The sequence below is a fragment of the Phocoena sinus genome, chromosome 6 (assembly GCF_008692025.1).
Source record: "Phocoena sinus isolate mPhoSin1 chromosome 6, mPhoSin1.pri, whole genome shotgun sequence".
NCBI lineage: Eukaryota > Metazoa > Chordata > Mammalia > Artiodactyla > Phocoenidae > Phocoena > Phocoena sinus.
Window position 1 is genome coordinate 42876708 of NC_045768.1, and position 221947 is coordinate 43098654.

General features: G+C 42.6%; 1 protein-coding gene, 1 long non-coding RNA gene and 1 pseudogene across 3 annotated transcripts; 1 reads left to right on the plus strand and 2 right to left on the minus strand.

The window, feature by feature from the left end:
• The first annotated feature begins 8049 nt into the window (after nucleotides 1–8049).
• On the plus strand, nucleotides 8050–210215 carry GNA14 (G protein subunit alpha 14). The gene is made up of 7 exons (XM_032634849.1): nucleotides 8050–9128; nucleotides 106400–106584; nucleotides 200789–200943; nucleotides 203526–203654; nucleotides 205258–205387; nucleotides 207922–208075; nucleotides 209075–210215. The coding sequence occupies exons 1-7, from the start codon at nucleotides 9005–9007 to the stop codon at nucleotides 209263–209265; spliced, it is 1068 nt and encodes a 355-aa protein (XP_032490740.1). The 5' UTR covers nucleotides 8050–9004; the 3' UTR covers nucleotides 209266–210215.
• Nucleotides 75392–75484, minus strand: LOC116756167 (annotated as a pseudogene).
• Nucleotides 195501–216411, minus strand: LOC116755416. Of its 2 annotated transcripts, XR_004350370.1 has the most exons (5): nucleotides 216082–216411; nucleotides 215241–215362; nucleotides 214348–214500; nucleotides 212054–212182; nucleotides 195501–195912 (listed from the first exon to the last, which is right to left on the minus strand). It is a non-coding gene; the product is annotated as an uncharacterized LOC116755416 (long non-coding RNA). The 2 variants fall into 2 exon arrangements; XR_004350369.1 differs by having other exon boundaries at nucleotides 214348–215362.
• Between the last annotated feature and the right edge of the window lie 5536 nt (nucleotides 216412–221947).

The following is a 221947-nucleotide window of genomic DNA, read 5'->3' on the forward strand; positions in this document are numbered from 1 at the left end:
AACCAATACTTATTAAGTACTACATGGCTTCCTTATCACATCACTTTAGTACCTTGATCCAGCAGAATTTAAAATCAAGACCATCCCTGAAATTTTCAGTCCTAAGCGCTAATAAATTCTATTAACTTAAGCCTATTTACACTGGGTCTCTGTTGCTTGTAATTAACATATCCTGGCAAACACAGGCAGGGTCCTATCTCTACAAATCAAGCGTCCTCAGGAGTGTTTTGTTTTCCTTGGTATTACATAATGTAGTATAGAATCGGCAAACATTAAATCACAAATCCCATATTGCTGATTTTTCCAAGATTCAACTTTACTTTTGAGAATGGTTCTGAACAGAGTTCAGTGGTAGAATTTTAAGATGACGTAGGTTCCCCTGATGTAGGCTCTAGGGATACACTGGTGGATATGACAGTCATGACCCTTCTTCTCATAGAGCTTACTTTCTTTTACTGGTGGGAGAAGATGATAAACAAATAAAGAAGGAAGGAAACAAGAGAAACCAGAGAGAGACAAATGCTACAGTGATAATACAATGATGATATCAAGTGGATTGGCAGGGAGGAGTGGCTACCTTAGGCTAACGGGTCAGGGAAGCCAGCACTTAGTAAGTCACATTTACGTTGAGACCTACCTGACAAGTAGAAACCAAACACCTCAAGGCTTGGAGGAAGCGTGATTCAGGCAGCGGAGCTGATAGTATAAAGCCGTCCTGAGGTATGCTCAAAGAAAATAGATACAAGCATGATGGGAACATACTAGGATAGGAGGGAGAATGTTAGGATAGGAAGTTAGAGAGGTAGGCAATGGCCTATCATGTAGGGCCTATGGTCTAGAACAAGGGCATTTAATTTTATTCTCTGATGGAAATCCATTGGAGGATTTTAATCTAGAGAATAAGGGGATCTGCTCTGGGATTCTGAAAGCTCATTCTGGCTGTCTTGTCCTGTGGAAAATGGATTTTAGAGGTTCAAGACTAGAAGCAAGAAGACTAGTGACAAAGCTTTTGTTTTAGTCCAGGTCAGAGGTGCTGTTGGCTTGCTCAGAAGTGGTAGCAGCAAAAATAAAAATGAACATACCTGGCGGGGGGCACTTATGATCTAACAGGGAGCCTCATTCACAAAGATTAATTGTGCATGACAGCTCCAGAGCGGCTCAGTGCAAAAGCTGTTGGCTGCATGCAGTGGTTCTAAAACAATATATGGTTTAAAGGAGGAGTTCATAACTGCTAAGACTGGGTGCCAGAGGTGGGGCAAAGAAGCAATCCATTGGGTGTTTGGTGGTCTGAGTTGGAAAAGATAGCAGTAAGGTAAGTTTTGGAAAACAAAATCAGAGTTTTGTTTTGTCTTGTTACATCGAGATGCCTCTAATATGTAAGCCATTATGTCAAGAAAGCAGTTGGAGTTAGCGTTAAGGTTAAGCTGTGAAGTTCAGGAGAGAATCATTGATAAATGGTATTAAAGACGGTCCCCGACTTACCATGGTTTGACTTACAGTTTTTCGACCTTATGATGGTGTGAAAGCAATATGCGTTCAGTAGAAGCTGTGCTTTGAATGTTGCATTTTAATCTTTTCCCAGGCTAGTGATGATATGTGGTGGCATACTCTCTCATTATACCGGGCAGCAGAAGCGAGCCGCAGCTCCCAGTCAGCCATGCAATCACCAAGGTAAACAACCCATACACCTGCAATCATTCTGTATGCATACCAGCATTCTGTTTTTCACTCTCAGTACAGTATTCTATAAATTACATGAGATATTCAACACTTTATTATAAAATAGGCCTTGTGTGAGATGATTTTGCACAACTGTAGGCTAATGTTACTGTTCTGAGCACCTGTAAGGTAGGCTAGGCTAAGCTGGGATGTTCAGTAGATCAGGTGTATTGAATGCATTTTCAACGTACGATATTTTTATTTTTTGATGGGTTTACTGGGACGTAACCCCATCATAAGTTGAGGAAGAGGAAGATCAGTATAGTTCATATGGAAGAATAAATATCTGAACACAACTAAGAAGAGTTGGATAACTCTGAAGGGGTGATATATCCTATCAGATACCAAAATGTTTCATAGAGCCCCTGTAATCAAATCGAGATGGTATTGATATCGGAATAAATAGCTCAGTGGAACAGTCCAGACTTAAAGAAATGGATCTCAGTCAATATGAGAGTGTAATACGTGACAAAGATTGAAGTTTAATTCATTGGAAAAAGGATGGAATGTTCAATCAATGATGTTGGCACAACTGGCAATCCATCTGGAAGAAAATAAAATTAGTGTCCTATCTTACATATTTTACAAAAATAAACACCAGATGGATTAACTACTTCAATGTAAAAAATGAAATAACGAAAGTACTTGCAAGAATATCTAAGATACTGCATGTACAGTATAGAAATGGAGAGACCTTCTTACAAAGACTGGGGCTCTGGAAGCTATGCAAGAAAATAGAGATATTTGGATATGTAAAAATAAAATTTTCTATGGCAAAAGATTCCATTAAAAATGATAAAGAACAAAAAACACATTTGAAAATTTGTAATTCAGATGACAAAGAGTAGATATGTAATATTGAAGAGCTCTTACAGATTGTTAAGAAAAAGACAAATGACCCAATTAAAAAAAATGAGCAAAGGATGTAAATAGACAGTTCACAGGGTAACAAATGCAAATACTAACAAGCTATGAACAAATGTACAGATTCACAAGTAGTCACGGAAACACAAAGTAAAACCACACTTTAAAATTATTTGAATCCCTTCAGGCTGCCAAAAATTGGTAAGTGGTCGTATTTATTGCTAGTTGGGATATGGGTATTTCTATTTTTGGTAGAAATGTGAATTATTTTAGTCTTTTTGGAAAGGAATCTGGCCACCATAATGAAAACGAAAAATGTATATATCCTTCGATTCAGCAGTTTTTTCCCTGGGAATGTATCACACAGAAACAAAAACACTAGTGCATGAGGATTATATACAAAGGATGCTATTACAGCTTTGTTTTTAGTGGCCAAAATTGGGAATAAAAGAGAATGTCCTTCAAAGGGGAAAATTAAATAAAATATGGTCCTTTTACCCTGTGGAATATTATGTATGAATGTATGAAAGACTGAATCAGAGTTTACTGAAATTTCCACAAGGTAGTATTAAAAGAGAAAAGCAAAATATAGAGTTCATGTAATACAATACAGTCCCATTTTTAAACTAATGATGACAAACTCCCTCTGTGTATGTTTATTTACATTTATGAGTGTTTGTAAGCTTATATATGATTATAAGAGCATAAAAAAGAAGAAAACATACTAGGTTGTTAACATTTGTTCATTCAGTGGGAGAGTGACGTAAGTGGAGGAGGGGAGGACTTAAGCAAAAAGGAAAAGAAAAGAAAAAGAATTTAAAAAGGAAAAAAAAAATGTCCGAACTCCTCACCTTGAAGATTTTTACTTAAATTCTTGAGATACCTAACTCCCCTGGGAAGTCAGATTCAGAAACAAACAATAGCGATTCCTGCCCACTCAGAGTCATGTGTGTTTGAAGGTGGGCTTAATTGCCGATAATTCTAGCCTTTTCAGTAGAAGTTATACAATAAACAACTTCTGGTCTTCAGGCAGAAAATATTTCAGAGCAACATGTTGACTGCCTTAGAAAAATAGATGTTAAGTACATCCAACCACCAGCTACAATTATTACTTATTCGTCTAAATACCCATCACCACTCCATCGACTCTTACGTACCACGCTCATGAAAACTGGAAAATGATTGGGTGGAGGAAGAGGGGAGTGGTGAGGGGAAAGAAGGACTGAAAACATTTTAGAGAACACATTGGACTCAGAAAATGGAATGAAAAATTGGGAACATGTCAGTCTCAGAAAAATGAATTAGAAAATTGGGAATTATTTAGACCAACCCATCTGGGATATGGGGAAGCAAACCCCCATTAATGACTTGTCTGCTTAAAAGTTGCTATTTATGTATACAACTGAAACAAAAGTTTCATGAAACAATAATACATGTTGCATACTTTGTTATTTCCTATTGATATTCTATTCTTTTTCTTAAAAAAAATGCTGGTCACAACCTAAGAATGGGTCACATGTGCAATTTGAAAAGCAGCATAGGTGTATTATTATTAGTGCTATTTTAGCCTTGTATACTTCTTTAAAGTCATGTTTTTATTCTATGTTACTTGTTAAAATTCTAAGATGCCACATTTGTCAAAGAGAATAGCACTTTTCCAGCCCTCTATGTGCACATTTCCTTGGAATTTCCTTAGAAACAGGGCACTCTTTCCCTCTAAGGGGGCAAACTGGGGACAGAGTCCTTCCTAAGCCATACATTGATTGGCTGTGGACTTGCTTGCTGTTGTTGTTTTTACTGTCTTCCACCATAAGAACTTTCCGTTCTCTCTTCTAGTTTCTTCTTTCTCTTATCTCAGGTTAATTCGTTTTGGTTTCAATGTTATTCAGTCAACGAAATGTTATTAATTTAGAAATACCAGGATGAACAAGAAAAAACTCTCTACTAGTGAGTAACTAATGGATTAGGAGAAGAAACAAACAGGTATAATAGAGTGAGATGTTGAAGAGAGGAACATAGGAGGTGCTCAGGCAGCAGAGAAAGATGGGTCTGACTGACAAGGGGTGGAGATGGTGTCTCAGAAGAGATGTGTTTAGGAAAGAAAGTACCTAATTTTGTCTGGGGTGAGAGAGAGCATTCCTGGAAGAGGGAACGCATGAAGTAAGACATAGAGGTGTGGAGAACATGGAGTTACATTTGTCTGAGGTTCCAGGAGAATGATGGGAGATGAGGCTCAGCTAAAGGGCCCCTGTGCCCATCTAAAGGCTGTGGGGAACCACCCAGGTGATTCTGTGCTCCACTGTCTGCTCTCTGGGAGGAAGCAAGGAGGGCTGACTTCAGATTTCAGGGTCATAGTCTTACTTCTTTCTACTAGACTATAGCCTACCTAAAATCTGGAATGTCTCAGTATCTGAATTCCCAGAGCGTGGTAATGGGCTTGGCATGGACTCAATGGACATTCAGACAATTAGTTCACCTTTGCAGCCCAGCACTTGGCAGGTATCTGAAAAGTCAGGTTCAGCCTGTGCTCTGATCTTCAAGAGGAATGAAATGGAATTGCAGCACTTCGGGAATAACCCAAGAAAACAAATATTCTTTTTTACTGAGACTTTTCAAAACTACCCCTTCCTGGAAAGATGTGGTAACAGAGCAGGACCCTGTGAGGCCTTTCCAGAATAGACACCCACTCATGTCCTCTGCCTGCCTTTTGTCTGTAGAAAAACTTCTCAAAGAATACATTTAATCAGAGGAGCGAGAAAATGCAGAAAGAAAGGAAAACAGTCAAGCAAGACCAAATAATAATATTTTAGCCATTAAACAAAGTCAAGGTCCTTTAGTGCTTCCTCAAGGACTATAGATAATATTGAGCCATGTTCTTTGAGCTGTCTGGCAGATACCGAAAGCCCCACCAGGTGGAAGAAGTTAACTGTATGTGGCCCACAAGCCCATGGACCCCCAGACCAGCTGGAAACAGAAGGTTGATAATGCTGACCCCAATTACCTCACCACCAGCCAATCAGAAGAATGTCCACGAGCTGATCACGCCCTGTTACTTGAATAGTGTAAGACTCCTCACTACCCGCTCCAGGATGGGACGTAGAGCCTTGAAGCACCACCCCGCTGTGGCCCCCTTTGCCTGGCAAAGCAATAAAGCTATTTCTTTCTGCTTCGCCCAGAACTGTGTCTCTGAGATTTAATCAGCCACCAATGTACAAGAAGCCAAATTTCGGTAACAATGTTGCAAATGAATCAGTAACTTAAAATTATTCCCATCCCTTCCCCAGATCCTAAAGATAGGGAAAATAGAGATGTGAATTTAAAAAATAGAAGTATAAAAATAATTGACTTGCGATATCCTAGTTTTAAAATCCTCTCTAGCTACCACTTGTCAATAACAACTTTTGGTTTATGATTATTTTTATACTGTCTTATAAGTGTGAAAATCAGCAAAGAAATAATTGATGTTAGAGTTGGGAGATCCCTGTGAGTTTATTCTGGTTCTTCCTCTTTGATTTTACAGCTGAGGAAATTAGGGCCTAGATTACTTTATGCAAGCTGCCCCCAATAATTTTATATCAGAGAATTAAAATCAAGCAAAAAGCTATGACTCAGAGCAACTTACCTTGTTGGTATATATGTTCTTTTAGTCCCTTAAAAATGCATTATGTGTGTTCCCATAATAAAATCTGTATCATACTGTTTATATTTTTTTTTTTTTTTTTGTGTGTGGTACGCGGGCCTCTCACTGTTGTGGCCTCTCCCCTTGCGGAGCGCAGGCTCCAGAAGCGCAGGCTCAGCGGCCATGGCTCACGGGCCCAGCCGCTCCGCGGCATGTGGGATCTTCCCGGACCGGGGCACGAACCCGTGTCCCCTGCATCGGCAGGCGGACTCTCAACCACTGCGCCACCAGGGAAGCCCCTGTTTATATTTTTGTATCTTGACTTTTACACTCCATATATTTTGAGGTTTTCCCCCCAAATCTTTGTTATTCACATGTTTGTTACATATTCACATATTTAATGACTATATAATATCTCATTGTATGCATAATACCATAATTTATTGGAACTATTCACCTTTGTTGGGCATTTAGATTGTTTTGAGTTGTTGCTATTAGAAATAAAAACTTTGGCCTCTCTGATTATTTCTTAATGGGAGAATTACTAGTTTGGTCAAAGGGGATGGACACGTTTAAGGCTTCTGATACACACTGCCAAGTTCACCAGCCCAGGAAAGTTTTGCAGATTTGCTATAAACAATAAGCTTCATATCTTTCTTGCAATCTTAGCAACTTTAGACCTAACAGGAGAGTTATTCCAGTTAATTTGGGAGTTCAAATTTGCCCTAATTTTAATCATTTAAAAAGTACTAATAATTATGACGCAATTATTAATTTGAGAAGCTAAGAGGTCTTATTCTCAAATTGTAAATGAATGTAAGAGCTAAGAGAGATGTGTGACTAAGGGCTAAGATCATGTCCAGAAACTTTCCTGTAGGGGTCGCTGTTACTGTCAATTTATGCCTGCAAGGAAACTAAAATAATTATGCATTTAAGAATGTAAGCACATGCATTTTTAATGCCTGATTCCTCTACATTCCCTAAACTGTAAAATAAATAATAAGACCTTGCAGCCAGATAGCATCCTAATGCCAAGTTCTTTATATAATGATATATACCACTCTCTCCACTCAATATGCTCCTCAGTTTGAGTTGAAATATGTGCTACTCCTAAGAAAGGCACTTAGGCTTCTATTAATAGAGGAAGCATTAGCTAATTGCCTAACGCCATAAAGTGTTTACATGGCACATGCTGACTTGACGAGAAGGAAAAAAAAACATTCATTGCTGTGGACGACGGGATCCCCTCCCTCCACCTTCACTTTTCTGCTTTTCCCGCGAAACTCTTTGCCCTCTGCCTCAAAATGTACACAGAAGACAAAATCAGATGTTGTTAATACGCATTCTATCGTGCCATTTGAGTACAAAGAGGTGCTTTTTAATTTTTAAGTTTTTATGAATGCAGCTCAAACGTGATCCCCACGTTCCAGGAGCCAGGCCAACGTGGCTGTGCGGACACAGCTTTGCGAGGCGGCTATCAGGCTTCAGGGCTGGGGCAGGGACCATGCCAAGGGCTGCTGGAAACGAGTCAGCCCTCTTTACAAAGCAGGAGTCTTTCCCATCGTAAAATGCAAAGTAGCCAGCCGTTTTCCATTCCTTACGTCCTCAACCCTCCTCGTCCGGCGGGTTACGAAGGGGCCGGGAGGATATTTACCCTCCGCTCTCTCACTTCTCTTATTTAACTGAACCCAGGGGCAGCTGCTTCTGAGTGCAGCGCCAGCCGGCTCAGGCCCAGCCCCACCTTGCAGGCAGACTGCCGAGCTGACCAAGGGCTTTGGCCGAGCCGGCGCTGGGCTGGGGCGTCCGGGAAGCGGAAGGAGCCCGTCTAGGAAACCGCGGTGTGTGTCGTGCTGAGGCTGGCGCGAGAGGCTCAATTTCAGGTCGGCAGAGCTCAACCTCGCCGCCCGCGGGCTGCGTCGCTCTGCGGACGCTGGGCTGAGCTCCTCTCGCAGCTGGGAGGAGTTGAGGCTGCGAGTTGCGAACCTCACTCACCTGTCGGAACCTGGCTCCGGACAGGGAGCTGGGCCTGGCGGCCCCTCGGCCCACCGTCTTCCCCGCGCCGGGACGCCACGGCCAGGGAGAAAGGTGTGGGGGCCGCTCCCCGAAACTCGAGACGCCTAGGCTCCGCGCCCCAGCTTCCTGCTCACCTCTTTCGCCCCCAGGCGCCCGCGGCTTGGCGTGCCCCGAAGGCCAGGTTGGGCAGACGCCAGGGCTGCGGGTTCGAGAAGCTCCGCCTCCTTCTACCACTTAGAACCACGGGGGCCTCCAGGAACTTTTCCATTCGGTCTTAGGCGGCGATCACTGCTGAGGTTTTCAGAACTTTGTAGGAAAGGGCCAGCCAAGGACCTCTGCCTCCATCCCACGCCTTGCCTGCCACCTGCCTGGGACACCCCCAGGCGGGGAGTTACCGCTCCCCACCGCCCCCGGCACCGACGCCCCAACTTTTCACGAGCGGTCTGCGCTCGCTGTCACGCTCCTGTGTCAAGGGGCGCGCTGTTCTTCCGGGGGCCGGCAACGCTTTCTCCGCCGGCTCGCCCTCCCCTGAGCGAGCTTGGGGCTGGGTGAGCCCAGAGCTGCGGTGCACTTGAGCTTTCCCAGAGCTCCAAATTCGCTCCCGCCCCGGAGCCGACCCTTCGAGGAGTGATTGAGCCCTAGTGGTCCCGGCCTTATACTCCGAAACTCGAGTCGGCCCCCCAGTCTTTTCCCACCGACCTCGGGTGCTGTCGGGGACCGGCTGGGAGAGCGGCCGGCGGAGCGTCCGGGCCCTGGAAACGGCGTAGCCCGTCGGGGGCTGCGCGCACCATGGCCGGCTGCTGCTGCCTGTCCGCGGAGGAGAAGGAGTCGCAGCGCATCAGCGCCGAGATCGAGCGGCAGCTTCGCCGGGACAAGAAGGACGCGCGCCGCGAGCTCAAGCTGCTGCTGCTGGGTGAGTGGCTGCGTCTCCCAGACCCGTGAGCGCCGAGTGTTTCCCTCCGGGCCGCTTCCCTCGCGTGCGACCCGCCTGGAGAACCTGGAGCCGAGCGGGGTGCGCGCAGCTTCCTCCCCTCCCCAGGGGCTCGCGGATGGCAGCAAGTTGGGCCCCGTCCTTTGCACCTCCAGCTGGGCGGCATTCGAAGGCACCCCCTTTCTTACCCCCAAACAGGGTTGAGGTGTAACATTCGACCCCTGTTTGCTTTCCCCGTTGTGCTTTGCCTCTCTCCCTAAAGCCTCATCCACCCCACCCCTCGGTCCCCAGCGCCGTACAGCCTCTGCAGAACCGTACCTTGGATGTTGGGGGTCGGTGGTGGGGAGCTGCTTGATCCATATCTTGGGTTCAGCGCTAGCTCTGCCCCCTGCGCTCTCGGGTATAAACAAGAATGCGGGACCGAGAGCTTACGAAGTGTGGAACTGCGCTAAGTTCTTGGCATCACCGCGCAGCGATGCGAGCAGGTGATTTCTCCGTTTGAGAATTAAAAACGGAGGACGGAAAGTTGGCGAACTTTTCCAGACTGAGGAAAGGAAGGCACAGCAGATACCGGGACGGTCGTCGGGGTGAAGCCCAAGCCTTAACCACTGTCCCGCCTGCCTCCCGGGGGTCCCTTTGGGGAGGCCTGTTTGCCGAAGGCCCACACCTGCCTAGCTCAGATCCGCTCAGCGTGTGCTCGTATGCTCGTTCCTAGGGTTGGGCTCCGCTGCCCCAGCCGCGCTGGCTAGTTCTTCGTCGGGTTATTTTGGCCTCCGCACAGGCCTAGGTGGGACGCCCACTTTCAAAACCGGAAAGAGAATGTTAAGGTTTGCCCCAGATATGCCATAGGGCAGGGTCCCTTCTCTTCTGACGTTATAGAACCCTGTTCAGTCCATTTGCTGTTTGAGGAATATTTACCTTTTCCTTCTTTCAGACCAGGATAGCAGCTATCATATCTTTCTAGAGAGCTGCAAATATTTCAACTTTTTCTTTCGTCTCTTGAAGACAAGAATCCTCTCTTATACCAGTTTATTCATCTTTAAGGAGTCACCCTCCCAAAAAGCTTCAAGGAAAGAAAAGCCCATTTAGCTAGAAGAAAATAGAGGAGGCTTTTTGTCAGTTTTGCCTTCAGACCTGGGCAAGGGAACCCCTGTGTAATTATTCCCTGGGTTTAGGGGGGCAGGGTCTGCCCTTCCCCAGGCTGTGCCCTTCCTCACTGGGCTAGTGTCTGCAGGTGGACCGGACTGCCCACCCAGAGTCCACACTGCCCACCGCACCCCAGACCCTCATTGAAATAGGGAATTCAAAGACCCCAAGCCTGCTCTGTGCAAGTAGGGGGAGCAGACCCACTCCCTGAGGAGTGCCTAATGAAGCAGCTGTACTGGGGTTGTGGAAGAGCCTGGAAATGTGGGCTGAGGGCCTACAGTTGTGCCCAAGAGGCCTTCCTGGAGGAGAGATGGAGCCTGGGTGGGGAAGGGAAGGGATTCTCTCCATTGGCTGGGGCTGCCCTCTCACACCTGGCCCAGAACTCTGAGGGGTCTGAGAATTCTAATTGTACCTGGCCTTCCAGGTTGTTATAAAGCTGCATATGTCAAGGAAGGAGGATTCTGTGACAGTCTGCTAGAGGATAGCAGTTTCAAGTAATTATGTGGGCCCTCATCATCCTCTCCTCTTGCCCAGGGCCCCCCAGAGGTTAGGGGCGGGCCTGGCTTTAGCTGCATACTTTTTATTTTCAAGGACAGGCTGAACCCTCTATCATTGTGAAATACTCTGATCTGTGTCAGTGTGTGAAGTTCAGTGTCTGGAATATACCAGGAGCTTGACAAATGAAAATTAAACAGTAAGCTGAGCCATTCTAGTGATTCTTATCACCATTCAGGCGATAAGCCTGTTCTGAGTAAAATGCTTGGGTTTACTCACGCTCAAACTAGGGTAGGAATGTTTGTAGGTATGTTTTCCCTGGAAGTCATACTTAATCCAGGTGATTAGAATCCTTCTTTGTACCCGCCAGGCCCTTGCCCCTCTCAGCACTGCCTGACCTTCCAGGATCCCCCTTTTCATCGTGCCCAGCTGTGACTAGCACACAGTCTCAGTGCTAGTCACTCAGAAACTGTTAGAAAGTTTCCATACCACATGGAATTGTCTACAATCCCAAGGATGGACTTTGAAACCTCTGGTTACTCTGTAAGGGAGCAGGTCATACTTGCATTTCTTAAGATAGAGGAGGAGGAGGTGATGCCCAAGATAAAGGAATCAGGGAATGCTGTTTTGTCTAAAGTCATGCAATTTAATTAAAAAAGAATAAAACACCTGAGCCTCTATAATGGGTGCATCAGCTGATCTGCTGCCTGGATACCTCAGGTGAAAAGTCTGTTTTGCAAATGGGAATTGAGGATCCTGTGTGGAGCATGGAATGACCTGAAAGGCCACCAACTCTTTGACAGGGAAGCATCCTGTTGCCACTAAATGATTTGAGGATGTTTCCAAAGTGCATTCAGCGGGGCAGTATCCCGTTTGTGCTTAATAAAAGCATGGGTCAGTGTCCACAGGGAAAGATAAAAATTGCTGTCTGTTTGGGGCTGGTATTCGCAAGATGTCAGCGTGGTGCTCTCTCAGTGGAAGGAGATGGGGGAAATAAAGGAGACGGCTGAATTTAGTAGAAAGAAATTCCTTATCAGTTCTTCCGATAAAAGTAGGACAAAAGAGTTCTGATAAGAGCCCTGATGAGCACCACTCAGTATAGGAAGAAAGTGTCTGGACAATAGCAATTAAATGGGGAGAAATGTGATCTTTTATTGGTTCTTGGTGTGGAATGAGGCTTGGGAAAGTGTTGCTTTTTAATTGGGTTGAGGGTCGCCAGCATCTCTGATGGCTTAACTTTGGATGCAGACCTCATCTTGGAACTGTCTGGAAGGAATGTGTACTGGGGAATTGGTATTTAACTTATGCTGGTATAGGGATTAAAAATGTAGGTTCTTAGGCCTGACTGCCTGGGTTCAAACCCTGCCTCTACCCTTTCTTAATTGTGGACTAACTTCTCTTGGCTCTGTCTGGCAGTGGTAAGTGTCAGCTAGCATCACACTGTTTTTGAGCATTTTTAGCCACCAGTTAGGTGTCATTTCCATTTTAGTTGACCAGTTGTAGGTCTCTAGCAGTTTGTGTAAGTTGTCCTGGTCGTGCTTTAACAAAAATGTTTCACCTTGAGTTTGCCTTACTGTTTTCTGAACCTTAAGCTGACTTTAAAATCTGATTCTCCTTACACTAAAAAGTTGAAAAATCTGAGTCCCCCAAAGTTTTATTGCATTGGTTATAACAAAATTCCATTTTAGAACTCACTGTCATGTTCCTGGGCTGGAAGTCTATTAGAGGGAATGGCGTTGACAGTGTGGGTTTCTCAGTAGAAACTGACAGAATTTTCTTGCTTTGTGAGGAGAGGGAGCAAAATGGTGAATATGCACATGTTCCTTCCTCTTGGCTTTGTTCAATCCAGAGTTTCAGGCATGGCACCGGATTTGCGCAGTGGTTCCTGTCTCCCGCCCCCATCGCTTTTGGAGCACTTTCTTCTGGCATAAGTACATGCCCCAGGCTCACCTCGTATCACTCTGCCCAGTCCAGGAATAAGACATTTCACTGCAGGGCCTTGATCACTTTTAGTACAGAACTGCACCCTTTCTTCTAAGATGTTTAAGCCACTTGAAACAAAGATATCAAGTCCCCTAATTCAAATCAAACCACCGGTATAGTATCTAAGCACCTGAAGAACCACATCTCTAAAGCACTGAGTCAGAGGATGAAAATTTTGAGGCTGTGCTGCTGTGAGCAGATTTAAAATGGAAAAATCTACCAGTGAAGTTTGACGAAAAACAATGTAAAAAGAAAAAAGGCTTAGCCCTCAAAGGTTTTCTTTTTTGTAAAAGATAAAAAAAAAAAGATGACTTCTAGTCTGTATCACCTTTTTATTTTCTTTTTTCCTGTGATACGTGAATCACAAGAGAAAAGTGTCCTTGTAAGAAGCCCCATGTGTGGCGTTGCAGGGAGGGAGATGGCTGGATTGAGAAGGCAGACAGAGAGGGGTGTCAGCAAGTCAGTGTAGCCAAGCTATTGTGTTACTAAAGGCAGAGACTGAAATTCAGGCAAAAGAGGGACTTTATTGGAAGGATTCTTACCAGGGCATCTCATGAAATGAAAAGGATCAAATAGTAAAAAGCGGGAAAGCAAGTGCCAGGGCGTTCCTGGGGCCCTTCTCCATGGCCACCAACATGACTTGGCTCTGTCCCCTTTGGAGCTCTAGAGCCCCCTGGGCCTTTCTTGTCCCTGTCAGAGAGCCTGCGGCCCCGTGTGGGTGAGGGTGCGCTCCTGGATCAATCACTTTTGTCTGGGAGACACACAGCACAGACGTGGCTTCATCTGAATACAGGTGGCCTGGGGCCCGGCTCCCTGCAAGGGCAGCAGCCACTGTTGCAAACACTGCCCAAGGAATCAGAAGCGTACCAGCCGAAATCCCAGGGCTCTGAAAGTGGAACGCACGGCAGGACCCTCTGCAGAGCCCCGCTTTCATTGCAGCAGTTGGCTGCTGGGTAAATTAATGGCTTATCACATTGGGCAGGGCTCTTGGTTGCAGACCATTTAAGCCGAAGAATAATTTGTTGGCGGGGAAGCAGGAAGCTCATAGAATTGATAGGGATTGGAGAGCAGGCTAAGCCAAAGGGCAGGATCCAAGGTAGTCTTGACGTTGGGGTCAGACCAGACTGCCAAGCACACAGCCAGAGACTCGTCACCCCAAGCCGAGAGTCGCTGAGGCTGCCCTGGATGCTTACCTCCACGTGAGAGCCGCAAATGACTGTCTCTTGCTACTCTGTCACTTTTCAAAACCTCAGGCCATCTGATTGTGTCCATCTGCCAGAGAGCTGGGGGGAGAGGAAGGAAGGTATAGTGGTGAGAGCATGCTCTCTGGAGCCAGCCTTTGTGAGTGTAAAATCTAGGCAAGAAATCGTTCCCATTGTGCTGCTAACCCCCTGTCTGGGCTCGGTTACAAGGTCACTGATAGAAGTAGCATGCAGTTCCCAGAAAGGTATGGAGATAGGACAGTCAACAACATGAAGTCCCCGCTGGTGCCCCTTCTCAGAGAGCAGGCACCAGATGTGTGATCATAACTTAGAATCTTTTTATTTTTTTAATTTATTTATTTTTGTCTGCTTTGGGTCCTTGTTGCTGCCCGCGGGCTTCCTCTAGTTGTGGTGAGCGGGGACCACTCCTCGCTGCGGTGCGTGGGCTCTTTACCGCTGCGGCCTCTCCCTTTGCAGAGCATGGGCTCTAGACGTGCGGGCCTCAGCAGTTGTGGCTCACGGGCTCAGTAGTTGTGGTGCACGGGCCTAGTTGCTCCGCGGCATGGGGGATCTTCCCGGACCAGGGCTCGAACCCGTGTCCCCCTCATTGGCAGGCTGATTCCTAACCACTGCGCCACCAGGGAAGCCCCATAACTTAGAATCTTGACGGGAACAGCACATTAAGGCCCTGGAGACCTGAGTGTTTTGTTTTGTTCTGTTTTGTTTTTGTTTTGGTGGAGGTAGCCCCTGAGTAGTGGGTATATGACCATGAGCAAGACATTCCCTTTTGAACCCTAGGATCCTCACCTGTAAAATGAAAGGCTTGGATCAAGTGACCTCTGAGGTCTTTTCCATTCTATCATCAGATGGTTTATACCAGTGGTTCTCAAAGTGTGTTCCCAGGACCAGCAGTGTCAGCACTGGGAACTTGTTGGAAATATAAAGTCTCAGTCCCCATCATGTCCTTCTGAACCAGATTCTGGAGTGGGGCCCGCAGGCTGTATGTTAATAAGGCCTCCAGGTGACCCTGATATACATAAGTTGGAGAACCTGTTTTATAGCATTAGTCCGCAACTCAGGACTGGCCAGCCTCTGCTTGCTGCCCTAGGCTCTAAGGCAGATATCATTCTCTTTCAGCAGATACCTAGGAGGCCCCTGGGATCAGCCTGCCTAGTGGATGCTCTATTTCTTGAAGTTGAAGCAATCTTTCCCTTGAAAGCAATCTGAAGACCCTTGATGAAGGGCCTTCAGAGTGTGAGCTGGGTAATCTGTAGCGACTGTTTAGCCTTTGTCCTCAGCTGCCGGGTTGCTGGGCAAAGAGGAAGAGCAGGCACGCATGTATGTACGTCTTACCTTGGCAAGAGTCCTTACAAAAGCAACAGTGTGCATTTGCGTGGACCCTTGCACTTCGATGTACAACTCCAAAAGTTGTGCTCCTATAAATTGCAATGGTTTTATGGCCAATAACCATTAAGTAGTTACCTTTCCAGTATGGACTAAGTGGTGCGGAGGAAACATTTTAGCGTGAGCCACCATATATCAGTCTGCTCTTTGAAAGTTCACCCTCTGTGGAACATTGGCTGGTATTTCCATCCAAAGGGTAATATTCCTGGTTCTCAAGTTTTGTTTTCTTTCCTAAGTAACTGATACATTCTCATGTTTTGTACTTTTTTAATGAGTGAGAGGAAAAGAGAACATTTATCTTTTATTATTTTGTCTGAAAGGCATCTTTTGTATGGTCAGTCAGTTGTCAGTGACCCACAGATGGATTAACTATGCCACTGCTGTCTTGAACCTGCCATGAATAACACCTTCATTTTGAGTAACTCATCCCCAGCATGCTTTTCTGTTGCTCAGCTACTATGTAATTGGGAAATATAAGCTAATTGTATTACTAAACAAAATGAGATAAATGAAGGTGATAAATCATTTGCAGAATCATCATCTAATGTACCTAGTGGTCTAAATCCTATTTCTCCAAGTCAATGCCACTCAAAAAGTAGTTGTGTGTCCCGGGCCAGTGTGCATGTAAGACAAGTACAGAAATCAAGAATAAGCATCTAGAAACGTTTATAGCTATTTCACATTGCTGTGGCATCAGAGGGTATTTTTATTGTATTTCATTGATGTAACAGTCTGCAACTGAATGGGAAAAATGTAAAAACTGGTCCCTTACCACAGAGTTTGAGAAACACAAGTGCAAACTTTTGTGGGTGGGGTGGCAAAGGTCCAGAGGACTGGAGAGACTCAGCAGATGTCACAGGGCTTGTAGTCAGTAGCTAACTGACAGTAAGCCATAGTGAGGAGCCCAGTCTCTTAGTTGCCAGCCCATTCTTTCAGTAAGTCACCGAGTCTACATATTGAATTTCATTTCTAAGGCAACATCCATTCTAAGATATGCCATTGATTTGAAAACAGATTTTCATTTACTGTGCTGTAGGAAATATACACATCAATGCAAAGGCATCTTGACCTTGAGAATGTTAATTTGTGTGGCAATAAATCTTGAAATCAAGGATATAAGGTTATGTTTTTCTCTTTTTTTCCCTCTAATAGTACACATTTAAAACGAAGCAAGACTGCCCCAATTATTGACAAAGAATTCAATTTCGTAAAACTGATTAAGTGCTGAAATTAGATTGGAAAAGAAGCCTCTGTCATATTGCCATCAGCCCACTGAGTTCAAGTAATCTTATGCTATGAAACTCTAAAAAGAGTTGCTTCCTAGATTAGTGGGCCTTTTATATATAAAGAAGTTTAAGAAGAAAATTAGAGCAACAAAATGTTGTGAGAGCACCGATATATGCTACTGTTTGCTCCAGTGTCTGAATAATTGTGGATGGGCCACATCCAGGCAATTGGTTGAGTCTAGGAAGAGTTTCACATGAGACCTTGGACTCTAGGGCGGCTTTGTTCACCACTGAACCCACAGTGTTGAACACAGAGCCTAGCTTAAACACTGGTTGAATAAATGTGTTTCTCTGTCTCTGTAGTGGTTTCCACGAAACACCAGATGAGTAGTGTGATTTCTTACGGGAGCTGGACTTCTCTGTTGTTTGGGGCACTGTAGGAACATTCACGGAAGGAAGACAAACCTGGTTTGGGCCTTGAAGAAAGGAAAGTTGGAAAATTCCAGAATTGGTTTGTTTCTTACGTGTATAAGATCTGGGCTAATTACTCATTTTGAATGTGCTTATACCTGGATTAGTGGTGTCAGAATAAGAAAATTGAGCTCGGATCCTAGAAGTGAAATGATATTTGGCAAAATATATTCTTTGTACTTCTTTCCTAGTAATGGTACTTGATAAGATTTTGATATGTAAACAGAACTATAGTTGAGACGTTTGCTAATTGTTCTTCGCTATTGCTTTATTCTGAGATAATTTGAAAAAAAATCATAGTTCATCTCGGTCTTTATGTAATTTTTGTAACCATCTAGTAGTTCTGTCTGTATTTAAGAGTTAGACTTCATGATTTTGGAGACCCATCTCACACTTAATTTTATGAGTATGAAATTTGGAAGCTCTAAAAGAATCATTCATTACAATGACTTAAATCCTCTGATGTGTTAAGAGCCACACCATAACCTGACCAAATTTCATAGGAAAATGACATCTTTCTGTGCAGCTGGCAGAAGTAAGCATCTGATATTGCACTAAGTGGGGATATTTGAAGTGGCAAGACATTATGTGCTTCACATAAAAATATGTTGCGTTTGTTGATATAAATCTTTGTAACAGTGGTCTTCAGATTTTGTAATTTTGGGTTTGTTTTTAAAAATTTGGGAAAGTAAACAAAATGGGACTATCCATTTGAAAAATTTACCAAGTGAGAATGTGAAAAATATTTTAGTGTATTCCTCTAAAAAGAAATTTAAAAGGTGACATTAGACACATTTAACAACTCCTTTCTTAACATGTCCAAAATGGAACACATTGAACCAACCTGAAGGGTCTTCACTTTACCTCTCCCTGATTCATGCGTTTCCACCTCTCTTTCTTATCTCAACAAATGGTACCCCTGACCACCCGTGTGCTCAAACCAGAATCCAGAGAGTCTTTCTTGATCTTTCTTCTACTACACCTAACACTAGAAATGGAATAATAATAATAAAACATTAACATGTGTACATCCCATCATCATTCTGGGCACTTGAAATGAATGATCTCATTTATTTCTCTCTGTGCTTGGAGGTGCAGTGACTATTGTCCTCCCCATTCTACAGATGAGGAAACTGAGGCTCCAAAGCAAGGTTCACCAGCCAGGGTAGAACCAGGGTTCGAACCCAGAGAGTCTGACTCCAGAGCCCTGGTTCTGAATCATGGTCCTGTTTCTGTCTCCCAGAACCAACATCTCACCCAAATCTACTTCAAGAGGCCAAATCTCCACTGTGCCCGCTTCTTGCCATTGTATTTGCCCCAACTCTTGTCTGGATTACTTCATCCTCTACTGCTCCCTAGCCCTGAGTCCATTCTCCATGCTGCAGCCAGAGTGACCTTTTAAAAATGTAAATTGGATTCTTGTTTTCCCGCTCAAAACCTTCTTTGGATGCAAATCTAAAATCTGTGCAAGGCCCGTGAGACCTTCTACCCATCCCCTGCCACCCCTCTGCCATTATTCCCTGGGATCACTCACTTCTGGCTGTAGAGCCTCCTTTTAGGACCTTTAGTGGGCCAAGTGCTTCCTTTTTAGATGTCTGCACATGCCAATCATCTGCCTTCAACATGAGTCCTTACTAGTCTTCTAGCTAACTGCTACTCATTTTCAGAAGGCATCTTAAATATCCCCTCCTCCTGGAAGCCTTCACTGACTCCCTGATCCAGAATAAGTCCCCCCAGAGTATTCTCCCGTAGCCCATTCTATATTTCTTTTTTAAAATGGTAGTCATCATGGTTTGAAACTCTGTTTCTAATATGGTTCTCTTCATCTTCCCCGCTAGACTCTGTATCTGCTGAGTGTAGGGATTATTAGAACCAGTGAGTCCTCAAGATCTTGTATAGTGCCTGGTTCTTCCAGAAGCATCTGCTGAATGAAAAAATGTATTGCCATTTAGTATCAATATAATTGCATAAATGAAAGGATATTTTAACTTCAAATAGTGGAAAGGGCTTATTCTTAATAGATGATACTTTAAATTGGATAAATATACATTTATGACTCACTGTTCATATTAAACTTTCACTTTTGGACTAATGAAAACTTCATTACATACTGACATTGGATTGTGGGCCGATGTTCTGGAACCAAGGATTTATTGCATGCGTCTTATTTGTTTCCTAAGTTTTCATATTTTCTTATGCACAAAAGTGAATACTCTGAATATTTTTAAGAAGTTTTTAACTTAAAGAGTGGCATATTTGTAGCAAAGACTGCTAGCAGTCTCCTGCATATCTTCTTTCCTCCTTCTGTAGTAAGGTAATATCTTGACACATGACCTGGAGGTAAAGACTGTATTTCTCAGTTTGCCTGCTGCTAGGTGTGGTCATTTGACTAAGTTTATAGCCCATGGGATGTAAACTGTAGTCATATAGGTGATTTCTGAGTTGTGACCTTAAAAGGAAAGGGGCCTCCTTCCCTTCTAGAGAAGAATGCTGATTTGGTGGTAGCAGTTAGGGCAACCATCTTTTCCCCATGAGATGGAAGTTGGGTGTTGAGGATGAAAAAGCAACAAGGTAGAAAAGGCCTGTATCCCTGATACTATGAAGGTGCCATACTAGCCCCGAGCTAGGAATGATGGGACCCTTTTTCAATAGCAGCTAAACTGGTATCCTAGCTAATAAAATATTATACATTCTGGGTTTTTTTGTTGTTTTTTTAAAGAAGATGTTGGGGGTAGGAGTTTATTAATTAATTAATTTATTTTTGCTGTGTTGGGTCTTTGTTTCTGTGCCAGGGCTTTCTCTAGTTGTGGCAAGCGCGGGCCACTCTTCATCACGGTGCGCGGGCCTCTCACCATCGCGGCCTCTCTTGTTGTGGAGCACAGGCTCCAGACGCGCAGGCTCAGTAGTTGTGGCTCACGGGCCTAGTTGCTCCGCGGCATGTGGGATCCTCCCAGACCAGGGCTCGAACCCGTGTTCCCTGCATTAGCAGACAGATTCTCAACCACTGCGCCATCAGGGAAGCCCCATACATTCTGTTTTGCACTCAGCTTTTAAACTCCCGATATATCTGGGGGTTCTTTCCCAATCATATGCAATTCTAAGGCAGAAAAGTCAGAATGTAATATGTTTGGGGGAGGGGTGTCTAATATCCAACATGATGAGGATCGTGGCTGGAAGTCAATACCATATCTGGGTCTCTCATTCTCTGGACATCCTAGTGATATATGACATACTTGTATTTTCTGCAGCTGACTTTTCAGATATTTGATAGGGGCTTTTTTTGTGTGAGCAAATAAACATTTGAAGCTGCTTGTTTTACTTGATATTGAGTTTGTCAAGGGTGAGAAATATAAAAGCCTAGTTTTCCTAAGTCTTTAATGTCCATTTTAATTTTTAAAAACCTCATAATTTTTTAATAAAAATAACTATGCCTTTCACTTAATTCTTTGATTAGTTTTTAATTTACTACTAACTCTACTTATTAATTCGGTGAAGTAAATAATTAAATTTCCCTTAAACACTTAAAAATCTATTAACACATTTAAAAAACCTGAGTGTCCTCAAATATATCAACGCACTGACAAAGCTGGCAAGAAAAAGCTAAGCATTTAAGTGACTCCAGTGATCTCATAAACCTAAAGTTATAGATTAAATTAATCTTATTCTTTTAAACAGTCAAATACTGTTTCTAAATGTAATAAAATACTAGTCCTAAGTGTAATCAAATCAAATAATCATCTATACTATTAACTCCTGTAAATTAATCACAACTCTAATATTCAGATTATTTTGTATCAGATTAAATGCTTTAAATGACAGCATCAAAAAAATTCAGTGCTGCTCATGACTACTATACCTGTTCTTAAATTTAACTTGAGTATTATTACTGTATATTTGATTCGTTTCTTTTTTTTTCTCTTTTTTAATATATTTAATTTATTTTATTTTTGGCTACCTTGGGTCTTCGCTGCTGTTCGTGGGCTTTTCTCCGGTTGCGGTGAGCAGGGGCTACCCTTTATTGTGGTGCACAGGCCTCTCATTGCAGCGGCCTCCCTTGTTGGGGAACACAGGCTCCAGGCACGCGGGCTTCAGTAATTGTGGCATGGGGGCTCTAGAGCACAGGCTCAGTAGCTCAACGGTTGCGGCGCACGGGCTTAGCCGCTCTACCTCACGTGGAATCCTCCCGGACCAGGGCCCGAACCTGTGTCCCCTGCATTGGCAGGAAGATTCTTAACCACTGTACCACCAGGGAGGCCCTTGATTTGTTTCTTATTCCTTCACCTTTTGTGGCTTGCAAAGTTCAACCCAACCAAGAAGATTTACAGTCTCAGCCTAAAAATCAGGACAGTTTTTCAAGGCCATACATTTTTTTGAAAGCATCACATATTCTTTTATTCCAATTTTTACCATTAAAAAAAACCATTTTATCAACTCATTTTAACTGATTGCATTGTGTATCCACTGCCACCTGCAGTGGCAGCTAGTTTCTTCACTACCTAATTTGTGTTGAGATTCTGCACTTTATAAGCTCTTCTGTCTGTCTTGTGACCATCATTTCTGATTCCTTTACTGTCACTGAACTTTTTAAAAAATTAATTAGCTTATTTATTTTGCTGTATTGGGTCTTTGTTGCAGCATGTGGGATCTTTCATTTCCGCTCGGGGCTCTTCGTTGCCGTGTGCTGACTTCTCTCTAGTTGTGGCGTGTGGGTTTTCTCTTCTCTAGTTGTGGCACGCAGGCTGCAGGGCGCGTGGGCTCTGTAGTTTGCGGCACGTGGGCTCTCTAGTTGAGGTGCGCGGGCTTAGCTGCCCCGCAGCATGTGGGATCTTAGTTCCCCCACCAGGGATCGAACCTGCATCCCCTGCATTGGAAGGCAGATTCTTTACCACTGGACCACCAGGGAAGTCCCTACTGTCACTGAACTTTAAAGAAGAAAAACTTAGATCTCAGATTCAAGAGATGAGAGCTATCAGGTTGTTTCTTAAAGCTCATCTATATTCTGCTTTTGATATTCTGTGTTTGAACATATCTTATCAGTCTAATATTGTTTATACGTTTCTTTCCTTTCAGTGGAAACACTAAGCTATTTAAGAATGAGTTAATTCACCCTTTTTCATCCTGTTCTTTAAATATAAAGCCCTTGTCACAGACCATAAGCCTACCCAAAACTCTACCAACTGTAAGCCTTCAAAGCAAGTGTTTGGGTTTAAATGCTTCTTCTTGGTCTAAAAGTTGACTGAATCATCCCCTTTAATAGCTTCTCTCTGCCTTTGTATTTGTCACTGTGGAATTGCAGACTGACTACAGGTAGCTGATGGGTGAGGAACCTGCTGGAACTTTCCCTGACCATTTTCAAATTACCGTTCATTTAGGGTAATGAGGAAGTCTTTCTGCCTTGCCTCAGTTAATTTGTGTCTGTGTTTGAGGATAGACTGGTGGAAGAAATGTGGAGGAGGCTTTGGTTTATTTGACATAAGCTCATCAGAATAGGATTGGACACTAAAGGTAATGACTGTCAATTAGGCATGGCCCCAATGAAGCCAATTTGTGTGTACACATACACATACACACACAAATACACACATACCACCACCACCACAACTACCACCAGAGAATTTGCATTTACAAGGCAATTTGAATTTGCCCTTAGGAGAATTAAACCAATTCTATCTACAATGTAATTATATCTTGGTGCAAACCAGAAAATGGCAAAACTTATTATCCAACAAAAGTATATTCATTTGTCTAAAGTGTTTATTTTGAGCATCTAAAATTTGTTTAAAGTCACCTTGCTCTTTAAGGAGAATCATACTGGTCAAAACAGAAAGGGTTTTGTTTTTAATTATTATGATTCACAAAACTCAAAGAATACCTTAATTTATGTTATGACATCTGGTAGAGCAGTAATTAGAAATATTATTTCTGATTTGTATTTTTTCCAGAATTGTAGACAGTTCCTTATTTCATCTGATAATCACCTGTTTAATGAATTGCTTTTCCCTTTAATACTTTTCACCTTTCGACTACCTGAAAAAGCTGGTTGTTGTCTAAATGCTTGTGGATGAATTGCCAGAAATCTTTGGTGTAGGTCCCAGAATGGCTTCTATTTTGCAATGTGACCTTGGGCAAGTCATAAAGGTGTAGAGGCTCCTCAATAGTAAAATGAAGAGGCTGGATTCAGCAGCTCTGAGTTCCCGTGGTAACTCTTCAGCCGTAGTGGAAGTGTTACCTTGATCACACGGGGCAGAAACTGTGTGTGTGTGTGTGTGTGTGTGTGTGTGTGTTTAGTGCCTGCCTCCAGCATAACTGAGGAAATAGTAGCTGGTTGCTGTTTGCTTGGGTGACAAGTGACAGAAATAGAACTCTTCATATTCCTTTGTTCTCTGTGTTTGTATTTTCAAGTAATATGAGACTTTACATATGCGTTAATCTCAGGATATCAGAACAGGTTTGTCAGGGACAGAAATGTATTGAATTGGTAATCTAACTGGAACTTCTGATTGTAGAAATATCTGTTGATATAAAAATGACTCCTGGGGGGGTGAAATGGGTCCAAAGGTATAAGCTTCTAGGCATAAGATAAATAAGTCATGGGGATGTAGTGTACAAATAAATAAACAAACAAATAAGTAAATAAATGAAAATGACTCCTGAACTAACACTACTTGTCATTAGCCAAAAACTTTCTAGCCTTCAGTTTACTATAAAGCATGGGAACATTTGATAATAATAATGGCAGTAAACTTATATAACACTGTTTATATGTCAAAAATGATTATAAGGGTTTTATATCTATGCATTCATTTCATCCTTCCAAGTTATTGAAGCATGCAGTATACTTTGTCCATTTTACTGATGAGGAAACTGAGGGTAAAGAATGATTAAATGAGTTTCCCAAAGTCACTCACTACTAGACGTGAAGATGGAATCTGATTGACCAGGCAGTTTGATTCCAGGGGCTCCTTACTTTTCTTATGGCTCTTCTCTTCTGCTCCTGAATCACCCTAAAGAATCACCTGAAGAATCACTGTAGGACACCCATGGTTGGATTAGGCAGTGGAAGGAAGTCCGAGTGGAGGCAGAGGTCTGGCACGCGATTCTGGGTCTTCCATTACAGTGCAGTAATGTACTTGCTTTGCAAAGCAAGTGCAGCTTGCTTTGGGCAAGTCATCTAATCTCGCCAGTGGTCTGTAATGGAATAGAATGTGAATTGCAAATGTGAGCCACACATGTATCAATAATTTACAATTTTCAAGTAGTCACATTTTTTTAAAAGTAAAAAGAAACAAGCAAAATTAATTTTACTAATATATATGTATTATATATATACTTTTTGTCATTTAATCTAATATGCCAAAATATAGTCATTCAACATGTAGCCGATAAAATGTATCAATAAGAAATATTCTTTTTTTTCATATTAAATCTTTGAAACCTGGTGTATATTTTACACTTACAGCACATCTCAATTCAGATTATCCACACATTGTGTTCAATGACCCCATATGGCTAGTGGCTACCATATGGGGTCATTGAACGGTTAATATGTCGATAATATTGGACAGCACAGCTCTGAACCCTTGGGAGCTCCTGTAAAATGAGACCATGGTGATGGATGATCACTAAAACCTCAGCTCTGAAATTCTAGGAATCTATGATGAGAAACACCTGTACCACTTAAGCTGCTTACCGTGAGATGACTTGTTTCTTCCCTGCTTAAGTAGCATGGAGAATGCATTCTAAGATAGAGAATTTTTTTCACTGTTGAATTCTTAAGACTCACAAAGGCAGTATAATGTCAAGATAGCGTGTACATACCAAAGAAGGATTTTCAGAAAGTAACTGTGCTTTAGTGGGTAAAAAAAATAATAAAAGTCAATTATTGATATTTTCGCCACAAATGTCTGGAAGCTTGGCGTCAACCAGGTCCTGTTCCAGGCCTCTGGGACTGAGAAGAGAACAATTTGAAGCCTCTGCTCTCTTGGTGCTTACGCTGTAGTGAGACAATAAATAGATACGTGGGACGATTTTAAGTTAGGCAAGTACCATGAAGAAAAATAAAGCAGAATAAGGGGTTAGAGAGTGGAGACCTGGGGGATCAGTGGGTCTAGTTTTGAAAGGAAGACTTCTCTGAGGAGGTGACTGTTGAGGGGAGATTGGGTTGAGAGATGGGACAATCTGCATGAAGACCCAGAGAACAGGGACCAGGGAGTGACAGAGTGTTCTAGGCGGGGGAGACAGCCTGAGGTGGAAATGGGCTCAGCGGGTTTGAGGAAGAGCTGAAGGCATTGAGTTGAGTGAGAGAGAGGATGACAGGAAGCATGGTTGGGAAGCAGCATTTTGGATTTCAACTTAAGTGCTGTGAGAGGCCAAGGGAGAGCAGTGATTAGCAGAGAGAGAGGTGATTTGATTGTCTTTTTAAAAAGAACACTTGGACTTCCGGACAGAGAGTAGACTGTATTTGGTAAGAGTAGAAGCAGGAGGACCAGTCAGGAATCTATGGAATTGTTGAGGTGATCTGTCATGGTGACTTGCCTGGCATAGGAATGATGGAGGTTGACTGAATTGGTTAGATTTCATATGTATGTTGAAGGTAGAGTTGATTGGAAGTGTTAATCAATGGCCCAGGGGTATCCAAGGACAGAATCAGATGATCCCTGGGCTTTTGGCTTGACCGACCCAGCCAGTGGCAATGCCATTTACTGAGGTGGCTGAGAGTAAGTAAGGGGAAGATGGGTTTGGCAGCAGGGAGGGGGACAGAGAATCAATAGTTTTGGTTGTAGACATTTTCAGAGTGATGTCTACATATGAATGTAGACATCAGGATTAAAATGGAGGCTAGAGAGATCCTCTTCATCTTAGATATTTGGAGAGAGGATTTTGCTCTGACACAGAGAGCTGGAAGTAGACTTATTGCTTCATCTGGGCACTGACTCTTAATTTTTTTCCCAGGATAAGGATGAGGCCTTGATGATGCTTAGTTCTGGATAGTGATATGCGTAACAGGGCCAGGGATCATGACTTAGATAAAGAAATATTTTCCTTTTATTGCTGCAGGTCTTGGTTCTGTGCTTGGGAGAGAGCTGTAACCAGCAATAATAATCAGATGCTGAGCATGCATGCCAGTACAAGGTGTTAAATATTGAAATATTCCTGTACCAATTGGTAAATAGCCATTAGCCTGAGTGCTCAGTCCTTTTTTTTTTGCGGTACGCGGGCCTCTCACTGTTGTGGCCTCTCCCGTTGCGGAGCACAGGCTCCGGACGCGCAGGCTCAGCGGCCATGGCTCACGGGCCCAGCCGCTCTGCGGCACGTGGGATCCTCCCGGACTGGGGCATGAACCCGTGTCCCCATCATCGGCAGGCAGACTCTCAACCATTGCGCCACCAGGGAAGCCCGCTCAGTCCTCCTGATGTTGTCACCCTAGCCATCAGGGCCTCACCTCTGGAATATTCCACATCTCCCTGTACTTAGCAACTAATAAGTAATGCCTCACACAGCGATTAGCTTCCTTGGCTCCATTCCAGCCACTAGAGTGGACCAGCATGTGTTCTGATTGGTCAGCGCCCACGCCACGCCATAAGCATTGTTAAATAGTTTGAGTATAACACATGGTTCTACCCCTGGGTAGGCCATGACCAAGCCATGTGAAGTTAGGAAGAGTCACCTTCATGGACCAGTCTCTTGCAAATAATTCAGGATGTTGATGTCTTTGATCTCTTGCACGAATTATGTTTCCATTCTACCTTACTATTCCATGAACACTGCACAACACATTTTACAATCACCATTGTCTGGGTTGACAAGGCCTGACATGCTTTACTTACATCCCAGCATGAATACTACAGTGGGCACTCTCTGTCTTGTCTTACTCTGTGGCCAAGAACTATGAGATTTCAGACAGACCCTTTAATCCTTTATTTCACATTTGTACCATAAACCAAACTTATCTTGGTTCCAAGACCAGGATAAGAAATATCTGAGTTACTACATTGAAACAAGAGAAGATCTTGTTCTTTCCTTTTGACTCCACGTTATCTTTTATACTTTGAGCTCTCTCTGATAAAGAATGAAAACAAAAGCAAAACTGATGATTCTCTTGTACTTTGAGGGCTTGCATGCAAAACGAAGCCTTAGATATGATAAAATTCTTCACTCATAATTTAACTAAATATATATATACACACATATAAAAATGGTATATATAATGTGCAGTAATTTTTATATATAATTTATATATAATAATATATAATTTTACATCATTTTCCACCACCAACATTGGGTTCGGGGATGTTCTGAGTACAGACTGTGCATGATGATAAACAAGTTGGTGAAGGGACTTGGGTTGAGGGAGAGTGTGGACTCAGCTCCTTCTTGGTCATCCTGTTCTGAAGGAGGGTCCCATCTCCTTAGAGACCTGGATGAAGGTCTACAGCTGGATGAAGCACATGCTGAGGGCTTGGTGAGGGAAGAGCCAAAAGTGCTGTTTCCTGAGGGCTGGGCTTGGGAAAGTTTTCTTGGAGGTAAGAGAACTGATCAGGACCTTGCCATGTCGGTGGTACTTAAATAAGGAGACAAAGAGAGAAGGCACTTACCATATTCTAGACCATAAATAAGTGTTTCTTAAGATTGATTTCCCTTTAATGGCTTAAAAGCCATTCTCTCCAGACATCCCAATTAACTTGGGATAATTTCTGAGAAGTGCTGGGAGAGTTCTCTAAAAGTTGATGGCTCATTTGGAGACTGATGGACTCAAGCGGCCATCACATTTCTTACTGGGTCGAGGTTCGATGATGGTGCTCCAGGCACATTTGTTTCAGCCACAAATCCATTTGCCTTAATTCCACAGGCAGTAGAGAACTTTCTCTGTGCCAAGAACTGTGGGTACAGAGAAGAGTAAGATTGACAAATGTAAGTGGATTTTTGGTTAAATTAGACTTTTAACACCCCCCCCACCCCCGCTCCGGTCTTTCCAAGTTTATGACCATTTAGGAGGCAAGCTGGCTTCCGCTGCTTTAAATCCTTTTGGCATTTACAGTAAATTATGATCGTGGGAGTATTTGCAGTCTACCACCGCTGGCTCTTTCTTTGAGGACAAGACTTTTTTACTAGGTCAGCCAGTAGCTCTCCCTGGGAGCATCTAGGCAGTGGATGATTCCGAGAAAATGCTAAAGAAGCAAGGCAGACCAAGTTGATGTATAATACAGAACTGAAGTGGGGAAGAGGAAAGACAGAGAAGAACTGTGGGCTGTATGGCAGGGGGCTCTTTGGGAGGGAGGTTTCAGTTTAGGAGGATTTCAGAGAACATTTTCTGTGTGGAAGATATTCGGAGGAACAGTGATGAGAGAACATTTTGAAAATTAACAATATACCTCCCCTTTGGCACTTTATAAAGGTTCAGAAAGAATAAAACAGGTATTAGTTGCCTCACTGTGTTTATGTGAATGTGACACAGTGTCAAAACTGAGCTGCCTGGGGCCCCAGGACTTTTTGAGGAAATTCACTGAAAACACAAAGACGTGGGGTCTGACCCAGATGTCCCAAGAACTGAGGACCCAGAGTAGTTTGGGCGACCCCTGTGTGACAGTGACAATGAGATGGATGGGACATATGTCTAATTTTGGTCATTGCAATGTGGGTGGATGTGATGTGCGCTATTTCCGTGTATTAATCGGGACATTAGGAGATAATTTTTTTAAAGTCATTAGAGGGAAATCCATCTTAAGGGAGATTTATTTACAGTTTTCTCTCTTTTTCTGCTTAGGCGAGTATCACCTATTTGGCAGTAGTAATTCTGGCGCCTAAAAAGACCTCCCATTCACAATCCTCTTTATTTCCTATAGTCATCTTTGAAGCCATTAGTTGCAGAGTGTATGGCTACAAGATAAACAGTGCCTTGTGACCTGAGTTACCACTTAGAGGAAAGCTGCTCAACCATGAGCACCTGCGTTAGACTTTGTATGCATGAGTAAAAACTAAATTTCATTGTGTCAAGTCACTGAGATGATGGGATTTTTTTGTTGCTGTTGTTACTGCAACAGAGCCTAGCCTACTGTGACTAATACCCTCTATTTCCAAGCGGGAAGTATAGCAGTAACCTCTCTGCTTCTCTCACTGACTAACCACTCTACTAGCTGCTGTTTCTTTCCACACACTGTGGGAGAAACAGCTGCTAATCTTAGTGAATATATTCCTCTCATCTTCAATGTGTTTTACAACAGGATTAAACTATTAACGATGCTGCTTTGGCAACTGGAAGAGGAGATAAAGTATTGGGAACGATTTAGTGGCAAATCATCAGCACGTACCAAATTATGGTAGAATTTTCCTGAAGCCAGGTCAGATTCTACAAGTTTATGAATGAGCGAGTCTTTGTCTTCCTTTCTTTTGCCCTGTGTCTTCGTATTTGTTTGCATTTTAGATTTTGGTATTTGCTTTTTAGTTTTATTTATTTATTTCCCATTTTTCCTGGTTTCCGACTCAAAGAACGTGAGAATCCTTGTGGAGATATTTGAGAGATATGGATAGTGTTTGGAGCTACCTACCCTCCCAGGTTGGTAGGAATGATGTCTGGAACAGGATCTTGGGGGAAAACCTTTTCCATGGTTGTCTCACTTTGACTACCTGCTAGTCATGGTCTTTTGGTGAAGGTTTTGATTTTGGTTCTTTGAATGAGTATGATCTTACTTTTTCTTTCCTGTCAGAGGCAAATTGGTAGACTGTGGAAGAACTCAGTTTTTGGTGTCTATATTCCAATTGTCACTTACTGTCTATATGACCCTTAATAAGTAACTTGAAGTTTTAGGACTCTATTTACTTTCTTATTTGTAAAATTAAAAAAATATATATTTAGCATAGCTTCTGGTTTATTATGTCCATTAAATAATAACTCTTGTTGATATTGTTATCAGTGAGAATATTACCTGTTGTTTCCTCTCTAGCTTTTTCTTAGGTTGATGTTTTTTAAGTTGTAGCCTTGATCATAGGTCTTTGTATTTTGCATTTTGGGGGCACGTGAAGTTTAGAAACTTCCAGATTATGAGAGCATTCTGAGTAGATTTGTGTCCACAATGGCAGCTCCGTGTAGAAATCTAAAGGATAAATGCTGTTTGGATTACTCAAAATAGTCTTTTCCATTTTTAACTTCAGCAGGCTGTGTTGGGTACATCAAGAAGGACAAGTTACTAAAATCCACCAGTTGCAGAAAAATGAGTTATAATTTTCATTGCCTTGTCTTTGCTTCCTTCTTTTTCTCTGGAGATCACGTGTGTGTGCAAGAGAGGGGCTGGAAAGGGGGCAGTACAAAGGAGGACCATTAAAGCCAAGGGAGATTCATTGTCCGAATGAAATCTGTTTTCCACCTCCATGGCCATTCTTGGGAGGTAATTTCTCACGGACCTCTCCTGTTTCTGAATGTCTTGGAAGCAAGGCACTAACTGTCCTTTCCTTGGACTTTCTTTTCAAGGATGTTGGTATAACGGTCTTGAAAGATAGTGTCTTTCTCCAGAGTAAAGGGCAGGCCTGCTTACTGCCCACTCGAAAAGATTCAGGTTTCCTAAGCTCAGAGTCCCTCTCCTGTAATGAAACCACAGAGCTTTCAGACATCCATCTGGGCCCGTCCACATAGCTCCCTTGGGATGTTGGGGCAGAAGAACTGATACAAATATTCTGGTGCATATGCTTCTTTCAGTGCTTTTTGTAATAAAGTCTTTTGTCTCTGACCCTGGAGTTTCATGCCTTCTCCCAGCATCTGTGAAAACTGTGGCAGGCTAACTTGCTAACTTGCAAGTAGGGTAAAATCCCACACCCTTCTCAGTTCTTGACAGCCACCACTGTAGTCCCAGTCTTCTAGCTGCCTTAAAACCACTTGAGGATAAAACAAACAAAAAACAACCACTTGAGAATAAGGCAGGGTAAAACAAATGTAACTGGATCTAAGCCCTGAGCCATGCGGTTCGTTCTGAGTGTGTCTTTATCCACTTCTTATTCTTTTACTCCTCCTTTCCTCCTAATTCTGCATTATGAAGTCTCCAGTTTGACAAGGGCAAAATCATCCTTGAAGGATGAGGGAGGAGAAAATGCTTAGGGAGTGAAACCAGAATCCTTTTTAACACAAGTGAGAGGGGGAGAATGGGTGGCATTCAGATGTTAATCCTCTCTGTCCCATTACAAGCAAGAGTCCAATCTTCTTACATCTCACAAATATTTCCAATAGATGATTATTGTTTTTCTTTGCTCTGGTCTATAATATTATAACAGAATTATGTATCACAAGTAGTTTATTTGGTTGCCTGCACTTGATCAAACTCATATAGCTATTGGCACTAATGAATAAATGGCCTTTTTAGCTTTAAGTTTGAGTGTAGAGGAGCATGTTATAGACTGCATGGCTGTGTGCCCCCTCCCCTGCCACACCCAATTCATATGTTGAAGCCATAATCCCCAGTGGGATGGCATTAGGAGATGAGCCTTTGGGGGGTTAAATAGAGGTAGATGAGGTCATGAGAATGGGGCCCTGGTCTAGTGAGATTAGTGCCCTTATAAAGAGACGCTAGAGAGCTTGTTCTCCGTCTGTCTGTCTCTCTCCCCCATGTGAGGATACAGTGAGAAGGCAGCCATCTACAAGGTTGAAAGAGAGCTCTTGCCGGGAACCAAATTGACCAGGACCTCCCAGCCTCCAGAACCATGAGAAGTAAATTTCACCCAGTTGTTTAAGCCACCCAGTGTGGTATTTTGTTATGGCAGCCCTAAGAACTGAATATAGAACAGGAAGCAGGCATTGAGGAGACGTTAAAACAGTCAGAAAATTTCGTGAGGGTCTTTGGAGTTGGTCTCCCTGGGAAACCTTCCGGTTTTCCCAGCCATTCTTTATACCAGGTTCAGGTGTGTGAGGCTCAGATGATGTTAATCTGCATTAAGATACGTCTGAACACGTCTGGCCCAGTATGCCCTCCTCAAGAACCTTCACTATGCCATATCAACTACCATACATACTTACTTGAATCATCTGCCTCAGACAGTGCTTCTATCAAGCCACTCTCCCTGCTCATTGATTTATAGTGGTTTCTGTTTTTAGGATTCATCAGTAATCACTTATTATTCTGATTTCTTACTAGCGCCTTCCCAGCATGTCACTTGATACCTCTGTCTGTATGAGCCAGTGATTAATTTGAAATTCTCTTATTCTACTTCTGTGGTAACCTGTCCTTTCTTTTATTATCAAAGACTTTTGACCTTGTAAGAATCTCAAATAATTCCATGCAAATCCATTGTTTTCCAGATAAGGAAAGGAAATTGTTTTAGCTTGAGCTGCTGTAACAAAACACCATAGGCTGGGTGGCTGAAATAATGGACATTTATTTCTCAGACTTCTGGAGGCTGGGAAGTCCAAGATCATGGTGCCAGCATGGTTGAGTTCTGGTGAGAACCCTCTTCCTGGCTTGCAGATGGCTGCCTTCTTGCTATATCCTCACATAGCAGAGAGAGGACGTTCTGGTATCTCTTCTTAGAAGGACACTAATCCCATCATGGCGGCTTCACACTCATGGCCTTGTCTAAACCTAATTACCTGTCAAATGCCCCACCTCCAATAACTGTTACATTGGGGGTTAGAGATTCAACATATGAATTTTAGGGACACACAGACATTTAATCCAAAACAGAAGGCTTAGGGAAGTTGAAGCTTTTGAGCCATACAGCATTTTTCCTGTCTCAACATCTACTCAGAAAATGACTCCTCCATGAACTCTGACTAATTAAGCCCTTTATAGCCCATTTGATGGCAGCATTTATGCAGCAATTCTCTTTTGAGCTTCGCTAAGACACAGTGGGTATGCTAATATGCAGGAGACACAGCATCTGAAAACAGAGATCTCAGTTTTGATATTCATTATACTTGTTTTAATGATAATGGCCGTCTACCTCCTGAAAAGAAGGGGGCTATGCATATTAATGAAAAAAGAATTAAAGAGGTTGATATTCCGATTTTGCATCACCACAGGAGACTATTTATTAACTAGTTGTTCCAAAAATAACAACCAGCATAATGCGTTTATAGGGAGAAATGTTGCTTGACTTCAAAGAGATTTGTACATATGTGTACTAGAAAGATTTAGTAAGAATGAGATTTTTTTATCCTGGTAAGAAGAAAATTACTTTCTCAGAATGTATTTTTTGGTTGGAGATAGCCTTTTTTCTCCTTTTTAGAAAACAATGGCTTTTAATTGTTGGTGGTTTATCCACATCAATGATATATTGCCTTCTCCTGGGTCAAGGCCTTAAAAAGAGAGAAGAGTTTTCTTCCTTTTTTGGAGAATAATGAAGCACTTACAGTGTTTCTGTTTCATTTCATGGCTGCCCACCCACCAAAGAATCTAGCTCATCTTGCTCTGGCAAACGTTTCCTGAATTACTTCATTGTTTGAATGGTTCCCCCTGCCACCACCCCGCCACACCATTAACGGGAAAGGGAGATGTCTCTCAACAGAGTATATTAAACCTACCGAGACTTTGCCAGATGGATAGTCTTTGCCAATGGATAGTCTTCTATCTAGTTTTGTTTTGGAATGGAAAAATAATGCTGTTTATGATAGGATCCGAGGACTTGGAAGGAATTTAGAAATCGTATAGTTCAGCTTCATTATTTCAAGCTGAGGTTACTGGGACCACAAGAAGAAACTTGCTAATTAGTAAAGCATCAGAACTAGAACCAAGAGTCCTTGGCTTCCAGCTCAGTGTGGTTTCTGACCCATGATAGTGGCCTCTTTTCTCATTGGATGGGTCTTTGTCAGCTGTATTTCATCCTGGTCCATGATAAGTGACAAACAAAAGAGCAACTCTCTTGGCAACGTTCCTGCCATAATTCTTTTTTGAGCCTTCTCTGTGATGCAGAAATGACTTGTCTCACTTGTCTGTGAGACAAGTCACCAGAAAACAGGGATGTTGGCCTCTTGAAAATTTCCATACTTACTGATCATTTCTTTGTGCCAGACACAGTGTAGGTCCCAGGGTCAAGTTGGCGTTCACACAGCAGTCAGTAACTGTCATGTGCAGTGAACACTTGTTTTTTTTTTGGCTGTGCAGCTTGTGGGATCTCAGTTCCCTGACCAGGGATTGAACCCGGGCCACGGCAGTGAAAGAGCCGAATCCCAACCGGTAGACCACCAGGGAACTCCCTGCAGTGAGCATTCTTGCTTAGACTCTTCTTGAAAAAGAAAGAAGGAAGAAAAGAAAATTCTGACAGTGACTCTAGTTTATGAAGTTCTCTGGTAGTCCAGTGGGGAAACGATAGGGACTTTCTGTGCCTTCAAATGCAGAGATCCGGTACATGAAAAGAGAGAAACATGAGTGAGTCTTAACCTGATTTCTGTGTTAATCTTCCTCCTTGAGTTAGCCCAAGTGAAGTTTCTCTGGGATTTCCAGCCTCCTCTTCCATCACCTTTTCACCTTATACCAGTGTTTTTACTTCATGTCGTTCTGCTTCCTTGGTAAGAACTACAGGACTGCCAGGTGGTTAGTGATGAGGGAGAACCAGATGGGGTTTATCTTGTCATGTTTTCAGACAGTATCTGTGGAAATGTAGACTTGTGAGGGTGGTCAGCTGGTCCTGTTGCCCACGTGACCAGTTTCACCTTAGTGACTGTCTGAGTAAGGAATAGCATCCACCCTGAATTCTACTCTTCTCTGCTGACTTGGAACCTCTACTTAGGGCTTTGCCAAAACGAGAGCAGCTCAACCTCAACCTTTGAAGTTCTGCCGTTTTATAGGGTTTCGGGAACATCTGTTTCCACCAGATATTTGCTTTCTTCTAAATACAAAGCACGGGACTATCATCCTATGAGACCTTGTCATGCTGTGGTTTTGGACATAAGCAGAACGGAACATCTCAAATTTTTTTACCCAAGTGTCCTTAGCCGCAGAGGAGAATGAAGGAGGAACCCCAGGCACTTGGGCATAAGTTCAAGGTAACTCAGCAGGAAATATCTCTGAAGTCTTATACTTACAAAAATGAATAGGGATTTTACATTAAGCTCTAAAACATTCCCATATTAAAAATAACATTTCAGATTAATTACAGTGAGAGGCAGAGACTTTCTAGATGTTTCCTTTGTGGCTTTGTGAACCCAGCACACTGCTGGCTGCCCCTGGGTTTCTCTTTCCCCGTTTAAGAAGCACAGACCCAGGCTAGTACTTGAGTTCTTCCTGTTTTCCTGGGACTGTAGGAACCTGGGGTTGTTCCTGATAACAGAGGTAGATGTGGCTTGGGGTCTGCATCAGTGGCTCTTAGACGACAGTCATCAGACCAAACCTGTCACATGCCACCCACTCTCCATTTTCCATACCCCAAAACTGTCACAGTGATGTAGCCAGGAGGAGGGGCGTTGCTTTTGTAAGAGTAAGAAGTGATGCCCAATTTTAATACAAATGTCATTGTATTTGTATTCTTCATGGGAGAATGTAAGTGGGCCCATAAAACGGAAATCAGTGTGAGCCTGCTGACTGTGAGAAGAGCTTTGTGGGCCAGACTTTGACATCCACTGATTTGTCAGGAGCCTGGCGTGACTGCCGTTCACCCTACTTTAACAAAGGCAATAAAGAGTTGGCGGCAAGCAAATATAATCCAGGACATGGAGGGCCTTTATGAGTTGGGTGGCAGGTGAAATGACATTCAAGACTTGTTACATAACTTGCAGGCCGGTACAAAATCAAAATGTACAGTCCCTTGTGCCAAAAGGATGAAGAATGTCAAGGTGGCAACAGTAGAGCATTAAACTAAGCCCAGGGCCCTTCTGAGCGGGAAGCGCTGGGCAAATCGCACAGCTCACCTGCCATGCGGCTGGCCCTGATAAAGCTTCTTCAATTGGGAAAGTTCTGGGTGTGGCAAGAGTGTAAAGGAAGAGATCATAAACACAAAGGTTCCAGGAGAAAAAAGGGAAAGAGAATGACACAAGGAACAAAGGTGGTGGGGTCGGCTGTAAGCACCGATGAGTAATATCCTAGTAGACAGAGTAAGACCTCCACAAAGCACGGAATGGGCTGGTTAATTAATTGTAAGGTTCCCTTTCACACCATTCGTTGAAACTCATTGGCAGTTGTATTTGCTTTGAGGTCAGAGAACCATGAATGAGCCACTACTATTTGTTTTGTCCACCTTGGAAAAGAATTTAGTCTGTATTATGGAGAGATTCAGGGAATTGGCATGGGTGATGATTTCCATGTCTTAAATAATGGAAACTTGAACATCTGTGAACTATAAAGGGCTGTGAGCATAATTCAAGCCTTAGGGCAGCCAGTAATCAAATGCAGTGCTCGTTTATTTGTTCAGGCAATACCATTAATGGGGTGAGAGGCCAGACTCATACATAAATAGGAGCAGGCAGGGAAGGGAGACGTGTGAGGCGATGAGGGGCAACGGTGACTCAGGCAAGCCAGAGAGCGTGGAGCCTGCTGAAAGATGCTCAGAATCAAGTGATTCTGAAATACAGTGAGGACTGAGCAGAATCCTCCAAAAGCTTAGGTTTCGTTGGTTGGCCATCAGTTTACAAGCCCTGATAGATGAGTCACTGAGAAAAAGAAGACCCTTTAGTGGCTCGGGAAAGCACTGAATCATTATCTCCCAAGCAGGAGGCAGGCACGGGGCTTCTATTGTACGTACGCACAGCCGTCTTCTGCTGTTCAGCGCCAGTGTTGTTCTGTGTCCCTAAGGTGGCTATAGGCTACTTTCACGATCTACTAGGGTTTAATTACTAATCGGGAAGCTCTTTGATTGCTGTGGGTAAACGCACTTCGTTTTCATGATGTTTCTGCTTTGTGCAGAGCTACCTGCTCCTAAGAATGACATAGAATTATTTCTACGTAGAATAAAGCCCTGTCGTCACAGGAGTATGTGTTGTTTTCCCATTTGAAAATATCGGCAATCCTAATTTCTAAAACATACAGTGCGCGGGGCCCGAGAGTTTGGTACCATCAAAATAAATGAGGGTTCTGTCTGTGAACACAGATGTTAGTGATTGGTTAACCTTGAGTAAAAAAGATTCTTCCTTTGGCTTCTCTTTTGCCAAAGATCCCTAGATCTTGCCATCATTCGTACTGTGTTTTTCACAGTTTGGTTCCTCATCTTGCTCTCTGAAATCCCTGAGTCTCTCAAGAGGTATTGCTTGAGTATGTTTTAGCAACTCTGGGTGTCATGTGACAAGCATAGAGAGTTTGTACGTTTCAGGCTGGGAAGGAGATATTGGAAGCCACAAATTTCTTAGCTGTATCAAAGAGAGCCCTCATACATTCCTGTGTACTCCAGGCATTAGCAAAAGGAGGACTCAATTGCTCTCAAATTTTCCTAAGGGAAAAAAAGGTTTAAAAAATCAATTTTACTGATAGAAGCTCTTGGTAAGAATACTTGAGTTCTCAGAGTATTGACCATCGTTAATTTTTACTGGTTTAAATTGTGATGAAAGGGGATGTGCTCTAGTCTTCCCGTCTTTCTCTCCATTAGGGAGATACAGAGTTGGACATCATAATCAAACCTGGGCCTCCAGTACTTTTTTTAACTGAAGAATTGTGAAAAGCCCTCCAAACAAGGACCTTCAGACCATTTACAGCTGGATCTTAAACAAAACAGGAAGAGAAGTGTTGTTACCTCTCTTTTAAAACTGAGATACTTTGTGGTGTAAATGCATACTCTACAGTTACCTCTTTTTGTTTTGCTAGTTTAAAATTTTTCCTTTGCTTTATTTCTGTCAGCAGCCACTATGTCCCAGGAAAGGGACACCTGTACCCTTAATCCTTGATGTTACTCGGTATGACGGAGGATGATGGAAGGGATGTCTCACCAGGAGAAATGCCTCAGATTGAAGGAGGCCCAGTGGCAGCTGTCAGCTTGTGGTCCACACACCAACACATCCCTGCTTGACCGTTACAGGAAATAGACCAGGCAGGCTCCCCTGGGGGTGGCAGAGGCTATGTCCTCAGGGCTGGGCTTATCTCAGTGATAAAACTGGTGGTATTTGTCCCCACTGTCCTCTGTTTTCCATATGGCAATCAAATTTTGTTAACCAGCACAGGGCTGCAGTTAGACTCTACAGCGCCTCTGTGGGAATTAGGAAGGGTTGTCTCTCGGAGCAAATCCAGTGGCTGGATTCAGCCTGCTGGCCACCCTTTGTGTGAAGTGTGAGCTACCCACAGTCCCTTACAAGGATGCTCAGTATCACAGCAGAGGTGTCTAGCCTTTCTCCTCCCTACTTGAAATTTCTCTGTTGTGTGGCTTTCTCTTCCAGGGCCTTCATTTTCCTGAGTGACCTAATGACACAATGAATGAATTCTCACCAAGATGTTAATAGCGGTGGTTATTCCAGGCATGCAGTTGTATCGCCAGTGCTGTTTTCATTGTCCAGAATACTGTCTCCTGAGTTGACATCTGCTAAAAATCCTATTCATTTTGCAAGACTTAAGTCTAATATTAATTACTCTGTGGAAAAAAAAATCCTGACACCTCATCTGAGTGAGTTTTCTTCTCTGAATGCTTGTAGGACTTGATGTGCTCATCCGTTTTCTTTTCTTACATTGCTTAATAAGTATTTTCGTATCAGTCTCCCCTAATAGGGAGATCCCCTTGAGATCAGAGGCAGTGTTACCCATTTTTATATCCCTGGCTCGTGGTTTATTATTTAGACATATAGAGGTGCTCAACAAATAAATCGGAATCATGGTGTTGAATGAACTGATCAATCAGACTTAGTACCCACCACGGTGCTTTTCGCTTAAATAGGGGATGCCTGGAGACTACTCATTAAAGCAGCTAATCAAAGCATAGACAGCCCGAAGGACAGAGCCCTCCTGGCTCTTTGCCTGGAGCCCAGTCCGTGTTTTGCATTCCATTTGTGGTTGGATCGGGAATTAGTAAGAATTCTATAAAGAGTGGTTTTCATGCCTGTTTCTTGCTTTTTAGATTCCTTGAGCCTCAGAAGCGATGGGAACTTCCAAATATATGCTCAGAAATGTTTTGGTTTCCTGGACTTGAGGCAAATTTACAGCTTACATTCGCTCAGCAGCGCTATTGATCAGGAAACACTGTCTGTGAGAGCTAAAGAGATAAAGTGAGAAACTACCCAAGAGGTCAGGAATCACCACAGTCTTTGGTGACCAAAGAAGTCTTCATGGGAGTGGATCTTGAGCTGGATCTTGGAGGTCTTGAATAATGAGTAGGGTTTCTATTTGTTCATTCAACTGAGAAATAGTTATCTGATGTGTTCCATTCTGTCCTAGGATGTAAAGATACAAAGATGGCTCAGTCAGGAGTATGCTTGTGTTAGTTCCAAACTTTTGAGGTGGTCCAGCCCCTAAAAGTAATAGAGTTCTTTGCACAACCTCATGAAATATTTTCCAAATTAACTCAACATGACTAAATGGGCTAAATAATGTATCAGCCAGGTTTCAGTGCAAACAAAAGGAAAGAGGTTCCACGTGTTCAAAAAAAGTTCTTTTTTAAATAAAAAAATGTGTTGGAGCAAGTTAGAGGGAGAATTTTATCAAATATCTCATCTTTCTGTATATGTGGAAAAAATTCTACCAAGAAGGGCACCGGGGCTGGAACACCAGGCAAAACCAATATTTTAAAAACTTACTGAAGATGAGTCATAAAAATAATCTTACATTGAGGTAGAGGCTGTTCATCCAGTTCATCAACACGATTGGGTATGATGCTGTAGGTTTTGTTTTCAAAGCTCAGTTTTGTCTTTGAAGTTATACTGTGTCCATTTGAAGGCCACTTAGAGCCATTTCTGCTAGCTGTGTTCATCAATTCTCGAGAGAAGTTCAGGCTGTGGGATTAAAAGTTACGTGGTACAAAGGCAACATCTTTAGAAAGAACCTAAATGTGGGCAAGATGTCAGCTTTGTCGGAGCAGTTCTGATGGGTCGAATTAGGTCCCGAGGAATGCTGTTTGAAGCGCGGCCAATAGCTATCAAATCATCCTTCAACAAATTCAACCAGGATTGAAATTCAAGACTTATTTCAAGATAATAAAATGGCCAGACTTCCTTTTTCTCCCTTTTGGGATATTTTGGAATTACTCTAATCTCGTATTCCTGTTTCTTCCCCTGATGCTACCATCTGAAGTATATCCCAAGGAGCATTTCATCTCTTTCAATCACGGCAGCATCAGAAGCGCTCATTATGGGATGCTGGGGGGAGGAGGCATAGAAGAGAGCAAGAACCTGGGTTAAAAGGGAGCCTTTTGGATTTCTCAGTCAGGTCTTTATTTCTAATCCTAAGTAAAAACCGTCAATAAATATCAGGGTGTTATAATCACCCTTTGGCCAGAAACAAAGAAATTAATGTAAAACACTGTCATCCTTCCAGAGTTTTTATCATCAGTTTGATGAACCATAGCTTAATTTCAATCATTAAGAAAATGATATCCTTTCATTGATCCCTACGTTTATGTTTACACTTGATGCAGTGAATGACGTTTGCTTGGTGACACTGTCTGTAAAGGATGAACTTAGACATACTGGCATTCAGAGAGAAGCAAGTCATCACACTGAGGGATATGAAGTGGCTTTGCATTTTTCTGTTCAGAAGCATCAGTGGTGCTGGACATTTTCATGCAGTGCACTGAGTGATGTGTTCATGGCCTCCCAGCCCGCAGGGGACATAACACCTCCCTCCCTGAAGGTCTGACTGAGCCCCAACGTACCATTTCCATTTTCCCTGTCCTGGGAGATAAACAAAGTCCTGTGCTTGGGCCATCTTCCAAAAGACTCATATCTTGTCTGTGTTTAAAAAAAAATCAGCTCAGTCCACGAAGAGGCGCTTGTCTTTTGAAAACATCCCTGAAGGCCTTGAGTGCTTCTTTCCTATCTTTCTCTTGTCAAAATGGTTGCTATTTGAATTTCGCCACAGTAAAATTCATTTCCTGTTCGTGGCGCTGTCCAGATTTACTTTATCACACTCACGTCTGTCAAGTGATAGCGTGGGTTAGTTGAGAGCAGCAGGAAGTGGAAAGGAAATGAGAGACACAGTGTTTTATAATCTCACAATCAGCGTTTGCTTTGAGAACAACAGTTCGGAAGGGAGTCGAATGATGGGCTGGATAAAAGCAGTGGCTTTGAGGAAGAATCCCACTGCTGCCTCTTGCTAACTGTGCGCTCTCAGGCTCAGGGAAGTTACATAGCCACTGGTTTCGTCTTCTGCAAGCTGTGTGAGTGTGCGTGCGTGCGTGTGTGTGTGTCGCACTCAGCACAGTGGACGTAAAAAGACCTCCATAAACGGTAGTTACGTTAATATGAGTTAGGAGCTAAGAGGAATCACTGAAGGCATTTGTCACTGTGCTCGTGAGCCGTGATGGCCCATTTGGGGTAGAGAAGGCACAGTCCCATCTGTAATTGATTCATTTAGCTCTTTAAATCCTTGGTGAGCTAAACCAAGGAATAAATCTAGATGTTAATTTAACAAATGTTCATCTGGGGAACACAAATATAAAAGATGTGGCAACAGTAGCAACCAGTCTAATGGGGGCATGACACATGCCGAGCAGCTACATCATAGGGCTTAACTCGTGCCAAGCCAGGGGTGTACAGTGTTGTGGTTTGGAAGTAGTCAGAGATTTCTTGCAAAAGGTGGCATTTGAGCTGGGCATTGAAGAGTGGGGGAAATTCTGGGGAAGGGTATTTCAGGCAGAGGCTTAGTTTAATTCCCTACACTTACACACAAAATGCTGGTCGCTTATTTTCTGTTCATTAGGGCCTGTGGTATTTTTATTTTTTTATAGATAACACATTAGTATCTTCTTGCTTTAAATGAAAACAGAGTTGTTTGCACTGGGCATGGACTTATTGAGTGTAGGCTGCTGTACTTCCCCACACGTAGGGAAGATGCCATCATTGATGGGAAACTTGCATGAACCTGGCCACGCCAAGGTCAAGCTCAGTGTCTTCCATTCTAAGCAAGGGTTGTTAGTTACGGACTCGGTTAGGACTCAGGAGAGGGCTTCTCATGGCAGTTGACAGGTCCTTCAGTTCCTTTCACTTTTTATAAAGTCTTGAGTTTTCAAAGTGAGTGTGGGACCCTCTTCAAGTGGAAATTCTAGGGAAGAAGGTCGTTTTACCAAGACCGACTAGCTCTAGAGCATTGATGTCGTCTCAGCTTGCGTTCTTCAGAATCCAGCAGCCTACCCATGGACGCCTGAAACTTTGGGTGTAAGACATGTTTTGATTTATTTTTAGTTCTTATCCTATTTAGGGCCAGCCAGAAACCAGAGCTGTAGGGTGGTCCGTGGAAACGTACCTTTTCCTTCCGCTACTCTGAGCTGATGTAGAGAGGGCTGAGAGTACTGATGAAGTTCTGAAACTCGGACCATGCCTTTTTCTGCAGGGCAGGCGTCACGTCACCTGGAACTAGAAGAACTGAGTATCTGGAAAAACGTCAGCCTAGATTCAAGGAATAGGCCTGCCCAGTCTCTAAACTCAGAGTTCTTGTAGTCTGACCCTTCTGAGGGCCCAACATGTAGCTGCTGAATTATTTCTTTATCCCTGTGTCTGTTTCCAATTTATTTAATCTGTGCAGTGGTATAATCTTACCCCCTGTCCACCCACCCCCTTGTGAGAAGACTCCAGCAAACGAGGCCTTGCTTGTGAATGAGCTTTTCAGATTCTGATGCTTTAGGCAAAAAGGAAGCAGCTCTAGGAAGTGCTTTCCGAATGGTGAACAGCTGTACAATATGAGGTGCTTTTAGCATTATCAGACCATCTCATTTGCTCACTAGGAGGGGAGAGTTTAAGGAAAAAAAAAAGCTTGGGACGTCCCTGGTGGTGCAGTGGTTAAGAATCCACCTGCCAATGTAGGGGACACGGGTTCGTGTCCCACATGCCATGGAGACACGAACGTGCCACAGAGCAGCTAAGCCTGTGCGCCACAACTACTGAGCCTGTGCGCCACAACTACTGAGCCTGTGCACTAGAGCCCACGAACCACAATTACTGAAGCCCATGCGCCTAGAGCCTGTGCTCCACAGCAAGAGAAGCCACCGCAATGAGAAGCCTGCACACCACAACGAAGAGTAGCCCCTGCTCGCTGCAACTAGAGAAAGCTCGCACGCAGCAACGAAGACCCAACACAGCCCAAAATAAGTAAATAAATTTATTTTTTAAAAAACAGGGTTTTAAGAAAACTTTGAAAACTATGTACATATTTGACCTGGATTTGTTTTCTTTTGCTTTTTCTCTGTGTTGCCGATGTGTAGTTGAATAGCACAGTTGAAGAGGAGAATCTGTAGAAAAGAGAGTGATTGTGATTCTTTGCATGACGTGTTGTGACAGCCCTGATCAGAGCTTAGATGGTGCAGACCGACATGTTGCCATCAGTTCACACACTCTCCCTCGCTCTCTCTCTCTCTCTTTCTCTCTCTCTCTCTCTCTTAAATATTAGGGGATGGATTCAAACACTTACTGCTCTGCCCTGTGCAGGTCTACATACCTTTTCAGCTTTCAGAAGTTAGGAGCTTTTAGGGAGGGCATTTGGTTCATACAAAATACAGTTTCAGCTTCCACCTCTGTAACTGGAGGCAGTAACACTGCCTTGACCTCATAGTTTTTTTGTGAGTCTACAGGAATCACATCTCTGAAAATACACAGAACAAAGTAAAGTGTTAACCAGATACAGAATTATAACACATCTGCTATTAAAGAGTTTAAGGAATACTTTCCTGCAAATGAATCTAGGACAAAATTTGAAACTGGGCATCAGGCTTATATGTGTGACTCTCTCTCCTTCCCTAATGGACCTACCTTCCCCTGCCACTTCTTGCCATCTCCCTGCCCCAGCTCCCTAGTAATTTTTCCTAGGAGGAATAATTGATGATTGAACCTTAGCCCAGCCCAGGGAGAAAAGTGTGCATGCCTTGTGAGATGTGGACTTTCTCATGATTAAATACCTGATAAAAAAATTTTTTTTATTGAAGTATAGTTGATTTACAATGTTGTATTAATTTCTGCTGTATAGAAAAGTGATTCAGTTATATATATATATATACACACACACATATACTTTTTCATATTCTTTTCCTTTATGGTTTATCAGAGGATATTGAATATAGTTCCCTGTGCTATGCAGTAGGACCTTGTGTGATTTTTGTTCAATTAAAATTATTAATCAAACACCTGCTTATATCTAATGCTAAGCCAGGCATGGGTTCTGTCTCACAGGGCTTGTACCTCAGGAAGGGCAATAAAGTAAAAATACAAAGTATTATACTACAATATACTGTAGTGTTAGTGTTATGGCAGGGACATGCCTTAGCAAATACAGCTTATGAGAGTAGAAAGAGAGGAAGAAAAATTATTTCTAATACCGAAGAATCAAGGAAGAATTTATGAAGGGCTTAGGATGGGTAAAGCTTCGATCAGGAATTGCAAATTCAAATGCCTTTGGAATGCCAAGCCGATAACCTAATGAGTAAATCAGGCTGGTGTAACACTATAGGGAGTGGTGGTGACAGGAGTAAATTGGAGAAAGTTTGTCTCTCTTAAAGTTTTGGCCACTGCGCAGGCCAACCCAATGGTTTCCACCCAACAATGTAGGCCCAAAGTGGACAGATCTTATGTTTTACGAGAATGTAGAAATCCGCTCTTGGGTGAAATCTCCCAATTTTTTTACAACTGATAAAAACAAGCTAAGATTGCATTCAAGTAAACATGAACACACACACACACACACACACACACACACACACACACACACACATATTTAAATGTTGGGGGATGGATTGAAGCACCCCAGGCAGAGAGAGCAAAGTGTTGGACGGGAACAAGAAACCCGGGTGGTTCACATGAAGCTGGAACACTGAGTGCATGAAGGGCTTTGTGGCAGATCTTCTTGGAAAGCAGGTCAGAGGACCTCGCATATCAGATAGGAAGATTGAACCTTATCCTCTCGGAATGCGGAATGCGGAGTCACTGAAAGTTTTCGAGTGAGGGAAAGGAATTACCACATAGTGGAATAATCTGATCCACTACAGAGATGCATTAAATCAGAGAGAGCAAGGGTCTGTACCTACTAATTTATATACCACTGTGCCACGTGTTTTCTACGGATTATGCCATCTCACCCTAACAAGCTAAGGTGGAGGTAGATGTTGCTAGTTATGTTTGCTTAACACGTGAGCAAATGGAGGCTTCCAAGAGTTCCCCCAAGATCATAGCTAGGGAAGGGAGGGGTCAGGATTTGAATCCAGAGACATTTGATTCTAAAGCCTGCATAGTTAGCCTCTCTGGTGTACCCAGATTTAGAGAGAGAGAAAGAGAGAGAGAGGTCTATTCTTTCTTTTAATCTACTACCTTTATCTTCCTGTCACTTCACCAAATGATCAAAGATCCAAACGCAAGGATGGAGCAACCAGTAATCAGTTCACCCAGAACAGCTGAAATCGTTAGGAAGCAGTTTGCTGTAAGAGGGAGAGCTCTGGCTGTGGGAAGAGCATGCATGATCAGTACAGTTCTCCTTGGAAACAGTGGGTGATTATCCTGAAAGTACAGGATTTCACTGCAATGTCTACCTTCCTAGAGGGTGAGGCACATCTCCTAAAGCATGTTGACATTGTCATTCATTGCTGTATATGAGATAACTAAGCCTACCGATTCCTTCTAGGTTGTGACCCATGTTTCCTGTTCCTTGGGAGGATTGTGGAATCTCTCACCCCAAAGCCAGGTCTGGCATGTGGTCCACACTCCCGACCTGTGGCAGTAGTGATTTCAAACATCACCACAGTCAAATATGCTTAAGGTGTACAACATGTCATTCTTACTTATTTTGTATACCTGGCTTTGTGGTTTTCTAATCAGAAAAGTGAATAAGATAAAGTTTAAGATCCACTTAAGTTCTGGAATTTCTTAGTTCTTTGAACATGAGCTGACAACTGTCGGTAGACCTATGGGACAGTTGGACAGAACGTATGAAATCAGGCTGTCATGAAAAATGTGGGACATCTGGTCGCCATGCCATATCTCCAGCAAAGAAGAGAGACAGTTTCAGGGCTCATAGAAAACGTGAAATTGTGCTTGCCATCTGTGTCTTTAGATCACTTTGGTTTTGTTGGGGTCTTATGGGTATTCCCTCAACAATGTGCACACACCAGTTTCCTTCAGTGCAAAGCCCGAGCTCAGAAACTTTATTTTGCAGGGAGAAATTGCTTAGTAACTGACTACCAAGGGTTAGGAAAATGATGGGGAGTTTTGGCTGAGTTTAAACTTGACATTGTACTGGTTTCCTTATTCTTAAGCATTGGTTTTCTCATCATTTTGGAGGGGAAAGGCATGATTATACTCTTACTCAGTGTTTCCCTGACTATAAAAGACATAAGTTGCAAAACATCATTTTAGGACATTAAGTTCTCAGTGCTGAAGGCAGTAACTATGATGGTCACGCTTAATTAAAATTCTAGAGACCATGCCTTCGCTGGCAACTCCAACCATCAGTGTTTCTTTAGGTAAGCTAGTTTATACAATGTGTACCGACTGAAGGTTATAACCCAAGCAGAGAGGAAAAAGGCAATATCCAGCCACCCTCAGTGCTTTCTCCACCCTGGACGAACACCATCTTCCCCTTTCGACAAACACATATCTATAAAGGCAGAGCTGACCCATGCTATGGCTCTTGAGAATGATAGGCAAGGAATGCCTGAACACCAAGATGATACGTTGAACAAGGAGTGTTCTTTGCTCTTCCAGGAACCTTGACTTCCTAATAAAAACCCAGCTCGCTTGACTTTGTGTACATAAAATTTCTAGGTCAGGGCTTCCCTGGTGGCGCAGTGGTTGAGAGTCCGCCTGCCGATGCAGGGGACACGGGTTCGTGCTCCGGTCTGGGAGGATCCCACATGCCGCGGAGCGGCTGGGCCCGTGAGCCATGGCCGCTGAGCCTGCGCGTCCGGAGCCTGTCCTCCGCGACGGGAGAGGCCACAACAGTGAGAGGCCCGCGTAACGCATAAAAAAAAAAAAAAAAAAAAAAAAAAAAAAAAAAAAAAAAAATTTCTAGGTCAAAGTCGAATGAATTGGCAATACTAGCAGTGTAAGGCAGAGGCAGTCAGATAGCTTTGCTCTGAAAAGACTCGGAAATAAAGTGGCCTGGCCTATCAGAAAGTTAGACTGTTCCCACAGTTAATGATTTGCTCATCGGGCCAGCAGGGCTTGCAGGAAATGCACCTGTGAAAACTAATGGCGGGTTTTGGTAAACTCACCCTAAAAGTTACTGAACTAAATAGTTTCCTGGGGCATCCAAGGGTTCTGTGATTCTCAGCTTGATTTTTTTCAAATATGTTGCAATCTCTATGAAAATGGAAAAAAATGAAGATGGCTTTGAAGGCTGCCTCCAAAAGCTCTCTGTCATTTTGCTTTTCTTTCTTTCTTTTTTTTTCTTTTTCATTTTGCTTTTCTTAATGTGATTAACATGCGAACCCCCACGGTGTTCCTGGGCACTTTTAGGCAGTGGCTGAGAGGAGGCTGAAGCCAATTTGAAGAACTGACCATGCCTCTAACAGCTCAGAGCAACACAGTGTCAGTACATGGGTGGAATGGAGAAAGCTGTTAATTCTGTCTGGGGACAACAGAGGACTTCCTGGGGCTGAGGTGATCTCTGAATCAGATTCAGGCTTGACGGTAGGAGGCTGTCACTCCATAAAGAAGGGTGGTTACTGGCTTTCATGCTGTATGTGCTAAACAGTGCTCTAACTTGGGGTTTTATATTTAATACATTTTCCTGACGCTGTGCAGATTTATCTTGCTTCTATGGCCTCTGATTAAATGCTTTAGTTAAACTTTCCATATTTTATTCTTATCCCTTTTTTCATTCGGCCCTCAGACACTCATTAAGTATCTGTTTTTCTGGCTTCCTTGTTCCTGGGGAAAGCACTGTATCGAACATAGAATTCTTACATATTTCCTTAGTCATTCTCCCGTCATGGCCAAGACATCACCAACTCCTGCTTGCTACTTGATGTTCCCCATTCATGCAAAATGCAATGATGAAAAATAGAAAGCATTTTATTGTTTGAGGTTCTGTGGTTACAAGCAACAGACACCCACTAACTCAAGCAAGTAAAGGAATTCATTGAAGGGGTAGGGAGTGTGATAGATAGAATAATGGCCTCCCAAAGTTGTCCATATCCTTATTCCTGAAACTTGTCAGTATGGGTTTTTTAAAATTAATTTTTATTGGAGTATAGTTGCTTTACAGTGTTGTGTTAGTTTCTGCTGTACAGCAAAGTGAATCAGCTATACATATACATATATCCCCTAACCTGTCAGTATGTTACCTTAATGGCAAAAGGGACTTGAAGATGGATTAAGGATCTTGAAATGGGGAGAGTAGCCTAGATTATCTGGATGGGTCCAATATCGTCACAGGGGCCTTACAGAGGGAGGCAGCAGGGTCAGTCAGAGAAGGAGACATGATGGACAGAAGCAGAGGTCAGAGGGATGCCATTGCCAGAAGGAGGCCACAAGTAAAGGAATGCAGTAATCTCTAGAAGCTGGAAACAGCAAGGTACGAATTCTTCTCTAGAGCCTCCAGAAGAAATGCAGACTTGTCAACCTTTTGACTTTAGGACTTCTGACCTCTAGCATTGTGAGAGGATAAATTTGTATGTGTATGTGTGTTTTTTGAGGTGAAGTTTACATAACATAAAATTAACCATTTTAAAATGAACAATTCAGTGGCATGTAGTATATTTTCAAAGTTGTACAACCACTAATTTGTCTAGTTCCAAAACATTTTCATTACCCCTAAAGGAAACCTTGTACCTATTCAGGAGATGCTTCTCATACCTCTGTTCCCCCTTCCCCTGGTAACCACCAGTCTGTGTTCTGCTCTGTGGATTAATCTGTTCTGGGCATTTCACATAAATGGAATCATATGTGACCTTTTGTATCTTGCTTCTTTCACTTACCACAATGTTTCTGAGGTTCATCCATGTTGTAGCCCGTCTCACCTTCATTTCTTTTTGTGGCTGAATAATATTCCATTGTGTGGATGTACCACAGTTTGTTTATCCGTTCGTCTGTTGATGGACATTTGGGCTGTCTTGACGTTTTGGCTGTTGTGACTAGTGCTGCTGTGAATATGCACGCACATGTTTTTACTTGAGTACCTGTTTCCAAGTCTTTTGGATATAAACCTAGGATTGAAATTGCTGGATTGTGTGGTAACTATATGTTTAACTTTTAACTGCCAAACTGTTTTCCTTAGCAACTGAATCATTCTATACTCCCATCAGAAATATACAAGGGTTCCAATTTCTCTACATCCTTCTCAATACTTATTAATTTCACTTTTCCTTTTAAAAAAAAAACTATAGCTATCCTAGTGGGAATGAATGCTATCTCACTGTGGTTTTGAGTTGCATTTCCTAATGACTAATGATGTTGAGCACCAGTTTTCATGTGCTTGTTGACCATTTGTATATCTTATTTGGAGAAATGTCTGTTCAAGTTCTTGGCCCATTTTTTAATTGGGTTTTGGTTTCCCCAAGTTGTGGAAAAGATGCTCTGGGATTCTGGGTCATAGGAATTAATGGATGGTCTATTTGAGTCATTTCTTTTAAGATGTGTCTATTTGAATTTCTTTCAATTCTTAGATCCTTGATTTAAGAGGGGCACAGTGGCTGGTATAGCCTGAGGAATGTTCAGTCTCTAGGTTGGTCAGAAGAAAGCAGACTTCCTTGATTGCTAGTACCACTAAGCCTGCATGTAAATGAAATAGAAGTGCTATCACCAGAAGAAAGGTCAATGGATGCTGGAAAGGCAAAAACGAAAGGGATCCACATAGATATACAAAGTAGATAATACTGAAGAAAAACAATAAAATAAACAAACCCTAATGTGATAGAGACTTTAAAACTCTGATAGTCCAAGAGATAAATCTGGAATTATTAAATGGGGAAGATGTAGCAGAAGACAAGCACCAGTTAAAAAAAAAAAAAAAAAATAGAGGGTTCAGTGGATAGGCATCGCAAGCTCCATCATTTCAGGCAAACTATCTGGGAAAAAGGAGGTGATGATCCTGTTTGTTCTGCACTGGTCATACCCCACTTCAGATGAGCAACTCCATTTTGTGTCACTACCTTGAGGGTCACACAGGCAAAGTAGAGCATGTTCAGAGATGAGAGGCCAGGGGACTGGAATCATGCCATTGGAGTAATGGTCAGAGAAAATAGCATGTTTAGCTGAATAAGATTCCGGGCAAGAGGATATAGGCCATGATGAATGTACTCGAAATGGGGAGGATCAAGACCAAGATCTCAGTAGCTGAAGAAAATGGAAGTCCATTTCCCACTCACATCACAATCCCAGTAGGTCTGTGATGGTAAGGAGTGAGTTCAGCTTCGTGGATCATATGTCTCCACCTTCCTCCAGACTTTTGCCTCCTCATGCAGTTAGGGAAGAGGGGAAAAGAGTGAGGAGCCTGTGTGTGTTTGTGTGTGTGTGTGTGTGTGTATGTGTGTGTGTGTTCTTGGACCACGCCCAGCTGCTCTGCACAGCACTGCTCACATTCCGTGGGCTAAAACTCATTTACATGGATACGCCTACTGCAAGGAATGCTGGGAATGTAGTCTTATTCAGAAAGAAATGGTGATGTGGCTGTTAGCACGATCACTTTCCCAAGGCCATGCATAGTGGGCCTACAACTCTGGGAAAGCAAGATTGATTGATTACTGACACTCCCAGGAGGAAGCAAGCAGGAAAATTGCCTTTGCTCTTTCGTTCTCATTAGCTTGGCCGCTTCATCTCCTTTTCTTGCCATTTCTTTCTCTTTTCCTTCCCCTTTACAGATTTTAACATTGTGTTGACTCTGACTTCATGACTTATGAAACTTGCTCTTCCTTTGCTGCCTCTTTGATTAATTTTATTATGATTAATTTTATTAATGAATTATGACTGCAGTTAAAGGTTTTATACTACACACAGTGGGTAGAACAAATTAATGGCTCATGGTCCAAATGTGCCTTGAAGTCTTGGCAAGTTAAGTGTGTGTATGTATCTTTGTGTGTGTGTATGCACCTGTTTAAACATTGTGTAATATCCAGTAAAATTTGAGATGCATTTTTCCCTTGAAATATCATAAAATCTGCAACTCTGGGTCTGCATGTCCATATTGGCAAAGAATAGCAAGAATAGAAGGCATGCATTCTCCATGCTGCCACAGTCTCTACTAATCCTTATTACTTCTTAATGCTAAGACCTAGAGTCAGTTTCCACCTATTATCACGTGTGTGTGTGTGTGTGTGTGTGTGTGTGTGTGTGTTTAAAAATACTCTTCTCTCTTTATGATTTTGTGACCCCTTCCTGACTGTTGTGGGCATTTGAGTTTGGGATCACTGGCTTTTCCTACTGTTACTTCATCTGAAACATAGGTTAGAGTGAAGGGTAGAGGGGATCACAACACCAGAGACAAGGTAGGATGAGGGTGGGGGTTAGCCAAGGATGCCAGCATATTTATTACATAGTGCAGGGGAGGCCAGCTGATAGTATGGAGCAGTAGTCTCCAAATCTTGATTGTACACCTAATCAGAAAAATAATACTTGCATACGTACCCATCAAAGTAGGAATTATTACCTAAAAATTATATGCACATACTCCTGTTATTTCCAGATGCAATATACTCTCAAGATCATAATTAAAGGACTTCCCTGGTGGCACAGTGGTTAAGAATCTGCCTGTCAATGCAGGGGACATGGATTCGAGCCTTGGCCCGGGAAGATCCCACACGCCGTGGACCAACTAAGCCTATGTGCCACAACTACTGAGCCTGTGCTCTAGAGCCCGCGAGCCACAACTACTGAAGCCCGTGCACCTCGAGCCTGTGCTCCACAACAAGAGAAGCCACCGCAATGAGAAGCCTGCACACGCAACAAAGAGTAGCCCCCGCTCGCTGCAACTAGAGAAAGCCTGCGCGCAGCAACGAAGACTCAACACAGCCAAAGATAAATAAATAAATTTATATATATATATAAAAAATCATAATTAAAGAAGGCTATATGTCCATATTCCAAATAACCATTATAATTTTGGATTTCTGGTCCAACTTTTTGGTTGGCAGATGTAGATTCTTAATGGCATCTTTAATTAGCAGTTTCTTGACATTATTTAAGCCTCATACATTTTGTGAGGGTTAGTTTAATTGAAACTAGTTAATGCATTCTGTAAATTCTGTGACATACACATTTCAGCATATGGCAGTGAGCTGAATGGGAATGAACAAGTTGGTTCACCTCTGACAACCCCGTCTGAATTGCAGAATTTTATTTCCACCCTTTTCTTAGGATTCCTTTCATTCATCCTGATGGGAGGCCATTTGACAGATGAAGGTACCTGTGTTTGTTCAGATTTAAAATTTTAGGTAAAATTAACATAAATAGAATTCTAATACTTCCTGTGGATCAGTGGAACATCTTGTTTGTTTGTCCCCTGGATGACCCACTTTGGGTCTACTGGTAGAGGGGTAGAGCCTTGCTACTCAAGGAGTGGTCCCCAGAACAGCGCTGGCATCACCTGGGAGCAAGTTAGAAATACCGACTCTCAGACTGCCCTCTCACACAGACGTAATGAGTCAGAATCTGCATTTTAACAAGAATCCCAGGAGATTTGTATGCACAGAAAAGTTTTAAAAACACTAATTAATGGGATAACCAAGGATCTGTGTGTGTGTGTGGGAGGATGTTAGGGGGCAGGAGGCATGTAGAGGAGAGAATAGGATCTCATCATAACCTTTTTAGATACTAGACACAGTAGTGAGGATGTTCAGCCTCTTCCCAGACCTATACTCAGAAGTGTGTCAGTTGACCATACTTCTCAAGACAGTCTACAGATTCAGTGCAATCCCTATCAAATTACCAATGGCATTTTTCACAGAACTAGAACAAATAATTTTAAAACTTGTATGGAAACACAAAAAGTCCCTGAATAGCCAAAACAATTTTGAGAAAGAAGAATGGAGCTGGAGGAATCATACTCCCTGACTTCAGACTATACTACAAAGCTGCAGTCATCAAAACAGTATGATAGTGGCACAGAAACAGAGACATAGATCAATGGAACAGGATAGAAAGCCCAGAAATAAACCCACACACCTATAATCAATTAATCTATAACAAAGGAGACAAGAATATACAATGGAGAAAAGACAATCTCTTCAATAAGTGGTGCTGGGAAAACTGGACAGCTCCATAGAAAAGAATGAAATTAGAACATTCTCTAATATCATATACAAAAATAAACTCAAAATTGTAAATGTTAGACTGGATACTATAAAACTTCTGAAGGAAAGCATTGGCAGAACACTCTGTGACATAATTCGCAGCAATATCTTTTTGGATCCATCTCCAAGTATAATGGAAATAAAAACAGAAATAAACAAATGGGACCTAATTAAACTTAAAAGCCTTTGCACAGCAAAGGAAACCATAAACAAAAGAAAAAGACAACCTTGCAAATGGGAGAAAATATTTGCAACTGGTGCTACCGAGGATTAATCTCAAAAATATACAAACAGCTCATACAGCTCAATATCAAAAAAACCCCAAACAGCTCCATCAGAAAATGGGCAGAAAACCTAAATAGACATTTCTCCAAAGAATACATACAGATGGCCAAAAGGCATATGAAAAGATGTTCAACATCGCTAGAAATGCAAATTAAAACTACAGTGAGATATCACCTCACACCAGTCAGAATGGCCATCATCAAAACGTCTGCAAATAATAAATGCTGGAGAGGGTGTGGAGAAAAGGGAACCCTCTTGAACTGTTGGTGGGAATGTAAATTGATACAGCCACTATGGAGAACAGTATGGAGGCTCCTTAAAAAACTAAAAATAGAACTACCATATGATCCTTCAATCCAACTCCTGGGCATATATCCAGAGAAAGTCATAATTGGGGGAGAATGGATACATGTATATGCATGGCTGAGTTGCTTTGCTGTGCACCTGAAACTATCACAACATTGTTAATAGGCTATGCTCCAATATAAAATAAAAAAGTTAACACCCCAGTGTTCATTGCAGTACTGTTTACGATAGCCAAGACATGAAAGCAACCTAAATGTTTATCAACAGATGAAAGGATAAAGAAGATGTGGTACATATATACAGTGGAATACTACTCAGCCATAAAAGGTAGGAAATAATACTGTTTGCAGCAACATGGGTAGACCTAGAGATTATCATAGTAAGTGAAGTAAGTCAGACAGAGAAAGACAAATACCATATGATATCACTTACATGTGGAATCTAAAAAAATGATACAAATGAACTTATTTACAAAACAAAAATAGAATCACAGACATAGAAAACAAACTTATTGTTACCAAAGGGGAAAGGTGGGAGGGGAGGGATAAATTAGGAATTTGGGAGTAACATATACACACTCCTATATATAACATAGGTAAACAACAAGGATCTACTGTATAGCACAGGGAACTCTACTCAATATTTTATAATGACCTATATGGGAAAAGAATCTGAAAAGGAATGGATATATGTATATGTATAACTGAATCACTTTGCTGTACACCTGAAACTAACCCAACATTGTAAGTCAACTGTTCTTCAATTAAAAAATGTAAAAAAAAAATTTTAAGAAGTGGGTCAGTTGGAGCCACATAGAACTATGATGAAAAGATTTTTAAAAATCTTCAACTCTTCAACCAACATGCAGATAAAGCAAAAACAATTAAAATCTCAAACAAAAGTTTACTGGAATTTCATGAACTTACAGAGAAAGCATTTGTTTTGGAATCTGGAGTCAGAGGAGTCCAGATCCCTGCAGTGGTGTTGTTGTTTGTTGTTGTTGCCAAAGCGTCCACAGTTCCCAGCTGCCTGCAATTTATCTGCCTTGTTAGCTGGAGGGCTAATGACCTCAGGAGTACACTTAATGCTTTCTATCTCCCTTGGCTCTTTTCTTTCTTCCTGTGCCTCCAAACTTGAACTCCGTGTTTAAGGCCTTTTGCCTCCTTTTCCTGAGCAAATTCAAAAAACAAAGGCTTTGCTGTCTCTTGCTTTGTTTGGGAATTAGGGCAGTTGGAGACGTGGTGAAGCTCTTGCTTACCCCAGGACACCTAAGCCTTGCACCGGTGGGGCTGCGGGGAAGTCTCCGCGCATCCTTCTGTATGCAGTATGACCAAAACACATGTCAAACCTGTGAGCCGAGGAGGAGTGGGAATGATTGGTCAAGTTGTAGAGGGTAGTGCTGAAGGTGGGAATATAGTGGGTGAGCGACTGACCACAGTGGAGGGAAAGTGCAGCACGGAGGGCCTGCTGAGACTGTAAACTATAACTGAATATACTGTAGCTGCTTTTGGGCTTTCATGTACAGAGTAGGATTAATTTAGGGTTAGTAGCTTTGGGTACCCTGGGTGGAGAAACACTGGAAGGTGAAAGTAAAGTGCTGGTGAAAGGGAATTAAAATGATAGGACACGTGATCCAGGCTATGTAGAAAAGAAAATGAAGCCAGGAGGAAAAATACTTTGAGGCACAGTGAGGGCTTCACGGATAACAAGGTTATAGATGAGCTTCAAGGAGGTGAGTTGATCTGAAGCTGTGATCAGAGAGTAGGATGTAGAATTGACGATTTCACAAATGGAAGGTTCCATCTGGGGTCCCAGATTTTTCCTGCACCTCTTCTTTGAATTAAGCTTGGCCTGTCCCCCGTGAATTTAAGGTGGCAGAAGAGATCCATTAACATGAAACTGGGTGATGGGAGATTATAACAAGCATGCACAGGAGTATGGGTATCAGCGCTGTTTCTTCCAGGGATTCAGGAACCTTGGGCCTAAGGATTCTGTGACTGGGCGAAACTGTGGGAACATAACTTCCTGTCACTTGAGATCAGCTTCAGTGACCTGCCTTGCCCATCAAGCATTTATTTCTAGAAGAGAGAATCTATTGGATCGATTTTGTCAATACCCAAACCAAAGTCTTTTGCGCCAAATCTCCTCTGAATGTGGACCTTCCTTATGTTTGGCCAATGTGTAGTTGTCTGTGACTAGGATTGGGTCTAGGGCAATCCTCTGTGGCAGAAACACATTACAGCAGTTAGTATGTACAGGCCCATTGACTCGTGTTGTTCACAATGACCTCACGAAGTAGGTACTCTTATTAACTTCACTTTACACATGAGGAAACTGAGGCACAGAGAGGTTATATAACTTGCCCATGTGTAATAGCCTGGAAGTCGGCAGTGCCAGCTTATCTGGCCATGGAGTCCATGCTCTCAACTTCTCTATGTGGCTGCGTCTGAAAAGAAATTATTCCAAACATGTTTCTTAAAAGGTGACAGCAGCCTTCATAGTTTCCTCCCACAGCTTGTGCCGGTCTAGCAGATAACTAAGGATTCTTGTGGGCTCTGTGATGTGGGTCCTTCTCCTCTCCCACTCCCACCCCACAGGAAGCCTACAAGAACTGCAGGTGGATCTACTTATCTGGTGGTGATGTAATTTATCATTCAAACTGGGACAGTCTGAGAGTGAATGCGGGCACTGTTAATAGCTATGCTGGCACACAGGCACAAACTAGGACTGACCGCGGCCAAAGCAGTACATATGGTCACTCTAGTTATATGATATATATTACATGAGAATTGAAAGAATCCATATGTGGACCCATGATATTTCTGATCTGCCAGAGGAAGACAAAAATTCCAAATCCCAAAAGGCCTGATTGATAATAGGTGCATAATAGATTTTGAATGGATAAATAACTAGGTTCCATTATGTCCCCAAAATGTGTGGAGAAGGACAGAAATATATCGCCAGGAGCAAGGAATGGTCCGAGCTAGGAAGTGCCAATGGGCCACTCCTAGCAATAACTTCTGTACAGGCACTTTGCAGTTGAACAAGCTATTGACCGAAAGAAATTAGTCAGCAGGCCCAAGGGAAACTTATTAAATCCCATTTTTGCATCTCTCTGTGAGACTGTCATTAAAATATCAGTATTTGGAGGAGAATTTGGGGTCCACTCAGCATAGCCTGCTGTAGAAAACAACCATAAATGGCTAAAAGGAGGAATAATAGGTCTTTGACAAGCCCAGGACCAGGGACTGCAGGCATCAAGAGTTCCTTTGAATTTGCAAAGCGAACCTCACTACAAAACTGAAGAAACTTGATTCTTGGGAAATTGAAAGAATGTGCTCAAGGTCACAGAGCAGACATGAAACAAGCAGCTGGTCTCTGGTTCCAAGTCTTTGTTCTTCTCTGTTGTTGGGGGAGGGGGAGGGCTTGGGACACCCCGCTTCCTAGAGCTTCTGGGCCCAGTAGCATTGGGGTTTGGGGGAATGGTTGCAGGATGTGAGGGATGGCAAGTGGCTCACGTTGGCACAAAGCATTCTCACCTGAAGATGGTGGTGAGCCCCCCCCCTGCCCTGCTCCTTTGCACTCAGCTGGCTGCACCCAGCCTTAGAGTGAAGATCTCTAACTTGTTCAGGGTGCCTGAGGGCTAGCCACATAATCTGGTATCCCAATTTTACAGGAGTGGCAGAGGGTGGGACTAATGACCGGGTCTTAGTGATCCTGGTTAGAGACAGCCTATCCCATCTCCGCATCACACTCCCAGCCTCCCAGGGTTGGACGCCCAAGGAATAGGACAGGAGCAGTGACCTGGTAATTGCCCCAGACATCATGACCAGTGTCACCTTATATAGTCTGGGATAAGGGCCACGGCGTTCTCTAGGTCCATGAGGCTTTTCTTGAGATGGCAGTCAATTTGGAAGGATTTATTATTTCTGAAGACGATGGATCTCTAGTTTTACTGGAGTATTTTAGATGGACGTATAGTTTCTGCCCCTCTTACCCAACTGGTCCATTCCCTTTTCTGGTAATGAATCCTCTTTGTGTTTGAAACCTGTTTCTTTATAAGGACAAAATCTGTGCAGAAATGAGGCACTTGAGGATTTCAGCTAAACTACAGTATGGGAAACATTAAATGAGGGTAAGGTTTTAAGTGAGATAAGTGTTGGAAAAACAGTCATCACTGTTCAAACTGAGGATCTGGATATACTTGCACAAAAATAATCTTTTCATTATCGTTCAATTTTTAAAATTTTGTCTTTTAAGGTAGCCTGTGCTAATCTATAATTTAAGATTGTAGCACTTGTGACCAAACTTGTTCCTTTCATATTATAGGTTAATATTTTTCACCATTATTTTTATTCCAACAGCTGAGTCATATTGGAAACACAATGTAGAACAAGTTCTAAACAAGTTTTTCAAGTGATATAAAACTGTCATTGGCCCTAGACATAATACAGTTTTCTGGAATTATGTGAGAGACTGAAACCACTGAGGCACTGATGCAGGACAGTCCCAGAGGTCCTCACATAAAAGCGAGGCAAGACTTCTTCATCTTATTGCCATGATCATTCATTGTTTCACTCCATCACCCTTGGTCTGCTGTTTGTGGGCTCTGATGATGAGTGTCTTCACATTAAAGTGATATGAACTCTTAATGGTGAGAGAGGAGTATTTATGATTTCTTTGTCTACTTCCATAAAAAAACACGACTCCTTGGAGAACAAGAGTTTTGGATCATTTTATGGGAAAAACAAATTTACTGCAGAGCTGTGTAAGCAGCTGAGCCAGACACTGGGGTACTGGGATCTGTCGTAGCCTGAGGAAGTTATGAGTTCACCATCAAAGCAGCCCCCTGGAGCTCCGATAGTGTGACCAGAAATTCCAAAGACCTTCCTTCAGAATCTTTTTCTGTCTTCCTGTTTCTGGATTCTACAGAGCCCTCTTTGAAAGTGGTCAATAAATAGGCAGGTTCCCAGAGTGTTTAATTTATAGATAGGGAATACGAGTAGTTTAAAAGAGGCTATGCTAAAATGATTCTAATTGTGTTGATAGTAAACTAACTCTCTCCTGAGAGCCCTTTTGGCAAAGAGAAGTCTTCTCTGATGACATCCTTGGGGGGGGGGGGGGGGAGGGCCCCATTGGAATATGGTTGGACTTGAGCGTTGGTAAAAACACCTTGACTTGAATCCACTAAAGGCTTGTGACTATCAGACCCACTCATTAAATGTCTGAACAGATGAAAGATAAGCTGTGTTCAAGGTGTGAGAACTGTACTCTCTTTTATTGCTATACTAACCAAATTGGCAAAGCTCTGAACTTTCATTTAGGGGAAAATGGAATTTATCTGAAATTCTTTCTTTGAAGTATAGAGTGTTTAAGAAAGTATGGGGCAGATACTCTTCTTTTTCCCAAAGTAGTAAATTCAGGTGTTCAAGCTTATACAGCCTGGTAATAAGTAAAAAGAGTTCTTGAGTGATTTTAACTTAAGATGAGGGATATTTTTCCCCTCATTAACTCTTCAAATAGCCCATGGATCATATTAGCGAGTGCTGCTTTGGGGTCTAGCCTAAGGCCCTTAGTTTCCAAGTGCTCGTAGAGGAGTAGGAAGGTAACTGCTCCAAAGGAAAGTCCTGTGTGATTTATTAGATTTTGTGCATACACATACTGCTGCCTTTTGGGAAAGGTTAGAATTTAGCAAAGAAGAGGCATATGTTTCCGAGCTGTTTGCTGATAAGGTGGGGTTCAGATGTTTGGCATTTTCAGGTTAGCACATCAGGCTCATATCTTCATAATGTAATTTACTGTGGAAAATGTTTTCTGTGTTTCAGAGAACAGTCATAAACTGGAGAAGGTTTAAAGTGTTCATCCATCCCTTTTGTTACTGAGTTGTTATTGGATGGGGTCATGGAACATATAGCATAGACGTTTGAGGGAATGAGCATAGGTTTTTAGACCATGGAGAATATAAGAAATGACTGACTGGACAATTCAGTTGTGGTCATTATATAAGGAATGTGGAGGGAAAGGTGGGAGACATTAACGGCTAGGCCATATCTACTTATTGGGGCTATAGCACCATATTAGTTCCTTTTTTATAAAGCTCACAAATGCATCAACTAGAAATATCCAGTGGTAGTATCATTAAATAGTATAAGATGAATGTTACTCTGTGAAAATAGGTTGTTTCTCAAACTATTTCACTTCCATCTTCTTAAGCAGAAAAATAAAAACAATAAATATTTATGCTTTCAAATTTTAGATGGGAAGTAAAGTATCTTATATTTTAAAAAATTCTAATAATTTAAAACTTTAAAAAATATTCAGGACACTATCATAGCTAAAAAATAAAAATGTATAGATTTTTCCAAGAGTACCAGTCATAATTATTTTGATCTTTGCCCTATCTGATCTCTGGACAAATAGCAAAGTAAATCCTCTTTCTTTCAAAATCTCTCTCCCTTAACAAACCATAACATAGAACCGAAAATATACATACCAGTAGTTCTGTGCTTAGGAGAATTTTTATATCTCTCAATTAAAAATATGAAATAGTAGAAGGTTTTGTTTTATCAAATTGAAAATAAATGTTCATTGCTGCTACCAATTAACAATTCCTTGCAGTTCCATTTCAGCACCACGGATAGCACCACATGGTGCTGCTTCCCTCTCCCCAATTTTAGTCACTCCATCTCTGGCCTGACAAGGCGGTTTAGGGATGACTGTGACACCATAAATAGTACTTATGCTTGGCATTACAGTGAAATAACCTGAGGAATATCCCAGTGTCCATTCCCCACCACTCTGACCAGTTAAATCAGACTATCTGGGGTGGGTCCCAAGCATTAATTTTACTTCTTAAAGCTTTCTGGCCTTAAAACCAGTAACAACTGGTAATTTCTAGGGGATGGGGTGGCTGTCTTCTAAAATAGTGATTCTCAGACTTAATTGCCCCTTAGAATTACCCAGATAACTTAAAAAAAATCATTACCTGGGCTTGTCCTTAGACATTGTAACTCAAGTGGCCTGAGTTGGGGCACAGACATCGCTAGTTTTAAAAAAAAACCAAAAAAACAACCATTCCAGGTGATTCTAATTAACAAGGTTGCCTAACAGTACTCTAAAGTAAGACCTGAAATTAATTTTTTTTCATGTGGAAAGTTTAGGCGACTTTGATATTTCAGTAGGAGCCCCACATTCTAGAAGGAAGCAATGTCTAGTTTTTATGACATTGGACTTGAAGTTGAGAAACTTGGATTCTAGCCAGATTTGAAATCAAAGGGGACCCCAACAGCTACTTTCTGTACCTTGCCTGGGCCAAAGCCCCAACCCTAAATGTAGAGCAACCGCATGAAGTGTGAAATCATCACCTTCTCGCAACTTGTCACAAACATTATGTTTTGTCTCTAGCTAATGTTGGTGATTTCAAACTATGCTCTAGAGAAGTTAGTTTCCTTAGTAACCTTATTTACTTTACCCCCAGTGGGGCATGTGTCTGGCGGATTCATGCTTCTTCAGTAAGTTAGGAATGTGTGGCAGACATCAGTTCGTGTTCACTAAATATTTTTCGTGCCCCTCTGTGCTTTCCCTCCTCCCTTGCTGTTATATCAGAGCCATGTGCTTTGAGCAAAGAGTCTCTTCTGGGGCAATGCAGGTAAGAGCCTACGTGCACGTCTTCTCTTCCTTTGCTGCCTCAAGGTTGCGTGGACCATTGTTGCAGATAGCATAGCTTCAACATGGAGGAGGGCTGCCTGCCTATGTGAGAATGAGTGTAAATCAGAAAGCTACTGAGATTATATACCAGAGCTTGTCTGATGTGACGGCTACTGTTAATTGCACGTAATGAGATTCTCAAAGATTCGTGAAGATTTCTGAGAGTGTCAGCTGATGAGAATCCTTATGTTACCACCCATTATAAAGTGAGAGGAGAATACATATGTACATTAATCCTCATGTTCCCATCTATTCAAATTAAGAGAAAAAACAGTAGATACAATATATGGATTCCAGGTTGTGTAAATGTTTTTTCTTCCATTATTCTTATCAGTAGTTCTCCTGTGTACATTTAACCACCTTTCCAAATTTGTGGCAACCTGGAAGAGAACCTCTTCATTTCACCTGAAATTACCAAACAAGTTCTTTCGTTCAGAAGTAAGGCACAGAAAATCGTGATTGCGTTCAACCTTGCTTTGCCTTTTTCTTCACACCTTAAATACCCGTAAGGTCAAGTATATCATTCTGTTGCTGAGACTAGTTTTTACACCAAACCCTTGTTTATATTCAGTGCCAACTTGCTCCCCTGTGTTTCTTGCAGGTCCACTCTTTTGCTAAGCTGATTGTGTGCTGCATTCCCTTCTTCCCCGAGGTAGAGCTATAGGATGCCAACCCCCAAATTTCCCCCAACCTCTGGTCTAGTGACCACAGAGAAGCAGACACAGGTTAAAATAAACAAACAAATGGCGGTACCTAAAGGGTACAAGAAGTCCAGTTGTTTTGGGCCACTGACTTTCTTGAGCTATGGTGGTTCTCCACCTGATGTCAAGCATCCAGGTGTCTTAGAGGTTTTGATGAAAGATCTTTCTCATTCTACTGCACATCCCTTGCCTCCCCTCCTTCCCACGTGACTCCCTCACAGAGCCTGCAGATGCCCTGGGAAGTGGAGCCAGCTTACTGGCATTCAACTCCTTGAGCATAGGTTGATTATATCCCAGTGGAGGCTGAAACCTAGATCTTCACTATAAATGCTCCCCTCTCCTGCATCCCCAACATGCTTTATACAGAAAGATTCAACCTAGATTGTTCTCTGGAAGTTTTCAAAGTTTGCGAAAAGTAATTTTCAAGCAGGGTATTAAAGTAACCTATAAACTAATTTTGGCTGAAATAACGTTACTAAATATTACTAAGTATTCATTTAGCACTAACTGTGTTGTGGGCTTATTATTCATGGCTTACACCTGCAGTTCCTAATCACTTATAGACCTGTGCTAGTCTACCTGCAATATTATCTCCATGAAGCCACCAATGGAACATTTAGCAAATTATTGCTATAGCTCATTAAATTATGACCCCCAAAAATTCAGAAGCATCCTGTATTCACCCTTCTAATTGGACCTGGCCTGACCTCGTTTTTAAAATGTACAGAGTCCCCAGGAGACACGCAGGCAGCAGGTTTTTGCAAGATTTGCAAGGCACTGGATGCCTTTTAGGCTAATTTACTGCTTTAAAATATTTAATTTCTCTGATAGACTCCATTACCTTGGCTAATTCAAACCAATTTGATTTTTTGTAGCTAATTATAGTTAATTTCTATTTTTAATTGCAGATTGTGATTCTAACAAATATTTTTAAAAACCGTGGGTCACAGGTCACAGATCAGTTTGTTGCATATTGAAGCAAAGCTGCCTCTTGTAAGATATCTTTTGGAATGTACTTGGAACTAGTGTCTCATTGCGTAGTCTGGAGAACTAAGAAGTATATATTTGTTTTCATTTTATGAAAGAAAGAGAGGGTGGAAAGAGAGAAATGTCCGAAAGGTAAGACTAATCCAAGATAGGAGGAAGATGCAAGACTTGTCTGAATTTTTTTGGATATTATTTCCCAGTCTAAATACTTTTACAGACACATTTTATAATCTCTCCTCCCTCCAAGTTAGGTCTGTGTTTTTCTGCTGATATTTTTTTCTTGTGAAACATTTGTTGCCACCGTGACTGTTCCTTTTCCAATTCCTTATCGCTCGCTGGCCAAAAAAATCACTAACTACCATTGAAGACCAACTGTAGTTTCCAAATGACCTGATTTTTCTGCTTAACATTCTGAGTTGTCATAGGCTTTCCAGTTCACACTGCTCAGAGCTTCCCCCAAGTCCTTTGATCTCAGCGGCCTCTTTGAATTGCTCCTCAGTTGCTAGAATACCAACATTCCCACAGTGTAAATATGCTCCAAGTGAAGACAGATTCTCCTATAATGTGACACCCTACCATCAAAGGCAAGGACTCCTGACTTTCTTCAGTCCATCTGTGACCCTCCTCCAGCTCCTGAAGGAAAGGACCAATGACTATTTTCTTGGTTTGTGTATACACACAGGCCTCAGACTCACTGAATTCAAATTCTCAGGTTAAAGGTTTAGTCTCAGGTTAAATGAAATGCGCGTTCTACTTCTTCACATTCTCCTCCTCCAGAAACTGGCACGTTACAGGAACACCAGAATGATTACATGAATGAATGATGGAACTGAAAAGCAAAAGAGTCGAAGGAAAACAGTTCTGTATTTTAATATTTCTATGTCTTTTCCCACTTATGAACTGATATAATGCTTACCGTTTACTCAAATGACTACACTGTTGAGGATAAATATAAATGGCAAAATAAGTATTTTTCCTCCTTTGACTATTAGCGGCTTATAACGTCTAAGCAGCACAGACTGGCCTTTACCCTGTGCTGTATTGTGTGGCCTGATCTCTATACCCCAGTGTCTGCCTAGTCTCCCAGTCTTTCTCTCTAGTTTTGGTTTCACTTTTTCCCATACCCAGTCAGGATTCTTAGCAAGGCTTCACTTCTTCAACGTTCTGTGACCACTTTTTTTGCACCTAGCTCGGGCAACCCAGGGTAACCTCAGTGTTTAGGCCACAGCTGAGATGGTGTTTATGGGAGTCCATGGCATCCGGGCCCTCCCTGCCACACTCATCACTGTTCCTGGGGCTTTCCTTGTCTCAGTCCAGCAGGGTCCCCTGCATTGGGAGCACGGAGTCTTAACCATTGCGCCACCGGGAAAGTCCCCCCGCCTCCTTCTTGACACTGCCTTTGCTTTGCTCACCAGGCAGCACCATCTCCCAGTTTTCCTGCACTCTGTCTTTACAGGATCCTACACTGGCTCCTTTTCTTTTTACTGACTTCCCTTGTCCAAGCTTCTGTCCTTGCCTCCACTGGCAGGATTTTTTCTAGTGCCAGTTTTATGCGTGTGTTTTAATTTCTCATCCCTTTTTGTGCAGGGCAGTGACCTGGGCTCCTCTCCCCACACAGATGTGAAAGCCTCAGACCCCAGATCTAATGGCCTGTGTCCTGTTCCAACACACCTGAGCTTTTTGACCCATTGCTCTGATATTTAATTGCTTCTGTTTATGGCAGCTGGGAATTCCTTTTCCTGCTTTTCCAAGTTTGGCTGTGTATTCTTGTGGCATTACACTTGATCCAGCATTTTTATGAGTTTGGAGAGTTGTGGGGTGGGTTTTGGTCTGGTCACCTCTGTCAATGCTATTGACTAAGGGTTGCCAACATCCACCTTCTAAGGCACAGACCTGATGTCTTCACTCCCCTTTCAAAACCTTTGACTCTCTGTTACATCCAGACCAAAGTTCAAACTGCTTGGCATTGCAGGGCACGTGAGCCCTAAATAGTTAGACCTTCACCTTCTTTCTCAAGTTTGTTTCTTGTTACACCTCTTGGATTTTTCAGTGATAGCAATCGATGATCCCGGCATATTCTCTGCCATCTTTATTTCTTAGAGCTGCACTGTCCAATAAAAATATGAGCCACCTAGATAATTTTAATGTTCTGTTAATCGTATTTTTAAAAGTAAAAAGATAGGAAAAAAAGGTAAAAAGATAAATAGGTGAAATTGTAATAATATATTTTTAACTCAGTATGTCCACTATATTATCAACATGTGCTCAGTATAAACATTATTAATGAGATATTTCACACTCTTTTTTTAAAATACTAAGCCTTTGAAATCCAGTGTGTTTTTACAGCACTTCCCAATTTGGACTAGTCATGTTTCAAGTGCTCAATAGCTGCATGTGGCTGATAGCTACCATATTGGATGGCACAGTCTTAGAGCATTGATTCTACCCACACCTGCCAAACAAAACCCACCTCAAATACCACTTATCCCAAGATTCCAATATTTCCTGTCAAATTTGATCTCTGGCCACACAGAGTACTTTTAGAATTCCTTTGATTACTTATCACAGCCTGTCTTGTATTCATTTATTTATGTATTTATCTGTCTCAGAGATTGTGAAATCATAGAAAGTACATATTATCCGTTGCTCATCTTTGAACAATAGTGAGAAGGTATAGAGGAAAATTGGACTTTGGCAGAAAATCAACCCAAGTTCAAATGCTAATTCTAATGGTGCAGTGGCAGAGGCTATATAATTATGGCCCTTTTTCTTTTTTTTCTTAAAAACATTTATTTATTTATTTTATTTATTTATTTTTGGCTGTGTTGGGTCTTCCTTGCTGCGTGCGTGCTTTCTCTAGTTGGGGCAAGCGGGGGCTACTCTGCGTTGCGGTGCGCGGGCTTCTCATTGCGTTGGCTTTTCTTGTTGTGGAGCGTGGGCTCTAGGCACGCGGGCTTCTGCAGTTGTGGCTCGCGGGCTCTAGAGCGCAGGCTCAGTAGTTGTGGCTCACGGGCTTTGTTGCTCCGCGGCATGTGGGAACTTCCCCGACCAGGGCTTGAACCCTTGTCCCCTGCATCGGCAGGCGGATTGTTAACCACTGCGCCACCAGGGAAGCCCAGCCCTTTTTATTTCAATTGAAGCATAGTTGATTTACAGTGTTGTGTTAATTTCTGCTGTGCAGCAAAGTGATACACACACACACACATTCTTTTTTATACTCTTTTCCATTATGGTTTATCACAGGATAGTCAATATAGTTCTATGTGCTATATAGTAGGACCTTGTTGTTTATCTATTTTTTATACAATAGTTTTCATCTACTAACCCCAAACTCCCAGTCCATCCCTCTCCGCCCTGACCTTGGCAACCACAAGTCTGTTCTCTGTCTGTGAGTCTGTTTCTGTTTCGTACATAGGTTCATTTTTGTTACATTTTAGGTTCCACATATAAGTGATATCATATGCTGTTTGTCTTTCTCTTTCTGACTTACTTCACTTAGTGTGATAATCTCTAAGTCCATCCATGTTGCTGCAAATGGCATTATTTCATTCTTTTTTTTATGACTGTGAGATAGATAGATATCACATCTACTTTATCTATTCATCTGTCGATGGACATTTAGGTTGTTTCCATGTCTTGGCTATTATTGAATAGTGCTGCTATGAACATAGGGGTGCATGTATCTTTTTGAGTTACAGTTTTGTCCAGCTATATGCCCAGGAGTGGAATTGCTGGATAATATGGCAACTCGATTTTTCATTTTTTGAAGAACCTCCATACTGTTCTTCATAGTGGTTGTACCGATTTACATTCTCACCAATAGTGTAGGAGGGTTCCCTTTTCTCCACACCCTCTCCAGCATTTGTTATTTATAGACTTTTTAATGGTGGAATTATGGCCCATTTTTGAACCTCAGTTTCCTCATCTACAAATCAAGGTAATACCTCTGTTACAGGGTAAATGAGCATTAAACAAGGTGTGCCTAGTACTTGGTTGAGGCTCAGTGAATTATTACTATATCAGTATTTCCCTTATTCTAGGATACCGCTAATTTAAAGTACACCATTAATTTAATAAGAAAGAGCTATTAAAGAAAGTAAGGAAAAGATCACTATATTAAATATGCACATGGATTATAAATTGTACCCATATTCAGAAACATTAAAATTTGAGGACTCGTACATTGCTAATGGGAATATAAAAAGATGCAGCCATGTTAGAAAACTCTTTGACAGTTCCACGAAATGTTAAACGTGGAGCTAATATATGACCCAGCAAGTCTATTCCTAGGTATGTAGCCAAGAGAATTGAAACCTAGGTCCATTCAAAAACTTGCACATGAATGTTCATAATAGCCAAAAAGTGGAAACAACCCAATCTATTAACTGAAGAATGGATACATGAAATAGGCATATCCATACAATAGAATGTTATTTGGCAATAAAAAGGAATGAAGTACTGATGTGTGCTATAGCATTGATGAACCTCAGACAACATTATGGTCATCGAAAGAAGCCAGTCACAAAAGAGCACATGTTACATGATCCCGTCCCGAAGTGTTCTGAATAACAAAATCTCCAGAAACAGAAAGATTAGTGTTGCCTGGGCTGGCGTGGTAATGGCATGGGGAATCTCTGCTCATGGGTGTAAGGTTTCTTTTTGGGATAATGAAAATGTTCTAATATGAGATTATGGTGATGATTGCACAGCTCAGCACATATACTAAAAACCATTGAATTGTACACATTAGATGGGTAAACTTTATAGTATGTAGATTATGTCTCAATAAAGTGACTAAAATTGAGGAGGAAATTGTTTTGGAATGAAGGGCATACATATTTACTTGTTTCCCTTAAAGAAGTGGCTTCTGTTGAGTTGTCTCTCCCTTGCCATTCTCTAAGCTCTTCGGGAGCAGGGACCATCTCCAGCTTATTCACAGCTGTTTCACAGGACCTGATGCGTAGTAGCTGCTCAAGAAACCTGTTGGGCAGGACAATTCTGGCCCCTCCAGCAAGGGGGCGGAGCAGCTAAAGCACCAGCCACATCTGGCAGTGTGTATTTCCATTACCAGTTGTGCCATTTTAGATACCCAAGTGCCAGTGACCTCAATGCCACTGTGCTAACAGGACCATGATCCTCTTGGCCCCTCTTGTTAGTTACCACCTCGTTGCCAGGATCAAGAAAAGAGCATGCCTGAGACATGTTTCAGAAGATGTTAATGGCATGAGTAAGTTCAGTCCACCTTCCGTGGGGAAGAAACTTTGTTTTCTCGACCCCATTAAAAAAAACAAAACAACAGGCAAAAGAGATACAGGAGGCTGGATATTCAGCTTAAGATGCGTCTGGAGCAGTAGGGCTCTTTAATGAAATAAGAGTGGGCATGTGGGACTTGGGTTCCTCATCAAGGCTCGGCTAAATGGAAGGCCCTTTCTGCCTGTGCACCGGCAAACTTGTCTGACGTGAAGTTCCGCGAGACTCAAGTAGCAGCGCGCTCTGCTGCTCTCAGAAGTGGTGTGACATTCGGTTTACCAATTGAATCCCATGAAGGCTTGCTGAAGGGCCACTCTAATGTCTCAATTGCATCTTCGCTGCCTCCACCGGGCAGCCAAAAAGCGTTTGCTGGGCGCAGGCCTGTCTGCTCTGAGCGGGCTGCCAAGGGTGAGCAGTGGCAGAACAAGAAAGGGCCCCCTGACCGATTCTGAGAGACTTGACTATCCCTACCCACCGCTGCGCCCCCAGAAGGCACAGTTAGTGTTGCCTCCTCAGAATGACTGGGGCTCTCCTTACCGCCTGCCAGCCTATCCAGTACTCCCTATTTGGCCAGATCCTCATTTGTGCTTCTGAACCGGTATCTTAGTCTAACCTGTGTGCTTTTTTTTGAACCTGGGTAATTATTTTTCTCCGTCTTGCATTCTTTTTTTTGTTGTTGTTAAAGTATAGTTTATTTACAGTATCATGTTAGTTTCAGATACACATAGATAGTACACATGTCTATATACACATATATATATTCTTTTTCAGATTTTTTCTCTTATAGATTACTACAAAATATTGAGTATAGTTCCCTGTGCTCTACAGGTCCTTGTTGGTTATCTATTTGATATATAGTGGTGTGTATTCTATCTTGCATTCTTTTTTTTTTTTTTTTTTGGTGGTACGCGGGCCTCTCACTGCTGTAGCCTCTCCCGCCGCGGAGCACAGGTTCCGGGCCCACAGGCCCAGCCGCTCCGTGGCATGTGGGATCCTCCCGGACCGGGGCACGAACCCGTGTCCCCTGCATTGGCAGGCGGACTCTCAGCCACTGCGCCACCAGGGAAGCCCTATCTTGCATTCTTTAATCATGTGTTTGAGTTATGCTAGCTGATGCTGTTTCCTCAAGGAGTTTCCAGTCCAGCCTTTCCTCTGTCTTTCTCCTCTTCCTCCCCTTCTTTTTTCTTTTATTATCTGGAATCTTTTAGGCCCCAAATATGAAAGTCAATAAGTATCAGTTTAGGGGCTTCCCTGGTGGCGCAGTGGTTGGGAGTCCGCCTGCCGATGCAGGGGACACGTGTTCATGCTCCGGTCCGGGAAGATCCCACATACCGTGGAGCGGCTGGGCCCGTGAGCCATGGCCGCTGAGCCTGTGCGTCCGGAGCCTGTGCTCCGCAACGGGAGTGGCCACAACAGTGAGAGGCCCGCGTACCGCAAAAAACAAAACAAAACAAAAAATAAGTATCAGTTTAGACCAAGACATGGTAAATGTCATCACAGCGCTTGCTGGCTACAGTTTGAATACTTTAACTCTGAAAACTGCCCCCAAAAAACATACTTTTAAAAACCTGTGGGGGAGAAATGGTGATAAGTCAGAACTAATTGTAATTGTTTCTAGCGCTTGTCTCATTTTGTGTGCTCTCATACTGAGAATGAATTCATGATTCAAGTTCACTCCAGGAAGAAAGTTAAAATTAGTTCTTTATGAGGAGTTCATAACAGAGGAAGCTTATAAGAGTCACAGTTCTCCTAAAAAGCTTTATGGCTGTAGAGTACCTTACGCTTGGCATGCGGAGAACTTGGAACATGAACCATGTTTGCTACAGTTTGCATTTTTGTAAATATGGAAATTGAAAATTGGAGAAGGTTAATAATCTTGTTTTCTAAAAAAGAGTAGGTAAAATGTAAGTATAGGAACAGTGCATTTCAAATCAATGTTACCTCTGCGTTTGCATTAACAGATTAAGATCGGTAATGTATTTCTATGTGTGGCCTTGTTTGGCAGGATCATTTCTAACTAAAAAATATATGGTACGTTGGAGAACAAACACCTGATCCTGGCACACGGCTTGTATTATCAGTTACTATACATGAAGATCATTCCAAGGTTGACATTTGCTGGGAAAACAGACAGTGCTCTAGGGCTCTGGATGAGGGTGTAAGATAAATACAAGTTATTTTTTAAACATTAGCAAAGTATTTGAGATTTCACTCTCCCAAGATTCAAATTTTAGCCACATTTGAGAAGCAGAGAGATATACTAGTTACTTGTTTAGTTAGTTATAAATTAACTATGCTAGGGCCCCAAATGATTTATGTTCTGAGAGCAAAGAAGATAGTTTTTAAAAGGGTGGGAGTAGGTTAAAGGTCCCAATATTACTTAAAACTCTGGGACTTAGAGTTGTATTGTCATTCCTGGTGATGAGAGTAAGAACTTACAATATTGAGTGGACATTTTGAAGCCTTTTGAACTTTTCTTGGTTGGGTTATTTGTTCTTTTACGATTAATTTGAGTGTTTTCACGCACTGCTGATGAGATATGCTGACTGGCATATCCACTCCGGAGGGCAGTTTTGTGGTGTCTCAGTGTTTCAGAAGCACAGGCAGTTTTTTGACTTCAGGTCTACCTTTGAGAAACACGTCCATATGTGGACAAGGATTCATGCATAGCTGGGTTCTTCAGCCTTAGCACTACTGATACTTCGGGCCAGACGATTCTTTGTTTTGGGAGGCTGTCCTGTGCATTGTAGGATGTTTAGCAGCATCCCTGGCCTCTACACACTAGATGCCAGTGGCAACCCCGGTTGTGACAACCAAAAATGTGTCCAGACATTGCCGAATGTGCCCAGGGGAGCAAAATTGCTTCCTGTTGAGGGCCACTGATGTATAAGAATGCTACTGGGGCACTTTCTTTGTAATGTCAGATGAACGGCAAATATCCTAAATGCCCATCTTTTAAAACAGAACTGTTCAATAGAAATATAATGTGAGCCACATAAGTAATTTTATGTTTTCTAATGATTGCATTAATAAAAGTAAAAACAGGTGAAATTGATTTTAATGTTTTATTTGATCCAATATATGCAACATATTTTCCTTTCAACATACAATTAAGATTAAAAAATTATTAACAAGATAACATATATATTTTTTCTTAGTAAGTATTCAAAATCTGGCATGTATTTTGTACGTACGGCACATCTTGGCTCATACCAGCTTCACTCAAGTATTCGATAGCCACCTGTAGCTAGTGGCTACCATATTGGATGGCATGGATTTAGAGGAATGGCTTCTAAAAATAACTATGCCATGTTCCTACTGTGACCAGTTACAAATAATGAGGCTGAGAAGTACCTCATGGAAAGAGCTCAAAGGCATATTATTAAGTGAAAACATGGCAGCAGAATAATACGTGTGGTATGACACATGTTAAAAATTATTTTGAGGGACTTCCCTGGTGGCGCAGTGGTTAAGAATCAGCCTGCCAATGCAGGGTACACGGGTTCAAGTTCTGGTCTGGGAAGATCCCACATGCTGTGGAGCGGCTGGGCCCGTGAGCCATGGCTGCTGGGACTGTGAGTCTGGGGCCTGTGCTCTGCAGCGGGAGAGGCCACAGTAGTGAGAGGCCCGTGTACCACAAAAAAAAAAAAAAAAAAAAAATAGCGCTGGTCTTTCTTTAAAGCAATTCTACATGAACTCTAAGAAACGAACATATATAGTGGCAAGACCCAAAGTTGCACTCCATAGAAAATTGTCTAATAGGTAGTTCACAAAGGAAAGGATTATATAGACTTTAAAAAATTATTTATTTAGATTCTTGAGCGCATCGTCACCATCTGAAAATAGGAGATTAACCATCCTTGGTATTTAGAAAGTACCACTTCAGTTGGATTGATAGGAAAAATCTCGTTAAAAAAATTTTTTTCCTTTTGCTGTGTTCTGCCTGATTGCATGACAATTACAATGTCAGTGCCAGCCAGGGTGAAGCCAGTGTAATTTCATTTGACAAGATAAGCCCCTCTGAGAATCAGGCTTATTTTACACTTGATCCAGGGTCAATATTGGTTTGGGATGCAGTTCTTATATATTTCTCCATCATTGGCCTCCTCTGCACTTAGAAATAAAACAAATCAATGTTTGGTAAGACTTAGAGCCATTATCTGTCTGTTCTGAGGCTTTGAAAATACCCAGAAATTGCCTGACTTACTGAATGCTCCATTCATTTGTCCCGGGGTTTAAAGGAGCACACTCTTGTCACCATGGAAACAGACTCACATTCTAAGAAAACTGATTCAGAGCCTCCCTCCTAATGATAATATATAGCATGAGCTCTGAAGAGAATAAAGGATCTATATTAGATTCCATTGTTGAGACGATGGTGTCCCCTTGATCCACAGATCTCTTCCTTGTTTGGTTTTAGTCCCTAGGTTGACATTTGCGGGGCAATAGTATCTGGTGAGAGTTTGATACTTTAATCCCTTGCCACTGAGCAACTGCATTTGTGTGAACAACCCAAATGTCTGATTGGTTTCATACAGACTCTGAGGTTGGTGGGCATTTGATAACAGCTACCAGTGTTTGCTCCCAGAAGCCTAGTAATCTGGTATTGGGCTTTAACTCTGGCTGGGACTGGAATAAACTAGTTAAGACCTATAGGAGGCCCCATGATCTGAAAATGGTCGATTTAGGAAAAAGACTACTTAAAGTGACCCTAATTAGAATGGGTCCCAATATTTTATACTAAATATTGGGGGTGGGGTGGCTTAATTGGAATTTTCATTTTGAAAAATAAAACAAAAATTATAAACATAAAGTTATTTGATCTTACAATTTAAAAACTTAGCTTTTAACGTCAAGAATGGTTGTAGGGCTTCCCTGGTGGTGCAGTGGTTGAGGTGGCGCCTGCCGATGCAGGGGACACGGGTTCGTGCCCCGGTCCGGGAAGATCCCACATGCTGCAGAGCGCCTGGGCCCGTGAGCCATGGCCGCTGAGCCTGCACGTCCGGAGCCTGTGCTCCACAATGGGAGAGGCCACAACAGTGAGAGGCCCGCGTACCGCAAAAAACAAAAAAAGAATGGTTGTAAATATAGGTTGAATCCAGCATGAAACAAGTATGGCATTTTAAAAAATATTTTAAACACACTGTCATAAGCATGTGTAGATTTTGATGTCATCTCTCAACTCACCACCTACCCAAGAGACACAAGTATGGTATTAAAAAAACCTTTTTTTTTAAATTGAACTGTAGTTGACTTACAGTGCTGTGCCAATCTCTGCTATACAGCAGAGTGACTCCGTTATACGCATATAGACATTCTTTTTTTTTTAATATTCTTTCCCATTTTGGTTTACGGGATTTTTTTTTTTTTTTTTTTTTTTTTTTTTGGTATGTGGGCCTCTCACTGTTGTGGCCTCTCCCGTTGTGGAGCACAGGTTCCAGACGTGCAGGCTCAACAGCCATGGCTCACGGGCCCAGCCGCTCCGCGGCATGTGGGATCTTCCCGGACCGGGGCACGAACCCCTATCCCCTTCATCGGCAGGCGGACTCTCAACCACTGCGCCACCAGGGAAGCCCCTGTTTACGGGATATTGAATATAGTTTCCTGTGCTATACAGTAGGACCTTGTTGTTTAAATATGGTATTTTTTGTTGTAAAATTTCCAGCAGAACTTGGTAACTAATAGGTGTGTTCCGGCACTTGGGGCTTTTGCCAGATGCTAGTGTTTGAATGTTTCAATCATTCAAACCACTCCCTCTTCACTACCTCAGTAGGTTCCTGCCTCCCTTTTTCCTGTTACTTTCTACTTCCTAGAATAAATGCCTTACTCTAGCTTCGTGGCTCCCTTCTTTGCCCTCCTCCTCCCTCATATGTGATAATTCTTTTGGATTCTGTCCCTTCATTTGTGTTCTTCAAGTAGCTTCCTTGCTCCTAGCCCTCATCCCTTACTCACTTTAGGTGCTCCGTCCTTGTTAGGACTATTCAGACTCTACACTTCCTTTCTCCCTAGACTTTCCGTAGCACTTATCTGTTGCATTCAATGTGGCACTTAATCACACACTACTTTCTAAATGTATTTAAATGATGTGTTGTTATATGCCTTGCCTACTCACACAGTGTCCTTGAGAGAAGGGATGGTGTATCTTGAGGACCCTAGCACAAAGCCATTCACACTCTTGGATCTCAAGATCCTACTGTCGAATTTTGTTCAGTTATTTGAACTCAGTGGTTTCTGAGTTTTCTGAATACATAACGTTAGCCTATGATTTTACTTTTTTACAACTGCTGAAGTTTTCTAACGAAATCCCATAAGCAGCTATTCCAGAAACATCTACAGACTCATAGGATGTTAGAGGGAATTACTTCTAAATACATATATGGGTAATTCATGTGGCTAAAATCTTGACTGTGGGTTGAAAATGTCCTAGTCCATCAAGCTTTGAAATCCTCCAAAGAAAGTCAATAATATTGGGTTGGCCAAAATGTATGTACCCAATGCATCATTTGAGCTTTATCCCAAAGTGAACAATGAAGCAGTGCAAAAGAGGAGAGATTTCCTAAGAAAGAAAGACCCCTCTGTAAGGCCCCTTTTGACTGGTAGAAACTAGACAACAGGAAAATAAGATATAGATTTGATGTTTGTTAGTGTACTAATAAGTTAGCTAGCTAAAGGAAAATGGAATCACATCCTAGCTTCCTGAGTTTTGTGCTAAGTATTGACTTAAGTGTTAGGAAACATTTATTATAAAACATACTTTTAAAAATTGAAGTGTAGTTGATTTACAATATTATTATTAGTTTCAGCTGTGATTTCATAGTTTCATAGTGATTCAGTATTTTTAGAAAAATATGGAATACTTCACAAATTTGAGTGTCATCCTGCTAATCTTGCCCGTATTGTTCCAATTTTAGTAGATGTGCTGCAGAAGTGAGCACCACCAGTTTTTACTGGGATAAAATATATATAACAAAATTTACAGGCTTCCCTGGTGGCGCAGTGGTTGAGAGTCCGCCTGCCAATGCAGGGGACACGGGTTCGTGACCTGGTCCGGGAAGATCCCACATGCTGCGGAGCGGCTGGGCCCGTGAGCCATGGCCGCTGAGCCTGCGCGTCTGGAGCCTGTGCTCCACAACGGGAGAGGCCACAACAGTGAGAGGCCCGCATACCGCAAAATAAAAATTTAGTACACCATTTTAAGATGTACAACTCAGTCATTAAGTACATTTACAATATTGGGCAACCATCACCACTATCCATTTACAGAACTTTTTCATCATCCCAAAGAGAAAGTCTGTACCCGTTAAACAATAACTCTCCATTCCTCTTAACCCAGCTCCTGGAAACCTTTATTCTACATTCTGTTTCTATGAATTTGCTATTCTAGCTAGGTACCTTGTATAAGTGGAATCATATAATATTTTCCCTTTTGTGTTTGACCTATTTCACTTGGCATAATGTTTTTAAGGTTCATCTGTGGTGCAGCGTGTATCAAAATTGCCTTCCTTTTTAAGGCTGAATGATATTCCATTGTATGTAGATACCACATTTTGTTTATCCCTTCCTCTGTTGATGGGTGAACATTTTGTTGAACTGTGAAATATTGGTATCACTTGCTTGGCATGTTATAGTGTTTTTTTCTGATTCACCCTCACCCTTCCCCCCTTTAAAAGATTTCTTATCTCTGGCCTCTACAGAGGGATTTCTGTATCGCAGTAAATAAGTTTGTTCAACTAGTCTGGGAAGGTATTTTGACCCAACAGAGAGGGTTGGATGAGACCAGGTGTGATCAGCTTAACCACACGCCATCCTTACTGTCAGCCCTGCATGGAGGTGCCTTTAGAGGCCTAGAGGGAACGATGTCATATATTATAATGGGTACAGAGTGACACTTGTGAAGCTTGTTTAAATCTTTGTGTAAAAGCTCTGAAAAATTTCTGATCTAAGTTTGTATTTGTGAAAGCTTTGGGAGGGAAGACTAAACATTTGAGAATTATCGTTCTGGCTGAGGCAGCTCTCTGGAGCAGTACGAGTTGAGGCTCCGAGGAATTTGTGGAGTCGTAGCCAAGAATCCCAAGAGACAGTATTTCTTCTGGTTCATGTGAAAGTGGTGAGAGCAACAGACTTTAAATCAGCCTCAAGATAAGAGAAAGAGCAAAGGCAGGCAGCACCGGACAAGACCCAGATATTTCAGGTCCACCTGCTCAGACGCTCGGAGGAGGGTTTCCATTTTCACTAACGGTACTTCCTAGGGGAGATAAAACACGGGGTTGCTTTAGAATACAGAGGAAAACAAAGGTAGTGAGTGTCTGAATTCTGTTTTTTGTAGGCTTCTTCTGCCTTTCTATAGAAGGCAGGCCCCAGTCTCCATCCCCACCCCAGCCTTTTATGGGAGGAGCAGCAAGCAGGGACACCTGGGTCCAAGGTCTCCTCATCTACGCTGAGTGGACAGCCTCACCTGGTTTCTACCACGCCCTACACACACTTTCTAGGCATGCTTTTGCTGTAATTAGGTTTAGACATACTATCTGGGAACCCCATAAACCCCCTCCCCTGGAAGGCCTGGTTTGCTGTGTCACATGAGGTATCTGAGCAGCTGGGCACAGAGTCGAAGTCTATTACTTAAAACTGGAAATGCTTTAAAATAATGAGTTTTGAAAACATATCTACATTTCCTCATTTTTATTATGCAACATTTTAAAAAATGCAAACATCAAAGCCATGGTATAATGAACTCCCCTTCTCGTCTATCTAAATTCAATAATTTTAAACATTTTGTTATATTTATCTATCTACCTGTCTATATCTATCTATTCTGTTTTGCTGAACCATTTGAAAGTTAGTTGCAGACATCATGGCATGGCATCTCTACTGCTTCTTAATTAAGAACATTCTTCTATAAAAACAAAACACCATGACCACACCTGAGAGTATTAATAACACTTCCATATTATGAACTCTACAATCTAGGTTGAAATACTCTTAATTTTCTTAAGAATAATAAAAAAAAAATAGTTTCCTAACAGAAGCCTCAGAGACTGGGAAACTTAGATTTCAGAGGCTGAAGAATTATAAAGGAGGAGTGATGTGGTGCCACGTGGAAACTATGAGACTTGGAGTCGGAGTCCTATGTTGCGGTTCTAAATCATTATAAGGCGTCAGGGAAGCATTTAGCTTTCTGAGCTCGTGGCAAAATGAGGAGGTTGGGTAGAATAATCCCTAAGGTCCCTCTGATTCCCCCCTCAAATATGTGATTATTAATTGCTAATGTAAAATATTGTGCAAATGATACCCTGGGTTTTTTGGAGAACGTGTCTTTTTTCCTCTTCATTCTTGATTAGGGATTGTCTAGTTGAGTGATGAAAATGAAAGGTAGCCTGCCTTTCTGTGGTGCCATTTCTCCTATGAAATAATTATCTGTGAACCACTGCACCTCTCGTGCCACTGGAGGAAGAACAGTTTTAAACTTGGCTGACTTCTTTGTACCATTTATTGTATCATTTATTCCAGGCCTGCTCTTGTTTTGCCATCATATTTTTGGTTAGTCCATTGAAAAGACGGTTTCATCCCCAGAAGGGCTCCCTAATGTGGGCCACTCATATTCCTGCTAACCCATATTTTGTTCTTAATGAAACATTGTTTGAGTCATTATGGAGTGAGAGTGTTCAGCAGAATGTCTGTACTTGGCCCTGGTCCGTGAAAACACCGGGAAGACCAAGGTGGTCTTCTCTGCCTTCCCTGTGATTTTACTGATACACATCGGGCTCTGGTTATGTTCCCAGTGGGCCAGAATTATTATACTCTCGGCTATAAGTCTGGGAGTTGTGGCTGGTTCTCTCAGCTCACATAGTCCACTGAGTCGGTTGCTTCTTTTTCTGCTTCTATCATCCTTTTTTTTCTCTCTCCCTTCTCCTTTCTTTCTCATTCACTTCTTCATTCGTTCATTTCTTCAGTATATGCATGTATTGCGTGCCTCCTCAGACACAGGGCAGGGGCTGTGGGGAAGGGGCATCCCTATCCCGTTGGTTTATTTCTACATTGGCTGTAACCCATGTCTAAATGAAGGGCTGTTAAAGGGTCATGGCCTTGAAGACCTTGCTTGATTCCCATAATGAAAAAGAAAAGAGACCTGTGGAATGTGTGTGTAGCATATTAGTTACTTAGGAGGCAATTTCCACCCAAGCTTCTGATTTGAGAAACCTGGGACTGGTTAGGAGTGAGAAGGTGGGGAACTCAGCGCACATGGTGGTGACCAGCCTGGGCTGCAAGAAGGCGGAAGGCTGGTTCTCTGGGATTTGCTGACACAAATGCAGACGCGTTGTGATGTTTTGGTGGTGGCCTGGAACAAACTAGTTTTATGATGAGTGCATTCTCTTCCTTTCTAAAACATTGATCCATTAGGTTAAGAAAATAGAAATAAAACCTTCCCCAGATGTAGTGCTCAGAATTGGATTGCTTTCATCAGTGTCATCTTTAAGCTCTGTCATGGCCCCTCCTTTTCCCTCATGATTACCCCCCCTCCCATTAACATCCATCTGGATGTAGCCACCATGGATTCTTTGAAGCCATTCTCCATATATTTCATAGCTATGTAACTGTGAAGTAGCACATTTTGTGTGTACTTAAAAATGAATGTGGAAGTAAATGGTATGTAAGACTCATTTGGCAACCTCCTTTGATTTATATATTTATCTTTCACTCGGCACTGCTTTATAAGATCCATCTATGTGAGGGTGTGGAGAAAAGGGAACCCTCTTGCACTGTTGGTGGGAATGTGAATTGATACAGCCACTATGGAGAACAGTATGGAGATTCCTTAAGAAACTAAAAATAGAACTACCATACGACCCAGCAATCCCACTACTGGGCATATATCCTGAGAAAACCATAATTCAAAAAGAGTCATGTACCACAATGTTCACTGCAGCTGTATTTACAATAGCCAGGACATGGAAGCAACCTAAGTGTCCATTGACAGATGAATGGATAAAGACGACGTGGCACATATATGCAATGGAATATTACTCAGCCATAAAAAAAAACGAAATTGAGTTATTTGTAGTGAGGTGGATGGACCTAGAGACTGTCATACAGAGTGAAGTAAGTCAGAAAGAGAAAAACAAATACCGTATGCTAACACATATATATGGAATCTAAAAAAAAGGTTCTGAAGACCCTAGGGGCAGGACAGGAATAAAGACGCAGACATAGAGAATGGACTTGAGGACATGGGGAGGGGGAAGGGTAAGCTGGGACAAAGTGAGAGAGTGGCATGGACATATATACACTACCACATGTAAAATAGATAGCTAGTGGGAAGCAGCCGCATAGCACAGGGAGATCAGCTTGGTGCTTTGTGACCACCTAGAGGGGTGGGATAGGGAGGGTGGGAGGGAAACGCAAGAGAGAGGAGATATGGGGATATATGTATATGTATAGCTGATTCACTTTGTTATAAAGCAGAACTAACACACCATTGTAAAGCAATTATATTCCAATAAAGATGTTAAAAAAGTTATTTAAAAAAATAAAAGAGGGTTGCCTGCACTAAGAGACTTGAGAAAAAAAAAAAAGAAAAGATCCATCTATGTGACTCTACACTAGATCCCATTAGAGTAGAATGAAAAGCACTCCTTTTCATTGCTATGAAACATTTTATCCAACAAATACACATTTCTTTGGACATGGGGGCAGTTTTCACTTCTTCACATTAACAAACAATAGTGCTGCATGTTGCCTTGTGCACGTGAAGATATGGTACTTTTTTCTCCAACGCTTTTGTTTTGAAAATTTTCAAACCTGTAGGAAAGTTAAAAGAGCATACAATCATCACCTGCTTTTTTTTAAACCTAAAATATCCAATTATTTAATTTTACTATATTTGCTTTCTCATCTCCTGCACCCCCCTGCCCCCAACACCAGTCCCTTTAGGCTGCTATAACAGGATACCGCAGACTGGATGGCTTATGAACAACATAAACTTTTCACCGTTCTGGAGGCTGGGAAGTCCAAGGTCAAGGTGCCAGCAAATTCTGCATCTGGTGAAGGCCTCCTTCCCGGTTCGTAGACTACATCTTTTCATTGTGTCCTCACGTGGCAGGAAGGGGGAAAATCTAACTCTCTGGAGTCTCTTTTATAAGGACACTAATCCTGTGAGGGTAGAACCCTTATGACCTAAGCACATCCTAAAGGCCCCACCTCCTTAATACTATTACCTTGGGTTCATAATTCCATCTTCCTAAAACTTTTTATCTTTTTGAGCAAAAAACTGTTCCAAGTGCCTTTTACAGCCTTCCAGGGAATTGAAATTTTTTCCATTAAGAGAATTGTGTAAAGACCGAAATAAATAGAAATCCGAAGGTCAGTGTGTCTGGTGAATACAGAGGATGAATCAGAACTTCCCAGCCAAGGCGTAACAGTTTTTTGCCTGGTAGAAACATGTGGTCTTGCGTTATCCTGATGGAAGATTATGCGTTTTCTCTTGACTAATTCTGGACACTTTTCGTCGAGTGCTACGTTCATTTGGTTTAATTGGGAGCAGTACTTGTTGGAATTAATTGTTGGGTTTTCCGGAAGGAGCTCATAATAGAGAACTCCCTTCCAATCCCACCATATACACAGCATCACCTTCTTTGGATGAAGACCGGCCTTTGGTATGGCTGGTGTTGGTTCATTCCGCTTGTCCCACGATCTCTTCTGTTCCACATTACTGTAAAATATCCACTTTTCATCGCCCGTCACAATTTGTTTTAAAAACAGAACGTTTTCATTACGTTTAAATAGAGAATTGCATGCAGAAACATGGTCAAGAGGTTTTTTTCGCTTAACTTATGTGGAACCCAAACATCAAAGCGATTAACATAACCAAGTGGTGCAAATGATTTTCAGTGTTTGATTTGGATATTTTGAGTATGTTGGCTATCTCCCGCGTGGTATAACATTGATTGTTCTCAATTTATGTCTGGATTTGATCACTATCAACTTCACCTGACTGTGGAGCATCGTCCAGCAAGAAATTTCCAGCACGAAACTTTGCAAACCACTTTTGACACGTTTGATCAGTCACGGTACCTTCTCCATACACTGCACAAATCTTTTTTTGCATTTCAGTTGCATTTTTACCTTTCTTGAACTAATAAAGCATAATATGCTGAAAATGTTGCTTTGTTTCCTTCCATTTTCAGTATTAAAATGGCTACAAACGTTCACCAATTTTATAAGTTCTTTTAAAATGCATGCTGATATGACAGCTGTCACAATACAGTCTAACAGAATTCTTTCCAATGAAGTTAAAGACAACGAAGTGCTAGTAGTACCATCTTACGGGAAAAACCGAACAAACTTTTTGGCCAACCCAGTATACACACACACGTATGTATATGTGTTTAAGTTTTTTTTAAACTGAATCTTTAAAGTTTTAGACTTCACTCCTAAATATTCCACCACAGATCTTCTAATAACAAGGTCATTCTCTTATTAACCACGATACAGTGATCATGCCTAAGAAATTAAATAATTGCAGAGTATCATATAGTACCAATCTAGAATATGTATACTTTTATCTTAAAAAATACTGCTGGGACTTCCCTGGTGGAGCAGTGGTTAAGAATCCGCCTTCCAATGCAGGGGACATGGGTTCGATCCCTGGTCTGGGAAGATCTCACATGCCATGGAGCAACTAAGCCTATGTGCCACGACTACTGAGCCTGCGCTCTAGAGCCCATGAGCCACAACTACTGAGCCCGCATGCCACAACTACTGAAGCCTACGCACCTAAAGCCTGTGCTGCACAACAAGAGAAGCCACCACAATGAGAAGCCCACATGCCACAATGAAGAGTAGCCCCTGCTTGCCGCAACTAAGAGAAAGCCCGCAGGCAGCAACGAAGACCCAACACAGCCATAAATAAATAAATAAGTTAAAAAAAAAATACTGCCAAAGTCTCTCCAAAGCATCTGTACTAATTTATTGTTACCAACAGCCATGCATGAAAATTTCAACTTCCCCAGACATTCATCAACATTTTATTATCTCACTTTAATTTTTGCTAGTTAGTTGGATTAAAAAAGGTATCAACTTTTACATTTGCATTTTAAAAAAGAAAAATCAGCCACAAAAACATGTAATTTAGCTGTAAGATTTTATCTTTGTCAAAGTCGAAATGAGATCCCAATTTGGCTTCCAGCACAGGGTAATAAGCTCCATGTCTGTGAACAATTTAGAGCAGGATTCTTCCATTTTTTTCTGAAAATTTAGGAAACAAATATAATGCAGCTCAGTTCTTCATTTTATAAACATAGACCTTTCAGCCAGAAGTCTTGTCAGAGAACATTTTGCCACAGTTATCTTGGGGGTCTGAAGTTTTTTTCAGTGATGCATTAATAGTATCAGTTTAAAATTCATATAAATCGTTAACTTTAATATTAGAATAGCCTACAGGATATGAAGCCCTCACGTTGAGAACAGAGAGGAAACAGAACAGACTGGGTCCCTGCTCTTCATGATAGTAAAACTGATACTAAAACTTAAAATTTTTTTTAGCAAAAACTCTTAGGTTTAACATTTGACAACTGATAGACATGGATGCTCATAACCAAACGTGGATAGAATTTTGTTTACTTTTATGAATAAGTAATAAAGACAAACAGTATATCTGTACTACCCAGTGATTAACATTTGGTGATGATAATTCTGACTTACAAGTATATGTATGTGTGTGTGTGTATGCAAGCATAAGAATAATCCAGATCACTTTCACCTTAAAGTAACACTGACACTCACTGAGTGTTTTGCTGTGGGCTAAGCACTGGTTTAAGTGCACGTACTATTGTCACTCCCATTTTCCACAGTCAGTCATTGAGGTTCAAGGTTAGGCAGGAGGTGAGTGGCCGACCTAGAATTTGAGCACTGGGGAGCCCTCTTCACCTTTACTGTACTCCCTCCAGTTTTACGCGTTTCTTTTTCGTTCACTGTACTAGAAACATCATTTCATGTCAGTAAGTATCTATCTACATTGATTTTCTTAGCTATATAATATTTCCATTGTATAGTCACCATAACTCATTGATTTCATCACCTACCACTGCACATTTAATTGTGGGTTTTTTTGCTATTGTGTTTAATGCTGTGATCGCTGTCCATTATATTTATATTTGGCTACTTGTCCAACGATTTCTTCTGAAATCCTAGAATTGGAATTTCTGGATGACATGACACATTTTGAAGTTGATCCAAGCTGTCGTGTTGCTTTGTATTGCTGCACAGGTAATGCAGGAATAAATTGGAGTAGGGGGTCTCTTTTCTTATATTCCCACTAACACTGGCGTTTTTTCAAATTTGCCCCTCTAATAGACAAAATACGGCACCTCGTGGTTTTCATTTGTACTCTTTCATTGTAGTGAGGCGAAACATTTTTCATATGCCTACTTGTATTTTCTTTTTATGAGTTGCCTTTTTGTACTTTCCATGTTTTCTCTTCTATTGATGTCGTCTTTTAAAAATTGATTTGCAATAGCTCTTTCAATGAAGAATATAAATTCTTTGTTATGTTAGAACAGTTTTTGCCTAGCAAAGCCTTTGTTTTTTCATGTTGTTTTAATGGTGTATTTTACATTTTGTTTATAATTTTTAAATCTGAATTTCCCCTATGCAATATTGGACAGATTTTCACCTTTACTTTCTTGACATATATTGATTATTTAAATTTTTTGTATATAAATCTTGCATTCGTCTGGGATTGATTTTGATGTGCCATACAGATCTGATTTTTTCCCTTATGGTTAAGATCTAGTCCCAACACTGTTTATTGAAATGCCATTTATGGAAATGGTAGGAGCAGTGCCTGGGACACACAGTTTCTCCATAAACAGTCCTAGCCTCCCCCTCTCCCTGTCTCTGTCTCTTGCATAGTCTTAGAGGTACAAAGTAAGGAGCTTTGCCATATCCAAGAGTTAGGTTGGAGGAGGGGAAATAAGAGCAAGACTACTAATTGGGATTTTACCATTTCCTCAATGATAAATATTTATGAAGCTCCTCTGAGTGATGTATGAGGATTGTTAGCTTCCATAAAGCTAGTTTGGAATCTTGATAGGACTTTTCTCTTGGGATGTGTTTTTCCAGAAGGTCACATCATCACTAGGTAAATGGGAATTGGTCCTCATCTGGATTTTCATAATGATACAGCAGACAGCAACCTTTATGTATGGTTGAGTTACTTTTGCTTTTCTCCTGTTAGCCTGCATTACAGTGTTTCATTTTCATGGTCTGGCAAGGTTTCCATTGCTTGATGCTAGGTGGAAAATAAATTAGACTCTCATTGTTATAGGCATGGTAGTATTAACCAGACTAATTTTACTTGGTTACAAGCACCCAAAATGTCTGAGGCATTAAAAAAAAAAAAAAAAAAACTAAGGTAAAATAATGTTTTTAAATTAGCTCTTGTTTCTCTGATGTGTCAAGGCTAAGTAGGGCTACAATGGTAGATCATTGTGGAAGAGATGGCTCCTGCCCACTTGCTGGGTGAATTGGGTCTTCATTTGTTTCCTTTATTGTATCAGAGAGTAATCATCCTTTGTGAGGTGACCTTGGAATTCTTAAAGGAGCAGAAAGTAATTATTATAACTAATATGCCATAACAAAAAAGATAACCTAATTTACCAATTAATGTAACTTGTATCATACCTCAGAGTACAAGACTAAGAAGAGTGTCAGTTTTCAACACTAGTTAGGAAGGTTCATCAACAAATTCTGTTTTGTGCCCAAACCCAAGGTTTTACGAATCTAAAAATGCTCAGAGCATCTTTTCTCATATTATTTTCATTTCTAAATCTTTTTTCTCAGATTTGCTCATCTCTCAGTCTCTCAAAGCCTCCACAGTTCCTTCATTTTTTACCACTTACTCCCCATAAAAATAAACCAAAAAAAGCAAACACATAAATAAATAATCCCCTAGAATCTGGATATTATAGATTCTTTCTGTTTTATATTAGAGCTTTTTGGGAATAGCTGAATGCTTCAGTTTCTTTGTATTAAGGCTGTATTGCAAATATTGTCATTCTAAAATCACTGTGCATATTTTCTACCATATATGCCAAGAAGATGAAAATGATTGTCTTTTAAGAAAAACAAAGAACATGCCACCAACCCCTTTTTTTCTTACTGTTTCTTGTTTCCTAAAGATGCTGCTTGGATCTGATAGGAGAATAATCCTTTTCATGCATTTTTTACTATATTTCCTCCTGTGGGGCTGGAATCGACCAGACTTTAGGAGCAGGGGAGGGTCCCATGATAGAGAGCTGCAGCTTCAGTTTGGAAACAGCTTCAGAATCTGATGGCCTAATGATTTGGGCTCACTTGGAAGGGTGAATGGGTGAGCATGTGTATATGTCTGAGGAGATCCCAATTGAACTAATCTCTTGACTAGTCTTATGTCTGCCACAGTTGTACTTCATGGGAGAAGAGGGCAGGCTGAAGTGGACAGAAGGTGAGTTTATGCCAGCTGGTGGTTGACCAGATGTCACAATCAGGATAAAGAAACTTAAAACCCTGCTTATCTGCAGAACAGAATTTGGATTGTAAAAACTTAGTAGATGAATGAAAATTGTATCCTCCAGAAACCCAAGAAGGTTAAGAATTTGAAAAAGACTGAGGAGGGAGAGGAGGAAAAGAATAGCTAGAGGATGTACATCAAACTGTGCAAAAACATGAGCCAAGGACTCTTGATTTGGGTGGTTGCTGATTTGCAGGCACAGAAGTTCTGCATAAAGTATAATGAAAAGTCTTAGCTAATCTGCCAGAGGTTGAAATTTTTCGTCTTCATTCCATCGTGGAAAAACATTCATCCATATATGTTCAAATGGGGGTAAGGCAGGGGAAAACTAAGCAGACTGCTTGGAAATATTCACTGTTTCCATCAGGAAAATCAGAACTGAATTTTCAATTTCATAGAGGATTTAAAGCAGGAATTAGGCCCACAATATTATACCAATAAGAGAAAATCTCACGTCTGATCTTGAGACCTAATGTAACTAAATTTTCAGTGTATGAGAGTGAGTATGGAAGTGGCCATTTAATTAATTAATTTATTTATTTATTAAAATATTTATTTACTTATTTACTTTTGGCTGCATTGGGTCTTGGTTATGGCACATGGGATCTTTCATTGTGGTTCACGGGCTCTTTGTTGCGGCGCGTGGGCTTCTCTCTACTTGTGGCGCACAAGCTTCTCTCTATTTGTGGCGCGTGAGCTCAGTAGTTGTAGTGGGTGGGCTCCAGAGCGCGTGGGCTCTGTATTTGCAGCATGTGGGCTCTCTAGTTGTGGCGTGTGGGCTTAGTTGCCCCGCAGCATGTGGGATCTTAGTTCCCCGACCAGGGATCGAACCTGTGTCCCTTGCATTGGAAGGTGGATTCTTAACCACTGGACCACCAGGGAAGTCTTGGTAGTGACCATTTTAACACGCACACTATAGCCTATAACTAATCTTGTTTCTCCTGTGGACAGCCTGACTCTGGTAAAAGTCCTGCCAAGGCCAGCTCATTTCCGTCTCCCATTAGATTCCGTTTGGATTTCAAAGTGTAGATAATGGGTTAGATTATAGGAGAATATATAAAGTGTGATGTAATGGCTACTTCGAAGATACTTTAAATGCACTTTTAATTAGTATTGTCAAATTGATTTCACACTGTAGTACCTAACGAATACATTTTGTGATAATGCACGTGTCTGGATGATGATGGTTATTTCAGGGTGGATATTGATTTAAATGTGATCCCATGACATCACTCCCGGTTATCCTGGGTGATATGGCTGGTCCAGAAGCACTGGCTAACTCAGAAGAATCTTAACATACTTAGGAAATAGCATGAACCATTCTTACCTGCTTTTGAAGTTTTCTTCAGTTCTTAAAAACCCTGTGTGAAAACAAGTACTCTCTCTTTTAGTCTGTCATCCTTTCAGCAAATAACTAAAAATCAGGTGTTTCTGTACTAGGTAGATATCACTATATACCAAAATATATCCAGGCTGCGAGAGTATATCCTGGGTAAAAGTGAGAAATAGGAGTATTTGCCATGGATATTTACCTCTTCGACCCCATGTGTGTGTCAAGCCAGGGAGGCACTTAACATTTGTAGGGCCTGAGCAGGAGTACAAATGGAAGCCCCTGGCTGGTGTCCCTTGGTCACAACCACCTCCCATGCACACTGCAAAGGGCTCTGCGTGCACTCAGGCCAGCACATCCAAGCTTTGTCCACAACGCCTCACACACATCTGTCTCTTGGCTACCTTTCAGGCCTAGGGATGTGCACACCTGTGTCATGCTCACCCTCAAGTGGATGGATTGGGGAGGGCCCGTGTAGGCCCTGAAAGCGGGTGGGGGGCCACTTTCCAGGATCTCAAGTACCTTGAGCACGGCCTTGCAGCTGGGGAGAGGACACGGACTAAAAGCAAGTATGTGTCCTTGGCCCTGGGGCCTCATGGCACCGCTGGATGGGGAGAGGTGAAAGAGGGCCAGAGCAAGGCCCTCTAAAGTTTGGAAGCTCTTTTGTCAACTCTAAAGGTGGCACTGTGTCAAGCCCTGGAATGTGAGAATAATTGCAGGATGTTGTTTTGCTGGCCCTTTTGTTTTTAGCCAACACACGCTGGAATGTCTGTTCTGTGCAGATTGGGAGGCTGGGTACTGTGGGAGGATACAAAATACAAAGCTGTTTTTAATCGAGTTTTGGGGAGATAAAAGCTGAACTGAGAATAATTACAAAACAACTGGTTAACGAGGGAAAAAGCTAGCCCCTAACTGTTAAGGAAGGGAATTTGGGGTGAAATGGAGTAAAGTCATGTGACTGGTTTTGTGCCCGACCTGGGTTCTTGGACTCTTTAATCGATAGAAGTTGAGAAGAGGCCACAAGAGGAATTCAGGCAAGGGTTTATTGGGGCTCCTGCTGCCGCTTGAGGGAGCGAAAACAAGTAACAGGTTCCCTTGCTCACTCCTGGAGACGGGGCGAACTGGTTCCTTAAATGGGGTGAGTGTAGGGGTGTGTCCAGGGGTCAGGCAGGAGGGGTGGCTTAGGTGATCTGCCCACCCCCTGGGGGGTGCTGTGTGTGGGGATCTCGCGCAGTACCTTGCTTTTGCTCCCGGCACCTCAGAAGTGGCAGCTGGGTTTTGGCTTTTTTGTATCTTATTGTTCATAGTTTGTCCCAACTGCACATTCATGTTTATTTTTAGTTCCTTACAGTTTCTTTGTATTCTGTCACTAGAGGAGACGTTTGTTGAGGTGGCAGCACTCCAGTAAAGGGTCCCAGGTCCCAGCCTGTCTCAGTTTCAGGGTCATAGGGTTTAGGGATCGTGGAGATCACGGCTGGCATCCTTGTGCTTCCAGGTCTCCCGCAGGTACCATAAATGTGTGACTGGACCAGATACAAGGCAGTGGGACCTAGGGAGAGACTGTGGGCACATTTGTGTTTAACTAGTGAGTGTGTGCCCCAGCAAAAGACGTTTAATTAAAAATAAAAGCTGAACAATGTGCTGACCAAACAAAATGGGAATGCAATCCCTGACTCTAAACTTCTGGGGTTGCTGCTGATGACATTAAAGTGATGTTGCCACACTGATGCAGAAACTTAATTGCTCACCGACAGTTACACCTAATAAAGTAACTTGAGTTATGGAAGGTGCTTCACATACAAAATAAGTGGGAGGGGAAAAGCTGTAAAGAGAAAATTCTTTAGGATCCTGCAAACAGTCCAAATGATGGCTAAGACAAGTGGAAAGAAAGAAGAGCCCTTTCCCCTTTCATACTAGAAGTATTAAGAGTTTGCTCTGTTTGGAAAACATAGAGGAATCCCCTGTTAGTCTTTTCATTTCTGTAAAATCCTACCAGTAATTATTATATCAAGTTTCTCTGAGTGTGAGCCTGTGATCACCTTTCCCAAACAGGCACTGCACTGGGTTAACCAGGGTGCTCCCCCAATTCATGATGAATCTGGAACCTATGAACGTGAGCTTATTTGGAAGTAGCGTCTTTACAGATGTAATCAAGCCAAGATGTGGTCCTACTGGGTTAGGGTGGGCCCCAAATCCGTTCTGACTGGTGTCCTTATAAGGTGGGTTAAATTTGGACACACACACGTACACACACACAGAAGAATGATGGCCATGTGAATACAAAGGCACAGATTGGAGTTAGGCTGCTCCAGACCAAGTAGCGTCAAGGACTGTCAGCCACCACCAGAAGCTAGGAGAGAAGCAAGGAACAGATTCTGTTTCAGAGCCTCTGGTGAGAGAATAAATGTCTATTGTTTTAAGCCACCCAGTTTGTGGCACTTTGTTGCAGCAACTTAGGAAACAAATACACGCACCACTTCTAACTTCCTCTTTGTTATTAGAAATGCCACCAAGTCCTGGTCTCAAAGGTTATCATTCCTGCTTCTAACCTTCTCTCGCAAATGCATTCAGTCTTCCAAACCATTACATTTCCTTCTTCCTCTCTCCTTCCACAGTTATCACTCATCATAATAATTAATATTTGAATTCTGCTTTCTAGAATTAAAAGCAATTTTTAATTCTCACAACAAATGATGATAGGAATGGTATTGTTACTGAACGTAAGATCTTGTGCCCGACGGCATAGTAAGCCCAAACAAACCAAAACGTCGCAGTTTGGAGCCGAGAAAGGTTTATTGCAGGCCATGCAAGGAGACGGGTGGCTCGTTCCCAAAAGCCCCAAACTCCTCGAAGGCTTTTAGCAAAGCGTTTTTATTTTATTTTTTATTTTTTTAAAGAATTTTTTTTCTGATGTGGCCATTTTTAAAGCCTTTATTGAATTTGCCTCAACACTGCCTCTGCTCTATGCGTTGTTCCCTTGGCCACGAGGCACTGTGGGATCTTAGCTCCCTGACCAGGGGTCCAACGCTCACCCCCTGCATTGGAAGGTGAAGTCCTCAACCATTGGACCGCCAGAGAAGTCCCAGCAAAGCGTTTTTAAAGACAAGGTGAGGGAGGGATATGGTTTGTTGTTGCAAACTTCTTAGTGTTGGAATCCTTTGTTCTCACATCTGTCCACGGTAGGTCAGGTCATGATGTTCCTGTAAACCTCCAACAAGACAAATGTTATTCTCTGTTCTGCAACTTTTTATCTCCATATGAATGGACTCTTAAAGGTCAGAGCCCTGAGACTAGGCTATCCTGTATATTTCATGCTATAGGCAACATTCTTTTACAAAAGGTGCAGAGCCAGCATGACTAAGCACAGGAAAAGGAACAGATCTAATATGGTATCAGATTTGTTCTTGCCTATTACAGTATTATTCTGCCCACTTAATTGATGAGAAAACTGAGGTTCAGAGAGTTTAAGTAATTTGCCTAAGGTCAGACAACTTTCTAGCATATTACAAATTTCGGATTAAACAGGGATAGTCCCTTTACTCCAAGAAACAATACTCAACCCCATATGGAGTGCTTGGCTTTAATTATTTTTCTATACTGCTTTCTCCATCATTCCAAAGAAAAGACTATAAGAACTTATCTGTATCATTGGGGTAAAATGAAAATAATCCTCAAATCATTCTCCTTTGCTAACCCACACCTTGGAGGACTATCCCTTAGTTATTATCCCAGCAAAGGCATCCCAGTGTTGATGGAACAAAAAAGAGAGAGCTCATTTGCCTCTTTTTTTCCTTGTAACAACAGAATTTCTTTTATATGTTTAATTACAGCCTTAGAAGAGACATCAAATTGGCTTTTAGTGGAAAGTTTTTTTTTCCCCGTAGGTGGGTCACTGGAGATATAATTAATGCAAATAATAGCTATCATATACAGATTTCTTTTAGTTGAAATGACCTCTTTTGCGTACATTTTCCCACTGTCTGTAACAAAGCAGCTACTTGGGTTATGTTGTTCAGCTGGTTTTACAGCAAAGTCAAAGAGTACATCCTTCCCATATGAGAAACATGTTAGCAGCTCCCACAGTTGTCTTAGTGAAAAACTGTTTTTTGTTGTTGTTAAGGTGGAGGTTTATGAAAAGAAAAAGCTGGTTGGTTATTGATTTTCTTATCTTAAGCTGTATGTTTTAGCAGTAAATTAGTGTTGTAATGCCAGAGGAGACTGTAAAGTCTCTGACAACGCCAATATGGCAGAGTTATACTGAGAGTGACCATATACTTTATTATCCAAACCAGGACACTTTTGAGAATGAGAAAGGATACTATTAATAATTACCTCAGGACAACCGGTATAAACTAGGACTGGTCCTGGACAATCAGAAGATGTGGTCATCCTCAAACTATTATATATAGAATGGATAAACAGCAAGGTCCTACTGTATAGCACAGGGAACTATATTCAATATTCTGTGATAAACCATAATGGAAAAGAATATTGAAGGAAAGAATGTATATATATATATTTGTATAACTGAATAACTTTGCTGTACAGCAGAAATTAACACAACATTGTAAACCAACTATATTTCAAGAAAAAAAAAAGACAGCGATACAGTCATCCTGGTCATTTTAACCCACCCTGGAGAGAGGGGTCCAGCCTGTTTTTGCAAACATCTTCCCCCAAAGAGATCTTGATGAGTGGAACTAGAGGTTAGTTACTCATGAATCATTAGGTTGTCACTTGGAAATTATATATGCATATATATATATATTCAAGTAATTTTTTTGGGATATCAGTAAGAGACATATTGAAAAACTCTTGACCAAATGTTTTTGTCTTAGCCATCCTGGAGTTCATGGTTCTGGGAAGACTGAGGCTCAAACGGATCTTGGGCTGGAGGAAAGGAAATGACAGAGTTGGCCTTCCCCACTGAGGTGGAGACTCATTCCTTAGAATCAGAGCCCAGCCCAGGCACTCAATATATGCTGAATAAATAATGGCTGGAATGACTCCAAGCACGTCCTGAATTAGACTGTGATGTTACTTGATTCACAGCTGTACACCAAAAAAGAAACTTCTTTCTTTCAGAGGGTGAGGCCATAACGAAGACCATTTGATGAGAACTCAAGTTTCTGAGTTGGCACAAAATTGTTTGTTGTTTTGGGGACTGAGAGAAGAATTAAAGCAGGAGAACATATTTCATTTACATTGGGAAAGGCCCCTGGGAATTAAATGGTAGGAAAGAGTCCAAGGCTTTTTGGTGATTAGTTGAGGAATGCTACAGAAAGTGGTATTAGGAAATTCTTCAAATATTCAGACAGTTAGTGAGCACCTACTCTAGGGCAGGTGTTGTCCAAGGTGCTGGGACTCAAAGGTAGAGAAGAGAGTTCCTAATCTAAGGAAAATCACAGACTAATGGGAAGACATAAATATCATGACAAGGCCGTAATAATGGTATATAAAGATATAGTAGGACCAAGAAGAAGAGAATGAGTCTTTCTACCTGGGAATGCGGGGGCATTCACAGTAAAAGCGATGGTGGAACAGTCGATAAGATGGATGAGTTGGCCTGGGAGCCAGCTGGGCTCCTGGGATAGAGAAAGGAAGGCAAAAATGACGGGACCTGAGTTTTACCTGGTTGATACAACATTGCCAATATCTTGGTATTACTTAACCCATGTGTTCTTAAACTGGACCTTTAAGGGTAAATTTACATATTTTGATCACAGTGGTGCTGAAAGACACCATACACCTTTTTGGATATCTACAGTAGTCCCCCTTTATCCATGGGGGATACATTCCAAGACCTCCAGTGGAGGGACTTCCCTGGTGGTCCAGTGGTTAAGACCCCGCACTCCCAATGTAGGCGGCCTGGGTTCAATCCCTGGCCCAGGAACTAGATCCCACGTGCTGCAACTAAGAGTCTGCATGCCGCAACTAAAGATCCCACACGTGGCAACGAAGATCCCACGTGCCGCAACTAAGACCCGGTGCAGCCTAATAAATGCATAAATAGATAAATATAAAAGACCTCCAGTGGTTACCTGAAACCATACATAGTACTGAATTCTCTCTCCCTCTCTCTCTCTCTCTCTCTCTATATATATATATATGTATATATGCACTATGTTTTTTTCTATACATATGTACCTATGATAAAGTTTAACTTATAAATTAGGCACAGTAAGAGATTAACAACATAACTAATAATAAAATAGAACAATTCAAATAATATACTCTAATAAAAGTTATGAGAATGTGGTCCCTCTCTCAAAATATTGTATAAATTTAATGCCTTTTCTATCTTAACTAAGTACTTTTCACACAGTGTGGCCATAACTTGTTGCAGTTTGAGATGCAACAGCAAAACTAGCATGGATTTCTTTTTCCTTCTTCACAACTTCACAGATAGAAGATTCATTCTTTCCATAGATCTTAGCCACCTCAGCATATGTTTTTCTTTTCTTATTAAGTTGAGAATTTTTACCTTTTCTCTTAAAGAAAGCACGTTATGACTTCTCATAGGCATATCCAAATCGTCAGCATCACTACGCCTGCGCCTTGGGGCCATTATTAAGTAAAAAAAGGGTGACTTGAACACAAGCACTGCGATAACTGCACAGTCAATCTGATAACCACATAGCTACTAAGTGACTAATGGGTGGGATATGCTGGATAAAGGGATGACTCATGTCCCAGGCAGGACAGAGTGAGATGGTGCAAGCTTTCATTATGCTACTCAGAAGGGTGTGCAACTTAAAACTTAAGAATTATTTATTTATGGAATTTTCCATTTAATATTTTCAGACCACGGTTGACCACAGGTAACTGAAACTGCAGAAATTCAAACCATGGATGGGGACGGAGGGGTTTACTGTACTGAAATCTGAATAAAACTAATTTCATATTCTGCCAGAATGGTGAGAAGGACTTCAAGAGAACAATTTTTTTGGAAAACCATCCAAAGTGGATGATAGTGCATGGTACTTTGAAAGTCCCACGGTCTTGGAATTCTCTGTGCTTTCATTCTTAACCTGAACATGCATTTAATTGCACTAGTGTCTACTTTTGTTTAACTACAATTTAACTTATTTTCATTTAAATTTATCTTTGGAGTGGAGGAGGATGGATAGAAGGGTGGGTCAGATACTCCCCGTGTTTCAGCAAGATGCTTTAGTATTTCGAAATAGATATCTTGTCTCCTTGCCTGCCCTTATTGAGGTTTGAAGATTTTAAGTCCATCCTATCTTTTTAGAGCTTCATCTTTTCCTTTGAGTAATTTTTGTCTTTGCTCTATCCTTCCTCCTATTCTTTTTCAGCATGAGCAAAAATTCAGCTTTTGGACAATCATAACTTGTGAAGGAACAAGTTCTGAATTTAGACTCCTCCCTGTGTTGACCATTCTGGGGATATATGATTCCTCATATCCTTTCAAAGGTTGAGAGGCTAAAGTCTTATTAGCGCCCTGGTGGTATGACTTCTTGGTAAACGTTTCTGTAAGAATGAGGGAAATGTCAATTTTCAGGAAGAGCAGTGAACTGGGGAAGATTCTAAAATCATTTATGAAAATGCTTACAATTTGTCTTTTTAAAAAATAAAACAATTATGAGTTAGAGTCATAGAGCAGAAAGTGATCTCTTGACCCTCCTTATAAGTGAAATGAGTTTTACTTCTAATGGGATTGCTAATATTTTAGTTGTAAACCACAGAGATTATTTGAATAGGTTCCTCCCTATCCTTTGTGTGGTTTATTCATTTTTAGGGGAAAGTAATTGATGTCCTCAGCATTTTCCAAAATAGAGTTTTGTCACTAGCAGGCATTTGTTTCTTAAGATTCTGTATATTTTGTTACTTTTCCGGAAACTTATACAGACGAGCTATTGACACAGAACAAGCAAAATTGTGTAACTCTTCGTGGAAGGGTCAGTTAGAATATCTGGCTAACAAAGATCTCTGGATCATGTTGACTGCATACAAGAGATGCATGTCAATTAATGACAACCGTTTCCTGACATAAAGCAGTTAATTCTAAGCTGAATATTTGTATTGAATTTTTTACGAATACCACATTTCTAACAAATTATAGAAATTTGGTTGTGTAGGTAAATAGCTCAAATTAATTTAGAGTAAAAAGTAGCCTTGCTGTCTCCTTGCATTTGAACTTTTAAATGCACTTGTGGCAAATATGAGAAGTACATTATGTTTGATACTTCAAATTAGAAAAACATTTATTCAAAAAATCTTTGTGATTGAAAATTGTTAGCATGATCTTTTGGCTTTGCCTGATATAAGAACTGCTCAGAAATCAAGTTTGGACTTGAAAATACCATCTTGATCAAAATGAGGCCCAAAGACAGAAAGTGGCAGGAAATACTTGGCATTGCTGCTTTTCTTGGTGAGTCAATACAAATGATTTTGTAGATTAATGAAACAAAAAGACTATAAAATATACAGCATCTTGAATTCTGCTCCATTGTTTTAGTGTTGGCTTCTTTTTTTAAAAAAAAATCTCAAACTATCTATTGAGCCTCATCACTTAAGTTCTTTCAGCTTTTCCTTTTTGTTTCAAAAGACTTGTACTTACCTCTTTTGTTGAGAAAGCAGCCATGAACTCTGTGTCCAGTTGTTTCCAGTTCTATGATGCCTGGGACATTGCCACTTCTCCTTTTATGGTGAAAAATAGCACGTTTTCTGTTTGCAAGAGCAGAGGCTGGGGAAGATGACATGATTGTGATGGTGATATGGGGATTGGGGGGGACTGATTTGAATAAGTGAATCTTTATGGCACCTTCAAAATGTTTCCCCTCTGGAAATTGAAAAACAGAGCTCCCACAGAGATATTTTGTTCATGCAGAAATGAAATTGGAACTTGGTATAAAATCCCATTGGCTACACTGAACGTGATGTAAAAATTTGAGCATTCCAGTCCCAGGTAGATTACATTAGTAGAGGTTCCTCTCGGGAGAGCCTGGAGAAGTGCTTCCCAACCAGTCCATGGACTGGGTGCATCAAAACCCTTGGAGCTCTGGTTAAAATGCATAATGCCAGGCTCCTGCAAGTGTGAGTCAGAGTTAAACTGAGGAGGAGCCCAGGAACCTGCATTTTTATTGAGTATCCCTCCCTCCATTGGATTGCACTTGGGTAGATGTCTTAGTTCACTTAGGCTGCTATGAAATACCACAGACTGGGTAGCTCATACACAGCAGAGGTGTATTTCTCACAGTCTGGAGGCTGGAAGTTGAAGTTCTGGGTGTCATTAAGGTTGAGTTCTGATGAGAGCTGGTCTCCAGACTGCAGACATCTCCCGGTGGCCTCATATGGTAGAAGGGGCAAGGGAGCTCTCTGGGTTCTCTTTATAAGGGTACTAATGTCATTCATGAGGGCTCCACTCTCATGACCTAATCACCTTCCAAAGGCCCTCCTAATGCCATCTCTTTGGGCATAAGATTCTCAGCCTTATGGGGTTGGGTGGGGGGGACAAACATTCTCACCGTAGCAGTAAGGGATCATTTGGAATTTTCCCCAATGTTAGCCAGATTCTCTCATGAATCAGTATCTTTAGAATAACAAGTACCAGGATTGCAGCACTCACAGGTGCAGAAACTCCCGCCACCTGGGGTGGCTGCTGCCCAAGGTCAGCTGTGAGTTATAGGGAACCAAGCAGAGTGCCCCCAAATCCAGGCACTCTCCTCCAGGCCACCCTCTTTGCTACTAAGAACCTCTCCTGCATAAAGATTCCAAAAGGCATTTTCCTAACTCCTGTACCCAACTACCAGGAAACTCTGATACAGAACCTGAGCCTCCCTGTGTGGCTGGCCCCGGGGCCCCGCGTGTCCTCATCGGAAAGGGCAAGTGGCAGTGTGCCTGCTCCTGTGTGAGGCTGCTTTGTCACTCAACAGACTTGTCCACTTAGTCCTGAGTCCTCTCTTGGCCAGGCAAACCCTCTTCCCATTGCTTTCCCAGACCGTGATCATCCTTGTTGTCTTAGTCAATGAATACCGAAGCACAGATATTTATTAGGCTCCTACTATGTGCTCTGTTTTAGGCTCCAAAGACACGAGGAAACAAGAGAAATAAGGCCCCGTAGAGCCAACCTGCCAGTCACAACAGAATGTGTCCATACCCTCTTCTGCCCGTTGGTCTCATAAGTCATTTACACCAACGTACAGAATTGTGTCCCCATTTCTGTTCTGTTTACATACATCATCTTCTGTAAAACTGAGCTGAAACACAATGGCTTCTCCCAGATGGTTTCAGAAAACATCACAGACTATTGGAGTTGGCTTTGCCCATCTGAGAAGTTTTATCAGCTCCTCCCTTTGACTCTCAGGGAGGCGGTCTTGACTAAAGATTATAGGTAAACTTTAGAACAATTGGCTTTCTGTTTAGATATGCTCGGTTTATCACTTGGAAAGGCCTTTTTGCTTCGGCCTCTGTTCTCTCCTGGCTTCTAAAAACCAACTTTTTTTTCCCTCCCCATGAGTCTTTCTGAGTCTTAAGCTGAAACTCGAACCTCAGATGGCTTTCTCAAATCTCAGAGTTTAGAATTTTAGTGCTAAGACATTTTTCTGACCCCTTTTTAGTTACATCAGTTTCAACCCTCAGTTTTTTTGTACGTGTGTGAGGTTCATGGGTAGAATTTCAGAAGCCTCTCAAGAGAAAGAGGGGGAAAGCTCCTTTAAGGATGGAGAGTAAAAGAGTACATTTCACATAATACACACCAGATCACTGGGGGATAGACCAGATGTTTGTAGTTGGAATATCACCAAAGTCTTATGATAATATTTAATTAATGAAATATTTAATTGGATTACCCATGGCAAATGACACTGGTTTTTTACTCATAACATTCATGTTTCCTTACATAAGAAGCTTATTTAAATAAAAAAATTTTTAATATTATATAATCATGCAGATGGTACATGGATATGATAAAAATAGCAAGGTAGGTACAGAAATAATGGAGTTTGGGGAAACACTGGTAAGTGAATGCCAAGAACAAGTATCCTATAGGAAAGCTCCCGGCCCTGCAGAGTGCACACCCACCACCCACGGACACAGGAAGCCTGCGGAGGTGAGCTTTCACTTAAATAGAACACAGGTTATCCATATGTGCCAGCCATGCCCGAGTAGCAAGCCACGTAAGTGCAGATTAACCACTTGCTGGGCATGTATGCTGGAAAAGGAAGTAACTCACATTTACGGTGGGGGGAGGCACAGGATCCCGGCAGAGTACTGCAGCGAGAGACTCGGGAGTACGAGAGGCAGGCGTAGTGAGAGGCAGCTTGGTCTCCTGCCTGGAGGTCAGCGGGCACAAAAGCAGGGAAGGCGAACCAGGCCCTCGGAGGAATCTCTGTTACAACCAGGGTGCCTTACTCAGAGGTTACCCCCTGATTTTATTACAGACCACATTTGTAGTAGGGTGATGATAAATAAGAACCCGAAACTAGTAGGCTCTTAATGATAACGAAAGTTTTAAAGTACTTATAACCCATCGTTGGTTTTCTTTCCTCCAAGTATGAAAACAGTGAAGCAAAAACTAAGTGGGAGAAAAGAGGCATTTCCCTTATTTATATTTGGAACAGAATCTAGAGATGGAATTGTAATTTTACTCCATTCTCTGCTCTGTATTTTAATAGCATTGGGTCCAGGAGCAAAAGTCCTTCTGGCCTGTGGTTCCCTCCCCTGTCCCCCTTTGTCTCATCTGATTAAATCTCTTGGTCACTTGATACCAAAGTTCGCCTTCCAAGCCACGGCTCCCCCCTCTCTGCTGCTCCCAGAGTGAGGGAATGCTGCTCCCAGAGTGAGGGCTCAGTTCTCCTGCTATCTGCAGAGGCTGTGGAGGTGCCGTCCACCAGCATGTTGATTTTGTGGAAGAGCCAGCGAGAAAGTTCTCACAAAGAGATAAGAAACAAAGCAGAGTGGACCTGTGCTACTGACTGGCCCAAACAACACATTCTAATACGCAGTCAGGAGGGATGTCAGAGCTAAGTCACCTATTCTTCCAATCACCAATAATTTTTGTTCTAAAAATCATATCATTTAGATTTTTCTTTTGTGTGGAATAAATGAACGGTTGTGCTCTATGTCTGAGTGTTGAGTTTCTGTTTAGAAGAAGTGAGGATACAAAAACAAGCCCCGTATATATGCTGCCTATACCAACTCACTTCAGACCTAGAGACACATACAGCCTGAAAGTGAGGGGATGGAAAAAGGTATTCCATGCAAATGGAAATCAAAACAAAGCTGAGTAGCAATACTCATATCAGACAAAAGAGACTTTAAAATAAAGACTGTTGGGACTTCCCTGGTGGCCCAGCGGTTAAGAATCCACCTGCCAATGCAGGGGACACGGGTTCGATCCCTGGTCTGGGAAGATCCCACATTCTGCAGAGCAACTGAGCCTGTGCACCACAACTACTGAGCCCACATGCCACAACTATGGAAGCCTGTGGGCCTAGAGCCCACAATCTGCAACAAGAAAAGCCACAGCAATGAGAAGCCCACACACTGCAATGAAGAGTAGCTCCTGCTCGCCACAACTAGAGAAAGCCCGAATGCAGCAGCAAAGACCCAACGCGGCCAAAAATAAATAAATAAATAATGTTAAAAAAAAAAAAAAAAGACTATTACATAATGATCAAGGGATCAATCCAAGAAGATATAACAATTGTAAATATGTATGCATCCAACATAGAAGCACCTCAACATATAAGGCAAATATTAACAGATAATAAAAGGAGAAATTGACAGTAACACAATAGGAGTGGGGGACTTTAACACCCCACTTACGTCAATGGACAGACCATCCAGACAGAAACTCAGCTCAGATCCTTAGCTTGAGTTTACTGGTCCCTCTAAGTCCTGGTCACAGCTGTCATTGCAGAGACTGACTTACCTCTCGTGTTTCCACCCCCTCTCCCACCTCAGCCCCCATCTGCTGTTGGAACTCTCATTTAGAGCAGAGCTCTGAAGAATTAAAGATAAAGCTCCAAGTGCTGGAGTCTCAGAACCAGGTGAAGACAGTGCTTAGCTGATAGAAGGGTGTGACTTGGCCATTTATTTGGGGAAACACTCAGTGTAAAACTAGCACATGGTGTTATCATGGGAAGTGCATGCACCAACAGAGACCCAGATTTAGACCCAAGACTCAACAAACACTTCCAAGCTGAGTCACCTTGGACAGACTTTGACCTTGGACAGAGATTAAATAAACTATCTAATCTTTTTGATATTCAGGTTACCTTCTGGAAAAAGAAGATACTAACCGGGTTGTGTTGAGGCTTAAATGAGAGGGAGAGGATCCTTCACCCCTACCCCCAGCCCACCGAGTTTCTTTGCTCTCTTGCCCTCAGCCCCAGGTGGTGTGTGTCTTTCAATCTTTCTTCTTTTCTTTAACCTGTCCTTTTTTTGCCCTATGTTTGGTTTTTTATTCTTCAAATAACCACAATATATTAGTAGAATTGAAGAATGTTTTAAAATATTGGTATTGATCAAATACATTTATATCATCTTTTTATTAATCTTTAAAATCATTTCTAACCTTTTCTTTTCAAAATCTTCCATGTCCAAAAGCAAAATCAGTGACTTTTTAAACATGTTTCTGTGTTTGGGGCTGCTGGTGGGGTTGACTTTAACCTTTTGTAAGTGAATGGTCTTTAAAATGCAAAAGATCCTCTACTTTGGTATAGAACTTTGGGGTGAGTCTTGATGATTTTTCCGGCTTAAGAGGGTCCAAAACCCAGGTGTTTCGTGATAATTACATAATCTCTCCGTTCACGTCAGCTTTGTGGTATGTAGAATGGGGAAGTATTAACCTTCACTTAGGATAAGGTAGCACTTTGCCCAAGGTCAACCTTGCTGGGGTGGAATAGAAGCAAGTGTGGCAGCATCACAGAAGAGATGCAGGGAACCCCAGGATTCTGCAAGAGCAGAGATCTAATCTGATTCAGGATTCTAGACCAAGCTCTGACCGTATAGGACCTTCCCACGGGTCCTCAGTCAACACACTAAGTCTTGGCAGCCAAGAGTCCTCATGAAACTGGTCTCATCACAGTCATCTTTTGACAATTCATATCTCACTTTTCTGCAGTTGTCTGTGATATAAGACCAATGGGGGAACACTGACTTCTCATGTTTGTTCTATTCATTCCTCCATTTAGTCACTTTTTGAGAGCTGACTATATGGCAGGCACAGTGTTCGTGGTACCCAAATGCGTGACTCCCAAGCCTTACCCTTCCTGGACTTAGGGTGTAGCAAGAGACATATCTGCAAGCAAGCAGTTAGGGGATGGGCCCCACTGGGGTGTCCACAGGCACTTTGAGAGCTTAAAGGGGGCAAGCCTAACTGTTGGGGGGATGAAGGGGAAGAAAATTCCTTTAGGGGGGTGTTATTTGTGTTGAACCTTGAAGGCTAAGGCTTTAGCAGCCCGGTTGCTAGCCGCAGCTCTGAATCTGCATCAGCTTTGCCCTGTTTGCTGACTCACAGTTTCCTCCTCTCTGACCTGGGAAGACGGCACCCACCTTTCCGGTCTCTGGAGGTAGAAGTAAGGCAACAGGGAGGCTTGTGAGGTTGTGAGGACACTCACCTGTCGGGAGGTTCTTCTTCATGCCCCAACAGTGTGCGCCTGCAGGATGGTGGGTGTGCCTGGGCTTAGGGTTCAGTGTGCGGCTGTGAACTTCCCGTCTGTCCTCATTAGAGCAGTATGACTAAGTCCATTTGGTCACGATCCCGATGTTCTTCTCTGACAGTAGAGTCTGCATTAGAGTCTGATTGAGTAAGTCCCCTCTTTCTCTTGCTGACAGTGTGCACCTACAGAGATCACTGAACAGTATGAGCCCCAGGTTTCTCATCTGTATGATAAAGATGACAGTAATAGTTCATCCCTCGTGGGTTGGTTGTGAGGATCAAAGGAGATCATGTGTGCAGAGTACCAGGCACAGTGTGACTCTCTAACAGTCACCATTATTAGGACTGGGGAGTAACCGGGAAAGGGTCACAGAGAATCAGGATAAGGCTCCTGCTTGGCCATTTTCATGGTGGTTCCTGCCATGGTTGAGGTCACTGCTACCCACATAGCACACTGGGTGGTTGAGAGAGGGTGAGCCACCTCTTTTCCTATTTGTGGATAGTGAAGGCAGCTGAGATTGGATGGATTCCTTATCACTATCATGTATTCAAAAAATACTTTCAATTCAATAATATTATTTAAGATTTTAAAAGGAAGGAGGAATATTCCATTGTATATATGTGCCACATCTTCTTTATCCATTCATCCGGTGGTGGACCTAGGGGTAAGACAGGAATAAAGACACAGACCTACTAGAGAATGGACTTGAGGATATGGGGAGGGGGAAGGGTAAGTTGTGACAAAGTGAGAGAGTGGCATGGACATATATACACTACCAAATGTAAAATAGATAGCTAGTGGGAAGCAGCCGCATAGCACAGGGAGATCAGCTCAGTGCTTTGTGACCACCTAGAGGGGTGGGATAAGGGAGAGTGGGAGGGAGGGAGATGCAAGAGGGAAGAGATATGGGAACATATGTATATGTATAATTGATTCACTTTGTTATAAAGCAGAAACTAACACACCATTGTAAAGCAATTATACTCCAATGAAGATGTAAAAAAAAAAAGGAAGGAGGGCTTCCCTCGTGGCGCAGTGGTTAGGAATCCGCCTGCCAATGCAGGGGACACGGGTTTGTTCCCTGGTCCGGGAAGATCCCACATGCTGTGGAGAAACTAAGCCCGTGCGCCACAACTACTGAGCCTGCGCTCGAGAGCCCACGAGCCACAACTACTGAAGCCCGCGCGCCTAGAGCCCGGGCTCCGGAGCAAGAGAAGCCACCGCGATGAGAAGCCCGCGCATCGCAATGAAGAGTAGCCCCCACTCGCTGCAACTAGAGAAAGCCCGCGCGCAGCAAAGACCCAACGCAGACAAAAATAAATAAATTTAAATAAATAAATAAATAAAAAATAATCAGGGTCTTTAAAAAAAAAAGGAAGGAAATGCTGTCCCAGGCTACAACATGAATGAACCTTGAGGGTATTATGCTACGTGATATAAGCCAGTCACAAAAAGACAAATACTGTGTGATTCCCCTTATATGAGGTACCCAGAGTGGTCAGATTCTTAGATACAGAAAGTAGAAAGGTGGCTGGGGGGGAGGGAGGACTGGGGAGTTGTTTAATGGGTGTGGGGTTTCAGTTCTGCAGGATGAAAAGCGTTCTGGAGATTGCACAACAATGTGAATATACTTAACACTTCTGAACTGTATACCTACAAATAATAAAGATGGTAAATTTTGCTGTGTGTATTTTATCACAATTTTATAAAAGCTTAATGAGCTTGTGCCAAGTGTAAGGCATTATACCTGGCCCAAGGGGAGGCAGTGTGAATAAAAACAAATATGGCCCCTGTCTCCCCTTACAAAACTTACAGGCTGGTAAGGGAGGCATATTTCAAAGGAAGAATGACATTAATGGGCAAAAGTGCAGCTGGAACAGGTGCTCCAACCAGAAGTTCATGGTACCTTGAGAACCTAGAGTATGGGGACTTGACCTCATCAGGCAGACCAGTCCAGGTGAAGAGCAGCAGTGAGAGGGGTGAAGGGAGACCATCCCAGGAACGTGCGAGGCATGGGCCAAGGCTGCAACAAGGAGGCCAGTGTGGCTAGAGTGCAGAGGGAGGAGGAAAGCGTGTTGTGAGAAGAGGCTGGTGAAGACGGAGAGGCCAGACCACGCGGCCTTGTTGGCCACAGTAGTTTTCTTTCTTCCTGAGCTGAGGGGAGGCCATTGAGAGGTTTTTTTTTTTTGCGGTACGCGGGCCTCTCACTGTTGTGGCCTCTCCCGTTGCGGAGCGGACGCCCAGGCTCAGCGGCCATGGCTCACGGGCCCAGCCGCTCCGCGGCATGTGGGAGCTTCCCAGACCGGGGCACGAACCCATGTCCCCTACGTCGGCAGGTGGACTCTCAACCACTGCGCCACCAGGGAAGCCCCCATTGAGGGTTTTGAGCTGAGGATGGGAAGACACATAGAAAAGCAGGTTTGTGTTTTGAAAAGATCAACTTGAAGGAACATTTTTTTTTTTCTTACAAGGAAAGATCTTATCAAATGCTAAGAGTTGTCTCAGTTGTTCACCTGGAAAAATTGTTCGAGTCCCCTAGATGTTTCTCCGGGGCCTGATGTTCACAGGGCCCCCGGCGAGAGTACAGATGGAGACCCACATCCCATAAGTCTAAATGGTTACAGGCAATAATCAAGCCAACAAACCATTATTAATATGTTCTATCCTCTTACCATGACAAACATCTCTTTATAACTAAAATGTCAAAAAAGATATGTACAACTATGGTTTTTAATATGACTAAAAGGGAACAAAGTAGCAAAGATGATTAAATTTAACTATAACTGCACTGTCTGGGTATTCTGTTGGATCAATGAGATGTGGATACGTAATAAAATATTTTATAATTAATCCATCATTTCCTATTTCATAATTTTTGTCCTTTATAGTAAAATCACGAATTATATTATTTTAATTAAGATTTTCATACAATTTGTGTTGTTTTAATAGAAATACTGTTAGATGACTTTTTTATAACAAGTATACTGAATATATATTGTATATATATTCGTACGTATGCAGTTCACCCATTTGAAGAATCCAACTTTGATTGAGTCATTTTAGTTCTGAGATGATTTTCATTAATTCCAATTAGAAGAAACTTTGCCCTACTGAGATCATATCAACGTGAATTGTTAAAAAAACTTCTTTAAAGCAATACTTGGATTTGAAAATGAACCATAAATATAGTATATTATGTTCCAAACATGGTAATGGGATCTCTGAGATAAATTATCTTTATCACAAAAAATATTAGAAAGAAAATATTTTAATTCCATCACACAAATGTCTGTCACGTACGCTGCACCTTTTCCTGTCTATTCAAACAATATCTCAATCTAATATTTTTTTTTTTTTTTTTTTGCTGTACGTGGGCCTCTCACTGCTGTGGCCTCTCCCGTGGCGGAGCAACAGGCTCCGGACGCTCAGGCTCAGCGGCCACGGCTCACGGGCTCAGCCGCTCCGCGGCATGTGGGGATCCTCCAGGACCGGGGCACGAACCCGTGTCCCCTGCATCGGCAGGCGGACTCTCAACCTCTGCGCCACCAGGGAAGCCCTCAATCTAATATTAATGTAAAGCCCTGGCATCATGTTTCACACATATTATCTGGACATCTGTGCAAATTTAAGAGAAGTAGGAATGGTTTGATGTAAAATGTTCCTTGGCTGCCATGTACAAGTGTTGTGAGTTTGGAGGACCTCCTGAACTACAAATTGGAATATGAGGAGGGGGAAGAATATAGACATTTAGTACAGCTAGGGATGGTGCTTCATTGTGCGAGGATCCATTGTATTCATGTGTTTGAAAGAAAGGAATTGACAAGTTAATTAGCCTTTTCTCACATCGCGGTGTTTCTGCTGCTCAAACCTTCCCTGCGCTCTGAAGCAGCCCCCATCGCTGCCATGGCTGGTATTAGCAGTGGGGAAACCCTCAAATGTTTGGGGCTTTCAGACACGGATGCCACTTGTTTCGAGGTCATAGGGCAAGGGATGTCGGGGAGCAGTTCCCTGGGGCCTAAACAGCGTTAGTCACAAGAGCTGATGTTTAGGATTACTCCAAGTGACATGGGCACTCATGTGTCCTTAATAAATTGTGTGTGTGTGTGTCTGTGATATTTGTGGACTTCAAAAGCACAGGGTCCAGGGTGGGGACCCCTCTGCCCAGGGGTTTAGGATGGCACTACCTGCAGCCTCAACTTGCATAAGCACTCGGCAGGCCCTTTCCAGATCCACCCCCATCAATTTACTAATCCTCATATTGGCCAGCGCTGCCAGGAGGTACTTTCTTTCTCACTCTGTTCCTTTTAAAGACTGCTGACTGCGTTTTTCACTTGTTTTGTCTTATTAGGAACTGGAGAAAGTGGCAAAAGCACCTTTATCAAGCAAATGAGAATCATCCATGGGTCTGGTTACAGCGACGAAGACAGAAAGGGGTTCACGAAGCTAGTTTATCAAAACATATTCACCGCCATGCAAGCCATGATCAGAGCCATGGATACCCTGAGGATACAGTACGTGTGTGAACAGAATAAGGTAACATGCTTAAGAGTGTTGGACCCGTTTGTGAATGCATGCTATCCTCCTCTGGTTAGCATATGTATCTGAACTAAAAGATTTACTGCGTGCTTCCATCAGAGGCCTAAAGAAGCTCTTGAACTCAGATTCTGGGGTAGAGATACTCCAGAGGAGTGTGATGAATTTAGGAACAGCACTGCAGTCTTATTTCTGCAGAAGCTCTAGCATAGTGGTAGCGTGGTGCTGTCCAGTGCGCAGCGGTTCAGAAATGTGAGTAGTCATTCTGGTGACTTTTTTCAGATGCTGAGAAAAGGAAGACATACATATACATGTCCTCTTTCAGCTAAGATACCTGGTTAATTTCTTCATTGGAGCAGTGGAGATCTTGGGTTTACAATGGCCAACTTTTTTTTTTTTTTTTTTTTTGCGGTACATGGGCCTCTCACTGCTGTGGCCTCTCCCATTGCAGAGCACAGGCTCCGGACTCGCAGGCTCAGCGGCCATGCTCATGGGCCCAGCCACTCCGCGGCATGTGGGATCCCCCCGGACCAGGGCACGAACCCATGTCCCCTGCATCAGCAGGCGGACTCTCAACCACTGCGCCACCAGGGAAGCCCAATGGCCAACTTTTTAAGAATTCCCAGTCTTAGGAAGATGCCCTGCAGACTACTCAAAGAAGTCAGCGGGCTTTGTTTGTTTGTTTTGGGAGCTAGCCCTTCTTAGGAGCTAAGTGATGATTTATGAAGGGTAATGCTTGTGTCTCAGCTAGCAGAGGACTCTCATAAAGTAATGGTATGAAGTTGCCATTTGCTTTCCTGTCACCGTGGGTTATTTAAAATACATATCTGTTTAAGACTCTAGGAAAATAATGAGGCAGGAGGGTGGGAGGAGGAGACAAATAATATTTTCTATGGTGTATCGGAATGTAGATCCATAGGAAAATACTATGTATAAGTTCATTAAGGATCTAACTGATAGAGTTTCTTTAAAATAATTGATACCAAGTTACAACATGACATGATGATAAAGAGAAAAATTCTGTCTGATTCTCTTGTGCATCAACTGAAAAGAATTTAGCTGCTCAAAGGCCAGAATAGTGGTTTAAGTATGGACCTCAGGGACAACTTTATCATGAACTTGTGGCATCTGTGTTCATGTACATTATACAAAGAGTTTCAGAGCAATCGATCTAATTTTTTTTTATTACTCAGTGACTGGATTACATAGGAAAACTCAACGTGCGCCAAATTTTAGACGTACCTTTACAGTGTGACTGCAACCTTGTGTCTTTACCACCATTCCCTTGCAGTCTTGAGGAAATGAAGGAATATAGCTTGCCCACAGCTTCAACCTTCAACAGTGTTAACGCTGAAAACTGTGTGTGTGCGTGTGTGACAGGTGGTGGGGGGAGGGTGTTAGTGGTGGGAATTAGTCTTTAGTATATCTGATGCCAAGTAATATGAGAGGTGCATTCTGAGCCACTGGGTGATTCTACAAGTGACTCTGATTCCTTTACACATTGGTTTTGAGTATATACATTATATCTTTTTGAATGCATGCAGTTAAAAAAAAGAAATCACCCTTTACAAAGTATTTTAAAAATTAGGTCATCTGTGGAAATTTAGGATTATTTCAGAGAAGAGGTATGTCAGGAACGTCCTTGCGGTAATTTTAGTTAATCTACTTTCCTCCTTTGTAAAAGGCATTTGTTTCCCCAGTCATAGTGGGGTGACTAACTGGGATTTAGGGATAGATTTGTAAACAGGCCCATTGGGAAGAAAAGGCTCAAGTATAAGTCAGTTCTGCTTATCTTGGCAACATGTGTTTGTAAAAACCTGATCAGATTTAGTAATCAAGGTCCCTGGGTTTTTGTCTGGTTTTCCCTCAAGGTCTTCTAGAGGAACTCTGAGTTTATATTTCAAACAAAAGGGTTTTATGGGGTTTGACATTGCACCACTTATCTTGATCTGAATTCTTTCTCACAAGGCCATGTCCCCTTGCCCACTAATCTGCCTTAGTTTCCCCCAGCTGCCGTAACAAAGCACTTCAAACTGGTGGCTTAAAACAGAGATTTCTTCCTTCAGTTCTGAAGCCTGGACGTCTGAAATCAAGGGGCTTGGTTCCACCTGGAGGCTCTGAGGGAGGCTCTGTTCCATGCTGCCCTCCTAGTTTCTGATGGTTGCTGGCAATCCTTGGTGTCCTTTGGCTTGTAGATGTTTCCATCCAGTCCCTGACTCTGTCTTCCCACAGAGCTCTCCCCTCTGTATCTCTGTGCTCACATGGTGTTCTCCTCTCTGTGTCCAAACCTCCCTCTTCCCATGAGGACAGCAGTCATTGGGTTAGAGCCCATCCTAATCCAGTATGACCTCATCATAGCTTGATTAAATCTACAAAGACCCTATTTCCCAATAAAGTTACTTTCTGAGATTTGGAGTTTTCATGAATTTCAAAGCAACACTATTCAACCCAGTACAGTCTGCCCTCTGCCCCAATCCCCCAAAGAATGTCCAGCCTATAAGCAAAATACATTCACCCCATTCTAATATCCCCCAAAGATTTAACCCTAAAAACAGCATCAACTCCAAGCCTCAAACCTGATCTAAATATCAACTCAAACGGTCCCCAATCTCACCATTTACATACTCTTAAATCAGGTATGGGTGAGACTCTGGATATGGTCCATCCAAGAGCAGAATTCCTCTCCTTTCACACACCTGTGAAACTGGGAAATGAGTCAGTAGTACCTCTGTCTCCTCCTCATTTACTGTCTCTGGCTCCATTCTCAATTCCTTCTTTCTACTTCAAGTACCTGCATTCATGCTTCATAAGCTTCTTCTTATCCCTCAAACATATGCCAGGGATGAACCACATAGTGACACGGCTTAAGGAGAGGCAAAAGGTTGAGTAGGAAGATCACCGGATTGGTTCCCCCAAATCTGGGCTCTGCTCATCGCTCACCTGTGGGTCTCAGGCAGGAGTCAGCAAACTTTTTCTGTAAAGGGCCAGAGAGGAAATATTTTTGGCTTTGAGGGCTATACAGTCTCTGTGGCAATTATTCAGCTCTGCTGTTGTACAAAACCAGGCATAGGTAATGCATAAATGAATGAGTGACGCTTGCTTATAAACTCTGTTTGCAAAAGGTGATTATTCTTAACTCACGGGCCAAACAAAGGCCAAGAGCGGATTTAGTGCATGGTCTGGAGTTTGCTGACTCAGTCCTAGGGGAAGCCACGTAACCTCTCCGGTCTCGCATTTCCTTGTCTGTTAAATGCAGACAGCACGTGCTCTGTCTACTTCATAAGCCAACGTGAGCTAAAGGAAGTGCTTTACAAGTTAAATGGCACTGGAAAATAGAAGGTTATTACGGGGGCAAGTTCAAAAGCCAGAAGTGAACTCATTGTTTCTTCTGTTGATTGTTTAGGTCAGTCATTTTGATCGATTTCTTCTTTATTATTTTCTGAATAATTTTCTCTGTGGGCTAGTCCTGATTCCAAATGTGAAACTATAACAAAGTACCCTTCTTAGGTCATAAAATGATAAAATGATTAGTGCTCTAGGAGTTTAAGTAATTACTTAAGAAGCATGATCTATGTCTTCTTTTTTAAAAAAATTTATTTTATTTATTTATTTTTGGCTGCATTGCGTCTTCATTGCTGTGCACCGCCTTTCTCTGGTTGCAGCGAGCGGGGGCTACTCTTCATTGCGGTGCGTGGGCTTCTCATTGCGGTGGCTTCTCTTGTTGTGGAGCATGGGCTCTAGGCGTGCGGGCTTCAGTAGTTGTGGCACATGGGCTCAGTAGTTGTGGCTCGTGGGCTCTAGAGTGCAGGCTCAGTAGTTGTGGTGCATGGGCTTAGTTTCTACACAGCATGTGGGATCTTCCTGGACCAGGGCTCAAACCCGTGTTCCCTGCGTTGGCAGGTGGATTCTTAACCACTGCACCACCAGGGAAGCCCATGTCACCACCAGGGAAGCCCATGTCTTCTTTACAAAGTATTGCTTCATTCAAAACAATTGACTAGTTAAGTCGGGGATGAACAAACCTAATTAGCTTTTCTTTTCAGTCCTTCCCTCACTTCTTATTCCATTATTTGATTTTTTTCAGAGCTAGACGCTTTCTTAAAAGTCTGTAGAAGGGAATTAAGAGTGATTTTAGGGGGGTTTATTTTAAATGTTAACAAGGTTATTGGTCAGCCAGGTTGTTGAAAATCTTTGCCTATTTCTTGACAGGCTATTTTTGAAAGGAAATTTATCAGAAATTTAGTAGCATTCGGTTTTTAACCTTTTTTTTTTTTAAAGAGATGAGGTGGATTTATAACTTTCTTTTTTTTTAGATGTTGGGGGTAGGAGTTTATTAATTAATTAATTTATTTTTGCTGTGTTGGATCTTCATTTCTGTGCGTAGGGCTTTCTCTAGTTGCGGCAAGCGGGGGCCACTCTTCATTGCGGTGCGCGGGCCTCTCACTATGGCGGCCTCTCTTGTTGCGGAGCACAGGCTCCAGACGCGCAGGCTCAGTAGTTGTGGCTCACGGGCCCAGGTGCTCCGCGGCATGTGGGATCCTCCCAGACCAGGGCTCGAACCCGTGTCCCCTGCATTAGCAGGCAGATTCTCAACCACTGCGCCACCAGGGAAGCCCCAGGTTTTTCACCATGTTTTAACCAACATGTTTTTTCAATTAAGATTTAGCCTTGAAGATTATTTTCTCATACATTGCCTACTTTTCTTAAAAGAAATTATTCATATGTATTCACTCTGTTGATAAGCCTTAATTTTTATGTCTCTCAAGAATGTCATGAGCACATATTAGAATTTATGACTTCTTGGATAAATACTACAGAGGCGTTTGCTCAGTGTCAGGACTACTAAATTTGAATTAAGCTTATATCTTGTGTTTCCTGGTGATGATTTCACGGAAATCTTCATATATTTTACCGTTTGTAGTGTCTCCAACTTGAGAAATTCTCACTCTAGGTCTGTAGTGTGGTAAAGGAAATCTTATCCCCTTAAAGGTTCTGCAGAATTGGCTTGGATGATTTACATACAGCATTTCCCAAGGGCAAAGGACAGCCCTGCCTAACTTTTCAAAATGTTTGGTCTGTATTCAGTGATCTCTAGAAAAAAAGTACAAGGTCTACAGGTTCTTTTGGTAGCTGACCCCAGCTTCTTACTTGCCCTCCTTCTTATAGGAGCTCTTCCCCACACTGGGGTCACATCATATTTGCATGTAATGTACACACATTTAATTGCAAGGGCTCATCCTGAAAACAAAAACACCACCTTAAAAAAGGAGAGTTAATAATTGAACAGTAAGAGGAGTATTTTGCCTGCCATTCCCCTCAAGTACTTAACTTGGAATTCGGTGTTTCTAGAGGTGTGAGGTCTGAAATGTCCTTCAAAAAGCATCTTTCTCTTCTGCGAGAAGCTTTTCCTGAATTCCAAGTCACACTTGAGGCAGTGGGCTTGGGCCCTGTAGCCACCTACAGCTCTTGAACGGCTGAATTTGAGAGGTTTAATTGACTCACAAGGTCTCCGCTGATTTTGTTTCAAGTCCTTCATTTAGGTACACGGATGTCTTTGTCATCAGTTCCCTGTAGTGTCTTGAGTTTCAGCCCCTTGGAGCGGGATCCCCCCTCTCCTGACTGCTGGATATATCAGGAACATGCAAAACAATGGTCCTCAGTCCCGGCTGCACATTGGGAGCTCTTGGGAGGCTTTTCTGCTGCCGCCCAGGGTACCAGCCCTGGAGAGTCGGGCCTAAGTATTCTTGGCGCGCAGCCCGAGCTTTTGGATTGACTTTTAGAAGCTTCCCAGGTGATTCTGATTAGACAGCCAAGTTTGAGAGCCACTGATATGTGTATCTTAAGATTATCTGGAGGCGTTCAGTTGGGATTCTACTTTCTGATGAGCCTTTCCATAGAGGAGAGGGAGACTTCTGATAATCTCTTCCATGGGATGACCTAATCAATCTTTATCCAAAGGTAAATTGAGGGGCCAGCACTGAGGATGTTTGTTTAGTTCAGCAGTACCGGGAGCCGGGAGGCCTTAGTGAGACGAGGTGATGGTAGCGGTGACAGCATCTCCAGGTGACATTTTTGAATTCAGGGCAGATTCTGTGTTTTTTCCTTTGAGTCTCGCAGGAGCCTAGCACAGCATCATGGTGAGAGCTTCCAGGAATGGGGTGGGGGTCAGGGAGGGAAGAAGGAGCTGCATTTCCTTTGCTGGAGTTCACATTACTGGGTCTTCTCAGTCTCCTTTTCCCGCTGTTGCTACACTGAAGTTATCGTTTCTTTTTGATCAGTAAAGAATCAGGGATGCAGGTTATATTGATAACATGCCCAAGGTATAGATATTGTTTGTAATAAAAATACCTTACAATTTCATTTCGTAAATAGAGACATTATATTAGGAAATTAAGTAGTTACATATTTTCACTCATCATTAATAGATATTTTTATTTATTGAGATAGTAATTCACTAGGTATAAAACTTAAACATCAAATATCCAACTTCACATTTAAGCAATAAAGTCAGGTATTTGCAGGTTAGGATTGCAGGAGAAGACTTTTTTTTTTTTTTTTTTGCGGTACGCGGGCCTCTCACTGTGTGGCCTCTCCCGTTGCGGAGCATGGGCTCCGGACGCGCAGGCTCAGCGGCCATGGCTCACGGGCCCAGCCGCTCCTGCGGCATGTGGGATCTTCCCAAACTGGGGCACGAACCCGCGTCCCCTGCATCGGCAGGCGGACTCTCAACCACTGCGCCACCAGGGAAGCCCCAGGAGAAGACATTTTCTAACACCAAAAAGAGCTTTGATCATGTCTCATATCTGTGTATATTTAACTCTTCCAGCTTAACTTTTCATTTTCAGAAAGAGGCTGAAGTTCTAGAAGGATCTGTTAAGGATGCATGTGAGGAAATCAGGCACAGTTAAGTGAAAATGGTCAATTTACGTGGCTCTTTACAGAAGAGCTTCTCAGGGTTTGACATATGTTAAGACCCCCTTATTTTCTAATTTTAAAAACATCTGTTTAAATATACTTTTCCCTCCTACTTCCTCCAATTTGAAAAGTCATATTCTGCGTGAGTCTCTGGGAACAGGGAGGCCAATGCTCAGACTTTGGCTTTAGCCCAGGGTCACTGGTTCTCTGGCACATGTTAAACTCCGGCTCTTTGTTCCCATGTCCTGTTGGATATTAAAAATCGTGTGGTACATTTTTCTCCTTACTAAGAACTTGGAGTCCTAGCCAGTGTCATAACAACAACAAATTCTCCGTCAAAATCCTAGGCTGGAGTTTTTCCATTTATGCCAATAGTTCTCTGATTAATCAATGTTGACTTCAGTGTGAAAGTTGCTCAATCACAGCTTGAAATGTAGGAGTTTGGAAAATGGGAAAGAATAGGATAAAAATAAGAAAGAACTGGTTTTCTCCTTAATCACCGTCACAAGTAAATCTGCCCACCCACTACGCATTGGGAGATGAGGAAGGTATGGGGCCAGTGATGAATTGATTTGACCGTTGAAATGTTAATTTCTTCCCTTACCTCAAGACTAAGTACGAACGTACCACATGCAAAGAAATGCTTTGCAAAAGGGAAAATCTCACAAAGTTATAACCCAGGAGCTAGTGTGACCATCAGGCCGTTCGAACACCTATCCATCCATCTAACATGTGAAGTATTTTCCTTGAGTCTTAAATTGCATGCAACTTTGTTGCTATCTTAAAATACAAAGGGGAACATGTGAAATACCCTCACAGTTCAAAACTCTTTAACAAAAGCTAGAATCATGGTCGGTGATGCTAGCAAAATTCTTTTTTAAAAAAGTCTTACTGAAATACAGTTGATTTGCAACGTTGTGTTTAATTTCTGCTGTACAGCAAAGTGACTTAATTATATATATATATTAGGTGGGCCCAAAAGTTCATTCGGTTAGTGAATACGTTGTTCAATAAAGTTCTTCGTGAAAATGAAAAATGTCTACTTAAAACCGAACGAACTTTTTGGCCCCCCCGATATATATATACTTTTTCATATTCTTTTCCATTATGGTTTATCACAGGATACTGAACACAGTTCCCTGTGCTATGCAGTAGGACCTTGTTGTTTATCCATGAAAATTCTTGTTAGATCCAAAGTCCTTCACAATTTGCTTTCTCTTCACGGCAGGGCCGCACTCTCATTTCTGACGGTAGAGAGGTAACAGGTGTGTTAATGCTGCTCTCTTCTCAGCCCTGCCTTTTCTTATCACCCAGTTTCTTCACTGATGAATGAATGGCATAAACATGTGCCGAGAGGTAAATTAATCCCCAGGTTTGTTTTGGAGTCCCGCCAAGAGAATCATCGGTTCACCTGGTTTCATTGAATTGCGAGGTAGATTTTCTTATTAACTGGTTAATAAACTCTGCAGTGTTATCCTAGGCAAAGCATTCTAGAAAACATCCCCTATTAAGAACTTCTTTTTTATTCAGGTGGGAGCTCAAATGGGACACAGTAACTAATCCAACAGAAACAAATAGTTAAAAGGTTTGTGTATGTGTGTCTGCGTGCACGTGTGGGTGTGTAGGTGCGAGTGAGTGGGCGTATTCACCAGTCAACCCACCCTCAGAGTTAAAACCATATACATTGGAAACCAGAACAGTTGGCTTTTAAAATTTTCATTGACCCTTCTTTTTGGAAGCTCAGATGTTTCCAGGGAGCTTTGAGACATTGCATCTTGTGTACTTCACCGTGATTTCTTTTTCTTTTTAATTTTTATTTTATATTTGGAGGATTTACGATGTTGTGTTGGTTTCAGGTATAAAGTTATTCAGTCATGCATATACATATATCTGTTCTTTTTCATATATCTATATGAAATAGATACATATACCTATTTTCTTTTCCCATATAGGTTATTATAGAGTATTGAGTAGAGTTCCCTGTGCTATACAGTAGGTCCTTGTTGATTATTTACTTTATATATAGTAGTGTGTCTGTGTTCATCCCAACCTCTTAATTTATCCCTCCCCCACACCTTTCATCTTTGGTTACCGTAAGTTTGTTTTCTAAGTCTATGAGTCTGTTTCTGTTTTGTAAAAAAGTTCATTTGTACCCTTTTTTAGATTCCACATATAAGCAATATCATGTTATTTGTCTTTCTCTGTCTGACTGACTTTACTCAGTATGACAATCTCTAGGTCCATCCATGTTGCTGCAAATGGCATTATTTTGTTCTTTTTTAGGGCTAAGTAATATTCCATTGTATATATGTACCACATCTTTATCCATTCCTCTGTTGATGGGCATTTAGGTTGCTTCCGTGTCCTGGTTGTTATACTGCAGTGAACATTGGTGAACATTGGGGTGCATATATCTTTTCAAATTATGGCTTTCTCAGGGTATATGCCTAGGAGTGGGATTGCTGGGTCATATGGTAGTTCTGTTTTTAGTTTTTTAAGGAACCTCCATACTGCTCTCCACAGTGGCTGCACCAATTTACATTCCCACCAACAGCATAGGAGGGTTCCCTTTTCTCCACACCCTCTCCAGCATTTATTGTTTGTAGACTTTCTTTTTTTTTTTTTTTTTTTTTGTGGTACGCGGGCCTCTCACTGTTGTGGCCTCTCCCGTTGCGGAGCACAGGCTCCGGACGCGCAGGCTCAGCGGCCCTGGCTCACGGGCCCAGCCGCTCCGCGGCACGTGGGATCTTCCCGGACTGGGGCACGAACCCGTGTCCCCTGCATCGGCAGGCGGACTCTCAACCACTACGCCACCAGGGAAGCCGTTGTAGACTTTTTGATGATGGCCATTCTGACCCGTGTGAGGTGATACCTCATTGTAGTTTTGATTTTCATTTCTCTAATAATTAATGATGTTGAGCATCTTTTCATGTGTTTGTTGGCCGTCTGTATGTCTTCTTTGGAGAAATGTCTATTAAGGTCTTCTGTCCAGTTTTGATTGTTTTTGTTTGTTTTTTGCTGTTGAGCTGCATGAGCTGTTTGTATATTTTGGAGATAAATCCCTTGTTGGTCACATAGTTTGCAAATATTTTCTTCCATTCTGTGCGTTAGCTTTTCGGTTTGTTTATGGTGTCCTTTGCTGTGCAAAAGCTCTTAATTTTAATTAGGTCCCATTTGTTTATTTTTGTTTTTATTTCCATTACTCTAGGAGGTGGATCCAAAATATACTGCTGCGATTTATGTCAAAGAGTGTTCTGCTTATGTTTTCCTCTAAGAGTTTTATAGTGTCTGGCCTTACATTTAGGTCTTTAATCCATTTTGAGTTCATTTTTGTGTTGGTGTTGGAGAGTGTTCTAATATCATTTTTTTTTTACGTGTAGCTGTCCAGTTTTCCCAGCACCACTTATTGAAGAGACTGTCTTTTCTCCATTGCATGTTCTTGCCTCCTTTGTTGTAGATTAATTGACCATAGGTGTGTGGGTTTTTTTCTGGCCTTCTATTCACCTTGATTTCTGACACTTAAAACTCTGTCAGGTTTAATTAAATATGATCTAAAGTAACATAAAATAGCTTTCATAACATAAAAACATTGTTACTGTTGCTTTGTATCTTCCCTAAATTAAATTTTAAATATTTTGGGATGTTTTTAATCTGTAATTAGAAGTAAAGATATGGGCACATTGAAGTTGGCCATTTATGAAATCTGGTTAGAAAATTGTTTGCTTTTGTGTGTGAGTATATAAAGAATAGAAAGTTTACTAATTTTTCTAGATTCTCTTTTTTTTAAAGTCACAACTAATCTAGTATTTTAATCATTTAAATAGTTAAGGTGGAGCTAGTTGCAAAAAGGTTGAGGATGCTAGGAATAACTTTGTATTAGGTGCCTCAAAATTCTCTCCCTTTCATTTACACTGAGAGCTCCAGTGGTTGAATGATGGCATTTGTGGGAGGCCATCATGATCGACCAGTGGCCACCAATTCTCCCCAAGACCACAAACTCTTCCCCCTCCTGTTGTATCTTTGCTTTGTGTTGACATGGAATGTCTTTCCTGCTGAACTGTGTGGGGGCTTCACTTTGGGGTTTAATCATCATTTATCATTATTATCATGCATGTATATCATCATGATTTGCATCAGTCCATATGTAGAGCCCTAACAATGTTAGTAATTACGAGAAAGTCTTTCTTTCCAAGTTCAAGTTAGTTCTTGGTGTAGTAGAACGAGACAATGGCTGACCTAAAATTGAAATCCTGTCCTGCCTGTCATTTATATCTTCAACAGCCTTGGGCCGATCACCAGCGCTCTCAGTCTTTGTGTTTCCTTCCTTAAGTGAGGGCTTTGTTGGCTCCCTGTGATATTACAAAATTTAAACATGTGAGTAACCGACCTTCAGAAGCAAAAAATTATATTTTTCTGTGTCCTAAACAGGTTTCTTTTTTCAGCAAAATTTTATTTTTTGTCACTTTGTCTTATCAACTTCTTCATTAATAAGACACTACACCCAGTACAGTGTTACATATAGTATGTCAACATAGGCTATTTTACTTCATATAATCCAGGAGTTCTTTTCAGACACAGTAGAAAGTACCAGAATAAGAAACAGAAAGACACATATATCAGACTCACAGTGAGTAATCCATGTTCCAGAATATATATGGTTTGCAGATGTGTCCTTGCCCCCTTCCTGAGGATAATACCAATTTTTAGGTTTCAAAAGAATGAATCAAATGAATGAATGAATGAATGAGTGGTCCTCCTTCCTGCATCTCCTGCATCTACTCTCACATTTCACCATGAGAACAAGCATCTGTGGACAAGAACATCCCTCACAGAAATTTTGGGTCAGAAGGACAGAAAAATGAGGCAGAATTCATGCAGTGTCTTTCAAGTTGCTTGATTTCCTTAAATTTTTTTTAAATGACAAGGTTAAAGGATTGGAGAAGAATCTTCCTTAAATTGTCAACTGAAAAAAAAAAAAAAACCACAACATGAGAGCTGTGAGTTAAATTGTATTTGGGGGCAAATTGAGGACTATAGCCCAGAAGACAGCATTTCAGATAGCTCTGAGAAGCTGCTCCAAACAGGCAGGGGGGAAGGTCAGTATATATGTGATTTTGGTGAAGGGGGGTATACGTGCAATCAAGCACACTTTTTTTTTTTTTTTGCGGTACGCGGGCCTCTCACTGTTGTGGCCTCTCCCGTTGCAGAGCACAGGCTCCGGACGCACAGGCCCAGCAGCCATGACTCACGGGCCCAGCTGCTCCACGGCATGTGGGATCTTCCCGGACCGGGGCACGAACCCGTGTCCCCTGCATCGGTAGGCGGACTCTCAACCACTGCGCCACCAGGGAAGCCCCAAGCACACATTTTTTGCAGAAGGATGCTGCTAGTCCCAAGGAGCAGACGTCATCATGAAGGATTATAGTGCTTTTCTAGATATGAGGAGATGCAAGAATTGGGCTCATAAAATCTGCTGAAAATATTTAACTATCTGAAGACCCATTCTGCCAGTTTTTCCCAGAGCACAGAGTGCCTCATTCCTTATCCCTGCCCTGAACTCCTTTCAGGGGTGTTGAAAGTCAGCAGCTGTAGCAGCTCACGATTTAATTCTTGTAGAGGTAGATGGCAAGTGCCAATTTGTAGTTGGTAAAATGATGCGATTTCTGGTGATTTCTTCACTCCCTCCCTCCAAGAGCAATGTCCAGGCTGGCCCAGGCAGTTGGTGGCTCTGGCTGTGCACATCTGAGTCTAACGCAGGCACTGGGCTTTGTTTCAAGGGAAACCATGCTCTCCACTTTCTTATCTACCAGGGACAAGTCATCACCGTTGTAGTTAGAGTGGTTCAGTTTTATTTTTTTCTATTTGGGCAGTGACGACCCTTCTCACTGTCTGTAAAGGTGATAAACCACGCCTCCCTCCACTGCAAAGTCAAGTCCTCCGTCGATTTGGGTGTGAAAATCTGCTTATGATGGTTCTGCATCCCTGCTTCCAGAAGGGTGGTATTTCTGCCACTAGTGGTTAACGTGAATGGCTGATAATGCCTAACGGTCATTGCCACCTAGGAAACTTAGAGATGAAAACTCAACCCATAGCAGTAGTAGGCACTTGATGTGTGTTTGTTTTATGGATAAAGTGAATGGTACAAGCCAAAAGTGTTCTCTAGATGAAAAGCTGGGCCCAAGAGGAATTAAAATGGACAACCAGTCTGGAATCCTAGGGCTTTAAGAGTCTAATGTGGCCTGGCTTTCCCTTGGAGCAGGGTCCCCTGAGTGAAGGTCTCCCGGTGGCCCCCGTGTCCTCACAGTGACTCTCCGCAACCCTCCCAGGGCGCGTGCCACGCGCCTCTCTGAGTGCTTCTCTCTCCTGCGGTGGAGGCCGTTACAGGACTGTCTCTCCCAGCTCACTCTGAGCTCCTCAAAGGCTCTCAGACAAAAGTGGTACCAAAAAAAAAAAAAAAAAATCTGCCTTTTGAATTCCAGGTGGACAGTATCAGAAATCTCAAGTTGTTACATCATAGTTTTGGCATTAAAAACAAAACATACCCATCCAATAATATAGACCAGACAGGATTTTTCTCCTTTTTTTTTTTTTTTTTTTTTTTTTTTTTATAACAAGTATGCTGGCTTTGGCATCAGTGTCTCGGCTGCTCTTCTGTTCGCTCCTTCAGCTCCAGACACAGTCACCTCCTCTCTCTTGGCCCCCATAGTCCTGATGCTCCTTTAAGTCCAGGACTTTGCACATGCTCTTCTCTGCCCTCCCTTCCTCTCTTTGTCTAGCCAAGTCTTTCTTGGCCTCCACTAGAATGGAAGCTCCATAACGGCCAAGGACATGTCTGCTTTCACACCCAGGCAGACATGCACGCAGGCTAGTTTGCCAAAAGCCTATTCGCTGAAGAACCAATTTCTGGGGCAAAGGAATCCGAGTTTTGGGGAGCCCTCACTGGTGATCTTAGGGCCACATTCTGGCCTCTCCTGACCTTGTCTCTGACAAACCCTCCAGCCTCATCTGCTCTCCCTGGTGGAGTTTTGGGTTTTCTAGCACATCCCATGCTCCTCTATTTGCTTATGCTCTTCATCTGTTGACACATCCTGACACCCATTTCCTCTGCACACATAAATAGCTAACTTGGTTTATTCATCTTGAATAAGGTATCCAATACCGTAGCAAACTTTCTTTAACGCCCTCCTCCTTCCATGCTCCCTGAGGTGAGGCACTCTTTCCAGTGTACCCATAACACCTTGCATTAAAATTATTTATGCACCTCTTCCACTTTAGTCTAGGAGTTCTTTGAGACTGGGAATCATGTCCTGGGATCTCTGCATCCCTTTGGGCTTAATAATTGTTAGTAAAGTGACATTATAGCCTTGTGTGAAGATATCATGAATCCATAGCTTCCTGTGAGCTTTGTTCAGTGGGTGAAATCCACAATCTCAGAGGATGACTGAGCTGTTCTTACATAATATATTGTCGCACTCCTTACCTTTGGGATTGTGATAATGGGCAAAAAGAACAGAGAGTCTACATGATCGTGTTTTTCTTTTTCTGAGAAATATTGGGCAATGGGAAATAATGCTTCTGAGTTGCAGGATGATCGAGAAGCCTTGCAGAGTCATGGGGCTCAAAATTCATTGTAAGAAGCTTGGGATTGGGCATGTTCAGTCCTTGGGATGTGTTTGGTGAACTGCAAACATACTCCACCTGTGAGAGCTGGGTCAGTGGTAATGACTCTTTTCAAGCTGCATCACCAGACAGCTGTTTTGGAATCCCACAGGGCTAAAAAAAAAAAAAAAAAAAGGTGCTGTAGGAAGAACGGCTTGTTAATGAGCTAGAAGAGAAGCTCAGTAAATAACTCTCTTCAACAACCAAGTTCTAAAGTAGTTGAGAAATAAGACACAGAAATAGGCATATGATGACCAAGGTATCATGTTTGTTATTGCTAAAGCTAAGGATATAGAAGATGGCTCATAGCTAAGGCGGGTCACCTTTCTAATACTGAATCCAGAATGTGATAGACCGACCCACAAGGTCATCATTAGCTCTGGGAGATCCCAGGCCTCATCCACAGGGGCAGGCCTCTAACAGCATAGAAGAGAGGAAGGGGCAGAGGCCGGGAGTGTTACTCTGCTGATCTCCCTCCACGTGGAGAGTGGCAGGTGTCTCACCGGTGTCATAGAATGTGTCACAGGCCCTCTCTTCTGTGCTTAGTTAGCTCCCTAAGGGCGGGGACTATATATACTTGTGGACACTAAAGTGAGTGTGAATCTGTGCTAGGTTTTATTGAAGATATACCCTTTTTTTAAAAAAAATTTTATCTAAATGTATTTATTTTTTTTATTGGAGTCTAATTGCTTTACAATGGTGTGTTAGTTTCTGCTTTATAACAAAGTGAATGAGTTATACATATACATATGTTCCCATATATCTTCCCTCTTGCGTCTCCCTCCCTCCCACCCTCCCTATCCCACCCCTCCAGGCGGTCACAAAGCACCGAGCTGATCTCCCTGTGCTAGGCGGCTGCTTCTCACTAGCTATCTACCTTACGTTGGGTAGTGTATATATGTCCATGCCTGTGTCTCGCTTTGTCACAGCTTACCCTTCCCCCTCCCCATATCCTCAAGTCCATTCTCTAGTAGGTCTGTGTCTTTTGTTTTCTTTTTTTTTTTTTTTTTTTTTTGCGGTACACGGGCCTCTCACTGCTGTGGCCTCTCCCATTGTGGAGCACAGGCTCCGGACGCACAGGCCCAGCAGCCATGGCTCACGGGCCCAGCCACTCCGTGGCACGTGGGATCTTCCCGGACTGGGGCACGAACCCGTGTCCCCTGCATCGGCAGGTGGACTCTCAACCACTGCGCCACCAGGGAAGCCCTAGGTCTGTGTCTTTATTCCTGTCTTACCCCTAGGTTCTTCATGACTTTTTTTTTCTTAAATTCCATATATATGTGTTAGCATACGGTATTTGTCTTTTTCTTTCTGATTTACTTCATTCTGTATGAAAGACTCTAGGTCTATCTGCCTCATTACAAATAGCTCAATTTCGTTTCTTTTTATGGCTGAGTAATATTCCATTGTATAAATGTGCCACATCTTCTTTATCCATTCATCCGATGATGGACACTTAGGTTGTTTCCATTTCCGGGCTGTTGTAAATAGAGCTGCAATGAACATTTGGGTACATGACTCTTTTTGAATTATGGTTTTCTCAGGGTATATGCCCAGTAGTGGTATTGCTGGGTCATATGGTAGTTCTATTTGTAGTTTTTTAAGGAACCTCCATACTATTCTCCACAATGGCTGTATCAATTTACATTCCCACCAACAGTGCAAGAGGGTTCCCTTTTCTCCACACCCTCTCCAGCATTTATTGTTTCTAGATTTTTTGATGATGGCCATTCTGACTGGTGTGAGATGATATCTCATTATAGTTTTGATTTGCATTTCTCTAATGATTAATGAAGTTGAGCATTCTTTCATGTGTTTGTTGGCAGTCTATATATCTTCTTTGGAGAAATGTCTATTTGGGTGTTCTGCCCATTTTTGGATTGGGTTGTTTGTTTTTTTGTTATTGAGCTGCATGAGCTGCTTATAAATTTTGAAGATTAATCCTTTGTCAGTTGCTTCATTTGCAAATATTTTCTCCCATTCTGGGGGTTGTCTTTTGGTCTTGTTTATGGTTTCCTTTGTTGTGCAAAAGCTTTGAAGTTTCATTAGGTCCCATTTGTTTATTTTTGTTTTTATTTCCATTTCTCTAGGAGGTGGGTCAAAAAGGATCTTGCTGTGATTTATGTCATAGAGTGTTCTGCCTATGTTTTCCTCTAAGAGTTTGATAGTTTCTGGCCTTACATTTAGGTCTTTAATCCATTTTGAGTTTATTTTTGTGTATGGTGTTAGGGAGTGATCTAATCTCATACTTTTACATGTACCTGTCAAGTTTTCCCAGCACCACTTATTGAAGAGGCTGTCCTTTCTCCACTGTACATTCCTGCCTCCTTTATCAAAGATAAGGTGACCATATGTGTGTGGGTTTTTCTCTGGGCTTTCTATCCTGTTCCATTGATCTATCTTTCTGTTTTTGTGCCAGTATCATACTGTCTTGATTACTGTAACTTTGTAGTATAGTCTGAAGTCAGGGAGCCTGATTCCTCCAGCTCTGTTTTTTGTTTTCAAGATTGCTTTGGCTATTCGGTGTCTTTTGTGTTTCCATACAAATTGTGAAATTTTTTGTTCTAGTCTGTGAAAAATACCAGTTGTAGTTTGATAGGGACTGCATTGAATCTGTATATTGCTTTGGGTAGGAGAGTCATTTTCACAGTGTTGATTCTTCCAATCCAAGAACATGGTATATCTCTCCATCTGTTTCATCTTTAATTTCTTTCATCAGTGTCTTATAATTTTCTGCATACAGGTCTTTTGTCTCCTTATGTAGGTTTATTCCTACATATTTTATTCTTTTTGTTGCAATGGTAAATGGGAGTGTTTTCTTGATTTCGCTTTCAGATTTTTCATCATTAGTGTATAGGAATGCCAGAGATTTCTGTGCATTAATTTTGTATCCTGCAACTTTACCAAATTCATTGATTAGCTCTAGTAGTTTTCTAGTAGCATTTTTAGGATTCTCTGTTTATAGTATCATGTCATCTGCAAACAGTGACAGCTTTACTTCTTCTTTTCCAATTTGGATTCCTTTTATTTCCTTTTCTTCTCTGATTGCTGTGGCTAAAACTTCCAAAACTATGTTGAATAAGAATGATGAGAGTGGGCAACCTTGTCTTGTTCCTGATCTTAGTGGAAATGCTTTCAATTTTTCACCATTGAGGACGATGTTGGGTGTGGGTTTGTCATATATGGCCTTTATTTTGTTGAGGAAAGTTCCCTCTATGCATACTTTCTCCAGGGTTTTTATCATAAATGGGTGTTGAAAGATATACCCTTTTATATTAAGCAATTCTTCAGTGTAGGTGCTGTCAGTTGCCCCCACTTCAGATATTTGGAAACTGAGGTTTATGGAGGTTAAGTGATGTCCCCAAGATCATGCAGGTGTTGTGTGTCAGAGCTGGAAGCTGAACCCAGGCACCTTCCCAGGCTGTTAACCTCTATGCTTCGAGCTTCTCTATGGTCATATAAGGCCATGTGCAGTGGGAGGTCCTAGGTCATCACTTACAGTTAATTATGAAAGCAGTAAAGGATGTGAAAGGAGGGTTCTCCGTCTCAAAATCTCTCTTCCTGACCACTCTCATTAATTCCTTGTTCCCTGACTGGAATCCAACCAGCTTACACAACTATCAGTCTTATCTCTATCCGTATTTATACAAAAGGGTCATGCAATTAAAAAACCCCAGAAATATCAGGATGTTAGTACATCTGTTGGATGAAGTTTAAGGATTGGAGAGCTTTCTGTTAAGTGGATTTGAAACGGTTGCTTGGAGAATATATTTTTAAATTTTATTTCCCTAGATGAGAGAACTGAACAAGCCAGAGATGATTTCAAATTTATTTTGCAAATTGAAACAATCAAAACATAACAGTGGCCTTCGAACCAGTGCCAGAGAGTCAGGAAAGATCAAATAAAATCTGAAGAATATATTCTGATAGTGGCGTAAACAGGGCTCATTCTGGCTTTGATATTCTCCGTGGATTATATCTCAAGTGCAGTTATGTGTTTTAACTCGCTTTACCCCAGTCTATTCAGACTTCCAGATCTGCTCATGAGCTCGGTTTAATTCAGTTGGAAAAATCACAGGAGGAGGAAGAGGAGGGCTGTGAACATGGGCTCTCTCATCTCCCCCAAAAGGCACACACACTTGCTGCACCTGCAAGTTCTCTGCCTCAGTGAAGAGCGGTCCCTGATTCCCAGCACCTTCAGTGAGCTGGCTTATGGGACCCATACAGAGAACGTCCATCTTCTGTTTTCTGTGCAACTTTCTGGACACTTTGACTGCCACTCTTGGGGTCTAAGAGTAAGATCTGTTCTAGGGAGCAAAGAAGCAAAGAAACTGTGCCTTTGTGGCTAATTAGCTGGATAACTTGGACAAGTTACTGGCCTCTTTCAACCTGCTTTCTTGTTTGTAAAATGAGGGAACTGGACTGGTGGATCTTTACATTTTTGAATGATAGAGGCATGGAGGATCCATCTTAGAACTGGAGAATAGCAAAGTGAGGACATTCTGGGATTTCAAAAGGTTATGGTCAGCTTGGGAAGATTCTTTTAGGCTCTATTCTCTCCTGCCTTAAAAAATAAACTTCTTTTTTGAGATAAGAAAATGTCTAGTGCCCTGTGATCTTGGAGCTTGAGATTCAACTCCACTAATATGGAGACAGTTTGGCCCTTTGCTGACTTTGGCTGGTTCTGAGACCATCTCCGCTATCCCCCAAGGGTTGGACTGCTTCATCACTTATCATGTAATCTTTGAATCCTAGAGCATCTCCAGACAAGATGTCTCCTCTGTTCTCTCCCTCTTCTCTCCGTAGAGACTTCAACTTAACTTCTATCTGCTCTGAGAGCTACCTCCTAATTATATCCTAGGAGCCTGATATAGAAAAGGCCAAAGGAAACATTCCATGTCTGTCTGCCTGGCTGTCCCAGGGGCACCTTGGGTCGTGGAGGCTCACTCCTTGGTGAGATGCCCAGAGGCCATCAACTGGGAACCGAACCTAAATGTGCAACAGGACCCATGTGAGAACAGTGTGCTTTGGCATAAGGACTGAGGGATATCCTTACTGTGTTCTGGCTCATCTGTTTAAATGTGATTAAACATTCCTGGTTAATATTGAAATAAAGTGCTCATTTCATCTAAAGCTCTGATGAAGCAAAAGCCCTAAAATGTCAACCCAATGAGAATACATTCAAAGGGAGATTGATCCTGAATCCTACTTGAGAAGTATGATTATAGAGTCAGAGAATTTCAGAGCTTGAAAGAATGGTCAAGTATCCTCTAGGTCAACCCAGATCTTTTCTATTTCTTGATAGTTCAGAGAACTGAAGTCTAAAGAGTTTAAGTGATGTGCCCAAGGCAGGTTAGAAGGACTGGAAAGAATCTCAGTAGGGTTCTGTTTTATGTCAGTCTAGCAGGGATCTAAACATGAGGCTTCAAGTGAGGTTCTGAGGTTTGAAACATCTCCTTGTCAGAAGTGAAGATCATAAATTGAGGAGGTGTCTGAAAAGCATTCTCTCTCCTTATTTTTCAGTTCATGCTTTATATAGATTGGGGCATTATTTTATTTTGTGCTTTTCAAGTAACTTTTTTTTCCTCTGAAATTTTTAAAAGATTTCACAACTAGAAAAATGTTGAAAGAATAGCACAATGAACACTCATATACTCACTGCCAGTTGTTAATATTTTGTGATACTTTCCCTCTTTCTTTCCCTCCCTCCCTCCCTCCCTTTCCCTCTCCCTCTCCCTCTCTCCCTACTTTTTCCCCACATGTATACACACACACACACACACACACACACACACACACACACACACACACACACACACTTACTTTAAGTAAAAGTCAGCTGCAGGCATCGAGATGTCACCCTTAAATACTTCAACCAGAGTCTCCTCAGAACCAGGGCATTCTCCTGTATAACCACAACCGCCTTAGCACACCCACGGAAGTTCACTTTGTAGCTTTAATATTATATATAAAATACATATTCAGATGTCTCCATGTGCCCCCAATCTGTCCTTTATAGCCTCTCTTTCTTAATCCAGGAAGGAATCAAGCATTACATTTAGCCATCATCCTTATTCTCCTTTAAATTACAGCATCCCCCTACCTTTTTTTTTTTTTCCCCTACCTTTTAATTTTTGTCTTGAGTGACACTGACAGTTTAAAGGGTCTAGGCCAGTTGTCTTATAGAATGTCCCACAATCAGGATTTGTATTTTTGTTTTCTTATTAGATTTAAACATTTTGGCTGTAAAATGGTGCAGCCACCTTGGAAAAGAGTCAGGCAGCTCCTCAAAAGGTTAAAACAGAGTTCCATATCACCCAACAATTCCTCTCTTAGGTATATACCCCAGAGAATTGAAAACATATGTTCACACAAAGACCTGTAAATACATGTTCATAGCAGCATTATTCATAATAGAGAAAAAAGGGAGAGATAGCACGAATGTTCAACACAAATGAATGGATAAATAAAATGTGGCATATCCATATAACAATATTATTTGGCAATAAAAAGGAATGAAGTACTGGGCTTCCCTGGTGGCACAGTGGTTGGGAGTCCGCCTGCCGATGCAGCGGACGCGGGTTCGTGCCCCGGTCTGGGAGGATCCCACGTGCCGCGGAGCGGCTGGGCCCGTGGGCCATGGTCGCTGAGCCTGCGCGTCCGGAGCCTGTGCTCCGCAATGGGAGAGCCCACAACAGTGAGAGGACCACATACCGCAAAAAAAAGAGAAGGAATGAAGTACTGATGTGTGCTACAATAAGAATGAAAACGTTATGCTATGTGAAAGAAGCCAGTCACAAAAAGCCACATTTTATAGAATTCCATTCATTTGAAATTTCCAGAATAGGCAAATCCAGAGAGAGAGAGAGAGATTTGTGGTTGTCCAGGGGTGGGGGAATTGGGGGAAATGGAGAGTGACTGCTAATGGGTGTGTGGTTTCTTTGGGGGGTGGTTAAAATATTCTAAAAATTGTAGTGATGGATGCACAGTTCTGTGGATATACTGAAAACTTACTATTGAATTGTGCACTTTAAGTCGTAAATGATATGTGTATGCTATGTGAATTGTATCTCAATAAAACTGTTATTAGAAAATAAAGAATACTATGTGATGATGTGTCCTCCCCATTGGGCACTTTAACAGCCACCTAATGACAGTTTGTGCCACTGTTGTTGATGCTGTTTTGATCACTTGGATAACATGGCTCCTGTCAGATCTCGCCATTGTGAAGGTATCCCTTGCCTTGAGATTAATAAGTAATCTGAAGGGTGACACTTGCCACTGTGTGGACATCCTGTTCTCCACCCATTAGCATCCTCTGGTGATCCCTGCCAGTAAGATCCTTTCCATAGATGAATGCAAAATGATGATTTTTGATGGCCATGTTTCTTACACTTATTAACTAGTGATTTTCTGTAGAGAAAGTATTCCTTCTTCCTCTTTTGAAAAATTTATTAAGCCTCAAAAAATTAGACAATTATCGTATGACCCAGCAATTACGCTTCAGGGTATATACCCAAAAGAATTGGAAACAGGGACTCACATACTTGTATGTTCATGGCAGCATTATTCACAATAGCCAAAAGGTGGGAGCAACACACATGTCCATCCACAGCTGAGTGGATAAGCAAAATGTGACATATACATACAATGGGATATTACGCAGCCTTAAAAAGGAATGGAACTCTGACACGTGCTACAATATAGATGACCCTTGAACATGTTACGCTGAGTAAAATAAACTGACGCAAAAAATCAAATATTGTATGATTTTCCTTATATGAGGTACCTGGGGTAGTCAAATTTATAGAGACAGGAAATAGAATGGTAGTTGCCAGGGCCGGGGGAAAGTGGAAATGAGGAGTTATTGTTTAATAGGTACAGAGTTTTGGTTTACAAAGATGAGAAAGTTCTGGAGGTAGGTGATGGTGACGGTTGGACAACAAGGTGAATGTACTCGATGCCACTGCACTGCACACTTAAACAGTTAATCTGGTAAATTTAATGTTATGTATATTCTATCACGAAAACCCCTCAGTAGATTCTCGTTTACTCCTTTTTCTTTCAATATATTATAATTACTCATTTTGATGTTGGAAACTGGCCACCAGGAACCCCTTCAAGCTACTCCTATTCCCTCTTGGACATGGCCATTTCCCTAAGGAGACCTGGTTCCGATTACAGAAACCAAGATCTGGATGCTAGGTTAGCTCATCACTACTTGGTTGTCATATGTTTCTCGCCCTTCAGTGGACAGAGTCAGGAGACCATAAATATACACACACACACGTGTGTCCATGCACACATACCCAGCACGTATACACACACGCACATGTACACGCACATACAAATCCATTCAGACTTATTAATCATTAGTCTCCGATTGAAATCCAATACCACATTTTCCCCACCTCACCTCATGTTTATCTCTCTTCTCCCATAGTAACAACTCTGATTCCCAACAATACCAGCATTTTACTCATTTGCTCTATTCTTCTTTTTTTAAGATTTTTGATGTGGACCATTTTTTTAAAGTCTTTATGGAATTTGTTACAGCACTGCCTCTGTTTTATGTTTTGGTTTCCCGGCCCCGAGGCACGTGGGATCCTAGCTCCCTGACCAGGGATCGAACCTGCACCCCCTGCATTGAAAGGTGAAGTCTTAACCACTGGACCGCCAGGGAAGTCCCCCCACTCGATTCTTCAGTAAACAAAATAGTTTCAGATTTATCACACCGATACCACAAATCATTTTTAAAACTAAAGAATAAAATTCACATCTTCGGATTCCTAGCAGTGCTAAATGCATTTTCTGGACCTATTTTCCTTCTTTTCTTACTGGGTGGGGAGGGTGAGACTGCGATCATGGTGGTACTGGTAGAGATGAAAAAGGAGAAAGAGAGGTGGGGGAGAGCGAGAGAGCAGCAGGTGGAGGAGAGAGAAAGAGAGAACAAGAGAGCTTTTCAACATTTAAAATTTTCACATGGCTAAACCCACTGAATAAGAGTGAGGTATAGAAGAGGTAGGAATTGGGCAGAGAGAGCCAAATTAATTCTTTTAAAAAAAAGAATCTGCTTTTCTGACTTTGGGAGTAAATGCTTTGTATGTTTACTTAAACAAGAAATAGTACATAAGGTTAGACTCAAGGAAAATAGAGGGAAAGACAGCTGTTTTTTATGAATTCCGATAAGATTTTATCCTGTGTGGAGAGTTCAGTTGCTACATTTGGCTTTGATGGTGACATTTTCTCAGACGTGGCATTCGATCCAGCATTCATGCTCTACGTGGTTGTTCTTGAAACGAGGAATTGATTTATTTTTAAAAGGTTCTCCTGGCTTTGGAAGAGAACCAAATGCCTCTTTCAAGTTGGGGAAATAACTTCCTTTTGAGACCTAACCTCTTTCTCACCCCAGCAAGCCATGTGGCCTTTTGTGTAGGAGTTGGGTAAGCATATTGAAACAAATTCTTTTTCTTCATTATTTAACTCTCAAACAAGCTGTTTTTCCCTGATATGAAGTATTCTAAGAGAGATGGTGAGATGGAAGTATAGACACTGTGGAACAAGTGTCCCAAGACCTATCTTTTAGTTACAGCCTGAGACCTACTAGCCCTGTGACTATAGATACCTCATGACTCTGACCTTCACCTCTTCAACTATGATATGAGTGCAAAAGCTGCTTTGGGTTTTTTCTTTGTTTTTTTCCATTTCGAATTTGTGCCCTATACACTTGCAAAAACTAGTTCAGGTGACATAAGAAATGACACATCTGTATCCACTCTGATAATGTCAGGGTAAATGATTAAGAGTTGTGAGACGGGAGGAGGAAGTGAGTGACATCAGAAACCCAAACAAGAGGGAGTTGCTGCCAATGAGCACAAAATATGTTTCTAACCCTTTGCTGTCCGATATGGTAGCCACTAGCCCCATGTGGCTACTGAGTCCTTGAAATGTAGCCAGTTTGAATCAAGATGTGCTGTGAATGTAAAATATACACTGGATTTCAAAGATAGTATAAATATAAGAAATTAAAATATCTCAATAACTTTTTACATTGATTATATGTTGATGTTTTGAATGTATTTTTAAAATATTTCATTAAAATTAATTTCTCTTTTAAAAAATTTTTAATGGCTCCTAGAAAATTTAAAATTCCCTAAGAGTTATTAGCATTACATAATTCCTAAACATCTCATTACATTTCTGCCAGTCAGTGCTATTTTCATCCAAGGCCAAAGGAAAAAAGAAAGGAAGGAGGGATATTGTGTTGCCAGCATGCCATACATCCATATAGAGCTGTTTTATATAAAGTAAGTTTTTATATAAAAATAAGGCAAAAATGGTGGTGCCTTGCTGTAACGGTAGTTCTTTATCCCTGTTGGAAAACCAAGTCTCAGTTCATGTCACTCTTTGTCGTATATGGGAATCTCCGATTAACAAACAAGGTGTGGCTCAAAATCTGCTAATTTATTCCTCCTTGATTCATTGATTCAGTCACACATCCATTTATTCATTTCACGAGTTTTATTCAGACACTGCTGTATCCTCAGAGTACAAAGATGAATTACGACTCAGTCCTGCCTAAGTCATCAGGGAGATACAGGAGGAGGAGAGAGCCAGCCATGTAGACTAGTAATTTACAACATAGCACGGCGAGCCCTGGTCTGGAGCTCTGTGCGAAATGTAACCAGAAAGGGGGAAAGGTGACCAAGACTTGGCTTGGCTTTGGGGTAATTCATGCTTTTATTACTCATATTGTTATTCAAAGAAGCTTCACCAAGTTTATTTAAAGAGTTTGCAAGATAGCAAATACAAACGTTAAAATAGTTTCTTTTTCAGCCTGCCTTCCAAAAGATCCTTATCGTAAATATGTATTCTTTATTCATCTGGCTGGGTCTACTTATGCCCTCAAATTTAGTCTGTTCACTAAGGTGTATCCTTGGTCAGACTTATTCTCTGTAAGAGCAGACATGGGTTACTTAGTGATGATCAGTTTATCAGAAGCCTGCTTCTCAGGGAGAGGTTCCCACTTGAGATTCCCCTGTTTGGATCCATACCTTAAATCTACATCAGCTCAGGCAAGGGCAAGTACAAATGATTGAGGACTTTTCCCTTGAGATGACCCAGTGAATTAATTTTGAGTAGAACAGACTACCTGAACTCCATAGCCCAGTAACGCCATGGCCTTCCTCAACAGGGGGCACAGTCAGTTGGATTAAATGCGGGCTTGTTTCCCATTTTAAAAAAAGCCGGAGGGAGATCATACTTTTGCAGGCTGTTTCTTTTGGTTAGGAACAAGCTGCAAACCTGGTCATGGTAACGAGTCTTCTCAGGAGATTTTTCCTCTTTAACCATTTCTGCTTTTGGCCTTCAGAAGAGGGCTCTGTGTGGTCTTGACAAGGTTGCCCTACAAGCTGAAGGCCTACGGGAAGCAGCTTCCCTGTGAAAGCAGGCCTCGTGAAATGAAGCTCTGGTTTGTATAGTCTCAAGTAGGTGATCAGATATTTAAGGCCTTTAAAAAATGACAGTGTTTATATGGGCCCTTGCAAAGAATTTCTGATGGAAGGTGGTGAAAAAGATTTGTTTCCATTACTCGTAGCTTAAGTTGGCTGTGATGGGAGTTGTTTAAATTCTCAATTCTTAGATGGAAACTTAACGAAAGTAGGTGATGAAGGCTGTTGGAATGGGTAGTTTGGGGCCAGAATGAGTAGAGAGGTGATAGCGTCTCGACAGGGCGACTGCGTGCTTGATTTTATACACACCCTGTCCATTGCCTTCTGCCCTGGAATCCTGGTGTCCTGGCTTGTGTGGGATGTAAATATCTTTGTGTACTTACTCAGTCAAGTTAGGTATTTGTTATATTTCCACAGAACATTTTTAGAAATCAATGCAAACACGTAGCTCCTGTCCAGAGGAATGGGGAAACGGGGAGGGACATTAACATGACATATTTCCTGAAGTCGATTTTCATTTAGCAAGTCCCTCTATATTTCTGTGGGAAGTTCAGTTGAAGCTTTTGAAATCATGGTACAGAAATGGTTCACTCGGTATGAAAGCATTTATTGGGTGCCTCCTATCCAGGCTCCTTGCCTTTTACATCATTTGCTCTCCCTAAAACTCCTTGAGGATCAACCCATGAGGACTGGTATTCATCACACCCTGATGGAAACAGTTGGTTAACCCATGAAGACCGGCATTCAGAACAGGTCCTGTCATGTTTGTGCATTAAAAACGAATGGGGGGACTTTCCTGGTGGTGCAGAGGTTAAGAATACGCCTGCCGATGCAGGGGACACGGGTTTGAGCCCTGGTCTGGGAAGATCCCACATGCTGCGGAGCAGCTAAGCCCGTGCGCCACAACTACTGAGCCTGCGCTGTAGAGCCTGCGAGCCACAACTACTGAAGCTCACGTACCTAGAGCCTGTGCTCCGCAACAAGAGAAGCCACCGCAATGAGAAGCCCGCGCACCGCAACCAAGAGTAGCCCCCGCTCGCCGCAACTAGAGAAAGCGTGCACACGGCAACAAGGATCCAACACAGCCAAAAATAAATAACTTAAAAAAAATTAATTAAAAAAAAATGGGGACTTCTGCTTCTAGAAAAATGTAGTAGACGTATTTTTCCCTATTCCTCCTGTTAAGTACAACTTAAAGCCCTGGATGTTATGTGTAAAATAAATATAAGAAGACTCTAAAAGGCAGTGAGAAGAAGGAAGGCTAACAGAGACCTCAGGACCCAAGGAAGAACTAAGTGGAGAGTTTCCTGGGTTTCCATATTGCCTCATGTACTTCAGACTTGGGTCTGAAGATGGCAGTAACTTCACAATGCAACAGGCACAGATGAAAAAGCCCCCAACAAAGCTGCTCTCTCTAGCCAAAGACCAGGAAAAGTCCGCCTAACAAGACAGAAAACTTCAAAGCAATAGCCACTCTACTCCAGCCAAACACTATAAAAAACTGTGGTTCATCCCACTCATGCCAGCAAAAGGTCAGAGGGGAACTGAGACGTCCACCCTCACCAGGCTGTAACAAAATGCCCCAACCCCTTGGCTGGGACAGTGTCAGAGAAAGCCAGGACTTACATCCCCACAGGGAGGTAACAAGGGGCCCTTCCTCTCCCACTGGGTTGATGTCATAACAGGCCAAGTGGAGATTCAGGACTTTTATCACTGCCCAGCTGTGTTTTCAGGGTAGCTGAGATTTGTTTTAATCAGGTGTGGCAAGACATGCAGATACAGATATGATTCATGAAGGGAGAAGTTTATAATGACAGTTCCCTAGAAACAGGAGGCACACCACACCAAGCAGGGCCACACAGGGAATCACCGGGGTGGGTCAGGAGGCAGAAGGAGCAGGAGAAAATTTGGTAAGAGTCTTTATTGTGGTTTCAATGCAAAGGAATGGAAGAGGCAGGGGAAGTAGGTTAAGGATTGGCTAGTTTGAATAATTTCTGCTGGGCTTGTTCTGAGTTGCCTGATACCTGGTCCTGGGGTATTTAGAGCAGAGGAACAGAGTCCCAATGTATAAGTGCCCAGTAGAGGAGGTGGTCGTAGGTTTGGGCTCTGGATTTGTTGGCTTGTATATGAAAGTTGCTCTCACAGGGGAGTGATTTATTTTCTCTAGGAATTGACTAGCTCTGGGGGGGCCGTTCCTCCCGGGTCAGCAAGGCCCTAAGATGTCAAAGTACCATAAAATGAAAGGCATGGTTAATACAAGGAGTAACAAGGCCACCCCTCCCAGCGGTGGTGTGGGTGGAGATCACATGGGGATCAGTAATGAGTCTCTCCTAGCTCTCCCAGCAGAGAAGTGTCAGTGGAGGTCGGGAGGGAGCTGGGACTCCCATCCTTACTCTGCATTATCAAGGAGCCCTGGCCACCTCCATTGCCAGAGCAGGGTGCACCCGTTAAAACAGAATTCAGAGTCTCATAATATAATATGCAAAATGTCCAGGTTAATTGAAAATCATTCATCATGCCAAGTGTCTGGAAGATCTCAAACTGAATGAAGAAGACAGTATATGTCAACACCAAGGTGCCTGAGATGTTAGTATCATGATGACAAGATTTGAAAGCAGCCAAGATCAAAATACATCAATGAGCAATTACAAACATGCTAGAAACAAAGATTCAACAACAAAAAAATAAAAGTATAAAGAAGAACCAAATGGAAATTTTAGAACTACAGAATACAGTAACCAAAACAAAATACTCAATGATCGGCTTAACAGCAGCATGGATGAGACAGGGGAAGATGCCATGAACTAGAATATAGAATAATAGAAATTACACAGTCTGAGCAACAAAGAGAAAGTAGACTTTAACATCATGTTAAAAGGATGAAAACACAACCTACAAACAGGGAGAGAATATTTTCGAACCATATATCTGACAAAAGACTGGAACTAGAATGTTTCAAAAATTCTCAAAACTCAGCACTAAAAAAAATAAATAAGCAATCCAATTAGAAAATAGACAAAAGACGTAAAGAGACATTTCACTGAAGAAGACATACAGATGACAGATAAGCCCATGAAATGATGTTCAACATCATTAGCCGTTAGGGAAGAGCAAATTAAAATCACAATGAGGGCTTCCCTTGTGGCTCAGTGGTTGAGAGTCCGCCTGCCGATGCAGGGGACATGGGTTCATGCCCCGGTCCGGGAGGATCCCACATGCCGTGGAGCGGCTGGGCCCGTGAGCCATGGCCGCTGAGCCTGCGCGTCCGGAGCCTGTGCTCCGCAACGGGAGAGGACACAGCAGTGAGAGGCCCGCGTACCGCAAAAAAGAAAAAAAAAAAATCACAATGAGATATCTCATCAGAATGGTTAAAATAAAGAGTAGTGACAACACCAAATGCTGGGGAAAATGTGGAGAAACTGGATCACTCACACACTGCTCACGGGAAGGTAAAATGGTACAGCTACTCCGGAAAGCAGTTTGGCAGTGTCTTAAACAAATTAGTATGACCATACAACCCAGCAATTGCACTCCTGGACATTCATCCCAGAGAAATGAAAACTATGTTCACACAAAAGGTTTCATGGAAATGTTCATAGCCACTTTATTTGTACTAGCCCCAAACTGGAAACAACCCAGATATCTTTCTCAGGTGCATGGTTAAACTGTGGTGCATCTATACCATGGAATACTACTCAGCAGTAAATAGGAAGGAACTGTTGATATGCAGGGTGAATAAAGCCAATCCTAAAAGGTTACATGCTATATGATTCTGCTTATATAGTGTTCTTAAAATGACATACTTACAGAAATGGAAAAAAGATTCTTCTCTATTTTTTTATTGAAGTATAGTTGATTTACAGTGTTGTACTAATTTCTGTTGTACAGCAAAGTGATTCAGTTATACACATGTATACATTCTTTTTTTTTTATTCTTTTCCATTATGGTTTATCCCAGGAGATTGGATATAGTTCCCTGTGCTATACAGTAGGACCTTGTTGTTTATCCAGTCTAAATGTAATAGTTTGCACCTGCTAACCTCAAATTCCCAGTCCATCACTCTCCCTCCCCCACCCCTTGGCAACCACAAGTCTGTTCTCTGTGTCTGTATGTTTCTGTTTTGTAGATAGGTTCATTTGTGCCATATTTTAGATTCCACATATAAGTGATATCATATGGTATTTGTCTTCTTCTTTCTGACTTACTTAACTAGAGATTATCACGCTAAGGGTCATCCATATTGTGGCAAGTGGCATTATTTTGTTCTTTTTTATGGCTGAGTAGTATTCCATTGTATGTATGTACCAGATCTTTATCATTCGTCTGTCAGTGGACATTTAGGTTGTTTCCATGTCTTGGCTATTGTGAATAATGCTGCTATGAACATAGGGGTGCATATGTTTTTTTGAATTCTAGTTTTGTCTGGGTATATGTCCAGGAGTGGGATGGCTAGATCATATGGTAATTCTATTTTTAGTTTTCTGAGGAACCTCCGTACCGTTTTCCATAGTGGCTGCACCAACTTACACTCCCACCAGCAGTGCAGGAGGGTTCCCTCTTCTTCACACCCTCTACGGCATTTGTTATTTGTAGAGTTTTTAGTGTTGGCCATTCTGACTGGTGTGAGGTGGTACCTCATTGTAGTTTTGATTTGCATTTCTCTGATAATTAGTGATGTTGAGCATCTTTTCATGTGCCTACTGGCCATCTATATGTTTTCTTTGGAGAAATGTCTATTATGAAGACTCTTCTGCCCATTTTTCGATTGTGTTTTTTTTTGTTGTTGAGTTGTATGAGCTGTTTGTATATTTTGGAGATTAAGCCCTTGTCGGTTGGATCATTTGCAAATATTTTCTCCCATTCTGTAGGTTGTCTTTTTATTATTTTATGGTTCCCTTTGCTGGGGCAAAAGCTTGTAAGTTTGATTAGGTCCCATATGTTCATTTTTGTTTTTAAGAAGTGGAAAAAAGATTAATAGTCATCAGGATGGGATGGGGCCGGGATGAAAGTGGTTGTGGCTATAAAAGGACAACGTGAGGGATTTTTTTTTTTTTGGCCATGCCATGCGACTTGTGGGATCTCAGTTCCCAGACCAGGGATTGAACCCTTGCCATGGCAGTGAAAGCCCAGAATCCTAACCAGCAGGACACCATGGAACTCCCAACATGAGGGATCTTTGTGATGATGGAGATGTTCTATATCCTGACAGTATTAGTCTTGATATCCTAGTTGTTGGAGGAAACCAGGTAAAGGATACACAGGACCTCTCTGTATTATATTTTTTACAACCACATGTGAATCTACAATTATATCAAAACAAAAAGTTTGAATTAAAAAATGGTTATATACCCTTCCTCTCAGTGTAGGTTCACTCCCCAAAATTCATCCTAAAGAAATAATCAGAGATTGGCACAAAGAGCATCGATCCTAAATATTTAACAGGAGAAAGATTAAATTATGGCATATCCATGGGTTAAATACTATGTAGACAATAAGAATCATATTCCAGAATGTTCATTTTATTTTCCTTAGTCTTATTTTTTAAATGTACATATGTTATTGTAGCCCTTTTTGTATGCATGTTTTGCTTTACAATAGACTAAAAACATTCAAAAATGTTCAGTCTACTTAATAACGTAAGATGTACACAGTCTAAATGGAGAAAACACAATATTTAGTTCTCTGCAGTACAGTCATGAGTTTGTTTTTTAAAAAAGTAATATATAAATCATAAAATACTGAAGGAGATTTACCAAAATGTTAACAGTGGACTTCTCTGGTGATGGTGAAGTTTTTGTATTTCTTAATCATTCTTCTGATATTTTCCAGAATTTTACAGTGAGCTTTTATAATTATGAAAAATGGCATGAGCTTTTGAAATCAGGGAACAATACAAATGTTATTTAACAGAGCAGTGGTCTGACAGGGATGCTTAAAGGTGGCAGGGCTGAAAGGGCTTGGGGGGAACCACGTGACTAAATTACTTAGCCTTTCCTTAATACCATATTATGTTTCCCATATGTTTGTGGAATTCCCCACATAGTAGCATTTTACTTATTATTCTTTCCAATCTAGAACATGCTTGACATTTGCTCCCCTCATTTCAGGCCAAGGTGCCAGAAAATTCTGCTCATGTAATTCCTCACAGCTGTGAGCATTTCTCTACCAGTCTGTGGACTCTTCTATGTCTTATCCAGTGTCCTGGACACTTGTATGGCCAGGAAGCTTGGTAGAATGGGAAGGAGGGTGGAGGCGAAGGAGTGAAAGGATGGATCCACTCATGGCCTGTGGTCTGTCCTTCGTCATGTGATCCTAGGAGCTGTACCACACAAAGCCAGGAGGACCAGACAGGCCCGTCAGTGCCACTTACACTGGTCATTATGCTGTGGGAAAAGCTGAGCTCACGGGCACCTCAGTGTGGGGAGATCTCGGGGCTTTGAGACCAACATCAAGACTCAGTGAAACTATGGCATTCCCTCAGAGCCACGAACTAGTAATCAAAACCATTACTTTACAGACACAGAAAACATTGTTACCAAAGGGGAAAAATGGGGGAGGGATAAATTAGGAGAATGGGATTAACAGATACACACTACTATATATAAAATAGATAACCAACAAGGATTAACCGTATAGCACAAGGAACTATATTCAATATCTTATAATAACCTATAATGGAAAAGAATCTGAAAAAGAATATATATATATAAATACATATATAAACTGAATCATTTTGCTGTACACCTGAAACTAACACAATATTATTAATAAAAAAGACAGAGACACCATTTCACACCTACAAAAAAAATCCCTAGAACAAAACCTATTATTTTACAGAGGTGTGACTGTGTTCTGTTCTCACTACATACCAGGCATCATCTAAGTTCTTCCACGTTAAATCACATTCTCCCCACAATGATCCTAGGACGTGGGTCCTAGGAGCCATCCATTCACTGACTATACTGTATACTGACTTCCAATGATGGGCCCAGCCCTATTTATGGTGTGTTGTTAGATTTGTGAATAAAATAGACCTAAATCCTTGCCCTGGTGCAGCTGGTCTTCATTAGGGCTAACTGACAGATGACAAACTGAGAAACAAAGAAGTTAAGTCATTTGCCATGACACATCAATGGCAGTGTCTGGATTTGACCGAGAACAGCCCAGCTTCAGAGGCTTAGGCCTCGGTCACCATCATAGGAGCTTTCCAGGTCCAGCAATCCCAAGTTTCAGTGCTCGGATGGGGCGGTACTAGCTCCCATTATCATTTATGCTAATTAGTGTTGCCAAATGAGAATTACAGCTGGTAGTTTTTTGTATGCTTTATAGATCATAAATATATGCATATAAATATGTTGGAGTGTAAATACATTTATGTTTGATCAGTTTAATTCATCCAGTATTTATTTATTATTATATGTGTCAGGCACATGGTCCCTACTCTCAAGAAATTCACAGTTGAGCGGAGAAGGCAAGTAAGTCAACAATTATTATACAGCTGTGAAATGTATAATAGCACTAAGTTCAAAGCGCTGAGGAGGCACAGCAAAGGCACACAGACTCAGCCCTGGGAGGCTGGCAGCTCAGGCATGTCGTGTATTCATTTTAAAGTTAAATAAATGGGCTTGGAGAGGCTAAGTGTCCTGCCCGTGGTTACATTGCTAGGAGCTGGAGGAGCTCTGATTTGAAACCAGGATTTCTGACTGTTGGTCTAGCATGGTCTTTGTCTCCGCAGAGGTGCAATTTCTGAGTGTCCACATCAGGCCCTAATCAGCTGTGGACAAAGAAGGAGCCAAAGGGTACGTCAGATCCAGTTCTTTCTTCCCTCAACGTCTTAGGTTCTAAGTCTAACCTGATCTTCTGGAAAGAGCTGGACTTTGAGACAAGGCCAGGATGCTTTATCATTCGTGCCAGCCTCACTCAGTGGAGTCCTGGGTGGAGATCTCTTCGAAGGTTCATGGGAAAGAACGAATAGTCCATGAAAGGCATCTGCCATGGAGGGGAAAGTAAAAAGCAGAGGATACAAATTCCAAATTAGAGAATTGAGTGCCATTTCAAGAGGGCGGTTACCTCTGGAGAGAAAGAGAAGAATACAAAGCAGAGGGCTACCTAGGAAGCTGCAGTGTGATATTAAGACCTAAAGCAAAAAACATAAAATGTTGTGATTTGACAAAGCAGGAGAGTGGATACAAAAACATTTGTTATATTATTCTTTTTTTTTAATTGGAGTAAAATTGCTTTACAATGTTGTGTTAGTTTCTGCGGTACAATGAAGTGAATCAGCTATATGTATACCTATATCCCCTCCCTCTTAGACCTCCCTCCTCCCCTTCCCCTCCTTTCTAGGTCATCACAGAGCACCGAGCTGAGCTCCCTGTGCTATATAGCAGGTTCCCACTAGCTAGCTATTTTACACATGGTAGTGTATTTATGTCAAACCTAATCTCCCTATTCGCCCCGCCCTCTGCTTCCCGCCCTGTGTCCACATGTCTGTTCTCTATGTCTTCGTCTCTATTCCTGCCCTACAAATAGGTTCATCTGTACCATTTTTCTGGATTCCACATATATGCATTAATATATGATATTTGTTTTTCTCTTTCTGGCTTACTTCACTCTGTGTGACTGACTCTAGGTTCATCCACATCTCTACAAATGGCCCAATTTTGTTCCTTTTTATGGCCGAGTAATATTCCATTGTTTATATATACCACATCTTCTTTATCCATTCATCTATTGCTGGACATTTAGGTTGTTTCCATGTCCTGGCTATTGTAAATACTGCTGCAGTGAACATTGGGGTACATGTGTCCTTTTGAATTATGGTTTTCTCAGGCTATATGCACAGTAATGGGATTGCTAGGTCATAAGGTAGTTGTATTTTTAGTTTTTAAGGAACCTCCATACTGTTCTCCATAGTGGCTGTATCAATTTACATTCCCACCAACAGTGCAAAAAGGTTTCCTTTTCTCCACACCCTTTCCAGCATTTATTGTTTGTAGATTTTTTGGTGATGGCTATTCTGACTGGTGTAAGGTGATACCTCATTGTAGTTTTGATTTGCATTTCTCTAATAATTAGTGATGTTCAGCATCTTTTTATGTGCCTCTTGGCCACTGGTATGTCATCTTCAGTGAAATGTTTATTTGTGTCTTCCACCCATTTTTTAATTGGGTTGTTTGTTTTTTCAATATTGAGCTCCATGTATATTTTGGAGATTAATCCTTTGTCCATTGCTTCATTTCCAAATATTTTCTCCCATTCTGAGGGTTGTCTTTTCCTCTTGTTTATGGTTTCCTATGCTGTGCAAAAGCTTTTAAGTTTCATTAGGTCCCATTTGTTTATTTTTGTTTTTATTTTCATTACTCTAGGAGGTGGATCAAAAAGGATCTTGCTGTGGTTTATGTCAAAGAGTGTTTTTCCTGTGTTTTCCTCTAAGAGTTTTATAGTGTCCAGTCTTACATTTAGGTCTTTAATCCATTTTGAGTTTATTTTTGTGTATGGTGTTAGGTAGTGTTCTAATTTCATTCTTTTACCTGTAGCTGTCCAGTTTTCCCAGCACTTATTGAAGAGGCTGTCTTTTCTCCATTGTATATTCTTGCCTTCTTTATCAAAGATAAGGTGACCATATGTGCATGGGTTTATCTCTGGGTTTTCTGTCCTGTACCATTGATCTATATTTCTGTTTTTGTGTCAGTACCATGTTGTTTTGATTACTGTAGCTTTGTAGTATAGTTTGAAGTCAGGTAGCCTGATTCCTCCAGCTCCGGTTTTCTTTCTCAAGATTGTTTGGCTATTCGGGATCTTTTGTGCTTCCATATGAATTGTAAAATTTTTTGTTCTAATTCTGTGAAGAATGCCATTGGTAGTTTGATAGGCATTGCATTGAATCTGTAGATAGCTTGGTTAGGGTAGTCATTTTCACAATATTGATTCTTCCAATCCAAAAACCTGGTGTATTTCTCCATCTGTTTATGTCATCTTTGATTTCTTTCAACAGTGTTTTCTAGTTTTCTAAGTACAAGTCTTTTGCCTCCTTAGGTAGGTTTATTCCTAGGTACTTTATTCTTTTGCGACGGTAAATGGGATTGTTGCGATGGTAAATGGGATTGTTTCCTTGATTTCTCTTTCTGATTTTTCATTGTTAGTGTATAGGAATGCCAGAGATTTCTGTGCATTAATTTTGTATCCTGCAACTTTACCAAATTCATTAGTTGATTAGTTCTAGTAGTTTTCTGGTGGCATCTTTAAGATTTTCTATGTATAGTATCATGTCATCTGCAAACAGTGACAGTTGTACTTCTTCTTTTCCAATTTGTATTCCTTTTATTTCTTCTTTTTCTCTGATTGCCATGGCTAGGACTTCCAAAACTATGTTGAATAAGAGTGGCGAGAGTGGACATCCTTGTCTTGTTCCTGATCTTGGTGGAAATGCTTTCAGTTTTTCACCATTGAGTATGATGTTTGCTGTGGGTTTGTCCTATATGACCTTTATTATGTTGAGGTAGGTTGCCTCTATGCCCATTTTCTGGAGAGTTTTTACCATAAATAGGTGTTGAATTTTGTCAAAAGCTTTTTCTGCATCTATTGAGATGATCATATGGTTTTTTTTTTTTTTTTTTTTTGAGGTACGCGGGCAGGCCTCTCACCGTTGTGGCCTCTCCCGCTGCGGAGCACAGGCTCCAGACACGCAGGCTCAGCGGCCATGGCTCACAGGCCCAGCCGCTCCGCGGCATGTGGGATCCCCCCGGACCAGGGCACGAACCCGTGTCCCCTGCATAGGCAGGCGGACTCTCAACCACTGTGCCACCAGGGAAGCCCGATCATATGGTTTTTATTCCTTAATTTGTTAATATGGTGTGTCACATTGAGTCATTTGTGTATATTGAAGAATCCTTGCTTTCCTGGGATAAATGCCACTTGATCATGCTGTATGATCCTTTTAATGTGCTCTTGGATTCTGTTTGCTAGTATTTTGTTGAGGATATTTGCATCTATGTTCATCAGTGATATTGGTCTGTAATTTTCTCTTTTTGTGATATCTTTGTCTGGTTTTGGCATCAGGGTGACAGTGTCTTCGTAGAACGAATTGGGGAGTGTTTTTCCCTCTGCAATTTTTTGGAAGAGTTTGAGAAGGATGGGTGTTAGCTCTTCTCTAAATGTTTGATAGAATTCACCTGTGAAGCCATCCGGTCCTGGACTTTTGTTTGTTGGAAGATTTTTAATTACAGTTTCAATTTCATTACTTTTGATAGGTCTGTTTATATTTTCTAATTCTTCCTGGTTCTGTCTTAGAAGGTTGTACCTTTTTAAGAATTTGTCCATTTCTTTGTGGCTGTCCATTTTATTGGTATATAGTTGTTTGTAGTAGTCTCATAATCCTTTGTATTTCTGCAGTGTCAATTGTGTTTTCTCCTTTTTCATTTCTAATTTTACTGATTTGCATCTTATTTCTTTTTTTCTTGATGAGTCTGGCTAAAGGTTTATCACTTTTATCTCCTCAGAGAACCAACTTTTAGTTTTATTGATCTTTGCTGTTGTTTTCTTCATTTCTATTTCATTTATTTCTGCTCTGATCTTTATGATTTCTTTCCTCCTACTAACGTTGGGTTTTCTTTGTTCTTCTTTCTCTAGTTGCTTTAGGTGTAAGGTTAGATTGTTTATTTGAGATTTTGCTTGTCTCTTGAGGTGAGGTTAAATTGCTATAAACTTCCCTCTTAGAACTGCTTTTGCTGCATACCATAGGTTTTGGATCATCGTGTTTTCATTGTCATTTGTTTCTATGTATTTTTTAATTTCTTCTTTGATTTCTTCAGTGATCTCTTGGTTACTTAGTAGTGCACTGTTTAGCCTCCTTGCATTTGTGTTTTTTACAGTTTTTTTCCTGTAATTGATTTCCAATCTCATAGCGTTGTGGTCAGAAAAGATGCTTGATATGATTTCAATTTTCTTAAATTTTCTGAGGGTTGATTTGTGGCCCAAGATGTGATCTCTCCTGGATAATGTTCCATGTGAGCTTGAGAAGAAAGGATATTCTGCCACTTTTGGGTGGATTGTCCTATAAATATCAGTTAAATCTATCTGGTCTATTGTGTCATTTAAAGGTTGTGTTTCCTTATTTTCTGTTTGGATGATCTGTCCATTGGTGTAAGTGGGGTGTTAAAGTCCCCTACTATTACTGTGTTATTGTTGGTTTCCCCTTTTATGGTTGTTAGCATTTACCTTATGTATTGAGGTGCTCCTATGTGGGGTGCATAAGTATTTATAATTGTTATATCTTCTTCTTGAGTTGATCCCTTGATCATTATGTAACGTCCTTGTAGTTATCTATTGTAACAGTCTTTATTTTAAAGTCTATTTTATCTGTTACGAGTATTGCTACTCCAGCTTTCTTTTGATTTCCATTTGCATGGAATACCTTTTTCCATCCCTTCACTTTCAGTCTGCATGTATCCCTAGGTCTGAAGTGGGTCTCATGTAGACAGCATATATATGGGTCTTGTTATTGTATCCATCCAGCCAGTCTGTTTCTTTTGGTTGGAGCATTTAATCCATTTACATTCAAGGTTATTATCGATGTGTATGCTCCTATTACCATTTTCTTAATTGTTTGGAGTTTGTTTTTGTGGGTCTTTTTCTTCTCTCTGCTTCCTGTCTAGAGAAGTTCCTTTATCATTTGTTGTAAAGCTGGTTTGGTGGTGCTGAATTCCCTTAGCTTTTGCTTGTCTGAAAAGCTTTTGATTTCTCTGTTGAATCTGAATGAGATCCTTGCTGGGTAGAGTAATCTTGGTTGTAGGTTTTTCTCTTTCATCACTTTAAGTATATCTTGCCACTCCCTTCTGGCCTGCACGGTTTCTGCTGAAAAATCAGCTGTTAACCTTATGGGGATTCCTTTATATGTTATTTGTTGCTTTTCCCTTGCTGCTTTTAATATTTTTTCTTTGAATTTAATTTTTCTTAGTTTGATTAATATGTGTCTTGGTGTATTTCTCCTAGGGTTTGTTCTATATGGGACTCTCTGCGCTTCCTGGACTTGGGTGACTATTTGCTTTCCCATGTTAGGGAAGTTTTCCACTGTAATCTCTTCAAATATTTTCTCAGACCCTTTCTTTTTCTCTTATTCTTCTGGGGCCCCTATAATTCGAATGTTGGTGTGTTTAGTGTTATACCAGAGGTCTCTGAGATTGTCTTTAATTCTTTTCATTCTTTTTTCTTTACTCTGCTCCTCAGCAGTTATTTCCACCATTCTGTCTTCCAGTCCACTTACTCATTCTTCTGCCTCAGTTATCCTGTTATTGATTCCTTCTACTGTATTTTTTCATTTCAGTTATTGTGTTGTTCATCTCTGTTCGTTGGTTCTTCTAGATATTTGTTAAACATTTCTTGTATTTTCTCAATCTGTGCCTTCATTCAATTTCTGATGTTCTGGATCATGTTTACTATCATTACTCTGAATTCTTTTTCAGGGAGGTTGCCTGTTTCCTCTTCATTTACTTGGTTTTGTAGGTTTTCACCTTGCTCCTTCATCTGTGACATATTTTTTTGTCATCTCTTTTTTTTTTTCTTTGATGGGTGGGATTGTGTTCCCATTTTACTGGTTTTTTTGCCTGAGGCTTCCAGTGCTAGAGTTTGTAGGCTCTTGGGTAGAGCTGGGTCTTGGTGCTGAGATGAGGACCTCCAGGAGACCTCACTCCATGACTATTCCCTGGGGTCTGAGGTTCTCTGTTAGTCCAGTGATTTGGACTCGAAGCTGCCACTGCAGGAGCTCTGGCCCGACCCCCAGCTCGTGAATCAAGATCCTGCAAGCTGCATGGGGAGGTAAAAAGGAAAAAAAAAAAGCAGCAGAACAATAACAAAGAGTAAAAAATAAAATTAGATTAGAAAACTAGCAGATATGTTAGAAAGAATAAAAAATCAAAATAGGGATGAAACAGTGACTGGAAGGTAAGACAGAACCATAATGGTAAAAAAGAGGAGAAAAAGAAAAAAAAAGCCAGGAAAGACCTTGGCTGTGGGTAGCAGGACTTAGGCAGGGGCCAGTTTAGGTGGTAGGTGGAGCCTATGCTTAGGACACACAGGGCAGGAAAAGGCCCAGGGGTGGGGGTGGGGGTGGGGCTTAGGCTCAAGGCAGCAGGAGGGGCCACAGCAGGAGGGGCCCAGGAGGGCGGAGGACAAGTTTCAGGACCCCAGCAGGCTCACTGGGCCTGAGTGGGTGGGGAAAACGCTAGGCCTGTTCCCCTCTGATCCTCTGATCCTGGACGGCCCCTCCCTGTTGACCTCTCTTCTTCTTCTCCCCCTTCCCTCCCTCCTATGCCTGTGGGACCCACCTGGCCAGAGGGGACTCCGGAAGGCAGGGGACCCGGCCTGGCAGCCTAGCAGGCTTCCTGGGCTGAGTGGGTGGGGGAAATGCCCTCTGTGCCTCCCCTGATCCTCCAATCCCACAGGGCTCCCCCCCCCACCTACACCCCTAGGACCCACGTGGCCTGGAGGGGGCCTTGGATACAGGACCCGGCCTGGGAGCCCAGCAGCCTTCCTGGGGCCGAGTGGGTGGGAGAAACGCCTGCTGCACTTTCTGTGATCCTCCAGGCCTGGTGGCCCGCCCCCCCACCATCTGCCTCTCCTCCTCTTCCCCCCTCTTCCCTCGCTCCCAGCCCCTAGGCCAGAGGGTGCCCCAGAGAATGGAAGACCAGGCCCGGGAGCCCAGCAGGCTTCCCGGGGCCCAAGTTGGAGGGGGAAACACCCACCGCGCCTCCCCTGATCCTCTGGTCCCAGAGGGTCCCTCCCACCTGGCTCTCTTCTTCTCCCCCCCACCTCCCTCCTATGCCCCTAGGACCCGTAAAGCCTGGAAGGAGCCTTGGACGGCAGAGGACCTGGCCGGGGAGCCCTGCAAGCTTCCTGGGGCCAATTGGGCAGGGGAGATGCTAGGCGTGCTCCCCCTGATCCTCTGAGTCCCCAAGGGTTCTTCCAAGCGTGGGAACCCCTCCCCACTCCCAGCCACCCCTCAGGTGCACCGGTCCTGTCTGGCCTCCACTTCTCCTCCCCCTCCACTCCCCCTCGTCCTACCGAGTCGCTCAGGGGTTCCTCCCGTCTCCTTGGGCGTCAAGGTTCCCCACCAGCGTCCGGCAGGCACCCTAGTTGTGGGGAAATGTGAACTCCGCCTATGTGTTTCTTTATACCTTTCTGTTTGCTTGAAATATTCCATTAAAAACTCAAAGCATCATGAGTGTGGCATAAAATGTGAATGAATCCCAACTCACAGTAAGCACTTTACTGATTTTCAATAACCTTGACCTTTCCTGAACAGATTGATTGTTTCTGTAAGGTCTGGTTCAAATGTCACTTCGTCCATGCAAACAGCTCTGATTCCCTATGGTGGCAGAAAGAATGTCCCCATGAATTCCTGCCATACAAATTAGTACCTCTTTTTTTTGGCAGATCCAGGTGCCATCTCTGCTACTGTGCTGTCTGCTCTGTGCTCCCCACAGCCCACAGTCCTGGGCATTGCTCAGAGAGCTCTCTGTCGGTTTGCTAAATGGAAAAGCAAGCCTCTGATGCCAGAGGTGGAAGCCAGTTGTTCAGCAGTTTTAGCTCCGAAAGCTTCAAAGTTTTACTTCCTTGAGTGGGTACTATGGATGAATGTTGGCAATATCAAATGTGAAATCATGGAAGGAAAATGGACCAAGCACACCCTCCCAGCACCAGCAGCGAGGGCAAAGGAACTGACGTGGTTGGTGCCCTCTCCGATGGGAGATCCCTTACCCTTCTCTCACAGCCATTCCTATTCCTGGGCCACAGGGGCTGCTTAGGAACATCTCAGGAGTTTAGACTGTCCTTAAACGTTTATGGATCTGAGCTCTGAATAAGCAGGGCATTCTAGGGTAAAGCTCTTCTTGAAGGGACTTAGTAACAAGTAGTTAAAGAACTTTATGTTATGTCCTGTGAGAACTTAACTCTTGTACCTGTGGCTTTAGATGAATCAACCAAGGGGAAAGTAACCCAGACAGTGTTCATACTTTGACCATGCAGGCAGATTACATAAAAGTTTCCTAAAAGTCAACTGTTTTGAAAACAGTATTTTTCCACTCTCGTGATTTGAAATGTCATTGTTTACCAAAGGAAGGAAAAACAATAAATTCCTTCCTTATTTACTCACCTTCAGAGGGAACAGTAATATTCCAAGAGCAGTGTAGATGTGCTACCCCTCCACCCCAGAGCACTTCCTAATGCAGAAGGTGTCACAGACATCACTCCTGGTTGCTTTGGGTCCAGTCATGTAGAACAAGTCCAGGGTCTCCTTGGTATCATGCACCTTCTCCATTCCTTTCATGAAATGTTACCCTCTCTGGGAAGAAAGCCGACTAATTAAGGATATGGTTTTTAATTGTTTAATAGAGCAAGTAGCCTTTTGTGTTTGGCTAAGTCATCTCAGAACAACTTGTTTTTAAAGAAATAGAGCATTAAATACAGTTGAAGTCCCTTGTGTATACTTTCTCCTTCTCATTTGCTTCCTTTCTGTTTGTTTGTTTTTTGTTTTTGCTGTATGCGGGCCTCTCACTGTTGTGGCCTCTCCCGTTGCGGAGCACAGGCTCCGGACACGCAGGCTCAGCGGCCATGGCTCACGGGCCCAGCTGCTCCACGGCATGTGGGATTTTCCTGGACCGGGGCACGAACACATGTCCCCTGCATCAGCAGGCAGACTCTCAACCACTGCGCCACCAGGGAAGCCCTCATTTGCTTCCTTTTTTCAGACTGTGACCTGAAGTGGATTTCTCAGAGTCCCTAAAGGTGTAGAGCATCCTGTTTTCTTATTTATTATGAAATATTCTAAGCATGTAGCAATCTGTAGAGAATAAAATAAATACCTTTGTGCCCACTTTGTCAAAACCTGTTGGCCACATTTGCCACGTAGTTGGGGAAAGTAATATTAGCTGCTGTAACAAGCAGTCCCAAAATCTCAGTGGCTCAACACAATAGAAGTTTATATCTTGTTCATACAATATTCCTGTACTTCATCAGGCAGCTTTCCAGCAAGCAGTGACTCAAGGATCCAGGGTACATTCTTTTTTTTTTTTTTTTTTTTTTTTAAACATCTTTATTGGGGTATAATTGCTTTACAATGGTGTGTTAGTTTCTGCTTTATAACAAAGTGAATCAGCTATACATATACATATGTTCCCATATGTCTTCCCTCTTGCGTCTCCCTCCCTCCCACTCTCCCCATCCCACCCTTCCAGGCTGTCACAAAGCACCGAGCTAATATCCCTGTGCCTTGCGGCTGCTTCCCCCCAGCTATCTACCTTACTACGTTTGTTAGTGTGTATATGTCCATGACTCTCTCTCGCCCTATCAAAACTCACCCCTCCCCCTCCCCATACCCTCAAGTCCGTTCTCCAGTAGGTCTGCGTCTTTATTCCTATCTTACCCCTAGGTTCTTCATGACATTTTTTTCCCTTAAATTCCATATATATGTGTTAGCATACGGTATTTGTCTTTTTCTTTCTGACTTACTTCACTCTGTATGACAGACTCTAGGTCTATCCATCTCATTACAAATAGCTCAATTTCATTTCTTTTTAAGGCTGAGTAATATTCCATTGTGTATATGTGCCACATCTTCTTTATCCATTCATCCGATGATGGGCGCTTAGGTTGTTTCCATGTCCTGGCTATTGTAAATAGAGCTGCAATGAACATTTTGGTACATGACTCTTTTTGAATTTTGGTTTTCTCAGGGTATATGCCAAGTAGTGGGATTGCTGGGTCATATGGTAATTCTATCTGTAGTTTTTTAAGGAACCTCCATACTGTTCTCCACAGTGGCTGAACCAATTCACATTCCCACCAGCAGTGCAAGAGTGTCCCCTTTTCTCCACACCCTCTCCAGCATTTATTGTTTCTAGATTTTTTGATGATGGCCATTCTGACTGGTGTGAGATGATATCTCATTGTAGTTTTGATTTGCATTTCTCTAATGATTAATGATGTTGAGCATTCTTTCATGTGTTTGTTGGCAGACTGTATATCTTCTTTGGAGAAATGTCTATTTAGGTCTTCTGCCCATTTTTGGATGGGGTTGTTTGTTTTTTTGTTATTGAGCTGCATGAGCTGCTTGTAAATTTTGGAGATTAATCCTTTGTCAGTTGCTTCATTTGCAAATGTTTTCTCCCATTCTGAGGGTTGTCTTTTGGTCTTGGTTATGGTTTCCTTTGCTGTGCAAAAGCTTTGAAGTTTCATTAGGTCCCATTTGTTTATTTTTGTTTTTATTTCCATTACTCTAGGAGGTGGGTCAGAAAGGATCTTGCTGTGATTTATGTCATAGAGTGTTCTTCCTATGTTTTCTTCTAAGAGTTTGATAGTTTCTGGCCTTACATTTAGGTCTTTAATCCATTTTGAGCTTATTTTTGTGTATGGTGTTAGGGAGTGACCTAATCTCATACTTTTACATGTACCTGTCCAGTTTTCCCAGCACCATTTATTGAAGAGGCTGTCCTTTCTCCACTGTACATTCCTGCCTCCTTTATCAAAGATAAGGTGTCCATATGTGCGTGGGTTTATCTCTGGGCTTTCTATCCTGTACCACTGATCTATCTTTCTGTTTTTGTGCCAGTACCATACTGTCTTGATTACTGTTGCTTTGTAATATAGTCTGAAGTCAGGGAGCCTTATTCCTCCAGCTCCTTTCTTCGTTCTCAAGATTGCTTTGGCTATTCGGGGTCTTTTGTGTTTCCATACAAATTGCGAAATTTTTTGTTCTAGTTCTGTGAAAAATGCCAGTGGTAGTTTGATAGGGATTGCATTGAATCTGTAGATTGCTTTGGGTAGTAGAGTCATTTTCACAATGTTGATTCTTCCCATCCAAGAACATGGTATATCTCTCCATCTATTTGTATCATCTTTAATTTCTTTCATCAGTGTCTTATAATTTTCTGCATACAGGTCTTTCATATCCTTAGGTAGGTTTATTCCTAGATATTTTATTCTTTTTGTTGCAATGGTAAATGGGAGTGTTTTCTTGATTTCACTTTCAGATTTTTCATCATTAGTATATAGGAATGCCAGAGATTTCTGTGCATTAATTTTGTATCCTGCTACTTTACCAAATTCATTGATTAGCTCTAGTAGTTTTCTGGTAGCATCTTTAGGATTCTCTATGTATAGTATCATGTCATCTGCAAACAGTGACAGCTTTACTTCTTCTTTTCCGATTTGGATTCCTTTTATTTCCTTTTCTTCTCTGATTGCTGTGGCTAAAACTTCCAAAACTATGTTGAATAAGAGTGGTGAGAGTGGGCAACCTTGTCTTGTTCCTGATCTTAGTGGAAATGCTTTCAGTTTTTCACCATTGAGGATGATGTTTGCTGTGGGCTTGTCATATATGGCTTTTATTATGTTTAGGAAAGTTCCCTCTATGCCTACTTTCTGGAGGGTTTTTATCATAAATGGGTGTTGAATTTTGTCGAAAGCTTTCTCTGCATCTATTGAGATGATCATATGGTTTTTCTCCTTCAATTTGTTAATATGGTTTATCACATTGATAGATTTGCGTATATTGAAGAATCCTTGCATTCCTGGAATAAACCCCACTTGATCATGGTGTATGATCCTTTTAATGTGCTGTTGGATTCTGTTTGCTAGTATTTTGTTGAGGATTTTTGCATCTATGTTCATCAGTGATATTGGCCTGTAGTTTTCCTTCTTTGTGACATCCTTGTCTGGTTTTGGTATCAAGGTGATGGTGGCTTCGTAGAAGGAATTTGGGAGTGTTCCTCCCTCTGCTATATTTTGGAAGAGTTTGAGAAGGATAGGTGTTAGCTCTTCTCTAAACGTTTGATAGAATTCACCTGTGAAGCCATCTGGTCCTGGGCTTTTGTTTGTTGGAAGGTTTTTAATCACAGTTTCAATTTCAGTGCTTGTGATTGGTCTGTTCATATTTTCTATTTCTTCCTGATTCAGTCTTGGCAGGTTGTGCATTTCTAAGAATTTGTCCATTTCTTCCAGATTGTCCATTTTATTGGCATAGAGTTGCTTGTAGTAATCTCTCATGATTTTTTTTATTTCTGCAGTGTCAGTTGTTACTTCTCCTTTTTCATTTCTAATTCTATTGATTTGAGTCTTCTCCCTTTTTTTCTTGATGAGTCTGGCTAGTGGTTTATCTATTTTGTTTATCTTCTCAAAGAACCAGCTTTTAGTTTTATTGATCTTTGCTATTGTTTCCTTCATTTCTTTTTCATTTATTTCTGATCTGATTTTTATGATTTCTTTCCTTCTGCTAGCTTTGGGGTTTTTTTGTTCTTCTTTCTCTAATTGCTTGAGGTGCAAGGTTAGGTTGTTTATTCGAGATGTTTCCTGCTTCTTAAGGTGGGCTTGTATTGCTATAAACTTCCCCCTTAGAACTGCTTTTGCTGCATCCCATAGGTTTTGGGTCGTTGTGTCTCCATTGTCATTTGTTTCTAGGTATTTTTTTATTTCCTCTTTGATTTCTTCAGTGATCACTTCATTATTAAGTAGTGTATTGTTTAGCTTCCATGTGTTTGTATTTTTTAAAGATCTTTTCCTGTAATTGATATCTAGTCTCATGGCGTTGTGGTCGGAAAAGATACTTGATACAATTTCAGTTTTCTTAAATTTACCAAGGCTTGATTTGTGACCCAAGATATGATCTATCCTGGAGAATGTTCCATGAGCACTTGAGAAAAATGTGTATTCTGTTGTTTTTGGATGGAGTGTCCTATAAATATCAATTAAGTCCATCTTGTTTAATGTATCATTTAAAGCTTGTGTTTCCTTATTTATTTTCATTTTGGATGATCTGTCCATGGGTGAAAGTGGGGTGTTAAAGTCCCCTACTATGAATGTGTTACTGTCGATCTCCCCTTTTATGGTTGTTAGTATTTGCCTTATGTATTGAGGTGCTCCTATGTTGGGTGCATAAATATTTACAATTGTTATATCTTCTTCTTGGATCGATCCCTTGATCATTATGTAGTGTCCTTCTTTGTCCCTTTTAATAGTCCTTATTTTAAAGTCTATTTTGTCTGATATGAGAATTGCTACTCCAGCTTTCTTTTGGTTTCCATTTGCATGGAATATCTTTTTCCATCCCCTTACTTTCAGTCTGTATGTGTCTCTAGTTCTGAAGTGGGTCTCTTGTAGACAGCATATATAAGGGTCTTGTTTTTGTATCCATTCAGCCAATCTGTGTCTTTTGGTGGGAGCATTTAGTCCATTTACATTTAAGGTAATTATCGATATGTATGTTCCTATTTCCATTTTATATATTGTTTTGGGTTCGCTACTATAGGTCATTTCCTTCTCTTGTGTTTCGTGTCTAGAGAAGTTCCTTTAGCATTTGTTGTAAAGCTGGTTTGGTGGTGCTGAACTCTCTCAGCTTTTGCTTGCCTGTAAAGGTTTTAATTTCTCCATCAAATGTGAATGAGATCCTTGCTGGGTAGAGTAGTCTTGGTTGCAGGCTATTCTCCTTCAGCACTTTCAGTATGTCCTGCCACTCCCTTCTGGCTTGTAGGGTTTCTGCTGAGAGATCAGCTGTTAACCTTATGGGGATTCCCTTGTGTGTTATTTGTTGTTTTTCCCTTGCTGCTTTTAATATGCTTTCTTTGTATTTAATTTTTGACAGTTTGATTAATATGTGTCATGGCGTGTTTCTCCTTGTATTTATCCTGTATGGGACCCTCTGTGCTTCCTGGACTTGATTAACTATTTCCTTTTCCATATTAGGGAAGTTTTCAACTATAATCTCTTCAAATATTTTCTCAGTCCCTTTCTTTCTTTCTTCTTCTTCTGGAACCCCTATAATTCGAATGTTGGTGCGTTTCATGTTGTCCCAGAGGTCTCTGAGACTGTCCTCAGTTCTTTTCATTCTTTTTTCTTTATTCTGCTCTGCAGTAGTTATTTCCACTACTTTATCTTCCAGGTCACTTATCCGTTCTTCTGCCTCAGTTATTCTGCTATTGATCCTATCTAGAGTGATTTTAATTTCATTTATTGCATTGTTCATCGTTGCTTGTTTCATCTTTAGTTCTTGTAGGTCCTTGTTAACTGTTTCTTGCATTTTGTCCATTCTACTTCCAAGATTTCGGATCATCCTTACTATCATTATTCTGAATTCTTTTTCAGGTAGATTGCCTATTTCCTCTTCATTTGTTAGGTCTGGTGGGTTTTTATCTTGCTCCTTCATCTGCTGTGTGTTTTTCTGTCTTCTCATTTTGCTTATCTTACTGTGTTTGGGGTCTCCTTTTTGCAGGCTGCACTTTCGTAGTTCCCGTTGTTTTTGATGTCTGTCTCCAGTGGCTAAGGTTGTTTCAGTGGGTTGTGTAGGCTTCCTGGTGGAGGGGACTAGTGCCTGTGTTGTGCTGGATGAGGCTGGATCTTGTCTCTCTAGTGGGCAGGTTCACGTCTGGTGGTGTGTTTTGGGGTGTCTGTGGCCTTATTATGATTTTAGGCAGCCTCTCTGCTAATGGGTGGGGTTGTGTTCCTGTTTTGCTAGTTGTTTGGCATAGGTTGTCCAGCACTGTGGCTTGCTGGTCGTTGAGTGAAGCTGGGTGCTGGTGTTAAGATGGAGGTCTCTGGGATATTTCCACCATTTAATATTATGTGGAGCTGGGAGGTCTCTTGTTGACCAGTGTCCTGAAGTTGGCTCTCCTACCTCAGAGGCAGAGCCCTGACTCCTGTCTGGAGCACCAAGAGCCTTTCATCCACACAGCTCAGAATAAAAGGGAGAAAAAGTAGGGAGAATTAGTAGAAGTATGAGTAAAGAAAGAAGGAAAGGAGGAAAGGAAGGAAGGAAGAAAGAAGCAAAGAAGGAAAGAAAGGAGGGAGGGAGGGAGGGAGGGAGGAAGGAAGGAAGGAGGGAAAGAAGGAAAAAAGACAGAAAGAAAGATGATACAGTAAAAATAAAATAAAGTATAATATAGTTATTGAATTAAAAAATATTTAGAAAAAAAAAAAGGGACGGATAGAACCTTAGGACAAATGTTGGAAGCAAAGCTATACAGAGAAAATCTTACACAGAAGCATACACATACACCTTCACAAAAAGAGGAAAAGGGAAAAAAATCATAGATCTCGCTCCTAAATTCCACCTCTTCAATTTGGGATCATTCCTTGTCTATTCAGGTATTCCACAGATGCAGGGTATATCAAGTTGATTGTGGAGCTTTAATCCGCTGCTTCTGTGGCTGCTGGGAGAGATTTCCCTTTCTCTTCTTTGTTCTCACAGCTCACAGGAGCTCAGCTTTGGATTTGGCCCTGCCTCTGCGTGTAGGTCGCTGGAGGGCGTCTGTTTTTTCGCTCAGACAGGACGGGGTTAAAGGAGCCGCTGATTCGGGGCCTCCGGCTCACTCAGGCCGGGGGTTGGGGGATGGGGGAAGGAGGGGCACTGCGTGCGGGGCCGGCCTGCGGCGGCAGAGGCAGCGTGACGTTGCGGCAGAGGCCGGCGTGACGTTGCACCAGCCTGAGGCCTGCCGTGCGTTGTCCCGGGGAAGTTGTCCCTGGATCCCGGGAACCTGGCAGTGGCGGGCTGCACAGGCTCCGCGGAAGAGGGGTGTGGAGAGTGACCTGTGCTCGCACACAGGCCCCTTGGTGGCGGCAGCAGCAGCCTTAGCGTCTCCCGCCCGGCTCTGGGGTCCGCGGTTTTAGCCGCGGCTCGCGCCCGTCTCTGGGGTTTGCGCTTTCAGCCGCGGCTCGCGCCCGTCTCTGGAGTTCCTTTAAGCAGCGCTCTTAAACCCCTCTCCTCGCGCACCAGGAAACAAAGAGGGAAGAAAAAGTCTCTTGCCTCTTCGGCCGGTGCAGGCTTTTCCCCGAACTCCCTCCCGGCTAGTCGTGGTGCACTAACCCCTTCAGGCTATGTTCAAGCCGCCAACCCCAGTCCTCTCCCTGAGCTCCGTCCAAAACCAAAACCCGAGCCTCAGCTCGCAGCCCCGCCCACCCCGGTGGGTGAGCAGCAAGCCTCTCGGGTTGGTGAGTGCTGGTCGGCACCGATCGTCTGTGCAGGAATCTCCCCGCTTTGCCCTCCGCACCCGTCGCTGTGCACTACTCCGCGGTCCCGAAACTCCCCCCTCTGCCTCCCGCAGTCTCCGCCCGCGGAGGGGCTTCCTAGTGTGTGGAAACTTTTCCTCCTTCACAGCTCCCTCCCACTGGTGCAGGTGCCGTCCTTATTCTTTTGTCTCTGTTTTTTCTTCTGCCCTACCCAGTTACGTGGGGAGTTTCTTGCCTTTTGGGAGGTCTGAGGTCTTCTGCCAGCCTTCAGTAGGAGTTCTGTAGGAGTTGTTCCACGTGTGGATGTATTTCTGGTGTATCCGTGGGGAGGAAGGCGATCTCCGCGTCTTACTCTTCCGCCATCTTCAAGGTCCCCCCTCCAGGGTACATTCTTATCATGCTTCTGCCATCTTCAACATGGTATCTCCAAGTCACTGTGGCACAGAGGGCCAACAAATAAAGAAGTTTCCTTGCAACAACTCTGTACTATGGCAGGTGAGAAGAATTTGTTCTTGGCTAGTTAGCAACTACTGCCACATTTCAGTATTTTTCAGGGGCGAGGGGGGAGGAGTTTTTTCACTCATCTAAGGCAGCTTACTTGCTGTGTAGCAATCTGAGAGCTCACAAAGTTCTTCCTTTGATCTAAACTAAGTTTCTGCTGAGTCTGAAACCCATTTCTTTGTACGTAAACTTCATTATTCTGTGTGTGAACTGTTATTCTGGTTTTGTTCATTCAAAAGGCAAGGATGAGCCGGCTGCTATGCTGAGCTCTGGGGTCACCCAGAGGTGAAGAAGATGTTTCCTGCTCTCCAAGAGACTTTCTCCATTTACTAGAGATGGCAATGCCAGTTTTCAGTATCTTTTCTGTGATATTTTTTTTTTCTGTGATATTTTAAAGTACCAAAAACAGACATTTTGTTGGTATAATTTAGCCATTTCAGTATGTTAGAAAATCTAAAATCTGAATCATTTCCCCAGGAAGTTGGACGCTACATGACGGAACAGATTCTTTAATTTCTAAAGCGTTCTGACCACATCCCTCCCCTGGTTCAACCCTTCTAAGCTACACTGCTGTTTGAATTCCCATTTCCCAAATTACTTCTGAGGTGGGGAGCATCTCTTTTCTTGGTCATGTGCAGTTTTACTAAACCAGTTTAATTCTCAAAGACTCAAGCTAGAGGGCCCCACTCTGACCTGCTCCTGCAAGAATTTTAAGGGATTGAAAGAACATGCCCCCCCTGGCGCCTGTACTCTGCTCCTAGATCTCTCTGGGTACCCAGTTCCCTAGAGTCCCCTGCCTGGCTGCGCTGAGTGGCTTCCAGGGCCCATGTGGGTCTCTTCTCCAGGTGCCTCTAATGAACAAGGGAAGCCACACAGTCCTAGGCCACAGGGGTTGTACAGGGACCTGAGAGAGCATGTCACGTCCCCTTTAATTGTGTACCCCAGATGCTCTGCTTATCTCAGCCTGGTCCTGACCTCGGGAGGATGCTCGGGAAAGAACGAGGACGAGTGCTGGGCGTCAGAAAAAGAGGTGGGCCAAAAGGAAAATAAATTCCCATGCTCAATTCTCAGCCCTTCCACTGGAGCCAGACCACTCACTACCCCCAAGGCCAGATTCCTCCACTCTGTCCCCTCTTTTACTGAAGAATCAGAGCCACAGCTAGGATCTGAGCCACAGCCCCAGAATATGTTTTAGGTTATGCAAAATACATACGTTAAGTATGACTGTTGTCATTTTGCTTTAGTACTTCAAGAACTATCATCCACCTAAGCCTTTTCAAATTCTGGTTCTAGTGACCAAAGTTTTCATAATGAGAGCATCATATTTCTGCTTATCTTCATAAAAACCAAACCTGACTCTAGGTACGGGTGATTATGAGGTGAGCAGATTGCCTTGCAGAGCTACACTGAAGAAGAGGATTTATAGCAGTACTTCATCTTCCCGGTCAGACCCTTTTCTCATTTCTTTTTTTTATAATTATAATATGACTTTCCATCGCCCATAAGCAATGCAGGTGAGTTGCCGCTCCCTTGCCTCTGGGCTTTCATCAACACAAACAGCTCTCAGGCAAATGGCACTCCTACCTTTTTGGAGTACAGAAGCACTTCTCAAACTTAGGTGTGTTTCAGAATCACCTGGAGCACTTATTGTTACTATTGTTATTATAACATAGATTGCTGGATCCTACCTTCAGAGGTTCTGATTCTGGAGATTGGGGTGGGGCAGGAGCATTTGATTTCCTTACAAGTTCCAGGGTGACGCAGAGGCTGCTGGTATGACGCACACCTTGAGAACTACTGGCGTACCTCAGAGATACTGCAGTTTGGTTCCAAACCACTGCAATACAGCGAATAGCACAATAAAGCGAGTCACACAAATTTGGGGGTTTCCCAGTGAATATAAAAGGTATGTTTGCACTATACTCTTCAGTGTGCAATAGCATTATGTCTAAACAAATGTACATACCTTAATTTAAAAACACCTTATTTCCAAAAAAATGCTAACTGTCATCTGACCTTTCAGCCAGTCATCTTTTTGCTGGTGGAGGGTGTTGCCTTGATGTTGATGGCTGATGACTGATTGGTGGCTGCTGAAAGCTGAGGTGGCTGCGGCAGTTTCTTAAAATAAGACGACAGTGAAGTTTGCCATGTTGACTGACTGCTCCTTTCATAAACGAACAGCATGCAATGCTGTTTGGTAGCATTTTACCCACAGTAGAACTCCTTTCAAAATTGGGAGTCAGTTCTCTCAAACCCTGCCACTGCTGTATCACCTAAGTTTACGTGATCTTCTAAATGCTTTGTTGTCATTTCAACAATCTTCACAGCATCTTTACCAGAAGAAAATTCCATCTCAGGAAACCTTTCTTTGGGGACTTCCCTGGTGGTCCAGTGGTTAAGACTTCACCTTCTAGTGCGGGGGGTGTGGGTTCGATCCCTGTTCAGGGAGCTAAGATCCCACATGCCTCCCAGCCAAAAAAAAACCCAAAACGATAAAACAGAAGCAATATTGTGACAAATTCAATAAAGACTTTAAAAAAAAAAAGAAAGAAACCACTTTCTTTCTTCATCCATAAGAAACAGCTCATCATCTGTTCAGGTTTTATTATGAGATTACAGCAATTCAGTCACATCTTCAAGCTCCACTTCTAATTCTCACTCTCTTGCTCTTTCCACCATATCTGCAGTTCCTACCTCTGTTGAAGTCTTGAACCCCTAAAAGTTATTCATAGGGGTTGGAATCAACTTCTTCCAAACTCCTGTTAATGTTGGTATTTTGACCTGTTTCACGAATCACAAATGTTCTTAATGGCACCTAGAATGGTGAATCCTTTCCAGAAAGTTTTCAATTGACTGCGCAGATCCATCAGAGGAATCGCTACGGCATCTATAGCCTTACAGAATGTATTCCTTAAATAAGAAGACTTGAATGTTGAAATGATTCCTTGATCCATGGGCTGCAGTATGAATGTTGTGTTAGCAGGCATGAAAGCAACGTTCGTCTCATTGTACATCTCCATCAGAGCTCTTGGGGACCAGGTACGTCGTCAATGAGCAGTAATATTTTGAAAGGAGTCTCTTTTCCTGAACAGTAGGTCTAGACAGCGAGCTTGAAATATTCAGTAAACCATGCCATCCACAGATGTGCTCTCATCCAGGCTTTGTTCTTTGATAGAGCACAGGCAGAGTAGACTGAGCATAATTCGTAAGGGCCCCAGGATTTTCAAAATGGTAAATGAACATTGGCTTCAGCTTAAAGTCACCAGATGTATTAGCCCCTAGCAAGAGAGTCAGCCTGTCCTTTAAAGCAGAGGTCACCAACCCCCAGGCCATGGACTGGTACTGGTCCGTGGCCTGTTAGGAACCAGGCTGCACAGCAGGAGGAGAGAGGCGGGTGAGCCAGCGAAGCTTCACCTGTATTTACAGCCGCTCCCCATCACTCGCATTACCGCCTGAGCTCCGCCTCCTGTCAGATCAGCAGCGGCCTTAGACTCTCATAGGAGCGTGAACCCTACTGTGAACTGCACATGGGAGGGATCTAGCTTGCATGCTCCTTATTAGAATCTAACGCCTGATGATCTGAGGTGGAGCTGAGGTGGTGACGCTAGCCTTGGGGAGTGGCTGCAAATGTAGATTATCATTAGCAGAGAGGTTTGACTGCACAGAGACCATGATAAATCAATTGCTTGCAGACTCATATCAAAACCCTCTCAGTGAGTGGCAACTGAAGACAGGCTCGGGGCTCCCACTGATTCTGCATTATGGTGAGTTGTATAATCATTTCATTATATATTACAATGTAATAATAACAGAAATAAAGTGCACAAGAAATGTAATGTGCTTGAAGCATCCTGAAACCTTCCCCTCCCGCTCCCCGGTCCATGGAAAAATTGTCTTCCATGACTGGTCCCTGGTGCCAAAAAGGTTGGGGACCGCTGCTTTAAAGCTTTGAAGCTTTGACTTCTCCTCTCTAGCTAGATGGCATCTTCTTCCAATAGAAGTCTGTTTTGTCAACACTGAAAATCTGTTGTTTAGTGTAGCCACCTTCATTAATTATCTCAGCTAGATCTTCTGGACAACTTTCTGTAGCTTCTATATCAGCACGTGCTGCTTCACCTTGCACTTCTATGTTATGGAGGCGGCTTCTTTCCTTAAACCTCATGAACCGACCTCTGCTAGCTTCAAACTCTTCTTCTGTAGCTTCCTCATCTCTCTCAGACTTCATAGAATTGAAGAGACTTAGGGATGGCCTCCTCTGGATTAGGCTTTGATTTAAGGGAATGTTGTGGTTGGTTTGCTCTTCTATCCAGACCACTCAGACTTTCTCCATATTTGCAATATGGCTGTTTTGCTTTCTTATCCATCATGTGTTCACTGGATAACACTTTTAATTTCCTTCAAGTACTTTTTCTTTCATTCACAATTTGGCTAAGTGTTTGGCGCAAGAGACCTAGCTCTTGGCCTGTCTCAATTTTTTTTTTTTCAATTTTTAAATTTTTTCGCAGTACGCAGGCCTCTCACTGTTGTGGCCTCTCTCGTTGCGGAGCACAGGCTCCGGACACGCAGGCTCAGCGGCCATGACTCACGGGCCCAGCCGCTCCGCGGCATGTGGGATCTTCCCGGACCGGGGCACGAACCCGTGTCCCCTGCATCGGCAGGCGGACTCTCAACCACTGTGCCCCCAGGGAAGCCCCTGTCTCAGTTTTTGACCCGCCTTCCTCACTAAGCTTACTCATTTCTAGCATTTGATTTAAAGTGAGAGACGTGTGACTCTTCCTTTCACTTGGACACTTACAAGCCATTGTAGGGTGATTAATTGGCCTAATTTCAATATTGTTATACCTCAGGGAATAGAAAGGCCTGAGGAGAGGGAGAGAGATGGTGGAATGGCCCGTCAGTGGAGCAGTCAGAACACACACAACACGTGTCAATTAAGTTTGCTGTCTAATATGGGTGCAGTTCGTGGCACCCCGAAACAATTACAATAGTAACATCAAGTTGGATCACTGATCACAGATCAATATAACAAATATAATGATAATGAAAAAGTTTGAAATATTGCGAGAATTACTGAAATGTGACACAGAGATACAAAGTAAGCAAATGCTATTGGAAAAACGGCATCCGTGGACTTGCTTGACGCAGGATTGCCACATACCTTCAATTTATAAAAAATGCAGTATCTTTGAAACATAGTAAAGCAAAACATAATAAAAAGAGGTATGCCTGTACTGGAGCAGAGGAGTCATTCTGACCCATGCCTTAATTAATTAATTAAAACTAAATTGTCCATTTTATTAAAAAATTTTTTCTTTTATTGAAGTATCGTTGCTGTACAATATTATAGAAGTTACACATGTACGATATAGTGATTCATAATTTTTAAAGGTTATGCTCCATTTATAGTTATTATAAAATATTGGCTAAATTCCGTGTTGTACAATATATCTTTGTAGCTTATTTTATAACTAATAGTTTGTCCCTCTTAATTCCTTACCCCTATATTGCCCCTTTTCCCTTCCCTCTCCCCAGTGGTAACCACTAGTTTGTTCTCTATATCTGTGAGTCTGCTTCTTTTATGTTATATTCACTAGTTTGTTGTATTTTTTAAGATTCCACATATAAGTGATATCATACAGTATTTGTCTTCCTTTGTCTGACTTACTTCACTTAGTATAATAATCTCTAGATCTGTGTTGCTGCAAATGGCATTATTTTGTTCTTTTTTACGACTGAGTAGTATTCCATTGTATATGTGTACCACATCTTCTTTATCCATTCATCATTGATGGATACTTAGGTTGCTTCCATAACTTGGCTGTTGTAAATAGTGCTGCTATGAACATTGGGGTGCCCACACCTTGAAGTTAGATCTGAATAACTGAAAGGAGGAGGAATGTCCATAAATAACTAAGGTATCTTCACCATTAAGCAGTCTAGTTATTGCTTCAAATGTCTTTCCCATGGTCCAGAATTCCCGATGTCTGTATCTTCTATCTCTTCTGGCTCCTCTTTCTAAACTACCATTTAAAAATTGTACACATTTATTGAGATATATTTCACATACTAAACAAATCAGCCTCTAAATTACACACTTTAGTGTATAATTAAATGTTTTTTTGAAAATTTTTGTCTCCCATAAAAGAAACCGTATACCCATTAAACAGTCACCAGCACCCCCATTCCCCTCACCACTGTCCAGTCCTAGGCAACAACTAACATACTTTTTATCGCTATAGATTTGCCTATTTAGACATTTCATATAGATGGAATCATACAGTATGTGACCTTTGATGACTGGCTTCTTTCACTTAGCATAATGTTTTCAAGATTTATCCACGTTGAAGCGTGTATCAGTACCTCATTCCTTTTTATTGTTGAATTAATAGTCTGTTGTATGGATATACCACATTTTGTTTATCCATTCATCAATTGATGGGTATTTGGGTTGTTTCCACTTTTTGGCTATTATGGAGAATGCTGTAGTGAATGTTGATCAGCAGGTTTTTATGTGGACGTGTATCTTAGATTCTCTTGTGTATATACCTGGGAGTGAAATTGCTGGGTCATCGAGTAACTATATTTAACTAGGTGAGGAAATGTCAAGCTGTGTTTCAAAGTGGCTGCATGATTTTCCAATCCCACCGTCAATGTATAAGGGTTACTGTTTCCCTACATTCTTGTCAACACTTGTTATTTTGTGTCTTTCTGAATGTAGCAATCCTAGTGGGTAGTAGACCTAGTGGATCTCTATGGTTTTGGTTTGTATTTATCTGAGAACTAATGATTTTGAGCATCTTTTCATGTGCTTATCAATTATTTGTATACCTTCTTTGCAGAAATGTCTATATAAATCCTTTGCTACTTTTTGAGTTGTTCATCATTTTATTACTGAATTGTTAAGGGTTCTGTATTCTGAATAGAAGTCTCTTATCAGATATATGATTTAAAAATATTTTGTCCCATTACGTGGGTTGTTTTTTCATTTTCTTGCTAGTGTCCTTTGAAGCACTAAAGTTTTACATTTTTATATAGTCCAATCTACCTCTTTTTTTCTTTTGTTGCTTTGCTTTTGGTGTCATATCTCAGAGCCCATTGAGATATGACACCAAAAAGGTCAAAAAGATTTACTTCTGTGCTTTCTTCTAACTGTTTTAAAGTTTTAGCTCTTATATTTGGGTTGATGATCCATTTCGAGTTCATTTTTGTGTATTGGGTGAGATAAGGAAGGATCTAGCTTCATTCTCTTGCAGTGAATATCCAGTTGTCCCAACACAACTTGTCGAATAGCCTATGTATTCTTTTCCCATTGGGTTGTCTTGGCAGCCTTGTAAAAAAAAAATTCATTGATCATAAATATAAGGATTTATTTCTAGACTCTCAATCTACTGCACTAATCTGGGTGTCTGTCCTTGTGCCAGTACCACACTGTCTTGATTACACTAGCTTTTTAGTAAGTTTTGAAATTGGGAACTGTAAGTCCTCCAACTTTATTCTTCTTTTTCAGGATTATTTTGGTTATTCTGGGCCTCTTCCACTTCCATATGAGCTTTAGGATTAGCTTGTCAATTTCTGCCCCCCCAAAACGCAGCTGGGACTTTGGTAGGGATTGTATTGAATATGTAGATCAGTTTGGAGAGTACTGTCATCTTAAAAATATTAACTTCTCAGATCCGTGAACATAAGATGTTTTTCCATTCATTTAGATCTTCAATTTCTTTCAACAATCTTTTGTAGCTTTAGGTGTACAAATATTGTACTTCTCTTATTACATTTATTCTTAAGTATTTTATTCCTTTTGATGCTATTGCAAACAGAATTATTTTTAAATTTCATTTTTGAAATGATTATTATTACTGTATAAAAATACAGTTGCTTTTTATAGCCATCTTGTATCCTGCATCCTTCTGAACTTATTTATTAGTGCTAATAATTTTTTAGTATATTCCTTACAGTTTGCTACATGCACGATTATCTCATCTATAAATAATTTTACTTTCAATCTGGATTCCTTTTATTTCTTCTTGTTGCCTAATTGTTTTGGCCAGAACCTCCAGTACCACGTTTCTTGCTGGAAATTAAGGGCCCAGAAATGTAGTCCTCTATCACTGTGATTGAGGTCGTGCCATGGAAGATTCATTAAACAGAGAGGGATTTTGTGAAACTGATAGTAACATGGTTCCACTTAACACACTTTCCCATGATGATCAAAATATCTTTAAGCAGAAAAATACTGATATCTTGTCATCCGTGTTCCAAGTCATCAGTGGAAGCTCTAGTGAAAAGATTTGTAAGGGTGTTTTATCTATAAATAATTTGAGGGCTGGACAACAGTGCTGATGTTAAACCACATGGAGTGAGTTCATTTGGACAACCACTGCCAGATTCAGCACTTTGTCAAATGCCAGAAAAAGACAGATTCAACTGCTAGAGCATCATTGGTAATTATTTTGTTAGTGGGGTGATCACGTGGGGAAACAGAACTCCAAATAACCCAGAATACTACTTACTGATGCAGTTGGCACACGTTACCTTTCATGTATTTATTTATACAGTTGACCCTTGAACAACATGGGTTTGAACTGTGTTGGTCCACTTATAGGTGTATTTTTATCAATAGTAAATTCTGTGGTACTACACAATCCATGGTTGGTTGAATCCATGGTTGGTTGAATCCATGGATGCCGAACTGCAGATCTGGAGGAACTGTGTATACGGAAGAACCGAAGAACCGTATACACGGACTATAAGTTACATGCCGATTTTCAACTCTAGGGAGGGTCAGTGCCCCTCACCCCTGCATCGTTCAATGGGGGGTCAACTGTACTTTTCATAATAATTTGCTGAGTGTGTACTTTCTCCTCCCAGTATGCTTGAGAACAGAAACCTTTTTCTGCCTTTACAAGTCCTTACACACCTGGTGTGGTGTAATGTTCAGGCTGCATGGACAGTTCATCCTAACTCAGGCGTGACTTGACTTCAGTGATTGATTTGCCAGGCACAGGACCAGACTTAACTGTTCTCCTATGCTCCCATCTTCCCTTCGAACATCTCCCCTTAAATGCGTCTCTCACACCTCAAACAGTCTGTACCAAACTGACTCTCCACGGCCCCTTCTTAGACTGCTCTTCCTCTAAGATTTCCAACTTCTCACGATGATGCCGTTATGCTTCTTGTCCTTTTTCCCATCTCAGCATTTATCCTATTTCATTCTTAAAACTCATCTCAAATCCTACCTTCTCTGCGAAATGTTTCCTGATCTCTCCAGTTAGTATCAATCGCTTGTGCTTTCTGAACCCCTGTAGCACTTTTTTTTTTCAGTAAATAAAATAAATTTATTTTTAAAAAAGCATGAATCACAGATACAGGGACAGATCGGTAGTTATCAGAGGGAAAGGTGGTTAGGCAAAAAAATCAATTGCTTATTGTGGTGATCTCTTTCTAGTGTATATAAATATCCAAAACATTATGTACCCGAAACTAATGTAGTTATATACCAATTTTACTTTTTTAATTTATTTATTTTAAATTGTATTTATTTTTTTATACAGCAGGTTCTTATTAGTTATCCATTTTATACATATTAGTGTATACATGTCAATCCCAATCTCCCAATTCATCACTCCACCAACACCCCCCGCCACTTCCCCCCTTGGTGTCCATACGTTTGTTCTCTACATCTGTGTCTCAATTTCTTCCCTGAAAACCGGATCATCTGTACCATTTTTCTAGGTTCCACATATATGTGTTAATATATGATATTTTTTTTCTCTTTCTGACTTACTTCACTCTGTATGACAGTCTCTAGATCCAACCATGTCTCTACAAATAACCCAATTTCATTCCTGTTTATGGCTGAGTAATATTCCATTGTGTGTGTATATATATATATATATATATATATATATATATATATATATATATACACCCATATCTTCTTTATCCATTCGTCTGCCGATGGGCATGTAGGTTGTTTCCATGTCCTGGCTATTGTAAATAGTGCTGCAGTGAACATTGCGTTACATGTGTCTTTTTGAATTATGGTTTCCTCTGGGTATATGCCCAGTAGTGGGATTGCTGGGTCATATGGTAATTCGACTTTTAGTTTTTTAAGGAAGCTCCATACTGTTTTCCATAGTGGCTGTACCAGTTTACATTCCCACCAACAGTACAAGAGGGTTCCCTTTTCGCCACACCCTCTCCAGCATTTGTTGTTTGTAGATTTTCTGATGATGGCCATCCTAACTGGTGTGAGGTGATACCTCTTTGTAGTTTTGATTTCAGTTTCTCTAATAATTAGTGATGTCGAGCAGCTTTTCATGTACTTCTTGGCCATCTGTATGTCTTCTTTGGAGAAATGTCTATTTAGGTCTTCTGCCCATTTTTTGATTGGGTTGTTTGTTTTTTAATATTGAGCTGCATGAGCTGTTTATATATTTTGGAGATTAATCTTTTGTCCATTGATTCATTTGCAAATATTTTCCCCCATCTGAGGGTTGTCTTTTCATCTTGTTTGTAGTTTCCTTTTCTGTGCAAAAGCTTGTAAGTTTCACGAGGTCCCATTAGTTTATTTCTGTTTTTATTTCCATTACTCTGGGAGGTGGATTGAAAAAGATCTTGCTGTGATTTATGTCAAAGAGTGTTCTTTCTATATTTTCCTCTAAGAGTTTTATTTATAGTGTCCAGTCTTACATTTAGGTCTCTAAGCCATTTTGAGTTTATTTTTGTGTATGGTGTTAGAGAGTGTTCTAATTTCATTCTTTTACATGTAGCTGTCCAGTTTTCCCAGCACCACTTATTAAAGAGACTGTCTTTTCTCCATTGTATATCCTTGCTTCCTTTGTCATAGATTAGTTGACCATAGGTGCATGGGTTTATCTCTGGGCTTTCTATCCTGTTCCATTGATCTATATTTCTGTTTTTGTGCCAGTACCATATTGTCTTAATTACTGTAGCTTTGTAGTACAGTCTGAAGTCAGGGAGTCTGATTCCTCCAGCTCCGTTTTTTTTCCCTCAAGACTGCTTTGGCTATTCGAGGTCTTTTGTATCTCCATACAAATTTTAAGATTTTTTGTTCTAGTTCTGTAAAAAATGCATTGGTAATTTGATAGGGATTGCACTGAATCTGTAGATTGCTTTGGGTAGTATAGTCATTTTCACAATATTGATTCTTCCAATCCAAGAACATGGTATATCTCTCCTTCTGTTTGTAACATCTTTAATTTCTTTCTTCAGTGTCTTATACTTTTCTGCATACAGGTCTTTTTTCTCCCTAGGTAGCTTTATTCCTAGGTATTTTATTCTATTTGTTGCAAAGGTAAATGAGAGTGTTTCCTTAATTTCTCTTGCAGATTTTTCGTTAGTGTATAGGAATGCAAGAGATTTCTGTGCATTAATTTTGTATCCTGCAACTTTACCAAATTCATTGATTAGCTCTAGTAGTTTTCTGGTGGCATCTTTAGGATTCTCTGTGTATAGTATCATGTCATCTGCAAACAGTGACAGTTTTACTTCTTCTTTTCCAGTTTGTATTCCTTTTATTTCTTTTTCTTCTCTGATTGCCATGGCTAGGACTTCCAAAACTATGTTGAATAAGAGTGGTGAGAGTGGACATCCTTGTCTTGTTCCTGATCTTAGAGGAAATGCTTTCAGTTTTTCACCATTGAGAATGATGTTTGCTGTGGGATTGTCATATATGCCCTTTATTATGTTGAGGTAGGTTCCCTCTATGCCCACTTTCTGGAGAGTTTTTATCATAAATGGGTGTTGAATTTTGTCAGAAGCTTTTTCTGCACCTATCGAGATGATCATATGGTTTTTCTTCTTCAGTTTGTTAATATGGTGTATCACATTGATTGATTTGCATATATTGAAGAATCTTGCATTCCTGGGATAAATCCCACTTGATCATGGGGTATGAACCTTTCAATGTGTTCTTGGATTCTTTTTGCTAGTATTTTGTTGAGGATTTTTGCTTCTATATTCATCAGTGATATTGGTCTGTAATTTTCTTTCTTTTTTTTTTTTTTTGCGGTACGCGGGCCTCTCACTGCCGTGGCCTCTACGTTGCGGAGCACAGGCTCCGGACGCGCAGGCTCAGCAGCCATGGCTCACGGGCCCAGCCGCTCCGCGGCATGTGGGATCTTCCCGGACCGGGGCACGAACCCGCGTCCCTTGTATCGGCAGGCGGACTCTCAACCACTGCGCCACCAGGGAATCCCCTGTAATTTTCTTTTTTTGTAGTATCTTTGTCTGGTTTTGGTATCAGGGTGATGATGGCCTCATAGAATGAGTTTGGGAGTGTTCCTTTCTCTGAAATTTTTTGAGAGTTTGAGAAGGATGGGTGTTAGCTCTTCTCTAAATGTTTGATAGAATTCACCTGTGAAGCCATCTGGTCCTGGACTTTTATTTGTTGGAAGATTTTTAATCACAGCTTCAATTTCATTAGTTGTGATTGGTCTGTTCATATTTTCTATTTCTTGCTGGCTCAGTCTTGGAAGTTTATACCTTTCTAAGAATTTGTCCATTTCTTCCAGATTGTCCATTTTTTTGGCATAGAGTTGCTTGTAGTAGTCTCTTAGGATGCTTTGTATTTGTGCGACGTCTGTTGTAACTTCTCCTTTTTCATTTCTAATTTTATTGATTTGAGTCCTCTCCCTCTTTTTCTTGATGAGTCTGGCTAATGGTTTGTCAGTTTTGTTTATCTTCTCAAAGAACCAGCTTTTAGTTTTATTGATCTTTGCTATTGTTTTCTTTGTTTCTATTTCATTTATTTCTGCTCTGATCTTTATGATTTCTTTCCTTCTACTAACTTTGGGTTTTGTTTGGTCTTCTTTCTCTGGTTGCTTTAGGTGTAAGGTTAGATTGTTTATTTGAGATGTTTGTTGTTTCTTGAGGTAGGATTGTATTGCTATAAACTCACCTCTTAGAACTGCTTTTGCTGCATCCCATAGGTTTTGGATTGTTGTGTTTTCATTGTCATTTGTCTCTAGGTATTTTTTGATTTCCTCTTTGATTTCTTCAGTGATCTCTTGGTTATTTAATAATGTATTGTTTAGCCTCCATGTGTTTGTGCTTTTTACGTTTCTTTCCCTGTAATTCATTTCTAATCTCATAGCGTTGTGGTCAGAAAAAATGCTTGATATGATTTCAATTTTCTTAAATTTACTGAGGCTTGATTTGTGACCCAAGATGTGATGTATCCTGGAGAATGTTCCGTGCGCACTTGAGAAGAAAGTATAATCTGCTGTTTTTGGATGGAATGTCCTATAAATATCAATTAAATCTGTCTGGTCTATTGTGTCATTTAAAGCTTCTGTTTCCTTATTAATTTTCTGTTTGGATGATCTGTCCATTGGTGTAAGTGAGGTGTTAAACTCCCCCACTATTATTGTGTTACTGTCAATTTCCTCTTTTAGAGCTGTTAGCAGTTGCCTTATGTATTGAGGTGCTCCTATGTTGGGTGCATATATATTTATAATTGTTATATCTTCTTCTTGGATTGATCCCTTGATCATTATATAATGTCCTTCCTTGTCTCTTGTAACATTTTTATTTTAAAGTCTGTTTTATCTGATATGAGTATTGCTACTCCAGCTTTCTTTTGATTTCCATTTGCATGGAGTATCTTTTTCCATCCCCTCACTTTCAGTCTGTATGTGTCCCTAGGTCTGAAGTGGGTCTCTTGTAGACAGCATATATATGGGTCTTGTTTTTGTATCCATTCAGCGAGCCTGTGTCTTTTGGTTGGAGCATTTAATCCATTCACGTTTAAGGTAATTATCAACATGTATGTTCCTATTACCATTTTCTTAATTGTTTTGGGTTTGTTTTTTAGGTCCTCTTCTTCTCTTTTGTTTCCCATTTAGAGAAGTTCCTTTAGCATTTGTTGTAGAGCTGGTTTGGTTGTGCTGAATTCTCTTAGCTTTTGCTTGTCTGTAAAGCTTTTGATTTCTCCATTGAATCTGAATGAGATCCTTGTCCGGTAGAGTAATCTTGGTTGTAGTTTCTTCCCTTTCATCACTTTAAATATGTCATGCCACTCCCTTCTAGCTTGTAGAGTTTCTGCTGAGAAATCACCTGTTAACCTTATGGGAGTTCCCTTGGATGTTATTTGTCATTTTTCCCTTGCTGCTTTCAATAATTTTTCTTTGACTTTAATTTTTGCCAGTTTGATTACTACGTGTCTCGGCATGTATCTCCTTGGGTTTATCCTGCCTGGGACTCTCTGCACTTCCCGGACTTGGGTGGCTATTTCCTTTCCCATGTTAGGGAAGTTTTCAACTATAATCTCTTCAAATATTTTCTCAGGTCCTTTCTCTCTCTCTTCTCCTTCTGGGACCCGTATAATGCAAATGTTGTTGCATTTAATGTTGTCCCAGAGGTCTCTTAGGCTGCCTTCATTTCTTTGCATTCTTTTTTCTTTATTCTGTTCCACAGCAGGGAATTCCACCATTCTGTCTTCCAGGTCACTTATCTGTTCTTCTGCCTCAGTTATTCTGCTATTGATTCCTTCTAGGGTATTTTTCATTTCAGTTATTGTATTGTTTGTCTCTGTTTGTTTGTTCTTTAATTCTTCTAGGTCTTTGTTAAACATTTCTTGCATCTTCTTGATCTTTGCCTCCATTCTTTTTCTGAGGTCCTGGATCATCTTCACTATCATTATTCTGAATTCTTTTTCTGGAAGGTTGCCTGTCTCCACTTCATTTAGTTGTTTTTCTGGGGTTTTATATTGTGTCTTCATCTGGTACATAGCTCTCTGCCTTTTCATCTTGTTTATCTTTCTGTGCATGTGGTTTTTGTTCCACAGGCTGCAGGATTGAGGTTCTTCGTGTTTCTGCTGTCTGCCCTCTGGTGGATGAGGCTGTCTAAGAGGCTTGTGCAAGTTTCCTGATGGGAGGGACTGGTGGTGGGTAGAGCTGGGTATTGCTCTGGTGAGCAGAGCTCAGTAAAACTTTAATCCACTTGTCTGCCGACAGGTGGGGCTGGGTTCCCTCCCTGTTGGTTGTTTGGCCTGGGGTGACCCAGCACTGGAGGCTACAGGCTCTTTGGTGGGGCTAATGGTGGACTTTGGGAGGGCTCGGGCCAAGGAGTACTTCCCAGAACTTCTGCTGCCAGTGTCCTTGTCCTCACGGTGAGACACAGCCACCCCCCGCCTCTGCAGAAGACCCTCCAACACTAGCAGGTAGGTCTGGTTCAGTCTCCTATGGGGTCACTGCTCCTTCCCCTGGGTCCCGATGAGCACACTACTTTGTGTGTGCCCTCCAAGAGTGGAGTCTCTGTTTCCCTTAGTCCTCTCAAAGTCCTGCAGTCAAATACCCCTAGCTTTGAAAGTCTGATTCTCTAGGAATTCCTCCTCCCATTGCCAGCTCCCCAGGTTGGGAAGCCTGATGTGGGGCTCAGAACCTTCACTCCAGTGGGTGGACTTCTGTGGTATAAGTGTTCTCCAGTTTGTGAGTCACCCACCCAGCAGTTATGGGATTTGATTTTACTGTGATTGCACCCCTCCTACCATCTCATTGTGGCTTCTCCTTTGTCTTTGGATGTGGGGTATCTTTTTTCGTGAGTTCCAGTGTCTTCCTGTTGATGATTCTTCAGCAGTTAGTTGTGATTCCAGTGCTCTCGCAAGAGGGAGTGAGAGCACGTCCTTCTACTCCGCCATCTTGAACCAATCTCCCCTGCAGCACTTTAGCTGTAGCTTTTTTAGGCATTTGCCGCTTTCTGTGTTAATAGTTAGTTATATTTGTAGAGGTGTAAATAACTTAATCTCCTGTAAGCTCTTTGTACGGAAATGGCTTTTGACTGAATCCATGGCAGAGTATTCTATAACCAGCATGGTTGACATGGCCGTTTGATGGGCCCAGACCCTGATCACTTCTCACACGTGTTTTATAGTCACCTGTATTTATCTCCCAGCCTCCTGCTTCTCTTTCCAGTTTATTCTCATTGAAGATACTATCCAAAGTTACCTGACCAGGCACGCCCCTTCCTAGTATGACTAAGTGCCACCAGGTCCTCAGGACTTAATCCAGGCTCCTTACCTGTACCAGCCCCCATCTCCCTGTCCCCCACCACCTCCCACCCCGGACACACACACGCACACACACAGGCTCACTGGACATCCTGAAGGTGCCATGCCCATTCTGTACCCCTGAGCATTCTCCACTCCCCAGAGTGTCTGGGTGCCTTGGTGACTCCTTGCTGTCCTCCAAAATATAAATATTTATTCTTGAAGCCCACTCCGTACTCTTACTTTACTCTGCTGTCACTTATAAGCCCAAATAGACCTGCTTCCTCTACTTGGCTTGCATATCCCCTGAACATACTGGGGTCCGCCGAACATAGTTTTGGGGGTTTTTACACAGTAATGTGGACATATCTGTCTCCCCGCAAAGGCTGTGAACTCCCTGATGAGCAGAGACTTTCTTTTTATCTTTATAACATCAGCATCTAGTCATCTGACAGGTATTCAGTAAATGTTTGAATGCATGAAAACAGAATTCAGGAATGCCTTTGAATTCTGTAGAGGAAGCTGAAGAGTGAAGCACAGTTAATCAAGCCAAGACTGTCTCTTTATAGCCTCCTGCAAAAGAAAAATTGTCCAAACCAAGTCTGCAGCAGAACTTTCTGCGTGATGTAATTCTCAACCTCCTCTGGGAAGTAATTCACACTCCTGATTAAATGCTTGAGCGATTCTCTGATACTCCTAAATGATGGAGCACTTCTGGGAAGTTAGTGTTGTCCACCCAGCTGACTGACTAACCTAATAATCTTTGACCAGACTATTTTTTTTCTCGTTTTCGGCCTTTCCTTGCAGAGTGCTTGAAAGAAAACTTCGACACATGCTTGTAAACAATTTGGAAAGTTTTTGGTTTTTTAAAAACACCATTCATCTCAAGACTGTTTTTGGGTCCTCCCACTTTCACAACAACTTATATGTGAATGCAGTATCTTGTTCATTCTCTCTTCACTCCATCTTCCCTTCCCAGCCCTCCTGGGCCCTAGAAGAAGGCACATACTGAGTCTGGGAGGATGGATGGTGGTACCATGTGAAGGAAGGTTGGGAACAGATGGTTTGCAGGAGGGTGGGAGTCTCATGCAGTTATACACAACAAGAGAGGAAAGGGGAGGTAGTGTATCCTCGGAGGAGGGCAGACCGACAGATTAGCAGGGCACAGCCCTCGTGGACTGGCTAAGGAGCTTGGATTTCATACACGTGCCAAGGGATGAAATTGATCTTAACCAGAATCTTCTGAATTCAGAAAAATATATACTGCATGTGATTGGAGTTTTAAGAAGAATAGCCTTTCTGTCAGGATAGGCTAGGGTGTGCTGAGAAGGAAACAATCCCCAAACCTCAGTGGCTTAGAACATCCAAGATTTCTTTCTTATTTATTTATTTATTTATTTTGCGGTACGCGGGCCTCTCACTGTTGTGGCCTCTCCCGTTGCAGAGCCCAGGCCTTGGACGCGCAGGCTCAGCGGCCATGGCTCACGGGCCCAGCCGCTCCGCGGCATGTGGGATCTTCCCGGACCGGGGCACAAACCCGTGTCCCCTGCATCGGCAGGCGGACTCTCAACCACTGCGCCACCAGGAAAGCCCCAACATTTATTTCTTGCTCACATTACATGTCCAAGCAGAGGAGTGAAGGCTCTGCTTCATACCATCATTACTCAGGATCCAGGATAACAGAGGTTTCCCCATCTTATGATGGGGAAGCCTTTGCTCCAAGGTTTGTTGCAACAGAAGAGAGAAGATAGAGAAACATATAGCAGCAATTAAGCCATTAATTCTAAGCTAACAATTCTTCTTGGAAGTGACAAATGTCTCACATGTCATTGGGCAAAGAGGATTGCAGAGTCACACCCAACTTCAAGGAGGGCAGGAAAAGATAATCTTTCCATATTCCTGGAAAGAGAGAAGTGCCTGAAATATTTCTGAAGACTGGGAATGTCTACCCCACATAGCTAACATGGTACAAAGACAGAATAGCCACTTCAGACCTTGGAGGATGTTCTAGATGGTGGTGGAAAAGAGAACTCAATTGACCTCTGCATGTCTGACTATAAGAGGATTTTAGGCCTTCAGAATGGTGGTGTGAGGAGCTTGGTAGACCCTTTCTCCAGTGAAACCATTTAACTGGTGAAAATTGTAACAACCATTTAAAGTCTGTGGAAATTGTCCTAAAAGCATACAGCAAATAGAAGCATTTATTCAAGAAAATCTCCATCTCGGTAAAAACATTGAGAGTTGGTAGCATTTGAGCCATGGCCTGTTCTCATGTCCCTTCCCCTTGCTCCATGTGATGAAAGCTTTATCCAAAGCTTTATCCCAGGGTGTGTCTGAGAAGATGCAAGACGCAGCTCCTGGTCTTCCCCCCAAGCTCCTAGAGCCCAGGGCTATGGTTTTGCTCCAGGAGGGGCAGGCTGCCAATGTATCTCATCCCCTGCAGCCCTGTGTGTGGAGTTGCCGTCTCTGGCAAGTATGGTTGAGAGGTCTGGGCTCCCTTTCCTCAGTCTTACTCATGGGGCATGGGCTCTGTCCCAGGTGTGACAAACTGAAGATACTGGGACCTCAGTTGCCTCCTCCCAGGCCTGCTTGTAGGGTGGAGGCTCCATGTCAGGAGGGCTAAGAAGAGAAGAGCAAGGATTATCAGTTCCCAGCTAGAGCAGAGTTTTTACTCCAGGAGCAGTGAGCCACTGTCCCCACCCCCAGCTCTGGCACAGGGTTCTATCCAGCAAAGCTGTCATTCAGAAATGAAGGCAACCCTCAACATCATTGGTGGGAATTTAAAAACTGGGGCAGCTGCTTTGGAAGACAGTTTGACAGTTCCTCAGAAGGTTAAACATAGAGTTACCCACAATTCCACTCCTAGGTCTATATCCAAGAGAAGTGAAGACACAGATCCACACAAAAACATGTTCATGAATGCTCATAGCAGCATTATTAATAAACAGCCAGAAAGTGTAAAAAGCTCAAATGTCCATGAAATGATAGATAAATGGGATGTATTCACACAATGGGATATTGTTAGGCAATAAAAAGAGATGAAATGCTGATACATGCTACAACATGGATGAACCTTGAAAACATGCTAAGTAAAAGAAGTCAGTTGCAGAGACCACATACTGTATGGTTACATTGTGTAAGATTTCCAGAATAGGCAAATCCATGGAGACAGTACATTGCTGATTGCCTAGAGCTGGGAAAGTCTGGAGGGAATGGGGAGTGAGTGTGTATTAGTTTCCTAGGGCTGCTGTCACGACAACAACAACAAAAGAAACACCCACAAACTGGAAGACAGAGCACAAAAAGAATTTATTCTCTTGCAGTTTTGGAGATACAACAACAACAAAAGAAACACCCGCAAACTGGATGACAGAGCACAAAAAGAATTTATTCTCTTGCAGTTTTGGAGATTAAGTCCAAAATCAAGGTGCTGGTAGGGCCAGGCTTTCTCCACACTCTCTAGGAGAGGATCCTTCTTTGTCTCTTCCTGCTTCTGGTGGCCCCAGGCATTCCTTCACATGTGGCAGCATAACTCCAATTTCTGTCTCCATGTCTGTGTCTGGCTTCCAATGGCATTCTCTCTGTGTATGTCAGTGTCCAAATTTCCCTCTTCTTATAAGGATACTAGTCATATGTATTAGGGCCCACCCTAATGACCTCATCTTAACTTGATTACATCTGCAGAGATCATATAACCAAATAATGTCGCATTCGCTAGTTACCAGGGGTTAATACTTCAACATATCTTTGGGGATTTCTTTTTCGGGGGTGAGAAAAATGTTCTAAAATTGATTATGAGGATGGTTGCACAGCTTCTTGACTATTCAAAAAAACCATCGAATTGCACATTTTCAGTGGGTGAATTGTACGTCACGTGGATAATTTATTTTTTTAAATATATTTATTTATTTATTTTTGGCTGCATTGGGTCTTCGTTGCTGCACATGGGTTTTCTCCAGTTGCGGCGAGCAGGGGCTATTCTCTTGCGTTGTGCGGGCTTCTCGTTGCGGTGGCTTCTCGTTGTGGAGCACAGGCTCTAGGCACGTGGGCTTCAGTAGTTGTGGCACGTGGGCTCAGTAGTTGTGGCTTGTGGGCTCTAGAGCGCAGGCTCAGTAGTTGTGGCACACGGGCTTAGTTGCTCTGCGGCATGTGGGATCTTCCCGGACCAGGGCTTGAACCTGTGTTGCCTGCATTGGCAGGCGGATTCTTAACGACTGTGCCACCAGAGAAGTCCACAGCATGTGAATGATATCTGTATAAAGTTGGTTTAAAAAAATGAAAGAGAAATAAAGACATCCCCAGATTTAAAAACAAAACAACAACAAAAACAGAATTCATGGCTAGCAGGCCTTCCTTTAAAGGATGTTCTTTCAGGCAGAAAGGTAGGGACACCAGACAGTAATTTAAATCCACACAGAAAAACAGAGTTCCAGTGAAGGTAGTTGTATAGGTAATGATGAAAGACAATACAATTATATATGTTTTCTTTCTTCTCGTTGCTGATATAAAAAGCAGTTGTATAAAAGAGAGGAATCCACACCTTCATTTTTACCCACATGAAGCCAGAACGACTCCAGCATTTCTTCTGAATTGTAGCCATTCCCTTAGACTGGCTCTGCCCGGCTTCCACGGTACTCCCTGACCCTGAAATTTCCTGGCTCGTTCAGGGCTCATGGAGTATTGACCTGTTGAATTTGGCATTATTCTACCACTACCCCTCCTGAAATGGAAACCAAATAATCATTTTTGAGACATTTCAAGTTTCTTTTGATATTGGTTAAGAAACTACATATGTTTTTTGCTAAAGGAAAAAAAAAAACTTAGCTAAAAGCTAATCACACTTTCTAAATGACAGAAATATTTGGCTGGAGTTAAAAACTAAAGGTTAAGGATAAAGGTCCATTTTCTCAGGTTTAATCCCTTGGCCACGGTCCTGCCCTGTGCCACACAGAGAGATTTCCTAAAGCAAAGGTCAGCATCTGTCTTAGAAGGGACCGGTTTGCATGTAATGCAGCCTTTTTTTCTTTTTAAAATGACACCAATGGATTCCAAACCGCTTTCATTAGCAATCCTGGGTCTTGGGCATCTGAAGTGGAGAATTATTGGCTTTGCCCAAATTGTGACAGCTGTTTTGGGTGCTCTGTTGCTGTGTCGGATTACGGTGAGGATCCAGAGTATCTTTTCTCATCCAGAGGACAAATGAGTCTCCGTATTGGTGTGAGAGTTTTATGATTCCCGTGTTCTACTGCCATTTGCTCTAAAATCTAAAGGACAGCCAATACAACTCTGTGTTCTGAAATGGCGTGTCTTGTATTAGCAGCAAAGGATCAAGAGCTTAGTTTTTCAAACCCTACTCTCTTACCCTGTGCTTCCAACTCCAAGCTCTTTAATGTCCTTGAGTTGTTGCCACCAGGGGGCAGTGGACTGGGGGTGAGGCAGAAGTCATATTTGAGTTCCCTCAGGAGGGAACTCAAGTGGGTCCTCCCCCATGAGAGGAGCCGTCTCCTGGAGAGGCCATCGGAGCCCAGTGGGGAGGCCCAAGGCAGCAGATCTGGGGAAGGAACTTGGCGTTTGGGGATCTGTGGATCCTGGTGGAAGTTTGAAGCTGCCCATGCAGCTCCCTGAACCCTAAAATGCTGAGAGGGGCTGCAGAAAGGGTGAGCCAAGTCTTTCCTGACCAAAGTTAGGGACCTCTAGAGAGATTGCATCCGGCTCTTTCAAGAGGGAGCTGACGGCGAGAGCCACGGGGCCTTTCACTGCAGGAGAACCCCGCCATTACCGGCAGTCCAGTCACCAGAGCCGGGGACGGGGGGCTTGCGGAGAAAAAGAACTGCCTGCCTGGTCATCCTGGCTGAGCCAAGGCCCAGGGAAAGAGAGCCAGCATTCGGAAATCAAGGAGTTGGCAGGCTTGGCTCGTTCTGGCACCTCTGAGGGGAGACGACCTGTTCCATGCCTCCTGGCTTCCTGCAATCCAGCTGTTCCTTGGCTTGCAGATGCATCAGGCCAGTCCTGCCCCTTCTTCCCTACGTCTCAGTGTGTCCTTTCCCGCCTCTTACAAGGTCCCCTCATTGGATTTAGAGCCCACACTAATCCAGTATCATCTTGATTCTTAATTACATCTGCAAAGGTACTATTTCCAAATAAGGTCACATTCTGAGGTAGACATAAATTTGATGGAGATACTATTCAACTCACTAGAGTTGGGAAGCGCTTTCTGACAGGTTTTGTAGGTTTGTAGGGTAGGGAACCATGGGAAAGAAGCCAAAGCAGAGAAGAAAATGAGCTTGTTCAGGAGGGGTGCCAGGAGCAGTCCTGGCCCAGAGACGTGGGTGCTACAGAGTGCTGTCACCAACGTGACTCGTTGGTGGCCTCCCAGGACCACAGATAGCTTGGTGGGCAGGTCACCTTGGCTCCGGCCACTGTGAAGTAGGGGGATGGGGCAGAGCATGGAAATGCCTGGCAGAGGGCAGCTGTGAGATGCCCGGAGGATAAAAAGGCACTTTGTGGGCCCCATGGGTTGTGAGAAAGCTTTGTACCTGTAAGTCGGGGGAGTTTGGGGTTGAATAAGGACACATTATTATGCTTGGCGACCGAGAAGCTGATTTGACATTTGGAAAAAAAAAAAAAAAAAAGAAATGAAAATTGTTGAGGGATCAGGCATTGCTAATATCTCATAAAGAGCAGGAGAAGTCATGGCCCAGCCTCCCCTGCAAGTCGGATTGATGGGGGAGAGCTCAGGAAAGAGTTTGCGGGTAGAACCTTGGAGATGGAGGGCTGAGAGCGGTGAGGGTTCCTCAGTGGGGAGAGAGCACCAGGAGACACACCGTGGAAGCAGGAAAGGCGGGGGGCTTGTGCGCAGGTGCAGGAAAGAGCCTGTGGAGGCCAATAGGAGAGGCCAGGTGTCACTTGGGCTGAATTCTGCAGGCGGGAGGGCGCCGGGGCACAGCAGGCTTGTGCGGAGCTGTAGGCCATCCTGTAGTAAGACCCCTCTCTTCCTTACTTTCTGTTTTCTAAAATTGTGGTGAAATATACATAGCGTGAAATTGACCACTATAACCATCTCTAAGTGCGCAGTTCCGGGGCATTAAGTACATTGTCGGGCATGTTCCTTATTGTGTGTGAGGGGCGGAGGGTGATAGTGTGGGGCAGCGGGGGCTGCTGAATGTCGGTGACAGAAAGTCCCATGAGGAGGTGGCCTGGCGATTTTGGGTGAGGGGGTGAAAAACGTGATCCACCCAGCTTGCTCTACAGATAAGTGGCTTTCTGGAACATGGGGAAGTAGGGCAGAGACCCCATTTAGAAGCAAATGGGCACTTCCTGCTGCTTTCTCCCCTCGAGGAGGTAGCCTTGCTAATGCCAACTTTGCTTCAAAAGCCAGGGAAAAGCCCCCAAATCGATAAGCAGTCCCAGATACAGAAGTGCCCAGATTTCTTTAGTGTCTTTCCTACAGTGAAATATTGGGTTGGCCAAAAAGTTCGTTCGTTTTTTTTTCCTGTACGATGTTATGGAAAACCCCAAACGAACTTTTTGGCCAACCAAATAGACAGTAAATTGAAACGGTACTTTAGCACAAGTTCTTCTCAAATATGGGCATACTTAGACTACAAGAGTATTTGTGGTGTATCTGAAAATCACACCTCGCTGTCCCCTTCAAAGCTGTCTACTTGGATCTGTTGTCACCTACAGGAAGTGGGTGGTGGTTGCTAGAGGACAATATGGGCCAGCCTGGTGCGCCCCCCCCACCCCAGAGGCAGTCACTCCAACCCCACAGTCCTTTCTAGAGAGAGGCCAGGACATACACTCTGAAGATTGCAGGGTTGGGGTGCTAGAAGGGACTCCACAGAGCCAAGGATAAGAGACTCCTCGGGAAATCTGGGATGCCCTGCTCTCCCATCGCTGCTCCCGGGCAGAAATGCCTGTGGGTTCTCACTGCAAAAGGAAAAAAAAAACCACATATGCAGCCAGGATTAAAACCATTTCGAAAGCACATCATTAAAGTAAGCTGTGACCCAAATATTTGTTGTGGTGTGTTTTAAGAGTTTTTCAAGCCATTGAAAAGAATGGAAAAAGTGAAACACTGCCGCCTGCCCCCCCGCAAGAAAAAGAAATAAGGAGAAAAGGGAAAGAACACCCCAGAGCAAGGAATGTTTTGGATGACTCTCTGGGAGTTGTGTGGCAATTTTTTTTTAATTTTCAGAAATAGAAGCTCAGTGTGGAGGGAGGACTATCGCAGAACTAGATGCAAAGCATCATTGGAGCATGACTTTGAGAGTTTACAGGGTGGCCGGGTGGGTGGAGTGTCTGTAGTCCGATGGACATGCATTTGAAATGAAAGGCACACCAATGGAAAACATGAGCGCCTGAAGCTTGATGTTAAATTCAGCGCAGAGTAGGACAACCTCACGCGGCTCCTTGGATGCCCAGGAGACCGGCTGTCCTCTTGCGCACTTTTTCACACATTGGTAGGACCTTGCCTGTCAGCCGCACAGAGCAGGCAATTGGAGCATCGAGGAAGTCACATGGACAGCTCAGAAGATGGGCAATTGGACTCAGTCCCGTTACCAGTCGTTTGCTTATGGCCAATGGAAACAACTTAGCCTCTCATCAGTTTTTATACACTTCAAAGACATACCAATAACATTTGAATTTATAGAGCACTGCCCGCCAAGTGGTTAATATTCTACTAGCCTTCAGAGTAGCAACAAGGGCTTCCCTGGTGGCGCAGTGGTTGAGAGTCCGCCTGCCGATGCAGGGGACACGGGTTCGTGTCCCGGTCTGGGAGGATCCCACATGCCGCGGAGCGGCTGGGCCCGTGAGCCATGGCCGCTGAGCCTGAGCGTCCGGAGCCTGTGCTCCGCAGCGGGGAGAGGTCACAACAGTGAGAGGCCCGTGTACCGCAAAAAAAAAAAAAGCAACAAGGATGTGCCTTCCACTAAACTCTAACTCTCAAACTCTCTCTCACTCCTATTCACTATACTTTCCTATCAAAGAGTGAGAATGTCTGGATCTTTATCCAGATGCTATTAACTGTGAGATAGACTCCAAGATAAAAATTCAGACCATGTGATTCGCTGAAACTTTATGATGCAGTGTATAAAGCGCGCACCCAGGAGAGTCTCTCTACTGTCAGCAGATGCAATCAGAGAAGCTGTCACTAGGGGGTGCCATGAGTCATAGTGGAGTGAACAATACGGCCAGACTCTCCCTACTCACTGCTATTTATGGGCCTTGGTGAGCATGTAGACTACTCAGTGAAGCTTATTTTTTCTATAAACATCACATTGATATTGATATTTACATAAACCACCACCAACAATCTATCCGATTTCATTTTATTTATTTTACTTTTATTGTATAAATGATATTCTTAGAGGAAGGTTATGTGGCCTGGCACCAGGGGTGGCCTTCAGAATGTGCCTTTCTAACTCCGGTTTTCCGTACTCTGTGTTAAGCAGAACCCGCTGTATTCCTCAGTTGCGTGGTGAATACCTGAAAGTCTTCTGTGTGGAAACAGTTGCGTTATGCTGGAGGCTTGGTGTCAGATGCTCTCTTAGACTTGTTTGCAACTCACTGTGGGAGAAGCTTACTTATTTCCAAGCTCTTCTTTTCCCTCTGAAGGCCTTTTTCCTCCTTTCTTTTGAGAAGGGCTTGGCTATTGAAGTCCGTATGCCAAGAAACTTCATTTTAGGTTGTAGAAGAGCAGTTGGCAGGCAGGGGGTGCCGGAAATCATTCTTCTGGCTCTCCCAGTGCCTACGGTAATCTCTATCTAGTCTGCAGGGTTTCACAGGCAACTGCTACACCCACTCCTTCCTCCCTTTAAAATGTAAATGTTGTAAATTAGTTGAGCTGGTGGTTAACTGCATAGATTTTGGGGTCAAGCACGCTGGGCTTCCATGGCTCTTCTACCAACACTATCTCTTCTCTCTAAGCTTCAGTTTCCTTACATATTAAATTGGGATATTCAAAGTATCTAATTTCATAGGTTTGTTGTAATGATCAAATGAGATAATGCTTATACAAGGTGGTCACATAATAATGGTTCGGTTTATACTAGCTATTGTTATTTGGTTAGTTCATTTGTATTTATGCCCTATTTCCTTCTGTAACATGTTGGAAACTACTTATAAGAATATATACCTTAAAAAAACCCTCAATGCCAGAAAAAGTTTGAATTAAGAAAGAAGAGTGAGGCTGAGGGAAAAATAGAACACAGGTGTTATAGGATATGAGTACTCATCAACTTCTACTGAGTTACATAGACTGAGCTACAGATTTGTTTCGGAGCTTCCCACCAGCTAAAGTGAAAAGAGAATCAGGTTCACGTATATGATTCCTATGGACCACAAGGCAAAACCTACCATTCCCTCAAGGAAGCGTAATTGTTCTTCGTTCTTTTTTTTATTATTATCGAAGTATAGTTGATTTACAATGTTGTGTTAGTTTCTGATGTAGAGCACAGTGATTCAGGTACAAATATAGATATATATGTAGCATATATATGTTTTATATATGACATAGAACATATTGTGTATATATATATGTTGTATATAACATATATATATGTTTTTTTCAGGTCCTTTTCCCTTATCGGTTATCAAAAGATATTTGAATATAGTTACCTGTGCTATACAGTAGGACCTTGTTGTTTATCTGTGTTCTTGTTTCTTAATTCTAAAAATATATATTTCTTATGGGGGGGCAGCATAGAGCAAATGCTAACTGATGTAAGAGCCCGTAACCCCAACAAGAGCCCTATAGGAGATATCATAGGAACTCCTTTATTATAAGCCAGGGGAAAGGTAAAAAGCAGTTACGCTCCCCAGAACTGTGAATAAGACCACGTGGTAGGCAGAATTCTAAGATGGACCCCCTGTTATACTCGCCCTGCATAATCCCCTCCCCTCGAGCATAGGCAAGACCATGATCAACATCACTTCCATGATTAGATTATGTCATATGACAGAGGTGAAGGGATTTCCTAGATGTAATGTCCCCTAATCAGTTGACTTTAACTTAATCAAAGGGAAGATTGTCCCGGGTGGCCTGACCAAATCAGCCCATTAGAAGAAGTCCTAGGGACTTCCCCGGTGGTCCAGTGATAAAGAATCTGCCTTCCAATGCAGTGTACACAGGTTCGATCCCTGGTCAGGGAACTAAGATCCCACATTTCCACAGGGCAACGAAGGCCACGTGCCACAACTATTGAGCTCGCACACCTCAACTAGAGAGCCCACGTGCTGCAAAACTACAGAGCCCACGCACCCTGGAGCACGCGCACCACAACTAGAGAAGAGAAAACCTGCCCGTCGCGGCTAGAGAGAAGCCTGCGCACCTCAACGAAGATGCCGCGTGCCGCAGCTAAGACCCGATGCAGCCAAAAAATAAATAAAAATAAAACAAACAAATAAATAAAAAGAAGAAGTCCTAGAGGCAGGGAGATTCTCCTGCTGGCCTTGAAGAAGTAGCTTCCATGTCGTGAGAGGGCCGCATGGCTGGGACCTGAGGGCAGCCTCTAGGAGCTGAGAGTGACTTTCAGGGGACAGCCATCAAGAAAACTAGGACCTCAGTCCTGGAATCACGAGGAACTGAATTCTTCCAAAAACTTAGATGAACTCGGACGAGCACCCTGAACTCCAGATGACAGCCCAGCCCAGCAAACACCTTGATTTCAGCCTTGTAGGACCCTAAGCAGAAAACTCAGTTACAATATGCCTGGTTCCTGGCCCCCAGAAACTGTGAGATAGTAACAGGAGATAGTTTTAAGTTGCTAAGTTTGTGGCTGTTTGTCATGCAGCAGTAGAAAAGTAATACAGATACTACGGCTGAAGTCCACAGCCTTTGGCTAGATTTAGAAATAAAGCCTAGAACATCAAGGGTACTTCCTAAACTGAATTTAATATAATATTAATAGAGGGAGGTGTTAGTAGATGTGCCATGAGAAAAGGAAGTCTTCTATTGCAGACCCTGACTGTTCACATCAGAGAGAGAGCCTTTGTTCTGCTGATGGGACGGGGTCAGGTTCTTGGGTCGTGAGCACCAGGACCAAGCTGGCCTACACACGCCCAAGAGTTTATGAAAAGGCTATCCTGGAGGTCATGGAATCAAGGAGAAGCCTGAAGAAACAGTCTCAGGATGGACAGGAACCCAGAAACTCCTGGGGTCTCACTACCCAGAAAATCCTTGATGACCTCATTGCCACCAAAAGAAAAGAATTTCATCTGTTCCTTTCCCCTGTGTCCACTGCTATCATCTAACTTCTGCTCAAGGTTGACAGTCTCTGCCAAGTGTGAACAGCCTGACACTGAGCCACCAGAGAGCACGATCCCTGAATCAGCAGACCTGCCGGGATCCACAGAATAGTTCCCCCAAAACCATTGTAGCCAGAAGGAGGGAGGCTGGATGGTGGACCACCCAAAAGCTAAGGGGGTCCACAAAAGTAGGACTGAGCTTGTAAAGGTGGAGTAGAATCTGCGCTCTCCTCCCCTTCATCTGAGTGTTGGAAAGGGGAAATCACTCTTAAAAGGTGAAGAATTTGGAGCTCCTAAACTTCAAAGCTGCAGGAGAGCGGGCCGAGGAGGCGGAGATGCAAGTGGCGGGTGGAGCCGCTGAGATGGCAGGAAGCCGCTTGGGACGACCCTGCCTTTTGAAAGCCAAGGTTGTGAAGAGTTGTGTGCTCCGTGGAAGGGATGGAGAGGCTGAGCTTTGTACCTAAGCAACTGAGAAGAAATACTGAACCATGAAGATGCAACCCCTGGGAACTGGCAGAAACTGTGGGAGAGCTTCTGACTTTCACAGGCCATGGAACTGGCTGGGGTCGGAGCCAGTAAGACCCTATGAGAAAATGGGGCCCCAGCTGCCACTTCAGCGACATGAGTTTGGCAAGTCGTGTATTCTAAATCTCTTTGGAAATTCGTAATGAAACGAGCCTGTTAGAGGTTCTGTGCTCTGTGTGGGGCATCTTTACTCAGTGCTGTTCTACTCGTTGTGGTTCTGTTTGGTGCTGCAGACTTTTCACTGCTCATGGTCCGTAGGTTGTCACCAAATGCTGCATTTGTTGATGGAGTCCTGCTGTAGTTTCAGGGAGTTTTTTTTCCTAACATGCATATGTGCATATTCTCATTCTCACGTTTCATGCTCTGGCGAAACATTCCAGCGACGAGATGTTTAAGAATTGGGCGTGCATAGTTACACAATTTCATGAACTGTCATATCCTGTTAATACACGTTGCTCTTTGATTTAATATATCCTATCAGTATTGACTAAATACAGTGATTTTCATGCAACATTCGTTTATTCATTCCAACAATATTGATGCGCCAGCCACTGCTCCAAGCACTTGGGGTACATCAATGAGAAAAAGAGACCAAGATCCCTGCCCCATCAGGGTGCATGTGATGCGTACACACACACACACACACACACACACACACACACACACACACACACACACACAACTTCTGAGAAGTCCTGAAGTTAAAAAAAAAAGTGGCTAACTGTTTCAGACCTTGTCCTAAACTTATCTGGACAAGGAACTTCTCTGTGTGTACCTACAACATTTTGTAGAGTCATGTTCTGTATGATATAGCCCTCTGGGAAATACTGACAAAGGCATAGCTGGACTATGTGTACTAAAGAAAAAAAATCCATCAATATCATTTGTTTCAACATTTGGTAAGAGTCAGACAGCAGAGAGATTACTGATAAACATTCTCTACCAGGGTCTGGAGTGCAGATATTCCTCGTCGCTGCTTAAAACCACATCCATGTGCTTCCCGTGTCCAAAGAGCAGGTGACTTCAGCAAATAGCACTGAGGCCTCATCTGAGACTGTTACTTGACTAGATGTCGATCCCTCACCCGCTGACAGGGCAGGGATATTTCCAAGGGCTTCTGGATCCAACAGTGCTGCGGTTAGATGTGCAGTGGTCTTCGTCTCTTACTGGACTGGGACACTCTTAAGTTAGGATCTGTCGATTTAGATCCACTCCCCGAGGGCTCCAGCATGACACCTAGCACATAGTTAAGTGTGTAGTCCACTCAGTTGACCTTAAGAGAACATATCCAGGTTTTTACACGAATATCTACCACCTTCACGTGCTCGGCTGATTTATGGGTTGGTAGTTTTTGACGGGAAGTGTGGATCTTGGTTAAGTGTCTGTATAACTGTGAGATGCTTGAGGAGAAGGCGCTTTTCATTGACCCCAATGGGTTTCCTTATTCCCCCGGTTACTGCAAGGAATCGCATGTCATTGCTTGGAAGGGTAGCTGAGTGGCTTTGGGCCATGTTGGCACAATCCATCTGAGATGGAATAACCTGAGGTCCAGAGCTCCCAGGATTACTGATGAGTATGTGATAAGGGAGGGAAATTGGTTTGGGGTGACATCATCTTTTGGAGGTGCCTGCCTGTGATGCTGTCTTACTGGTTATTTTGGGGATGAGTAAGACACAGGAGAGGTGGGCTGACACGTAGGCCGTGTTGATGATTTTTAGGGCCAACCCAGAATAGCCTTAACCTTGGGTCCCAGGAGCAGAAACGGCCCCTCATCCTTTGTGGTTCTGTGCCGTGTGTTCCTAGTTCTTTAACGGTACCAATCCCTTATGTCCTCAACTAAGTGTAATTCACTCATCCTCTTGGAAATTATGATGACTGCTTCTGGGTTAGAAAGAGCGATTAGGGTGGATATGTTTTCCTTTTTACACTTTGAAAGAAGGGCATCCACAAGACTCAGTGTTTATGAAACCTAATGATGAAGGAATACATCCTTTAGCACCGTTAAACGCTAATGTTGAAAAGATCTCCCCCACTCACTTCTCTGTGGTCATTTTACCAATGAGGAAACTGAGGCCTCAGGGTCAGATGAATTGATTCTAATAAAGCTCCTAATAGGTGGATGAACTGGAGTTATATCCTGAGTCCCTTCCTGCCCGAACGAAGCTTCTCTAACATCTATTTTCTCCACGGGGTGCATCCCAGCCTCTTGTGCTAGGCACTTCGGCACTGTGCTGGGGGCCCACTAAACAATGAAGTCACCCGCAAAAAGCATAAAAATACAAGAAACCTTACACCTAATGGACCATGGAAAGGGCACTCGATTACTCTACAAGAGCCGAACAAGGAGACAGAGCCTGAGTTCCCCTTCAGTTGGGATCGTGGGCACTGAGCGATTCAAAATTCTCACTGCTGTATGCACGTCTGTAAATGGCTGTGATTTTTTATTTGGGGGTTACAAATTTTAGCAAGTAGGTGAAGTTGCAAATACAGAATCCATGAGTAAGGAGGACCACTGGTATGTGTTCCTGATTTCGTGGTGGCCCGTGAGCCCCAGGCGCTTAGGAAGGCACGAGGGAGTGGGTGAGGGCCAGGCCCCAATCAATCACTTCCACCTATCGGGAGTTTACTGGGCTCTGGGCACTGTGTTGACACTTTATATTTTGCTGGGCTGCCTGCAAGCCCCATGGCAGAAATGATGAGAGACCACAAGGGCCCCTCACCTTGCATTGGTGTATCCCATCTTGTAAACCAAGGCTCAAGATCAGTGAGCGTGAAGGCTTGTGGGTGGAGACAGGAAAGTCTGACCGGCTGGGAACCAGGATTCTGAAGTGCCAGCATTCTGCTGTCCCTGGGACAGGTGCCCTGAGGAGGCAGAGGGGCACAGAGTACCAGTGTCTTCCTGCCCAGCTCCAGCTCTAGTCGGCCCCGGACCACTTCATCACACTGATCTCTTTCCGTGTTCTCATGTTCACGTCTGGGTGTGTGTTTGGGGGTGTGGGTGGAGTCTGAGTCACTCCGAGGCACACAGAAGGGATTTCTAGAATTACGCCTGGCCCTAAGATGGCCTTTAAAGAGAGAGACGTCTAGAGAGAGCTCTGGCTCCATGTCAGGGGAAGCATTTCATTTCTTAATGTTTGTTCTTCAGCTCAGCCTTGGAGGTGCCTGCCTGGCTGGTATTACTGAATGAACTCTTGAATCTAGCATTTACTTCCCTTTGCCTTCGAATAGAAAAGCCGTTTTACAGGAGTAGGAGGGAGGAGTTTTGTTTCTGGAGTTGCCTTAAAGAGGCCTCCTCCTACTCAGAGGGCTTCTCTTGAATGTCAGCAGTGGCCCAGGAAGAACACTGGAGACCTTGCACCTACTCCAGGGCCAGCCTCTGCTTGTCTTGGATTTCAGCGTTTCTGGAAACAGCTGGTCTGGGTCCCAGGCTGGTTGACACAGCATAGACTTTACAGAAACAGAGAATGTAATATGACACCTTGCGAAACAGGGACAGAATACAATGGTCTGCTTAAGGAAGTAATGAAGGAAAAAAAGAAATGGGAACATTCTCTAAATTTTGTGAAAAGGAGTCTGAATCAGGAACAATTCCAGCTTTTTCCACTGGGTGGTGTTTTCGTTTAATGTTACAATATGCTTGCAGTCTCGGGGCAGGTTCACAATCCAAGTTAGCTCTGGGCTTTGCCCTTGGAAAATTTTGAAGAGTTGGGGAAATGTACTTAGGTGGAATTCTCTTGCTTTTTACACTAATAAAGTATGTTTTTTTTTTTAGAGGATTCTTTTTCCATGTCCTATATGCCTATTACCATCATTCCCATAAAGACTGGAAACTTGAGTATAAAAACAAAGTCTTCTTCATAGTTGTAGTCTCATACTGAGCACTGGGGCTGGCAAAGGGTGGGTGCTTCATAGTTATGTTGCCACTGATTCGATGAAGGAGGGAGTGGAGATTGCAGCAGAATCCTCCCTGGATGCACTTACTTAGAAATTATCTGTCTATACCAGAGTCAGCAAACATTTTCTGTAAAGGGTCAGCGAATAAGTATTTATGGTCAGCTTTGTGGACCACACAGGCTCTGTTGTAACAACCTGACGCTGCCTTTGTAGCTGTGACATCAGCCCAACAGTGACAGGGCGTGACTGTGTCCTAATAGAACTTCATTTACAAGAACAGGCGGGGAGCTGGACCTGGCCCACCTGTTGTTGACCTTGGTCTATACAAAAGCACACGTGGGCACCTTGCAAACCTTGGAGGTCTCTGGGACAAAGAGAAGAGACTGGGAGTCTGTGAGCGGCAGAGACAATGCTATGTGTTGACCACATCTCGTGTCCTTCCGCCAGGAGGACCACATTTCCCAGCCTCCTTTACAGTCAGATGGCCCCTTGTGACGAGTTCTAGCCCGTGAACCACGTGTCCACCATGTTCAGACCTGGCCCATAAAACATCCTGCCTACTGCTCCACGTTCTCTTCCTCCACCTCCACGATCCAGTGCAGGACTTGAGGGCCCTGGGAGCTGGCAGAGCCACTTGATGGAGGGAGCTTGGGGCCCTGGATAATTGCATGGAGCAGAGTCCTCCCCAACCCCACCATCGGTACATATTGGACTGGGAAGGAGTGTAAAGTAAACCTGTGTGGGGTGTCAGTGGAGGTACTGACAGTTGGGGCCATTCGCCTGTTCTCTCTAGTATTACCACATTCGGGCTCAGATACGGATAAAGGAAAGACACCGAAAAATAACTGCTCAGAGCCGTTCTCTCCAGGCCACACAGCCTCCTGTCTGGAGGACCTGTAGTGTTTGATGGGAGAGAAGGGCGATCAGGAGGTTTGGGTGCTCGCGTTCTCTTGGAAAGTATGTGTATAGGAAGTGGTCCTACAGTTTGGGTCTGAGAATCTGGGACCTTGAAGAGAGAGCCACTGGGAGGTAGGATGGGGGCATGGCAGACATGAGGAGACCAGAGATGAGTGGCTTTTTAAAAAATCAAACATGATCCACACTAGGCCTTGTACCCCGGCTGTGGCCAGTGCCTTCAGTGCATTGGTTTGTCTCTGCTGGTTCACTTGGGTTTCTTGGAGCTAGCCCGGGACTTCTCCATTCTCACGTTGCTTCTCTTCTCTCTCTTTATGGGTGCATAAAGTAAACTTTGATAGCCGCTAAAATAAATCAACACCAAAACTTCAGTGGCTTAGCAAGATCAGTGTTTATTTCTAGGCCACGTCTATCTCAATCCAATGGGAGTTGGTGAGTGATGGGCTCTGCTCCGGACATTTCCTCAGGGATCCAGGTCTCCTGCACCTGGAGGCTCCCCTCCTCTTGGCCCTCGTCATCCTGCCCTTTCAGCTGAGAAATGAAAAAAGGTAGCGTGGAGGAGGATTGCATGGGAAGTTTTTAAAGCCAGCCCTGGTAGTGGTGTGCATCGTGTCAGCCCAGATTTCATCACTCAGAACTCAGTTACATGACTGCAAGGGAGACTGGGAAATGTAGCCCAACCTATGAGCCCGGTAGGGAAATAAAACAGGATCGGTGGACCCAGAGCAATCTTTGTCTTAATGGGAAAACGCTTTGAGCTCCCAACAACCAACTTTACATTAAATTGGAACCGGCCTATTCTTGAACTGAGACCTTGCCTGTGCTTTTTGTATCTGTAAGCCTTTATTATGCCTTATTTTCTGGAAGGGCCACAGACAGAGTCCAATACCAAAGAGAGAATAAGATTTCTTATAGCTGATCGTGGTGCTACAGGAAGCCAACGGGGGAGCAAAGCATTTATTACTTTCCCTTCAAGGGGGGCGGTGGAGGGTTGGGGGGTATCTTTTGGTCTAGAAGCCCCCCACCCATCCCCAGCCCTGCTCCTCTGGTCTCTCTTCTTTTTCTGCCCCTCTGCCTTTCTCTGTAAGTCCTGGCCTTCCCAACATCAGGGCCCTGGCCACCGTCATTCCCAGCTTTATGTGGGAAGGACCTGAGTGTGTCCTGGCATAGACGCTCCAGTCCTCCCAGCAGATTCTGCAGAGAGGCACAGGCACAAAAGAGACAGATCCTTCTCTGGCTAATTTGAACAGTCTCTCATAACCCAATTTTGATGTGCTAAAAAAACCTAGAAAAACTCTCAACTACAGGAGGGAGGGGGAGGAAGAAGGTGATAGGGACAGAAAATCCCAACTTGCTGTGGAACGTGACCATGTTGTTATATGTGACCTCTGGGCACATGCAGTTAAAAGGGCCTAAAACAAATGATTTTCTGAGAGGCAGCTTCCATTGGACCAATATACTCATTTCTCTCTGGGGGGTGCAGAGTGGGGGGTGGGCTCTACCTTGAATATATTCAGGACCCTGGCACCTGAGGGAGTTCAGGTGCTTTCCAAAGCATCTCAGGGGAAGGAATGTTGTGTGAAAGGTGATATAGCAAAGAACTGGTCTGGTCCCTGCACTTTCACGGTGCTGCCTTTAACAAGCACACTCAGGAATCCACATTCATGAGTACACGAAGGGCGGACACAGCCCTTCTCTTTATAAACATCAGGCCACCTCTGGTGGGGAACCTTAGCCCATCTTGTCACTCACCCCCAATTGAAATGTCTCCCTTTCTTTGGTCTCTTAGCGTTTGTGTGCGGATCTGTCATTTTGGAACCCTCAAGGGCAGGGCCACAGTCCTCTGTATATTCCCAGAAGCAGGCCTGGATCTAGCATGGAGCAGGCACGTGATACTGTGCACTGGATGATGGTGGAGTCTGGCTGCGAGTGCCTCGCTGAGTTTCGGTCCATTTCGGTCACCCCAACTGAGGCCTAAACTGTTACCATCACCTAGACCTACGGTTATAGGGTATTTTGCCCCTAAAGAGAATTGAATGGACCAGCATGGAAGATTCCTGATTTGATCAGGAAGTCAGTCACTCAAAGCGATGTGGAATAATGGATTCGTTTTAGGGATTGCATTGAATGTAGCTGTTGGAGCCGTGAAGAAGACGTTGGAACTGCCTCTGCATATCTGGTGTTTGGGCAGCAGGGCTGGTAGTCGGGGAGAAAAGCTGGATATGAAGGAGCCAGAGCAAAGGCAAACTGGAACCTACAGAGACAGACGGGAACCCATGAAGGCGAATGGACCCCTTGGGGACTAAGTGGAACCCTGCATCTGCCTCTCACATCTCCGCGTTGACAGTGCAGGTGACTTGCAGCAGAAACTGGCATCCTTTGCTGTGGACCTGCATGTATGTCTGCCCCAGGATGTGGAGAAGTTGAAGGAGAAGGTCCAAGTGGGAGCTAGGGGTGCTGAGGCCCAGCTGCTACACCCCCGCCCCGCATCAGTGAGGTTGACCAGAAGACCAGTCACTGTGTGTGTGTGTGTGTGTGTGTGTGTGTGTGTGTGTGTGTGTGTATGCGCGCGTGCATTTGTACTAAAGCAGAGCTCTGACCTTCAGAGCACGACGGCCGCTGTTTCTCCCCTGACTCCCAGATCCCTTTCAAATTTCTCTTGTAGCAGATCCTAACCCAGAGTCATACAGGGAAGGGAGCGTGCTTCGCCAAGTTGACACAGTGTAAGGCCAAAGATTCTATCTCTCAGCTGCGTTATTAACACTCATTGTAGCTTTGGATGTTTGTGCCAAAGTAATTTATGGCAGGACTCTTTGGAAAGAGCCTTTTAAGTTAAACCCACTGAAATTTTGACTGACAGGAAAAAATAAAGTAACTTGGCTTTTCATGCCAACACTTTGTGGCCAGTGAATTGTGTTATTTATTTTTGTTGGAGAAAAGATAAGGAGAAAGAGGAGGACAAAGATTGGAGTAGAAATAAAGATTTCTTTTGAATCTTGAATTGGGTTAGAAAAGCTTCCTTCCCATTCTGAGTGTGGTGGAAGATTGCCTTTCTCTGAGGAGAAATCTAGGTAGCTTCAGAACAGTGGTTAAATATTCAAATGCCTGCACAGTGGGTCGGCTGGGCTGGTGGCAATGGTGGCATCCCTGCTGGAGCCAAGAGTTGCTAAAGAAACGGGAATTAGAAAGTGATCAAAAGAAGCTGGAAAACCAGTTTTTGAAAATGTGAAATCTCAAATTAATGGTCATTTTTGTAACTATTCTTGGTGTGCTTGAAAAAAAGTATATATTCTAGTTATTTGGAATATAGGGCTCTACATGTGTCCATAAAGTCCAATTTGCTGATTATGTTTGAATTGTGTATATCTTTACTGAATTTTTTGTTTATTCTGTCAGTTACTGAGAGAGGTATGTTTCAGTTTCCTGTAAGATGAAGATTTGTCCATTTCACCATTTAGATCTTAGAGATTTTTTTCTTATATTTATATTTTAAGCCTATGTTATTAGCTGCATAGAACTTTAGAACGGTTATGTCTTTCCGAACCTTTTTGTCATTTGAAATATCTCTATCTCCAGTTATACTTTTAACCTTAAAGTCTACTTTTTCCTGCCAGCTTTACTGAGGTATAATTAACAAATAAACCTTAAGGTCTATTTTTATGATAATAGATTCCTCCTTCCTCTGGGTTACTGTTTGCATGGTATATCTTTTAGCATCTTTTTACTTGTCACCTCTTTTTTGGAGTTGTCTTATCTTCTTATGCTTGGTTCTTTTTGTTAGTGTGCTGGACACACATGAAAAAATAATTCGAGGGTAAGGAAGATGCAATCTTCCAAGCTTCAAAAAGAAACTTTCTTTTCTTCTGCCAGGTGTCTGGGGATACTCAATTTCTGATATTGTGGTGATTCCAAGCTGAGTTGCAGGTCACTAAGAGCTACCCCTTGGATCCCAACCCGGAGCCAGAGGGCTTCTAAGGGCCTTTTGCTCTTGCTAACTTTCCCTCGTCCTGTAATATTGAAAAAGGAGCTGTTCAACCTCACACTGCTCCTTCTAGAACAAGAATAAGCCCCAGGGAGAAAGGTTTCCCAAATGCTGGTTCAACTCCTTGGATGCCATCCTACCCTACACTCTGGCCAGCAATTACTTACTTGTTCATTAGTTTCCTGATTATTCTTGAGCATACTTTTGAAAATATTTTGTCCACCATCTCTAGCTGTCCTTAGTGGAAGAGTTGATCTAAATGTCCTAGTCTTCCTTTACCAGAAGCAGAAGTTCCTTGTTTTTTATAGAAAACATTCCTTTCTCTAGCATAGTTTACCAGCATTTTCTTTATAATGCAATTTTTGAGATGCTTTCAAAGCTGATCGTTATGGAGCACGGAAATTTTGTTTTGTTTTGTTTTTTTGCGGTACGCGGGCCTCTCTCTGTTGTGGCCTCTCCCGTTGCGGAGCACAGGTTCCGGACGCGCAGGCTCAGCGGCCATGGCTCACGGGCCCAGCCGCTCCGTGGCACGTGGGATCTTCCCGGACCGGGGCACGAACCCGTGTCCCCTGCATCGGCAGGCGGACTCTCAACCACTGCACCACCAGGGAAGCCCGGAGCACTGAAATTTTACTTCCTAATTTTAGTTTGATAGAATATGTAGTGTAGTTCTGGATCTTGATGTAGATGTTAAAACAAGGAGGAGTGATTGTGTGAAAGTCAGAAATATTATGTTACGGGGAACTTTCATTTTTAATCTTATTTTAATCTCATTTGTTTTTACAAAGCTTTTGAGGTACTGCATATGATAGTAGACACTTGAAATAGTATTAAATTAGGCTTTTATTATCTAGAATATGTTAATGAATAAAGGTTTTAACGAAAATGATTAAGTATCTGATGAAAGAACAGGAACTCTGGCTTCTGACTAGGGAACAGTGAGAAGGCTCTGGGCCCTGCAGTGCTGGGCGGTTAATGGTGTAGGGGCTCCCCCTGTGAGGACCTGGTGGAGAATGGGGCTGCCCACCGGGCCCTGGATTCCAGCCAGAGGGGCTGGCTGGGCCAGAAAGCGACTGTCACCCAAGCGGCCGGGGATCCAAGTGTGAAGCCAGCAAGGCGACACTTCAAAAGCAGCTCCTTCCACTGTCACCCTGGGAATTACTGAGTGAAACACACATGTAGGACATCTGGTTTCTGTGTTCTTCTTTCTTCAGAGCAGTGAAAATGGTGCTTTTGTCTGAGAAAGGAAGAGAGGAAAAGCCAGATGTGAGCTCAGTGTTTGAGAAACTGTTTGTGTTTCTGCATCTGCTCAGTTTGCTCCAGTAATATTTACTGCTTTGTGATTTTTCTTTTCAAAGAAATATATGAGTTAGGCAGTTTCAGTTCAACACGCTCCTCTAGCCGAGGACCTTTCCATGAACTACAGACCCATTTTATTCATCTGCTTCCTGGATTTCTCCACTTAGATGTCAGCCCCCTCAGACTCAGACCCTGCCCAAATCATAACATTTCCCTCAATCTGATCCTCTTAGAACATTTCTTCTCTCCTTCCAGGAGATGAAAAAGCCCAACTACCTGACACAAAATTTTCCCCATTATATAAGGACTCCCTGCTCTCAGACGGTGTGCACTGTAGAAGTGGTTTGAACATAACGATAAAAACGCGCATACTCTGTGTATGAAACTATTTAGCCAAGTCAGAGGGAAATCTGCACAAAACCCCGCTTTTTAAAAACACACATTGTTAACGTGTAGAAGTCTTTCACCTCATATTTCAGTACAATTTATTTAAAATCCAGGTCACCCTCTTCCTCATTCCTCTCTGCCCTTTGTAATATTTGCCCCTGGAACACACTCTGGGGGCTCGGCTGTGCCACTCTCTCCACCAGCCATCCTTGCGATGACTCGTGACTAAAGAACACATCCTTGTCAACCCATTCTTGATCAGAGTAACACAAACGGCTCCTCTGACTGCAGAGCCTTTCCAGATAGATGGAGACGAAAGAGACAACCAAATGCAATATGTGAGCCTAGATTGGGCAGATAAAGGACCTTTATGGGACAACTGTCAAACTTTGGATAGGTCTGAGGAGTAGACTACAGTATTGTGTCAGTGTTAGTTTCCTGATTTTGACCTTTATATATGATTATATATGTTTGTTTTTTTCAAAAATTTGATTTATTTTTGGCTGCGTTGGGTCTTCGTTGCTGTGCACAGGCTTTCCCTAGTTGCGGCGAGCAGGGGCTACTCTCCCCTGTGGTGCGCGGGCTTCTCACTGCCGTGGCTTCTCTTGTTGCAGAGCACGGGCTCTAGGCACACGGGCTCAGTAGTTGTGGCATGCGGGCCCAGTAGTTGTGGTACACGGGCTTAGTTGCTCTGCAGCATGTGGGATCTTCCCGGACCAGGGCTCGAACCCGTGTCCCCTGCGTTGGCAGGCGGACTCTTAACCACTGCGCCACCAGGGAAGTTCTATATGTCTGTTTTTAGGAAATAACACTGAAGTCTTTAGAGATAAAGAGGCATTGTGTCTGCAGTTTCCCTTCAGATATTTCCAGAGAAGAATATATGTGTGAGTTATGTGTGCAGGTGTGGGTGTGTGCGAACACATGTGGAGGGAGTGGGGAGAATGATGAAGCAGGGTAGGAAATTATGAACATTTGGGCAAATCTGGAAAGGCAGCGATGAACTCTTTGTACCATGTTCCCCACCTTTTCCCAAGTCTTAAATTATTTCAAAATAAGATGTTTAAAAAAAAACGGATCCAGGGCTTCCCTAGTGGCGCGGTGGTTGAGAGTCTGCCTGCCGATGCAGGGGACACGGGTTCAAGCGCCGGTCTGGGAAGATCCCACGTGCCAGAGCCTGCGCGTCTGGAGCCTGTGCTCCACAACAAGAGAGGCCACGACAGTGAGAGGCCCACGCACTGCAATGAAGAGTGGCCCCCGCTCGCCTCAACTAGAGAAAGCCCTTGCACAGAAACAAAGACGCAACACAGCCAAACATAAATTAATTAATTAAAAAAAAAAATTGAACCAGACAGGCGGGAGAGCTAACCAGGAGCAGCCAAAGACGGACAGGAGACCTCTAGACTTGGAATCCTTCCGGCCGCCTTAAGTCTAGTCTGTTCGAAACCAAAGTCCCAATTGTTGGGTCCTTAAGGAGCCTCTGTTCTCCTCTTCTTTCAAGCAGGATTCCACCCAAATCCCCTCGCTGGTCTGAACAGACAGTATGTTTTTCTCACCTGGCTGAATTCCCCTGGTTACCCGAAATCCCAGGTCTATGTCTTTTCCCCAAATTCTACCTCTCCCCCAAGAAGCCTATGTAGAAGCCTGTATTCCTCTCTAATATCTCACTGGGATCCACTTTTTCTATCTACTGGAAGAGCCAAACACTGGGTTTATCCATTGCAACATGTATCAGTCAGGATAGAGTGGGTTATGCTGCAGTAACAAACTTCCCCCAAAGTGTAGATTACTTAATTAAAGTTGATTTCTCACTCATGCTCCATATGCAGTATGGTGTGTCCATCTTATCCCATGGTAATCACCACAGTAGACAAAAGGCAATGTGGTGAATTACTCACTGGTTCTTTAAAGTTTCTTCCTAAAAGAGACAGATGTTGCTTCCACTTACGTGTCCTTCATCACAGAGTACAGTACTTCATTGCCTTTGTGAGGAGGAGAGGTAGAAATATTTGTAACATCGCTGATGATTCTCACAGGGCTACCTCTCAGCAGGTAAGCTGACTTTAACAGTTACATGTAGAAAAGCAACACAAGAGGCCTGCCTTGTGTTGCTGACAAGCAACAAGCAAAGATGCTGACCGTACCAGGGGCAGAGTGGTTAAGACCAATTGGCCAAGAGTCACCGGAGCCTTTCCTCCACTAGGGAGGCTTTTCCGTCTCCCAGCTCCTCTGTGTTCCCACCGTGCCTGGCACAGGCTTCCATCATCCTGCTCTAGTGTTCTTTCACTGTTATTTTCCCATGGTTATCCATCTGTTAGAGAGATACAGTTTTATGTGCACCACAGATGTTTATTGGGCACCTGCATCCATAGAGGCCACCTGTTATTTGCCAGGCACTGCATGAGGTTCTGGGATGTAAGGATAAGTAAGACATTGGCTCTGCCCTTGTGGCATTTCCTGACTTGTCACGAAGACGGGAAAACAGATAATTTAGAGCTACGCCCAGGTCAGCGCCCTCACCACGCCTGGTGTGGCCAGATGGGGTATCCTGGGAAGCTCTGTCATCCTCATCCTCCAGTGGAGACCCTCTGACCATATTTGGGAGGTGGGAGAGTGGCGGGAGGAGGGGAGGAAGCGGGAGACAGCCCTCCTGCTACATTGAGACACTGTCCACATTCTCCATTTATTGTTCTCTCTGGCTAACAATAGGGCACACGGCACAAAATGTGCCACTGGGCAGGATTAGAAGTCCTGGTGTAAGGGCTGTCACTGTGTCCTGTTTTGGCAAACAAGAAATATTTATTAGGCATCTATTGCAATAATAAGGTAAGATCTGCTTACATTTGGGTGATACTTTATAAATCAGGTTCCCATTGAAAATCACTGACTCCTCTTACAAATGACCATGCTGAGGCAGGGAACCTATTGGGTTCCTTAAAAGTCCCGACTGAACTACTTAGAATTCAGGGTCCTGATTCCCCGCCCAGGCACTTGCCACTAACCCATACTGCCTAGACCTTGTTTGAGACTCTGCAAAGATCCTCTACCTGCCTGAGGATCCCACAGCCTAGGGGAAGAGTCTGTACTCCCTCTTGATGGATGTAGGGCAAAGTCGTGTTGATTGAATCACAGCCCTTGGTTTTTCCCTGAGTCAAGTGAATCTATTAAGATCTCCCTTTCCTCCAACCGTCTGTTGGGTTTCATGATGAGAAATGCGAGATGAGAGTGACTTTTCAAGGGGTGCAGGAGATCAGAGCTGCCAAAGGTTGCTTTGCTGACTCACAGCTGCCAGTGCGTGATGTAATTGCTGTGAGATACAGCAAGATGGGAGAGGGAAGACGAGGCCGGGCTCCTGTCTCCCTCAGCAGGATCCTCTTGTTTGCTGCAACTTGCAGCCAGGGATCGGATGCTGAGTCTCCGGGGCCAACACAAGGATGTGTTGCGGATACAGGCCAGTCTTATCATTTCTATTTGCTAAGGTCTGGAAAGATTTCTGGCCTCTGGCTTGCCTTCTGTTGATGAGATAATATATGTAGAGCCTTGAGCACTTATCAAGTGGGTAATAAACGATAACTGCTGTAACAGTAATAATTACAGCAATAATGATCTTAACAGTTACTGGAATAAAGCAGTAGTATTAGAGCAATAATAATTTAGTGATGGAATAGTAAACATAATATTAGAGCAGTCAGTGGCATGGTGTGAGGGTTCCGCTGGGTGTGGTCCACCCAGTGGGAAAGAGTTTTATTAGTGATGCTGATAATAAAAAGCAGACTGTATGAGAACTCTCTGTACTTTCCTCTCTGTTTTGCTCTTAACTTAAAACTGCTCTACAAAGTAAAGTCTATTAAAACATCTTTTAAAAAAATAAAGGAAGAGAAAGAAAGCCGCCTGATGATTGGTGGTGGTGGTATTTTTCAATGATCTGAAGATGACACACTCCTTTATTTCCTGCACTGGGGTGGACCCGCTTACCCCACCCTTGGTATGCCACCAACAAAAATGTTACTTTTAAATTATTCCATTGGCTACACACGTATTCAAAATGAGTTGCATGTTAGTGAGGAAGTAATGTTTGTTAGTACGATGATAATCAATGATGATCAATCGTTCCCGTGTTTCTCTGTTCACAACTGGGTGTCGAATGCTGGTGACACTGGCCCCCGGGGTACTGCTGGGACCGAAGGCCACAGGTCTTGGGCCTTCTCTGGCGCTCTCCACTGAGTTAAGCAGCCACATCATCGCTACCCAATGAGGCTGCAACTGAGTGGCTTGGCTGTGAGCAGCTCTTCTGGAGAGCACCCACCACACCCTAGCATCTAGGGACATCTTCCCTAATCCACGGACCAGGGCAGGTCTTGTCCCCAAGTCATCAATATGTTGGCTTCCTTTCCTTTGCCTAATGAAAGGTTCTCTTTTCCTTTGAGCAGGAAAATGCCCAGCTGATCAGAGAAGTGGACGTAGACAAGGTCTCCGCTCTCTCCAGGGACCAGGTGGAGGCCATCAAGCAGCTCTGGCAGGACCCGGGAATCCAGGAATGTTATGACAGGAGGAGGGAATACCAGCTGTCAGACTCTGCCAGATAGTGAGTACAGAGCCCCAGGCTGTGGCCACCCAGGGTGCTTTCAGGCAAGCATGGCCACGCTTCAAGGGGGGAGAAATGAGCTACTTGCTAAAATGAGGCACCCGGGGGCCACACTACCTCCCTTCTGCTCGTCTGTAACCCACTCTTACTTTCAGTTGCCTCTCTTCCCACCTCCTGAAATCTTCAGTCCCCCTGTGGAGCCCCAGATAGCTCTCCCTGCCCATATCCACCTTTCCTCGTCAAGTTCTAAGCCTCTGTCCTTTTCAGTGAGAGGGTAAGTCAAATGTGGGCTTCCCTTGGTGGGACCGATCTCATTTGGGGTGCTGAAACGATCTGATTTAAACCAGGACTACGTCTGCTTCTGGCTTCTACTTCCCCGTCTCCATATCCCTCTGCCTTCTGGGTTCCTGATCAGTAGACAGCAGGTCCAATTGCCCTAAAATCTAAAATCAGAGTTTAGAAGCGCAGTGCAATACACCCGTCAGTGGCTGATCTGGTGCTGCCCTCTAGTGGGCGAGATAGGCTCTGCGGGCCCAGCCATGGAGAAAGCTCAGTCCGGGAGCCCTTTGTTTGCCTACATATTATATTTGGGATCCATAAGGCTCTAGTTTTAAATCAGTAATCCATTGCGTGCACACTCTCCGACGGAGATCACAGGGTTTGATTTTATTAAGAATTTCCTAAGGCAGTGCTTCCATCAGCCAGATCACTGGGCAAATAGTTGTCATGGTCCTTCTTGAAGGGGTGAGGATTCCTGCTTCTGCAACTCAGCTCCTTCCCTCTTGCCCTGCGTCATTTCCGCCCTCTGAAGGCCCTGGAATCCTTTCCCCTGACCCATCCCCTTCTCTTCAGGTACTGTCATTGCCCTTCGAGCTGGTGTGGGTGGGTAATTCACCCATCATCTGGATAAGCCAGCGGGCAGGAAAGGAAACCAGAATCTCACCTCCTCAGTTTCACTAGCCTCCCTTTGGCATTTGTCCCAGGCTGAGTGTTGAGTGACATTAATCCAGGTTAGCACAACCAATCTGAGTAGAGGAACATTTAGGTCCAGCACAGCAGCAAAGGAGGAAAAGGAAGTAAAATAAGCCCTGATACGTGGTTGGATCAGCACAGAAGACAGCTCGCAGGAAGGAAGGCCGTGTCCCCAGGAGGAGGGCAGACTGCCTTTGACAGCTGGGGAGCCAGGGACGGTTCCAAGTCAGCCAAGGCATCCCTGGCCCTTCCCTGGGACAGCCTGTGTCATTTGCTTCTGTGAAGGCCCTGGGGAGTGGCTGGGGCTCTTGATGTAGATCAACTCGGAAAAGAGCCACTGGGCCTGCTGTAGAACTCAGTGGAGCCCTGAAAACTGGGGCAAGTCCACTGAGAAGAATGTGGGGAGTGGCTAGGGTGGTGGACAGAGCTGCAACGATAGAGAAAACGGCACTCACAGACCCGGACAGTGCCCTGCCTTTGGAACCGGCGAGACCCCAGGCACTTGGGCACTTCCTTGGTCCAGGTCAGTGGTTGTCATCCACTCTGCTGGTACTGTCTGCTTATTTGGACAGGTATTCATTTCACAAAAATGTGATGTGTCTCTGCTGTGTGCCAGGCACTGAGGTAAGGGCTACAGGTACAACTGGTGCTCTCTGCCCTGAAGGAACATACAGTCCAGTGGAATGAGACAGGTGTAAATCAAAATATCACAAACGGAAGTCCATGACGATAAGCCCTGGGGCCATGCATGGGGGTGTGGGTCACAGAAGGCTGACCCAGTGGTTTGCTTCCTGCGCTGAGGGCTGCACAGGAATAGGGTTTGCCTGTTACCTCTTGGCTCCCCTTGAGGCCACATGTTCAGCGCCAGCAGACCTAGGTGAGCTCTGCCTGTAAGGGGGTAGGTGAGGGGTGGAGGGGGTTAGGGGGGAGAAGGCGGGGCCACCTCTCTTTGCAGGGGGCTCCAAGTCACCAACGCCGTCATTGGCCAGGGCCTCAGCTATTTATGCAAAAGTGCCTCTTTAAAAGGCCTTAAGATTAAAAAAAAAGTAGTGTCCTCTTGTTTTACCACAGAAAAAGTGACATGTCTTAAGCTTAGGGCTTTAATATTTGGCCAAAAATAATCCAAGACAAGCTTTGGGTTATTTTAGGTGTTCAGTTTCCCAGTGTAACAAGGAACTTTTTCTCATTTTGAGAGGACTTCCCATTGGACTAACTCATTGAGCCAGGTGTCCAAGAACAGCATCTACATTCTGTAATGTTCTTGGATGAGGGCGTGTGGGAGGGAGAAGGACCTTTGGGGAGAGGAGGACACGTGAGACGTCAGAGGGCCTGTTCCAATCTCCTCCTCCTGTGGCCCCGCTGGCTCCCTCACTGGCCAGAGTGACGGAGCTGAGAACCAGCAGGAAGAGAGGTGAGATCTGCACATTTCCCAGAAGGCTCACGAAGGCTTCTGATCCATAGTCTCTCCACACAGTTGTAGGAGGGCTGGAGTGTTGGCTCTCACGAAAGTCACTGATGAATCCGTGAATCTGAGTAGGGTCACTGTGAGTTGGGGTGACTTCCCTGGAGAGGCATTTCTCCCTTCTCAGCATCTTGTTCTCTAACATCAGTTACCTGACGGACATTGACCGGATCGCCATGCCATCGTTCGTGCCAACGCAGCAAGACGTGCTTCGTGTCCGAGTGCCCACAACCGGCATCATTGAGTACCCATTTGATTTGGAAAACATCATCTTTCGGTACGTCTGTCACCCTGACATGGTCCGTTAAGAATCTGTCCAGGCTTGGAAGTCCCCAAATGGAGTCTTAAATGTGTTATTGCTAAAAGGGCTTCCATCTCTTAAGGCAATATTGGCCCTCTCTCCATCACAGGGTATTTAGAATTGTGGTTGGTCTTAAGTCCTACAGTGGAGAGAAAACCACCTTTCTATTCCCCTTAGAGAAGAAGAGACTCCCTACTGATGTCTGGAATGATTCTTATGTGTAAAACACACACACAGGGCTTCCCTGGTGGCGCGGTGGTTGGGAGTCCGCCTGCCAATGCAGTGGACAGGGGTTCGTGCCCCGGTCCGGGAGGATCCCACATGCCGCGGAGCGGCTGGGCCGCTGAGCCTGCGCGTCCGGAGCCTGTGCTCCGCAGCGGGAGAGGCCACAACAGTGAGAGGCCCACGTACCTAAAAAAAAAAAAAAAAAAAAAAAAAACACACACACACACACAATGTATATTTCTGTAACCCACAGAGTGAAGATACTGTTGAATATTTCTCTTCCCTTCTATTCTCTTCTCCAAGATTTATCACTGCAGATTTCAAGGGACTTTTATATCTGTTAGTTCCCTTGTTCCTCCTAATAATTGTTACACACGCTTGTCTAGTTGAGACAGCGTAAGTACAGTCCTGCCGTGTCCAGGTCCTGTCTGTACCCCACCTGCATCTCAGTGCTTCTGGAGCACTGTCATGTCGGGGGAGCCCTCTGATCGAGCCCCTTGATATTCTGCATCTCTGCAAGCACGTGCCCTATGCCTGCGTGCCCATAAATTTATCCAAACCTTTTCAGAATCAGCTGCTGCTTGCAGCTTCCAAAACCTGACTCTGGTCCACAGATGTATTCTCTTTAGCCCACTTGACGTTTAAAAACATTTTTGAGCCAATATTTATAAAGATTGGGCTATTTTGCTGGAAACATTTGCTACCTCTTGGTAAGGTGGGGGATGGTTTCTCTTGAAACGTTGGAGGATCTGGTCCAATAGCGAGGCTGCGTCTTTGTCCAGCTGCAGTGGTGTAGCAGCCATCCCTTTAGACAGGGCCCAGCACTCTTGAAGTACATGCTTTTCTACTCTAGAGAGGCGCCTTGGACTCATTTCCATAAACTGGTGGCACCCAGCTAATGCAGAAAGGATTTGTAGATTAACTGGAGGAGCCAGTGAAACAAGAAGGGGGAGGGCTGGAAGGAAGCCCAGTGGTCCTGAAGCCTGCCTGCCTGCCTGCCTGCCTGCCTGCATTTCTACTCTTTTGTGTCTGGTGTCCTGGCACTCTCTGGTGGTTAGGGCAATGCCCAAGTGGATGCTTGAGCTTTCTGCCGGGACTATTGCAGCAGCTTTCCTAACCAGTGTCTCCAAGCAGGCTCCACCCGAGTGACCTCGGCACACATCTTTAGTAACTTCACTTACATTCTGTGCCTCCTTTGCTAGGAAACATCCAGTGGTTCCTCATTGCCTAAAGTAGCAGTGCTCAAACATTTTAATCTTAGGATCCCTTTTTATTCTTAAAAATTACTGAGGACCCTAAAGAGTGTGATTTCCATGTCCTTTCCTCCAAAGAGTCATATGTTTCTGTTGAACAGGATGGTGGATGTTGGCGGCCAACGATCTGAAAGACGGAAATGGATTCACTGCTTTGAGAGTGTCACCTCCATTATTTTCTTGGTCGCTCTGAGTGAATACGACCAGGTCCTGGCTGAGTGTGACAATGAGGTATGCTGGGTGAGGAATTCAGTTAGCTGCGGAAGACAGAAACCTATTTCTGCCGTTTGCAAGAAGCCAGCCAGCTCTGGCATTAGACCCTATCCCTTAGGTTAAATCGCCTCGCTCTGCAAAGTGAAGTCTGTGGGCTGACAGCACAGGCGTCACCTGGGTGCTTGTTAGAAATGCACACCTTCTGAATCAACCCAGACCGAATAAATCAGGATCTTTAAGATCCCAGGTGATTTGAGAATCACTAACCTAGAATCCTGGTTCTTAAACTCAGGTATACACTAAAATCCCCAAGGGACCTTAACGCAAAACCTGGCGGCTGGGGCCAACCCCAGAGATTAATTTAATTGGTGCTGTGTGTGGCCTGAGCTTGGGGGTCTAATCTAATGTACTACAAAGGGTAGAGCCACTTAAAACCATGGGTCTCAGCCTTGGCTGCATATTAAAAAAAAAAAAAAAAAAAAAAAAAAGAATCTTTAGGACCCTATAGTAGACATTCCTATTTCCTGGTTTTGAGTTGGGGGTATCTTCACTAAGCCCCCTGGGGATGTTAATATACAGCCAAAGTTGAACAACACTATTTCTAATAAACTTCATCTGAGAACAGGCTTCCCAGCCTCCATGGCCCATGGCCCTCCCAAATTAGGTCCCTAGCTGAGTTGGCATGGGGAGTGTTGCCATATGCTTGGAGCTGTCCTGGGCCCGCCTGGGATAGCATCTGCCCTTTGCTTTCCCTGGAAGGGACTTGCTCAGGGCAGCTGGGACTGATCCACCCCAGTCAGGCATTCAGTGTCCTCTGCAGAGTGGCCATGACGCTGGCTGGGTGAACTCCGTTAGCTAGATCTGCCTGGAAAGTGAGGGGAACCATCGCAGTCACTTCTTTGTGAGGTTGGGGGTATTTTCTGTGTGATAACCATTGTCTTTTCCCCGACCCTTTGCACAAGACCTCTTGACCTTTTACAACAGAAATATCTCTTGCTTGTAGGGCATGAAAGTAAATCAATAAAGAATTATTTCCAGGATTAGGCCATGATTATGAACAGATTCTATCTGGTATTTATTGAGAGCAGACATTTCTCTGAGGAGCACAGTTCCATTAGCTTATTAGTGGAGGATTAGCCCATTTACTGGTGTCACTATGCAAAGAAGAACAGAGATCTTGGCGGCTGCCCAGCTCTTCCAGTGGAGAGATTTTTTTAAAAAAGTGAAGGTATTGAGTTACCAATATGAAAAATTAGCTCCAGATCTGTCTCAGGAATTACCTAGGACATTTCTCGGGAAACTCAAAGGATTCGTCAGCTGCGCCAGGGGTAAGTACCTTACCCTGATGTGCCTAGAAATTAAATATTTTCTCCTCTCTGAAAAATCCTAGGTTGCCACTCCAGACTTTTCCATCCTAGTTGTAGATGTGTGTTGCATCCACGCACTATGCCGTATAGGAATTGTTTTTTCATATGTTGTATTTCCTTGGAGATCATTATTGGTAAGATTATAATAAATTTTAAAGAAGCTTTAAAAACAAGTTAGATGTTACCTTTCTGGTAGTAAATTCCAGAATTGATCTCCAGAAACGTACTGAGTAGGATAATGGGCCCAGGAGTTGGGAGTTGTAGGAACAGAAATTTAGGGCGTGTCCCTCTGGAGCCGGTGCACTGGGCTTTCGTGTTTCTCAGTCTAAAGGAAGGAAGGAAAGTGTTTCTTTCCTCTTAGAAATACTTGAGAGCGGAATGCTAGCCAGAACAATTATTTGTCACCAGGTAAGATTTGTATGTGCCCTGTCTGCTCCCCATAAGTTAGGATCACTTAATATTTTCTTGCCAGTGTCTAATGGCCAGAAATGACTACTGTCCTTCTACATAGCTTCCACTAGATTGTACTATTTATTATACAGTCTTGGAAAAGTACTTAAATTTTGTGAACGATAGTATGCTCACCTATAAAACGGGGACACGTCCCCCTTGGGGAGCTCGCTTGTGTTACACACGTGTCAAGCATGGTGCAGGGCAGCTGCTCAGGAGCGTTAGTTCCCTTCTCTGCCAGCGTCCAGCATTCCTAAGGGCGGTGGCCCTGCCGGAAGAGCCTTCCTTCCTCTCATTGTCACCGGCCTCCCGACACCCAGCCTGGAAGCCCACACCCAATTAAAGTGTGTCTCAGGTCGGTCTGCATCTCTGAACTGCCCCCACTTGGTAATCCCAGTAGTTCTACACAGAAAACTTCCATCAACTATGGGTTTGAACCTTCTTTTTCCAAGTTGCACAGAAGCCTTTCTTATATCCTTATGTGTTTTGGGGTCAGAGAAGAGTTTGGGTGCTACAGGAGAGGAGATCCCGAAGGGGGTGATTAATGAGAGGGTGGGGACCAGGGAAATAGCGGCCGGAGACCCCACTTGCTCAGCAGCCTCAGCAAGGGCAGCGACCTGGAGACGGCGGCTGGGTAAGAGGAGGACAGATGGGTGGAGCCAGTGATTTGGTATGTTGTTCCCGAACCGTTGCTTTTCTTTCTAATTTATCCTAAGTCTCTTGTTTTTCACTTAGAACCGCATGGAGGAAAGCAAAGCCCTATTTAAAACCATCATCACCTACCCCTGGTTTCTGAACTCATCGGTGATTTTGTTTTTAAACAAGAAGGATCTTTTGGAAGAGAAAATCATGTACTCTCATCTAATTAGCTATTTCCCAGAATACACCGGTAAGTAAGTGTCCATCTTGCTGACCTGGCCGCCCTGGCATCAGTTCAGAGTTCTCAGCATGGCTCGTAGGGGCCTCCCTCATCTGCCTCTAATGGACTTTCTCACCATTCCCCACCTCTGAATGGAAGCTCCAGTTGAATCACTGCGTGTTTTCACCTCAGCACCTCCGCACACGCCTCTCCCAATGCCTGGAATACACTGCCAGCTCCTTTGCTAACTCCACTTTGTTCTTTGAGACCCAGCTCAGGCACTTCCCCCTTTGGGAAGTCCACCCCCCCCCTCATGCTCCCCTGGGGGCCTGGGCTTGCCTTGCTCTCTCTCGGCCTTCAGCTCTCACCCCAGTCAGATCCTGAGGGCAGAGACTGGGCCTGACTCACCTTTGCACTTCCAGGGCCAGTCAGAGCACCTGGCACTTCTGATGTGTAAGGTGAAGTGTGGCAGCCCTTTACCAGACGCAGGGTAGACGCTGAAGGTATCTATGTGACCTATCCAAGGCAGGAGACTTTATGCCCTATTGCTAATTATTTCTGGTGTAGAAACGTTACCAAGTTTGACATTGATACTTAGAGAAGTAGTGTTTAAGCACTCTCCTTTTTCCCTTTATTCACCACGTTGCCATGTAGTATACAGCTCTCAAGCTTTAGAGTCAGACTTGGGTGACTAGTTATGTTAGTCCCCATATTCTTTCTCTTTGCTCTCCTAGTTCACTTAAGAATTACCTCTTCAAAAGTGGTCCAAATCAGAAAATTAGGTCATTTTTCAACAAATCTCCTTAAAGTATGATTTTTAGATACCAGGGGACACTTTAAAATACTCTTTTGCAGGTTCATAATAAGGTGTAATAAAAATAGTGTCCCAGGTAAATGAGTCTCTAGAGATAAGATGGCTCAAATGAGGATTCCAAATAAGAACAAGAGTGGATTGAAAATGATTTTGGGAGGACGTGGTGGTGAGCTGGGATCTTTCTTTTTTATTCCTCTAACTGCCCTCATGACTAGGACCAAAGCAAGATGTCAAAGCTGCCAGAGACTTTATCCTGAAGCTCTATCAAGATCAGAATCCCGACAAAGAGAAAGTCATCTATTCCCACTTCACATGCGCTACAGACACAGAGAATATCCGCTTCGTGTTTGCTGCTGTGAAAGACACAATTCTACAGCTAAACCTGAGGGAATTCAACCTAGTTTGAAAGCTGCTGCCCACTCCTCACCCAGGCCAGCAAACCGGATTTGCAAGCTCCTCGTGTTTTTATTTGTAAGTGCTTCTGACATCACTCGGCCCAGCCCAGAGGTGGCACCAAGTCCATCATGCAGGCCACAGGGATGGGGATGGGTGATGGAGCTTGTAAGATATTTGAGTTTAGCAAAACTTTTTCAAAGTCTTTATTCCCAAGTTGTTTTTACATTTCTTTTCTTGACTTTAGGCTGTAAGGTTTTTGTGTAATTTTTGAATTTGATATTTTATAGAATTTTTAAGAACCACTGTGATTTACGATTTTGTTTTTTTTAATTGAAGTGTGTGTAAGAATAGCCGTTAAAAAAAATCACATAACAGAGGACTCAATTTATAGGTCATGCTTTGAGACCTCTAGGATTATCCTTTTTTTAACTAAATCTTGTAATTGAGTGTTCTCTAGGATTATCCTTTTTTTAACTAAATCTTGTAATTGAGTGTTTTTCTCTCCATGCTGAAGTATACCTTTAACATGCAACCAGAGACTTTTTTTTAAAAACAGGTGGTTCTTCTTTGTGTTAACTTTCTAAGTCAAATTAATGACAGTATCAGTACCTCTAATTTAGTTTTGCCACAATTTGATCACTATGGAACCAAAGTTGACATAAGAAGATAAATGGGCTCTAGATAGTATATATGTTGTGTTGCTGAAAAATGTGTGTGTGTGTGTGTGTGTGTGTGTGTGTGTGTGTATATATATATATATATATATATATATATATATATAAAAATTCCAGTGTAAATGACCAGGTCTTATAAACTTATGAAATAAGTTTTAAAACCCAACCTGTTTAACAAATGTAATGTAAGCCCTGCCAAAGGTCTGATGGCCACCACAGATTTGCTGTTTGAACCATGTATGCTGTGCCTTTCTGAGGCAGTTAAGAATATACCATTTTTCCATTAGCATTGGATAATGTGTTTCCTTGAGCTCATGGTTGATTGATGGATAGTTATGCTCCTAAAAAGAAGAATGCTGTGACTTTAATAGTTAATAACTCAGAAACTTTCTAAATGTCCTTAGAGGGGAGGAAAACTAGTTTTACCTCCACCCTTCTAGGTTCTTGGCTGAGACCCCACCCCTGTAATACAAGATTAACAGGAGAAAAGTAACATCTAACAAACTCCATTTATACCTCCTGTATACATGGGAGCTACCCTGGAAAACTGAGTTTAACTCCCCTGAAATGGCCCAAGCCATCACCTTAATTACCTTCTTCAGCTAAAGACACAAGAAAGATGGAGGAGGAGGGAAGGTCAGTTATGGGAGGTTAACAGGTAAAGCACAGTAGAAAAGGGTAAGGTTGTTTTGCAGAATTAAGCTGGGCACCTTCTCCATTGATAAAGAGTTTCTTGTCATTTAGAGTCACCCTTCTCTTCTAGGTACAGAGAGGGAGATGCGCTTAAAATGGAGAGTTCCCTTATAAATGTAAATTTCCCTTACGATAGGTTTTCAGAGCTTTTCCTGTGTCTATTGTTTCTTAAAAATAATCACCAAAAAGCACATGAACAGATGCTAAATCAAAACTACAATGAGGTATCACTTCACACCAGTCAGAATGGCCATCATCAAAAAATCTACAAACAATAAATGCTGGAGAGGGTGTAGAGAAAAGGGAACCATCTTGCACTGTTGGTGGGAATGTAAATTGGTACAGCCACTATGCAGAACAGTATGGAGAGGAGTCCTTAGAAAACTAAAAATAGTTACCATATGACCCAGCAATACCACTCCTGGGCATATATCCGGAGAAAACCATAATTCAAAAAGACACATGCACCCCCAATGTTCATGGCAGCACTATTTACAATAGCCAAGACAGGGAAGCAACCTAAATGTCCATTGACAGAGGAATGGATAAAGAAGATGTGGTACATATATACAATGGAATATTACTCAGCCATTAAAAAGAATGAAATAATGCCACTTGCAGCAACATGGATGGATCTAGAGACTGTCATACTAAGTGAAGTCAGAAAGAGAAAGACAAATATATAATATCGCTTATATGTGGAATCTAAAAAAATGGTACAAATGAACTTATTTACAAAACAGAAATCGACTCACAGATGTAGAAAACAAACTTATGGTTACCAAGTGAGGGGGAGAGATTAAATTGGGAGATTGGTATTGACACATATACAGTACTATATATAAAATAGATAACTAATAGGAACCTACTCTATAGCACAGGGAACTCTACTCAATACTCTGTAATACCCTATTTGGGAAAAGAATCTAACAACTAAACTAATAGTCAGCTCAAAGTAATCCTTATACTGAAGAAGCAAATTTTGGGGTGGCATATTCTGTTCCTCTTCAGTCCTGTCTTTGAAAGCTCAATGAGGGACTTCCCTGGAGGTCCAGTGGGTAAGACTCCATGCTCCCAGTGCAGGGGGTCCAGGTTCAATTCCTGGTCAGGGAGCTGGATCCCACATGCATGCCACAACTATGAAGTCCACATACCACAACTAAGAAGCCCACATGCTGCAACTAAAGATCCTGCATGCCACAGCAAAGATCCCCTACGCTGCAACGTCCCAATGCAGGGGGCCAAGGTTCAATTCTTGGTCGGGGAACGAGATCCCACATGCATGCCACAACTAAGAAGTCCACATGCCACAATGAAGAGCCAGCACAGCCAAAGTAAATAAATAAATAAATAATAAATTAAAAAGTTCAATGAAGTTTCACAGTCTAGAAGCTAGGTTGATAGAGTGCACTATTATTTCATTGAACCAACCTCTTAATCTCGAGGACAGGTCAGCTCAGTTAAACAGTTGTGTCTCATTTCAGGAGCTGGTGTTGCCAGTGGGGTCCCGAAGTTAGCCTTATACGGTGCGAGCAATTGGGTATTTAATAAGAGGCATGTCTGTGGAAACAAGAGAAAAACAAAAGTTAGTGGTTGGGTCAAATTATAAACTCAGCCTGAGTCCCGAAGGCTGCTAGTCAGATTTCTAGATGTTGGGGTTGAAGCATCTTCTGCAACTTGAATTTGTCTGATGTCATCGGATGTCCAGATAAACGTCCTGAGTGGTCCACACAGCAACAGGCACAAAGGTGATCTAACCGTGAGCCGCTGGGGTCATTTCTCTGAACTTTATGTCAGTCCATTCACATTCAGTTTGCAGGGCTTTGGGAAATAACTTTTGCAAAAGCACAATAACTTTCATAAATGACAAAAGACTTAAAAACAGCAATGGTTAAAGATATAATGAGCCTTTGTTGTAATGCAATTGACAAGGAAATATGGTTATGTCTGTGACATACCTTTTAAGATAATAACTAGAATTACAAGTGATAATATTATATCAGGACATATCAGATTTCTAGGAACTTCATACAATTTGTTCTTAGTGATTCCAAGTCAAAAGAGTGGAAGAAAATTGGAAACGTTAGTTTGAGGAAAGTAGGATAATTCAGGATCTAGTCCCGTTTACAGGAAAATAATGAAACTTCAGACAGTTAACAGGACTAGAACCTGATATCCACAAGGGTATATTATTTACGGAAGCATCATTTTCCTCTCTACAGTCAGCCACATTTTTACCAAAGGAGAAGATTTCCATTCCAACTGAGATGGAAATAACATTACTATGTTCTGGAGCTTTAGGGTTTAGTACAATTTACCTTTGTAAAGTCTGTATAAAGCATTCAGCAAAGGCCTTCGAATGCTCTCCTTGAGTGTACAATTCAACCTTGGACCAGTTCACTCTTGCTTCTATCATCCTCTGAACACTAACCTCCACTGATCCATTTCCTGATCATTTGCAGGAGAGCCTGGGAGAAATTCTGGTCATCTGTTTCCTTGGTTGGGGGTGGGGTGGGGTGGGGGTGGGGTCCACTAGGGGGCTGTCTGGCTTCTCTGATAACTGCAGTATAATTATGGGTGGGAAGAATACCCCCGAGCATCCAGTCAAGGTCCTTGAGAGTGAGGTTGTGAATGGCCACTGATCTTTCTAACTCTAAATCTGGTAGGATCTTCTGAAAGTGCAGGCAAAAGGGGCTTTGTAATTTTACCTTGTTAAAAGAGTCTCTAAGGCTAGACACCATACTCCTTTGTGTCCTCTTTTCAATTTGATCTTTCCATAGGTACTAATAAGACAATTCCTGAGAATGAGAATTTTTTCCCAATTTTATAAGTTTCCAACTGGAAAATTTTTTTCCAATTTCATAAAAGTTTTTCCAGTTCAAAAGATCCATCATCTTGCCATTGACGAGTAGGATCTTCAATGGTATATTAATCTCAACAGCAACTCAAACCAGTATGGCTCTTTATGGCTTAACCGTGGATGCAAGAGGTGTCCCCTAGGACAGTGCAAAAGCCTGACCCTCATAATGTCAAGAAAGTTCACTCCCAGAGTTAGCCTAAGAAAGCAAAGACCTTCTTTGTCACAGGTGGTAGGAATGGTGTCCTGAAAACAATCTCTCACGTTTTCTGTGAGAACATGAAACACCTCCAGTCACAAACCTGCTAATCTGTAATACCAGGCAAGACACTACTGGAATGGGGCTTTTCCACCACTAACAAGACAACAGAGGTTGAGACGCCAAAGGCCCCTTATGGACAAGGACCCCTTAAGACAAACTCCCCTGAGAGCTGGCACAGTGGGACAAAGAGAATGTGTTTCGAGTTGCCATCCTATAGTGGCTGCCGGATACAGGCTGATACTAGCACCTTCCAGCTGGTGATGACTAGAGAGAGTTTTCTTACTAGTCAAAAAGCCAAGCTCTCAAGACAAAGAACAAGATGAAAGGAAAACCTTATCTGACCTATGGTTCTCCTCATGACAAATGACACAAAAGACAGAGACAACATAAGACAGTGACCATCTATGGAAGGGAAAGGATCAACAGAAAACAAGAGTGCTTATAACAAAATCTTTACCAGTCTTTATGCTCAAGGAACTAATTCACACAAATATTTTCTTCTGTGAATCTAAATTTGGAAAGAATAAGGTGAAATTTCCCCTTCCTCTCTCTACTGGGCCCTAGAGACAGAGATCCGAGAGAGGTGACTTTGGTAAGAATTCTTACCCTTCGCTGGCTTCTGCCAGTTTTCCAGGTTCCTATCTTCAGGCTCCAGAAGAAGTACAGTGTTTCAGCAGATCCCATCACGGGTCACCAAACCGTCAGTGAGGAAAAAAAATTTCCCTCTACCATTCTAGGTTGTTGGCTGAGACCCCACCCCTGTAATAAAAGACAGACTAACAGGAGCAAAACAAATAGAAAACAAATAACATGTATACATCCTGTATACATGGGGGAGACCCTGGAAAACTAACTCCCTCAAGTAGCCCAAGCCATCATCTTAAATTCCTTTTTCAGCTAAAGACACAAGAAAAATGTTGGGAGGTGGAGAAGGCCAGTTATGGGAAGTTACTAGGAAAAACACAGTAAACAGAGTAAGGTTGTTACGCAGATTTAAGTTGGGTATCTTCTCCACTGATGAGAGTTTCTTGTGATTTAGAGTCATCCTTCTCTTCCTGGCACAGATTAGAAGACACACTTACAAATAAAAATTTCTCTTATAAATGTAAATGTCTCCTACAAATGAGTAACTTCTACTAGATTTTTAGAGCTTTTCTTCTGTCTGTTTCTTAAAAATAATCCGCTCAAAATAATCCTTATGCCAAAGAGGCATATTTTGGGAGGGCATATTCTGCGCCCCTTCATCCTCCTTTCTGAGGCAAGTCTATTCATCGTCGCACTGAGGTTCCCTTAGCAGCTGGCTCAGTAAAGCAGAAGCAGAATCACCTGGGAAGTGCAGAGTGCTTCAAATCAAAGGCCCAAGATGGTTTTGTTTCTGTTTTTTATTTGAAGGTGTGTACACACATATAAATACACATACACACGTAAGCACATCGTTCAGAGATTTAAGATGTGACATGTTGTATCACCAGTCTACAAAATGTACCCAGATTACTTACATACGTTATGGAACAATCAGCATTCCTGTAACTGCAGTAAGCCTTTATCAGCCACTTAGGATAGTCAGGTTCTCATTCTGTTGGAACACTTCCAAGTGTGAATCTATTGAAGAACAGCTATGCTGGAAAAGACAGAAATTAAGCTTATAAGAAGCTAGTGATTCTACAATAGTAATATTAAGCTTTAAAAGCTAAACTTCACTCAAGAAATGAAGGCAAAAGCAACAGTTTTTGTGAAACCTGACAACGATATTAAAATTTTATCTAGAACAGTAACAGTCCAGGAATAGCCAAGACAATTTTGCACAAAAAAACAAAGAACGGGAGACGTGGAAGCAGGTGCCCATCGCTGCCCCTGCTGTCCTGGGAGAGCATGGGCTGCCACCACCACTAAGAAACACAGGAGCACGTGCCAGTTGCTGCCCCCACTATCCCGGGGGCATGGGGGCCACTGCTGCCACTGGAAGACCCGTGAACAGGGGCTGATTGCTGCCTCCACCGTACTGGGAGCACACACGGGTCACCGCACCCACACACCCCATATAATCAAACCCCATACCCACTGGGTAGGTGACCCACAAACTGGAAAATAATTATATCACAGAGGTTCTCCCACAGGAGAGTTCTGAGTCCCACGTCAGGCTCCCCAGCCGGAGGGTCCGGCATCAGGAGGAGGAGTCCCCAGGGCATTTAGCTTTGAAGGCCAGTGGGGCTTGAGTGCAGGAGCTCCACAGGACTGAGGGAAACAGAGACTCCACTCTTGGAGGGCACACACAAGTTTTCACGTGCACTGGGACCCAGCACAAAGCAGTGATTTCATAGGAGACTGGACTAGACCTACCTGTGGGTATTGAAGGGTCTCCTGAAGAGGTGGGGGTTGATTGTGGCTCTCTCTGTGCAAGGACACCTGTGGTGAAGGACCCAGGGAATATTGATTGGTGTGAGCTCTCCCAGAAGTCACCATTTTGGCACCAAGAAGTGGCCCCACCCTACAGCCTGCAGGCTCCAGTGCTGGGAGGCCTCAGGCCAAACAACCAGCAGTCATGGGGTGGGGAGACATAGCCCGACCCATCAGCAGACAGGCAGCCTAAAGTTGTACTGAGCTCACAGCCACCTCTAAACACACTCCTTGACACATTTCTGCCCACCAGAGGGACAAGACCCACCTCCATGCACCAGTGGGCAGGCACCAGTCCCTCCCACCAGGAAGCCTGCACAAGCCCCTAAATCAGTCTCACCCACTGGGGGGCAGACACCAGAAGCAAGAGGAACTACAATCCTGCAGCCTGAGGAAAGGAGACCAAAAACACAGAAAGTTAGACAAAATGAAGTGGCAGAGAAACACATTCCAGACAAACGAACAAGATAAAACCCCGGAAGAACAACTAAGTGAATTGGAGATAGGCAATCTATTTGAAAAACAATTCAAGGTATTGTTGGTAAAGACGACCCAAGATCTTGGAAAAAGAATGGAGGCACAGACCAAGAAGATACAAGAAATGTTTAACAAAGAGCTAGAAGATTTAAAGAACAAACAGATGAACAATACAATAATTGAAATGAAAAATACACTAGAATGAATCAATAGAATAAGTGAGACAGAAGAACAAATAAGTGAGCTGAAAGAGTGGTGGGAATCACTGCCACAGAACAGAATAAAGAAGGAAGAATGAAAAGAAATGAGGACAGTCTAAGAGACTTCTGGGACAACATTAAACACACCAACATTCCCCTTACAGGGGTCCCAGAAGAGAAGAGAGAGAGAAAGGACCTGAGAAAACATTTGAAGAGATTATAACTAAAAACTTCCCTAACATGGGAAAGGGAATACTCACTCAAGTCCACGAAGTGCAGAGTCCCATACAGGATAAACCCAAGGAGGAACATGTCGAGACACATATATTAGTAAAACTGACAAAGATTAAAAACAAAGAGAAAATGTTAAAAGCAACAAATAAGAAACAAGGGAATCCCCATAAGGTTATCAGCTGATTTTTTCAGCAGAAACCCTGCAGTCCAGAAGGGAGTAGCACTATGTATTTAAGTGATACAAGGGAAAAACCTACAACCAAGAGTACTCTACCCAGCAAGGCTCTTGTTCAGATTTGACAGAGAAATGAAAAGCCTGTTTACAGACAATCAAAAGCTAATAGAATTCAGCACCACCAAACCAGCTTTACAACAAACGCTAAAGGAACTTCTCTAGGCAGAAAAGGCCACAACTAGAAACAAGAAAATTACAAATGGGAAAGCTCACCAATAAAGGCAAACATACAGTAAACGTAGGAAATCATTTACACACAAATTTATCAAAACCAGCAATCCTGAGGAGAGTACAAATGCAGGGTACTGGAAATGCATTTGATATTAAGAGACCAGCAACTTAAAACAATCTTGTTTATATACAGACTGCTATATCAAAACCTCATGGGAACAGCAAACCAAAAACCTACAATAGATACACATACAAAAAAGAAAAAGCAATCCAAACACAACACAAAAGATAGTCATCAAATCACAAGGGAAAAAAAAGAGGAAGGGAAGAAAAAAGACCTACAAAAACAAATCCAAAACAATTAACAAGATGGCAATAAGAACATACATATGATAATTACTTCAAAGGAAAATGGATTAAATGCTCCAACCAAAAGACACAGGCTGGCTGAATGGACATGAAAACAAGACCCGTATATATAGTGTCTACTAGAGACCCACTTTAGATCTAGGGACATATACAGACTGAAAGCGAGGGGATGGATAAAGGTATTCCATGCAAATGGAAATCAAAAGAAAGCTGGAGTAGCAATACTCATATCAGACAAAATCGACTTTAAAATGAAGATTTATAAGAGACAAAGAAGGACACTGCATAATGATAAAGGGATCAATCCAAGAGATCTAACACTTGTAAATATACATGTGCCCAACACAGGAGCACCCCAATATATAAGGCAAATGCTAACAGCCATAAAAGGAGAAATCAACAGTAACACAATAAAACTAGGGGACTTTAACACCCCACTTACATCAATGGACATCATCCAGATAGAAAATCAATAAGGAAACATAGGCCTTAAATGACACATTAGACCAAGGGGATTAATTGATATTTACAGAACATTCCATCCAAAAGCAGCAGAATACACCTTCTTCTCAAGTGCACATGGAACATTCTCCAGGATAGATCACATTCTGGGCCACACAGCAAGCACCGAGTCAATTTAAGAAAACTGAAATCATATCAAGCAACTTTCCCGACCACAACACTATGAGATTAGAAATCAATCACAAGAAAAAAACTGTAAAAAACACCAACATGGGGCTTCCCTGGTGGTGCAGTGGTTGAGAGTCCGCCTGCTGATGCAGGGGACACGGGTTCGTGCCCCAGTCCTGGAAGATCCCACATGCCGCGGAGTGGCTGGGCCCGTGAGCCATGGCCGCTGAGCCTGCGCGTCCAGAGCCTGTGCTCCACAACATGAGAGGCCACAACAGTGAGAGGCCCACGTACCGGAAAAGAAAAACAAAAAATCCACCAACATGTGGAGGCTAAACAATATGTTACTAAACAACCAATGGATCACTGAAGAAATCAAAGAGGAAATCAAAAAACACTAGAGACAAATGACAACAAAAATACGACACTCCAAAACCTAGGGGATGCAGCAAAAGCAGTTCTTGGAGGGAAGTTTATAGCAATAAAATCTTACCTCAGGAAACAAGAAAAATCTCAAACAACCTAACGTTACACCTAAAGCAACTAGAGAAAGAAGAACAAACAGAACCCAAAGTTAGTAGAAGGAAAGAAATCATGAAGATCAGAGCAGAAATAAGTGAAATAAAGAAGAGGAAAACAATAGAAAAGTCAATGAAACTAAAAGCTGGTTCTTCAAAAAGATAAACAAAATTGATAAACCTTTAGCCAGACTCATAAAAAAAGGGAGAGGGCTCAAATCAATAAAATTAGAAATGAAAAGTTACAACTGAAACTACAGAAATTCAAAGGATCATAAGAGACTACTACAAGCAACAATATGCCAATAAAATGGACAACCTGGAAGAAATGGACATATTCTTAGAAAGGTACAAACTTCCAAGACTGAACCAGGAAGAAATAGAAAACATGAACAGACCAATCACAAGTACTGAAATTGAAACTGTGATTTAAAAAACTTCCAACAAACAAAAGTCCAGGACCAGATGGCTTCACAGGTGAATTCTATCAAACATTTAGAGAAGAGTTAACACCTGCAGTTCTGAAACTCTTCCAAAGAATTGCAGAGGAAGGAACACTCCCAAACTCACTCTATGAGGCCACCATCACCTTGATACCAAAACCAAGCAAAGATACCACAAAAAAAGAAAATTACAGGCCAATATCTCTGATGAACATAGATGCAAAAATCCTCAGCAAAATACTAGCAAACCAAATCCAACAATACATTAAAAAGGATCATACACCATGATCAAGTGGGGTTTATCCCAGGGATGCAAGGATTCTTCATTATCCACAAATCAATCAGGGTTATATACCACATTAACAGACTGAAAAATAAGAACCATATGATCATTTCAGTGGGTGTAAAAAAACCTTTGACAAAATTCAACACCCATTTATGATAAAAACTCTCCAGAATGTGGGCATAGAGGGAACCTACCTCAACATAATAAAGACCATATATGCCAAGCCCACAGCTAACATCATTCTCAATGGTGAAAATGTGAAAGCATTTCCTCTAAGATCAGGAACTAGACAAGGATATCCACTCTTGCCATTTTTATTCAACATAGTTTTGGAAGTCCTAGGCACAGCAATCAGAGAAGAAAAAGAAATAAAAGGAATCCAAATTGGAAAAGAAGTAAATTTGTCTCTGTTTGCAGATGACATGATACTATACATAGAAAATCCTAAAGATGCTATCAGAAAACTACTAGAACTCATCAATGAATTTAGTGAAGTTGCAGGATACAAAATTAATACACAGAAATAGTTTGTATTCCTATACACTAACAATGAAAGAGCAGAAAGAGAGAAATTAAAGAAACAGTCCAATTGACCATCACATCAAAAAGAATAAAATACACAGAAATAAACCTACCTAAGGAGGCAAAAGACCTGTACTCTGAAGACTATAAGACGTTGATGAAAGAAATCGAAGATGCTACAAACAGATGGAAAGATACACCATGTTCTTAGATTGGAAGAATCAATATTGTCAAAATGACTATACCACCCAAGACAATCTACAGATTCAATGCAATCCCTATCAAATTACCAATAGCATTTTTCACAGAACTAGAACAAAAAATTTTTAATTTGCATGGAAACACAAAAGACCCCGAATAGCGAAAGTAATCCTCAGAAAGAAATATGGAGCTGGAGGATTCAGATTCCCTGACTTCAGGCTATACTGCAAAGCTACACTAATCAAAACAGTATGGTACTGGCACAAAAACAGAAATCAGATCAATGGAACAGGATAGAAAGCCCAGAAATAAACCGATGCACCTATGGTCAATCTACGACAAAGGAGGCAAGAATATACAATGGAGAAAAGACAGTCTTTTCAATAAGTGGTGCTGGGAAAACTAGACAGCTACATGTAAAAGAATGAAATTAGAACATTCTCTAGTACCATACACAAAAATAAACTCAAAATGGATTAAAGACCTAAATGTAAGATCAGACACTATAAAACTCTTAGAGGAAAACATAGGCACAACACTCTTTGACATAAATCTCAGCAAGATCTTTTTCGATCCACCTCCCAGAGTAATGAAAATAAAAACAAAAATAAACAAATGGGATCTAACTAAACTCAAAAGCCTTTGCACAGCAAAGGAAACCACAGGCAAAATGAAAAGTCAACCTACAGAATGGGAGAAAATATTTGCAAACGAAGCAACCAACAAGGGCTTCATCTCCAAAATATACAAACAGCTCATGCAGCTCTATATCAAAAAACAAACAACCCAATTAAAAAATGGCAAAAGATCTAAACAGACATTTCTCCAAAGAAATGTCATACAGATGGCCAACCAACACATGAAAAGATGCTCAACATCACTAATTATTAGAGAAATGCAAATCAAAACTACAATGAGGTATCACCTCACACGGGTCAGAATGGCCATCATCAAAAAGTCTCCAAGGATTTCCCTGCTGGCACAGTGGTTGGATGTCCGCCTGCCAGTGCAGGGGATACAGGTTCGGGCTTTTGTCCGGGAGGATCCCACATGCTGCAGAGCGGCTGGGCCCATGCGCCATAGCTACTGAGCCTGCACTCTGGAGCCCCCGAGCCACAACTGCTCAGCCCGTGTGCCACAACTGCTGAGGCCTGCTTGCCTAGAGCCAGTGCTCTGCAGCGAGAGGGGATGCTGTGATGAGGGGGCCGTGCACCGCAGCGGGGAGTGGCCCCCGCTCGCCGCAGCTAGAGAGAGCCTGTGCGCTGCGGCAAAGGACCCAATGCAGTCAAAAATAAATAAATAAAATAAATTAATTTATTAAAAAAGAAAAACAAACTCTCCAAACAACAAATGCCGGAGAGGGTGTGGAGAAAAGGGAACCTTCCTACATTGTTGGTGGGACTGTAAAACTGGTACAACCACTATGGAGAACCGTATGGAGGTTCCCTAAAAATCTAAAAGTAGAACTACCATAGGATCCAGCAATCCTACTCCTGGACATATATCCAGAGAAAACCATAATT

Coding starts and splice junctions, on each gene's coding strand:
- GNA14 (XM_032634849.1), top strand. CDS start 9,005: ATGGCCGGCTGCTGCTGCCTGTCCGCGGAGGAGAAGGAGTCGCAGCGC. Junction 9,129..106,399: donor GCTCAAGCTGCTGCTGCTGG/GTGAGTGGCTGC, acceptor TTGTCTTATTAG/GAACTGGAGAAAGTGGCAAA. Junction 205,388..207,921: donor TGGCTGAGTGTGACAATGAG/GTATGCTGGGTG, acceptor TTTTTCACTTAG/AACCGCATGGAGGAAAGCAA.